Source organism: Amblyomma mixtum, chromosome 3 (genome assembly GCF_055824585.1).
Source record: "Amblyomma mixtum isolate Tamu chromosome 3, ASM5582458v1, whole genome shotgun sequence".
NCBI lineage: Eukaryota > Metazoa > Arthropoda > Arachnida > Ixodida > Ixodidae > Amblyomma > Amblyomma mixtum.
Genome location: NC_143014.1, coordinates 16,256,502 through 16,544,859, shown reverse-complemented (window position 1 = coordinate 16,544,859; position 288,358 = coordinate 16,256,502). Strand labels below are relative to the sequence as shown.

The 288,358-nt window shown below is 47.8% G+C and overlaps 5 protein-coding genes and 1 long non-coding RNA gene across 14 annotated transcripts in view; 3 read left to right on the top strand and 3 right to left on the bottom strand.

The window, feature by feature from the left end:
• The window catches only part of LOC149349322 (uncharacterized), an 88,677-nt gene extending 44,019 nt beyond the window's left edge, over positions 1-44,658 (bottom strand). The window contains exons 1-6 of one of the 4 annotated variants that reach the window (XM_089578262.1): positions 26,777-27,131; positions 24,187-24,340; positions 23,815-23,995; positions 10,808-10,951; positions 9,407-9,480; positions 9,087-9,347 (exon numbers count right to left, since the gene is read on the bottom strand). In XM_089578262.1, the coding sequence (XP_089434388.1) occupies positions 9,087-9,347; positions 9,407-9,480; positions 10,808-10,951; positions 23,815-23,995; positions 24,187-24,340; positions 26,777-26,836 (874 nt within the window). In that variant the 5' untranslated portion in view covers positions 26,837-27,131. Of the gene's footprint in view, positions 1-8,768; positions 9,509-10,807; positions 10,952-23,814; positions 23,996-24,186; positions 24,341-26,776; positions 27,132-37,008; positions 37,347-44,580 lie in introns of those variants that run through there. The other 3 variants (XM_089578260.1, XM_089578261.1, XM_089578258.1) reach the window with 3 other exon arrangements.
• On the bottom strand, positions 418-5,109 carry LOC149349323 (uncharacterized). Its single transcript, XM_089578257.1, has one exon. The coding sequence runs from the start codon at positions 3,626-3,628 to the stop codon at positions 1,604-1,606; it is 2,025 nt and encodes a 674-aa protein (XP_089434383.1). The 5' UTR covers positions 3,629-5,109; the 3' UTR covers positions 418-1,603.
• Positions 44,659-52,875: 8,217 nt separating the features above from the next.
• On the top strand, positions 52,876-57,618 carry LOC149349321 (uncharacterized). The gene is made up of 2 exons (XM_089575433.1): positions 52,876-52,994; positions 57,012-57,618. The coding sequence occupies exons 1-2, from the start codon at positions 52,876-52,878 to the stop codon at positions 57,616-57,618; spliced, it is 726 nt and encodes a 241-aa protein (XP_089431559.1).
• A 32,684-nt stretch (positions 57,619-90,302) lies between these two features.
• On the bottom strand, positions 90,303-269,821 carry LOC149349319 (transcription elongation regulator 1-like). Of its 3 annotated transcripts, XM_089578253.1 has the most exons (20): positions 269,606-269,779; positions 261,333-261,420; positions 256,963-257,170; positions 244,492-244,860; positions 242,684-242,840; positions 230,588-230,752; positions 229,427-229,651; positions 209,815-210,117; positions 208,995-209,146; positions 193,696-193,951; positions 191,032-191,074; positions 144,253-144,457; positions 138,321-138,529; positions 135,079-135,229; positions 122,784-122,954; positions 114,634-114,831; positions 111,531-111,737; positions 108,204-108,361; positions 108,068-108,128; positions 90,303-90,560 (listed from the first exon to the last, which is right to left on the bottom strand). In XM_089578253.1, exons 1-20 carry the CDS (start codon positions 269,691-269,693, stop codon positions 90,420-90,422), a joined length of 3,555 nt encoding a protein of 1,184 aa, XP_089434379.1. In that variant the 5' UTR covers positions 269,694-269,779; the 3' UTR covers positions 90,303-90,419. The 3 variants fall into 3 exon arrangements, with proteins under 3 accessions (XP_089434379.1, XP_089434380.1, XP_089434382.1); XM_089578254.1 differs by lacking the exon at positions 261,333-261,420 and having other exon boundaries at positions 269,606-269,821; XM_089578256.1 differs by lacking the exon at positions 114,634-114,831 and having other exon boundaries at positions 269,606-269,782.
• Positions 117,532-119,613, top strand: LOC149349320 (uncharacterized). Of its 4 annotated transcripts, XR_016290034.1 has the most exons (6): positions 117,532-118,273; positions 118,796-118,951; positions 119,014-119,075; positions 119,140-119,214; positions 119,279-119,335; positions 119,473-119,613. It is a non-coding gene; the product is annotated as an uncharacterized LOC149349320 (long non-coding RNA). The 4 variants fall into 4 exon arrangements; XR_016290033.1 differs by having other exon boundaries at positions 119,014-119,214; XR_016290032.1 differs by having other exon boundaries at positions 118,796-119,075.
• Positions 269,822-270,082: 261 nt separating the features above from the next.
• Positions 270,083-271,020, top strand: Chrac-14 (DNA polymerase epsilon subunit 3 Chrac-14). Its single transcript, XM_089576767.1, has one exon. It carries the CDS (start codon positions 270,273-270,275, stop codon positions 270,678-270,680), a length of 408 nt encoding a protein of 135 aa, XP_089432893.1. The 5' UTR covers positions 270,083-270,272; the 3' UTR covers positions 270,681-271,020.
• Positions 271,021-288,358: the final 17,338 nt, after the last annotated feature.

Sequence of the window (288,358 nt, the reverse complement as noted above, 5' to 3'; positions counted from 1 at the left end):
ACGGCGCGTTTTTAAGTCCGAAGCTCAGCATGAGTGGGCGGAAGGTTCCGAACGGGGAAACGAACGCGGCGCAACGGCTAGCCCGTTCCGTAAGGGGTACTTGCCAATAGCCTCGCACGAGGTCCAGCGTAGATATATAATTTGACTTCGACACCGTCTCCACTCTTTCTTCTAGGTTCGGTATCGGATATGTCTGATCTCGGGTGATCGCGTTCAGACGCCGATAATTGACGCATGGCCTCGGATCCTTTCCCGGAACCTGGACAAGTATCAGGGGCGATGTGTAGTCGCTCTCACTTGGCACTATAACCCCCAAGTCACGCATGCGCTGAATCTCCTCAGCCATGATTTTTTCTGCACGGGTGAACAACGATACGGTTTACTGCGGATCGGTTGCTCAGATGTTAGCTCGATGTCGTGCTCTAAGACCGTGGTCTTTCCGGGACGGTTCGAAAAAAGGTCCTTAAACTCGGAAACTATTCCCTTTAAATCCTCCTTTTTGGTGGTACTTAGACGCGCGTCCTAAGTCAGCTGTTCCAACATTAGCTCTAAACCACAATCTTTCATGTCAGCTGTCGTCAGGATTTCCGCCCCTTCCTCATCGGCAGCATTTATCGTCATGCTTACAATCGCGTGACGCTGAATGTAGGGCTTCATCAAGTTGCTGTGATAAATTTTGTTGGGCCGTCTCCCTAATTTCACTTCGTAGTTGGTATCGGAAAGCTTCGATACAACCTTCGCGGGTCCTTCCCAGTGAACCTCGAGCTTGTTTTTCTTCGACGGACGCAGCAACATCACTTGACTGCCCACTTCGAAGGTGCGTTTTTTTGCTGACTTGTCGTAATATCCCTTTGACAAGATTTGCGCCGCCTTCATGTGCCTCTCTACAATATCTTTTGTTTTCCTGAGCCTCTGAAGAAGGTCGAGGACGTAGGAGACTACATTTGGGTCGTCATCACTGCCTTCCCAAGACTCTCGCAACATGCGCAGCGGAGTTCTAAGGCTTCGGCCATACACGAGCTCCGCGGGGCTAAAGCCTGTGCTCTCATGGGGAGCAGACCTCAAGGCGAACATAGCGGCGGGAATGCAGGCCTCCCAGTCACAGTGACGCTCAAAGCACAGGGCTCTCAATATGCTCTTCAGCACCGAATGCATTCGCTCTACTGGATTAGATTGCGGGTGATGGATAGAACTGTGCACCACTTTAATGCCGCATCTTTCCAAAAAGGTAGAAATTAGGCAGCTGGTGAAGACGCTGCCATTGTCGCACTGGATCTCAGAAGGGAACCCGACGCGTGCGAACATTGAGAGCAGAGCGTCCACGACCTGGGAAGAATTTAGCTCCTTAAGTGGTACCGCCTCCGGGAACTTGGTCGCGACGCACAGGGCCGTCAGAACATACCTACACCCGTTCGTTGATTCTGGCAAAGGACCTACAATATCAATTACCAGTCGCCGAAAAGGTTCTCTTATGACTGGCACTAACTTCATCGGCGCCTTCCACTTGTCAGTGGATTTGCCCACTCTCTGGCAGGTTTCGCAAGATCGCACGAATTGTTCGACATCCCTCCAACAATACGGCCAATAAAACTCCTGAGCCAATCTAGCCTTGGTCTTTTTTTAAGCCAAGATGCCCTGCCCACGCATTTTCGTGCGCGAGTTCCAGTAACTGACAGCGATATTTTCGAGGGATCAAAATCTGCTCATATTTGCGACCCTGCTTATCGGTGTAGCAGCGATACAATAAGCCAGATCTCTCGTAAAATGAAACCCTCTTTTTCTCCACTCCCAGTCTGACGCTCTTCATCAGATCGGCTATTGAGCAGTCTTGCTGCTGCTCGCGAATGAGCGTTTCCTTTTTAACTGCGGCCAGCTCCTGCCAGCTGGCGGAAACCGGAGCGAGTATGGAGCCCGCGTCGCCTAACTGCGGCGTCGTGTCTAGATCGCGGCTAGCAGTGCACGTATCACTCTCAGTCTCGTCCAAACCGCGCTCTCCCAAGCCAGTCTCCGAGCTCTGCATCTCCCGTGTCTGCCCGCCACTCAAGTTACCTTGATCGCTCCGCGTGCCGCACGGCTGTTCGTTCACCGACTCAAAGTCCAGTTCCCTCGACAGTTGGCGCGCTTTGGATCGCGTGAGGGCCATGTACGCCACGTCGGCAAAGAATGATTTGCCCTGATCCTTCAGCATCTGCTCCGAGCTATTTGAGAACAGGTAGGGAAAGTGCTCCGGAAGGGCGGCAGACACAGCGGCTTCTGTGTTAAGTTTTCCAAACTCTCCTTCAATGATGACCGCTGCGATCGGTAAGCAGACACTCTCATCCTCGGCCACTTGCCGTATCCAAGCGCATTCTCCTGTAAAGTCACTAGAGGAGACGAAAGACGGGTGGACGACGTCCATAGTTGCTGCCGAGTGCCGAAGAGCTCTGCACTTCTTGCCGTTTACTTTAATTTCCTGCATGTATGGCTCCAACAGTCGCATGTTTTTGTTTGTTTCCCGTATCGTTGCAAAAGCAACTTTCTCTTGGCAGTTCGCCGCGATGTGCCCTTGCTTTTTGCAGTTGTAGCAGATTAACGGCTTCCGTTTTTCAAAAGAACGCGTCGCATCGTTTCGCTGCTTGGGACCATCGCTAGCATTCTGAGATGCATTCTGCCCTTCCTTCGCAGTTTCTTTGGTAAGGGACTCGTCTTTCCGAAACTCGCGACGCTTGATTTGCTTCCGTTCGTCGGGCTTCCTTGAAAACCCGTCTCTCTTATCTGCTTTTTCTACACGCACTGCCCTGCTGTGCAAGCTGCGGCGGAGGTAATACTCTCCAGCTAATTCTGCTGCCTTGTCTAGCTTAACCTCCTTTAGCCTATCTTGCAGCCAGAGCTTGACATCCTCATCAATGCAACGGTAGAACTGTTCTAACGCGATGCATTCGACGACTTTATCGCGGTCGTCGTAAACCTCTTCGCCTTTCAGCCATTCAACCAGGTCGGCTTTTAGACGAAACGCGAAGTCAACATGTGACTCCCTGCCCTTCTGTGCATACCGGAACCTCTGCCGGAAAGCTTCGGGCGACAGTTTGTACTTTCGCAATAGCACCTCCTTCACATCACTGTAGCTCTCAAACGCCTCTTTCGATAAGCAAGTTATCACGTCAGATGCCTCCCCGGGAAGCAAGGCTAACAGATTCTGCGCCCAGAGGGATCGCTCAATGTCATTCCGTTCGCACACATGCACAAATTTAACGAGGTATTTAGCCATATCCTCGCCGACTACAAAGGGCGGCAGTTGGTCGCGTATTTTTGGAGCGTTAGAGGGAACCGTCGTCGAAGCAAGACTAGGCGCTGGCGAAATTTTTCGGAGCTCCAGCTCTTTCATTTTAACCTCGTGCTCTCTAAGCGCCTGGCGCTCTCGCATCTCCTTTTCTTTCAATTCCTCCTCGCGACGTTGACGTTCCTTTTCTCTCTTTTCCTCCCGTTCACGCCTTTCATTGATATCAGCCCAGGCCTCTTCGGCTTCCTCAGCCGTCACGTCCGCAGTCCTCATGACCTCAAGGATCGCATTCTTTCTTTTTGTTGAGCCCAAATCAATGCCCAACTCTTCACAAATTTGGACAAGTTCTTTAACCTTGTAACTCTCCATCGTTCACACTGCCTCTTGCTGTTTGCCCTTTTAGAAACTACTTGCCGTACACTACTATATCGCTACTAGTTCGGTACGCGCAAGAATTTCACGCACTGCCTTGTTTACCCCTTCAGCATCCCTTGGTTTTCAAAACACTCTTCCTAGGCTTGAAACACACAAGGTTAACGCAATGCTACACCAATTCTTTCTCTAAGCTACTATAACCTGTGTTAGAGAAAGTCTGGCGTTTGAGGAAAACTTCAGGCACTCACCGCGCCGAGGTAGCTGATGTCGGTCGATCCCATAGCTGCCATCCAATGTTGTGCCATAGAGGTGGTCCCGCTGCGCTCGCCACCCGTTTCGTGACTGAGCGTTGCCAACTCTCTTAGCGGTAGCGAAGACTCCGAGTCAGGCGTCGGTGAGACTAAGAAAACGCTTTATACACTATGTACAGGACATAATATACTTCAACATCGGCACGGGGGCCGAGAGCTACACAACGCGACTGTTCTCGCACAGCGACGATTAGCGAGACACCAGCACGTCACACCATCCGACTCCACTCGTGAGCAGCACTCGACTCACGGTGGGTCGGTCACTCGGTCACTCCATCACACACTTCCAAGCTGCAGCGTTGGGGCTTATATAGCCTGAGGAACGGTGGCCCCTCAGAACTGGCCAATCCAAAGGCAGCACTCGACGGCAGTCCGGAAGGACCAATCAGCGATCGCGCGGGCCAACCGCTTCAAATTTTGCCGCGCGCGGTGGCGTCCGGGAAAGAAGGAATCTGGCGCCTCGCTGTCTGGCCTCTTGCGACAGGTCCAGGCGTGTTGCTTGCAGATGCTTCTCCTTAGGACTCCGCTGCCGTACGGCGCAGCATAGTGGCTTGTCAGGGAGCGTTAGGGCGCGTGCCTTGCGGCGCAGCACCAGGGCTTGTCAAAAGGGCGGCCGGCAGAATTGGAATCCGAGCGGGTTTCCCGGCATGACAGCACCCACCGGCTACGGAACAACTGTCCAGGGCGGCAGTCAGGCCTGAGACGATGCGGAGAGTGCTAAGAATCTCTTGCTCCTGAAAGATCGCCATTGGAAACTGAACCTGGAAACCTTTAATGATAGAACCTTAACCAGTCAATGCCATTAGAGTAACTAGTGGGTATTAAATTGGATGTCAAAGAGCTTAGTGAAGTTAGGAGGACAGAAGAAGCGTATAGAGAGTTAAAGGGCAGGCATGTACTATGCTATCGCGGTTCAGCGGACAAACGAGAACTAGGTGTGTGATTCCTCATCAATCACGATATAGCTGGCAACATAGACGAATTCTATAGTATTGACGAGAGGACGAGAGGGTGACAGCTCTCGTAATTAGGCTTAATAATAGGTACAAACTGAAGGTGGTACAGTCCTGCGCACCTACACCTCGCTATCATGACCTGATAGTAGAAAGCTTCTATGAGGACGTGGAATCGGCAATGGACAAAGTAAAATCACAGTACAATGTACTAATGGGCAACTTCAATGCGAAGGTAAGCAAGAAGCAGGCCGGGAACAAGGCGGTAGGCGACTATGGCGTGGGCTCCAGGAATAGCAGGGGGAAGTTATTAGTAGAGTTCGCAGAGAGAAATAATTTACGGATCGTGAATACCTTCTTCCGCAAACGAAAGAACAGGAAGTGCACGTGGAAGTGCCCCATCATCATCATCATCATCATCATCAGCCTGACTACACCCACTGCAGGGCAAAGGCCTCTCCCATGTCTCTCCAATTAACCCTGTCCTTTGTCAGTTGCCGCCACTGTATCCCCGCAAACTTCTTAATCTCATCCGCCCACCTAACTTTCTGCCGTTCCCTGCTACGTTTGCTTTCTCTTCGAATCCACTCCGTTACCCTTAAGAACCAGCGGTTATCTTGCCTTCGCATTACATGCCCTGCCCAAGCCCATTTCTTCCTCTTGATTTCAACTAAGATGTCATTAACCCGCGTTTGTTCCCTCACCCACTCCGCCCTCTTTCGATCTCTTAACGTTACACCTATCATTTTCCTTTCCATAGCTCGCTGCGTTGTTCTTAACTTAAGCTAAACCCTCTTTGTTAGCCTCCACGTTTCTGCCCCATAGGTGAGTACCGGTAGGATACAGCTGTTGTGTACTTTTCTCTTCAGGGATATTGGTAAGCTGCCATTCATGATCTGAGAGAACCTGCCATATGCGCTCCACCCCATTCTTATTCTTCTAGTTATTTCCCTCTCATGATCCGGATCTGCGGTCACTACCTGCCCTAAGTAGATATATTCTCTTACTACTTCCAGCACCTCGCTACCAATTTCGAACTGCTGTTCCCTTGCTAGGCTGTTGAACATTATACTTTGGTTTTCTGCATGTTAATTCTTAGCCCCACCGTTCTGCTTTGCCTGTCTAACTGATTGATCATGCTTTGCAGTTCTTGTCCTGAGTGGCTTAGCAAGGCAATGTCATCAGCGAATCGCAAATTACTCAGGTATTCACCATTAACTCTTATCCCCAACTGTTCCCATTCCAGTCCCCGGAATACCTCCTGTAAGCAGGCAGTGAAGAGCATTGGCGAGATCGTGTCTCCCTGCCTGACACCTTTCCGTATTGGAATTTTATTGCTGACTTTATGGAGAACTATAGTAGCTGTGCAATCGTTATAAATATTTTCCAATATTTTCACATAACACTCTTCCACACCCTGATTCGCAATGCCTGCATGACAGCTGAGGTTTCCACTGAGTCGAATGCTTTCTCGTAATGAATGAAGGCTATATATAGGGGTTGGTTTTATTCTGCGCATTTCTCTATCACCTGATTGATAGTGTGAATCTGGTCTATTGTCGAGTATCCTTTACGAAAGCCTGCTTGATCATTTGGTTGACTAAAGTACAAGGTTGTCCTGACTCTATTAGCGATTACCTTAGTAAATATCTTGTAGGCAAAGGACAATAAGCTGATTGGTGTGTAATTCTTCAAGTCCTTGACGTCTCCTTTCTTATGAATTAAGATAATGTTAGCGTTCTTCCAAGCTTCTGGTACTCTCGAGGTCACAAGGCATTGCGTATACAGGGTGGCTAGTTTTTGTATCACAATCTCTCCCCCCCAAAAAAGTGCCCCAATGGTGAGACTACTATACTATGCGCTCACCCTGTGTGTGGAGTTCCTCGGAGAGGTTCGTTGTAGCGACCACAGAATGGTACGGTCTCGAATTAGCTTAGATCTGAGAGGGAACGGAAGAAGTTTGTGAAGCGGAAGCCCATTAACGAGTTAGTTGTAAGAGTGAAAGCACAGAAATTCAGGATATCGATGCAGAGCAGATATTCGGTTTTAACTGAAGAAGACGGTCTTAATGTTCAAACTATGAACGATGATCTCAAAGCTCTCATCATGCAGTGTGCAGTAGAAGAAGCGGTAGGATGGTCAGACAGGATACCCACAAGCCATCTCGGAAGACGAAAGATCTGATTAAGAAACGACAAACCATGAAAGCGTCTAACCCTACTCACAGAAGAAAACTGGCAGTGCTATCAAAGGTAATAAATAAGCGCAAGGTTGCGACATTTGAAAGTCTAATATGGAGAAAATCGAGCATGCTCTTAAACAACGGAGGTAGCCTCAAAGTGGTGAAGAGGAAACTAGGCCTAGATAAAACTACCGCGTGTTTAAGCAAACACTTCAAAAATTTTCATAAACCGGATTTTTGAGGTAAAAATATGGCTTTTGCGGCATATATAGTATTACCAGTGTTGGCGGACACAAGAAAAACGGGTGAAACGTCTTAATTAGTAAGCTGGTTAAAATAATTTTAATAGTTAACTTTTTAACTAGTAGAGCTAGGCGCCTAGTTGCAATAGGAGACTTGCAATAGGAGATCCATATCAGTTTTTAGAATTTCGAAAACGCGGTTACCCTTGGCGCTGCGGTTCGACAGAATTTCGCTTTCTCGACTGGTTACGTGCACTGGAGGGGCTGCTTTGCCTGCATGCTTTAGAAAGCGCATGTATTTTCCCGCGATGCAGCCATATTTTGTCCAGCCACAGGGGCGAGGGTAATCGTGTTTTCGAAATTCTAAAATCTTATGACTATTACTAACGACAAGCTTCAAATTTCTAACTGCAACTAACCGCCGAACTCCACTAGTTAAAAGTTTAGTTATTAAAGATTAGTTAACCAGCTTACTATAAGACGATTCAAAAGTTTTCTGGTGTCCGCCAACACTAGTAAAACTATGCCGCAAAAGCTACATTTTTAGCCCAAAAAGCCTATTTTTGAATATTTTTGAAAGTGTTCGCTGAAACACCCGGTATATGTATGCGCTAAGTGACAAAGATGGCAATGTAATTAGCAGCATGGATAAGATAGTTAAAGTAGGCCAATAATTCTACAGAAATCTATACTGTATCCAATGTAATCACAACATTAATGAGCGATGCAGTAGCGCACAACAATTGGACATCCCGCCAGTAACGAAAGAGGAAGTAAAGAAAGTCTTAGGAGCAACGCAATGGGGGAAAGCAGCTGGTGTCCTGGTGAGGATCAGGTAACAGCAGATCGGTTGGAAGGGCGGAGGGGAGATTGTGCTAGAGAAACTAGCCATCCTGTACACGCAGTATCTTAGACCTCGAGTGTACCACGATTGGAAGAACGCTAACATTATCTTAATTCTTAAGAAAGGAGACGTCAAGGACTTGAAAAATTACAGATTAATCAGCTTAATGTCCATTACGTACAAGGTATTTCCTAAGATGATCACAGATAGAATCAGTATAACCTTAGATTTCAATCAGCCAAATTATCAGGCAGGCTTTCGTAAAGGATGCTCGACAATAGACCATATTCACGCTATCAATCGGGTGATAGAGAAATGCGCACAATATAACCAATCCCCATATATAGCGTTCAATGATTACGAGAACTGCGCAAATCTACCGTGAATTTTACAGCGCGTCAAGGGCATTCAAATTTTATATATAGAATCATAGGCTCTTGTATTATATACTGAAGTACAAAACTTCAATGCGTAGAACAAACATATACACCTTTGAACGCTATCAGGGTATAACCTCATAAAGTGGAGCGTCTGTCCTCCACGAGTTTTTTTTTTTTTTTTAGTAGACTGTGGCCAGAATGGACGGCAGACGTAAAGGGGTCTTGAGTGCCGCTCTTCCTATCTAGCCTTGTTCGCTACAGATGGTAGCTGAAAAGTATTGTTTACTTTTTTAAACCGCACAAGCATACAAAACGGTTTTTTTTTTCTCATCGTGCAGGTTCCCTCACTTTCGACGGTGTTCATTTCTTTGCGTGTTCATTGTCCCCAAATGTAGGCGCTTGTAAGCAGAAACAGTCTCGCCTCTTCCTGGCCATTCGCTCTCACCTAGGGCAGCCCCTCAATTACTACTTTAGAGTGTTGATTACTGCTCGCAGAAGGTGCTAAAAGAGGCAGCTCCTCGCGATCAGAAGTGCACTTGCCCGTCGTGTCACGCAGCATGACGGCGCGTGACGGATAGACCTGGTGGACGACGTAGGCGGCCTCCTCGCCCGGGCTCAGCGGCCGCCGGGCCTCGGTGACGAAGCGTGACAAGGTGGCCAGCTCCCGTAGAACCGGGTCCGGGGCGTGCTTGAGCGCGGTGCGCAGCTCGGCCAGCGTGACGGGCTGGTCGAGCGGCAGCTCCAACGAGCCTACGCAGTCCCGGCCGCCGCCCGCCAACAGGCACACCTGGTACAAGATCCCTGCGGGGCATGGTGTGCGTGCAAGACGCCGCAGCACGGAATACACCATGGGTACCGACCTTTTGGGCTCGTCGGGGCACCGGGCAGGAAGGCACCATGGTTTTCTGCCTGGTGGACACGCGACGCAGGCAGTCTGCAACCAGACAGCATGAAGCAGCTGTCTGCTGGTGCAGCAAGACAGGCAATGCGCCGCATGTGTAGGAAAAAGCCTAAGATGGGAGAGCAGCGAACTGAACTAGTAATTATGTGCGAGTAATGCGAAAGCAATTCTACTCCTTGGCAGTTGGTGCAGTTGTATGATACCATTGCTGGTTAACATTACATATTCTCCCGCCTTCGATAACGTCACACGGTTTGGGTCGATCGCTAGTAACGCCGGATCTTCCTGTCGATGAGCCATCGCACTAATCAGCAGAAAATATCCCCTAAAGAGGATAGCGCATGACTGGTACCACACTCGTGAATGCAGGCTGCATTAAATGACGTCTAAAACCGACCCTTCTGCGACCATAGCCACACTTCCGATCCTTTGCATCTCGCACGAGGTCAGTGTTGCGAGCTTGAAAGGGGGTTCATTTAATCGCTTGGTGCTAGCTCTCAACGTAGCACATATGTGACATCCGCAGCAGTGGCGAGGTGTTATTTTTCTTACATTGCTCCCGGCCTCTATTCCCAGTCTTACGCTACTTGCACTGAATACAACAGTTGCTTGTTGAGTTCACGGCTAGCTCGGGTTTGCCGGAGAATCAAGCACATTCTCAGTTACAAGCTGCGCTGGAGCCGCACCTGCAAAGACAGACGAATTGTCTGCACCCTAGGCACACTAGAATGGATGGAAATCAGCTTGCCTGCGAAGCAGGATTTATCAGTTTCGTGGCCAGGGCCGGAGTAAGTCAGCTCCCCGGAAGCATATGTCGTAAAGAATCAAGACTGGCTGCTTCCCTGTTGCACTGCAACGCTGTTCCCCCTTTTCATTTAATATCCATCTGCTGTCGAGGCATTTTGCATAGAACCGGCAAGAAAAGGTAGTCAACGCCGCATTTCAAAGTTTCTAGGCACATACCCTGTGCATGAGTTTCAGATTTGCTCATTTTACCGAAAGCTGCGCCTCAGTCTCAGACATGAGCACATACAGGGAGTGTCACCAAGCTGGTACCGAAGATTTTAACTGCATTGAACCATAACCATACATAATTACCATAATACATCCTGAGTAATAACTACATTGCTGATTATTTCTTCACCATTCCAGAACTTTAGCTTTCTGAGCGTTTTTTCGCATCCGAGTTAAGTCGTAAGACGCTGACCTTCCTCTCTGTGAACAACGAAGGCCCAACCACTGTGGCTTTGACGATACGAGGCAGTTTGTGCCTGGGCTGAAAGTTGCGGGGCGCCGATGCTGAAGCGCGCCCGTTGCTTCACAGCGCAGGGACAAATGGCGGCGGAGAAAGGAGGCTCACGTGACAAGAGGCTCGGAGCCCAGGGCGTCGCCGAATGCGGGCAAAGGCTCGGAAGGGAGCTCCTCATCAGATTCGTCAGGGCTGAGGTCCTTCAGCTCGGGCTCCTCGTCATCGTCCACGCCTTCGATGACCGGCGTCTCCGTGCTGCCAGATAGAGGACACACGGCCTCACAAAGGGTTCTTCGTGGTGTGAATATCCAAGCGCTCATTTCTGCAATTAGCTGCGGCACTAACTTCTGGATGTGTACCAGAAGGCTCGAAAATACCTCACTTATTACCAATGCTTGAATCTGGGGATGATACCCTTTTCGGCGACTACTGGCAGTTTCACTAACTCAATTAGTTGTAGACTGCCTGAGCACATTCTCTAGACACACATTATTGCCCATCTCAATCAAAATAATTTCCATGAAAACAACCAACATGAAAGCACGAACTTACGGGTGAGTTGGTTATGCATGATATAACTGAAACAGCGCAAGGCCCAAGGCCTAAGAAGAGAGTAGAGTAAAGGAAGAAACGGGCAACACAGCGCTGTGTTGTCCGTTTCTTTCTTTACTCTGCTCTCTTCGTAGGCCTTGGGTCCTACGCTGTTTCAGTTATATCATGCATAACCAACATGGTTTTCATCAGATACTTCTGCGCCGAACTTACACGAATTGGTTGCAGACCTTCACATTTCACGATCTTGGTTGATTTTTCGGGACAATTTGACGGTGTAGCTCATAAATGCTTAACACTAGAAATCCGTAATCTCGAACTTGATAATGAAACAACACGATGGCTTGAAGTACTCCGTACCAATAATTTCCAGGCGGTGCCAATGTGCCTGTTCGTGACCTTACATTTAAATCTGCTCAGTGCCCATCCAGTTTGAACGACACCCCAGCCTCTGACCGAACGAAACCTGCCGCCGCCGGGAAATTAGCGTGTGCGGCCAACGGAGGTGCGGTCGCAGGGTCATCGATATTGCCACTTGCCCTGGCCATCGTTATGTTAAGGAACCGCCTTGAAGTGTTAGTGGGAGGTATTTGCGTCATAGACTAATGGGCACTGGTGCCACAGTGTCGGTGATGAGTTCAGCCATTAGCTTTCAGGAACCGTCTCGATCGTAAAATAATGTTCGGTTGGGATAGTGCTGTGATATTCCGTGGCGCAGGAGGAGAATCTTTGGTTCCGCTTGATATTTGCTTTGTACAGCGATGGACAAAATTTCGCGGGATGACGGTTCGCGGAAAAACATCTCTCTGCGGTCGGGCAAAGCTGATCAATGAAAAGTACTGGACCACGAGAGGACATGCGTGCACCATTCACAGCTTAGATATGAGCTGACTGACTAGAGAGACAACGCCGAAAAAAATTTTTAACCGCGAATCTGCATCCCGCAAACTTTTGTACATGACTGTACATGTAGTGATCGCTGGCCACGCGTTCTAAACTGAATTCATGGTGCTCCCTCGCTCTACGCACGACATCATCCTAGGTATTGACTTTTTACACCAGTGCGGCGCCACTTCCGACTTCCGCAGTGGCGGCATATCAATAAGTCCTGGTCTTCGATCGGCTCTCATAGAAGTCTCATCGCTAGATGCCCAAGCGTTTTCTGCGTCCGCAGGCACCGTCGTTCCAGCGGTGTCCGCTATGTTCGTTCCAGTTGTGTCCTCGAGCACGGTTTCCGATGTCTTCGATACTGTGGTCAAACCTGCTCCCCTGAACTCAGCAAAGAAAAGTGCGCTGGTACCCCGCAGCCTCGTCCGTGTGACCAACGGACAAGCCACTCTTTGGACTGTCGATCATTCCAACGATGCCATATTTCCACGTGGTTTAAAACTCGCCAGCTTTGAAGAGCAGCTTTCTGTGCCAGTTGCCGCGCTCAGTGGCGTTTTCCGTCCAACTAGACACCGCGACCTCACCGAATCTCAATTCCTAGTCATGGTCAACAAATCCCTACCCACCAGCGACCGCCGGGTACTGGTGGCCGTTATTTTGAAGTGTGTGGACGGGTTTGACTTAGCTAGCAACCAACCACCGCCGATTCCAACTTCCCGTACCTATCACATGATAATTGATCTGCACAACCGCCATACCGCGTCTCACCTTCAGAACGTCAGATAATTGATGAACAAGGCCGTGACATGTTACACGGAGGTTTTATTGAGGAATCTTCAAGCCCATTGGCCGCTCCAGTGGCTCTCTTCGAAAAGAAAGATGGCACATGGCGACTTTATGTCGACCATCGACGCCTTAACACTGTCACAAAGAAGGATGCTTACCCGCTCCCACGCGTTGGTGATGCATCTTGAAAACGTAGCAGCACGAAAAAACGAGGACAAAATAGACACAGGTACGACAGAACATTTTGTCCTCGTTTTTTCGTGCTGCTACGTTTTCAAGATTGATCAATACCAACTGGCCCAAACTTCGGTGCTGTTGGTGATGCCATCGACTGCGTCCACTCAGCCTCCTACTTTTTCTCCGTTTATTTGCGGTCCGGATACTGGCAGATCCCGATGCATACGAAAGACAAAGAGAATAAGGCGTTCGTGACCCCTGATGGGTTGTATGAATTTAACGTGATGCCACTTGGCCTTTGAAACGCTCCTTCCACTTTTGAACGATTTGTGGATACGCTTTGACGTGGACTGAAGTGGCAAGTTTGCATGTGCTACCTAGACGATGTCGTGATTTTTGAAAGGACCTTCGCCGAACACAACAGCCGCTTAGCCGTTGTCTTGGACTCTGTGGTGAGAGCAGGCCTCGTGCTGAACTTTAAAAAGTGTCGCTTCGGTGAACGCCAAATTACTGTGCCTGATCATCTGGTTGACAAGGATGGCGTCAGGCCCGACCCGCAGAAGGTTGAAGCTGTAAGCAGTGTCAAAGAGTCCAAATCGCTGAAAGAGCTTAGGAATTTCTTAGGACTTTGCTCACACTTTCGGTGCTTCGTTCCCAAGTTTTCTGACTTGGCCTACCCGCTTACAAGTCTCGCAGAAAGTTATTCTTTTCCAGTGGACTCCCGAAGCGTTTCGCCACCTCAAGTATTTCCTTACTTCGGGGCCAATATTACGTCATTTATGCCCGAAAGCGCCCACTGAACTCCACAGTGACGCCAGCGTAATCGGCGTGGGTGCCGTGCTCATCCAACCCCATGAGGGCAATCAGTACGCTGTCGCTTATGAAAGTCCCGCCCTCAGCAAGTCAGCAAGTCTGAACGCAAATACACTGTGACAGGGCAAGAGTGTCTCGCCGTAGTTTTCGGCGTACAACGATTTCATTCGTACCTTTATGCACATGTTTTTACAGCCGTCACAGACCATCGTGTTGGCTTGTGCATCTGCCCGACCCCTGCGGTCGGTTGACCCGCTGGGCATAACGCCTTCAAGAGTTGAACTTCACAGTGTGTTTCAAAAGTGGCCGCCAACGCGGACTGCCTCTCTCGGCTGCAGCTCGCGGCTACTACTACCGATGACGAAAACTTTAACAACTATCTCGCCGCCTTTTCGCAAGAGTTTCCGGATCTTGGCACTTTCAACACCGAACAACGCAAGGATTAGCACTTGGAACAGCTTTTTTCAGAAGCCCATGACCCGACATCCGCAAGCTCTTTCCGCATTCGCGAATTACTCGTCTGGATGTGCACACTTCCATCTCATCGTTCTGGCTACTCTCTATTTCTCTTTTCTACACGCAGTGCACGATGACGTCATGGCTGAGCACCTGGGGTTTGCCAGGACCCTTAACCGCGCCAAAGAACGTTTTTACTGGCCAAAGGTGTCAGCATTTCAAGCTTCCCACAACATCCCCGGGACGCTTGAATGCTGTGCCACCTCCAAGCACTCCATATGAACAAATGGATCTCGACCTGCTAGGCCCGTTTTCCCGCTCAGCCAACGGTAACCGATGGGCCATCGTGTGCGTTAATCACCTGAACCGTTAAATGCGAAACCGCCACCCTCCCTCCGCCACCGATGCTGATGTCAGTCTTTATTCTTCATGCTGTCATCCTCCTGCGTAGACCTCCTCGCGTCGTTATCAGTGACCGCTGCCGCCAGTTTACGGCAGACGTTGTGGAAGAGCTTCTGCGTCTTGCTCTTGCCATTTCCGCCACTTGACGGCGTACCACACCCAGACGAATAGACTCGTTGAACGTACCAATCGGTCACTCACGACCGTGCTTGCAATGTATGTCGATTCCCGTCATAAGAACTGCGAAGACGTGCTTCCCTTCATTACATATGCCTATAACACGCCGAGGCATGAAACAACTGCCTATAGCCCTGTGAAGGACTGTGTACGGGAGGCCTAGGCATGGCCCAAAAGAACTCTCTCCATCGACTAACACCAGAGACACTGTGTCTGGCTCAAAATTATCGCCCTGCCCCGTCAGCGAAGGCGGTTGTGTGGAATGCAGCGGGCGCAACACAAAGACGTGCGAAATAGCCAGAGGGCAAAAGAGGAGAGGCCGCGCGGGGCGCCCAGCGCGACCACACGCATCCCTGCGGCCCGTTTTGCAGCGCGTCCCCAACTCACCCCCCACCCCCCTTTGGCGCAGAGACAGGCGCGTTTGTGCGTTTGTGTGTGCGCGCATGCACGCCTGCAGGCGGCCTTGTTGCGAGGTACGGGCTGTGGACTCGGAGAAGGCTAGGAGTTGGGTCTTTATTAAGGGAAGTTAACTCAAAAGAAAAGAGGGTCCCAGGCCCTTGGAAAACAGACTGTCTCCCCGGGCAGCTGCTCTCTTCCGCTGCTAAAGGAGGACTCCCTTTGTCCGTTGACGGCCAAGTTTTCGAATGCCGTGGTCGCGTGACCAAGCCGCGGTTCTTGGAAGAGACCACCCCGGGTTCCAATGCGAGAAGAGAGAGGACAGCCGTGACCCTCATAAATATGTCAACTTCGAGAGGAGTGCGTCTTCGGCTGAACATGAGCTCCGCGTTCGCGAAGAGGCCGGCACCTTGCGGCGCGGAGGGTAGGCCGGAACGCTCGCGGCACAAACAGCTTCCCGGAGTTCGCGGGCCCACTGGCCTGCATTGTCTTGCAGCGCGACGGCCTTACTAATGGCTCGAGGTGGCGGGGGAGGCCGGCAAGTTAGCACCAAGAGGGCTCCCAGCAGAGGAGGCGAGGAGGACACCGAAGGAAAGAAAGGGAGTCCTCAGAGAGACGCGTTGGGGACAGAGAGACAAAGGAGAACGGGCAGAGACGGGCGAAGTGTACGGACGGGGGCAGATCGCGCTGGTCTGTAGTCGGTGAGGCCGGACCCGAGGGCATCCGTTGTAAACTGACCGCCAGCCGAGACGCCCAAGAAGCCGGACGCCACAACCCGTCAGAGTACCGCCAGCCGAGACGCCCAAGAAGCCGGACGCCACAACCCGTCAGAGTACCGCCAGCTGAGACGCCCAAGAAGCCTGACGCCACCACCCGTCATAGTCACCGAAACGTGGGACCGCCACCAGCCTGAGCGCCACCCTGCCAGAGCAGCCGAGAGCGAGGCACCTGTTGGCCGGACTGCACCGCGACGCCTGATACAAGACAGCGGTGAGCGGAACTCCCAGTTACACCTTCAGGCAGAGAGTGTGAATAAATTAGGTTGACTCGGAGGCGTTGTGTGTTGGCTCAATTCTCCTCGCTTCAGCAGAACCCGTAGATAGCAACAAACAACTGTGTTGCATTGTGACTGACCCCCGACAGGCGGGAACGTCACAGCCCTTCTTCCTTATGTCCATCCGCCTTGAAGCTCCCATGACCACATCTGGACTTTCTCTCTCGACACCGAGCCTTCTATCAAGCAACCTATGCCGCGCTGAAGCCCGTACGCTTGCCCGGATACGCATCTTGGCCTCGCAGGACCGCTCTTAGCAGTGTTACGACTGCCGGCGCAAGGATGTCTCCTAACTGCCCGGTGACGTTGTATGGTTGTGGGCGCCTCTCCGCAAGCGTGGTTTATCCCACAGGCTGCTGTCCCAATACACAGGCTCGTTCATCGTTCGAGCTCACCTCAATGATCTGAACTATGGGGTCTCTCCCCAATCTATTACGCAAGGATGCCGTTCTAGGAATACCCGTCGTGCATGTCGCACGGCTGAAGCCCTTCCACTCTCGGGATATCCGACCGACCGACCGACCGACCCAGAGGGCTTCATCTGCGAACGGGGTGGAGTCACGCGCTACCTCATCATCATCATCATCAGCCTGACTACACCCACTGCAGGGCAAAGGCCTCTCCCATGTCTCTCCAATTAACCCTCTCCTTTGCTAGTTGCCGCCACTGTATCCCCGCAAACTTCTTCATCTCATCCGCCCACCTAACTTTCTGCCGTCCCCTGCTACGTTTGCTTTCTCTTGGAATCCACTCCGTTACCCTTAAGGACCAGCGGTTATCTTGCCTTCGCATTACATGCCCTGCCCAAGCCCACTTCTTCCTCTTGATTTCAACTAGGATGTCATTAACCCGCGTTTCTTCCCTCACCCACTCTGCCCTCTTCCGATCTCTTAACGTTACACCTATCATTTTCCTTTCCATAGCTCGCTGCGTTGTTCTTAACTTAAGCTGAACCCTCTTTGTTAGCCTCCACGTTTCTGCCCCATAGGTGAGTACCGGTAGGATACAGCTGTTATATACTTTTCTCTTCAGGGATATTGGTAAGCTACCATTCATGATCTGAGAGAACCTGCCATACGCGCTCCACCCCATTCTTATTCTTCTAGTTATTTCCCTCTCATGATCCGGATCTCCGGTCACTACCTGCCCTAAGTAGACATATTCTCTTACTTGTTCCAGCACCTCGCTACCAATTGCGAACTGCTGTTACCTTGCAAGGCTATTGAACATTACTTTGGTTTTCTGCATGTTAATTCTTAGCCCCACCGTTCTACTCCGCCTGTCTAGTTGATTGATCATGCTTTGCAATTCTTGTCCTGAGTGGCTTAGCAAGGCAATGTCATCAGCGAATCGCAAATTACTCAGGTATTCTCCATTAACTCTTATCCCCAACTGTTCCCATTCCAGTCCCCGGAATACCTCCTGTAAGCAGGCAGTGAAGAGCATTGGCGAGATCGTGTCTCCCTGCCTGACACCTTTCCGTATTGGAATTTTATTGCTGACTTTATGGAGAACTATAGTAGATGTGCAATCGTTATAAATATCTTCCAATATTTTCACATAGCACTCTTCCACACCCTGATTCCGCAATGCCTGCATGACAGCCGAGGTTTCCACTGAGTCGAATGCTTTCTCGTAATCAATGAAGGCTATATATAGGGGTGGGTTATATTCTGCGCATTTCTCTATCACCTGATTGATAGTGTGAATATGGTCTATTGTCGAGTATCCTTTACGAAAGCCTGCCTGATCATTTGGTTGACTAAAGTCCAAGGTTTTCCTGACTCTATTAGCGATTACCTTAGTAAATACCTTGTAGGCAACGGACAATAAGCTGATCGGTCTGTAATTCTTCAAGTCCTTGACGTCTCCTTTCTTATGAATTAAGATAATGTTAGCGTTCTTCCAAGCTTCTGGTACTCTCGAGGTCACAAGGCATTGCGTATACAGGGTGGCTAGTTTTTGTAGCACAATCTCTCCTCCGTCCTTCAGCAAATCTGCTGTTACCTGATCCCCACCAGCTGCTTTCCCTCTCTGCATTCCTCCTAAGGCTTTCTTTACTTCCTCCTTCGTTACTGGCGGGATGTCCCATTGCTGTGCTCGACTGCCTCCCTCAGTGACTTGATGATTACATTCGCTACTGTATAGATTTATGTATAACTCTTCGGCTAATTCAACTATCTTATCCATATTGCTCATGAAATTGCCCTATTTGTCTTTTAGCGCATACATCTGGTTTTTACCTATGCCCAGTTTTCTCCTCACTGATTTTAGGCTACCTTCGTTCCTACGCGCTACCTATAAACCCTGAAAGAATAACCAAGTGGGTACACAAAAAGAAGCTCGGCATCTTCCCGCTGACGCACAAAGCTCGGGTCAACCTGCCTGTGTAAATTGCCTCTGTAAATAAAAACTGCAACAATAAATCAAAGGTGATTTCTAGACAATTGATTGATCAATATAAGAAAAAATCACCAGATATTGAAAACCATAACAGGGTTTAAATCATGACGTTTCGACTGGAGGGCCATCCTTTTTCAAAAGTTTCAAAATTACTAGAGCATTCGAAACAGTTTTTAAAGCGCGCGCGAGGTACAGGAATAGCGTAATGCACCAGTGCTAACAAGATAGGAGGAAGGGGGAGGGAGATACGATGACAAGTTCAAAAGGCGATCCCCCAAACGTGGAGGCAGGTAGTCATAATGCGCGAACATATCAGGAGGGAAGGACAAAGAAACTAGAGAGAGGCGGATTTGGAAGTCTTTCAACAGGCGGGTATGATGTCGGAAAATTCCTTTCCCCCAGTACTTCAGGGCTTTCTTAAAAACCGATGGGAGTTATCTTTGCCATGTCGCTCATGACCGCATTCCGGTGAAAAGTGTGAAGCGCTTGACCCCTGCGCAACGAGGAGGCAACATCCAAGAGAAACGGGTATGGATGGGGGTTTAGAGGAATGCCAAGGAGATATCAGCCAGAATCCGCTGAGCGGTTCGGTGAAAAAAAAAAAGGAAACATTGCACAAGACTTTGCAAAAATGCTACTCAGAGAAGAGTGGTGGCAGCACAAGATGATACAAAGTAGCGCAGCTGCAAACATCATAAGTTTCTAATTATTAATGCGAAAGCATTTCTAGGCTAAGTCGGTGGGGTCGTGTCGTCAAAACGTGTCCGCAAAACGTGTACGCAGCAGCTGTGACGTTCTCAGAAGAGGCAGCATCAAGCGAATGGCTGCAATCGAAAGAGGATTATGTGAGGGGATGCTGCTAAAAAAAATTATGTCGATAGGATGATTAGTTAATTAATTAGAGCCAAAAATGTGGAAGAAACGCCGAAATAGCGCAGACGTCGATATAGTGAGTAGACGGGGAAGCAGCCGTGGACGGCAAAACAGTGCGAAAATAGGCAAAGGAGTTTTCAATCAATCATACAACAGTCACTCGCAAGGTCTTTTATCAAAAGCAAACATAATACCAGTATTCAATCTATACAATTATAAGCTAACACTTGCATTCCAGCGCGAATTAAAAAATCATCTTGAAACTTTGCATGAGTTGTCTTACTGGAAAAAAGAACTGTTTGTTATCCTCCCCATCATAAAGAGGAGTGCATTGTACCAACTCCTAGAACCAACTATGCAATGGAAAAATTATCCTTCACCCTTCCAACACTATTAAATAACTATAAAAAATCCTGGACTGACCTGTTTAATATATCTAAACGCGAATTACGACAGCTTCACTGCATACACTCCTAAAAATTGTACCTGTGTTCCTATGATATGTATATTTAATCTTTTGTTTATTGTACCTCTTTGTGCCCTCTGTATTTATTGCATTGTTGTTGTTTTTCTTCTTTTTTTTTCTACTGTACTTTATTTTGGCTCTGCTAAATCGCGAAGAGTTTAGATGTGTATATTTATGTTGTTCCATGCCTTGCTGCTGTTGCCCTGTAGAGAGGGGCTGTGGGCCTTTGTCAAGCTGCCGTTTACGAGCAGCTTTAACCCACAACCTCCTCCATCATACCGATGGAAATAAAGATTATTATTATTAAAACAAGATGTTCCCCAAGGATCAATTCTGGTACCATTGTTATTCATAACATATATTAACGACATAACTAATATTCCTGATTCGCCCGATCTAATAGTGTATGCTGATGATACTAATGCCTTCTTCACAAAATGTTCCTTGACTAATATATCAATAAAGGTCAGTGATTATTTAAATAGGTTAGAGAATTGGTTGATGGCAAATAAACTGGGCCTGGATCTCACGAAAACCACATACATAATATTTAGGCCCATCAACTCTACTTAACAATGTGCTGTAGTTATAAAATATAAAAACAATATTATAACAAAAGTCTTCAACCACAAATTTCTAGGTGTTTGGTTCAATGCAAACCTTTCATGGAATGTGCATGTTTTAAATTTAGTGAAAGATCTCAGTAAAACTGTGGGATGCCTTTATAAAGTTACTAACTTAATACCCACTTGGCTCATTTTGGGTGGAAAAAACAGCGCGAAAGGGACAGAAGACAAAGATGAAGGAAACCACACGGACAAGCGCTGACTCACAACTATTTTGGGGGGGGGGGGGGGGGGGGGGGCTTTGTTGGGGGGGCTTTGTTGGGGGGGGGGGGGGGCTTTGTCGCATGATAGGGAACCGCCATGACAATATATCAAGAATTAGCCCATTTCGTTGTTTGGTTTCCCATAGATCAAGGTGTGTAGAGTGCGCATATTCAGTTGTGTATGAACTTCCTCTTTCATGTAAAAAAGTATATATAGGACAGACCGGCCGATGTATAAATATTCGACTTAGGGAGCATCTTCGTTCACTATCAGATTCAAACTATTCGCATCTAAAAGAGCACTGCAAAGCTTGCAAGATTGAAAATAAGAAAGTATGCAGACCTTTAGTCGCGCACACACGTATTTTATTCCGCCATAGAGATAAGACGACAAGGGAGCTCATTGAGGCATATCATATTCGGAAAAGACGGGATGAATGCGTCAGTCAGCCTTCCTTATTGATGGTCGATAAAGAGGTCGCGTTTCTTGACAACACGTGATTTGTGTTTTGTTTTTTAGTGCTTTGGTTTTTGTTTCTGGCTGTCTCGTGTTTTTTCGGTTAATCACAGTGTTCTGAAATCGCGTTGTAAGGTTTTAATCTTGACTGATGATATAGTTCTTAGACTGTTGTATTCTGGGCATGTGCGCGAGTGACGTCAGGTCATGTGACTTTTTAACTATAAATGTCTGTTTTTTTCTGAATAAAAAATAGTTGTGAGTCAGCGCTTGTCCGTGTGGTTTCCTTCATCTTTGTCTTCCGTCCCTTTCGCGCTGTTTTTTCCACCCAAAATGAACGTATACCAACTCGCCCAACTTTCCATTCTACTACAGTTCATTCTACGCACTTGGCTCAAGATTTCATTCCATTATGCTCTTTTTTATTCGAAAATATACTGTATTCTTGTTTGGGGAACTACCGGATCTGGTAACTTTAATAGGTTGCTTGCTCTCCAAAACAAAGCTCTAAGAGCCATTGAACGCTATTAAGGGAGACCGCGAGATTTGTCTACGGAACCCTTATACAAAAAATATGCTATTCTACCAGCGAAACAAATTTATTATTTTCGTTTACTGCAGTATATTCACCGTAACAGATTGTATGCCACTCTACCTGACAGGCCTGCCATAATGTACCATCTGATAACATGAAAAAGCTTGCACCCATCACTCGGACTAACTATGGGAAACAGAAACTAACTTTCCAGGTGCCATTTGTCATCAACCAAGCATCACTAGAACGGGAATTCTTGTCATCAGCTAAGGTATTTAAAAAATGTATAAAAACACATTTGGAAGAGAACCCTGTATAGTTTTGTGGCCTACACTCGCTATAATACAGGGTCTGTTCTGAAAGTAGCAGGACTCATTTTTTTTTCATAAAATTTATTCAAGGAAATAGTACAAACGATTTGAATTTTCAATGTAGCACCCTCCCGCACCTACACGCTGCTGCCAATGAGTTTTCCAATTTTTGTACGCCTCCAGGAAAGCCTGGACCGGAATGCTCTTTAGCTCCCTCGTCACGGCCTGTTGAACCGCCTCTACCGATCCGTAATGTTTCCCCTCGAGCGTCGATTTTATTCTCGGGAATAGAAAAAAGTATGGCGGGGCCAAGTCGGGGCTGTAAGGGGCCTGAGGCAGCGTTGCCGCCATGTGCTGGGCAAAAAATCCGGGTCCTCATTCACATGATGAAAAAGATCCTGGCAGATCGCCTTCCGGTTCGCCTTTTGCTCCTCTGACAACACTCCCGGCACAAACTTCACGCACACTTTCCTCATGGCTAAGTTTTCTGTCAATATCTCAAAAACTTGGGTTTGAGGAATGCTCAAATCAACAGCAATCATTCTGATACTTATCCTACGATCACTGTTCAGTAAATGTATCACTTGCTACACATTTTCGTTGGTCTTGTTGGTCGAAGGGCGTCCGGAGCGGTCGTCGTCTTCCACTCTTTCCTGACCTTCTCGGAACAGCTTGTGCCACTCAAAAAATATCGGATCTACCCATGGCAGCGTCACCGTAGGCCTCATTAATCATGTCGTGAGTCTATTTGCCCATTTTACCAAGATTTACACAAAACTTGATCGCGTATCGTTGATCCAGTAAACGCTCCATAATTCTGCGTGACGAGACGTTTTGACAGGGGTTCACAGTACAAGCGACCTGCTCTCTTCAACGGCCGAGAGCCGACTGCCGGTTTTCCCCAGCATTCCCAATACCCCCCTTCAACGGTCCTGCACGCGCAGACCGCCTCTCGTCCGCCGGTTCGCCCCGGAAAAAACCAGTCCTACTACTTTCAGTACAGACCCTGTATGTGTTTTTGACTACTGGCTTTGTTTCCATATAAACGTTCTGTGGCTTAAAATTTGTCACTTACTGTCTTCTCTCTACTGCTACTTTATTTGTATTTTCTGATTGAGGTATCAGGTGATGTATTCAATTCATGCTTGTTTGTGTCATATTGTTGTTATATTATTTAGTGTCATTGTTTGTCCTACAAAAGCGCTAAAGGTGTGTGCTGCCGCCTGCATCAGGGAGCCAAGGCTTAGTCAGGCCTACCGCCTTTTGCTTTGGCTTCCCCTTTCATTTTGAAAGAAAATAAACACCAAACCAAACCAATTACACATGCATTGGAAGCAAGTAGCGTAGCCGTTAGCATGCTCGGCTGCGCAACGGAAGGATGGTGGTTCGAATCCCATCGTGCACAAAGATTTTTTTTCTGGTCTGACTAGAAAAAGCGTGACACCTCTGCTGACAACCTTCTGTCGACAACGGTGAGGCATTAAAGACCTTAAAAGTACACCGGCGAAAAAAAAGCCATTGTGCCATTCCGGTGGATCTATACCTGTGCACGCTGGCGCTGTGCGTGCTGATGGCGGGCAAGTCGAGCTGCCGGGGCTCCACGGCGACAGGGGACGCGAGCGGGCTTCGGCGAGGAGCCTCAAGGGCTAGCGGCTGCGTGGTCGCCTTGTCCAGCTGCGTCTCGAAGCCGCCGTGAAGCTCAGGGAAAGGAGCACCCTTGGCACCTGCGCAACGTGCCAGTATGGCCCACAGCAAAGGCTCTGCGGATGCTTTCACAAGTGCTGGCGTTCTTCGTATGGGTGGATCAGCGACGCAACGCGACTGCGAAAGAATGGTTTTCCAGGGGACTAAAATGTGCTAGAGAAACTTAACGCAAAATGCCGAGCCACATTTCAAAAATGAAGGCCGTGCTCACGCTTGCGGCTGCGGATGTAGCAGTAGAGAACGAAGACGAGGAACAGGGCGACCAGGACCACGTTGACGGTGATGGCGGCCACCCAGGCACTGGGGAGGCCTGACGCCTGTTCCTCCCGAGGACCGCCCGGATCCCGGTCCTGCCACTGCGGCTGCTGTAGCGCGAACACAACAAAGCCGCCGTATCCTCCGTTAAGGCAGCTCACAGGAACCAGCTGAACAGAAACTTAGACGCTTCGAGATTCATTGCTAGTGGGGCGGTCAAGACAGGCCTTTGGGCTAGTCGGTAGTAATTGACAGCGGAACGGAAGGGCGACGACGAAGCAATTGAAGGAAAACACTCCGCTTAATAAACTTCGTGCCAGCAGAACAGCAACTTGGAACTTAAAATTTATGAACAGAGCATTCATCTATATGTCACCGACTGCAATTCGTAAGCACAAGCTAAAAAAACAAAGACCGTTCGCGCCAGGGGCGATTACCTGAGGCCCTCTCACAACAGCCGTTTGTAGGTAATTCTTTTCGCAATAGGGTTACCTACAGTACTCACACAAAATTTTTTCTACGCGTAATCTGGTACTCAAATATATTGCAATCCACTGCGCCCCATGAATATATAACCTGAGGGAGTTCTCTCCTCGGCTTCGTCCACACACCTCCCAGAGAAGCATTTTTAGCAAAGGCTGCGCTTGTCGGTATGTCAACATTTTAGCATGTCATTTCGGATTGTGGACGCACCAACACCGGCTGAATGTTGCCAGCTCTTAAAGAGGAGGTGATGGGATAAGTCAAGACGCTCTAAAGCGGGAGGCGGTTATGAGGAGAGGCAAGGCGCAGTATCCATCGTCAACAGGCCAATGTCCAGAGTTTGGGTGATCGTTGAAAAAAAGTACAAGAACTTTCTACACCGGACAAGAAGGGTGCAGAGAACGAAGTGAGTGGAGACACCCACACTCATTAAATGAGCCACGAGAAGCGTTGCGTCAGCTGCCAAGGACGTGGTGCTGTATGCAGTGCATTGGTCGTAACCTAAGCTGTTCTTTTAGCCTAAGAGGCCAATGAGTATTCAAGAGGCCATGAAGTGGCCTTCGTTGATATAAAAAATAAGGCAAGTGCGCAAAAAACGACATACAAGAGCCAAGAAGGAGACAGGCGAGCGCTCAACTTCGAGCTGGCGTTTTTATTCTTAAAAATCACAATTGAACACTATTCCGCCGCGGATAAGCGAATTTCCGAATAAAAACGACAGTTGTGAATTCCGTGCTTTTTGCGTTCGTTCCTCGTTTTGTTCGCTGTTACCGTGTTAATATTCATCACCTACTCGTCCACTTCGCTAGAATGCTTCGCTGACAGTGCAGCTTCTGACAGGTCTTCTCTCGTCAAGGGCAAAGCATGGACGGAGAATTCACGCAGTCGTGGATGAACCCTTTTCCTCCATGTGCATGTTCACAATGGTCACGACAAAGCTGTAAGCACCCGCCGAGAAGAGGAGGCAGTCCGAGTAAGTACAGGGCTGAGATGCTGAGACTGCCAAACAATTAAGCTTCGTTGGGACCTGCGCAAACTTTTAGGCCCACTGCATGTAGCCTCGGTAGACTTGTGGTTTAATACTCCCCTTGTGTCAAGCCCACCGTAGTATATTTTCCCGGAGACCTCGTAAGCACTTGGCGTTTAGAGAAGTCGCTCAGTCATTTCAAGACACACTCGTGCCGCCGGGGGTAAAAAGTAGGCAAATACCGGCCTTTTATATTGACTGCCGAACTATCCCACTGCGATGGCAGGCGGAGTGGGCGGGAAAATTGCTTCGGAGCCCCTTAATGATAGGTTAACACAATTGTACGCATTGCCATATATCGCGTTTCATTGCTAATACTACAGGTCCATATGCCGGAAAAAGTGCGTCAATCTGGACAGAAATGGTAATCCGATTTTTCGTGACCTGATGGAAACATGCAAGACTGAACGGCTTGAAGAGCATTTCGAGTGTGCACCGTCCCTGACTGGATGAATTACCTGTCAGCAACTGCTGTGAGCATACCTCACATCGCCACTTCAAGCGTCTTCGGTGTTCTTGTCGACTTTTGCGCATTCAAGTGTTCGTAGATCGGTGTTGTATCGATAAAGCTTTCGTTCGACCTCAGCGCTATGTGTTCTAGCTCTTTTTTCTTCGTAATCCTTTGTTTGTAAAGTGGTAAGTCCGCCATTGATTATCAATAAAGGCCACCATTAGACTATCGTGCACCACTTTGAAGGTTGCAGTTCACCGTGTTAGGGCGCCCCTGTCCTAGCTGTGTCCGCATGTGGAGGTACGTTCCAGACAGGCCTGATCCCAGCAAAAATTTAAAACCGTTCTATCACTCCTTTGATAACGGGTAAAATAACAAAGGTGGCATTTAAGTTTACATTTCGTACGCAATGAACAAAGAACAAAAGGAGCATGACGGTTCATAAAACAGTTCGCACAACCTTCTGGCGGCCTAAAATCATATGCTGTGTCGACGGACATTTCAGGACATTATCATCAGCTTTTCATCACAGAAATGGCGGGAACACGGCCTGGCCCCGCGGGGAATGAAAAACAGAGTGAGCACCTTGACGGTGTCATTGTTGTCAGGAGCAGCCCTTTTGGAATGGCTCCTGCCAGCAGCCATGGGCCCCCTTCACGCCGTGCTGCGGCCGCCCGGCCCCTGGGGAAAGTGAAGAAAGAACAGCCTGTAAATTGTCCACTCTGCTGCTCCGTATAAAGGGTATTGCTCGCCAACATAACTGAGACCTGGTCTTACAGAGATGTGTATTATAAATAAATCGTTCTACGTCATATGGAGGCGTGATCGTGGTGGCTGTGCTTGCGAAGCGACTGGTGAACGCACTGACTCTGCTTGATCAGTATAAAATCTCGTCGCACACAACAGCGTGTAGTTTCCTTATCGTGCACCTGGTGCTTCAGATTTTTCAGTGCGGTAGCACTACTAGGCACATTTCCCGATTTGGGGCCTTTTTTTCCGAAATGCACAACCCAGGGGGTTTCCTTCCCAGCCGGAGCTATGAGTTTGGGAGGGTCGAGGACGCGAGTTGCCTTTGTGATGTTAGGGCCGCTGACTGTACAAAACGAGCCATGCTGCAAGGCTCAAAAGAAAACTTCTAGGGGTGCATATTTCTTTACGAAAACCGTACGTGTGTATCTGAAGCGTGCGTTGTGGCGGCCCACCTGCCCACCGGGTTGCGGGCAACCTGTCAGTGTGTACACCTGGCAGGCATGCCCCCTGGGTGAAGGGTACACCTGGGCTAACGGTAAGGGGCCTTTAGGGTGAAGGCCTTCGTGGTAAATGTCCTCCAGGTAAAGGTCTTTAGGTCAAATGCCTGTGTGGCAAAGGCATTTAGGTCAAATGTCCTCAGCACGTAAGGCCCTCAAGTTCCCACCATAACTACTGCTAATGCACGATATTCCGCGCTTAGCCATGCTAAACCGTCTGCTGATTTTGAAGCGAAAGCTTCACTACGGTACCTACAGCAGCCTTCGCATACGACCAGTTTTCACCTTCCAATTACCTTGAGCTTCGAAAGCAAACGAAAGGCGCGTAACTGGCCCCCTGGGACAATGGACACCTTATTCGCGCTTTACGCTGCGAAACCGATGGAGCGCGGCAGCTTGGAAAGCGAAGGAAAGGCGCATAACTGCCCTCTTGGAACAGTGGACGCCTCAGTCGTGCTTTAAGCTACGTGGCGGTAGTGACAGGTGTGCTCTGCATGCGTTTGCATTCACAACGATGTGGCAGAAGCGTAGCACTGAAGCCATAGGCCGTCGGCGTATATTATGTTCATTGGCGTTGGCGCTGACAACGTTTTACACTCCGATGGTTTTAAGGAAAGGAAGTGCGCATTACTGGCTCCCTGGGTTAGTGGACGCCTGAATCGAGCTTATAGGTATAGGTGGGGTGATGAGAGAGAGAGATGTGGACTGCATGCGTTATGTTGTTGTTCTTGTTAGTGGCTATTTCTTGTTCAGAAAAATAAAAAATCAAAACAAAAATGGAAGGAACAGATGTTGCTAGCCTCGGCATCTGCCATAGAAACCTGAAGTACCTGAGCTGCGGCTAGCGGGAATAAAAGTACAGGGAGAGGACAGGGAGAGGGAAAGAAAGGGGGGAGTGATAGTAAGAAAGGATAGCGGTAGGGTGGCAATGTACACTATGTACAAATACAGGATATTGAATATGCATGCGTTCGCGCTGACAGTGTTGTGCCAGACACGCGGAATTGCTGCAATAGGCCGCAGCGTACATTGGGTGAGCAAACTCTCGCGATCAACCATTAATTGTCACCTGCCAGGGTGGCAGGGTGGATGCGCTGCATATATCCAGTGTCCGGAACGCACTGAACGTTACAGATGCCAGGCTGCTTATAGTTTCCCGATGCGCTATAGCTTTCGCTCTCTCACCAGGTTCAGCAGTAGTTGAACCACAGCTAATTTTTTTTACTGCATGCGTGGACTGCATGCCTTCCTTCTTCTAGTTCCTGCGACCGTTTACTAGTTTACCAGGACCGGCGATTTTAACTTGGTGACGATGAATTTTAACGGTGCAAGGGAAGCTTTCGCCATGGCACAAGGTATTTTTGTCTACACAAGGTGGGGGTCTTCACCACATATAAGTCGAACACCAGGCGTGGGGAAATCCATTGTGTCACCGGCGGTATTGCGGATCTCCTCCCGCATGCGAAGTAGATCACTAGGCCACCGCTGCATCAACTTGTGGTATGGCTGCAATCAGACTGCGTTTCTGAAGCTATCATTTTTGAGCCGGCCACGCCGCGGTGGCTCAGTGTCTACAGCGCTCGGGTGCTGATCCGAAAGACGCGGGTTCGATTCCGGCGCGGCGGCCGAATTTCGTTGGAGGTGAAATTCTAGAGGCCCGTGTACTGTGCGATGTCAGTGCCCGTTAAAGAACACCAGGTGGTTGAAATTTCCGGAGCCCTCCACTACGGCGTCCCTCGCTTTGGGACGTTAAACCCCAATAAACCATTTTGAGCCTCTTTTCTTGAAACCTTAAAGTGGCCATGACAGACTACTTTCGCACATATCCTGCTTATTGCGTTTAATTCCCAACACGTTAATTTACAATACCCCAAGTTTCGGTTGATTCTGTGCGACAGATATTTTTGCAACAACTTTTTTCGTTTCTTCTGCGAACTGCTCGCTGATCTGGCAGCCTGTGATATCACTGACGTCACAGGGTCATACCCGCCAGCGTCGTCTACTGCGCGTTGTTGACTGCGTTGAGGTGCTTGCATACACACCGTGGACGGCGGTTGCTCGAAAAGTTTTTTTTTTCTTTTAGCTTAGCGAAATAAAATGAATTTCCCATGTTTTCTTTCCGGAAGCCTTCGGCTTAGTACGCGAGCTTAGTGATCCTTGGGAAAGCGGACTTGCCCGTGGCGCCCGTTACATGATTGTTGAGGAAACAGAAATCGATGCATCTCTGCTTTAGAAGCATGTTACGGGTGTGGTCTCTTTTGAGCAGTGTATGTGAAAAGCGGCACGTACCGTGCACGCCTTCGCCCATGTGAGCCGCAAAACGCGTGGCGTTCTTTCGCCAAGCTCTTGCCCACTATTCGTCGGCTCAATAATTAAACTCAAATTATCACAAGGTGGCACTAGAGTAAGCTTGCGCCACGGAAGGAGCAGAGAAGAGTGCTGAATACGAGGGCTTCCCCGCTACATGCATGCGTGTGTAAGTCGAACATACATTCATTTCGGCTCCCTTTCGCAGAACCATTGGCTGCTGGCAAAACTGAACGCGGCTCGAAGTCCCCCAGGAATGCGACTATTAGGAAGACGGCAGCCCCGCGCTGAGCTTCTTTACATAGCTGTGCACAAGGAGTACTGCTCGTTTGCTTGTCATTAAACGCAATTCTCGTTATCTTAAATGTTATCTACTCTTGCTCAGGTGCTTGGAAATTGTAATTTTACTCGCTTACACACTACGACCATAAGCGCCGATAATGCTATCGCCTGCTTGGTAAGCGCTACGGGTAGTACCGGTGCTTCCAGCTAACTGCATCTGCTTGTTCCGATGTAACCGTTTATTTTAAATTGCATTACCTAGACAAACATCCGGACACCACTTGCATTAATGAAAACAGCCAAATTTGTTGTCCACAGTTGACGCCGACGATGCATGCTACCTGCTGCCTTCAGCTCATGCTCTACGGACCACATCGGCACTTCTCCCTTATTGTAGCGATAGCTACACTACGTCCGCCGCTTCGCGATGAGCTCGCGAAGCGGCTGACGTAGTGACGCAGTGTAGTGACGTAGCGTGACTGCGCGCTGAGACGTGGCACCACCGCTCCGCCAGCTATGCGCATGCGCGGAGTGACGTCATAGCCGCAGCTGGTGTACGCGCCGCGCGCCTCGCCGCTGCGCCGACGGCGGAGCAGACGCCGCCCGCCTCGTCAGTTGTGCGCATGCGCGGAGTGACGTCGGAGCAAGCAGCTGGTGCGCGCGCCGCACTGGCCGCACGCCTACATTACGCTAGCATTTCGAGCATTCAGCGTGGCGGCGCCGTGGCTGGTCACGTGGTGCAGAGCAGCTGCCGGCGAAACCGAGTGGGGGAGGAGTGGAGAGAGTGAATCCACGTCCAGGGACGAAGATGAAGAAGGAACGCCCAGCGAAACGGAGCGGCGAAAGACTGACTTTGCAATTCGACTCGGCGAGTTCCACTCGGCCAGCTGTAGCTATCACGCCACTCCAGGTTTAACCAGAGCTAAACCACAGCCAATTTTCCCTCCCATTTTAACTTTGTGATTATCAGGAACCATCTGCCCGCCATCTCTCTACCATGGCCTATGTGACAGAGGTGATTATGTCACTTTCAATGAAAAGTTAACTCAGCTTAGTTTCTCCTTTCTGTACAGGTTCTCCTGTCGTTCAGTTGAATATAGCTGGTTAATTTTGAATAAAAATTCAAGAACTAATCAAAGCCCATGTTCACACTACTTGGCCTATGTGACAGAGGTGATTATGTCACTTTCAATGAAAAGTTAACTCAGCTTAGTTTCTCCTTTCTGTACAGGTTCTCCTGTCGTTCAGTTGAATATAGCTGGTTAATTTTGAATAAAAATTCAAGAACTAATCAAAGCCCATGTTCACACTACTTGGCCTATGTGACAGAGGTGATTATGTCACTTTCAATGAAAAGTTAACTCAGCTTAGTTTCTCCTTTCTGTACAGGTTCTCCTGTCGTTTAGTTGAATATAGCTGGTTAATTTTGAATAAAAATTCAAGAACTAATCAAAGCCCATGTTCACACTACTGCCGTAACTGAACGACCGTTTTCCCGCAGGTTTAATAACATATTAAAGTTAATTCCACATTAAGAAGAAGACGCTCTATCGCATCGCCAAACAAAGTAACTTGTCCCGCGCATGGGAAAAGTACCACTGCATTTGTTAGAACGGACGGTGGTAGCCGCACAGGGCATTACCCCCTTACCTTGAGACCAGTGGGCGCCGAACCTCCCCGCACGACGACCTCGGAGGGATTATATGCCCTTTCTGGAAAAGGGGTCGGGACGGTCGCGGGGGGGACGGGAGATGGGGTTGTCAGGCGAGCAGTGAGTGTGTGTTAGGAGTGGGTGTGAGGAGTGTGTGCTGTTCTGTGTTGTGGGCTTGCCGTGGTCGGTGATGTAGTGTGCCGCCTTTTCTTCTCCATGTAAATAAATGGTGGTTGTTGTGTTGTAGAAAAAGAATGTGTGTGGTGGCGAGTGATTAAAACGCCGAACGGATCACTCCGTTGCTAGACTAATTTCTGGTGCCGAAACCCGGGAGAACGATTCTGCAACATCAACGGACCACCAAGATCGACTCCTCGAAAGACATGGAGATCTCGAAGAGAAAGAGGAAGGCCGTGCGAACTCAGGCAACGCGTCTGGTTGGTGAGGCAGAAGCATTGCTGAAGTCTACCGCACCGAACGCCGAGGATCTGGAGGTAATTATCCAACGTCTGCAATTGACTCAACGTCAACTGAACGATGTAGACGCCGCGATCGAGCCTTTGATCACCGAATAGGAAGCCGACGCAGAGTTTGCAACCATCATCGAATACGGCGACAAGATCGTGACTTCTCTAGCAAAGCTGAAGTCTGCAGCGAAACGCACAGAAGGAACGAACGTGGGCAGCACTAAATCAAACGAAGATCGAAGCCCAACGACAGGAACGACTACCAAGACAAGACTCCCCAAATTGGAACTCCTGAAATTTAACGGCGAAAGAAGGAATTGGCAGCCATTTTGGGAGCTATTTGAAACATCTATCCACAAGAATTCGGACCAATCGCCAGCAGAGAAATTCCAGTATTTGCGATCTGCACTGACAGGAGACGGAGCATCTGCCATCGAGGGGTTGCAACTGACGGCGGAGTGCTACAACCACGCCATTGACATCCTGAAGCAGCGATTCGCTAATCAATCCATCTTCATCCAGGACCAGATGGAGGGCCTGATAGCTACCGCACAGGTGTCATCGATAGGCAGTGCCCACACTCTCCGGCGCTGGTATGACAGCCTTCAGGCTCACATGCGAGGCCTTAAGGCGTTGGTTGTGCCTGGCTACAGGTTATTGAGAATTTCTCGTATACGATAAGCCGCTTACGCTGCGGAAAGAAAATGAGCGCCTACTGCGAGTACGTATGCGGCGGACAAAAAAGGTTCGAAGGTGCTCTTGGCTTTTCCCTGTCTGCTTGCGCCACGTTTCTGTTGTGTCCCTTCACCTAGTCAGCCAACTGGCACTTCCATTTCTGCCAATGCCCGCATTTTCCGTTACTCCTATGACAGGTCCTGAAACTGCTCAAAAAAGGCACGGACGATACAGTGACACGGGGCAAGCGCCTGTCCCTTTTCTTGTACAGTCTTAAATGTTAATGATCATCTCGCCCGACTCTTGAAACAACACGCGCACTCGTGCTCCTGACTAGTCACATGTCAACACTGCTGCCGTTTTTGCGGCGCAGTAGGAAAGGTCAGTTTGCGCACAACAACGGATGCGGTTGTCCTGCGCTACATAAAGTTGGAGGTGTCCCATGGGGTTTTGCGGGATTTCCCTGGGTTTTCTTAGGGTGCAATCATTGGTTGAATGCGGATGGTGGGTTATATTGGAGCTAGTGCATCCACGTCCTACAGCGTAAACAGCGCTATGTAATTTATGAGTGCGAACGCACAAACCACAGCCACGCTAGCAATTCATGATAAGCACTGATAAGGACAAACGGTCCAGTTTTGGCGTGTGCAAAGAAGGGACCTTAAGGCGCGACGCATTTTTTGCACGGATCATCTCATCTGAAGTGAGCCCCGGTTTGTGACCTGCTTCCAACAGGCCTTTTCCTCCGCCACTTTACTGCTGGCTCAGAGGTGTAAATCGCTTATTGTACATCTTCTGGTGTATGCCTGAAAAGAGAACGAGGGGGGGGGGGGGGGGGGGCTCAAAAAGAGATTCAGCGCGGTATTCCCTCATATAATTTCTCGCTCCTCTTTTTGAATTTGCTCCGGGCGCCGTATTTATTCGGGCCTACCCGACAGGAGATCGTGGCGCTTCGTTGGGCCAGACCTAGGCTTGGAGATCTGGCGCCTGAGTCGGCCCTATTGTAGACGGGTTGAATATTAAACTAGTTGGTGGTAGAAATGTGATTTTGTGAATTTTGTCATTGGCAAAATAGAATTTGTTTTAAAATGTTTGTCTGAGGGAAAACAAAATATATATGCCATGTAAGCTCACACCCCAAGAGGGATGTTTACGGATACTCCTCGGACATCCGCCGGCGGATGTCCGCCAGCCATCCGATAACGAACCTCCCTCGTACATACACAGAATCTCAGATGCGTATATCCGAACATGGACATACGTAGGCATGCCCTATGGACATCCCAGCCTGGCACTGGAGATTCGGACCTTACTCGGACCTACCACGGATATCCGTGGTTGACTGGGTATGACCCGATACGCCGAAGCAAAAGCGCTGCCTAATGGTACCGCAACAGAAGTCGCTAAATTTTTTGTCGAACAAATTCTCCTGCGACACGGCGCCCCCGAAGTGCTCATCACAGACAGAGGAACGGCGTTTACAGCGGAGCTGACGCAAGCCATTCTCAACTACAGTCAGAAAAGCCATCGGAGGACAACTGCCTATCATCCGCAAACCAACGGACTCACAGAGCGTCTGAACAAAACTATCGCAGACATGCTCTTCATGTACATCGACGCCGAACACAGGACGTGGGACACCATTCTGCCGTACGTTATCTTTGCCTATAACACTGCCGTCCAGGAGACTACCAGGTTTACCCCATTCCAGCTTGTATACGGCAGGAAGCCCGCAACAACACTCGACGCAATGCTCCCGCACGTTTCAGACGAAGACAACCTCGACGTCGCCGCCTACCTTCATCGCGCCGAGGAAGCCCGAAGACTTGCGCGGCTTCGCATAACAGACCAGCAGCACACCGACGCCCGACGCTACAATCTGCGCCGACGAGACACGCATTACAAGCCAGGTGATCGTGTTTGGATATGGACACCAATTCGCCGCCGTGGATTGAGTGAAAAGTTGCTGCGACGCTACTGTGGCCCGTATAGGGTTATTCGCCTCATCGGTGACCTGGACTATGAAGTCATCTCCGACGGAACGACAGCATCTCAGCGACGACGCACACGCCCGGAAGTCGTACATATCGTACGCCTTAAACCCTATTATGAACGCTAAAGGACTCGAAGTTTGCATTATTCGTGTTTATTCTTATTTTAAAGCATCGAGACGATGCTTCTTTGGGAGGGGGGTAATGCCACGTATCATTGTATTGTCCGTTCGTTCGCGCAAGGCCGCAGGAAAGGGGTGTTATCATTTTTGTTCGTGACGCGAGAAGCGACCGGAGTAATCTCGATTGATCCCAGCCATGAATACCTGCATCTACGTGTTTCCAGATTACTGTAGAAAATCTTCACCTGTTATCTCGAAGCTTCCTTGCCGGCTTTAAATTCAGCGGTGCCGTGAGCGGCGGGCATTCGTAGTTCGACGACTGACGAGCACGTCCCTTATAAAAATGGTCTATAGACTTTCTATAGACTTTTTATACACTCTATAGCCGTCCTATAGACCTTTCCTTTTGTCTATAGACAGTCTATAGAAAATCTACGAACGAAAGTCTATAGCTGCTTCAATTTCCTTTTGTCTATAGACGGTCTATAGACTCTCTATAGACTAACGTCTATAGCCGCTTCAATTTCCTTTCGTCTATTGACTGTCTATAGACCTTCTATAGACTAAGGTCTATAGCTGCCTCAATTTCCTTTTATCTATAGACTGTCTTAGACTCTCTATAGACTAAGGTCTATAGCTGCCTCAATTTCCTTTTATCTATAGACTGTCTATAGACTCTCTATAGACTAAGGTCTATAGCTGACTCAATTTCCTTTTGTCTATAGACTGTCTATAGACACTTTATAGACTAAAGTCTATAGCTGGTTCAATTTCCTTTTGTCTATAGACGGTGTATAGACTCTTTATAGACTGAAGTCTATAACTACCTCCATTTCCTTTCGTCTATAGACGGTCTATAGACTTGCTATAGCCTAAGGTCTATAGCCGCCTCAATTTCCATTTGTCTATAGACTGTCTATAGACTAAAGTCTATAATTGCTTCAATTTCCTTTCGTCTATAGACGGTCTATAGACTCGCTATAGACTAAGGTCTATAGCTGCCTCAATTTACTTTTGTCTATAGACTGTCTATAGACTAAAGTCTATAACTGCTTCAGTTTCCTTTCGTCTATAGACGGTCTATAGACTCGCTATAGACTAAGGTCTATAGCTGCCTCAATTTTCTTTTGTCTATAGACTCTCTATAGACTAAAGTCTATAACTGCTTCAATTTCCTTTCGTCTATAGACGGTCTATAGACTCTCTATAAACCAAGGTCTATAGCTGCCTCAATTTCTTTTCGTCTATAGACGGTCTATAGACTCTCTATAGACTACGGTCTATAGCTGCTTCAATTTCCTTTCGTCCATAGACGGTCTATAGACTCCCTATAGACTACAGTCTACAACTACTTCAATTTCATTTCGTCTATAGACTGTACACTATAGATAGTCACTGCCTATAGACGAGTCTATAACAATCGTAATTTTATCTAACTATGTTCGATACACTGACTTTCGGCTAAGTCCAGAACAATGTCAATTTCTTTTTGCACTGCATGTTGAGGGGACCTGCATCTAGTGACCGCAACTATGTCGGGAGTCCCCCACCTCCTTCGCTATTACGGAAATTAAAAAGTATTGCGTAAGGCCATTACAACACCCTCCTGTATATTGTTTTCAGGAGCATTGACAAGCTCCTTTTCGTTATACCATGACGTATATTGTCAATGCAATTAGATATTTAATGCTAACAAATAAGGCGAGGAAAGGCAGCCGCTCCTGAAGTAAGGGCGCCCGCAAACTGTACTACATCGAACGAATACGCTGTCCCTTAAAGGAATCGCTCTACACAATTCCATTCCATCTTTCGATCGTTACTGTCCAACGCGCTGAAATCAGAAACATTTCATCAACGGTTCTACATTTCTCTTTAAAACGTCCTGAAAATAAAGGGGGAAATACGGGTGTGAGAATTCAAGGAAGCGCCCATCCCTTAGAAACATCTTAGATTAATCTCAAAGAGCCTGGTCCTCTGTGCGATTAACATCTGCCATTTCTACCTTTGCAGTTTGTATTCATGTGAATAAGTGCTGCGAGGCAACAATCACAAAACCAGTATTTTTTCGTTCCTACCCTTGGACCTGTTGCTTCGGAGCCGATGACACGCTGATGTGGCGCATATCAGTTTTCTAAACACGAACACACGCAAAAAAGACGTTATGCTATGCAACCTTATAATTATTATCTGAGAATTGTACCACATACTATTCGGTGGCAGATGCGGCGCGTATACCGACAAGAAGTTAGATTTCGGTTCTGTTTTCACGAAAACAATAAGATTTTTAGAGGGTAAGCGAAGAATTTAAGCTTATAAACCAATTCCCTTCTGTGGTCTTGGATATCAGATCAAGCTGCACACGGCAAGAGTGCGAGCGTTAAAGACACGACCAAGGTCTATTGAAATAGGTCGCGAAGCCGGAGCCCGAATGCGGTCCAGAACCAAGTGCTAGCGATATCAAATTATGGGTGGAACTAAAGCGCCAAAATGAAATGAGTGGACAAACAACTAGAAGAGGAAAATAATTAGGACATATTTTGTGTTTCAAAAGGATTCAAAAACAATTGCAGTGATTCCTTTTTAAAATATTTTAGTTGTGTGCATTTTGTTAGAAAGTATAGCGCTTGCTTAGTAAAAATTTATGACAGCGTTCGCTCAGAGTAGCGGCAATGGCAGCGGGACGATGCCAAGGTTGACGGTGCTCTGATGTAATACCCTGGTCATATCTTTTGACCATTCTGCTTGCTTTTGTTTGAAACTCGATTCTGCTAGCCCTACTTTTTCCTCGTTGCTTGTTGCTCGAGTTCTTGGTGTGCATCGTTCGTGTACAGTTTCCGCTTTTGCCTTTTGCCAGCGCTTCTGTTTAGTTTCGTTCCGATGGGTGCGGTTCTGTCGCTTTTGCCCCCAAAGGGCATCGTCTGTGGCCATGGCGCCCCCGTACGCAAAAAAGAGGTGTGCGGTTGCACGATGTGCGAGCGATAACCTGTCTGGCGGCGTCACATTTCATCGCTTCAGCGCGACACCTGCGACATTCAGCGCGACACCTGAGGTGAGGACGAAGGAAAAAGGCACAACGAGAACTGACTACCTAAAAATAGCGTTGGTGGTCGGCACTCGTGTCTTCTTTCTTCGTTCTCGTGTCGGGTGTCGCGCTGAAGCGTCGCGGCGTTCAGCAGTTTATTTTTCCCGCCAAGCAGCACGTGACGCTGACGTCACGTATATAACGTCACTAAAACACGTGACTTCGACGTCGCGTTTTTGTTTTAATTATGACGTCAGTTTTTAGTTGTCCACGCATTTCGAAGACGGCGCTGGCTGCGCACCACAAGCCGCCATGTTTTGAACGTATGGGCTTCTATGGAGCCTACGCTACCACAGTACATCTACCTTGACACGACCGTGAAATGGGTTTCTGTTTCACGTTTTACCCATTTTACCGCGAGACGGCGGAAAATCATTCGGGCTGCAAACAACCCTGTGCGTGGCTGCATCAATGGCGTTGGCGTGTTTTTCGCGGATTACGTTTTCTTCAAAATCCAGCTTCATCGTCCGCTTACGGTAAGTCTACACGTTTATATTTTATTTATTTTGTCTCCTAAATCACTCAAAGCAGAGCTGTGTGTGCAGAACAGATTATGTGCGCAGTTACAAACGTCCTATCTTCGTTTCTAAGGCGGAAGCCATCGGGTTCTCGACTAATGCCGCTTATCTCTGTCCCGCTGTCTTTACTAACGCGCGGAAAGGCAGTCTCTGCGATGCCCTTGATGATAAGCCGCTCCTCGCAAGCTGTCTACTAGATTTTTCGTGTTTCAAGGTAGATGCGCGGCCAGAATGTCGTTTAGCCTGTGAATAACGGCCGAAATGGAACTGTGTGTTAGTTAGCGCCGTGTGAGCTCAATTTACTTTGCACCTCCGAAAACGTACTTACATACAGTCTCGTTCAGTGGTGGATTACATTTATTTTCTAATCTTTGTTTTATCGCCTGTCTGGATCATGGAGTGTTGTTCTTTTTGAGGTGTGCATTGCTTGCTACGTATGGACGCTCGCTCGGTGCGCGTCGTGGACGCCGACGTTTTAGCAAAGGTGTCTTGTAACGCTATAGACTGGAGCGCGAGACGTTTGTCAAAGTTGTATTCAAGCGGCGCTGGAGGAATGCTTGTAGTGTGATGGGTGAATAAAATTCGTTGCCGGCGCGAATGGCCGGCGTGCTCAAACACCGCGAAGAACCCACGAGCTCCATCCCATCTCCCCTTCGTTGCACACCTATGGATTCGTCCGTGTCTGTCATCAGAGCCGTTGGCCGCCGCCGCTGGCTTGCGGGCACTTCATTTTGAAAGCTGGGTGAAGGTCGGCTCGACAAGAGGTGGCTTACATTTCGTTCCGAGTGGTTCGTTCATGAATCCCGCTCACGCGTGCACAGATTTCTAGAATACCATTTGCGCGAGAGGGAAAGTATGTGTTTCTGATTTCAGACAGCTACAGACAGCTACGTTACGAAAGCGCCGATGTGACTCGCCGCTTATTTGCGCCTAAAATTAAATTAAGCTCTCGTGTTATTATAGCTGCGCCTGTTGAAGGCGTTAATTGTTTCATTGAAATACTTCCTACTTTGAGCACGTTCAATGCTTTCGCTTATTTTTCTAGCAGCGTTGGGTTAGGCTGCCTCCATGCAAGAAACACACCTCTTTACTGCGTTGTTGGAGCTGCACTTGAAGGAAAAACTAAGTGAATTTCAGACGGTATTTTGTCGTGACAGTAATTTCCTGTATCAACCTCGCGACTGCTTTTGAAACGGCGCAGCTGCAGCCTCTGTGTGCTGTATTAGTTTTCTGAATAATGAGCGCGGCATGGAAGCGCTGCAACCCGCTTGTTTCTAAGAGCGCGCGCAGAAGTACGAGTATGCTGTTCCGTCTTTGTGCTTCAAGTTATAGGCGCAAATCTGTGGTGAACTGGTTGTTTCTGCCTGCTGGTTTTGTATAGCTTGTGCCCGCTTGAGTATCGGCTTACGTACACTCGGCCAAATCTTTAACTGGCTTAGGTGTTGCATCGCTAAATGCACCTTGTAAAAAGGTGCCTTTTGGCTACACTGCTGGCATATTCATGTTGTAATTTGACACGTGAGATGGCATTTCATAGTTTCTTTTTGTTAATATAATGTTTGAGTGGAGTAGTTGCATGTTTAGGTCAAAGTTATCAGAAATATTCATCGTCTGCCGCTACGAAGAGCCGAAACAAGCGGAATACGCAGCAGTGGTTCTGGTGGCGCATTTGCACTAATCTGGGTAAACTACTTGTCCGCCATGAAAGGAGTGGTACTTTATCCAGAGGATGAGGCCATATGGACCAGATCCATTGCTGCGTATGCCGCTTGTTTCAGCTGTTCGTAGTGGCAGACGAATGGTACTGATAACGTTGATCTAAACACGCAAGTACTGCACTCAAACATTATTTGAACAAAAAGGAACCACGAAATGACATTTCACTCGTTAAATTACAGCATGAATACGCCAGCAGTGTAGCCGAAAGGCACCTTTTTTACAAGGTGCATTTAGCGATGCAACACCCGAGCCAGTTAAAAATTTGGCCGGGTGTACCAGGCTTAATTCACGCAGGGTATTCTGAAGCGCTTCTTCTATAGCGGTTATAAGAATAAATGCTGCAATATTCTCTTTTTTGGATCCCTCTGTAAGGTGCACTGAATCTGTATTTTATGCAGGTGACATTCTTAACAGCTCCTTGCGAGTCAATGCAGATATGTGGCGCAATTGTTCGAAGTCTTCTGTTACAAATAGTGTAAATGGATTGCCATAAAGAGATCAGTATTGGCTGTAACAGTATTGCCATACAGAAATCAATGTCAGTACTGAATTCAGAGTAGAGTGTCCAGGGATTAGGGGTCTTTGTTACAATGTTTTATGACGACACTTATAATCTGTCGTGTATTTACTGAAATGATTGAGCCGGCGTGATAGCTCAGTGGCTATCATGTTCGTATGGCGACCTGAAAGATGCAGGTTCGATTCCGGCCTAGGCGGTCGCATTTTAATAGAGGCAAAATGCTAAAGGCCTGTGTACTATGCACAGGTGACCGAAATTATTCCCAGCCTTTCACTTCAGCGTCTCGTAGCCTGTGTCGCCTTGGGTCTTTGAACCCCATAAAACCAAACCAAAAGATCAAGATTGCCTTTCTAGAATGGCATAGCCAGGATACGCCTTGCTTTGTAAAGCACATGTGTTGAGATGGATTGGGAATTTTTTTTTTCAGTTCCTCTTATATTATTTTTTCCTTTGTGCTGTACAGGTGAACATGCCCGGATGATATACTGCAGACAACATGCCACAAGAATGCTTCTGAGGAAACTAGCCGGACTGTTACTTTCAACTTTTTATGTTACTGTGGTGCATTCTTTGTGCATGTATTGCATATTCCCAGCCTGGATAGCTTGGAAATAAACTAAATTTGTAAGTATATTGATTGTTTCATGTGTGAACTCTGTCTGGTGACCTTTTTCAATGATTGTGGACAGTCTATAGGCAGTCTATAGATAATGGTCTACCAATAGTTTAGTAGACAGAGGTCTATAGACTGTCTATAGAGAAAGGTCTATAGCACTGCAAGGCCACACACCTATGGAATGTCTATAGACAGTCTATAGACATAAGTCTACTGGACCAGTAGACTTTTGTCTGTAGACTGTCTATAGACAGTAATCTACAGGAAGTATATGGCCATAAGTCTATAGGTCGTCCATAGTCCATCTATAGACAAGTGTCTATAGACGGTCTATAGACAGCTCTATAGGAAATGTATGACCATAAGTCTATAGATCGTCTATAGACTGTTTTTATACCTGTGTCTATAGACTTCCTATAGACCTATAGACTTTCAGTAGACATTTGTCTATAGACTGTCGATAGACAAAAGTCTACTAAAAGTGTATGGCCATAAATCTATAGACTGTCTATAGACCAGTCTAAAGGATTTGTCTATAGACAGTCTATAGACTTGATAGACTAAAGTCTATAGACAGTCTATGGACTGTCTATAGAAATTTTTATAAGGGGTTTGTTGCTTACGCCGCCGCCGAGTGATTCAGTTCTTTTGCGGGCGCAAGTCAGCCCAAATAAAGAGCTTCGTTTGCAAGTCTTGTTGATGTCCTACTGACCGCTGGACTGCCGTCACTACAACGTCACAGTATTTAGGTTTGTTTTACACGTAATGCCCCAAACAAGGTGACAGTAATTTATGTACGATTGAAATAATGCGTAATAAATTCCAAGCTTATGCTTCGAGGAAACTCATTGCGGCATCTAGGGAGGTAGCCTACAGATTTCAAAAGCTTGCTTTCAACGTGCATTACATGCTCAGACCACCTCTTGCGAGAGTCGAAAACGACGCCTAGTGATTTAAACTTGTCCACAATCTCAATAACATTATTCTTTCTAGCTTCAGTTCATTTCTTACACTAATATCCAGGCTAAGGAGCCGAAAAAAGACAGCCTTAGTCTTGCTGGAGTTAACTACCAAACCATTAGCTCTGGACCATTTGTGCAGAGCACAAAGGATCAGATTCCCTCTTAACTGGTTCGTCGAGAGAGGATCCGCTAAGGAAAAAACTGCGTCATCAGCGAACTGAATACAATTTACGTTATGGGCTATACTTGCACTGTCGTTTGCACAGAAACGGACCGAGAAAGCTACCTTGCGGGACGTCACATTGGATCAAAAGAGAACCAGATTTGTAATTATCGACCATAACGATTTGCGCACGTATGCTTAGTAAGAGAGAAAGACCACGGACGCCAAAGCTATCTAGTTTACAGAGTAGTATTTCATTTACAAAGTAGCATTTCACTGATAGCAGGAATACAAGTTTTATCCCATGACAGCCTGTTTTTGTATCAATTGGTGTTCGTTTCAGGCCGACGGCGGGAAGAGCACAAAATTTGCTTTCGGAGCGACAAATGCCAACAATGTGGTCGAACCCTTTAACTGACTCCGCGTTCCAGATTCTGGTTCGTCCAGGTCAATAACCCTCTTCGTTTACTAGCTTTGTAGTGAGGATCATCCCGTCTACAATAGGGCCGACTCAGGCTCCAGATCTCCAAGCCTGGGTCTGGCCCAACGAAGCGCCACGATTTCCTGTCGGGCTTTCAGGTAGGCCCGAATAAATACGGCGCCCGGAGCAAATTCAAAAAGAGGAGCGAGAAATTATATGAGGGAATACCGCGCTGAATCTCTTTTTGAGCCCCCCCCCCCCCCCCCCCCCCCTCGTTCTCTTTTCAGGCATACACCAGAAGATGTACAATAAGCGATTTACACCTCTGAGCCAGCAGTAAAGTGGCGGAGGAAAAGGCCTGTTGGAAGCAGGTCACAAACCGGGGCTCACTTCAGATGAGATGATCCGTGCAAAAAATGCGTCGCGCCTTAAGGTCCCTTCTTTGCACACGCCAAAACTGGACCGTTTGTCCTTATCAGTGCTTATCATGAATTGCTAGCGTGGCTGTGGTTTGTGCGTTCGCACTCATAAATTACATAGCGCTGTTTACGCTGTAGGACGTGGATGCACTAGCTCCAATATAACCCATCATCCGCATTCAACCAATGATTGCACCCTAAGAAAACCCAGGGAAATCCCGCAAAACCCCATGGGACACCTCCAACTTTATGTAGCGCAGGACAACCGCATCCGTTATTGTGCGCAAACTGACCTTTCCTACTGCGCCGCAAAAACGGCAGCAGTGTTGACATGTGGCTAGTCAGGAACACGAGTGCGCGTGTTGTTTCAAGAGTCGGGCGAGATGATCATTAACATTTAAGACAGTACAAGAAAAGGGACAGGCGCTTGCCCCGTGTCACTGTATCGTCCGTGCCTTTTTTGAGCAGTTTCAGGACCTGTCATAGGAGTAACGGAAAATGCGGGCATTGGCAGAAATGGAAGTGCCAGTTGGCTGACTAGGTGAAGGGACACAACAGAAAAGTGGCGCAAGCAGACAGGGAAAAGCCAAGAGCACCTTCGAACCTTTTTTGTCCGCCGCATACGTACTCGCAGTAGGCGCTCATTTTCTTTCCGTAGCGTAAGCGGCTTATCGTATACGAGAAATTCTCAATAACCTGTAACCAGGCACGACCAAGACCCGCTCTGGAAAATAAACTCTCAGGTTTTTTTTTTTTTTTTTTATCCCCAACCACTTAACACATGCAGCATGCTAAAGGCAGGTATTTCCGTAATTAATGGGATCGCGTGACAGTGAACCTAATTTTGAGCAGAAGGTTGTCAGTGGCAAGAACCTCAGCGATAGGAAATCCGAGCACGTTAGCAGCACTGACAAGGTTGCACTGAAACAAAAGCCAGGAGCACCGTTAATATTGACAACACACCAGGGGGACTGCACGTCACAAGCACGTGACACTAACTTGCTCTCGGTTGCCACCAAAAAAAAAAAAGAAAAGAGCATAAGTGGACGGCAGATGAACTTAATCAACTGCCGTTGCACTTTTGTCAAGGGAGTTGGCGTAAAATTAGCATAATCAATTCGTTCTTGCTGCAACTAAATGCAAACAAGCAGGCGAGGAATCCCAGTCACGCGCCTCTTTCGAGAACATGCTGCGCTGGCACCCAAATCGGCGCCGTCGGCCACCCACCTGCGGCCTCTCAGTTGGCGGAGCGCCGGTGACCATGCTGGGCGGCAGTTGGTGGGGCCGCGGAAGGGTCCAGTCGTGTCGAGTGCCCGGTGCATTTCAACAAGGCCCGTTTCCGAGGTAACCGGTGGCCTGTCGGCCACCCAATCGATGCCGAAACGCGGCATCGACCAATGGCAGCCCATTCTGACACGGCTCTGCAGTTTTCGGGCATCGACTGCAGTCGACCAGCCACTTCCACTACGCCTGTCGCGCTTCTCATGAGCGAACGAAGGGGCTTTCACCAAGGCGGCAGGTCTCCAGAAAACACACATGCATGAGCCGGGTTCTTAGCCCGTCGGAGGGCATACGGCATGATTTGAATTTCACTATGGTTGGTTTGGTTGGTTTATGGGGTTTAACGTCCCAAAGCGACTCAGGCTATGAGAGACGCCGTAGTGGAGGGCTCCGGAAATTTCGACCACCTGGGGTTCTTTAACTTGGACTGACATCGCACAGTACACGGGCCTCCAGAATTTCTCCTCCAAAGAAATTCAACCGTTCAGACATGGCAGTTGCGCGAAACACACACACACAAGACAGGTTACGGGACGAGCGCAAACTTAGAACTGATTTTATTCAAAATGCAAAGCACATATTTAAATGAAGAAAATAGAATGCACTTTGAGCATGCGCATCGAAATTATACATCATGTGGCAATCAGTAGCATACCAAGGTCTGAACTTAAACTTACATCGTCTTTTCGAGAAAGGCTACCTCACTATTGTACAGTGCAACCGAAGAATCACTGATACATGCTTGTCCTCTTTTCTTTATGAAATACTCTTCCATCACTTCACGTGCAATTGAATCTCGACTTTTGCCCAGAACTCTGATCTCATTAAGCCGTGGCCGACAGTGACCGCAGGACAGGCAATGCTTTGCCAAATTTGATCCCTCCCCCGTTGTTAGCGATAACCCATGTTCCCGTGCACGATCGTTCAAGCAGCGTCCAGTCTGGCCTACGTACGTTTTTCCACAAGTCAGTGGTATTTCGTAGATAACTCCGACGGCGCATTCTGCAAAGGGCCTAGCGTGCTTCTTGTCACAACCACTTTTCTTTGTTCCTTGAAAGTATTGAACCAACTAGCCCGACAACACGTTCTACTTAAATTCAGCCGCTGCGGCCGGGATCGAACCCGCGTCTTTCGGGTCAGCAGTCGAGCACCATAACCACTGAGCGAATTTTACTATGGATTCACTGACTTCCCTTCAGGTCTGTCTCTCAACTAGCAAGATGTTCATCCACTTTCAAGACCAGCACCTCTGTCATCGATTCGGCGCCGTCTGGCAGCCAGATGGCCCACTCTACTTCACTGCAGTTTTCACTGCGGTGCAGTGTGATCGACATTCCCCCAAAACACTGGTAGTGCATGCAGCCTCGCCCTCCAGAAGCCCACGCAACAGCTTAAAGGGAGACTGGAGCACTTTTTTTGAAAATCGGGCTGGCAGCGGCATCCTATAGTTTTTCATGCTGTTTACTGGAATATCGCATCCAAATAAGGCAAAAACAAGCCCGAAGTGCCTTTTTTAGCCGAAATATGCGGCCTGTGCCGCGGGGCACGCCGCGCGGCGTGCCGCCGCCCGTGATTGGTCAAGAGAGGTCGTGACGTCACTTTGAGGACTGGAGAAGCTGCCGATGCGGACCCGGCGCTGCGTTGAGTGCAGATCGCAGCTTTCCGTGTCGTTGTAAAAGCGAATACGGCGACTATTTTTATGCGAAGCATATTGCTAGAGCTACCACTCACGCCGTCGCCGTGGGACCCCCACGTGACACCGTGACGTCCCACCACGTGACATCGGATGAGAGAGCCGGCCTCCACCTCGCGCCGTCGCCGTGGGACCCCTAGCCGTCACGCCACGTGACACCGTGACGTCACACCACGTGACATCGGATGAGAGAGCCGGCCTCCACCTCGCGCCGTCGCCGTGGGACCCCTAGCCGTCACACCCGCGCATTTCGAACGCGCGTTCACACTCGGTGTAGGTGGAACGCTCGCTCCACCGGGCAGGCAGACGCGGCTTCCGTGGCAATCCAGGCGCTCACCCAACGCGCGTCTCGGGGTTAGTCGGCGTTCCGCTGTAGCCATGCCGTTGTCTTCCCCCACGACGAAGGCTTCTAGTGGTTGTATTAAAATGACCAAGTATTCAACCAAGGAAAGCCATGTATTACCAAGCCTAGCCACTAATATGCTTCTCATTCCCCAGGCTTAGCCAAGCTGAGCCTCAGCAATTTTTTTTTACTGACCTTCGAAGAAAAGGCTACTACAGTTTGCTCATTCCACGTATCGCCTGAAACCAAAAAAGACACAAGCAAAAAATTCTACGCCTAGCACAAGCATACGCCAGCGTCAAAGACGCGATGCAGACCATGCGTAAAAGGTGCCAGCCCAACCTCGGCTCGTATTCTCGGAAAGGAAGGGGTGCGAAATATACTCAAGTCAATTACCACCACCCCACCGGACGCCTCCTGGCTCGCCCGGAAGAGCGTCATCCTAAAGAAAAGGCCCAAAGCACTGTGTACAAAAAATCCTGTTCTCAGTACCCGGCGTTGCAGGTTGGGCCAAGAAAGTATTTCAAGGAAACGATGAAGGAGCACAAAGTTGGTGTCAAAATTAGCGAAGCGCAGTGGCCAAGCACTGCGAGGCAGGTGACCACAAGATAGTGACGCAATCATAGTGCGCTGGAAACCAAGCCAAATACGTGCACAAGGCTGCTGCTTCACTCATGGCGCGTTCAGCAGATGCCAGAAAATATTAATCGCTGCCTCGGAAACGTTCGCCCTTCCTAGATTTGCAGTTTAGGTTCAGTGAAGTAGTCGCCAACTATATGTGTGTTTAAAAGCCAAGCTAGCTGCAACTCGCCCGCTGCCACAACTTGATGAAGAAACCGAGTAAGGTTGCGGTGTTTTCTTGCAAAAACTCGGTTGGCATTGATTTCTCTCATAAATCTGCATCCGAAATCAACGTCGAACGCTTTCATTTTAATTGCTTAGCTACGATTAAACGAGATGCCGCATATGAAGAGCTTCGATGCTTGCTTGCTTTGCTTTATTGTGCTTTGCTCTGCTTGCTTCCTTGCTTGGACACGTCTAACCGAGTATAAAATCACTAACGTCTCACTAACGTCTTGGTGAGCCCGTCTCAGTTGGTCTGGCCGCACCTAAGCTGAGGAGAGCGACACATGCTTGAGCCTCTATAAGGTTTCTTCATGGGTTAAGTGAGCATGTTTCTACTTTTAAAAGAGGCGCTTCTTCGGAATGGTGACACGCCTCTCATGCGCGAGAAAATCGAAGGAACTGTGTCATGGTTCAGCCGCGCCTTTTCGACAGAAATCTCCAGAGGTCACATTAGGAACAAGCTATGCATGTAGCCGCTCTTACGAAAGTGCTTCGAGCAGAGTAGGCTTGCTTTGGTCAGCTTGAATTCTTCGTTACAGCAGCGAGCGCTTGCGCTGCGAGCTTTTGATCTTGCTAAAAACAGTGGAAGACGACACAGTCTCGGCCGTATTTGTTCATGGACACGAACGCAGAGTAGTACCTCGTGTTGAATCTGATTCTCAAGGTCGGCTGGCACGCTTTGTACGTCACAACGCACACAGCACGAGGAACAACGCGCGCTGAAAGCTCTCTCGGGTGCGCCGAAGTATCCCCGGCTCCTCAACGTGACGTCACGTTGGCCGGCATGGACGAGGTTTCCCTCTCCGCTGTTCTCCTCTCCTACGCTCGCGCGGGGCGCGGGAGATTTGAACATCGCGTTTTTAATTGGTGATTGCGCCACTGTTTTGGCCAAAATCGAAAAAAATAATTTCACAGACGTGATCAGCAATTACACTACTTCAAAACCCTAAAAAATTAGCTGATTCGAAAACCGCCTCAGTATCCCTTTAAAGCGGCTCTCAAAGGGGTTCTCAATAAAGGTGCGGCACTTTGCCTCGGATGTCCTCCAGCAAGAATTATTTTCTAATTCTATTCACCGCCTGATCTTTTTTCAGAAGCTTTTTCCTCTCATCTCGCTCGGCCCCACCACCGCCGACGCGTGCGGGAATTCCACGGGGGGCGGAGCTTCCTGGCCCACCAGAGCGACGCAGCTGACTTCAGCCCACGGCTACGGCAGCCGTGTGACGTCTGATAGAATCTAACCAACAGCCATCTCTTTACAGTGATGCGCAGAGCCTAGTTTCACGCCCCATTCTGGGTTCTCTGCTGCTAGTAGAAGTGTATCACTTGGCTCAGGTGTTCATGACAACTGAATGTAGTGATCGAGCAAGTTTACGTGCTCTCATCAGAATGTGCTTCAGAGCCCCTTCAATTCACCTTAAAGGCCAACGATGTGAAGAGCTGTAGACATACAACCCCTCAGTCGTCTTTTCGCCACTGTTTTTTTCATGTCAGAAGGCAAATGGCCCACCAGCGCACTTCATTCCAGTTCTGAATCCGGCGGCTACGCAATCGGGTGTCGGCGGTGCGCCGTCTCGGCTTTCTGTGGAAGGAGCATCCCAGACAAGCCGACGGCGTGCACAGATCTGCGCAGAAGAGGACTCGCCCAGCCAGGGAAAAGCGGAGGCCGTCGTCTTCGACAGCCGGGCTGCCGAAACCTGAGCGGCCATTACGGAATCAGGATGTATACATGAGCATATCTATAACGGCTGCACAGCCACCATTGTCCTCCATAAAGATAGCAATAAAATTCCCATAAGGAAGGATGCTAGGCAGGGAATCTCGCCAATGCTATTCACCGCCTGTTTACCCGAGTTATTCAGAGGCCCGGATTGGGAAGTTAAAAAAAAAGGTCGGAATGGCCGGTTGGTCTGATCGAAAGCACTTCACGTCTTCGTACGATCGTCCGGCGACACGTTGCCGGTTGGGGCAGCAACTCCAAACTTCTTGTGACAAAACTGATTTATTGAAGACGGGACCGAATACAAGAACTTGGAGAAAAAGGCAGGCTAAAAAAAGGGCTTTTAAAAAGAAGGGCTGTAAGAAAGCGGCCCAGACTGGGACTCGGCGCGCTCATCTCTTTTCAATGGGAAACGGTCGCCGACCGCTTGGTCCCCGTTTCCCGCGGCTTTGGACAGCGTCCGAAGCGCGCGACGCGTTGTCTCCATTCTCGACCCCTCCAGACTTCCGACGACACGGTAGGGGGGGAATTACCTACTGGCGCCGTAGGCTTCTACCTTAACACCTCCCCACCAAGAATGTTGGGTGGACGCTCGCCGTACACACAACATAAAAAAGCGCGCACAGGCACAAAAGACCCGGTCGTCAACAATATAAAAAAACGCAACAGCACCGTCAACCGGGTGCTGTACTAACGACATACAAAAAAAAGGAACGCTTCTGCGTCCTACTAACAATGCAGAAAGAATGCAAAGGAAGAAACCTCCAGGTATGCGGATACAAGCCGAATCCTTAGCTTGCACATTTCAATTGCAGGTAGACCTGCACAATGAAACCCTCCGGTAAAAACATTATAAAATCGTACATGCAACAGCACTGCAATAAATATGGTATAAAGACAGCGCATTACTGCAGAGTTTCCATGAAGTTGCATATACATCACAACGTAATCCCGACGAGGGCAAGACAAACATCATACCACGGCGCTCTTCTTCAAACACGGATTATATGTCAGCACAAAAGAAAACAGTGCACAGAGCACAAAATCCGCACACCAGCATGGCTCTGTCCAATCATTTTCAGAGTCTATAGCTGTGAACTGTTCACGTTTCCCCACTCTCACCCACTGCCCCGTCACGTGCTCGAGCCAAGGAACATTTTTACACTTTATTCGACCTGGCAGTGGCAGAGTGCGTTAAGGCTGTGGTCATTAGGTGTGCGTCGCCAGCCTCCAGGATCAAACACGTAAGCTGTTCGCATGAAAGCGAACATTACGGGCTGCAGCTTGCACCATCCTCTCATTCGTGCTGCTTTCCAGTTGTGTCGCTCAGCTTCTACCTCGGTGAAGCCGCCGACCGTTTGCGCACATGGGCCGCAAGCCTCCGCGAAGGGCTCTAAGCGCTCGTTCCTAGAGGGCCTCTTAAAAAGTAGCACGGCCAGCTCAATCAGTTCACCATCAGTGACATCTGGGTTGGCGATCCACCTGTTGCGCAAAACCGCAAGGTGATCGCAGCATCGGTCGCGGTACGACCCTATCAGCGGCGGTGTACTTTCGCCTCCTTCAGGGAGTAAGGTGAATTCGTCGTCGTCGTCACTGCTCAAATTCCACTCATCTACCACCAAGCTTTTCGCGGTGTTACATGAGTCCGAGTTTTCCGGATCGGAACAGTCTGGCTTATCCAGCTGTTCTTCTGGCTTCTTGGACGTTATTGTTAGTGTTCCGCATGCTATTTGAACGCACGTGCCACTTTCGGAACACTCAGCCTGGCATACTGATGCTTCGGTGGGCGACAAAAGGTCACACCGGGCAACCCGGCCGGCCGAGCCGTTCATACCGCTTTGCTCATCAGTGCCATTAGCACCACTACTAACATGTTCGGCTGCCTCGCCAGAGTTGGCCTGCACAGTTTCATCACGAGACGAATTTTTGCCTGGAAAGTCCGTGGAGCTCGCCTCCATCTCGGGAACCAAGGCCTGCTTTTCTGTGTCAACACTCGTGGCTGACACCACAATGGGCGGCTCCTCGGCGCTAGTGATCGCTTCACTGTATGCAGGAACCAGAGGTTCCTCCTTACTGTTCTGATAAGGAACCGACCGAATGCCACTGCCGCTATCCTCTTTCTTCGCTACCTCGATCAGCGTTCGATCATCGTACCATACAATACGGTACGACGGCAACTGTGCCGTCTCCGACAGTACTCTAGCCGCTCTCCGTGAGCGCTCCTCCTCTTCAATTCTCTTTTTCTCCTGCCGGAGGTTCCCTTCGGCTATTGCTAATTGACGCTTCAGGTCTAGTATATAAGCGTCGCTCCTCTCCTTTGCTCTGGCTCGCTCAGCCTCTGACATTTCGGCTCGCTCATGGCCATAACGATACCCACAGCCATAACCACTTCGCCAACCTAATGTTGCCATTTTGCCTTGGTTAATAATAACCCTGCGGCTCAAGCACTCCCGAGGCAATTAAAGTGAGACTGGAGAAACTCACTCTGTCGTCGGGCAGCGATAATGGCACTTGATCCGTGGCGGCAGCAGGCCGCGTGCTGGGGCTCAGAAGTGTGTCCGGAATCCAGGGCTCACCGCAGGCCCATCACTTCCTCCCGGAAGACGAAGTCGGCAACCGCAGGTGCCGCCGAAGTCGCGGCGCTTGCACTGTCGGTCTCTCTTCGCTCACCCCTTGGCGCTGTCGGGGAGTCTTGGCTCCGAGGCCTCTCACAAAAAAATCGCCTCACTTGGACCTTGGTCCCCAGGGCTTCTCACCAAGATATTGCCCCGCCTGGCTTCCGGAAGGTACTGCCTCCAACCGCTTCGCAGAAAGCCGTTCGGACGATCCTGGTCACGGCACCAGTTAAAAAAAAGGCCGGAATGGCCGGTTGGTCTGATCGAAAGCACTTCACGTCTTCGTACGCTCGTCCGGCGACACGTTGCCGGTTGGGGCAGCAACTCCAAACTTCTTGTGACAAAACTGATTTATTGAAGACGGGACCGAATACAAAAACGTGGAAAAAAAGGCGGGCTAAAAAAAGGGCTTTTAAAAAGAAGGGCTGTAAGAAAGCGGCCGAGACTGGGACTCGGCGCGCTCATCTCTTTTCAATGGTAAACGGTCGCCGACACCTTGGTCCCCGTTTCCCGCGGCTTTGGACAGCGTCCGAAGCGCGCGACGCGTTGTCTCCATTCTCGACCCCTCCAGACTTCCGACGACACGGTAGGGGGGGGAATTACCTACTGGCGCCGTAGGCTTCTACCTTAACAGGGAACAATTGAGGATAAGAGTTAAGGAGGATACTTAAGTAATTCGTGATTCGCTGAAGACACTGCCTTGCTAAGTCACTCAGGGGATGAATTGCAAGGCATGTTCAATGACTCAGACAGGTAGCGCAGAACGGCTGGTCTAAAAAAACGCCTCAGACGAGTGAGGACGAAGCAGTAGAAGTGAGAACGAGGTGCAAGTTGGGTCGGTTGGACGCTATCGGAAACTGACTTGGTACGCCTGGCGTGAACCGACCTTGAGCAAGGTTTTGCGCCTGTAACAACTTGGTGGCGGCTTGCTGGGTACGCCCTAATCAACAACGGAGCATCCGTATGAGCCTCGCCGGAGTCGGTCTTGCCGGCCTACCAACTCCCGTGCCCGAGATGTCCCTAGATGAAGAAGCCACCCCCAGGCCTGCACTTAGCAGCTCCAGGCCGCATTACCGTGAACCCGCTACCTTCGCGGGCACAGCCGGCGATGACGTGGATGAGTGGCTCACGCATTACCAACGAGTGAGTCTCTATAACAAGTGGGATGCAAACGACCAGCTAACGAACGTCGTTTTCTCGCTCACGGACACGGCCCTTACATGGTACGAAAATCATGAAGACACCTTGACATCCTGACCACGATCTGTAGAAGAACTCACTGAGTGCTTTGGTGACAATCTATGTATCGCCGAGATCCTATCTTTAGCTGAAGAAGCTATAGTCGGATAGCCCGCCTGCGATCCATTGCTTCTCAAGAGCGCTTCAAGGACTACTACGATAGCCACCGCCGGCATGTTTTCTACGTTCCAGGCGATATTGTCTGGATTTGGCGCCCAGTCAGGCGCCGCGGCTTGCCCCAAAAGCTACTGGCCCACTAAGATGGCCTACGTGGTTCTGGCCAGAATTAGTGACCTCATATAGCAGATTGCGCGCCTTACCGCAAGTGGTCGCCGTTCCGCCAAAACTGAACTCTTACATGTCGCTCGTCTGAAGCCATGCCGCTCTCGGGACACAACATAACTCGCTCGGCGGGCTTCGTCTGCGCAGCGAACGAGCGAGGACGAAGCAGTAGAAGTGAGAACGAGGTGCAACTTGGGTCTGTTGGACGCCATCGGGAACTGACTTGGTACGCCTGGCGTGAACCGACCTTGAGCAAAGGTTTTGCGCCTATAGGTAGAAAAACAAAGTAACGTTCAACAGTCTCGGAAAGGAACAGCAATTTACATTGCCAGCGAAGCGCTGGAAGTGGTAAGGAATACGTCCGCTTAGGGCAGATAGTGACCACAGTTCCGGATCACGAGAGCAAAATAACTGGACAGATAAGAATGTTGTGGAGCGCATATGGCAGGTTCTCTCAGATCATGAATGGCAGTTTACCAGTATCCCTCCCGAGAAAAGTATATAGCAGCTGTATATTACCGGCACTCATCTACGGGGCAGGAACGTGAAGGCTAAAGAAAAAGGTTCAACAACTGAGGACAACGCTGCGAGCTATGGAAAGTAAAATGATAGGTGTAACGTTACGGGACCGGAAGAGGGCCGAGTGGGTGAGGGAACAAATGCGTGTTAATGACATCCTAGTCGAAATAAAAAGAAGAAATGGGCTTGGGCAAAGCATGTAATGCGAAGGCAAGGTAACCGATGATCGCTAACGGTAATGGACTGAATGCCAAGAAAATGCTAGCGCAGCAGCGGGCGGCAGAAAGTTAGGCGGGCGGATTAGATTAAGAAGTCTGCGGGGAAATGATGGTCGTAACTGGCACAGGACAGGGTTAATTGGAGGAATCTAGAGAGGCTTTGTCTTGCAGGGGGCGCAGTCGGGCTGGTTATGATAGTGATGATGAAGGCCCAACTGCGATGAAAATGTTCGCCCCGCAAAAGTAACTTTATTTAGTTGTATGTCAAATAGGATATAGAAGAGGAAAGGCAGGGAGGTTGAGGCGTAAAAAAAGATATAGTATTCGTAATAGAAGCGAATGCGTCAGAAAACGCTCGCAAAAATTGCCCATTTTCAAACCCTAAACTATACCCTAAACCCAGAGGAGAGGCCCTTCTATTCCCAACGCACTGACGAGAATGTGGCGGAAGTGACGTCAAAATTTAGGCTTAAAAAGTCGGGCCACTAGCAACGTTGTCGTTGTTGCTAAGAAAACTCGGGCCACTAGCAACGGCGTACGGCGTCGTTAGCGTCGTTGTTGCTAGGGGCCCGAGTGTTTCTCGGTGGCGGTGGACGGGCTTTCGGCACGGTGTGTTCGGCCTTGCGTGTTAAAGTCTATATGCCTGGCGTCGTGACGTTACGCACGCATCTAAGATTGCTTTTAAATGCAGCAAATAACCGCTCATTTGATATTTTGTTCGCCAAACTTGGTGTCGTTACGCGGAGCGATCGATGCATTGAAATGAATCTCGCGAAAAGGTGGCACTCCGGAACCGCGCTTCGACACGCGAAAAAGCGTTGATTGTTTTGATCAGCGAACTTTCGCACCTCACCAAGCAGCACAGAAACATGAAGCCGCTCTCGGCGATGCTGAGCTGCGTTTCGAAGGCCACACGGCGGGTGTAGCCCGAGGAGGATGGTGAGTGAGCTATAAGCTGCGCGCAATGTCAAGCGGCGCTCAATGTCGTCTTTCTTCGCCTGGCGTCGGAAAAGGTTCACCGCACCTGTGCGCCGATCTGTGTCCAGGTGCGTGTTTACGGGGAGGGAGGTGTAGGAGTGTAGCGGCGAGCGGCGCGGTTTTTTTTATACCTTTCTTTTACGAAGCGCTTGCGAGCTGCGCGCGATCCCTGCCCCGTAGCTGGGTGGAGAAGCAAGATAGTGAGGAAAGCCGAGCCAACTTCCGGTTGCGGGGCGGCTTCACAAAAAGTGACGTCAGGGCCTCTCCTGAGTTCTTTCCTTCCTCCATGCCAGAAAAGGACCGCCATTATCAAGCGCCGGAAATGACGTAAAAACGAACCACTCGGCCCAAGGACGTTCTGCTCGGCCCGTAGTGGAGAGGTTTGCTCACTGGTTCCCGTAGAAACTAAAGCCCCTCCATGATGTTTTCTGCCGACGAAGTTATAAGTAGCGCCAACCTCCCCTCCCCCTCTCTTCACACAGCTTTCCGGTCTTGAACGGAAGGAACCACTGCCATTTTGTTTCTCGGGGCGAGTCGCTTTGCATCACTGCTCTTTTCATCCATCGCCGTATTGCTGTTTGGGTGTTCAGACAGTGTAATAAAAAGAAGCGTACCGCGCTAGTGGTGCGTGTCTGCATGCGATGATTGCCCCGTGTGAAAAGCCTCGAAATTTCTGAGCGTTCAAGCCACGAAGTTCACCGACGCCGAGGGACAGGGATCGGAGCCGCTGCTTGTTGATGCCGTGGTGCGCCTTCGCACCTCGTTGATAACACCGGTGCTCTCGAATTATGTGCTTGCATCACAGACTTGTATTCTGTAGATCAATGTGTCGGCAAAACGATGTGCGCGACGGTGATATCCTGTGCGACGGATAACGACTTGGCGGGATCCGATGTCTGGAGGGGAGTAGCACTTTTTTTTTGCCTTCTCTGCCAGCTGGATCGATGCGGCTACATCGAAGTTAAAAATCTGGTTCAGCTACGACAGCGAAACGTATTTCGCTACTAACTCAAACCACTGGCCCCGTGCGAGCGGCTCGGCTATCACTCCCATATAGTTAGGTCGACGAGTGCTCGGCTGCGCGCTGCATGTTGAGCGCTGCGGTATTGAAAAGTTAACTCTAAAGGGGCGACGTGCTGTAAGTGGCACAGCAAGAACAGTGCATTTGAAAGGCGTTTTAAATGCACTTTCGTTCGCTTCTTGTCGTGCTCACCCAGAAGCACCGAAAAGAGCCTTTTGCCCCTTCCCGAGCACGTCGAGCAACCAAAGACGCAGCACATAGTCATGACCTGCTGGGCAGACGAGTAGTTCACCATTTCGCTCGAGTGACAGCGCGGACCAAGCTTCCGCCGAGCGCAAAACAAGTCTTTTTGGGGCTGAGAGACAGCGTAGGAGCGTGATGATGACAAAAGGTTTGCTCGAATGTGATTGAGGCTCCTAGACGAGCCGACATTTTTTTCCACCATGCGAGCCAATATAAAATGGACGCCAACTTCCGGAGGAAAACAGAACGGGAAAAGCGATATGCTGATACGGAAAGAGTTAAGGCAGCGGCGCACTTCAAAGTTTGGCGTTACTTAAAAAAGCGCCAGCAACAACAGTGGGGCTTTAGCAGAAACCACAGCGAGCGGGTACGCGTTCCACACGCTGATCGCAAGAATTTACAGCGGTGTGAACGAAAGCGTGTGAGCCTGCGACTACTGTTTTTTTAAGCATGAAATGCTTTTAGCTCCCGTTGTCGGCAGTGTGGTGACGTCACGCCGAGACCGAGAGCCAACATCCGGGCACTGAATTCCACTCATCCGGGCACTGAAACGAGAGCATCCGGGCACTGCACGAGATTTAACGAGACTCTCCAAGAGAGGGCCGCGCTTCCGCGCCGTCCCCAAGGATGGCGCTGCGGTCCCACACTGCGGTCCCACAGGGGCTCCCCCATCGTGAAGAGGCTAGCGGCCAGGCTGTATGCCATCGTCCATAGAGGGACCACCATACACCTCTGCTGGGTCCCAGGCCACGCTGGAATACCAGGCAACGAGGCAGCGGATACCCTGGCAAAGGAGGCACACCACCCCTCCACTCCACTCTCAACGGCCCTGTGTCCCCTGGACCTGGCCAGGTCAATCACCGACCGCCACCTGCTCCTTGACCACCCTGACCCCAGGGTCGCTGAGGTGCACCTGCCACGGCCACTCCCTTCTTCTGGTCTCAGCGGCCAAGAGAGGAGGCTCCTTCTGAAACTGCGTGTGGGCAGTGCCAGCACGGGCTCCAGACTTCACCGCCTGGGCCTCACCCCTTCCCCAGCCTGCAGCTACTGCAACAACCCCATGGAGTACCTGGAGCACCTTCTTTGTGAGTGCTCTGCTTTCACTGCGAACCGAAGCAAATTAGTAGCAGGCTTCCGCCTCCTGGGTCTACCCTGCTCCTCGCAGCAAGACCTGCTTTTCCGTGGAGGATACCAGTCCATCAAAGCCTTCCAGCTCCTCCTGACCTTCCTAGAGGAGACTGGTCTCCACGGCCGTTTCCAGGCCTGAGGAGGATGGCGAGTGTCAACTGACACGCTATGCGGCGGCGCGCTCCTTTTCTATCGTCTCTTTTCTACCCCCCCCCCCCCCCCAACTACTATCGGCACGCTGGCAATGGGCGTGGTGGTCAGCCACCAGTAGACAGGCTCGTGCCCTCCCCTTTTTCCTCTTCAAATCATTCACTCAATCACTCACTTCAGCTCATAAAGTTTCCCCCTTTGGCAGGCAGATGTAAACACGCTCGCGGAGTATTCGAACGCGCTGCATATAGGTGGTATGCACTGGCGCACAGCCGCGCCGCGGCGCTGCGGTGCGCCGCCGCCTCCAGTGACTTTACCGCCGCCGGCCGCCATGATTGAGGTGCACGTAGCAGACGAACTCCTGCTCCGCAAGCATGTTTCCTTCGGGTGTCGCGTTCAGAATGCCGTTTGGAATCCGCGTGCATCGGAAATGCGGCCGGTAAGTCGCCGAGCGCTAGAGCCGCACGAAACTATGTCGTAAACGAATGCCAATTCGATTGGAAGCTGCGCTTGTTAGCGCTGCTCGAGCCGGCCGAGAAAACAGGCGCAGCGACGAAAGTTGGTCGCGTGTTTAGTTCCCCTCGATTCTGGGGTAGAAGCTCGAAAAGCAGTCAATGGCAGAAGCGCTTCCGTGAAACCGGAGAGCCGCATGTAGCACACTCGCGGGGAAGTGATCGGTGACTCGGCGCCACTCGATAGCTGCGGCATCCGCGGTGCATGAGCACACCGAGTAAATGTCTCACAAAAGGGGCCGGTATAATATGCCTTGTGTAGGAGTCCTCCGCACACAACGCACACGCACATGGCCGGACATCGGAAGCTTTCTTACGTACCACACTGGAGCAGACGTTCTTCTGCGCAAAGGTGGTCATATAGATTGTCACAGCGGCCTCTTATAAGGCAGCAGACTGGGCTAGGTTGTTCACTTTTACACTGTGCACGCCATGTTGGCAAAATTCGATATGAGAGTACCTGCTAGGTTCCACTTGAAAGCCCGCGCTTTGTTAGTATCGTGTCTCTTATTCGCGTCAATATCTGACAACACAGCGCACGGTGGAAAATTTTGAGCTGTTTTAGTAAGGGTCGGGTTTGCCGTGCAGCTCGCAAGCCATGCAGTATCACCCTGACGCAAGCGCAAATTTCACATCGTACGCAATAGGACGCCGCCTGGGTGGCCACGACTCCATCGAAAAACGAAGCGCATGTCCCAGGAATTCAAGACCAAAAAAGCACGAGGTCACATTAATTCTTTCATTCAACAAAGTAAACTTTGGTGGCCGTCCTGCGTTTCTTTAGGATGCACTTCGTCCAAGAATTTTGCAGGTCAACCTAAGATTAAAGTATGAAACGTTATATCACGGTCAGGTATGTAGTGCAGCTACACAGTCCACCGTTATGCAAGGAGCACCGCAGACGCGCCGCAGCTGTCGAGTGGCGCCGAGTCACCGATCACTTCCCGCGAATGTGCCTGAACTACATGCGGCTCTCCGGTTTCACGGAAGCGCTGCTGTCATTGGCTGCTATCCGAGCTTATATCCCGGAATCGAGGGGAACTAAACACGCGACCAACTTTCGTCGCTGCGCCTGTTTTCTCGGCCGGCTCGAGCAGCGAAGCACATGAGAATTATTCTTATGGGGAAATAATTACGCATGTGTTGTCTGAACCATTAATAAAGGAAACAAATCTGAACTTGGAGGCAGATGAAATTCTACTGGAATAAATTTATGCCATAATGAGGCTCCTAGCATTCCTGAAATGCTAGGTAACAGCAAGGAGTATACAGTCGTGCATCAATTTTAATGGATTATTTGGTTCCCGGGCAGTACTGTTCATTAGGAGAATCATTCGCAACAATAAATCATGACGAAGCAACACAACAACAAAAATCTCCCTATCAATGGTACATAATGGTTGACGTGCGCAGCATAAAACTTTCACACTGTGTTTTACCGGTGGCCAAACTAAAAATGCAGGACTACAAACATATTGTTGCAGACATGGTGTTACAAGGGGTTAATTCCAATGGCATAATGACTATGTATCCCAGATAGTCCCTCCATCCCCTGCTGCACAATACACACACGCACTCTGTCGCCACTGGTTGCACTAATATTTGTCACCGTAACTGCTTGAGGAAAGAGGGAACCCTTACAGCAACTCAAAGGAAGGACAAAATGACCACCATGGCTCTATTTTAGAATGAGAGTCAGCAGACTCTCATGCAGCGTCCGAGATTTGAAAAAAAAAGAGACAGTACAGGCTTGACAATAGAGTTTTCCACATATTGGTGTTAATGTAATCGTGAACAGGTTAAAGCACTGTGTTGCCCACCACGAAGATGTACACTTCATGGCATATGCAGACAATGTCATCATCTGAATAGAAGTATGCAAGCAGCGTATACCCACCAAAGTATCACATCCCTTCATGAAGCTTAAGATTCATTTGAGGAAAAGCTCATTACCACAGACATGCATATGTCTCCAGAATAAAATGAAATACAACACAATCAAAGAGACACCTACAAAGAGATGCAAATGGCAGCTCAGCACGAGAGACAAGCGGTTGAAATGGTTAAAAGAAAGGTAGGTTGGTATTCTTGGAATTCCTGTGAGAAGAGAGCAGTGGCAGAATGGGTGCAGTAGAAGAAACTCAAGCCTCTAAATGAAGTCCTCATAAATGGCACCAGCTATACCAGCAATGCGTCAGCTTTGCTGCAGTGAAAGCAAAGCAACCTCGGGCAAAACGCCTTCTGTGCCAACCTACAGTTGCCATCTCTTCTCATTCTCATTATATACACAGAGCTAGCTCCTGTTACATCGTGCCATCTCTCTGGCTGCTACGCAGCTGAACCACCTATTAATTAATCTTAACAAAAATTAAACCTCAATTAGCCCAAGGTTTTAGTTGCTCAATACACTGAGTCATCTATTAGTAAAAAAGGCAAGGAACACGGATCATGCAAGATTTTTCAGTTGCCTGAAAGCTGCTTTGCCAGAGCATTCCGTATAGCTACCCCTGACGGCTCTACTCGGCTACTTGTGCACACTGGCTGAGGACGCCTCTCATCTGCACTTTGCACTGCACCAAACCAGCCTGCATCACACTGATCATTGAGCTGCTCACAGATATTGTGCAGCACACAAGCAGCGCGGATCACAGTGTTCACATTTTGTATGTTGCACTCCAGACCCTTCAGCAAGATTCTGAAGCGTTCTTTCACACGTCCAAAAGCATTTTCGACCACACGTCTGGCACTCGACATATGAAAATAATCACACACTGAAGAGCACACTCGTGTCACGAAAGTGAGGAGGTAATGAAGCGCCGCACTTGACTGCACTAACGACGCACAAGCGTTGCGACCACAGTAAAAAATGAGGCACAACCACAACGAAACGAGCGATATGGCGGCTCCCGTTGGGACAGTAGTGGCTAGATATGGCTATTATGTTGACTGTAAAGTCAACTACGATCATTGTGTGTAGACTCCTTTCCAGCTTTACTCTAATGTCCGCCACATGCGCTGGAAAAAAACTGCCCCGCAGATAGAAGAACGAGAAACAACCGTTTTTTCGATCATATAATCTTTTTAAAGTAATCTTCATTGATAATACACCGCTTTAGGTGAAATCATAAATTCACAAAGGTGGTAATCACATGACGGTTTCCGTCACTCTAACCGACATGCCCAAATTGCGCGTAAGCACGGGTAACTGGTTTGCGTTAACTATGGTTAAGCCCTCTAACAGCAGTTAAGCTTAACTATAGTTAGGCTGCCCGTGTAAAGAGGATATTAGCGGTCGAATTTCCGACGCACGCGGATTCCAAACAGCGTTCTGAACGCGACACTCGAAGGAAACATGCTTGCGGAGCAGGAGTTCGCCTGCTACGTGCACCTCAAACATGGCGGCCGGCGGCGGCGCACCGCAGCAACGTTAATGGAACTAAACTAAGTTGCCAAACTCTCCGCCTTCTCCATGCGGCTGAAGCGGCCCGCAAATTTTAGCGCGAGGGGGCGCTGCCGTCGAAAAAGGCTCCCGCTGGCCGCCGCTAGCTGACGCCGCAGGCCCGGCCGCCCAACGTCGTAGCACGCAGCCTTCGGGAATGTTGAGTAACTGGCGTCCCAAATATCGCACTTGCCGATGTTTATCGTAAATACACCAGTCAGTTCTGAACCCTGTGCGGCCAGTATGCCACAAATCTTTGCTGCAGCAACTCGAGTGATAGATAATCGCTGCCTAGCCAATGCCACCGTTGGCCGAATTGGCGGGCAGTCATGATTTTTGAAAGGAGCGTGGTTATAAGAGTTTCTTCACCAGAGTAGCATATTAGACATCTACTTTAAAGGTGGAGATCAGATCATCGCAACGCTAATCGTAAGTTCACTTACCAGCTTATCTAAACGCAAATGTCTGCCTGCTACTGTGCGCGCATGTCGTAGAGTGCTTTCGCGACGCGATTGCTGCTGTGATCGTTGTCTTTGGGCTACGTGCGCTTGCATGCAGAGCTTCAGGTGCTGTATCTGCCATGCCGACGTGCTGTGTGCCGGGCTGCACGAGCGGTTACCGAAACAAGACTGCGAGGCATTTTTTCGCGGCTCCTCGTGACGCGTATCTCCGTGCGGCATGGGATCGAGCCATTCCCCGTGTTGACAGAAAACTCTCCGACAAATCACGTGTGTGCGATCTTAATTTTCACGAAGAAGACATACTGAAGACGTACAGCCATGTTATTAATGGGGAAGAAGCAAAATCGAGAGGGGTAAGTGGAGCCTCGTCGAGGGATGCGCGCGCAAAATGTGTTGTGAATAAAATGTAAAAGTATCTCTGTATTTGTGTCCAGCTGTAGTGCACTGCGTGAAGGATGGAAAAATATTGTTGGAACGGTAGCGCACGCTAGGAACAATAAAAGGAGACGGGTAAACTCAAAATACTGAAATTTCTTGTCTGGAGTTGGCGTCAGGCATTCTTTCTGTTGTAAGGAAAGAGAAAATGATGACTCAGGAACCCGAGGAAGTTCACTGCCTTCGCAGCTGCAGCGCGCGGAGTCATTCACGAAGTGAACGCTGTGCGTAAAATCTGCTTATTTCGGAAAACTGCGCCACAGAAATCGTAGGTACTTGTGGTCTGCTTTTGAGTGCCATAAATGCGGGACTTTGCGCTCTTAAGCTATTGCTAATTTATGTTTAAAACACACTGCACCAATGCCTGCCAGACATTCGCGTTTAGATAAGCTGGTAAGTGCAACTTGCAATGAGCCTTGCGATGATCTGATCTCCACCTTTAAAGTAGATGTCTAATATGCTACTTTGGTGAAAACACTCTTATAAACACGCTCCTTTCAAAATGGAAATGAAGATCGCACACACGTGATTTGTCGGAGAGTTTTCTGTCAACACGGGGAATGGCTCGATGCCGCACGGAGATCCGCGTCACGAGGAGCCGCGAAAAAATGCCTCGCAGTCTTGTCGATTTTGTAACCGCTCGTGCAGCCCGGCACACAGCACGTCGGCATGGCAGATACAGCCCCTGAAACTCTGCAATCAAGCGCACGCAGTACAAAGACAACGATCACAGCAGCAATCGCGTCGCGAAAGCACTCTACGACATGCGCGCACAGTACTAGGAGTACAGCAACTGATCGGACCGGCTGAAGCCTGGTACGACCGCAGCGCCACTCAAAGCAGCCAGTGGTGGCGGCGCCGCGAAAGCGCCGTGGCGTAGGGGGCGAGGCGCGCATCCAGGCACCCTACCGCGGCGCGGCTGCGTGCTAGTGCATACCACCTATAGGCTCCCAAAGCATCGCCGGGTGGCGCTGCTGCGCCTGATGTGCAGCGCCATCTATGGGAGAAAAGTAAAAACTGGGGCGCTGCTCGCTGCTCGCGCTGCTTTCACCACGCTTCTTTGCACGCGCGCTTCCTTGCACGTGCGCGCGCCCGCGCTGTCGCGATGTGTCGCCTGCATGAGCCACAATAAGATCGTTCAGACTGACGCGCAGTACTGCAATGCAAACTTAATTAAAGCGGGGAAACTGATTAGTCGCGTCTACTGTGTGGAGCAGACGGTCGACGATGAGGAGGCCCATTTGACTGTAAAATGCGTTTCTCGAGTGAGTATTAACGTCGTACTGTATGACATGTAACTAGAGGTAAGTCCACGGTATAATTATATGCTCGAAATATGCGAAGTACTATCAGCTCTGAGAAATAAAGCGAGACACTTGTTGATCGTAGTTGTCAGTTGTTGCATGCGATGCGCAGGGCGATCCACTTACGTGCGAGTCGAAAGGACATGCGACCAGGCAACAGTTCGTCATCATTCTACTCCACCTTGGGGGAACCCCCTAAACATTTGACCACCATTGTTCACACTTGCAAGTGCGACCTGCGGGTCGCCTTCTTGCTTGAAACGAAAACTCTCCGGAATAACATTGCTTGCGCGCTTTCGAGAATTTCGTCTGCTTTGACCGCGTCTCCTGCACTCGCGCTCGGTGCGATTCTCAATGCACTACGGTGACCAGGAGGATGTCGTGACGGTATTGATGTGCACCGCAGTCGTATAAGCGTCATGATGACAGCGACAGCGGCGCGCTTTTTAGGGCCGGCCTGCCGACCTGTTTGCCTGCCGCCGCCGTCAGAAAAATACGCTAATATTGTTTGTTCGCGTTCATACCAAACCCTGGAGTAGAGCAACGTCAAAAATGAATCATTTTTGAGGATCGTTGGCCAATACCGAGCTGCTGGTAGAAGCGATAACTGCGATACAAGCATATTTCTTTTCCAAAGCCGCTTTGCTGATGCCCAGTGCTGCTCGCCTGTTGTCGCCTGGCTCCGCAGTTAAAGGCATCACGGAAATCGGTCACGTCTTTGTTTTATTATGTGACGGTGAACATAGTAAAATGGTGACGCGAGTAGCACCTTTATTACAGCGCTGGCCAGTTCCGAAGTGCCCTCAGCTACAGCATCGGTGCGAAATGATTAGGCTTAGCGACGACTACGGCAGCGAGGGAGCAGCGCAGCTCGTCGCCCGGCGTGGCCGCGGGCGACGTCGTTGCCGAAAGCTCTACTGTCCGCGGACGGCGTCATTGCCAAAAGCTCCACTGTCTCGCCGATTAGTTCAGCGGCTTGCGACTCCCAGTCGCAAGGCTGGAAAATCGAGCAGCGAGCGACTTGCCTGCGCATCGTCTGTCACTTTTTTCGTGCATGGTAGGGACAGACTCACTGGCTCTCCGAAGAGCGCGGCCGCATACTCGCGTGTTCGCGGTAAGAGTGGATCACCGTGTACATACGCTTTGGTTTTACATTACGGCCTTCGTACTACCTCCTTTTTGCTTCGCCGAGACCGCGTCTGTCAGCGCGAAGATTGCGCCTCGCGCGACTCTCCCGTCGCACGTGCACACAAAGCTAGCAGGGCGTCTGCTACGGCGCCGCCCCGAGTTTCCGCTGCTCGCCGCTGCGGCGCTGGCGTCGCGCTCCCAAACTTGAGCTTGGGTTCCCTATACATTCTTGTCACGCCTGCGTCTCCCCAAGCAACCACAGATATCCGTCGGACGTACGAGCTAGATCCGAACGTCCTTTGCCGAAATCGGACGTCCATCGGACGTACGAACACAATCCGATTTCGGATATCCGTATTCGTACATCCGCCGGACATACGGGCAGTGTCCACTTTTGTATATCCGCATGAGAGACGAGGTGTACGTCCGAAGGATGTAAGGCCGAGTATTTTCCCAGGCCATATGGACGTTTTTTCACAGAAAATTCGCGTCTTTCGTGTATGTATACTGTTTTATTTGCATCAGTTGGAGGGTTTGACGCGAAGACGTTTGTAAATTGGTGCGATTCCACTCCTACCTGCAGTGCAAGAGCCGCCAACGAGCTAAATTTATCTAAGAGGAGAAGCAGGTGTTGCAGAATTTTGCAAGAACTCAATGACTAGTTTTATATTTATAAAACTTCTCCAAATTAGTGGAGTTGTGCGACATGTCCACCGTTTTGCTAGCTAAACTTGCCATTGAAACCCATTGAAACCATTCGTAAGAATCAAAACTCCCGTGCATTCTGCTATCACCATCATCATAGATGTCAGTTCGCGGTCAGTCCAATCCAATCCATCAGTACGGCTCCGCAGCGCTGTTGTTGATTGGTCACGTAGTGGTGTCGCGCAGAGCTTTATAGCTCTGTTGTTATAATGTGTGGCTTTGTTCGGTCTGTGGACGAAAGTAGTATGTAACTTAAGCAATTCGAAAGATACAGGAAGCGCCTGAAGCTCTTCTGGAACACCGGAATCCCGTACTGCGTCGACCTTGGTTTAAAGAAGGCTTAGTGCACATGTGATTGCCTACGAAGGTATGTATCCAGTACACTTCTTGGAACTTGCTTCTAGGACAATGCAGCATGCTCATATAACATTCGTTCACAGGACAATGGGAGCAGTAAGCGCGAGGAGATGGCTTCCACAAGTGTGTGCTGTTCTCACACTTTCGGGAGCCTACATCACACAGATGCGGGAGCACTCAACTCGCGCGGCTAATTCCCACTCCTCTTCAAAGATGCCGGACGGAGTATTTTCGCATCTTGTTAATTTTTAAGGCATCGCTAGGTTCACTGTGCCTATATAAAGAGTGGCAACGCGCGAAAGGCAGCCCATAGGAAGCACGTGTAGTTCGCAGTGGTTCGCAACGGAAGCTTTGCGGCTTTCTGTGCACAGTCGTGTACAGTGCTGCGCAGGTTAGTGCCCTAAGGCCCATGAGAATAAATAAAGAACAGATGCATTGTCAATTATGGTGTGGAAAAGTGAGAGCTGTTATTGCCTGATACTTATTGAGGTGTTTGTTAAAGTGCATTGTCTGTTATACTTGCAGCATTAAACACTTCTATTAATTGGTTCCAATGTTTTTACTTGGGCTGCTGCATTGTGCCATTTGTTTCACATGACTTATGTTTGCCGCGTTCTTTTTTATTTCAGAAATCCTGTGGGTGGGAAGATTACGGATGTGTGTCCCAAGCTTGCCACATTTGAAGAGTCACATTTTAGAAGTTATCCGAATATAACTCATTGCTCTGCTGCTGCTGATGTATCATCAACCACAATAAAATATGCGTGCTATGCATCAAATTGTTTTTGGTTTTATTGCATCGCGCGGAGTGTAAAAAGCACGCATGCACCATATATGCGAATATTCGAGAAAGATCCGCCAATGGACGTACTCAACTGGACGTCCGTCGGCGGGCGAACCGTATACCTTTGGCCACCTTTCGGACGGCCGACGGACGTCTACCGGCTGTTTGCGGATGTTCAGCGGACGTACAGAACATCCGAAACAGACCTCTGTCGGCCGTCCGAAGGATATCGGTGGTTGCTTGGGTCGTCGTGTCCGCGTAAGCTTCTGCATCGTCCTGCATTTCAATGCCGTCACCGTCACAGCTGCTTAAAGGGCCACTGACCAGGGTCCGGACATTTTTGAAAAACAAGCCCACTGCATAGATGAGGCATCGAAGATAACCTCTGCAAAATACTAGAGCCATGCGCGCCCCGAAAAGCTGCGAAAATTCAAATCAAAGCCCGTTCGTTCTTTCCTTCCTTCAAAAACGGGCCCGGCCCACTACTCTGCACCCCGCTGACGTCAAGGGGGGCTACTTTCGCTAAAGGCACTCCATTGGTGCATCGTTCTGACTGACGGGAGAAGGTTGGGCGTAGCCTTGGCGTCGCGTCGTCTGCACAACGCTTTCCGCAGCGCCTTCTGTTCTGGCTCATGCCTACAAACCCGCATGAAGGAACAAAAAAAAAACTGCGGAGGGAGCGTGCGGCGACAGCCTTGAACCCTAGCCATAAAAAGTAAAAAAACAGTAAAACTAAGGGAGTTGGCTCGCCCCCCCCTCCCCCCCCCCCCCCCCCCCCCCCCCCCCCCCCCCCCCCCGCTGTGATCCCGTCACGAGACGCTCTGCGTGCGCGCTCCCTTCTCAGTTTCTTTTCTTCTATGCGAGCCCCCCAAAACAAGGTTTTAATTAGTAGTGCAGCAGAGCCTTTCCCTCGCTCGCCCACTTTACCGCTCCGCACACATACCGCTTATCTTTCGTGCATCTTGCGTACGCCTTGACTCCAATGAATGACATATGCTTTGGAGCGGAGAAAAGACACAAACACACAGAACACAAACACGCATGGAGAAAAGCAAACGGGCGGTTGCCGGGTCCGCGCTTCGCCGTGTGTTTCGAACACAACCGACTTCCGCCCCTCCGCTCGTGAAACGGTGGGGAGGCCTAAAAGAAAATGAAAAGGTGGCTCGTTAACTGGGAATGACAAACAGATGTATGAAAGGATGCGCTCGCTAACAAGTCTAGGTGGTCGAGCCGATCGCGCCTCTCGATCGTTCAGTGTGCGGAGAAAATGCAAAAACCAAGAAAAGAATTCTATTGAAGGCGGGGCCATGACGTCGCCCTGTGACGCACTCCACAGACACCACGCCTCCGGCTTACACCGGAGAAGGAAGGGGTGATTTTGCCTTGCCGAGCCTACTCGACGAGGAGCGGGAGAGAAAAATTTCGAGGAGGGAATGGAAGGAGAGGAGGCTCGCTCAAAGTGAGGTAGAGAGTGTCTGCTGGCCGCGGGTGGGCAGGGGGCCTTTAAGCCGAGCAATGGAGCCTATAAAAGGAGAGGTAGGAAGCGCCTTGCGGAAAGCGATCGCTTTGCGAGTGATACGCCACAGCAGAAGACTGCTCGCCCCTGCCGACAACGCCATGATTATGCGGCCGCTCCCGAAAGCGACAAGGCCGCCACGGTTCGCGGCTGTCTACCTAAGCCCGCACTATTGCAGGCGATCGCTTCGACGCAACAAGAAGAGTGCGGTGTGGTGTGTTGAACACTAGACCCATTTCAAGATTTTGACTAGTACCATCTACAACCAATGTGTTATGCCCGTAAACATTTCATGCTTACTCTACTCTCGGTTACGGGAGAGTCAGAGATTTTTTTTTCAGTCCGTAAGTACTAATCCGATGGGTACCAACCCCGAGGAAAATCGTCCGTTGTCCCCTTGTCTGTTCGCAGCTGGCTGGCCTAGCGCTCCGTCCCGCAGAACTGCCCGCTCATCGTCGTCTACATAGCTGTCAACGCTGCCAAAGTACCAAAGTAGTCCTCTGCAAAAAACAAGCAAAATGTGTCCGTCCGCCTCGCGTCGTGACTGAGTGGTACCTGGTGGTACGAAGCGCGCGCCTGTGTGTTCATTTTACAAAGAGCCTAGGTTCGACTCCCGGCTTGGCTGGTTTTTTTTTCATTTCTTTTTTATTTTTCTTATAATTATCATTAGGTAGAAAGTCGAAACTGTCAAACTCTAATGCCTGCTTCGAAAAACCCTGCGCTATTTACTAGCGCTGCTTACTTGTTTCGAAGGGAAAAAGCAGTGTAGTGTATTGGCGACGGACGTGATTGCGAAATGCTGTTCTCGGGTGTTCAGTGACTCTTTTGCATGCGGCACACAATGAATCATTAATTGTGTGGTGATAGAATTCAGTGCAGCGTCGATTATTCCGAGCAGCCTCGGCTAGCGGCAACCCGGCATTGATCGGCGTACTCAGCGGCTTTAAAGTGAGCGGCGTCTGACTCGGGAAGTCTCCACTTTTGAGCTCACAAGGAAAATTCTTTGAAGTGCTTCCGTTCGTAGTAATGTTTTGTATTAGATGTCGGATTCAGTGTGTTATGGGTGTGAGCTAGTGCGGTGAGATGGGGATTGTTGAAAGCTGTGTATTTGGGCCGTGAGCCGAGATTCCGCTGCGCAGGTCATCGAACGCAACAAGTGGTGTCGTATATTAGCGCACTTGCCGCTGCAGTTGACATTGTTAATGTGAGAAGCCGACGACGAGGTTCCGTGGTTCCTGAATAGGGTGCACAAAGAGGTTGACGAAGCTCACTGTTCGTTCTCCACACAGTAGCTCGTCATCGTCCTCTCGCGGTAACAATATAAGCGAGTAAAAATTCGGGCTCCTTACACACCAATGAGATGTAAGCGCAGCGTGAGTGAACGTTGTGGCTGGCATTTAATTGTAATCTGCTATCGTTGTTTTTCACTGCTGCCACAACTCACAAGAGTGTAGAAACTGGTGCTGTAGGGTATGGAATGGTATATATAACATTTGCTACGCGTATCATGTGAGTGGCCTACAGGGGTTGTACGGTCGGTGATTTTTACAGAAAAGAGAAAAGCGCACCAGGTCTCGGAGGAAGGAAATGCTTCAGGTGAACCACTCAAGCAGACGACATGACCGGCCGGCCTGCGCGGTCGGCCTAGCTGCGAAAACCTGATACAGGAGGGACCGGAAAAAAAACAACAAAAAACTAAGGCACTCTGTTTTGTAGAACAAAAGAAAAAACAATCTTTTTGCAAAATAAAACACCGTTATCATTATACTGCATTATCAACCAACATTTACTTTAATTTTGAGTTCATTACGATTTTTACTTTTGACGCACTACATTACGATGCGGACGAGGAGCGTGAACAGGCGCCGCAGCCTTGTCTGCGTTGGCTGCTATGTATGAAACGGAGTATACAAAAATCCGTGCTTTCGCACTGATTCGAATGCAGCAAACATTCTCTGCAGATTTTCAGAGCGTCCGCTTTCGTCCTTTTTGCGGAGTGAAAATGGCACGAAAATGCTCAAATTATACTTTCGTCTACGTAGAACTCAGCCTCTAACAAAAGCAGTAAAATAAAAATCTTTTTGGAAGATATTCGTGAAGCGTCGTCGTTTAACATCCCGAGAATATCGCAGCTTTATGATAACTCCTTTCAGAGCCCCTTTGAATGGTCATACACACTTTTTGCGACAACCACGGCCGGTCTCGACGCTCGAGAGCGAGCGTCGAGACCGGCCGGCCTCCCGCTGCTTAAACGATTCTTGTTACCTAAACAAGAAGCTTATCACAAGAAAAAAAATTATGAGCTCTACAATTTTTATACGTAGATTATTTGATACAGTCAAACGTTAAAAAGGTGATTTCGTTTACAGCTGCGATTGGCCAGCCGAGTAATACAAGACACTGTAAAGACGCCACGGACCTCGGCCCAGTGTTAGCCATGTTTAAAACAGAAAGCCGCAAATGGGACGAGGACAAAAAAGGAACGTGAAGCAACACGACAACATGGCTATGAACCAACTAGCCCAAACCAAAGTTGTTGCGCTGCTAATAAAGCTTTTGCAAAAGCCCTCTTTTTCGACCGCAATCATGACAGATGATGCGGACGTTCGATTTATTTTCACCAGTCTAGGCAAAGAGAACGCAGTGGAAGAAGAGAGATCTCCGTATGCTACATGACGTTCACTGGCCCTCTTCGATTAACCGCCTCTGGCAGCCCGCAGGCAGCCCGCGGGCTGCCAGAGCGCGGCGCCAGGCGCTCGATTTTCTCTGGCTGCTCCGCCCATTTCCGGTGGCTGTCCGGAACGCGTTCCTTTTCCTCTGGCTGGGCGGTTTCGGACTGTAGTTTAGGGCTGCCAGACTCGCCAGGGCGATTTTGTGCTGGCAGCGCTCGGGCAACTAGCAGACGAGAGAAAGGTGGTATGGTAGCGGGAATCTCGCGCGGCCATTATTATATGGACTAGAAGGACCGCAGCTCTTCATGCGATGTTTTGCGCGATGCAGGCGCTTGTTTCGACTAGGCCACGGTGCATATCGTCTGTGTCGCCTGCACTGACGCCTGTTAAAGTAGTTCTCGCTGTTTATTTATATGTTTTGCGTGCATATGTGCGATCATATTTCGACCGTCTCAACACCTCGCAAGCACAAATGCTCGCTTCATATTACGATCGCATACTTTTGATTCAGAAAATATTTCCGCTGTTAATTTCGTGCGCCCGACTGATATTGCGATGGTGTTCGAGGCCTTTCACGAGAGCAGCCGCAGATTCCAGTTACGAGTACGCGGCTGAACGTGTTTTACGAAGTGTTGGTTAAGCGCGATACGGGAGCGTATACGGTCTTCATTGCGTTCGGCGCCGTGAAAAGGCGGATATGCTTTGAAAAACGCTCGACTAAAACATGTCCTTTATTCAAAGCCCTTACGAGTACATTGCTCGAGGCATCACTGCGGGCATATATGTGGCCACACAGTTGTCGATTCTGCCGTCGCCAACAGTTGTACAGCTTAATGTTCGGGCCTTCTGCCACATATGCTCAAAATATCTGAACGATCGGCTCGACCGCCGAAGCTTGTTAGCGAGCGCATCCTTTCATACATCTGTTTGTCACCTTTTCATGACAGTTTTCTTTCTTTCCTTTGCATGGAGGAAAAAAAACTGAGAAGGGAGCGCGCACGCAGAGGGCTATCTCGTGACGTGATCACGGTGGGGGGGGAACTGGCTCTCTCAGTTTTACTATTTTTTTACTTTTTATGGCTGGCTTCAAGGCTGTCGCCGGACGCTCCCTCCCCAGTTTCTTTTTTTTCCCTTCATGCGGGTTTGTAGGCATGTGCCAGAACGGAAGGCGCTGCGGAAAGCATTGCGCAGACGACGCGACGCCCCGGCTACGCCTAGCCTTCGCCCTTCAGTCAGAACGATACACCAATGGAATGCCTTTAGTGAAAGTGTCCCGTATGACGTCAAACGAGCCAGAGTAGAGGGCGAGGACGTTTGCTTGTGGAAGGGATGAACGAGCGGGCTTTGAATTGAATTTTCAGTTTTTCGGGGCGCCCATGGCTCTAGTATTTTGCAGAGGTTATCTTCGATGCCTCATCTACGCAGTGGGCCTGTTTTTAAGAAATGTCCTGACCCTGGGCAGGTGCCCTTTGAACATTGTGAAAACATAGAGCAAAAAATGTGCGACCAAAACAAAAAATCGAGGGCCGAAAGGGCTAGGGACGCCGTTGCTAACCACATGCTATTTCGCTCGGGGCTCTGGTAACTTGCACGGGAACTTTGGCTCGGACTAGCGCAGTAGAAGCCGCTATTTCAGTGACTGCACTGGTGGCACCACCACGTTTCCCGGCCGTGATGGTGCTTCTTCACCTGGTTAATGATCACAAAAAACTTAGTTTGTCCAAAACTCCACAAAATTCGCAGTATTTTGTAAAAAAAAGGTGTCTTCAAACCTCCCTCAAAATGCCACCCCTCCTTTGCCGAATCTCCATGGCTGACAAAAGAGCCGGTGCAATCGCTGAGAAAGCGACTTGTTCTATTTTGTCATCACCACGGATTATGCAAATGTCAAATTTTAAAATCGTTTTTTTTTAGGAAAGGAAATGGCGCAGTAACTGTTTCACGATCTCAGTGGTCACCCGAACCGCACCGTTCAGCTACGAGAAGCATTCTACGGCGTGTTCAATTGCGAACACGCTGTGAGTAGCAGAGAAGTTACGTAGCCAACAGCTATAACGGGCATACTTTAGACGTGACTACAGCCATGGGCCTACAGCGACATCTGCCCTACCTTTAATGAGAATCTACTAGATCCGTCAAAAATATCATTACATCTTTTAATTAAAAAAAATTGACCTAAGCTATTGATTCTCAGTTTCAGTTTCATTTCCAGAAAAAAAATTCTGGTGCGACACCTGGGCTAAAAGCTGCTTTTGTCAGCTTGACGAGGCCCAGGGCCCAGTAAAGTAAAAAGCATTGATAGAAATCTGAAAAAGCTTCCTGTTTACGCCTTATAGTTCTCGAAGAAACCGTATATAAACCTCCACAAATGCTGTTTCGAGAAGAATTCAGATAAAGCTCCAAAAACTCCCACCAATTTCCACTCGTCGCGACCACAGAAAAGGGTGAAAAAAGCATTTCTGAAGTCGTCAATACCCAAGTGTAACATTTTCTGAAAGCTAGACAAATGCTCTTTAGGTAGGTTTGAAAATATAAAAATCAACTATGTAGATGTGCAGTCCCAGAGGGAATTTTCTAGCATATCTTGCTTCCTCAGAACCTTGGATGTGCAGTTGCTCCCCAATTCATAACCTTGATTTGCAAGTACTGTTTTGGCAGTATGTATCAAAACCTTCATTCATGGTACAGAGATGATTCTCAACTAGAATTGAGTGATCTGATATAATAGCACTCAACCCACCACCCCTTCCTCCTCCCCCGCCTCCTCCTCCTCCTCTAATCATGAATCTCGATCATCTCCGATCACGTCACCACCAGGTTCCTACGCCGCCGTAGTTAAAGGATCCTCGGTGCCAGCGTCCCTCTCTTCCACTACACCACCCTCTCCATCCTTGACTGACGAGAACCGCTCCTTCGACCTCCGGCTCGCAATGCTGGAACGCCAGCAGCGAGAGCAGCAGCGCATTTCCCACGATCTACAACAGCAGATACATGCCTTGACTCAAACCCTCCAGACAACCACCTCCTCTCTTACCTCCCAGCTTAGCAAGCTAAATGAGCACCTTGCCACGTTCACCACTCCTTCCTCCAGCGCCCAGGTCGCCCCTTTGGCTGACCTTGTAGAAACCACCACACAGGCACATCACACTCGCTTGGTTCAGCTGGAAACTTCGGTTCTCCAGATCCTTACCACCCTCCAAGCACAATCAAAGCAATTGGAATCCTTCGCATCTATGCTCCAATCCGTCCATGAGTCACTGCCCCCGGCAAAAAAGAATGAACGCGTACCATCGCGTTCCTCTCCACTATCATAATGGCGTTTGGCGAGGACCTCGAGATTGTGCAGTGGAACTGCCGAAATCTTTGCCACAATAAGACCCCCCTCCACCAGTATCTACTCACCCGCCCCTCCCTACCTCCCGGATCACTGCTTTGCGGGCCGAGATCGTCGCCCACTGCGCCTCCCTCGAGCACTCTCGTTGGAGTGCTCTTTGTGATGGCCTTGATTCTGCATTGCACTCGCGATCCGCATGGTCTCTCTTTAAATCCCTCCTTGGCACTAAGCCTGCCCTTGCTCCCACTCTAGCTAAAGCCCTCACTCAGGGGACTCCCTCCGAAGTTTTTGATCAACTCGCCTCTCTCTACCTCCCGCCCCCTCTGGCACCCTCCTACCCGGTGTACTCGGGTGGACCTAACCCCGATCTGGACCAATGCTTCACTCTCCGGGAGCTCGAATCTGCTCTGGCTGCTAATTCTACACGCTCGGCTCCCGGTGAGGATGCCATTACATACACCACACTTCGCAACCTTCCTGACTGCGCCAAAGAATTCCTCCTTCAAACCTACAATGATGCCTGGGAGAGCGGCTGCTTGCCGAGCTCCTGGACATCCTCCCTTATTTCTATTATTCCAAAACCGGGCAAACCTCCCTCTCCCTCTAACCTCCGCCCAATCTCCCTGACGTCGTGCGTTGGTAAGACCCTTGAGCGAATGGCTCTGACTCGCCTCTCTGATTTTCTTGAGGCACGGGAGTTCTTCCCCCATTCTCTCATTGGCTTCCGACGCCGCGTTTGTGCACAGGACATGTTTCTGATTCTCCAGCAAACGTTCCTGTCCCCGACACCTACTCAAATTTACGCACTTATGACCGTCGATGTTCGCAAGGCCTTTGAAGGTGTTTGCCACGATCACATCCTTTCTCAACTCGCCTCTTTGGATTGTGGCTCCCGCATGTACTCCTATATCCGCTCATTCCTCTGTAAACGTGTGGCTCGCTTTCGAGTAGATACCCACTTGTCTAACCCACACCACCTCACCCGTGGCACTCCTCAAGGTGCTGTTCTCTCTCCTACCCTTTTCAATCTCGCTATGGCCCCTCTCGCCTCCCAGCTAGCTGAAATTCCCGACCTTCATCATATATTTTACGCCGATGACATCACTCTCTGGTGTTCATCTGGCTCTCCCGGTCACGTACAGGACACCCTGCAACGTGGCCTAGATCTCATCGACTCCTTTCTCACCACCGCTGGCCTCTCTCCTGCTCCTGATAAATCCGAGCTTCTCCTTCTCAACCATTCCTCCTACCAGCGCTCACACAACCACTTCGTCTCTCTCCACCTTTCTGGCTCTCCCATTCCTGTCGTCACACAGTGCAAAGTTCTTGGCTTCCCTTTGCATGCGGCTAAGAATGTGCAATCCCTTCACCGCGCTGTCACCACCTGCCACTCTGTAACTCACCTCCTGCGGCGCGTGGTCACTCGATGCTCAGGTCTCCACGAGGCTCACGCGTGCCGAGTTGCCCACGCGCTGGCCCTCAACAAGGTCTTGTACTTTGCACCCTACGCTTCCTTCACTCAGACTCAACTTAACGCTCTCGAGACTGCCCTTGTGGGCCTCTACAAGGCAGCTCTCAACCTCCCTATCACTACCTCTACCACTAAGCTCTTTGCCACAGGCCTCTTCCATCCTCTTTGTTCTCTTCTCAGTCTCCATCGTGACTCGCAGCTTGCCCGGCTTTCCCTTACCCGTCAGGGTCAGTGGTTATTGACTCAAGCGGGTATCTCGCCCATTCCAATCTCCCCGTTTACCTCTCCTATTCCCACCCCCGCCCCCAATCTTCGTATCCTTCCCCTCCCGACCAACATGTCCCCCGTCCTGCACGCCGGACGTCGCCATGCGGCCGCACAGCACCATTCCCCTCTCTTTGATACCCAGGGTGTAGCTTACACGGATGCCTCCTTCGTGGCTCCTCGAGGTTCCTGCGGCTACGCCCTGTACCATTCACACCTCTCTGCTCCTGAAACCCACACCAGCGGGCCGTATCTACACCCTCCAGACGCATTGTCCCTCGAGGTCCTCGCCATTGCGCATGCCCTCCAGTCATTTTCCCTCCTTCCCTCTCTCCAAGAGTACACAGTATATTCGGACTCACAAGCCGCTATACACCACATACAGAAACGCACCCTGACCCCTTCTCTCCAACAGGAGGTCGAACGAGCGGTCTCCGCACTGCAGCCTTCCATCGTTTTCCTCCGCTGGGTCCCTGGGCATTCAGGGATTGACGGCAATGAGCTGGCCCATCAGCTCGCCCGCGACACACTTTTCCGGGCACCGTTGATCCCGTGGCCCAAGCCCTTGGAGGACGGTGGGAGACTCACCCTTCGCCGCACCATAAAAGAGGTCTACCTTGAGCTCCGCCTCGACAAACGCCTTTACCCTCCCCCTCATCCATCACTCACGGTGCCGGAGTCTCGCCTTCTTCGGCACATTCAGATGAAAGCAGTTATCACCCCGTCCCGCCTCTTCCTCTATCGCTATCGATCGGACCCTTTCTGTCCCAACTGCCCCTGTATCTATGCGGACCTGGCCCATTGCCTCTTCTATTGCCCGGCTGCTCAGCAGTCGGGTTCCTTCCCCCCACCCTCTCTATCCATCACCACCTGGCTCGACTGGCTTGGCGCTGAAGGGGAAGAACAGCGGCTTCTGGTCGCCCAGGCGGTCGAAATGCTCGGCCTGTAAATTATGGTCGATTAAAAGTCTTTACTACTACTACTACTAATGTATGTCCACCAACTGCATGGCTACAACAGTTGGACAAAACTGGAATGAAACAGCAAATGCTGAACGGAGGCCCTCCAAACAATGGAACCAACATGTTCGCCTTGCACTTCTTTGCTTGTATGCAGTCTCAAGTGGTTAGCCCGTGCAAGGCAACAGTGCATGCTGTGAAGACTTCTGCACCTGATGCAAGCCTCATTGTGCAACAATGTACTTGAGGGCTTTAAAATAGTCGTACTGCGTATGCGCCAAACGCTATTTCAAACCGATGTCTTACGTACGTTTGCGTTACGTACGCTATTTTTCGAATTTAGCGTGCGTGCTCTTGCGTACGCCAGGAAAAATAGCGTTGCCAACATGGCAGCGCCCAAGTCCCCGCTTCGGAGAGAAAATGTCATGTTATTGGGTTTTTAGGCATATTCATTGCCCTTAAATGGAGTGTATGATATTCGCTTTGCCTCCTCTCGCCGACAGCATAACGATTGAGAGATAAACTTGCCCCATTTTGGATTCTGTGTAACGATCCCGCCGCTCCTAACCCTATAACAAAACACCGCAAACTGTGGATTGGCTTGATTTGGATTTTTATGCCATGGTAGCCATAGCCTTGCCAAAAGTAGTCGTTTCGGCTGTAGGGCAGTATGGGTACAGTGAACTAGTTCACTGTAGTACGGGTCCGAAAGAATGCTAGTACGTACCATGACGTTCTTAAAGAACCTTGCTCGTTCGGTTACCTAAAAAAATTTTTAAAAAAGCTAGGCCCTGCCCCGACTGCGCAGTGCGCGACTCATCGGGGACGCCATGCAACCGGCTATCTACGTGATACGACTTGTATCAGCTTGGCCAATGCCTTGGCTAAGCCTGAAAAATACGACACAAAATGTTTTTACATTAAAACACCAGATGGCGCCACTGCGGCCTTAGCTATCGTTGCGTTCGGGCGGTTGTACGGTAAACTAAAAGTGCTCTTGCGACTTCCACAGTAACCTCCCGCTAAATGCTTGCGTATAGCGTACGTAAGCGCTCATACGTTATACTAAAACTCTCTATTAATGCAGTATCCGACTGCATTAAAAGTCCGTCGTGTCGGGACGCGATTTACTCGTCCTCTGTGGTTCGCTTCTCCACAGTGCATCCTCAACCCGTCCCCTTTAGTTAGCCATATTTTCGTTGCGGCAACCGATAGCTCTATACCCAAATTACTGTTTAGCCAGGTGTGGTGCCAAGAAGTGCGGTAGAACATTTTAAAAATAGAATTTATTGATGTGGGAACACAACTGTATGAGATGGTAGTCTCATCGGCAACCAGTAGCGACGATCCCGACGATTTCCGCCGCGCGACGACAATCATGGCGGCGCCCTACAAAGCCGGACCTCTCGCTTCGGACCATGGAGGAAAGAAAGAAAAGGTTTCCTTCCTCCATGCTTCGGACTGAATTCTCGTTGTTGCTGCCTTTTTCAGTGCGTTCACTGGCCATAAATGGGGCGCCTGTCTTTCGCTTCGTCTCATCTCGCCTATAAGAAAACATATAAGAGATAAATTTGCTTTATTTTAATAATTAGAGTGGCGATTCTGCCGCTCCTAGGCTTAAGTGGAGAGTCGGTTTGTTTACAGTAATGGTTCCCCTCTTGACAACCAGATGGCGCCACTATAGACCGTTTACAGCGCGCAGTTCTTCCGTTTGAGACCAGATGGCGCCACAGGTGCGCTCGGAACACTGCGTCATTACTTGCCCCGTAAGACGCCAGCGTGTATGCCTCGACGCAGCAGTGGAAATGTGGAAAGAAAAAATACATGCTCTGTTGTGGATTGCAAGAATTGCGACAAACAGTTAAAGGGGCGGGATGCGATCGTTTGTGAGCTTCACGGAACCGAACTGCACAAGGACGTACTGCTCCTGTTCGCGCCCGTTGGGCACCCACCCTTTCCGAACGGGCGAACGCGACACACATGTTCGCCAGCGCAAGACAGCGAATATAGAAATAAAGGTCTCGATCTTGGAAAATCTGCGAGGGTAAGTGCGCAACATACCCACGAAACACAAAAAGCGCTAATAGACGTCTAAAAAAAGTCTCGGAAAAGAAAGCTTGACATCTAGAAGAAGTTGCACCTAAGCAGTTTTTTAGACTTAGACGTTTATTAGCCCTCTATTAGCTCTGCTAACGCTACGCTTGTATACGGCTAGAAAACTTCCGAGGTAGAACTTTTGTAGAATTTTTTTAGACGTTCCTTTTTTTCCGAAATGGGTGCCTGTATTATTTTACGCATTTCAAGACTGATTTTAGTGCTGCCTTTAAACCCTCTAAAGCTTTAAAAATGTTATAGTTCATTTTTTCTGGTATACACCACTCAAAAATGAACTCAAAACTGATTTGCAATGACCCGAACAATGAGCCCACATTACAAGGGATGTATGGCTGTAGTAATGAGCCATAAATGAATGTGCTAGCACACTTTTCAGTCACTGCGTTACTCTTTATTGAATCCAGTGCATATACAACCACACAAAAAAAGAAAAGGATCAGGAAATTAATGTTAGAAGCCACGGAGGAGGTAGCTTCACTGGTTTGGCTGACGTTGCAACGGTAAGCACTTGGATGGCGGGAAAGTGTCGAGCAGCAACCAATTGTTAAATCAAAAAATCATTCGGCCCTGGGCACGTTCACAACGGATGCGTTGATGAGCAAGTTGCTGTGATGTGGATGGCACTGAAGAGCTTGCTAGGTGTTCCAAAAATCGCTTTTCTTGCAAGGAGGATGCCAACTAGACGGTAACAAAGGGAAGTCAAATGCAGCTCTGTTCAGCAGCCTGCAGAAGTGAAAAATATTAGAGTAACCAAAAGCACAGTCAGTAAGGTGCATGTAGAATGGCCAATGAGGAGTCGCAAGCAAATAAGACCAGGAAATGGCAAGGAGTGACAGCACAGGCAATAAAATAAGCTAATTAAAAACATAGATGCATATGATGTCACTGCAAGCGGCAGTTCAGCATAGTGCTACGGCTCACCATAAACTCAAGAAGTCAATCACTGTGGAGGCCTTTAACAGAAGCAAAATCCAAACAGCGTGCATGGACACAAAGCCAAGCAGTCAATAGCAAGTGCACTGCCTTACTGTGATGCACACTGTACTCATAGAACCTCCTAAGCTGCATCTTGCAAACAGGCTTTCTCTTACCTGCAAGATGTGGCTGAATCAAAAGTGGTTGATGTTTGACATCTTGCACCGTCGCATGAAAACATAGCAGAGATGCTGCTGTCCTGGTAATGCCTGCATCACTTCAGTATACACCAGAGATGTGTTAAATTTTGGACCTTAACTTGACAGCCACACAGGGCACATCTGAAAGATAAGACAAATAAAAGTGCGTGTGTATAAGGTTTCTAACACTGCATTACCAAAGAAGCCCTTTCTAATCTGTACGATGAAGCTCAAACAGTGGGCAAGAGAATGCTTACACCACTGCAAGAGATTACTTACACCACTGCACAAGAAGCATTAGTCCAGATTCCCACCTCAGAACTGAAACAATCTCCAGGCCAAGTCGTCTGAACAACCAAGTACAAGGTGCTGCTATTAATTTGCGTGAAACTAGACCAGGTCCTTGCTCCTCCGGCCAACAGTTGGAGTTCTAAAGGACAAACAAATAATGGGGCTTGTGGAATGAACATTAGCAAAGAGCCTAGACCTATACAAGAAATCATGAAGTGAAAGAAAAGGAAGGAGTTGCCAAGCGTGCTTACCAAAACTTGAGAAGTTGAGCAGGCAAGGAGGTCCTCTGAAAACCACTGTTGAACAGCCTGTACCCAAAACGAAATGTACACAGTGAAGTAGGGACAACGCCAGCTGTGCACGGTGCAATGGTTTTCCAAAAAATAAAAGCTGCCATGCCTGCAAAGAGCCCTAGTACTTCACTGCACTGTCAAACAGCCTGCACACATACAGAGCAGCACCACTGAGTAAACTACCTTTGTGCCGGGGCTCTCAATTGCAATGAAATAAAAGCTTGACGCAGTTAAGATAACCAAAGCCTTTTTAACGCGAGTTTCACTGACGGCAATCACAGCAAGGAGAATTGGAGCACACAGGTGGCCAGATGAGAGTGCTTGGAAAGAATACTGTTCACCTTGTCATTGCCTTGGTAAAGAAAGCAACTCGCATGCGATAGCAGCCTAGTTGTATCCACTTAACAAAAGCTCAAATACATGCAAATGCCCTGTCTTAATACATTCAATGCTGCACTTTGGTATGTAAAACACTGGCTGATACTGTTTTGTGATCTGTAAACCAAAGGTTCAATCAGGCGCGTTAGTGGCTTAGCCGGCAAAGCCGACACTTTCACCACAGAAGAGAAATGGAAGGTTACTTACTTTTGCGGAAAACGAGGCTCACATCTCAGTGAAACACTGGTAGTAAACGGTACCGCAGAAAAAGGGGAAAATGCAAACTGCAGCGGCGTGAAGTGCCAACCACCGCGGAAAAAGTGCGCAGCGAAACGTACTACAACGTGCGCAGCATCCGCTACGCGCGCGTAGCTATCGCTAGCCTCTGCAACGCCAAATGGCCAAATGAAGTACTAAATTTCTAAACGTAAAAATAAACAAATCATCAAAGAACCAAAAAACAAATTGAATCTAATACTTTCATGTAAAACTAAGCACTTGCAGCTTCCACTAAGATTGTTTTCTGCTTTAAACGGCTAAAACCACTTTGGCAAACTATCCTGCATCGCCACCGTGCGGAGCGACACCAAGCAGCAAGCTGCGGCGTGACTACTCTAGTTCACTATAGGCGTGACTCAAGAAAGATTGCCTCCAAGATACGCCGCCACGAAAAGATAGCGCGCGGGTGATCTGCGCGATAAACCGCGCGAGCGAGCTAGGCGAAGGCGGGGGGGAAGGCCATAGAGAAAGATATTGGGAAGGCGGCGAAGGCAGCGTGCGCTGCGCCTGTCAATCCGCATGCTGCCGCCAGCTAGCCGAGGCGTAACAGAGGCGTTCGCAACATGAAGCAAATTTTTTCACTCGCGTCGGCTTTCAGGGCAATTATATGTTACCTAAATCCAGCCTTACGAGTGGCGGGTTAGCTGCACTCGATGTGGAACGTGATTCGGGCTCCGTAGGAGAAAACGCGCTTTCTGTGTTCGAATACAAAGAGCGCGGTCTTTGCACCGGCGCGCCTGCTCTTCGAAACGTCAAGCAGGAGAGCCATCTAATTTATGTGCCGTGATTTACAGCACGTTTAATCCACGGTGGCAACTCTGCTGATTACTGGCGCATCTCCTTGACGTGGTCTCAAGTTCCACGTGTTAGAAACAAGTCTAGAAAACATCTGACTACAGATGTTTCACAGAAGTTTCACAGCAAACGTCTTACTGCAGATGTTTAAGAGACGCCGCAGAGGAAACTTCTTGTCGACATCTATGAGACGTTTGAACACAGCGCAAGACGTTTGTAGTCATTTGAAGCTGTTTCGAGACGTTCGTAAGACGTTTTGTGTTTCGTGGGTAGCCGCATGAACAAGCTGTCCTGCCACCGAAACGTCACAAAAAAAAAAAAAGACGACTTGCGTTCCTACATACCGCTACCATTTATTATACACTGCACAGCCGTGCGAGCGGACAACGCTTACCGTCAGTTCGTGTGTTACACACCGTCTTGATGCTACTGTTGAACTTCGCTCCAAGTAGCGCGGTTTTCGTGGACCACAATCGGAATAAAGCATTTGTGTTACGGCTGCTGTGCTCTGCGGTTGTCACTCACTCGCAATCCATGCGAGACAGTGACTAGAAGTGACTCCGGCTGATTACTTACAAGCAACGAGACCTCGAGCATTTTCATGTGCGCATATTGAGCTTGGAGCGTACCACAATTTTATACTATGTGAGGCTGACATAATTGTGAACTTCTTGTAGTGAACGCTCTGCCATGCGCGCGTTATAACAATTATATCGCGGAATCCTTTAAACGATTGCATGCAAGCTTGTCAAGGCTGCTTGATGCATGGTACTGCTTACATGATCGGTAACATTTGTTTGTTTATTTATTTTTGTCGCCTTACTTTGTTTAGCAAACCAACAGAAAATATTTCAGGCTTCTTAAGCACCTTTAACAGGTTGTGAACAAATGAGTACGATGTGCATGTGAGCGTTGGTGTCTGCATGGATGTAACAATACGACAACGGCCGGCGCTGCCGCAGGAGCAATAAACCTTGCCGTTTTAGTTAATAACAATACAAAAATATTAAGCAAAGCCTTCAGCGTCATTCAGGCGATCCACCCGTTGCCTCGAACAGGCGGAGAGCTCAGCGGCTCTTCGCGACATGAAGCCCGATCACGTTTTCACGCCTCAAGTGATCATATTGGAGTTCTCACATGTCCTTCGAAGCTTTAGACCAAACACAGTGTCGTCTTCCCACTACTTTACAACCTTATCAGCCGAAACACTGCCTGTCGGGACCGAACCGTCAGACGCAGCAGCCGTCGCGACGAGGCACGCGCCGAGCGGTCAGGAGGCAATGGGCGCATTTGTTTTTCAGTCCGGGACTACTTGCGGACTCGAGTCCGGTATTTGTTTTTCTCGGGCAGCCCGAAAGCTCCGCCCACCTGCCTGCATCGCCATAGCAACGCGTTCGTTTTTAGCCTGTGGCAGTCCGCGGGCTGCTTGGGGCTGCTGAGAAGGCAGCAGACGATAGCTGCGCGCCGCGCTGGCAGCCATATTGAGTTAGACTCCGTGTGCATTTTGAGTATTTTTCATGTTCCTGGAGGTCGATATCATGCGTTAAACCTTCACATGAGCTCCGTAGCTGCTCTCTGAGCCATCGCAATACTTTTTGTTCTTGCATCTTCGTTTATTTTCTTGAAATCCACCGCACACGGACGCGCGTTCGAAGCTGCGAGCGCGTATTGTTTGCTCGTGTCGTCAAGAGGTTCTCGTTCGCTTGTTTTGCGACATGCTGGCTGTACGCTTACCTGAAAGCATCGCAGGTGAACCACTCGTATACTGGAGCAGCTATAGAGCTTGTTGTCAACATTTTTGCGAAGGCTTTGGTCTATCTGCCTATCCGCAACGAGTTGGGCTACTTTGTGCGAACTTCGCCGCAAGCAGTAGCGGCGAGCATACCTCCGAAGCTGAGTTCTGTAATGCACCTACGCTAAGCTGACAGTACAGTCTTTAAATCGACTCAGTATTATGATCGAGCGCACGGCGTTGCTTCGGCGTTGCTTCGGTGTCGTGGTGGCCGTGGCTTGCATCGTCTGCTAGCAGATGACAGCGTCCTTGTACGGTAACCGAGGGGGAGCCCGGCTCTGGCGACGAGTTCGAAAGCAGCCTATGGCAAGTAGGTCATGTGACCATGACGCTTTTCCTGTCCGAGCGGAAGCCGAGACCTGCCAGCAAGTAGTCCGGGTATAGTGAACTAGAATATATTATAGTGGCACGAACGGTTCCGCGCAGGCGGCCCGTTTGCGCATGGATGCCGCGAGATGGCGCCACTGCAACCTTTCCTACTGCTCCGGCGCGGCGGCGAACGGTTTCTGGGGCTTTCTCGCACGCAATAATTGCAGGCTGCGAAATTACCGAAGCTGTTATCTAAACACATCCATTTTCCTCGTGCATTTACTCATTATTTGTACACTTGTAATGCATATGCCGGTAAATCAATCAAGCCCGAACATCGCGTTGCGCGTTTTCAACCCAGTATAAGCTATGTCGCCGGTGGGGGGTAGAAAAAAGTTCATTATCCTTTCTACATCAGCGCGAATTAGCCACTGAACTACACTGTGCTGAACATGTACAGTCACGACCAGAATGACCTGCAACGCTTTATCGGGCACTTTCTCTTGGTTTGCGTTTAATAGCAAAAGATTACGCTGTGCTGCACAGTACCAGGCACCCATGAAAACTGCTCAGCAGCTATACACGAACTTCGTTACAGCCACGATTTAGCATAGCTTCCTGACATAAGCTCGCAAAACCTGATGCGCGTTGCGAGTCATACTGAGCGCGATAGTATAAGCTGTCCACAGACATAAGCAGGCATTTAATAACACATTTTGCGAAACTTGCGTCCTTTTACCGAAGTCGCGCGCGAAAAACAGGAAACATTCCGACGGGCGTTTCTCAATGCTGTTAATGGCGCGGAAATTTAGCAAGAGTTGATTCCCACCTTCGGCCCACTTACGCCCACCCCGATAAATTCTTGATCATCGAGTTTTCCCATGCAGTTCAGAGTAAGGGCAGCGCTCTACATATGGTAAGCAGCTGCTGTGCTGAAGAAATCAGAGAGAAAAGCAGGGCTAAAGTGTGATTTATTCCAAATGGGCAGAGTGATGTTTAGCACCTGCTCAATTTAAGGTGCTTTGCACCTTCACGCCTTTTGAGACTAGCCTGGTTTAGGCTTTTTGTAAAAAAATGTAGGCGTGTTGTAACATAAAATGCAATTACTTCAGCTGCAACTTGCCCACAATGATCTTGGCATCCAAGTTCAATCTTCTGTTTTTGCTTAATGTGGCCAATAACATCAAGTACGCTGTCAGAGTGCAGTTCCAAAAGGCTAAAGCATTCAGTAAAGGCTTCCTCCAGATTTACTACAAATGCATAGAGCACACTTGACGGGTACAGGAGGCCGCCGTTATCTCTCATTCGGGTGAATGACGCCAAGTTCAAACATTCTGCAGCCTCTTTTGTCATCAAGAGACGAGTGAGACATGCCTCACATCCAGACTTCAGGATGCACTTTCGGGCAACATACCCGGCAATATAGAAAATAAGCCTGCTGTCACTCCTTGCAACAACACAGGATGCATGATCTGGGGCACTGTCCGTAAGCAGGTCTTCTGCTGCACTCAAATCTCCCGAGTCAAGCACTTTGTCAACAAGCTGTTGTTTACCGCTTGAACTAGCTTGAACACCAGCATCTGCAGGCAGAAGAGCGCTGAGGACACCAGCCTCACAATTTCCTCTGGATACTGAGTGTGCTAGGTTGCTGAAACTCAGACAGTTAACGGTGATAATAAACTGTTGGGGCGTTGGATGCGAGTTGCAACCAGACGACTGGCGTACAATTCCAAAAAGACGCTCAACAGGGTCTTGACTAACTCTAGACGTCATGAGGTACCTGAAGCCAAGATCATCACATAGGTACTTCATAAGTGCTAGTACGCTTGCTACAGTCACTCTTAGTCCAGTAGCTGTCGATTTGCTAAGGAAGCCTTGTTGCCCCTTTGTGTGGTTTTCCCAGCTCCCCAGAAACTCTAAGAATGAATTAAGTTTCTGCACAGCAGGGGAGTTCGGCCGCAGAGCCTCAGCAGGAAAGCGAGACGTCAGGATCTCGATGAGGTCGTGAATGACTCTGCAAAAGGGAAGGAGAGAAGGTTTTACTTTGTTCATTGACAGTATAACTATATGCAAATTGCAATAATAACAGAAAGGGCTACTAAGCAGAAACAAAAATGTGCTACATTAGAACAAATGTGTAACACTTACTTGAAAAAGTTCACTGTAGCTGTGATGTCACCACAGTGTTCCTCGATCGTGGTCTTGTAGAGCTCCAGCCCATCAATGACCTTTTTCCCAAAAAGCTGAAATGCTAATGAGACCCTCATTCTCTCAAAATTGTTGGGGTTTGTATGACTGTTTGTGATGCCATGCATTGCCTGCAGAGTGACGCAGCTCCTGGTGCTGTCCACTCTGAGAGCCTTCCGAACCACCTGCATGGACACCTGAAACCAATACAATGTGATAGTCACCGAATATATATGAGCATTTTGCAAAAACTAACTATAGTGTGAAGTTCAGCTGCACAAATTATTCAAACTTACTTTTCCTTCCGGCACTTGGAAGTCAGACTTGAGCAGCCCATTCCGCAGACATTTTATCAGATGCGGGAAATCTGAGATGAAGTAGAGCTGACGATCAGGGTCAACAGGATGCACAGCGCTGCACTTGGCCCCAGTTAATGATGCAGCAATGCCCATTTTGGTCCACATTTTTCTGTTCCAGGTTGCTCCATCTGATGTAATAAAATCAACCCGCAGTCCAGCTTTTTCCACTAGGATCACAGCTTCAACCATGATCTTAGCCAGAAGACTGCCTTCTACGTTTCCACGTGTGGCAAATGCACCCAGTATTTGGGTCCACTTCCCAACAAAAGGCACAAAAATGATGACCATTCCATGGTCACAGACAGCGTGTTTGTCTTCTGATGAAGAGAAGGCACCAAGGTCAACAAACCCATCCACATGACCTGCTGTGGTCACGGAAAGGTGTTCTGACAGTTTCATCTCGTCCACTATGAGACCCCCGTGACGCGAGAAATTGTCCATTGTGGAGGTTGTCTTGCTGATCACTTCAAAAATCTTCTCGCTGAATCCAAATCCAGTCCTGTACAGCTGCAGGTATTTACGAAGTGTGGACTTACTTGGCAGTACAAGGATTTTTTCCTTCCTTAAGTGTTCGTACAATCGTGCACTCTTCATCTTCATAATTAGGCACTCAAGCACCCACTCATTAGAAAACTTCATTCCCCTGGTGCTTTTACGTGACGAGGCCTTGAAGATATGCAGTGCTGCCTCACGCTGCTTTGGAGAAAGGGCTGCCATCTTTTCAGTCAGTTCCCCCTCTGCAATAGCTTTGTTTTGGATCATCATTTCATTCAACTGCTCCTTCAGAGAGTTGGTGTTGCTTTTAAGTCGTGCTGTCTTCCGCTTAAGCAACTTGAGTCGATGAGCAAGGGCCCTTCCAGTAGACAGGCGCACAGTGGCATTTACGCATGATTTTCTGGTAAGCAAGGATTTTCGGAGAATCTTGCACTCGTTGCAGATTTGTCCTGAAAGTAAAGAAAATCAAAAGCACGCACATGAGCAAACGTGCCAGCAAAGAAAGCGACACTGTTCACAAATACAACACAAGCCGGTTGTTTCAAAGAAGGTGAACCAATAAAATAGAGGGCTCGCTGAACAGTCAAAAGTCAACTGTTAGAAATCAGTGAACCAGCTTGCTAGAAACAATTCATTTTTTTATGCCCGCCAACACTGCCATCACATCACAGAGGCCGGCACAGTATCTAAAAAAGTTATATTAAAAATTCTAGTTCACCTAGGCTGAAACACTTGGTATTATAATTAAAAGGGAATTACCTTCTGTGGATACTATTCCGAGGCACTGTGCGCTGAAGACACCATGTGCAGTTTTGGCAGTTGCAGCTGCCAACTTTATCGTCAGAGAGTGGGAAATCTGACTGAAATCCTGAATGTTCATGGCTCCTTTGCAAGCAAAACTTGTATGTGCATCCTTCAAAATATTGCTTGCATCACACACAAAATTCACAACTTTTTCAGCACACAGCATGCCTTGAATGTACACCTTTGCAGTGAACTCTTCTCCTGATGCTGTAAAACACACAGCTTTTTCATGCCATAGTTCTAGTCTTTTCTCCATTTTGACAGATGATGTTGCAAATATTACGGTCTCGACCCCCTCCAACTCAATTCGGCACCAATCCTTGGATGGAGCTTCCATGGTCTGAAGAGATTCTAGAGAGAATGAATTACGATCGGCTACAAGCGAATCTTCATGCTCTGACGCTCCAGCATCATCCTCGTCGCTGCAGGACCGGCTCCTGGTTTGATGGCACGCTCTCTTCCGCGGCACTTGAGTAGTTGCTAAAACTTTCCTCTTCCTTTCCGGTCTTTGTCGAGGTGTTGAGGTGGAAAGATACGTAGGGCAGCCTGGAAGTAATGTTGGTACCGCGCCCGGAGCAAGCGACGGCTTCCCTCGCGGAATCCGCACTTCGTTGCCATTTATCACGTGCACATAGTCGCGCAGAATTAAGTGCGGTTCAAAGTGATGTTCGCATACCGCCGAAGAAACGGTGAAAGTTTTATCCTTCCTGTGAAGGTTGCGCTCCCACTTCTTGCGAAGATCGTCGTCTTTCGGAGCCGCGAATAGCGACGCTTTCGGTCCACTTGGGTAACCCGTGCGGCAGCCCGGAGCGAAGCAGTGGGAATCTGTCCGCCTCTTCGCCATGCCGTGGGCTGCACGCGGTGAAAGCGCACATACACAAGGCACACGGTAGACACGAGAAGTCCCTTCGCATGAAACACAAAGCAAACGGATGCACAAACACTCACAACAGTTTTGCCAAACGTCGGAGAGAGAACCTGACGAAAGTCTATCCGAGCCCCACGAGGCCCCGCCGTCCGCGCCGCAGTATGAAAGAGAGCAGCAGCGCCTCTAGCGGCTTTCCAGAGCGTAAGGGGACGCCGGAAAGCCAGGCGCTCCCTTCCGGTCGTGCCACTATAATCTATTCTAGTTCACTGTAAGTCCGGGACTGGAAAAACAAATGCGGCCAATGACGGCATGATCACGTGATCAAAGATGGCAGCCCCCATGATACGCCGCTGTAAAGCGTCGAGTTTATTTTTGCGTCTCTGCTAGCATACGCTGAACTAAACGTGGGAATGTGCCTGCGTTTAGTAAGCGGTAAAAAGTAAGCGGTACGCCTTCTAGTTTACTAGAACAAAACGTGCATTTCTGTGACATGAAACAAAATGAACGTTTGGGGTCGCCACCATGCATTTTTACGCGACATTTAACGCCAAAATAAAATATAAATTCCTGCCTAAACCGGGCGCAGTTCCCTCGTTATTGACGTTATAGGGAACCAACTACCAGTATATTGCATTATTTATACACTCATCTAGGTGAGTAGACTGACCCTTTAACAAGGGAGGGTGCGGGCGTCAGAGCGCCATGGATGGCGCAATTGCTGCGCGCGCGGGGGAGAGGGCTTTCTTCTGCTCGGGACCAGGGAAGCGCGCTGACATTCACGTGTGACGCTCCGCTCTTCGCCAGCAGGCGGCCTCGTCGTGGGAACATGCTCCTGCCAGCCCGTCCCGTCCGGCCTCGGAGTTCCCCTTGCCCTGGCGTGGGCGAACATTCACTCGTAACCGTGCTGGCGAGTCGGACGTCCTCAGCGTATATTTGTTGCTAGCTAGCGTTATTGTTGTAGTAGCAATAAATGCTTTGTTTGCGGCAGCCAGTGCCATTCCTTTGCTCCCTCAGAGCAGGGCCCGCCATGGTCGGCATGTGCTCGGTAGCGTACGCAATCACGGGGAGGGATCCACGCGGTTTTGAACTGTGTCAGCCGTGGTTAAATGGAGGAAACGTATTTATCTCTCCCCAGTTAAAACCCCACAGTCCGTACATTAAAGGTGTCTGTGTTTTTGTCACCGCATTCGCAATAGACCAGGTGGGATTCCGTCACAGCGTGCACTGCTGTGTGGAGACATGCGAGAAACACTGAGATTGGCACACCTCTCACAGGGGCCCTTTAATTCAAGGCATCTGCACATGCAAGCGTGGCACAAAATGAGGGATGGCATGAATGCATTAAAAGTAGATGCAAAGGCAGCAGCAACTATTTGTTGGAACGCCGTGTGGGCTCAGATGCAGTGGGTGGAGGTGGTGGTCCTCTGCGGTCAAGATCCTCCACGTATGCCATGAGCAGTTTGTGTCGCTCATCAGGAATACAGCTCAGCACGAGATATCGCTTGTCCTTCTGCAAGGGAAAAAAGGCCAGGACTCTATAGACATTTTTCCTTGCTGACAGTGAACTGCAAAAGGCCACATCTCTTATGTCAAAATGCATGTCCTCTTCACCAAGACTTAGCACAACATTCAGCTGTTACACCTGCACGCCATACATATAATGCATGCAGGAAGTTTTCGACCTTATGAAATAAAAGAAAAAAAGTGGAATTTCACTACATGGAATTTCACTACAACAAAATTCACGGGACCTACAAAAAATTCGGCTGACCAGACCGGAATAATGACTGGTTAGACTAGCTCGATAGGTCGTGATCAAAGTAAACTTGCAAAAGTCTGTCAGCTTTGGTCTTTTGTTGTTTCGAAATCAGTGCCACATGGTGCAGTTTTCATCTCACTCCAGAAATTCTGAACGGATATATTCGCGCAATAAAAGCACCCGCTGCACTCACTACCAAAATCCATGTTTTTTGTTGTTGTTTTTTTTTCATACGCATTTCATAAAGGCACCCAATTTTGTCTTGCGAGAGTTCGCATGGAGACCGTGCTGCCTGGAGGCATTTAGAAGTTGACGAGCCGCATAGGTGCTCACATCACTATGTATCAAATATGGATCACATGCATCACGAAATCAATGCTCTGGATGATGCAGCAGAAATGTGGTTGCTGTGAGTCTTAAAAGGCGCTTTGTGATTCGCGGTAAACACATTGGAGTGCACATTGCAACCGCGCAAAATGACGAGGGACGAAGAGAGGAAAGCACAGGACAAGACGCGGAACATCAACTAGGGTTCACTACAAGGAAAACCACATTTATACAGGATTCGTAATCATACCTGATAAACAGCAGACACCATCACATTACACGGGCACGTGGCGCGCATGGCACAAGTTAGCATCTAGATAGTTGAATTCTTTCTTCAATAACGATACTGAAGTGGAGCTTATGCAACGGTCATTTTCTTTTTTTATGCAGTAGGCTTCAAAAATTTCCCTGCTAAGCTGGGTCGTTAACTTTTTCCAGACAATTGTGGCGTGGAACCTGGGCGTGCAGTTACAACGGCGACAATGTTTTGCCAATGATTCAATGGCTCCGCGATGCTCCTTAAGTCTAACATTCAGGCAACGTCCAGTTTGCCCTACGTAGCAATTCCCACATATGAGGGGTGTTTGGTACACCACCCCAGTTTTGCAGGGAACGAACCTGTCTACTTGCTTAGTGCACGTAGGCCTTGTGGTGGAGCATCCGCCTCGCATTCGGGAGGTGCTGGGTTCGATCCCCAGTGCCACCGGTACCCACCGGTTTCTTTAATGGGTACAAAATTTCCCCTGGCCTGGTGCTCGGCTTTTCTAGGGTAAAAGGGTCTTAGACCACAGTTGCCTTGACGGATCAGACATAAGTTCTGCCGTCAGGCAACCCTAAATCCGCCTCGTGCGGTAGAAGTCCAACATGTGGCCATATTTTTTTTTTTCTGGAAGGGCGCAGCTTTGTTGGCTCAGTGCCACTGAATTCACGTTAGAGCGAACTCGTTTAAACTTCATCGAACTCTCGAAACTCCGTCGAACCTGTCAACTCTCAACTGAATCACGAACCACCTTTGCAGGCTGATAGTGTCCGAAACTGGTTTTGCCCCCGAAAGGACACAGCGGGGTTTGCGGAGCCTCTTCCAAGCGCACACCCCTGAGGAAGCCGGGCGCCGGGCCGGGGGTGGCTTGTACCCATTTTTACCGGTGGGTGTCCGGCGGTGGGTTTCGAACTAACCACTTCCCGCAGCCGAGGCGGACGACCAAGCCTCTGTGAAGACCACTGGGACATCACATTTCATGGCCACTTTTTTGAGGCGATGGGAAATCTGGTCGAAGTATGGCATAGCCACGGGTCTCCGGCGTTGTGGTTCTTCACTTGGGCAGTGCTTCGGTGGGCATCGAGCTTCCTTGGCAAGGGCTTCTGTCACCGAGGTGACCATCTCTCGAGGAAAACCAGCACACTCAGTCGTTGCAACTGAAATCGCATGCTATCCTGCATTTCATGTGGGCAAGACTTATCAAGAGCAGCGCGCAGGCAGTTTTTTGCTATTCCCCTTTTAATAAGCTTTGAATGAGCTGACTAGTGGTTTAAAATACCTTTTTTTGAGCGAGGCTGGTACCTCCAACACACCTGGGTTCCACCAGTACTAGTAACAATACATATGTCCAAAAACTGCAAGCATCCCTGCGATGGCAACTCATAGGTGAAGCTCAACCCAAAGGCACACTCACTGAAGAATTTTAAGGATTCGGTTCACTACTGTAATGGCCCCTTCTGGAGATACCCCTTTCAAGAAAATGGCATAATTGTCTACATATCTAAAAATCTTAGCCGAGTGGGCTGTGTCGAGGCTTGCAGTGATTCACTTGTCACAATATGATAAAAAGATGTCACTTAACAACGGGGCAATACAAGAACCAATGCACACACACCATGCTTCTGAATGAAATTCTTTCCCTCAAAATCAACTATGGTCGAAGAAAGATAAAAACGGGGCATTTCTACAAAGTAAATGCGTTCTGAAAAGCCACTGAGCCGTAGTCCTCTATGGTATCCTTAAAGGGGCTGCGAAACACTGCTTGGGGGGATACCGGCTATACTTCAGGTGGGTTCTTTATGTCACACAGATGCTGACTTAAAAAGAATTACAGGAATCGATGCACAGGAACGGGAGTTATTCAGTGAAGAATTTTGAAAATACAAGCAAACAAAACGCTGCCCTCAACTCGATTTTGGCGGGGCTTCCCACTCCTATTTCGCTCTCCCAATGACGGCACCTGGCGCAACCAATCAAAACAGCCAGCCAGAGCACGTCGCGGAAGTTTGTACTCCATGGTTGCCTGCTCTCTGTAACTCGTTCTTGCTGAGACTGGCAGCGTCGTTTCCATGCCAGAGCGCCCCTGGTGGTGTATTTTTATTTTACTTGCTTTGCAGGGCTTTTATCTAAGACAAACAAGTTGTTTTTGTTGGTCTAATATAAAACGCAGATAGGTGACAAAATGTGTCTCTATTTATTCACACAATTTGCAGTATATTTACTGTTTGTCCGATCATCAAGCTCGCGCCAGGTGATGTCATATCCGCTGCTAAAAACCCGCCACTGTGTGGTGACACCATCAGAGCCATGAAGTTGTTTTTGGGAGGACATTAAAATATTAAAAAACGAAATATACGCGGTATTACCGACGCTAATAGCACCATTATAACTGACTGTATGCAATAAACAGGCAAAACAGTTAACTAAGATTGTGTTTCTGGGCCCCTTTAAGAGCACAAAGCAGTTTGCCTTGTGGTATAGAATAAAAAAGGTCAACATCGTCAATTGAACAACGTCAGTTGAAAGTTATCGAAGAAAGAATTCAACTATCTAGATGCTAACTTGTGCCACGCGCGCCACGTACCCGTATAATGTGATGGTGTCTGCTGTTTATCAGGTGCGATCCTGTACAAATGTGGTTTTCCTTGTAGTAAACCTTAGTTGAAGTTCTGTGTCTTGTCCTCTGCTTTCCTCTCTTCGTCCCTCGTCGTTTTGCGCGGTTGCAGTATGCACTCCAATGTCAACCACCAACTATCCCGCCTTCACTTGTTACAGGTAAACACAAGCCAGAGACATGTTGTTCTGCTGAGGCTTCACCTAGAACTGCCACCACTCCACCATTTATGCAGCAGTGCCTCTACTAGGCATTTACGAAAGAAAAAAAAATGTTATCAGGATGCTCGCCCATGGCATAAAGTGGGACTGGAGTGCACCGACACTGGCGTCGCACTCCTGCGATATGCCGCCTGCTCAGTGCCACTAGGCCTAGCTCTGCACTGAAGCTGCTGCGAAAGGGTAGGCATGTGCGAATAGTGGCTTTTTGGTTCAGAGCGAATTCGAAGCGCATATTAATTTTCTTGAAATTATTTCGGATATTTCTGGCACACAAGAAAGGTTGAATGGCACAATGGGCATGTTCAAAATCGTATATTTACACACAAGGCTATCACATGAAAAAAAAAAGAGAATGCATTGAAGCTCTGTAATGCTCACTGAAGCTGTGTTGACTCTCTGAAAAAATGGCAGTTGGAAATTGGAGGAGCCGACCAACAGTGGTGCCAATCTGACTGTGGGGTGCGCGACCCATATGTGGGGCCTCCTACTACTGCTCTTAATTGAGACTGCGTCATTGTGAAGCTGTTGCTTTTAAGCAGGGTCTCCACGACACCTACTAAGTGCATGCATGCCTAGTGCCACCTGTGTAAGGTGTCAGAAGCAGCAACTAGCTCCCTTTTATGCCCACTTGACATCGTACTTGTTTAGCGAATTTTACGCGGACAACAGCGGCTGCAGCAGCTAGCTCAGAGTCATTCCATGCATCCTCAGATTAAGAGAGATTTAGCATAGTGCGATCTGCTCATATGGGGAGCCACTGCACATGTGCAGATCGTCCTGTGGATGCCACTAGATGCCAGCCAGCTGTTCGCAAGCCTGCCCCGTTGGGACCAATCAGCGCAAGCAAACTGGCGGCGTACAGAAGCGGATCATGCTATGCTAAATCTGTTTATTTGACAATTTTAGCATACCGTGTTACCACTACCACTGCCGCAGTACTGGGAACCCACACGCCATCAGTGCGCATGTGCAGATCATCTTGGGGGCGCCAGAAGGTGCCAGGTACCCGGCAACTGCACGTGCACCTGCTGAAGGTGCTGCATTGGGACCAATCAGCGCATGCTCACCGGCATGCTCCAACACAGTACCCGGTATGCCAAAGGCGTGTGCGCACCATGGGTAGCTACAGATCTTCTGCCTGCTCGCATCTGTAGCCGCGAGTACACGCAGACTGGCCCACGCATGGGGCTTTGGCTGCGCACGTGCCGCAGTGCCATCTCAGAGGACACTGAACCACATTGCAAGAGTTCTATGTGTCCGCTCAAGACGAATACTTCGAAATTTCGAATACTAATCTGTCTGGATGAATATCAAATAACATTCGTACAACCCTATGTGCGAACATTCCAACGGTTCGAATATCGAAGTGAGTAATTTGGTATTTAATTTGGGCTTTGAAGTGAACAGCAGTATTCAAGAACTGCAAATATTTTCGAGGTATTTCCAAGTTCGAGAATTCAGCGAGAGAAGCACTGGTCTGGATTTCGGCACACGGCATGCAAACGATGCAGCGGCTGCATCCACAAACTTGGCCCTCGGCGGCTGCACGGTTCAGCACGTCACTGAAGGAGTGCACATGATGATACAAACCCCAGACATGAAAGTGAACATGCCACGGTGGAAACTCCGCTGCTCCCGCTGCACGGAAGGCCTGACAGACGGAGATGACTAAAAAGATAAGAATGCGGAACTATCAGCATGCCCGAGGCGAGCGCTCTGTTGGCTCTCGTATTTGTGGTGTCACTGGAAACCGACTTCGAAGCCGGCAATACTTAAATGTTTACACCCTTCGACTCTTGGCACTGGATAACAACCTCTCCGTCGTCTGCTAGTTGCTCGAGCGCTGCCAGCACAAAATCGTCTTGGCAAGTCTGGCTGCCTGCTGGAATCCTGAAACCGCCCAGCCAGAGAAAAACAAACGTGTTTTGGGCAGCTGCCGGAAGTGTGGGGAGCAGCCAGAGAAAATCGAGTGCCTGGCTTCGCGCCCTGGCAGCCAGAGGCGGATGAGGCCCACTGATGGTGGTCATTATGTCCGGACAAATTGCACAGGCATAAGCAGGATGGGTGTACTGCCGAGTCCTTACATCGAGGGTCTTCTCGATCGTGCAGGCTTGTTGCCTGAATTCGACAGTGTTTGGCGGCTGGAGGACGAGGCTGGCAAAGAGTTGTACTAAAAGTACAACTCTTTGCCAGTCGCACATTAAACACTGAACTTTCTTTTCCTTGATCATCTCAGGGCCAGCGCGACAAACAAGGCGCTTCACTTCTATGTAACTGCGGATAAGCTCGTTCGGAAGCTGGATCATGGACTCAAGGAGTCGTTCATCTCTCTCTTTCCTCATGACACTGTTTCTTCTTGAATAGCCCCCATGTTGTTAGGGAAGACTCGCGATTTTCATACTACATACATGCTGAGCCCTCCGGTGAGAAAAAGATGTCCGATTTTAGCCACATCATCTCAATTGTTTAATGATGCCACAAACTCGAATAGGTCCAACTATTCTTCAGGGCCTCATTCAACCAAGGCACTCCACGCATTGGTTGACTCCTCCTACCATCAGCGGTGAGTTCAAAAAAAGGTGGGAGCCCGAACGTTTAATCAGTTTTAAATTAGGGAAATCTGCCACACAGGACAATTATTCAACGTTTCTAAGGATGTTCGGAACGTGCAGATCAACTTCCCATAGTAAAAAGATGAGTTCAGATTCCTCTTTCATGTGCCTATAAGGGGGACACCCCTCTTAGAACTACTTTTCTTATTTCAAGATAGATATTCATGAAACTTTACCACTTTATGTATTTCAATATGCTGATTTAAAATATGCTACTATTTTTCCTGTGAAACAAGTTGTTCTCAAATATATTTTACAATCTTTGTTTGAAACATGCTGGTAATTTAATTTTGTTACGGTAAAGGCCACAGTGAAGTTTAGCACACCGACATGATCCAGAATGGACACTGTTGTTTCAGATCCAATTGAACAGAAGTTACAGCACATTAAACTTTATCATGAAAAATTAAATATCGTGGTTCAGACAAAATGTATTGTTTAAAAATTATACTGATAAGCAACTCATCTTAGTTTAGCCTTACTGCACTCTCTGTGAGTTTATCTTTCCAACAAAAAAAGAATTATGAAGCTAGCCAGCCTAGAACCAGAGATATCATCCCTGCACTATTGCAAATGTGTCAAAATTGGTGTTTTGAGAAAATGACAAAAAACGAAAAACGGTTCCAGCCATCTTTATGTGAAAGGAACAACTTCAAACTCGTAGAAATGCACGCGGGCATAATCAGGGTGCACTGCATCTCTCTGCCGCCTTTCTGCCATTTTAACGATGCCCACAGATGCCTCTCGCTTCTTGGTGGAGCCTCAGGAACAGACGCGACGAAAGGGCTGCCTTTCGAGCGCCAATTCAAAATGAAGTATCACTCGTTCACGGGTGCTAGCTTCAATCACATCACTGTCGGTGAAAATTTCAGCATCGATGCATACACGGTCGGTGTAGACTCGAGCTACACATTCGTCTTTTGCCCGGGAGCGGGGTCAACGACGGCACTGGTGATGCGTCGCCATTCGCGGCATGGCTGGTGCTGGAGTTGGACAGTGGCAAGGTGCCAACCGCACTTTGCCCTGCTGAGGTTGCGTCAATTCCAGCACCGATGTGTATGTGGTTGACGTCAAATGGAACTGCGCGTTCATAGTTTTTGTCCGGGAGCATAACTGGCGCCGGCACTGGAGGTGCGTCGTTCGCGACACGGCTGGCAACGCGCCAACCGCACTCTGATCTTCACCCTGCGGAGGCTGCTTCAATTCCAGCGGTGACTCTGTGTTTCCGTTGTTTTTGCTCGGGAGCGGAGTCAGCGATCGCACTGGCGATTTGTCGCTGCTCATGGTGCGGGTCCGCGACATGCTTCGTCGTTCACGACGTGGCTGGCAGCGTGCCACTTTGACCTTTGCTATGCGGAGGCTGCACTGGTCCAGGCTCCTTGTGCCTTTTGCGTTATCTCATTTCCTGGGCGCCAAACCAATGCAACGAGTGATACTTCGTGGCAGCGAAGAATCTCTCAAAATGGCGCGGTGCTTCTGGAACAGACAAGCCTAACCAATCACAGAGCGCCATTTTGATCACATGGCTTTTCTAACCAATGAATAAGCGGTGAGCACATTCTCTTTGTGGTCGTTTTGTCCGCAAACGGAAGAGTCACCGTGCTGCTTACCGACTTTAAAGAAAAGCTTGAGGCACGAGCTTTTGAACGAGACCAAAACAGCATCGGGGGAGCACGTAGGTACCGAGCGACGGCGAGGCATGACTTGACCTTAATTTAAAAGGCAACTCGTGCACCTTTGGAAATTTAAATGGGTATTACAAAGCAAATACTGGTTATTTCTTTCTAAGAATTCGATATCAGGTGCAAAATGACCTCGTGAATACAAAAATGAAAAAATTAAAAAACCTATTTTTTTCGCGAATTTTCAGTCCGAAAAAGCCGTGTCCCCCCTTAAAGGGCCCCTGCCCACCCCATGGTCGCAAACACTCTCTACCTCACTTTGAGCGAGCCTCCTCTCCTTCCATTCCCTCCTCGAAATTTTTCTCTCCCGCTCCTCGTCGAGTAGGCTCGGCAAGGCAAAATCACCCCTTCGTTCTCAGATGTAAGCCGGAGGCGTGGTGTCTGTGGAGTGCGTCACAGGGCTACGTCATGGCCCCGCCTTCAATAGAATTCTTTTCTTGGTTTTTGCTGCTGGTTCTGTTCGAGGGGAGGGGGCGCTGCGGGCGCGCACACTGAACGATCGAGAGGCGTGATCGGCTCGACCACCAGACTTGTTAGCGAGCGCATCCTTTCATACATCTGTTTGTCATTCCCAGTTAGCGAGCCACCTTTTCATTTTTTTTTGTAGGCCTCCCCACCGCTTCACGAGCGGAGGGGCGGAAGTCGGTTCTGTTCGAAACACACGGCGAAGTGCGGGCCCGGCAACCGCCCGTTTGCTTTTCTTCATGTGTGTTTGTGTTCTGTGTGTTTGTGTCTTTTCTCCGCTCCGAAGCCCATGTCGTTCATTGGAGTCAAGGCGTACGCAAGATGCACGAAGGATAAGCGGTGTCTGTGCAAAGCGGTCTGTGCAAAGGGAAAGGCTCTGCTGCACTACTAATTAAAACCTTGTTTTGGGGGGCTTGCATAGAAGAAAAAAAACTGAGAAGGGGGCGCGCACGCAGAGCGTCTCGTGACGTGATCACGGCGGGGGGGGCGAACCAACTTCCCCAGTTTTACTATTTTTTTACTTTTTATGGCTAGGGTTCAAGGCTGTCGCCGCACGCTCCCTCCGCAGTTTTTTTTTTTTTTGTTCCTTCATGCGGGTTTGTAGGCATGAGCCAGAACAGAAGGCGCTGCGGAAAGTGTTGTGCAGACGACGCGACGCCAAGGCTACGCCCAACCTTCTCCCGTCAGTCAGAACGATGCACCAATGGAGTGCCTTTAGCGAAAGTAACCCCCCATGACGTCAACAGGGTTCAGAGTAGTGGGGCAGGCCGTTTTTACTGAAGGAAAGAACGAGCGGGCTTTGATTTGAATTTTCACAGCTTTTCGGAGTGCGCATGGCTCTAGTATTTTGCAGAGGTTATCTTCGATGCCTCATCTATGCAGTGGGCTTGTTTTTCGAAAATGTACGGACCCTGGGCAGTGGCCCTTTAAAGGGATACTGAACCAAACTTTTGGAGCTGCTCTTTAACATGTAAACAAGAGCTTGACTGCTAAAATTGATAAATGTGACAAGCATTTTAGCGAAAAAAGGTGGATAGCACGTTTTTTTCGCGATTTATTGCCATATCGTTGCAGCTGGCGGCCGCCTGTGGAAGCTGCGACTCGATGCCACAACACCCGTGCACCCACTGTTCCCGCAGGAGCACGACTGCCATCGCTACTCGTGGGTTTGCCAGTTTTGAGTATGTGTGTCGTCTGCTCACGACGTACATAGATATGGCAAGCTGTTACTCGATGCTGTCTACATACCATACCCGAATGCACGCTTACGTACGCTAAATGCAGCTATTTTTTCCGGACCTTATGCCATTTCTAACGTTCTCACTTTTAAAACATAGGCGCGACGATATTTAGACAAGTGGCGCCATCTGGTGGTTAGGAGGGGAACCATTGTTGTCAACAAACCAACGCCCCTCCTAAGCCTGAAGGGGGCAGAATCGTCACTCTAAATCAAAAATAAAGCAAATTTATTACTCGTAGTAAGTTTTCTTATGGGCGACAGGAGACGAAGCGAAAGACCGGTGGCCCATTTATGGCCATTGAACGCGCTGAAGAAGGCAGTAACAACGACGAATCCAATCCGAAGCGAGGCGCCATGCATTGAAGGGCGCCGCCATATTTGTTGCCATGGTAATGCAACTTCGTACACGCGGCCGATGAGAATCAGCGGAATTTTTCAGGCGGCAGAAATCGGTCACCGGATCTATGCGCGTGCTGCTCAGCCCATTCAACCCACGCTACGCCTGCGCTGCAGCTGTGTTCTTTTGCGAGCGTGCGAAAAGCTGTGTTGTGTGCGGACTCGTGCCCGTTGCGTTCGACTTCTGGTGCGTGATGTAACTGCCGCCACGTCTACGCCGACGCTGCCAGCTGCTTTTTTTTTTAGTTGCGAGTGTGACAAGCCGCATTGCGCGCGGACTGGTGCATGCTGTCGCTGCCGTCACGCTTTGCTGTCTCTGCCTTCACGCTTTGCTGTTATGGCGGCCGCCCCGCCAGCGAAGCGGCAAAAGCAGCCGGCCAATAATTTAGAAACGAAGGTCAAGATGTTAAAGGAGGTCGGTGAAGGCGTTTCTCGGCAAGAGATAATGAAAAAGTTTGGGCTCAAGCGTAGCACATTGAGTGACTACGTGATGAACAAAGAAAAAATTCTCCAAGCATTTGACAGCGGGAAGTTCACCGGAGCAAGAAAAAAGCTCAGGACGGCAGCGCATCCGGCGTTAGAAAGTTCGTTGCTACGATGGATCGCAGATATGCGCAGCGGGCAACTTCCTTTGAGCGGGCCGCTGATCTGTCAGCAGGCTGAGAGATATGCAGCGAAAATGAACGTTGATTCTTTCAGTGCGTCTGAAGGATGGTGCGCGCTTCAAAGAAAGAAATGGGTTGGTCTTCAGGAACGTATGTGGTGAGAAGGCAGCGGTAGATGAACATTGCATCACTGACTGGAAGTCGACCGAGCTTCCCCGATACCTGGCTCGTTACGAACCTGCAGACATCTTCAACACCGATGAAACGGCACTATTTTTCAAGGCCTTGCCGAACAAAACGATCACGTTCAAGGGTGACCCGTGCGTTGGAGGCAAGAGGAGCAAAGAAAGGATAACTGTGCTCCTCGCCACAAATATGTTGGGCACAGAGCGCCTACCACTTCTTGTGATAGGCAAAGCAAATCACCCTAGGTGCTTTAAGAACGTTCGCCGCCTGCCTGTAGAATACAAAGCTAACAGAAAGGCGTGGATGACCATGGATATATTTCAAACCTGGCTGCGGCAGCTCGACCGCCGCTTCTCCGCCAAAAACCACCAAAAAAGGTTTTGTTTGTCGTGGACAACTGCAGCGCACACACCAATGTGACAGGGCCGGAATGCATCGAGCTTGCATTCCTGCCGCCAAACACGACGGCTGCTCTACAGCCGCTGGACCAGGGCATCATCCAGCACATGAAGACGAAGCACAGACGGCATGTGATGGAAAGGATGCTGCTCTGCAAGGAGGCTGAGCGAGAATATGACATAACCCTCCTCAGCGCGGTCCACATCTTAGCCCAAGTCTGGAGCAACACATCGGCAGAGGTCATTGCGAACTCCTTCAGGCACAGCGGGTTTGTCCGCCCTGACGATTGTGATGTAGATATGCCTCCCGAGGACGCTGAAAGGATGGGTGATGAAGCGACGGATGACAGGAGCTTGGAGTTTCTCCTGCCTGCTGATGTCTAGCTTGCCGACTACATAGCCATTGACGATGGTGTTGCTGTGGCTGGCCAGCTGACTGACGATGACATCATATTGGAAGTGATCGGCGTGGAGGAGAATGAGTGTTCCGATGATGACAATCCAGATCAGCCGCCACGACGTCGCACTGTGCGGGGGGCCACCGAGGCTCTCGTCGTTCTAGAGGAATTCTGCGTAGAATCCCGTGACAGTGAGCGTGCGAACCATCACCTGATGGGGTTGAGAAAGATCGTTGTAGCGCAGATTCCGGCGATGAAACAAACGAAAATAACGCAGTTTTTCAAGCAATAAAGGTATGTTCATGCTGCGTACATTTGTTTCTCGTTTTCTTGGTACATTCGATAATCCGGAATTCGGTTAACTCGGACATTTTTACCAGTCCCGTGAGATCCGGGTTAACGAGGTTTTACTGTATTCGCATATGCCTACTAAAATTACCTATCATCCTGCCTATCATAGAACTTGAGCTATAGCAATTCGAAGTTGCCACTTTTTATGTATGGTTGCGGACAGAAGTAAATCGACCACACTTCAGTGGTAAAAGTTTTTGCACGCATTACCTAATGGAAAACAATATACCGTATACACACGTGTAAGAGCCGCACTCGTGTATGGGCCACACCCTGTTTTCCCGAAGGAAATGTTTAAAAAAAAATAAATCTGTGTAAGGGCTGCACCCGAACTTTCCACGACCCAGGTGGGAATAGAATAGCCTTTTAAATGCACGCACCGTGGCCTCCTCGATCAGCTCCGCCTGCGAGCATAAGTGCACTAGATCGTGGGGCGCTTGATCGCGGAGGCCACACACGCGCACAGGAGCTTCCAAGTGCCGTCCATGGATGGCGCCCGAGGCCGCGGTCATCATCATCGTATAAACTTTTTCTCCGCCGCGACCTCCGGCCATCCACATCGACATCAACATCACCAGCCTTTTGTTGTTTTTGTGGCGTGTTAGCATGGTCACCGTAGTTGTGGTGGTTGTAGGTTTCGCGTGCTGCCGCCGAGCTTTGCAGTTTTAGCACGATGGGCAAGCGCCTTAATAGCTACACGGCTGGGAGTTAGCTCTCGAACATGCAAGCGTGCGGCGGGCAGGAAATTCGACGCAGCCGAGGAGTGCGTCCGATGATGGTGCAACCAGAAGGATGCATTGAGAAACAAAAGCTGCAAAAAGCCCGCTTTCCGAGGCAAGCCGTGCGAGTTTCCTGAAACGGAAGAAGAGCTGCTCTCTTATGTGACGGAAGTGCGGAACAACGGCTACGCGTTGACAGCGGACGTGCTGTGCGGCTTCTTTTGGAATGAGCGTGCATCAGAGCACAGCACCAGCTCAGAGTCGTAATACTCGGCGAGTGACGATTGGACGCAGAATAAATGCCGTTCATTCCCTGACTGGTGTGTTTTTACTTAAAAAAAATATATTTTTTTGCAAATCGCGTGTATGGGCCGCACCCCGAAAATTGGCCCTCGAATCTGGAAAAAAAAGTGAGGCCCTTACACGCGTTTATACGGTATGTTTGATGCATATTCAAGTAATATTTACTTCTGCCCTTGCACATCAAGGCAGCAAACATTTCTATTTCCGTTACGCAACATGACAGAAAAGTTTTCTTGGCACTAAGGAATGCAATACCGGTAAAATTACCTATCATCCTGACTGCTACAGAACATGAGTAATAGTTGACGACCGAAATTTCGGACGCCTGATTTTTCAAACATGCCTGATTATTCGGACTTTTTCGCGGCACCGCGACATGGCCCATAGAGCCAATGTGTAAGAGCGCTTGAAATTTCGGACGCACCGCAACTGACCACTCGATTTTTCGGACCTCGTTCGCACTCACCGCCAGTACCCAAGCCGCTATATAATGTGTACAGTGGGACCTCATTAACTCAAACTGCAAGAGAGATCGAAAACTTGATCAAACAAAACGAAATTCAAGCTTAAAGGGAGTCTCTTAACTTGCGAAGCTGAAATTCTGCGCGAGTCGGCACATTGCGCTCGCGTGTTTCCGAATTCATACTGTTCTTGAATGTCTTCCGCCGCACGAACTTGAACTGTAGTCTGAGTTCACGGAACTCATCTGTGCCGAGTCTTTCGTCCCGAATACGGAACGCGAATACGATTGCGGAGCGCTTGATCGCGACTGAAGCGCGCTTTGGGCGCGCCACCGGAGCAAATCGCGGCAGCCACGGCGCGCGCCGTGGCCTCCGCGATCTGCTCCAGCACCGCGCCATTCGTGGAGGCCACGCGAGGGCCACGGCCGCCTCGATCACGCGCGCGCGGCAGGGCTTGCTTGCTTTGGCCGTCATGTTCAGCGCGCACACAATTGCAAATGTGCAATGGGAGCAGTTCCCTCGCGGAGGGGCGCTGTTCTCCCACTCCTGCCGACGGCATGGCACACGCCTCCGTCAGCTTCGCTCTAAAATGTGCTGACAGCCAGAGGAAACTGCAAGGAAATCAAAGTACACCGCTTTATATCCCCAAATCAGGTTTACACAGTGCACGTTGTTTTCTGTAGCATAATACGATCGAGACGCAGCTAAGGCTGTGTTGATGCATGACTTGATGTGCCGCATTGCACCTGTCTTGAAATATCTATTCGGGCGAGTGAGCTGCCGCTGTGCCTGAACGCTGCCCCTACAACGCTTGTCTTCCTCTTTTTTTATCCCTCTTTTCCCTTGAAAAAGAAAAAAAAATGACTACTGTTTACGAGCTCCTTACGAGCTCCCTGACTGTCTTCTGGGTCTGTCTTTTGAGGTACAAGTTCTCTAGCCTCATGCTGGACAAATTATATACTCAGGGCCCTTCCACGCATGGCTTTTTTTTTACATTGTGTTGCTTCAAGCGAACTTGAGTGGTGTTGGGAGTAGGCTTCCCAGTCCTCAAGTGTTGCTGCTGAAGGGGCTCTGCTGCTATCACTCATGTGTTATGTATTATCGCGTTGTTCGAATCACTTCGATTCAGACAAAACATTATTTTGATAATCAGGGACTTTGACCTCATGGATCCTGCATTTTCAAGAACATGTCGCAATGCTGCTTGCCATGCTGCAAATCCAGCAAAAAAAAAAGCTTGGCTTAAGCTTCCACGAATTCCCAGCTGATGAAACTCTCCGGCACGCATGGCTGAAAGTTATATCGAGGAAAGATTGTGCTCCGAATGACAAGTCCGCCAGCAGTGTCGTCTGCTCTTTGAACTCCGTGGGCAATGACTGCCGTTCTGAATCCGCAAAAATCCAGCGTCTGAAGTGGGCTGCTGTACCCAGTATTTTTCCTGGATACTCGAGCTATATGCAGTCGAAAATAGCAAAAAAAAAAAAAAAACGACGAAAGTTGGAGTGGGACCAACCACCCTGCACAGTTCCTTAAACAAATGATGATTTCAGTCCAATGAACTGTATCAGTGAGAAAAATTGGAAAACAACCGAGGGCCATGAAGAAAGCAGCCATCTGTTCCTGCCTGCTGTAAACAGCCAAACACTGAATTGTGTTGTTCAGGCTAATCCTCAAGACTTGAGGAATCATCGCCCAGCTACTACAATAGTTGAATGTGCTACTCAAACAAGTGATGATCTTGTTACGTGACGGCAAGCCGATGAAGACAGGACTACATGACCGATGGCGATGAAATGATTTAATGGCGGTGGGTTGGGTGGTTGGTTGGTTGGCCTCAAACAGAATGGCACATACCCACTACGGGGGAATGGCCAAGACACAGGCGGTGAACTGCTGGAAAGAGGAGCATTTATAGAGGAAAGGGATAGTGTTGTCTGCTCTTTGAACTTCTTGGGCAATGACTACCGTTCTGAATCCGCAAAGATCCAGCGCCTGAAGTGGACTGCTGATATGATTGTTTTCCGGGGAGCTCTCGTTTCCTATAGCATCATGACTGCCCGCTTCGGGCAATATGCGGCCGTAGAGTCTGGAGCTTAGTAATAAAAAAATTACCTAGTCGTTGGAGGCATTGGTGTCCTTGTGTAGATTGTCTTCATCGTGGTTTTCCACCACTTCTCTTCACGCAATACATCTAAGGCGCCGCAAATCGCCTCGTGCAAAGCCATAGCAGGGGAGGCGAGGAGTTGGGAACGCGCGCCACGGTGCGGCGAAAGGAGCGGCCTCGCCCCTCTCCTCAACTACGCTCTCTCCGTCCGAATGGAACGGCCGGAGCAACCCCGCCACGCGCTCGATCCAGGTGGCCATGCGCAGGCACAGGAGCTTCCACAAGCAGTCTATGGATGGCACCTGAGGCCATAATCATCATCATCAACAACTTTTTTCTCTGCCGCGATTTTCCGCTATTTACATCGGCATCGCCAGCTCCAGCCTTTTGTGGCATGTTAGTGCGTTCGCCGTAATAGTTGTGATTGTGGCTTTCGCGTGCTGCCACCGAGCTTCGCAGTTTTAGTGTGATGGGCAAGCACCTTAGGCTACACGGCTGGGAGTTAGCTCTCGAACACGGTAAGCGTGCGGCGGGCAGAAAATTTGACGTGGCCGAGAAGTGCGTCCGATGATGGTGCAACCAAAAGAGAAACACAAGCTGCAAAAAGCGCGCTTTCCGAGGCAAGCCGTGTGAGTTTCCCGAACTGGAAGAAGAGCTGCTCCTCTATGTGATGGAATTTCGGAACAACGGCTATGCGTTGACAGCGGACATGCTGCGCGGCTGCTTTTGGGATGAGCGTACACCAGAGCACAGTACCAGCTCAGGAGTTGAAATATTCCGCGAGTGACAACTGAACGTAGAATAAATGTCGCTCATTCCCTGGTTGGTGTGTTCTTAATTTTTTTTTTTTTTCGCACATCGCGTGTATGGGCCGCACCCCAAAAATTGGCCCTCGAATCTGGAAAAAAAAAAGTGTGGCCCTTATACGCGTTTATATGGTATGTCGCGCGGCGAAATATAGTCATGAGGAGCTTTAGAATGTGTGCAATACAACTGGCCGCTTTCTCCGGCATACTGGTAATAAGTTTGTGATTTTTTCGGTGAAATTTGATTTTCCGGACTGCCCGATTTTTCGGTCGTTTTCGCAGTCCCTAGAGAGTCGGAAAAATCGGCTGTCGACTGTGTAAGGTTTTGAAGCTTCAGAAATGGGAAGTTTTTACTCCCATTTCAAAGGCATGCACAACTGTCATGGTGGCTTAGTCGATTGAGCATTTGGCTGAAGATTCTAAAGCCGTAAACTGTCCATTGCAGGATTTAACACCCCAAAGCAACATATCGGCTACGAGGGATGCCATAGTCGAGGGCTCCAGGTTAATTTAGACCTGGGGTTCTTTAACACACCCTGACATCACACACCGGGTTCGATCCTGGCTGCAGCAGCAGCCACATTTGGATGCAGGTGAAATGCAAAAATGCCTGCAATCTCAGTGCATGTAAAAGAACCCCACGTGGTCTATTCCAAAGCCCTCCACTCCTCCATAGCCCAAGTGCCACTTTGGGACGTTAAACCCCACGTAACAAATGGCATGCATTTTAGCAAGTTCCATGTAGAAAATTTCTTAAAAAGCTCTACATACTGCACAAAGACTTGTTTACATGAAATTAAATGACGTACTTGGAATTAGCATACAGAAATATTTACTACCGCGCAGTAAATAAATGCTGCCTGACCAAACATTTCGTAGCTGTGACTTGTCAACAGACATTTTCATTTAAGACCCTTTTCCCCACCTAACACAGCAAACCGCTCTTTCAAAAGAGCTGGTGGAAACAGACCTCTTTACGCAGCACTTGCTTGCTGCCAACGCACAAAGTGGTGGCACAGACCAAGCAACATGTCTGACGAAGCATGCTTGTGTGTAACACATGCACAGGGTTCCTTTGGCAATAAAAGATGCCACTTCCCCTGACACATACCTCAAGCACTTTTTGTATGTCCCACAAGTGCTGCTCCGATTCTTCAATTTGCTTTCTGGACCTGCAGAGCAGCAGGAAACAAATTTTATTACGTGCAAGGACGTCAGTTTCAGCCCCTGAGCAAAAAAATACTCACTTGTATGTTATTGTCTTGGTCTCTTTCAGTAACTCACGGAAGTCAGATTTAGCAGCAGCCATTTTGTCCTTCAAATATTCCTTAAATTCCTTCTCACACTTGCGTTCACTGGATGAAAACTTGGCGTATCGTGGATCATCACGGATCAACTTTTTAACCTGTAAGGAGATAACATGACTGGTGCCTTTCCGAGGAAGAAGCAAATACCCCAGACAATGAAACAGCCTTAAAAAGTACCTGTCCTACAATACAGCTTTCTTCGCAAGGCTCACAAATATAATCATACTACACAAAATTATTGCCGTTCATTTAAAAAAATAAACCCAGAAACAGCCAACAGAACCAAGCGGGGCGCCCTGATACACCTGCCATGTGGCCACTTAATTTTCATTTCCTGTAACTGCGGCCTTGAGCAGATTTCTGCAGTGCCGAGGCTGGCCGCGTCCCAAGCTCTACTGTATTCAGGCAGGGTTGATTATGTGTACATTTGCAGCCGGGCTCCATTGTGCACTGCAGTGAAGAGCAGGCAACGCCAGAGTAGGGGGCTGAACTTGCAAATTTATTTTCTCGCAAAATGTTCCTGAAATAAATGCCACTGAATGGTACTGTGCAACATACTACCTCTCATATATTTTAACTGAATATGCCACAAAAAACAACTTTTCTCAGATTCATTTTTTTTTTCTCATACAGATTACGTTTTATAAACTAAGAAATACTTTTATCAGCTTCGTTGCCTTCCAAACAACTTGAGATATAGTTGGAATGACTACTGTGAGAACATAAATTTGATAAAAAATTCTAAATCACTAGCTGTATACCTTTTTCACTGTTTTATATTACTGGGTATGAAAGCATAATGTCTTTTATTCACATAAAAAAGAAATTCACAGTCATGACAAAAATATTTTGTTTTGCAAATACAAATTTATTTATCAGACTAGCTTTTCCTACTGTTTAGACACTTAAAAGGACACCGAGGAGGAAGTGAAGATGGCTTGTATCTATAGAATAACAGTTCCTAAACACAAGAGCACCACTCTTTCTGAAAAAAAAAGCTCTTGTAAGGTAGAAAGGAGCAAGAACTAAAATACAGGCATCGCCGCCACAGGCAAATCTCGCAAGTACAGGCATGGTGATGAAATAGGAGAACAGAATCGACAGATCTCTGAGGCTGACAAACGTGCGTGAAGGTTACATGTTTGTTCGATATTGAAGTATATACCTTATTTACTCGCATAATGATTGCACTCGCGTAATGATCGCACCCCCGAATTTTGTTGGCAAAATTCAATTTTTTTATTCCCCGCGTAATGATCGCACCCCGAACTTGCTGTTGCAATTTGTCGACGATGTCAAGTCTAGCTGGCGATCGTACTTGCTGTCTGACAGATGGCACGTGCAGATGACCATCTTGCTCTGTCAGCATTGCAGCGGCAGTCGCCTGTTGGCTGACCTGCAGTCGCACAGGCAGTCTAAATGCGGTTATGCTTAATCGCGGATACCAAACTTAACTGCGGTTATCTCGAATCACGGTTCGCCGTTGTCGCAAGGCTCGCCACCATTCTGGATTGCGATGCAACGAAGTGATGCGGTGATCCGGCTAAACTTTATTGTTCTCATAAATAATACGCCCTGGGATACGGGAACATAAAAAAAGAACCCTCCTTGAGGATCACTGGCCTGTACCGAGTTGTTGGTAGAAGTAATAACTGCGATACAAGCTAGTTTTACGTTCGCAGCCGCGTAGCAGCTGCCGCCGTTGCAGCGTGAGTGACCCAATCTGCTTGCACGCCAGCTCCGCTACTGAAATCGAACGTATATATTTCTTTAATATTAAACTATTAGGTTGACAGGAAGGCAGCACCATAAGTAGAATATTCATTATAGCGTTGGTCAATTCAAAAACGCCGTCCACTGTGGCTTCAATATGAAACAAGTTAGGCCTAGCGACGACTAGGGAATACAGAGACCCGTCGTCCGCCGCGCTCGCGGGCGGCACCATTGCAGTAAGCGTGCGGAATCCAGTGCTCCGAGCGTTGCAAACGTGTCACCTAAGTACATCAATGATGCGGCAGGAAGCGGACATTTTTCGGTGTAATGGCGGTAAAATGCGTAGCTTGAGCGCCGCGGGACGTTGCTGTCGTACGCTGTTGCTGCGCCATCGGACGAGATCGAAGGATGCATAAAAGCGCCGCTACTGCCTATTCTTGATGCGTTGCTCTTGGAACGTGATTTATTGCGAATAAAGTACGTTCTTGAAGCAGGCCAGCTCGTGCGCTTTTCGCACTCTACATTCTCGGTTAACGACGTAAGCCAAGATCGCCGAGCTCAGTTCGCGATAACCGCATTTAGCGGCGTGGCCGCGGGTAGCATGCTCGTGTGACAAGGGTTGTCTGCCTGCAACTTGTTTGCGTTTTCAGTGCTCAAAAAATTTTTCGTAAAAAATTTACCTCGTGTAATGATCGCACCCTTAAATTTGCGTAAATTTTTTGAAAAAAAAAAGTGCGAGTAAATACGGTAAGTTTTGTTTTGTATCACACGAGGAAGACGGAAAAAAGACAACCTGAATGTTGGAAGTCAAAGGAAACAACCTGCCATTGACGGCGCACCAGGCAGCCAGCTGAGTGTGTTTTGGGGTGCTTCGCAGCAAAGGGTGCCTCGAAGGGCGGTTCATGCAACGGCACACAAAGGAGTCCTCGTACCACTCCTACCGCAATGGTTAAGGGATGCCTTGCTCTTCCCAAGCAACCTCTCGCAATCCACCATGGTGGGATGCACCGCAAGGTCACATGACCTTGTTAGGCCACCCTACAACTTGTGGGCACCAGGGCTTTTAAGATTGAAAAATAACTGCCCGTGCCACTGGGCCAAGAAAGAATACAAACAGTGCGGGAAGAAGCCCCCTCGGCGACAGGCACGCTCTCTCTCCTCTAGCCCAGTCGTGTTGCCGCACTAGTGGTGGTGGCTTGGGCTTTCACTCCAGTATAAACTCTATCAAGTTAGTTGGATCTTAGTAAATCGATTTTTTACATTCACTTATTTTGTTAATAATAACAATTTTCGAGCAATACTGAGACTGCCCAGCCTGGAAACAGGGGTGCTCTCAACTTTCATAAACACCAACCCTCAAAGGAGGATTGATAAAATTATCGAGTGAACTGGATTTAAAAAACAAAACAAATAACTCCACTGTCACTCTGCCTGCCAGTCATCCACAATCACAGAGCTGCCAACGCACTGTAGCATGCTGTGCGGGGGAACAAAGCGGGCACACAGTGAACTTCAGGAAAAGGCCCAAAAGAGCCAAACACAGCTTGGGCCAACCTCCTTCCAGGTGGAGCTCAGTGTGATGCCTGCAGACTCATCAAGCAAGTCTCGGTACTTGTCTTTCTTCTTCCGTTGCAGCTGCTCTAGGTGTTCAGTGAAGAGCTTTTCACGTTCCTCTCGCTCCAGTGATTCCACCAGGTCCCACCGATGGTCCTTGCGAAGAGTGCGCTTGGCCTCACGCCAGGACGCGTCTGGGTTTCGCACCTGCAAGCACCCATTTCTGCACTTTTAAAACTTTCAAAACCATACACGGTGTCTAAGGTTAACACTTTCCTTACCGCAAAAAAAAAATATAACTGATTATGAGTGTTATACAATAAAAATGATTTTTTCAAGAAGTGCTAAATATGCAATACATCAAACTGAAGGTTGCTTATTATACTTCCAAAAGAAAAAAAAAAAAAACAGTGATGTGTGTGCAACTTTTTGAAATTATATTGGTTAAAGGGCCAGAACAACGAATTTTAAAGCAGTTGAAACACCAAATTTCAAGGCTATAAAAAGCTTTTTATAGGCTTCCTCTGTATGTAAGGAAGCAAACAGTCACCGAAATCAATGAGCACAGGACATGTCTTTTTTTTTTAATTTGTGGTTTTTCACCAATATTTATAAATGCAGAAGAAAAAACAACCACATGCTGCTGGGGGGATCCAAACCCACAACCTCCGAATTCTGGATCTCTACCAACTGAGCTCCGGTGATGGCTGTCCAATCTTCTGCTTTTGGGGGTACTTATGTGGGTGGTGGTGGTGAAAACTTTTATATTGTAAAAAAGAGTTTGGGAGCCACAGAGTGGCCCCGCTACATGGTCGGCGTCCCTAGTCCGGGACACCGCACGACGAGGCCCCGTCTCTCGCCCGTTTCACCAGAGCCCTTTGGGACTCAAGCGAGGAGCAGTTGAGGAGGGCAGTCTCCCATGCCTCTCTGGAAGGGGTAGGGGAAGGGGGGAGGTGGGGATTTTGAGTACATGCCCACACCATGTGGAAGATATCACAGGTCTCCCCACAGTGTGGGCATCGCCCATCCGTGTTAGGATCGTAATGTTTTATTATTGCAGGACAGAGTAGAGTACCTGTCTGCAGGCGCCTTAAAGTTCGCTCCTCCGTCTTACTCAGCCCTTTTGCAGGGGCCGGGAAAAGGCGGTGGTTGTCGCTATAATGTGTTAATATTTCCCTGAATCGCAGCAGCGGCTGGTTAGTCTCCGAGCCAGAAGAGCTGGGATGAGGAGCCCGTAGTGTAACTGTGATAAGGATGAAGTGTGGCAGGTGCGCTGCACGCACTCGCGCGCACGAGAGAAGAGGAGACAGCGAAGTAGGAGAATAAAGATCGGCTCGACCGTATGCTACGTGTACTGTTTAATTGCTAATTAACCTTTCTTACGATACAACAGTAACCGAACTTTGGAAAGTGTTCACCAGTGCCAACCTCGACCAGAGCAGCAGACGTAGTACGTCCTGTCGTACCGTGAGTGCCACGCAGGAGCATGGTTGAACGGTGAGGGTGCAAGCTGTGTGAGAACCCTGTCTTGTGGCATCACGGCTGCCTGACTTGAGGCCCTCAATAAACTATTCAGCAGACAAGGGAAGGGACAAGAGGTGCTCGTTATGCAAGGTCCTCGCACGACAGAAGAGGACAAAGTTGGGCCCCTTGCTGAAAGGATTTGCTGAAAGCAAGCCTCGAGTCCGTGTCTAATGTCATCCAGCACTGCTGCACATTTGAGACACTGAAAATGCATCGCACTGCCCCCAAATTCGGCGGAGTGAAGACGGTGGCAGCTGTTAACACAACACTGTCTTGCGATCTGGCATCCATGATCAGCCAGGTTATTCACAAAGAAGGTCGGTGGAACTCGCTGCCTGAGCACTCCCTCTTGCATATCGTAGTACGCGCCCTCCTCTGGACTTTGGGAAGCATCAGGTACCTCGGAGGCCACAGCTGAGCAAAACACTGTGATCGCCCCCAGGGCACCAGTCCCACTATGTTGCCAGCATACGCTGATCACATATGACCAGAACGTTCAACCCAATGCTTAGCACAGTGACTACTTGCTGCTGCTACAGCCTGTTCCTTGTCCCTCTCTTGTGTGTTACCGCAGTGGTCAGCCCGGTCACGTCTCACTATTTTGTCCCCATAACTCTGGCCAGATTACGTTTCTTCTTGGCACCCATCCCGACTCCGGGGACACATGACCTGTGCAGATCATTCTCAGACATCGGATGGAAGCACTCCACCGCCCCGATGCCCTCCGCCCGATAACTAGTCGGCACGATCGATGGGCGTACGGTCACTGGACGTCTACTCCGCACCTCCACCAAGGCCAAGCACAAGGCGCATTCTCTTCTCCATTGCCTCTTGTCACAATATCAATCCTTGCACCCATACCTTCATATGCAGGTGCCTCAAGCAGTGACAGTGCAGCCACAGCCTCGCACTGCAACACCCGGTGGCTTAAAGGACAGGAGACTAATTCCGGCCATAGCTGCCGCATTTCAGTGCAGGTCAAGTGCAAAAACGCCCATGTGTCGGGGGTCCTAATCCCCAGCCCTTAGTCCTTCACTACAGTGTCTCTCATAGCCTATGTGCAGCTTTAGAATGTTGAACCCCACGTACTACCATCAATACTGCAATGCTATAGAGAGTGTTCAACAACCGTGCTGTACTCTGTGGCACGAATGGTTGAGGTCACTTTCTTTTTGACCGGTAAAAGTTTGCAGAAAATGACAGCAGACAGAATGGAACTAATGACATGGGAGGTTAATGCAACATTTCCACACAAAATTACAATGCCATTGCTGTAGCGGACAGTACTTACATTCAGAACTTACTCCACAACCCTTTGTAGAACTGAAATGCATGCCAAGGTGTGCACAGCACTTGGTAGAGAGCAATAGAAAAATCAAGAAAGATATTTTTACAAATGTGTGCGCCTGCAAAAAGCATGCTAACTTTTCAGTAATCTGAACCCTAAATAACCGTTCACATGTCTTGCAGTGTTACACACCAACGTCTACAATGACACAGCTGGTAGGTTAGTTACCCTAATCAGGCAGGGAAAGTCAACAGAAACATGCTGAACTGAACAGAGAGGGGGCAACCTTACCAGGTCTGTGAGCAAGGCGTTGAAATGCTGCACAGCCTCATCATGCTTGTGCTGCTCGCGTTCCTTGTCACGCTCCCGCAGGTGTGTGGACAGGGTTCTCTGGACCTCCTTCTCCCGCTCCCGCAGGCTGGCCTCAATGCGCTCCTGCTTCTCCCGCTCCCGGCTGCCTTCGTCCTCCCCCCCATCGTGGCCGCCATGCTGCAAGCAGAGGGTAAGCAGCTTTTGCACCCTCCCTACTTCTCCTTGTGTGCATGGCTTAGATAGTGCCAAGGTGTGCTGTTTCGTACATTAGGAATGTTTTGTACATCTTCAACTGCCAAGTCTTTGAGCCAGTCCCTCACTGCTCCACCTTCTTGGTATACCACCAGCTTGAAACGAGTGTCCAAGAACACTGCCTAGTTTGACCGTCGTCACATCTGTAGCTGGGCCACCTTGCCGTCAGGCACTTAGCCAGATTGGCAGAAAATACAGACGCTGCAAACTGTTGAGTCGCAGCACTGCTTAGGTGCGTGAGCAAGTGGTAAAGAATGGGTATGAGAGCTGACAGTGTTGGGTAGCTATCAGCTCCAGCTGTAGTTGTTCCTTCTTCAAGCGGTTTCAATGCAGCAACATATTCATTCACCTCCATTCTGTTGCTGAAAAGCTTTCAATGTGTTCATCTTCAGATGCAAGATCTATGGTTGGTCAAATGTAGTCGTTTGGCTGCGCTTCGGTGGATGTCCATGAGTAATTTGCTCCTTTATTATAAGATCTAGTTACTGACCCTCTCAACTCCACAAGGCTGGAAAACATAGCAACTTCGCAATTCCACCTTGTTTCAACACCTTGTACAACTTGAAGCAGCAGATTGCTTAGCTTTTTCTGGCAACAATTCAGTCTGTCATGTGCCTTTGGCCTGTGCATGTAATGCCCAACAATGGCTCTTGCTTTCTTACAAAGCATAGAAAGGCCTGGAGTCATTTCCTTGGCATCATTGATAGCCGGCGGCAAGGTGTGGTCAAAACAAGTTCTTACAAACCAAAAAAGAGTATGTGTGGCTGCCCTGATATTGCACACATTGTCGGTCACCAATCAACTCCCAGTCAACCACGGATATCCGTAGTACGTACGATTAAGATCCGAATCTCCAGTTGCCAGGTGGGGATGTCCGTAGGGCATGCCTACGGACGTCCATATCCGGACATACGCATCGGAGATTCGGAGTATGTCCGAAGGACGTTCGTTATCGAATGGCTGGCGGATATCAGCGGACGGATGTCCGACGGGTATCCGTGAATATGCCTGTAGGGACCTGAACTTACGACATCACATACATATTTTGTTTTTCCTCGCATAAAAAAAATTGAAAGAATTTCTATTTTGCAAATGACAAATTCAGCCGATCAAATTTTTATACCGGCAATTAGTTGCATATTCGGATTAATCAGTTAACATCACTCGAATATGGCGCTGACATGAAAGAACCTGAATTAAACTAATTGCGTGACTTTCTGCGATCAATGCCCTTTTCTCTTCCAGCATTCCGCCGAGGTAACCGAGGCATGCTGCCTTCCATGAAAACGAAACTCCTACCAGGAGGCGCGGCAAAACGACAGGCCTTAAAGTCGATCCAATCCAATCCGTCAGCCACCAGTTCCGGCGCGGGCTGCACGGTGCACCACAGAGCGATCTTTGCGTAGTTTTTCGTGGCATCGTGCTTCTTTCGACCTTTATTTTTGCTACAGTATGCGGTTTGTTTGTTCCGCGGTTGCTTGGCTGTGCTATAAATGTGATCAATCACCTATGCGCTCGACAAGACCTACCTCTGCACCTGAAGCTGTCGTGAAATAGCCCCGACGTCGTACTGCACCCGACTCTTTGTTTCCTCGGATGAAAGAAGCGGAGTGTTATAACTTGCAAGTAAGTAAATGTGCTTGAAGATTACTTTGATGATGTTGCCATGGGATGAGCAAAGTGCTGTGGAAGTTACAAGTACGATGCGATAGCTGCCGCAAACGTGTTTGCACGCGTTCACGAGCCTGTCGCGAAGCTCCGTAAGCCAGAGCGTCGCGCTTCTCTCGTTCTACACTACGAAAAAAATTGAGACGAGGTGTACACATGCATGATGTGAATCTTAAGGCGGTTAGTTGTACGTAAGTTCTTAACAGCGATAAAACAGAACGCACGAAAAGGACAATGCCGGGGCTGTGTGTGTTTTGCAGTGATTCGCGACTGATTTCTTATTTTCTTAGTGTCTTCGCGGTGTGTATGTGGCCCGCCTGCGGAGTGCATTGGTGCCTAAATTATGCCATGCCATGGAAAGTGCAGGTAGGTTGAAAATAAATAAACCTTATCGACTTGTTTCAACATTAGGCTTGTCAAATGGATGTTTCCAGCCATCCCATCATCATCATCATCATCATCATCATCATCAGCCTGACTTCACACACTGCAGGGCAAAGGCCGCTCCCATGTCTCTCCATTAACCCTGTCCTTTGTCAGTTGCCGCCACTGTATCCCCGCAAACTTCTTAATCTCATCCGCCTACCTAACTTTCTGCTGTCCCCTGCTACGTTTGCTTTCTCTTGGAATCCACTCCGTTACCCTTAAGGACCAGCGGTTATCTTGCCTTCGCATTACATGCCCTGCCCAAGCCCATTTCTTCCTCTTGATTTCAACTAAGATGTCATTAACCTGCGTTTGTTCCCTCACCCAATCCGCCCTCTTCCGATCTCTTAACGTTACACCTATCATTTTCCTTTCCATAGCTCGCTGCGTTGTTCTTAACTTAAGCTGAACCCTCTTTGTTAGCCTCCACGTTTCTGCCCCACAGGTGAGCACCGGTAAGATACAGCTGTTGTAGACTATTCTCTTGAGGGATATTGGCAAACCGCCATTCATGATCTGTAGAGAACCTGCCATATGCGCTCCACCCCATTCTTATTCTTCTAGTTATTTCCCTCTCATGATCCGGATCTGTGGTCACTACCTGCCCTAAGTAGACATATTCTCTTACTACTTCCAGCACCTCGCTACCAATTGCGAACTGCTGTTCCCTTGCTAGGCTGTTGAACATTACTTTGGTTTTCTGCATGTTAATTCTTAGCCCCACCGTTCTGCTCTGCCTGTCTAATTGACTGATCATGCTTTCCAGCCATCCAGCCATCTACAGCACAGTAATTTGCGCTGTGCAGTAGCATTGTTTAGAAAACTGAAGTGTTCTGTTAAATTTCCGAACTTCAATCACACGTTATTCACCTATTATCGCTGCGTACTAACTGCAATGAGGCCATGCAGTGCATTGGTGTAGCTTTGTCAAACATGTTCATGCTCATAGGGCTCAGTGCTGAGCAAGGTAGCAGGTCCATATATGGCACACCTAGAGATACATATCCCTGGATTGTGAGCATACCTCTCTTCCTTACTGCTGTGGAGCTGTGGATCATCAGATTTGTTGTTAGTGCCGGCTGGGTGCTTCATCAGCGAACCTTGTGAGCGTTCTTGTTTCAACAAAGCCATGTTTTGCTGCATCATGACGTCTACGTTATGTTGACAAAGTGCAGTACAGGTTGCTCTCTCATATTTTGTTTCCTTGGCCATGCAGTATGGATGTGACTGACCTATAACCTATATTACATGAGAGTACAGCAGCAGCTTACAGGTAAGTTTCAGGCAAATTACAGGCAAATTTCTTCCTCTCATATGATTGATACTTTCTTTTTCTTTGCTCTGTGCAGTGGAGGGCATCTGGCTATAGTGCAGTGTACTTGTACAGTGGTGGATAAAAGTTTTCGGGAGGCGAGTTCTTGGGAAAAATTTCTGTACTGTGCTGTTAGCCAGAGCAGTTTAATGAGGGGAGATAGATGTTTGAACTTATTCAACAAGTTTCAGCTGACTGCCTAGTGAGGCAATGTAAAAATAAATATTTTTCTGGAAATCCACATCCCACAAACTTTTCTCTACTGAGCCTTGTGTTAACCACTAAGTCATCAGGTAGCTTGCAGGTGTGTGTTAAGGATGCTGGATGCTGTGTTAAGGTGTGCTGGAAAAAGTATGGGTCAAAATTACGCAATTCTCTTGATATTGTCTTTCAGTAATGTTTTTACTTCCAGTATCTCGCACTTAAATATTTGCGTAACCTTTCAGTAAAAGTATTCTATTTGTGTTTTGGTTTGTTTTTCAGAGCATCCCTTTTTGGAATACCAAGTTCAACCATGAGAGTACTGCCTGCACGCAGTAACCTTTCCTATTGCATGAAACTTCTGCCGGTATGACGTGAATAGCCTGTTGTGTTACTGTTCTGGTATAGCAGGTTGCAATACGGAGCAGCAGTCTACATGTAAGTTTGTAGTGTTAAAATTTCCAACTCCCCAAATGCATTTTTCACTTTTTCCTTTGCAGCGTGTATGTGGACAGCTCGTGCAATTGATTGTTGCAAATGTGCCACATCTTAGAGTCAACAGGTATGTATTAGTTGCAGTGTAAGTGCATGTTGCCCACTCACAACCTGTCCACTTGTTCCCTCAGGGTTGCTGCACGGACGTCACCAGCCCATTCAGAGCAACCGTGTTGTAGCTTGCGCTACAGAGCATTGGTCTACATGTAAGTTCGAAGTGTGTTGAAATTATCAGCTCCCCTCATGCACTCTTCATCTTTTCCTTTGCAGCACGTGTATGGATGGTTCGTGCAATTGATGGTTGCGAATGTGTGACATAGTCAGCAGGTATGTTATAGCTATAGTATTTTTTATTATGATCTTCAGTGGCAGTATTTTGAATTGCAAAAATCATTTACTCTTTCAGTGACAGTATTTTTGCATTTTTGTTTGTTTTCTTGGGAAAAACTTCTTTTTTACAACAGATTCAACATGAGAATACAACCTGCATACAGTAACCCGTCCTATTGCATGGGACCTCTTCCAGCGTCAAGCGTGAAGAATGCCTCTTGAAGGTTGAAAGCATGCATTAATGCCTTTAATAAAATTGTTTGATTTTAAGACAACTTGCTTTGTGTTTGGTTGCTTCCTATAGGCATATGCATTTGACGTATGATGAGGCCTATGCCTGATATAGAACACTGTGGGCTTGTATATAAACTCATTTAGTATATGAAAGTTATATTAGTGGCTGCAGTCACCGAGGCCTGCAACATGCCAATGTCCTCTTTAGATCCGCGGCGGATATCCGTATCGGATGTCCGTGGGAGATCTTTCCAGTTACAAATGTACCTCCGTCGGACGTCCCTCGGAGATCCGTCGGAGGTCGGCGGATCTCCCACGGATATCCGTACATCCGTTAAGGGACGTACAGTGGTTGATTGGGCTGGAAAACTTACTCTGGAATGTCCCATTCGGCTACAAGACCTTCAAGAATTGAAGCAATTCTAGTTGCTGCGTGCTTTCCCAGAAAGTCAAGTGTGCTCAGGTTGTACCACGTCAGCTTGAACAGAAAGTTCAGGAAGTGGCGGGCTCATGTAGCTTTAATTTGCTCCTGATGTCCAAATGTCAGAGGTGAATGCAAGTGATGCCACGCCATCCTCAAATGCTTTGTGCAGCTCCCTAGTGTCATCGTACAACTTGTACGAGACAGCGTTGTTCCCGATGGTGGCAGAGAACCAGGAACTGCCTCATCCAACAAGTCCCTGAAACCACGATCTTCGACGATCGCATACAGCTGCAAGTCGTGTGCTATCATTTTGACAATCTTTAGGTACAAGGCCTGCCACTTCGATTCCCGAAATGCCGTTTTTCTTCTCAACGCATCAGCGATGCTTGGTTGACTGGTATCCACCTTTGCTTTAACAGTACAGTGAAAGCTCGTTAATTCGAACCTCGATAATTCGAATTTCGGATAATTCGAACCACACTGCTTGGTCCGGCGAAGCTCCATAGAGGCCTGTGTATAAAAAAGCCCGTTAATTCGAAAGCAAGTCGGTTCCACTAGGGATAATTCGAACTACGCGCCGCTGCGCTTAGGCGGCTTGGCGCACAGCACATGGCCAAAAAAAAAAAGAGCATCTCCGCATAGCTAGAGGCTGTGTCCTAAACGGGGACTATAGTGAACTAGAATATTCTTGTTCACTATAACGGGGACAGAAGATAGAACCAGATAAAACCATGGATGAGTGGGTATGAAGCCTAAATGGCGCCATCACCGACGCGGCCGCCGGCGGCACCGGAGGGTAGGGGTTGGCGGCGGCGGTGGCGGCTGCCTAGCCTCTTTTCCACGCAACCTCTGGAACTCGCAACTAAATACTCATTAATTCGAGCCCTGTTAATTCGAAAATACGGATAAGTACTGTCGGCGCGGTCGCAATGACTTTGGACGGGTGCTACAAATTATGCGCGAAAAACTTTTTTTTTTCTTTGCGAGTGTTGTCCATCCTTCCACCCATCAGTCGCCAATGGAAGCACGCGGTCAGCCGCGATCATGACGCCGGCTTTTAGCACCGTTCGCTGCTGCAAAAGGCGTTTGCTGCTGCTATCGCGTGTTCCAATGATTGAGTGGCAGTAGACGGCGTCCGCCCCAATCACCCATGGCACAATAAGGCCAACGTACTGAAAACGAGGCTTGCACACTTGCACAACCGGACAAGCGCTGGCACTCTGCCAAAGTTCGCTTCCCCCCTTGCTAGAGCGAACGTCAAAAGTAAACACACCGTGATGTTATCGCAGCATCTTGGCGCGCCGCCAAGAAATGCGTTGTGGACCGTGATGGCGCGAAACGGAGGGACGCATTTTTTTTTTTTTTTTTCAAATTCTTCGGCAAAAATCGGGGGGGGGGGGGGGGGGTGTTCATTATGCGAGTGGGTTCGTTGCGCAAGTAAATACCATAATGCAAATAGTTCTTGCCGGTTTTTTCGCGGCCATTCCGTAATTCGAACATTGGATAATTTGAACTTTTTTTCCCGGTCCCGTGAAGTTCGAATTAACAAGCTTTTACTGTAGCTTGAAACTCGGCATACAATTTTTTGTGCCGCTTCAAATGGTTAACGAGAGCGGTGGTCGTTGGCGTCTTCAGCGAGTTTTCGCAAGAGAGGCAGACTGCTTCAGATTTTCACAGAAGTTCCAGATCATGTGCTTACGGCCAGGCATGGACTCCGTTGAGGCTGTAAAGGGGAAGGAGTGCTGCAAAGCGATCGGACTGCGCCCCGGCGGATGACTCCCGGCAGTAATAGTAGTGGAAGTGCGGGCTACAATAACGCGGCACATGAAATAAACCCTTGTCACTTTCGTGTCGTGACGTAACATTTCCACGATGATACGAATCGTGAAATTCTCTGGTCAGAGTACACTGTGTACAACACACTTGCAATGCTTTGCAGGGCCTCACACTCTCTCGCCCCACTAAAGATCACAGACACCGGGTCGCAAGTGGTACGCACAGCAAGCAATGAGCAGTGGCGCACACTACGCCAGTCACGTGGTATGCCAGCAGCAAGCGGTGGATTGTGGCCTGCTGACGTCGACCAGAAGCACATATGTGCAAACGCGTTTCCAGCACACATATGATGTTCATACCATGGAGATTTTACTGTATATACAATTGCTGACTGATTTTTCTGACTCGGCAGGACCTGCAAAATGGTCCGAATAATCAAATAGTCTGAAAAATATGTAAACTTGAAAAATATAACTTTTCTGTGAAAAACCAGCTTTAAAAATCACAAGATGTACTGCTTCCCATGTTCTGCGTGCAAGCGGTAATATCAGACTGTATCTGAGGCACCATAGTCATGTTTTCGTCATATCCGCACAGCGTCGCGCCACAATGCCAGACAGTGCGACACTGCCGCAGTCATGCTACAAATGAACTCACGTGCCACGTGAAGCAAGAACACTCAGTTTCCGCTTATCAAGACCCCCGGGAAGACAAACAGAAGTGAGCGCCTCTGAATGCACCCCTGCTGCCCAGCACTGCGGGTGGTGCCGTCCAAGCCGTGAGGGACACTACAGCTGTCCAGGGTTCCACACAATTGCGCACTCTTTGTAGGCCATCCTGATGGCGGCAGACGGCGTGCCATTATCTCGAGTGGCTACGATGAAAAACAAATAGCCAAGCCAGTGTGTCCAATTGACTCGCTAAATCTAAGATGGTGCCATTCATTCTGAACTAGGGCTCTGCTCATGATACACTTTGACTAGAAGAAGAGCATGTCAAAAAGAGACTCACAGTTGTTGTCAGTTTAGACACGTACTCCTTGAACCACTCCTCACGTTGGGAGCTGCTGTCCACTGCCCGGTAACGAACATCTTCCGCCATGCTCTTCTTGACATCATTCCAGCGGGAGTGTTTGTCCAAGTGTTTTTGCTCTTTGAGCAATTCCAAAAAATCTTTTTTCATCTAGATTAAGAAAAGAGAAAAAAAGTACAACAGGTAAGCTTTCAATCAAAAATGGCTTGCTTAAAAGAGATTAACAAATGCTGGCACTTCGAGGCAGCACTGCAAGGTTGAAAGCAGAAACTGTCTGCCATATGCAGGCTTCATACAGAAGAACATGAATGAAAATGAATGTGTTCCTATAATCACCGCTACAAAGTGCTGTGCAAGCTCGTAAAATGTCTACATAGCCTGCTCTCCATGCTTGTCCTGGAACTAGTATGCAGAAGACCCCTCCCCTTGTATCCATAGTGCAATAAAGTTGAAACAGCTGAGAGCGTTTTTTGGAAGACATTTCCTCACTTTGTTCCACGCAAGCAACAATATGCACAGCCTCAAAAATAATGAAGAGCATAGCGTACAAAGGCCAGCCTAAAGGAACATAAGCAGCCAGATACGACTGTCAGTGCAATACATACAGCTATTTTGTCCTTGAACGTGTTTCTAACTTTCTGCAACAAATTTGTCGAGACAGCCTACCAGCTACACACGTTTTGATTACAGTGGTTAAGCATGAGGCAAGCTTTCACAACACTAATTTACTGGGTGTTGACGTCACAAAATATTGTCAAGTGGTAGACGACATCCAAAAAAAACTATCAATAAAAAACGTGGATGGCAGGCAATGCACAAGTCGAATACGACTGTCCCTGTTCTACTCCATCCAGCTGTTTACATTCCTTTGTGCAGACTGGCCAATGAAGTGAGCACCATGAACACACAGGAGACCAGGACGCATGAATGATACCATCAAACCTCCTACACACGAATGCCACTCATTTCACTTGCTCGCGTGCAGTTGCTAAACAACCACACCACTCCTCAAACATCAGCTTGCAGCACATCAGGATGCTACCTAGTAAACTTACCATGGCCTGGAAACAGCGCTGTTCGTTTTTTTAAAGCAATTAAACTTGAAAAATAAATTGACATTTTTGCCTCACGAAATAAGACAAACAAAATCTACAAGGTCACACAGGTAATATGATGTTCTGGATAGTAGTGATAAAGCAAATGCTTCTATGGATGTTATGACAGTTTTCTTGCATTTTTCAAGGCATGCTTTCAACAGGCATTAGATAGAAAGTTTAATGTTCCCAATAGAAGAAGCCATGCCATGAACAACTTTTTTAAACAGTGCCCATTCAGTTTCATTCTCTTGCATGGCTTAGTGCACAGAAGCCGTGCCTCAAGTGAGGATATGCCATTGTTACCTATCAGAGTAAAACAAACTGCTGGCTAAAGCTGTGGTAGGGTGATGGAATGCGAATTCCCATCTTAGCCTTCTGTTTTTGTTATCTTAGATGACACAGGGAAATAAGCAAACTGTTGGAACAGCACATCACAACCAGGCACAAAACTATTCACCTCCTGCCCATACGCCACAAAAAAGGTTCTTTTTTGAAGATCAAATTAAAATGTTTTAAAATCTTTTATGTCCACAGACTTGGTCATACACAATAGTTGTAACTAGAAAAACAACGTAACGACACTATCTGCAAGAAAAGAAGCTATAGCTATAACAACAACAAGAAAAGAATTTGGAAGGCTCATACTGCACTAGCAAGCTCCACAGAAGGAGTGCAATCCAAGAAATTATTCTTGCAGCCCCTGCTTTCTTCTGCAACAAGGAATGGCATTCATTACCACTAGTTAGAAAAAAAAAATTGCTGGAGTTTAGTTAAACCGAGTAGGACATGTGAAAGCACTAGAGGGGGTCCAAGCATTGACAGAGCAGTTGTTTTTCAGTTTTGCTAGAGAAGCAGTGCCTTCACAGTGAAATAAGAGGGAAACTTTAATAACCACTTAGGATGTGTTTTCCCCCAAAGAACACAGTTGCTAGGAAGTATTGTAAATGACTTAATTTTTGTCAAGACCCCATTATTGCATTTTTAGCAAACCACACAGACCAAGCAAAACACTGGTCCCATAAATAACTGAGGCAAATGCAGCACTAAGCGGTCTATCACATCTAGAATATTTATAAGACTTTGCCCGAAATTGCAAAAACATTGAGCTCTCGAAATATAAGTCATTCGCAGAATTATTTTCATACAAAGCACAAAGTCAGATTTAATCAATCAGCCCATATTCATTTTTTTCCAGGTTACATAACTTTTAGCAATAAAGGTATTATCGGAGCTCTCTAACGAGTTAACCGCACAAAGAATTGAAGCACAACTTTCATATTTACACACTTATTTGCAAATGATTGGCCACATGCTGAAATATGTTTCAGGTCCTTGAAAAGCAAGCCCACTGATGCATTCCGTCATCAAACAAGCAACTGTGCGACTCGATTACAGCTGCCACTTTGGATTTCACTAGGAATTGTCCTGATGTGCTGCAAAACTGACTGGCACAATGCAGGCTACCAGCTCCAGAACATAAAAAAGCCACTCAATTTTACCAAGGTCAGCTGTTGCTGCTGCTGCGACATAGTTTGTAGCTAATAAATAAAAACAGTCACAGAAACAAGCCACCAGCACTGCAATGAGACTGTCAGGGAGATAGCTGGTCCACAGAAAATTTTTATATATGCAGCAGGTTAATAGAGCACAGTTTCCACACCAAAAACCTTAATTGCTTTTGATTTTAAAGCCATGTAGAGTTTTTTTATTTAAACATGAGAAATAGCAAGAAATGTAGATTGGCTGTGGGTCACATGCGACTGACAACAAAACTGAATGAAAACGGAACAGTTCACTGCTATGAATAAATGTGACCCACACTATGAGCAAGCAACAATTTCAAAGCAATCCTACACCCTCAATGGCTTGCTGGCTTTTACAAATGCAGTTTTATTCAATGCTCCCATACACCACTACAGTTGGCTACAGCCCACGAATGAAGCAGCAGATGCCCATCAAAGGAGGCCCTCCAGCTAGATTGATTTTCATGACGGCTAACCCCCTTTCACCTCCAAGCAGGTCTAAGGCGTTAGCTAACCTCCTTAAAGGGGGCATTTGCTGCTTCGTTCGCGAGTTGTATCATCCGACTATAGCTGCACAAGGGCATCCGAGATTCACGAGCTGCTAGCACACCATGTCTCTCCGAGAGGATAGCACTTGATTAGCTTTTCCAGTCAGTTGCCACACAGGCACACACACACAAGACAGCCAGCAGAAACTATGCCCTTATAAAATGGCCTGCCTTGCAATGCAACCTCACGTGTCTTTCAGTGCCTCTAGCAATGAAGCCAGCAACAACTGCATGGAAGCAGGAAGCAGCTCTCCTTACCATGTCTCCAGTTCAGTGCACCTAGTCAAGACAAACTGTAATGTTAACCAATTTCCACCACCAAAATTTTCAAGAACAGACAGCCACTTGGAAAGAAGCTTACAGGGAGGCTAGCTGCAACACGTCAGCTCAAGCTCTGCAGTGGATACTGAATTCGCATCAAATAAGGAAGAGGCACAGAGCACTGCACACTAGTGACCGCTAGTAAAAGCTGCAAGTGTATACCAACGGCCTTCTTGACAGAGCCACAGAGAGCAATTACAAGCCTTTGGTAACAAGTATGCCAGGCTACAACAAAAACATTATCAAGAGACATGAGAAATTTCAAATGCCTTTGTGCTTAGCATTTTTGTTTTGTGCAGCTTTAGTCTATGGCTTGCCTGACAAAAAGCTGAGTTTTTACTGAGGTCTTGCCGTTTTCTGCCATTCTGTGCCAAGGAAAAATTGCAACCAGTGGCAAGTGCTTACTTGCTTGCAGCAGCTAGTCTTACTAAGTGCTGGTTGAAGCAACATATTTGTCACCATGAATGGAAAGCTTTATTTATGTGTTCATAGCTTCTTTGAAGTTATGAACATTGTGGCTTATGCGCACTCACACAAGGCAAGCAAGCCACTTATGCTTGTTGCGTGCAACTGTGTAGGCACAACAGTGCCACCAAGAACAGCTCTCAGAAAGCAATGCAAAAGCGTGTTCCTTCTATGTGCACAACAGGGTATCAGGTGAAAAGCACTGATATCTCATGTGGTTTACTGTCTGAACAGCTAAAATGCAGCATGGGTATATAATGCTAGTAAACTAGGCCTAATTCTGCAATTCACACCAAGCAAGGCGTATTTTCTGCAGGGCACAGTGTAACCTAACCGAGCAGTAAATGTTAATTAAATAAGCAAAGCATGCTTGACGCCATCACTAGTAGCCTAACCTACTACCACCCTCAGAACACCCCAATGCACAGGACATCATGGACACCAACATCAACTTTGCCTTTAGTATTTCCTTCCAGGGGCGCATAAATGTAAGCTCAGAAATACAGTAAAACCCCGAAAAACATTAAGAACCACTTGCATTGTGGCAAATTTATTTGGTAAAAGACTGGGCAATGATTGCCTGCTTGTGAGACGAGAACGCACAAAAATAAACTCGAATACCAATTATTAATTGGAATTGCAGCGAACATTTTATCCAACAAATTAAAAACTTGACAGATAGGTAGAATATGGGCTGTATGTTTCGAAAATGCTATTTCTTTCTTGGAAATTTTTCAGCCTCAAACACCCCGTTCGTGATCCAACCTTGTGTAGCCTTTTCCCAGCAAAAAGCCATATTCTCCACAGCTAGGGTAGCTTCTCTCTACATATGGCTCCAGTCTCAAGCAGTAGCTGCCTGCTGCTTCTTCTACTGGTTGCTGGAATCAGGAACAGCAAATGGCACTGTCTGGCACGCACTGTTTTCCAGCAGTCTTGTGGCTGCTGTTTCTAGTCCGAATTTGGCATAGGGGGAAAGCGCTCTTGGGGATTTTGGAACAAATGGCAAAGAATGTTTCAGAGAAACTGTAGCAAGAAAAACGGACATATAATTATGTCCCAAAACAGCCACAAGTACCGTTTTTTCTCAAGCAGCGCATTCTTGCGAAAGGAGGTAAGTTGGACTGTGCTCTGTTCAGGGGGAGATGAGCTCACCTTTCAACCTTGCACCAAACGAGCACAGCTGCCAGCTATGCTTCACTTACAGAAGCACTGATGGTGCCACCTTTTCTCACTTAGAGGCTGAAGACATCCCTGGTAATTGCCCTACGAGGTTTTGAGGTGTGCAGTCAGTATGCCACATAAACCGCAACAATCTTCTAGAATTTCTAGTGGTTTGGCATTGTTGCTTCTGTCAATAGCCTCCCATGCCCTAGGCCAAGCACTGTGCATCCTAAAGCCCAACTTTCTCCCTTGTCAGCCTGATTCCTCTTGATTTCCAAGGTCAAATGTATGCATATCAGGAAATACAATGCCAGCTGGTAGTCAGTTCTTATGGTGACTCTATTCCTTATGCTGCTCTGACGATGACTGCAGGCTAGCTAGCTCCGCTTTATATACTATAAGATAAAATCTTGCTTTCACTGGAGGCCAAAGCAGTTGATATTCCTAAAGCTTCTTCTTTGGAAACACATAACACTTCATTAAAAGAGAGAGAGAGAGACCCAACCAGTATGCTGCCATAGGACTGCCATTCTTAGAGTATTTCTAGTTTAGCAAACCTTGCCAAAGCCAAATATGAAGCAGCCACTGAATGAGACAAGCACATAATTATGTCAAAACCAAACAAAAACAATGAAAAACAAAACACTACGGTGTTTTAATTATTGTGTGTAGCAGCGCTCTGTGCATTCATGAAAAGATGCCTAATCATTAGTGGTTTCAGCTGGAGTGATGGATTCCAGCCAAATTTACTAATTATATTGAGCCACAATGACACTGTACAGTAAAACCTCGATAATTTGAACTCTAATTCAAAGTCCAGGATAATTTGAAGAATTTCTACGGTCCCATAATTGCTAATGTGAATCTGACCGGATAATTCAAAATGGCAAATTTTTCGTTTTTGACTCCTTTCGCCGAGGTTTTCGTGGGCCAAAGTCTGAAAGGTTTCCGGCTGCAGGCGAAGCTTTCCAAGCAGACGTTTAACCTGAAAACTCTGTGTGGCTGTTCCATGCGATGTCGTTGTACGTGCTGTGGGTCCACAGCAATAGTGAGAACTAGTAGTCAGTTCAGCAAAAACTTTGTTAAAAATAAAAATTGGGGGGGGGGGGGGGGGGGTCAGTTTGCAATCGTGTAAATACAGCACTGATAACAGTGCCAAGATCAGGGTGCACTTATTACGCGCGGAAATAAAAAAAATCTGATTTTTTGCAACAAAACTCGGGGCACGCCTATTATGTGAGTAAATACGGTAATAGGCAGTGTGAGGGCAAACTGCAGATTGCGAGAATCTCCGAGAATCTCCGGGGCATGCGTCGCACCAGAATCCAAAACTACAGGACCGTTCCAATTTGCCGCTACTCAGGCCACACGTGAGTGTGGAGAAATGGTGAAAGCCCCCGTCCCTTTTTTGCTTTTTATCTCCAGTGGCTTTGGACTGCTGTCCCTGTGATCGCATTCCGCAACGAAATTTGTTTACCTGTGCTGTGGTTGGTTAATCCAAAAACTTGGTTAATTTGAATATTTTTTTGCGGTACCAACGACTTGTAATTAACGAGGTTTTACTGCACTTGAACGGTGGCTTCTTGTTGAAACGGCTTCTGCTGGCCCACCGAACACACAACGGGTGAAGAAGAGGACAGACACACCAGCAATGTGTGGAATAAAAGAGGAAAACAAAATGCTGCAAACTATGAGTATTACTGTAATGGCTTTTATGAAAAGTACGACATCCTGGAGATGTCCTGGTACAGCCAAGTTTATAAATACACTGCCCATAAAAAATGGCCAGACAGCAATGTAGCAGTACATATAGCTGCAGCACAGTACAGCAGCAGCAACAGCGACAAACAGTGCAAAGCAACAACGTTTTATAACATACTCAGGAAGGATAATCAACACATTTTACACATGAGGCATTGCACAGCTACCACTAAACTCATGTCTGGTTTCATACGTGCTATATTTAAAGCGATTTTGCATCACTACGTATCTCAACCTCTAAAAGACCACAATTTCCATTTTAAATTAATCAAGCCACCACAAAGTGCAGAAGAAAGCTCATTTACATAAACATCCTGTGAAAACTATGCAGCTAGCCCACTCACTGCAACCATACAAGCCCGAGAGAAAGTGTTTCAAAGTTTTTAGTTTAAGCATTAAATGCTAAAGTACAAATCCCACAGTTTGCATCTGAACAACCTAGCTCACACAAATACAAATGACCTCAAATGGGACACCCTGTATCAAGCCCAAACTCAGATACCACTTCTAGCCCTTCTTCTTACGTAACCCTTGCCCAGCAGCAAAACTCATTTCACTGCACAGTGTGGTGGTTTGCAAGTGCACGCAAAGCAACAGCATAGCGCTAACGTGTGGAACACCCTGACAAGGACGCATGCCATCCTTCCCTGCCTGTAACTGTTGTAAGCAGCCTGTGCTACAATCCTTGCATTTCTATCATGATGACCACAGAATCCCCTGCTTCACATATTGCCACACCCTCCCAAAATGAAATGATGGTAGATTGTCATGCACAAACAGTGGACAAGCTTTACGCGTTTCCCAGAGCTTTGAAGTGCATGAAAATCTACATGGCTAGCACTACATCCATTCAAGGTGGTCCACACGTCAGCACGTTTAGACTGAAGCAATACTTTTTGAAAAAGAAGAAAGCTGCAGATACCCTCGGCTTACAGGGCATCATCATCATCAATCATGCCATGTAATCCTGTCCCCTAGACACGAGCATTGTGGGTCGGGAACAGCACATGCTGTCCTGTATGAAGAACAGTGGGCAACCTGATCAAGGCATCGAGGCATCACACAATCACCATCAACGATACTGCAAGGTCTCTCAGCTAGCACTGGCTACCTCTAGCAAGTCTGCAAAGGAAGGGAAAGCTGTCAGACGAACAATGGCAGCGCACCGCAGGGCAGGCACTGCCAGCACTGTCTACAAGCTGCTGGCCAGCAGGGCACACAACACATCATTAACACACAACTAAATGGCCACAGCATACTGCAATATCCTATCTAGCTACATTTAAATTCTCCCAAAAGCTAAACACTGTCTGATCCTACGATATGTCTAAAACGATGGCACAAGAGGGTGGTTCTGCCCATTTTTTAATTCATTCTTGCTCAAAGGGCAAAACTAAAGCAACTTCCATGTCTGACAAGTTAAGGGCACGGGAAGCAAGGTAACATCACATGCTTGTAAGCTCAAGATTAAGTCATTTAAAGAAGCTTTAACACTTACGGCTTTAGTACGAGCAGAAACACAACCACTAACAACAGTAGTATTCAAGATCTCTTATGAAGTCGCCAGTAAAACTATGTGGCTGGTACTGGAATTGTAAGACACTAAAACATGATGCTCATCTGCACACATAAACATGTGAAATTTTCCAACACACAAGCACACTACATTACTGCTAGAAAAGTAACTGATTAATATCTAGCTAGGTAGACCTGAAAAAAAAAAAGGAATGTTAAAGTCAAAAAGCCTAGCCCTTGGGGCCCACGGCAACTTATTTTTCAAACATTACATACACAGAAACTGAAGAGGCAGAAGTGATAATCAAGGCACTGTGCAACAAGTCTCTACAAAAAAAGAAGTCACACTTTGCGCTTAACACAGTCAGTAAACAAACAATATAAAGGCACGATAATAAGGCATGCATGTCAAAAATGGACACAGGTGGACCCAGCTGCAGTGACAGCCAAAGCTGCCCTTCCATGAAACAAACCTATACTAGGATGACACATGTGGCAGCAGAGCCACATCATCCAGCAATAATTAAGTGCTTAGCTTTATCCATCTCACATGCCCTGCTGCCTCAAGAAAGGCAAGAACTTTAATGAAATCGTAATCCACTTGCAAGAAGAGTAAAAGAACATTATCCTCCTCTATCACTAGCACTACACACTACTGCAACAAGTGGGAACCTGATTAATAGTGGTGCACCACTGAGCATTCTCTGCGACATTCGCAGCATCCAGAGGCATAAAAACCATCAAGGGAAGCTAGCAAACATCTCTCACAGTGGCTGCTGTGATGTAGGCTTTCAGTCTGAGAACACAAAAGGGTTGTACCAAAGGTAATGCAAAAGGCAACATAATGTCTTTATTACCCAATGTACAAAGATCAAATTCAATCCGTTTGTAGAGTAGCTCTTCTATTTCTTTCGTTTTTTTTTTGCAAGTAAGTAATAGATCTTTTTCACTGCATGCAGCCAATAGATTTCAAGCAGAGGCTGTCATGAAGTTTTTGATGAAGGAAGGATGCAGACTGTCCGATATCGGTAAAAAGATACTGCACGTTCACGGAGATGACACCACCAACAATAGCAAATGTGCTTAGATGAATTAAGGAGTTCGAACAAGAAATACCATCACTGAAGACAAACGATGCCGTGGGAGAACATCAACTGTGACCACTTACATGAATCATTAATGCTAGCTCAAATGTATCGATTGTCATGAACACTACATGAGTTTTGCACAGAAAAAAAAAAAAAAAAGTTGCTCTACAAGCATGCACTTAAGTCATTTAATAAAAAAGGCACTTTTGAATTACTTTTGGTACAACCTTTGTATTATCCAAAAGAAGGCATTAAAGCTTTAGTCCTGGTCACAGTGGCCCAAAACACTGATTTGCACCAGTTTTACTCTGAGCCCTTTAAAATTGCAAAAGCATTCCAGTGCAAATCTGACACAAAAGCTGGCGATATTTAGCTTCATTCTATTGCTTCCAAGGAACAGCTTTTCACTACAGCATGCAAATCATTCTTGCTGACTAAACTATGTTTACGGAATTGAGACATTCTTTTATATTTACAGTTTTACTGACAAAATATAAGAGGAGAGAATGCTGTGTACAGTGAAATATATCACTCATTTTTTTAAAGGGTACATGTACTTTCACCACTTATGACATGTTTCCTCTATTTCTACTTTTGGTAATTTAATTCTATGTCAATTTCTGGGGCTCCTTCCAGCTCATTGATGAAGGCCTTCACACTGCTAGATTCCCATGTATTGCAACATAAGCTAAATATATCATCCAGAAAAATATATTGCTAGAAATGCTTACGAGATAAATATGCCTGCCAGGGTGAGAAAAGAGTTAAAGCATTTTTCACACAAGCCCTTCCGTAAAATCACATAGAAGAATAGGCTCTAAATGCTTCCTGATCACTTCCTTTGAAACAAAGTCACACCAAGGCAAGACAAACGATAAGCAATGGGGATACAAAGAAAAAAACTTGAGCACAAATATAAGATCACAATTATAACGCAAGGAAAAGAAAAGTATAAATATACAAGAGTAAATGCAAAGCCATATAATTGACAAGGTGACAAAAATGAAATCAACAACTTCCAAAGATTATTCACATGCACAGAAAAAAAAGAATTATCCTCAGCTCACAGACATTTACAAGCTCCATTTTCAAACAACCTGAACTTAATATCCACACTCATAAAAATATGACTAACTGAAATCTCAACTCTTCTCTTGTGTCCATAAGTTTAAACATAAGCTGCAGTCATGCTCATGACTGAGCTGATTATAGCATGTGACTAATCTGCTAAAAAACACTTGCAGCTGGCATGCCTCAGGCTCAGGCTTTCACTGAAAACAACAGCAACCACAGGTTCGCATAAGGGACAGATACTTGGATTTAACTCAAATTTGGAAGCATACCAATGTGATCCCTGGCTCAGCCACGCTTCTCTGCGTCAGGACAAGAGACTTTGCACCGCAAGGACCGGCCAGCTCTACAAACCACATTCAATGCAACAAGCCCGTTGGTTGTGGCAGCAATGCTCACTAGCATCTGCCTATGTTAGGCGAAAATTTTAAACTCCGAGGCCCAGCAATCTTTCTGGTATCTACTGTAGTCCGAAAAAGCTAACTTTGTGACTCAACAGAATCCAAAATATTGGTCGTGAATTTGGGTATGCTCCTGAGAGGTGTGTAATGGTTCCTCAATAAAGTCCAAACTACTGTACAAGTTAAAATTATCAGAGAGTCCAAAAAATCAGTCGGCTACTGTGAGATAGCATCAAAGGCCATGTTGTCACACCAGTACTTTCTTTGTCAAAAGTTTAGGGCCCACAGGGTTATGCTTTTTTGCCATGACGTGCATCTCATTATGTGTCTCTGACCAATGCTGATGGATCCAATCTAATGCGTCAATGTTCTAGTCTGATGTCGCGCTAATCAAGTTTTTCGCGGGTCCTGTGAATTTCATTGTAGGGGATTCGACTGCACATTCGGCAGCCCCAAAACATCACCTCTGCAAGCTTCACAGCCTTGGCAGCACTGCAGGGAATTACTGCAGAGGAGGAGGAGGAAGGCTAGCTAAGCAATGTGAAGAACTCAAAGCTGCCGAACTGAGGTTGAGCTTGCCTGCTTGCAACAAAGTGAGGCTTTTCCAGTGCCAAACTCTACAAATTCTGAGTTAACTCTGATTCTGATTGCTCATTATTCAAGTTTTACTCGAATACTGCTTCACGGCTTATCTAGCTACACACAACCACAAGTAATGCCGCCACGGTGGCTCAGTGGTTATGGTGCTCGGCTGCTGACCCAAAAGACGCGGGTTCGATCTCGGCCGCGGCGGCTAGAATTTCTTTGGAGGAGAAATTCTAGAGGCCCGTGTACTGTGCGATGTCAGTGCACGTTAAAGAACCCCAGGTGGTCGAAATTTCCGCAGCCCTTCACTACGGCGTCTCTCATGGCCTGAGTCGCTTTGGGACGTTAAACCCCATAAACCAACAACCACCAGTAAAAATAAATTCTAAGTGGGTAGGGGCACTGGTAAAAACGGAAATTAGTCCTCAGTGTTCCCTCCTGGCGCAGTAGTGCAGACAATCATTAACTGGTGGCCAGGCTGTGATGATGATGCCTCCTCTCTGGGGACCCCCTGCCAGTTATTTCTCGCTCAGAACGCCCACCCCAGATTTTTTTAATCTTAATCTTTTTAATCCTTTAATCTGGTGGTTCAATGTAAGGGCATGTGAGCTCAAGGTGCTGCACCTGTCCTGGGGTGAGGCCACGGCACAAGAGAATGCCTGAGGCCAAGGCATGCCTGCCATGGTCAAAACAGCCTCAAACAGGCCTCCCTGAGGCAGTGATGGCCCACAGACCCACCTTTTCTCTCTGGTTCAATCGTTCTTCCCGTTCCAACTTTCGAAGCTCCTGGATGTAGTCGTTGAACATGCTTTCACGCTCCCGCATCTTCTCTATGTTCTTGAACCTCTCATCCTTACCATATTTTTGTGCAAAGTCACTAAATGTTGACCTGTCGGAACAGCACACAGAAAAAGCACAGTTGGAGAAGCAAAATGGCCAGGAAACACACATGCAGCTTCACACCCATCTTCTAATTATACAGGATTCTCATAAATACTCTCTCCAGATTTTTTAAACAACACGCAATAAGCAGCACACTGAAATAGTTTCGGCACCCAGGTGATACCACCAGGTGCAAAAAACTGAGAGGGTAATTGTCATCACCAACTTCCTAATTACCTAAAAAAATTAACCAACATTTTATCCACTGCAGAGTGTGTGTATGTTCATATATTTGAAACTTGTGAGGTGGTCCCATTTCTAGATCACTCCTCTTAGTAGAATTCTCCTAGCTTGCCCATGTTTGTGTTTACTGCACATGCAAGATGGTGATGATCAGTGTAAAACTCCTCCAGGCATGATGCAGCTTCTTGCATTGCATTTCGTTTGGCAATGGCATAGTTTAGAATGGCATAGAAGAAAATTCAGGCTCCATTCTGTTCACATTTTTTTCCATCACCCCCGTACATAATACACTGCACTTTCCGTAGCCTTTCAAGTTAGGGAATATGACTGCTGTGCCACTGGAGAAAGCAGTTGGTGATGACATGAAGTGGAGGTACACTTTATAGCAGAGCAGTTGGCAGTAAATGGGCCCTACGGGTGAAAAGGGGGCATGGCCTTCCTCGACATCATCATAATCAAAAATGTGCTGGCATATTTGGTAAAATATCTCGGCAGCATGTTGCAAAGACCATAAAGCACCAAATAAGACCACTGCAACGCCATGGACACACAATACATGACGATGTTTACTGTACTGCATGCGGCATTTTAAGTCATACTTCGCACAGATTGTACAGTCATGGACAAAAGTTTGTAGAATGCAGATTCGCGGAAAAAAAAAAAAGTTCTATGCGGTCAGGCATGTGAGGTCAACTAAAAGCATACAAGCACAAAGGGGCACGTGTTCTCTATTTCGTTGGAACGAATACCAACTGACTGGCTGGCGATGCAATAAGTTGTTTTCCGCAAATATGCATCCCATTAACTTTCGTCCATGACTGCACTTCCCAAGCAACCACAGATATCCGTCGGACGTACGAGCTAGATCCGAACGTCCTTTGCCGAGATCGGACGTCCATCGGACGTACGAACACAATCCGATTTCAGATATCCGTATTCATACATCCGTCGGACGTACGGACAGTATCCACTTTTGTATATCCGCATTAGAGACAAGGTGTACGTCCGAGGGATGTACGGTGGAGTATATTCTCAGGATATGAGTAAAGAGTTCTAATTTTTCACACAAAATTCGTGCCGTTCGAGTATATGTATACTGAAGAGTACGCTTTTTTAACCTAAAAAATTTTATTCGCGAAGGAAATTTTGTCAGTTTTATTGGCTAGTGTGCGCGAAATTGCGTTAATATCTGCATATCTGCTTTGGAGAAATTATTTCCATGAGCTGCAGGGTTTGACTTGAGGACTTTTGTAAATTCGCGCAATTCCCTAGTCATATACTTGCAGTGCAAGGGCCACTGCTGAACTAAATTTATTTAAGGGTAGGAGCGGGTGCTGCACAATTTTACAGTAAATCAATTACTAATTTAGATCTAGAAAACATCTAAAAATCAGTAGCGACATCGTGTCCGCCGTGGTCAAACGCGACTGAAACCACTTGTAAATTCAAAACTCCCGCCAAACTCCACTATCATCATCATCATAAATGCAGCTTGTAGTCAGCCCAATCCAATCGATCAGCCACAGAGGGCAGCGGCGTAATGGCGACATTGTCAGTTTGGTGCGAAGCGTGGAGCCCCTTTCGAGCTCTGTTACTATAATTTGTGGCTTTTTTTAGCCTGCGCACGAAAGTGGTGTGTAACTTGAACAATTCAAAGAATGCGGCAAGCGCCTGAAGCCCTCCTGGAACGCTGGAATATCGTACTACACCGACTTCGTATGAAAGAAGGCCTAGTGTGATTGCCTACAGCATGGCCTACGGAGGTAAGTACAGTACACTGCTTGGGAATTACTTTTATGACAATGGAGCAGGATCTGTAACATTCTCTCGCGGGAGAGTTGGAATTATGTTATGGCTATACTGTGGTGTGGGCTACAGATGGGTTGAGGCTTGTGCTACGTCTCTTGCCTCTTTGTGCTGTTGTGGTCTTCATTAGCATGAATAGCATTGACAAAGTTGCCGAACATTCTTGAAGTTATCATGATCTCTTGCAATTTAGCGCAGGCATAATCTTTTTGTCAGCAGTCCTGACACTGGTTTTTGCTTGAGTCTAGGGAAAGGAGGGCAGAACTTCTCTGAAATAAGAGACTGCATGTAACAGGTGGGTCGTAGGGCGGGTGCCATCATGAAAAATGCTCAATTTCCTAGCTCTTGGCCCCTTGCAAGCATAGAATACCTTCTGGTGTCAAGGATGATGACTATGTCGGTGCGTCTCTCACCTCTGTGTTATTTTGGGCTTCATTAACGTGAATACCAATAACAAAGTTGCCAAGCATTTTTGAATTTATCATGGTCTACTGAGATTTGGAGTGGGCTTGAGTACTAACCTTTTTCTTTTCATTTTTTGCAGAAAGCTGTTCGCTTCCGCTTCATCATGGAAGTAAGAAGATGGGTGTGCGCTCGAAGTTTTACGTCTTATTGAGGAGTTACACACTTCACAGTAACTCAGTCCTGTGCTGATGTACAATCACAATAAAATATTCTCGCTGTACTTTCAGTTGCTTTTTCATTTGATTGCCCCGCGGACACGAAGAAAGTATGCATGTGCCATATATGCAAACATCCGAGAAAGATCCGGGAATGGACGTCCGAAATCAATGTCCGTTGGCCAGACAAACATGTCCCTTTGGACGCCTATAGGACGGCTGACGGACGTCCACCGGCTGTTCACGGACATCCGTCGGCCGCCCAGAACATCCAAAACGGACGGCCAACGGCCGGCCGATGGATGTCTGTGGTTGCTTGGGTTGTTATGTAGCAGTGTGCACCAGAATCAGCCTTCTGGCGCAGTTACAACGTCACTGCAAGTTATTGTGTCCCATTTGTCAAACCGCAAAACAAAACCAACCACTCACTTGCTGTTTAGACCAGCTGATTCAAGCAGTTGCTGGAAAAGGTCCTTGCGCTCACGCATCTTGTTTCGCTTCTCCCTCCGCTCCTCCTCGGCTCGCTCCTTGACATACTTCTCAAATACCTGTTTGCGTTCCTTGGACGTCAGCAGGAGGTACCGGCTATCAAACACAATCTTGTGTAGCTCCTTCTCCCAAGTGGAGAATGCAGACACCTGCATCCATTTCACACATGTTAAACCCACCGAGCAAACAACTGGGAGAAGAAAGAAAAAAAGCTGCAAAAAAATTTTTTTTTTTATTTGGTACCTGCATCGCCTTTCAGCATTACAGCAGGGGGGCACTTTCACATTCAAAAAACAAACAAATCATGCACTTAACGCGTGAAAAAAGGCATCATTAGGTAGAACATTAACAATATGTGGCGGCAAAGCATTCCATTCGCGAACTGTTCGCAGAAAAAATGAATAACGGAGTACGTCACCTTTAAAAGGAAATTCATAAAGCTTTAAATTGTGGTCCCTTCGCTTCGAGACATAGAAAGGCGGCTTCAAATATTTTGATCCGTCTATGCCAGTCTTGGAATAGAAAATGTTATGCAAAAATTTTAATCTGAGATTTCTTCTTCGAGTTTTAAGTTCTGGCCACTGAAGATTCCTTTTGCTTTCCGAGATACTGAGTGTCCTGGAATAGTTTCCAAGTACAAAGCGGACTGCCCTATTTTGAATTTTTTCGAATTTGTCAATAAGTTCTTGTGTGTGCGGGTCCCAGCACACTGATGCATATTCGAGTACTGTGCGGACGCGAGTAAAATATAGCTGTTCTTTGAGATGCTGTGGAAGGTGGCTGAAATTTCTTCTTAACAAATCTAATATACCAGCAGCTTTCTTTACGACGTAATTAACATGCTTTGACCACCTTAGGTCAGCAGTAAGATGAATGCCTAAGTATTTAAAATTCTGTTCTTTTTTCAAGGCCGCATGGTTTATAGTGTAGATATAAGCAGGGTAGGAGCGCTTCCTCGAAAAGGTGACGTGTACACACTTTTTAGTATTCAAAGTCATGTCCCAATTTTTACACCACATGGCTATCTTATCTAAGTCGTCTTGCAGGCTTTGCACATCAAGTGAACTATCTATAATTCTATAAATCACGCAGTCGTCTTGCGAACATTCTGAACGAAGAAGTAACATCAGCATTAATATCATTTATATACAACAAAAAAAGAAGTGGCCCCAGAACAGAGCCCTGGGGGACGCCTGAAGTGACAGAACCATAGCTCGAGGAGCGACCACCAACAACTACACACTGCTGCCGTAGGGATAGGTATTCAGAGATCCATACAATGACTCTTTCATTCAAATTGTAGCTGCGTAATTTAGAGACAAGGAGATCATGCGCAACAACATCAAATGCCTTCTGGAAGTCCAAAAAAATGCAATCAATAACTTTCCGTTTATCAATAGCAACTGCGATATCATAAGTAAACTCAACCAACTGTGTAGAGCAAGACAAACCTTGGCGAAATCCGTGCTGAGCAGGGTTAAGTAAATTATGTTTAACGAGGTGCGACATGATAGAACTGTAAATTACATGCTCCATTGTCTTGCAAGCTATACTTGTTAGAGACACTGGCCTATAGTTTTCTACCAAATTTCTCGGTCCACTTTTATGGATGGGCACAACGCGAGCCAATTTCCAGTCTTTTGGCAGAGTGCCTTCTTGCAAACTCTTTTCAAATAATCGTGTAAAGTACAATGACAATGTATCAGCGCAATTTTTGATAACTGCTGCTGGTAAATCATCTGGGCCGCTTGCAACCGACGGGTTCACATTGCGCAATAACTTGCGAATTCCTGCTGTACTAAAGATAACTTCCGGCATCAGATCAGCACTTGCTGGAATCTGTAAAGCTCGCGAGTGGGATGAAGTAAATACCGACAAGAAATATTTACTAAAGGTGTCAGCCTTACATGCGTCATCTTCAATGAGCGTATCACCACTTTTTATCGTTGGTACCGAGCAGTCATCTTTAACGCGACTGCGAACATGTTTCCAGAATTGCTTCGAATCCTGTGCCAGCCTGTCTCCAAGTGAAGAAAAGTAAGAAAGTTTCGCTGTTCCTGCTAGCGATTTAAACTCAAATTTCAACCTTTTTAGTTCAGCTAGATTCCCAGGGCAACACCTTTTTCTCAGTTTCAGATAAACTCGCTTTATTCTTTTCGTGAGAGTGCGTAACTGGCTGTTGAATCATGGTTTGTTTTTAGCTCTTCTAGGAGATATAGTTTGCGTGGGGATGAACATGTGTTGTAGCTGTAAGAGTTTTTCTTTTAGAATGGTCCATAACTGCTCGGTACTAAGTTCATCAGCCAAAGTATCGAAAACAGAAAAATATGATTCTAACTCTATGTTAATGCTATCATAATTTCCCTTACTAAATACATAGACTTTTCGTGCGAGTTTCTTTGCGACTGACACATTTCCAATTGAAATGTCGGCTATCACTATATTGTGATCACTTATTCCTTTCATTAAGTAAGTTGATTCAGAGAAAGGTGGCCAAAACCTTCCTCGCAGCAATGGTTTTTCACAGTAGTTGCATCAAACGTTTCACGGTGTGCACCCTACTGGGGATGTCAGAGCAGCAGCAGCAGCCACTTCTACGATGCAGCGTGGTTGTGGGAGAGCCCCTTGCTTCCCCCACACTCAGGGTATGCCAGCGACGAGTGCGGGGCTTGACGCAAGCAACGAGGTATGTAAGCAACCATTTTTCACTGTCCCTGAGGCCTTTGCTGACGGACTCCTGCCTTGTCTGGCTGGTCCCTACCATCAAGAGCCGAATGCCTCGCGATCCACCCACGCGGAAACTTCGAGCACACCGAGTAACAGTTACCACTGACCAGAGCCACTGTTGTCTCGCCAATCCTTGTCTGTGCATGCATCTGCTCCTGCTATTAGCTGAAGGAGTGCAATACAGTCCTCGTGCTTGTACAGGAGCTGTCTGCATAATACTTGTACAGTCCATGTTCTTAAAATTCTTGCAGTGAGAGCACAGAAGAGCAGAACGGACCTCTTTTGGCTCAGTGCTCAAACCTTGCACTCTGCTGGAACGTGTAAAGCTTTGGGTTCAGACGAACAGACCGGATTGTGGGTGGCCCGAAATGTCACTACTTTGAATGACGTTCAGCTGATGGCACGGACCTCCCCGCTGCCGGATTGCGGACCGGACAGAAAGAAGCAGCTACCTATTCCGTCCGCACATTTGGTGCCAGACCGGGCATGTTGATTGGCACTAGCCCATCAACATAGGCTCGCTCATCTGGCTAGCTATCTGGAATGAAGTCTGCTTTTGTTTTGGCCCAGCTTTCACTGCATTTGCAGTTTGAGCGCAGCATTGTTTTGCTTCCCTTTCATGTACTTTGTTCACTGTGTTGTTTGCTCAGTGTATGCTCAGTGCGCAGTTGTGAGGCTCTTGCGCATGTTCATGTGCATGCATGAGTGACTGACTGCTTTGGTCCGTTGTTTTGCTTACTATGAGAGAAATTGGAAAGAGCGCATCCCATGAAGAAGCGTCGCATTTCTACTGCTCATTGAGAGCTGCCAATTGATACAGAATACTGAACACGCTAACCACCTCAACCGAAAATACCCCAATAACGCCACCCAGTATTGCCAGGAGCCACACAGCTCCCCTGGAAGACACCGATGTAGTGCTTGCGCTAATGTGTATCGGCCGCCATTACAGTCTCCTATTGCCTGGCTCCAGGTGTTGACACACCCCTCTTTGTTGTTGTTGGTTGCTTACTAATAAAAATAACAACGAGAGGAAAAGATGTTGCTAGCGTGAGAAAAAGGCCAGGGAGACGGAAAGAAAGGAGGGAGCGACAGTAAGAAATATATACACTATGTATACAAACACAGAATATGAAAATACTACATGTGGGGTGCTGCGCCGCGCATGGCTGCCAAGAGTGCTCAGTGCGTGGGCGCGCAAACTGCTTGGTGGGGGGGAACGGCTGGTCGACGCCCACACGGTGTCTTCCACACCAGCGCAGATGGATTGAAATATGTGACAATTTGGTGTAGTGTGCTTGGTTTACATCAGCCCATGCAATGCAAAAAAATCCTCCAGGCAGCCATCACACAAGCACTGTACTACTTGACAACCACGTACATCACGTCAGTTAAAGGATCCAGGGACTGCCTCCGGAGCATGGACCATTAGAGAACGGCAGCAGCCACTCCTTCTTCTATGCAAGCCCACTACACCTTGCAGACCCTGACCAAGACATTCTGTGGGAACCTTTACAAGAATGTGGAGGACTGGTTCCTTCTGTTTGAACATGTAGCTGCTTTTATTTAACCAGTGGTTTGGTTTATGGTTCAGGCTATGAGGGACATCGTAATGAAGGGCTACGAAAATTTCGACCAGCTCGGATTTAACGCGTTCGTAACTGCGAGTTTTTAACCTCGCATAAAAAAAACGCACTTGACCTTCAGGGTACAGCATGTTTGCTTTATCTCAATGTGATTGGCCGCTGCCACTGGCTAACACAGAAATTTCGGATTGTGCCTTGATACAGCGAACACCCTTCGAAGTGAATGATGCTTAACACCAGAAAAACGAATGCGTCTGACCGCGTGCTTTTGTTGATGAAGGATGGACGTACGGACAGACGGGCATGGGCACACGCAGCATTGCTAAGCACCCCTACGGAAAGCTGACATCTGGCAAATGCCTGACAGACGGCACTCTGCTTTCAACTGCAGAAAAGTGAGCCATCTCTACTGCCTCTGTTCTTACTGATCCCTTGGCCTGTAGGGCTTCCATGCTGACTCAAAGAGACCCTGGCTTGGCCAACAACCCAGTGAAACTGAAGGATTCCTTGCAGAACAGCATAATTGACACCGTGTGCAGCGGAAGTTATGCTCCTACACTGAGGCACTCTTTCTCGACCCCGCACAGTTCCTTGCGAGCGGCACAGGGTCGATTGCCACCAAGGGTACAGCTGGTGTTCAAATTGACAGATTCATGTTCATCATGAGTCGTGACGTTCTGTGCGACTGCTCTGCTTTCTGTGTGAGTATGGCGCAATCATTGGCCTGCACAAATGAACTGTCACCTTTTCAGCAGGACATGCCGCTGAATTTGACAGCTCCAGCCACCGCAGTGCCACTCTTCGCATTTCTGCAGACAGCGGCACGCTACCGCCATGAAACAGTGTTGTGGTTGAGGTTGCCAGTGGCGACTTGCACGACGACAAAGCAGACGCTCAGGCTAACCATTTATTCCAAGGCATCTACGCCACTTGCAGTTTATTCACGATTCGTGCCGGCCGGTCTGCAATCCTTGTCACCAATTTTTCTCACAAGCACCGGCACCTTTTCCCAGGAACTGCTATTGCTTCCGCCAACCCTGTTGTCGGTGTTCCAGCATGTTTTGGGTCTGTGGCGGTGGGCACTGACAAACTATCTTTTGCGAACGCCAACAATAACACAAAAACATCATCTTGTTTAAATACTTTTTTTTGATTACCACATCAAGCAATCAATTTTCAGAAGTTTTATCTTTCTCATCTACTTTTTAAAAAGTCCTGCTCATCATGTGCCGCAGTTTTTGTCACTATGGGTGAACTCTGCATCTCTGTTCACCAGGTGTAGCTTAAAGTTTGATTGATTGATTTATGGGGCTTTTTAACGTCCCAGAGCGACTCAGGCTATGAGAGACGCTGTAGTGGAGGGCTCCGGATAATTTCCGGGTTCTCCAACGTGCGCTTACATCACAGCACAGCACACAGGTGTAGCTTCATTCAAGGTGCAGAAGAACACTCCTCATGAGTCCACCTCACTTGTGCGTGTAACACGGGTATTATTTTGAAAGGCTGGCTGAAATTCTCCTCAGCACGTTGAAGAATGTGGAAGGAAGTCAGCAACCCACCTCCTTCTCGACCAGCATGTCTCTGAAGCGCTGCATGCGCACATCCAGTGGAATGGCAGCTCGCTCCTTGGCTGCCCGCAACTCCGCCTCCATGGCAGACTCCTTGCCCTGCCCTCGCAGCACCGCTGGCTCCTCTGTCTTGGCCTCGGCCGCGCCGTTCTGGGCTTCTGCACCCTCAGCTGCACTCTCTTCCACCTCTTCAGTCCTGCGCAATAGCATACGCCCCTTTAGGCACTCTTACATGCCCTTTCCACGATTAGCATTTCACATGCATTGGTAGAAGAAGCTTTCCTCCAAGCAACTAATGATGGGATTGCTCATTCAAGCACTATGTCTGTGGGGCTCAATGCAGGCTCAAGCATCTAAGAGGCCTCTTTCAGTCACTGTAAAAAGGGCATTTTAATTTCAAGTTCTAGAGAATACAGATTGATATGCATACAACTGTCGCAAAAAGAACCATGAGCAACCGTAATTTCCAGTTTAGCAGAGTACCCTAACCTAAGTTAGAAGGAGTACAGACACCAAATTTAGGCTGCATGTTTCTGCTTTGTAATGACGCGCAAGACATTGCTGTGTATGGATCACAACGTGGTACCTGCCTATGGCCACTAAATAATTTATTATTGTTTTTTTTTTCTCTCACCTGTTTCGGTTTCAACAGTCAAGTAATGGCTATGATGTCAAAGGTCAAAGGCATGAAGAAACTGCAATATAATCATTGCCTCTTCACTCATTATTCCGCCTCATATGGCAGGCTGGCTTTAGTGATGTAGTGAATTAAAACGACCAAACCGCAATTATATCGCAGTTTTTTTTTTCACGCCTCATGTAACCCATACTCACATTTGACTTCATTGCCATTGCTCAGCTGTTGAAACCAAAACAGGTGAGAAAAGAATTTCGCTTACAAATTACTTACTGGTCGTAGGTGAATTCCAAGAGAAGGCAAGCATAACAAGGGGCGGCACAAAGTGGACAGATGAGATTATTAAGTTTGCAGGGATACGGTGAACATGGTTAACTGGAGAGGCATAGGAGAGGCCTTTGCCCTGCAGTGGACATAGTCAGACTGCAGGCAAAAATTTGGTGTCCAAAGGTCTTGCGATTCTTACCTAGTATACCGACTCAGGTGCACCATGTCTACTGCTACATACGTGGTACCAAGAGCCACTGAGTGTGGCTCTACTATACATCCAGTAGACAAAGATGAGCAGGCCTTCAGAAACCTGCTGCTTAACTCTTTCGCTACCGCGCCATAGGCGATCGTTCGCATATGATCGATTCAAATCGCCCGCGCAAAAAAGCTAATTTTGGAGCGTTGTGGACGTGCTTCGCCATCTAGTTAGCGAGCTCAACAACTGCTCTTTCGATGGCAGCCTTGGTTTCAGTGTTTTGACATGAGGGGGCGCCGTGAAAAATAAAACTTTGAACGGCCGCAGCACCGTCAGCCGGAGAAAATAGCGTCCGCGTCGCCTCGCGCTCCTCGGAAGCGAAAGCTGACACCGAACACGTCGGCCGGTTTCGGTTTCGTTTTTTTGCGACGAAAGCAGCGGTTATTAGTCGGGCAACAATGTACAAACGTTGGATTTCGGTTTCGGCAGCGAGACTTCGCCTCGGGAGCCTGGAACGTCAGCGCGTACTTGCATGCAAGTTCTGTTTTCGTTCGCTGTATGTTTTCTGCGGTGCATACGGTTTGTAATTGATAACAGTGGTTTATTTTTGTGCTTCAGGGTCTTGACAACGTATGGCAAAGATAGTTTGCCAAATGCTCAAGGTCGCGTCGCGTTTTTCAACCAAGACGACAGCTAGGTGTCCATATCGGTACATCGCTGCGGAGCGGCGCTCGGAGATTCGCTCGAGTTCTCGACTTTTTTTTGATGCTCTTCACGGCGGAAATGATGAAGATCGTGTGCGGAAACACTAATAAGTATGCATGGATGAAGATTTTCAGCAAATTCGGCGTGACGGCTCATGGGAAGACGTGAATCTGTTGGAGATTCTTATGTTCATTGGAATCATCATATACATTGGAATTGTTGACCTGCCACGACTGTATCTCTACTGAAATACCAGAATAATCTATTCTGGCTCTCTGCCATCAAAAATCATTTCTCAAAATTGGTTTTTCGCTTTTTTGTTTTTGTTTTTTTGCACGTAACGGACCCGGATGATTCAGTGGCGGCAGCTTCTATTGGCAACACTTGAAAAGTGTCCTGGCTTTTGAACCACATCGATAAAACTTATTTCATCGATCCTGATGTTTTAGAGCTTGCCTAAAATGCCAAATTTTATCAGCTGGCTTTCAGGGAGCAGCTCATTCAAGAAATCTTCGGGTATGATGAGGGAAAAGAAGTCCACGCCCCCAATCCTCTCATAGAATCCATTCAACACCAACCGAAAAGAATGAAAAAAAGAAGAAACTACAAGCTCGACTATCAGAGAACAAGGGAGGAACAAAGATAAAACCTTATGTGAAGCACTTGTCAGTCTACCGCTACTTCACATCTTCACCTCTGAGTGCTCTTCACAGTGGCACCACAGTCATGACCCCTGACTTGACAAGCCATGGAAAGTGCAGTAAATTTTTCTCATAGCTGAAACTGTGAATAATGACAGCTATAAACATGTGCAACAGTTTGTATATTCCAGTTTTCCTCTAATCAAGTTCGGGCTTAGTGCAGCCGGTAATTTTTGTTTTTGCTATTTACTTTTTTTGTGTTTTTAGCAAATTTCACAAATAAATGCTCATTTACTTTTGCACACACAACTCTGGTGTTTGTTTCATTCAGAAGTGTAACTAATAAGCTACAATTTCATGCATTGCAATATGTGCTGGGTGTATTAGTTCTTGAGAAAAAAAAAATTCTTTCAGTACGCTCTAAATCGTGCATTTTTCCGCGGTAGCGAAAGAGTTAAGCACGCGTAAACAAACCAATGCGTTAATTTAACAGGAAATTTTTGCCCGTGGAATCCAAACGACTGAGCGAACAAGGATCAGGATCAGTACGGCGAAATTCTGGGCCAGTTGGTCTGACATCTTCAAGGGTAAAAACATTACTTCCTAATGCGAAATTTGAGCGCAGCTCATCAGTTGTTTCAGCTTTTCGATAGATTGAGGCACAGAATTCGAGCAAGACACGTATGTACAATTACAGACAACTTGTTATTTTTCACACGTTCCTTCTTCAAGAAACACTCCACTACCAGTTCTTGACTGTCATGAAGGAAGCTTTGTGGTCGGAGAAATAGATGGATATATGCTCGACTTGCTGCACCAATGCCTGGTTCCCAAAGACGAGGTCTGCGCAAGTATTTCGCGAGGTTGTCACAGCCGTGGGAGGCGTTACGAGCGAGAGGAACGGATGTCCTCCGGAGTAAGTCGTAAGAAATTCATGTTTGTCTTATATCTACACTGAAGTCTCCACCCACCCTGCCACCCTGACAGGTGGCAGTTAATGGGTGATCATGAGAGTTCACTCACAGTTGTCAGCATTAACGCATGCAGCCCACATCTTTCTCTCATCACCACACATACCTATAAGCGCGATTCAGGCGTGCACTGACCCAGGGAGCCAGTTAAGCACACTTACTTTCCTTAAAATGGCCGGAGTGTAAAACATTGTCAATGCAAATACCAATGAACACAACTAAGGCCGACGGCCTATGGCTTTAGCGCCACGTTTCTGGCACAACGCTGTCAAAGCAAACGCATGCAGCCAGGGTGTCGAACTGGAACCGAACCCGAACCTGAAACCGAACCGAACCCATATTTTTTTCGCCATCTTGGAACTGAACCCGAACCGGAACGATTCAAAGGAACCGTTCCGAACCGGTTCGGGACCCGGTTCAGCCCCACTTTTTTGCATCCCGGCATGCCTCATGTTTACGCACAAAATGAGATGATCTAGCGCATAGTTTTAGCCATCCGTAGCTCTCTGCACTGGGAAGTGCAAAAATGGTACCCAGTATATGCGACAGCAAACTTACGGGAAGTCTGGTGCCTGGGAAGAAGCCTAATTGACGTTTCTGTAATGTACTACTGCCAATTCTAAAGACTTGTACGTCAGGTTTATGTGAAATCTCGAGTTACTACTCCTCCCCTTTTACATATTTGCGTAAATATTTAATCAGATTGTTAGGACTGCTCGAACTCAATAAAGTACTACAGACACCAAATTTTTGCTTGCGTGATTTCTTCTTTCAAACGATGCGTTAGACATTGGGGTACATGGAGCACCCCGTGGTATTCACCAAACACATAATAAATAATTTATATTTTAATTTCTTCTTGACCCTGTTTCGGTTTCACCAACATAACGGTGGCTGTGACGTGTAGTGGAAATTAGGTCGCGTGAGGTGCAATAAAACAGCAATATAACTGCTGATACGTCGTTCGTTGTAATTATAGGTCTTGGAGCCGCCGGCTGATTAAAGTGCTGTAGTGAGCCTAGACAACGTATCCGCGTTTGTATTAGTTTTCCCGTGCCTCTCGTGACCTAATGTTGAACTCACATCACAGCCATCATTCGGTTGATAAAACCGAAACAGCTTGAGAGAAAAAATTATTTTCTAAATTATTTATTGGCAGTAGGGGAATACCACACGGTGAACCATGTATTCTAAAAACTATGGCATCATTTGAAAGGAGAAAACACGCAACAAAACTGGGTGTCTATAATCATTTCAGCACCGATTGAGAATGCCTTCCTTTTATTTGCGTCATTTCCAACAAATAGATGAAATATTAGCGCGAGGACCCAACAACGTTGTGATGGTGGTTTTTGAGGAAAGGAAATGGCGCAGTAACTGTCTCACTTCTTGATGGACACCTGACCCATGGGTGAGAGTGAAATAAGAAATAGAAACAGGCGCAGTAGGGGAGGGCTCAGCAATAACTTCTACCAGCTGGGGATCCTAAATGTGCACTGACATCACACAGCACACGGTACCTTTTGCGTTTCGCCTCCATCGAAACGTGGCCCCCGGGTCCGGGTTCGAACCCGGGTACACCGAATAAGTAACCGAGTGCCCTAACCACTGAGCCAGCGCCGTTGGTAGTGCAACATTTACTTTTGTAGGCGCTCATTGTCTCCGACAGCAGGTTCTAAATAAAACCCCTCACGATGGGTCTGTAGGGCAATAAAGGAAAAAAAATGGCTCAATGGCTGTCGAGCTCGGCTGCTGATTCCAAAAATACAAAAACCAATGAGTTCTGTCGCACGTTGCAAATCCCCAGCTGGTGTCGTCAATCTGGAGCTCGCCATAACACCGTTTATCCTATAGCCCCAATGTCTACTCGATACGTTAAACCCGAGATATTGCTACTAGTGTTAACAAAAGAAGAATGTATAAATTGGTGGTTTCCTTTTTTAGAATCCGCATATTCTTGTTTGTGCGCGACGGAAATATGCAACGAAAGGCGGGCCCTTGGCAACAGTGGAGATGTACTAATAAGAAAAAAAATTAAACACCGATTGCATAAAAGGGCAATGCGGAAATACATGCGCTCGCTGGCATGCGATAGTGATTACGCCCAGAAAGATGCTGCGATGAAATGTAACTGCGATGAAGTGATTTCGTTATGCCGATTTGCTGAAATTGTTCTGCTTCTAAGAAAAAATATCTGCCAGTCGCCAGCGCGCGGCTCAAAGCCTCATGCCAGCATAACTCCCTTTCTCCGCCCGCATATGGAAATTCCAGACGGTGCACACGTCAAGAAAGGGGAACCAGTCAGGAGGTTGAACTTGCGCAGCATATTCCTCCTGCATTAAAGTGCACTGTTATCTGAACAGTGACCTCGTTGAACGCGGCGGTTCTGCGTGTTCATTCATCATGCGGGTTTTCCACATGCTAAACAGTACTATGAACACGAAGAGTTCGCACGGAATTCCAAAGTTTTTCATCACAGCCATAAATGTTATAATCAAATGTGTGATGTTAATGGGTTTCTAAGAGACCGCTTAAGTATGTCCCAAAAGAACACAGCATCGCGACAAAAATATAATTTTATTGCTCAAATTGATTCTCGTTGCTCGCACAGGTAGAAATGCACTGACCACGGCACAAACGTCCATTTGGCGTGAAGGTACTGTCTGTTGCAAAAGTTTACAGCCCACCACACCATTGAAATAAAGGGCGCGGTGGGCTGTAAACTTTTGCAACAGACAGTACGTCCGAACATGTAAGGCCCATGTCTGAAGCGTGAAAAAGTTTTTTGTGGCCGATTGAATCTACAGTCGAGCCCACTTCTAACGAACCTGACGGTCACACGAGTTCAGTTCGTTATATCTGATGTTCTTAGCGAGTGGATTCTTCTTACAACAGCCAAAAACACTAAGGCCGCTAAAAGTGGCGTTTATTTCTTATAAAACTGCGGCCTACTTGTGCAAAGCAGAGCCTGTCGCAGCTCTTTCCAGGCTATCTAGGGCAGTCATTTAATCCTCGTCGAGACCTTGCTGCCAACTATCAAATTCAGGGACGGGGTAGCTATCACTAATCATGGATGAAGTGTGCATGGAAACTGGTGGCAGGTCGGCCACATAATTGAGATTCCTGGCAGTAGGGAGAGCTCGCGCTTAGTGTTCAACGTCTCCGTCAGAGCAAGAGCTTCTGCGATTTTGTGGTCCGCAGGAACGTAGTTATCCGAGGAAACATCTGGTCGGCTATGGATCCACGAAGCGCGTTGCCACAAATCTGCATGTTCCTGGTCACGCGTGTTTTCGAGCTTCTTCTACCGTACCTGGGTTGATGCAGCGACAAAGTAGCGCAGCGCTTGTGGCGCAGAATGCATCCGTTGCACTGTCTGCTGTATGACAATGCCTGCACATAGTAACGGGCGCTAAAGATGGAGACGACTGGACAAGCTATGCATGCCACGTGACCGGCATGGCCAGCAAGGATTTCAGAATTGTGAAATCGTTGCTGTTAGTTGATCCGCGACCATGGTCAGTAGCTTCGCTTTCGACGATGCCCCTTTCTCACGCGCACCGCGCTTCTTCCATTCGGGATGCTTTGCCCAGCCAGCGAACGCATAGGCAATGATTGCCCTCGTAGGCCATCGACGCGGGTTTGACCGGCGGTTACTTACTATTTCAATAGAGAGTTATAGCATATCGTTACCGTGTTTACTTCACCGTTTACAGTGTTACCGGATGCCGGACTTTCCGGTTAGCGCTGCGCACGCCAGTGCCGCCTTTTAATTACATTTCTGGCATGTTTTCCTCTGTACAATGATGCGGCAGACACTGCTATGCATGAATCACCATGTGATATTCGCCTATGACCGCTAAATAATTTATAATTGAATTTTTCTGTCATGCTGTCTCGCTTTAGGTTTCAACAGCCAAACGATGGCTGTGACGTCAAGTGTGGTTATACATCACGTGAAGCATGGAGAAACTGCGATACAATCACTGCTTCTTTGTTTTAATTCACTACAGTGCTAAAGCCAGCCTTCCTCAAAGCTGGAATCACAACGAATGCAGAAGCAGCGATTATATTGCAGTTTTTTCATGCCTCACATGACCTATATCCACTCTTTGACATCCCAGTCAGCGTTCGGCTGTTGAAACTGAAACAGTACGAGAAAGAAATTCAATTATAAATTATTTAGCGCTTGTAAAAGAATACCATGTGGTAATCCATCTATAATAACACCTCATGTATCATTACCAAGGAGAAACCACGCACTCAACAGTTAGGCGTCTATACTCCTTTAACTTAGTGGCGTTTCACAAAAAAAAAAAAAAAGCAGTATGCTGAGTCTAGTGGCCAAAGCAATTATGCTGTAGAATTTCAAGAACACATCATTGAAATTAGATAACTCAATCATAATGAGTGAACCAACTTTATTCTATACTGTCAGAGTCATGGAATGTCTGAACATGAGCGTACAAAACTGAAGACAGCCACATGACTTAGGGCCTAAAAAAATCGCAATGGAATATACTGCTGCAGGATTACTTATGGGGTGAGTTGACCTGTGTAGTGGTCGTCGCCTTGTGCTTGAGCTGTCACGCGATGGAGCTAGGAGGGGGCGGCGCTAGTGATGCAAAACTATCGAAAAATTGACTATCGATAGTGTAAAAAAACTATCGATAGTGCTACTATCAATAGACTATCGATAGTATTATCGATATTCTACTATCGATAGTAATACTATCGATTATACTATCGATAGTAGAATCGATAGTATTACTAGCGATAGTGTTGCTATCGATAGTACTACTAGCGATAGTACCGCTATCGATAGCAAGACTATCTATAGTGAAACTGTCGATGGTAAGACTATTGATAATAACAATACTGATATTATGCATTCGTTGGCCAGTGACATAACCAATACATTTGCGATACCTGATTGGTTTGACAGCCCCATGAAGCTTAATGTCCCAAAGCGACTCAAGCTAGGAGGGATGCTGTAGTAGAGTTCTCCGGGTAAATTTCGACCAGCTGTGGTTCTTTAACGTTCACTGGTTCAGTTTGGAAAAATACCCGGAACTGCATCCGATGAAAGAACAAACAGCACAATTCGTGCTGGCTTGCTTACGTAACCGCTACAGAAATGGTTTTCGTACACATGCTTCGCAACTAGGGCACTCGCACGCTAACATTTTATCCAGCAACTTTACGTAGGGAAAGTCTGCAGAGCTTGGTGACGCGTAGGCCGCGAAAACGGGCGAGTCCTGTCAGTTACTCATACCATCACCTCCATACCACACACTTGGGAAACCAAGTCTAGTATGCAGTGTGTACGCATGGTTGATTTTATAGCATCGATAGTACTGTATATAACAAGTACTATCGATACTACTATCGATAGTACTATTGATAGTCTTTTTTACCATCGATAGTTCGATAGTGCCTCAACTATCGATAGTATCGATAGTACTATCGATAGTTTTGCATCACTAGGTGGCGCCCCTCAGTGTGTACATATTCTGCCTGCGGGCATGAATAAACGCTTCTTGTTTGGGGGCACGATAATCACTCGTCTCTTCACTCGGTAGAGTAGAATGTGGTGTCAGAAGTGGGATCCAGCTAACTCCGCGGTTATGGACACGGCAGTCGGTACGGACGCCGAGCAATGCAAGGTCAACATCGTGCGTATCGGTACGCCCGGACTTCAACTCCCTCTACCGTTCACCTTCACAAGCCCAGAAGAGTGGCCAACATAGGTAGTGATGTACGAAGACTACGCCTTCGCCGCCAGCCTGAATACAGCCACCGACAAGGTGCAGGTGTGCATGCTTGCACCCCGTCAACGAGATTTACGAAAGCCGTCGGTTCCATCACCGAACACAGCAGCAGGGTGAGTCAGTCGACGACTTCTTCGCAGCGCTTCGCGGATACAGAAGCCCCGAAGTGGAAGACCGCCTTGTTCGGCACAAGTTGTCATAGAATTGCGGGGTGAAAAGCTATCTGATGAGTTGTGCTGCTGCCTGAAACTCACAGCGGAAGAAGCACTGTGTCAAGCGCATCTGCATGAGGACGCTGAAAAAGAGCGCCTCTACCGCACAAGCTCATGCGACAGCACAGCTTTCGATACTTTGAACGTCAACGCGGCGCACAAAGATAACAACGGCAAGCACATCGTCACGCAGTAGCAAGCCAGCGCTGCTAAATGGGTCAGCTTGCGGTTATTGCGGCCGTAGTATCCATCCGCGAAACGAATGCCCCGCACGCATATGTTCCATTTCTGCAGAAAGCAGGGTCATTTTGCAGAAAATTGCAAGGCAAAGCACTGGAAAGAGCTGTTGGGTTCTATCAAACTTCACGCGTTCAGTATGCATCAGGCAAGGTACACCGACCTATGCATGAATGGCCGCCTTGCAAAGTTCAAAACAGACTCGAGAGCAGAGGTAACAGTAGTTTCGCCTTCCTTCCCGGGATTGCCTGGCATGTTGGATGAAGCAGGAGCCTCGGTATCTGGTCCCGGAAATCATTGGCTGCGCATGCAGGGAACTTTCCCTGCTAACCTGGAGTGGTGCAACAGAGTGACTGTCTAGACATTGTATGTCGTCAAAAATCAGACTACCCACCTTCTTGGACTACTGGCAATCGAAGACTTCGGCGTCGCGGTCTAAGCTTTGAGGCCGAGACGGATTATCTTCCTCTCGTATCCCTCCTTGCGAGCAAGGACCTAGAAATCTTGCCACCTTGAGTACAGCGAATGCAGATCAATCTGATGCGCTATCAGTACACTGTCAAGTATGCACCGGGAAAACTCACAGCTACGGCCGACACACTATCATAATAGCCTGGAAATCTTCATCGGTGAAGTCCTGAAGGATCTACCTCCTCGGGTAGCAAGTCGTCTAGATGATGTTCGCTGACAGCAAGCTCAAGATGGGGAGTGTTCCTCAGTCATGACTTACTGTGAGAGAGGCTGGCCTTACAAGAACAGAGTACCAACCCACATAGCACCGTACTGGAAGGAGAGAGACAGACTGAGTGTGTAAGAGGGTCTGCTTCTGTTGGATCGCCGCATCGTCATTCCATCTGCTCAATGCCAGGACATTCTCACACTGCTGCAGGGCATCAAGGGGTACACCGCTGTCAAGAATGCGCCCGAGATTGCATTTGGTGGCCAAACTGCAACCTGCATATTGAACACCTTGTGGCCCAGTGTCCCAAGTGTGCCAAGACTCAAGTCATATGTTCCTAGCCACTGATGCCAACCCCCACACCGGAGAGGCCATAGCAACACCTCGGTATCGACCTGTTCCAGTTTAAAGGACTTGACTATGTTCTGATTGTCAATTACCACTCCAGATTCCCTGAAGTGGTCACACTGGGGACTACAACTGCTGCGGCGGTTATTGCTGCTGTGAAGAGTTGCTTTGTTCACTTCTGGATTCCCGACGTCGTGTGAACAGACAAGAGACCTCAATTCGTATCCAACGATTTCGCTGAGTTAGCCCGATCTTACGTATTCCGTCATGAGACAAGCAGCCCTCAATACCCTCAGAGTAACGGAGAGGCCAAGCGTATGGTGCGGGCAGTGAAGGACCTGCTTGAGAAAAGCTCCGATCCGTACCTGGCCCTTCTCACTTACCGAGACACACCTGGTGTTTCGGGCGTATCTCCAGTACAATTACTGATGGGACAAAACCTGCAAACACGCCTTCCGGGACTGCCAGAACGACTTCTGCCAGCATTGCCAAGTCACGATACGCTCAAGGCACAGGATTTTGCAACCAAGGTGCAACAGGGAAAGAACTACAATCGCCGTCAAAGTGCAAGCCCTACGAGTCCTCTGAAACCAGGGGTCGACGTATGGGTCAAGGACATTGGTTGCAGCGGTCAGGTCCTCAGCCCTGCTCAGCGACCTCGGTCGCACATGGCTGAGACTCCTAGCAGCATTCTGCAGAGAAATCGTCGCCATCTGGTGCGTTTCTCAACTGGCCAGAACAGGCAGCAGCCTCGCCATCAAAGCCTGAAATGTCGCAACAAAGTTCTTCCTGCTCATTGCCGGTGGGACCTTTGCGCGTACCTTCTTCGCCTGAGATCCAGGGGTCACCTATGGAAGAGAGTTGGCCTCAACCTCAAGAACAGGTTCAAACGCGATACGGTCATGCAGTGAGACCGCCGCGCAGGTTGAACTTGCAACAATCTCAGGAGGGAAGATGTAGTGGTCGCCGCCTTGTGCTTGAGTTGTCACGCGATGGCGCTAGGAGCAAGGAGGCGGCGCCCCTCAGTGTGTATACATTCTTCCTGCGGGCATGAATAAACGCTTCTTTGGCGGCATCATGTTGGGGGCACGGTAGTCACTCGTCTCTTCCCTCGGTAGAGTAGAACAACCCGAGCCTGGTGTGTTAGCACGAAGATGGTGAGCTTCTTCTTCCGCATCCCCAATTTCTTTGTTGTCTCTTCAGCGTCGTGTGACACTTCCCCCTTCGCAGATGAAGCCCATGGGCCAGTCATTCAGGGTCCTCAGAATGGCAGAGCTTCATCTGTGCAACATGCACAACTTGTGTTTTCCGACGGCAGCGACCTTGAGAATATTGGCGAGACAACACGTAGTTCAGGTCATTAATCCAAGCAAGCACAATAAACAAGCCTGTGTAGTGAGACAAACCACGCTTGCGGAGAGACATCCACAACCACACTAAGTCGCAGGGCAGGTAGCAAACATCCCTGTGCCGGCGGTCACAGTGCTGCTAAAGCAGTCCTGCGAGGCCACAGTATGCAGCCGTGCGAGCCTGCCAGCCTCTTCAGTGCAGCAGAGGGTGCTTGAAATAGAAAGCTTGGTGTCGAGAGAGAACAGTAAAATGGTGTCGAAAGAACTTTGAGGCAGACAGGCATACTGAAGGAAAAACGGGCTATAAGCAGTTGTTTCATGCTTCGACATGTTATAGGTGTATGCAATGAAGGGAAGCACGTCGTCCCAGTGCTTATGACGGGAGTCAACATACATCGCAAGCATGTTTGTCAGTGTCCGGTTTATATGTTCAATGAGGCCATTTGTCTGGGGTGGGGGTACGGTGTTGAGTGATGGAAATGGCAAGAGGAAAGGTGCAGAAGCTGCTCCACAACATCTGCCATCAAATGGCAGCCACAGTCACTTACTTATAATGACACGAGGAGGACCACGACTGACAACGACAGCATGAAGAATAAAGAGAGACACATCAGCTGCAATGGCAAAAGGTTTGGCGAAGTCCTGAAAGCAAAGCCCCAAAAACTCTCCAGTTCTTTCAAAGACTTGGGCTCTTTGACGAAGCTGACAGCGTCAATCTTCTGTGCGTCAGGCCTGACACCATCCATGTCAACCAGATGGCCAAACACAACGATTTGGTGTTCCCCGAAGCGGCACTTTTGGTGTTCCCCGAAGCGGTGTTCCCCGAAGCACAAGACCCACTCTCTCAATGCAGGTAGGTAGGTAGGAAAGACTTTTATTGCTCTAGAAAGGTGCTAGTAGCAGACGAGAAAGAAGAGGTCCATCTTCCTTCTTCTCACAGGATCGGCGTCCCTATTGAGTAGACAATGGCTAAGCGGCTGTTATGTTCGGCGAAGGTCCTACCAAAAATGACATCATCCAGATAACACATGCAAATCTGCCCCTTAAGTACACACAAAGGGGTATCCATGAATCTTTCCAAGGTGGCAGGTGCACTGCATAGGACGAATGGAATCACATCAAATTCATACAAACCGTCTGGGGTCATGAACGCCGTCTTCTATTTGTCTTTCGGGTGCATCGGGATCTGCCAGTATCCGGACCGTAAATCAACAGAGGAAAAGTAGAAAGCTGCATGGAGGCAGTCGATGGCATCATCAACGCACAGCAGCGGGTAAACATCCTCCTTTGTGACAGTGTTAAGGCGGTGGTCGTTGACATAAAATCGCTACGTGCCATTTTTGTTTTTCACGAGGATCACAGGGGCGGCCCACGGTCTAATCATTTCTACATAATTCCTTGTTGCAACATGTCACGAACCTGTTCATCAATTATGAGCTCGGGACGGTGGAATAGATGGTGGCTGATCTCGAACGAACACGTCCACACACTTCAAAAGAACTTCTATCAATATCCGATGGCCGTTGGTGGCTACAGATTTGTTGATCATGGCCAGGAATTGAGAACTGGTCAGGTCGCGACGTCGAGTTGTGTGAACAACGCAGTCACTGAGCATAGCAACAGGCACAGAAAGGCCTTCTTCAAAGCCGGCAAGTTTCAAACCACGCAGTAATACAGCAGGTTTGTGGAATGATTAGCAGTACAAAGCGCAGCATGGCCCGCGTTCACTCAAACGACGCTGCGGGGTACCAGCACACTCTTCTTCGCACAGGCAATGGAATCGGGTTCCACCAGAGCATCGAATTCATAGCAAACTGCGCTCGAGGACACAACTGGGACGAAAATGGCGGACATCGCTGGAACAGTATCTTCAGAGACAAAAAACACTTTGGGATCCAATGGCGAGTCTTCTATAAGAGCCGACAGAAGACTAGGGCTTAATGATATCCCACCACTGCTGATGAGCTGCGCCGCACTGTTGCAAAAAGTCAACACCCAGGATATCTTGCGAAGAGCGAGGGAGCACATGAATTCATTTCTGAACATGCAGCCAGCGATCGCTACATTTACAGAACAAATACCAAGCAGAACCAATGATTTTCCCCAATGCCACGAAATATGATAGCATGATCCCAACCCAACATTATTTTACGACCGAGGCAGTTTTTGAAATCTAAATTTATCATCAACACTGTGGCACCAGTATCCACTAACGCAAACACCGTCCACTAACACCTCCATACAGTTCTCTTTTAACATAACAATGGGCAGAGGAATTGGCAATATCAATGACCCTGCGACTGCAACTCCATCGGCCGCACCCGCTAGTTTGCCGGTGGCAGTGAAGGATGGCGAGGAGAAGGCGATCATCGGGAGCAGTGAGTGGGGGGAGTCAGGCTCCTGTCAGAGGCAGGAGAGTCGTTCCAGAGTGGCACATAGCGGTAGGAGCCCTGAGATGTGAAGGTCTGGTCACGAACGTCCGCACTGAAACTAGGCTGACGATTCAGCCACAGGCGCTGGTAGTGTGAAGTCTGGCTCTGGCGGCAGCAGACTGGGATATGTGTCCGGGTATACCGCAGCGGTAATGCACTGGTGGGTCACGAGTACGCTCGAGGAGTCTTCATAGACAGGGTCGAAGTGGCCATCAAAGTCCAGTCGCTGGTGGCATTACAGAGGAGGTGGGGCACTGTAGTAGGAACATGTGAGCAGAGCAGGGTCATGAGAGTTGTTGTGAGGCTCATGAGGAGGGGTGTGAATAGCAGAACTCCAAGGAGAGGAGTGCTGGACTAGACCTGCCTTCTGGGAACAGCTGTCATACAGGACTCCACTGCGGTGCTCAACATCTTGATACCGGGAGAGTTGATCCCGAACGATTTGTCTAATCATGTCAAGAAGATTTGCAGGCTCATGGGAGTCCGTGCTAGCAACAGCGGTGACATTAGGCACGCGACCGAACAGAGCTAACTTCAAACGTGCAGCAATGTTTGATGACGTCCACGGCAGAGCCCAAGTTGTCTCTGCTCATCAGAAAACTGTATATGTCCTCCGCAATGCCCTTGAGTAGATGGCCAACTCAGTCTTCTTGGGACGTCCGCGGATAAAGCACATTGCAAAGCTTCAGCACCTCTTCAATATATGTCATACACGCCTCACCAGGCAATTGCGCTCGCTGCAGTTAACTCTGCTCAGTGCATTTCCGTTTCGCAGCGGTATCCCTGAAACAGTTGCGGATCTCTTCCATGAAGCGGTCCTAACTTGTTAAGGACACTTCATGGTTCTCAAACCATGTCAACGAGATACTGTCCAAGAAGAAAACAGCATTGGCCAGCTTAACAGTGGCATTCCAATGATCGTATTTGCTCACCTGCTGGTAACAGGTGGGCCACTCATCCACGTCTTCCCTAGCCTTTCCAGAAAAGGCCTGCAGCTCGCGGTAGTGCTGCTAAGCGGGCGCCGCTGCTCCTGGCTGCCATGCATCACCTTATTGGGTCATTGCCACGAGCAAAGATGGCACAGGGAAGTCGAGAAGGCTCCGTGATGATCTACCCAGCACCTCCACCACACTGTTACAGGTTTATTTATAAGGGTGGTTCGACCTTAGCCCGAAGATGCCGAGCTTCTTCCACGTTCCCCCCCCCCCCATTTTTCCGTTGCCTCTTCAGTGTCGTGCGACACTATAAATCACTACAGAATATAAGCTGGTCTTAAGTAAAGGCAGAGAGCCATTTTACCGTATCGAATCACGCTACACATTCCTTAGGGGGGCTCAAAATAATCATGAGGAACAAGTGTTTTCTGCACAAAGCCACATAAACTAAAAAGCACGGCTAAAAAGAAGGAACTAGGACTTATCAGGACTACTATGTCACCTTCTCTGTCATCAATAACAAGCCCCTCTTGTCCCTCCCTTGTCTGCTCAATAGTTAACGAGGCTCTCAATACTGGCAGTCTTGTTGCCATAGGTAGCAAAAGAGGGTTCTCGCACAGCTTCCACCTTAGCTGTTACCACGTAGTGTTCCTACGTGGCATTTGCGGTAATACAGGATGTACTAAGTGCGCCGCTATGGACGAGGGTGGAGCTGGTGAGCACTCTCAAGGTTCGGTTACACTGTAAATAAATACCCTGAAAGCAGAAGAATGGATAGCCGTTGCCATAGCTCAGTAGATGGAACACCGGACACGTCTGATCTCATGGGTTCAGATCCCACCGACAGCATGTGGTTGTTTTTTCTTCTGCTTTCTAATCAATTATCTTTAAAATAATTTTCCTATTAATCTCCCACTGAAGAACATTACAAATTAAAAAAAATCCCCTATGCTGCTCAACTTCAGTGACTGTGTTGGCTTCCGTCAAAGATGCGAGAAAGATTGGTACTTCAAGAATTGCAGAACAGTGAACCAACAAAAAGATCCCCTTCTATTTTCTATACCACACACCAACACCACTAGTGAAACAGAGGGTTATTTGTAACTATTAGGCAGTCTTGGTCTTTTCGTAGAGTCTGAAAACTTCCAAGATAAATGCAGTGCTGCTACTGCTAAACAGTCATTTGAAGCAATTTTTGGAGCACCAAAAAATGGACTTTAGAGTAGCTGTGCATGGTTTCTAGTGGTGGACTGCCCCCAAAGCAGCTAATTTTAAAGCACAATTATATAGTGAACAAATCAAATTATGGCTAACAGCTTGATGTTGGCTTCTTTGACAGTTATTTGAAGCTGTTCTGCTGAAGAAGTGAGTATTACATGCATTACTTATACCAGTGATCATCAAGTATTCATCCAATCAAAAATGCAATGAGCCCCTATATATACATACAGGGCCATTCGTTTTCAGGTTTTATTTCTATTTTCCATCCAGAATTCAAAGAGCAAAAAAATCGGACTTTTTTTTTTTTTTCCAGCTCAAATTTTGGTACAAATGGTACAAAAATTTGGCATCTGCTCTCTCACAATATCAGTGATATTGTCAGAGAGCAGGAACCTAGGTGACGGAAGCAGCATGCGCCTCCACAGCAGGAAATGAAAGGAAAGCTCAAGATAGAAAGCTGCAACCGGAAGGAAAGGAACCACCAGTTCAGGAAAGTGAGCTATCACCCCAAGGTGATAGACAAACAGGAAAAACAGTGCTGCCGTCAAAAGGAGAGGAGAGGCAAGCACAAGAAAGAGAGTTGCCATCGAAAGATGAAAGGCAGGCGTAAGAAAGAGTGGAGCCGCAGAAAAGAGAGAAAGGGCAAGCGCGCGAAAAGGAGTTGCCGCCATCGGAAGCATCAGCTTCACCGTCACATAGACAGCAGCAACATCAGTCGCGTTGTCAGCCCTGAAGCTAGCGTCAGAATCGGAGCTAAAGAAATGTGCGAGGCATCGCTATCACGCAAAGCAAAGCACGTAAGTGTGCCGAGGCAGATGGATCCGTGCAGTAGGATAAACTGTAAAACAAAAATCGTACAAGCATTCGCGCGAGAAAGAGTGTCTTGGGAGGAAACCGAGATACAAGAGAGCACTGCCCAGGAGGTGAAAAATTAAGGAGCGGGACAAGGGTGAATCTTGATGCCAGTACACAGACAGCATGACGCGCACTTTCCACTGCAGTCACGGGAGAAACCACGGTCCTACAGGAAGCGGCACGCGCATGCAGAGAAAACTCGTGTATGGCTCGTGAAGTGCAATGTTGTACGGGACCGTAGTCACAGAGGCAATGAGATTACTGGCAAGAGGAAACCGTCTAAGCACTCGGCCAAGCATAGTTATCGCAATGGACAGCCGCGAGTCGAGATAACGCCATTTAGTAGGTGTAAAATCAAAAGGCCGTACAGATACGAATGTCACATTGAGCAAAAAGGAAGGGTGCGCGAGAAATCGAGGACTCGTGGGTCTCCCTTGCCACCACAAACAAAGAAAAAGAAAGGACAGTCCAACCGGAAGCATTGCGCACTCGCTGTGGAACGACGCAAATGGCACGCAAGGCGCAAGAAAAGGGACAAGTTGCCAGTGAGAGAAAGCCAATCGTTCTCGTACTGTACCTCCCGTAGAAACTGGAAGGACAGGTACAGAGAGAGAGAAAAGCACTGCCACAGTGAAAGAGGCAGACACATTAGCTTCCGCAGTAGCAGATGTCGTTTAACGTGCGTTAGAAGAGAGTTAAACGCTGATGCAGACGAACTAAGCCGTGTGCTCTGAGCAAGGCTGCGTTCGACCTAATCGTGACTTACATCTTGTCACTTTGCGAACAGTTATCAAGTTCTATCATAGATCGGGGCAAAATTGATGTCCTCATTTGTGGCCTCAGCCAATTGTTTTCCTATCCGAGTGATCTCAAGGGACCAAATATACTTTGCATTCGTTCATTCCGTGTGTTACATGCATTTGGCACTTTGCTTGAGTCATTACTTTATAGAGTGCTGGTACTCTGCATGTGTCTCTAGTTGAAAAGGGAACAAAAAGGGGTCAGGAATATAGCCAGCATAGTTTTGTCACCTTGAAGTCTGGTGTTTTCACGGGTGGCAGAGGGCACTTGCTCGTGTTCGGTGTTGCTTGTTTTCAGTCGGTTCTTGGCAAGATGCAGAACGATCAACGACTGGTGCTGAGAAGCAAGCCCTTCAGAAGGACCGAGCGAAGCTGGTCCAGATGCCTGGGCGACAAGGCAGCGGAGCAGTGATCCTGGCCTCATGAGCGGGACCTGTTCACGGAGCCACCTGCGGCTGAACATCGGACGGGAACTTGGAGCAGCCTGGTGTACGAGCGCGCCCCGCATCCGAGCCACGCTGAAGCAGCTCGTCTTCGTGGGGTACTGTCTGGCGGCGGGGGTGCTGATGTGCTAGAGCCCGCATTCCGCTGGACTCTGGAAACCAGCACCGTGTGCCCGCCATTGTGCAAAGCAAGCCCGGACTCACCGACATGTCATGGCTTGCAGGCAGCAGGCTGAGATCAGTTGCAACAGTGGCAACCGGGCTTGGGGTGCTCAGTCCCAACACCCCACACGACTCTGAGCGCCACCTCGCGGAAGGCGCGGTCAACATATGAAGCTCTCCCATAGCATTACGGCGAAGCTTCATGACCATAAAAGCATTGAAGGACTATGGCAACGCTCTCCCCGTGACACTGGCTACTGAAGAAGAAACAGTGCGCCGTCGGTACGCACGGTGCACAACTACGAGGGGCCGACGAGACAATTGCGCTGTTTGTTTTGGCATTATAAGTGTCCCATTTTTTTTAATGCATCACTGCTTGGCTGCCAATGAAGATGCACAAAACGAATGTATAGTTATTTTTAGCCTTTCAAAGAGAAATCAATGGCTGTCAGTTTCAGTGGCGGCGCCATCAGGAGGCGAGAGATGGCGGACGCTACCCCGAAAATTTGCCAGGCGCTTCTTTCAGTCCCTGGAGGACTTGATTTTGCTCGCTCACAAACATCTTAGGTGTCTCAATCTTTGCGTTCAGTTATGACAAACGCTATAACACTGTCTTGTTGCCGCAATTTGTTCTTTATATTTCGTCTAAAAGAGGAACAATGTCCAAAATTTAACTCCCTCTTCGATGTACGCCACCCCCTAAGAATATCCTAGGGCAGCCCTTGGTATGGTAAAACAACCTACAGCCTTTGGCTGCAAGTCCGTTCCATTTGAAAAAAAGACAACTGCCAATCTTGGTTTTTCAGAGAGTTTTCTTTTTTTTTTTTTTTAAGAATGTCAGGTGGAATATCTTCCAGACGAAATAGGATAGTGATTGAACTATGGGTCGGCAGGTGCCATCTATTGTTTCGCTACATTCGTTAAGGTTCATAACATAGGCCATCAGAGCCTTGATTTTTTTCTGTTCACTATTAATTCACCAGCGTTCTGATTCTAGTTCTATTAACAATAAGTGTATAATGCTATGAAAATATCATGTGCTCAAATGTTCAACACTACTGGGAGATTTTAACTACCCTTCATTCATTATGGTACAGAAAGGAGCAGGAGTGGAAGCACTGCGCACGTCATGCTAGCCTGTTTGCTGAGAAAAAAACCAGGGTCGGAATCCACAAGACATTGAAAAGGTGCGCTTCCCCGCCGGCTGCCGCGCACAGTTGGCCCCATGTCCTCACATACAGCGTGACAACATCTCGCGGAGGCGGGACCACAGAGTTTGTACATGTCACATGGGCTGGCAATCAAGTGAAAGCCGTGCGGCCGTGAAACCGAGACGCTGGCGTGCACTTAATGGCGTACATTTCAATGTCAGCATGGCGGCTCTTTCGCTTGTCTCCTTGATGTGTGCGCTGTTGAGTGATCGTTATCGGTGGCCGAATGTACGTGAGGATCCCTACGACATGCATGATGATGCTTTTAAGCGGCACTTCGTGCTTTCGAAGGGACTAGCACGCCAGCGGTCCGCCGAACTACAGAACCAATTCGGAGCGCGACAACGAGAGAGAAATGGCATCTGCACGCTTCGGTTTTTTGCGACCCTAGGCTTCCGAGTGGATGTTAGCAGGAGGACATCGGGCACTGCTCGGCCTAAGCGTGCTGACGGCTGGCTTATACCTGTGATAAGCGCAGAAAATGATGGAGAAGGTGCTACTGAGAATCTGTCCCCCTCCGAGTGTCGCCAGGTGAGAGAAGAACGGTTAAGAAAGCACTGTCATTGAGCTCTGTACCACTGCAAATGCTTTGTCGTTATAGGTTTTCTTCTTCAAGAACTTTCGATGTTGCTGCGGTGACAGCAGAAGAGTCCACAACGTTCCACATATCAGCGGTCTTTTGCCAGAGCTGTGCCTCCTTGGTCAGCTGGTTGTGTCCAATGAAGCCTTTACCATGTAGCGCTGCTGCTTGTCACTGAGCCATACATCATTTCTTTGCCAAGTAAACAAGCTCCCATTTTCTTGTAGTAAACTTCACCTGGCACAGTTGTGTTAACATTCGTCTCAGGTGTGGGTAAAAAGGGATGCTGCACGCTTCGAGCTAAAACTAGCATTTTGCATTACCATAAGGATAAGTTTTACTCATGAGCCGATTGAGGCATTAACAGAAAATGTAGCAGTGAATGTCTGGTTTGCTTTATGGGGTTTAACGTCCCTGAGTCGCAGTGGAGGGCTCTATCCTTTTGGCTCCATCGAAATGCGACCGCCGCAGTCGGGATCAAATCCACGTCTTTTGAGTCAGCAGCCAAGCACCGCAACCACTGTGCACTGCGGTGGCTTAGTAGCGAATGTGGCAGCCAGCCATCCGTAGCGGACAGCAAGGTGTGATTCATGGATGCTACGTAAACTACAGGGTGTTTCGCCAAAGACTTTACGAAAGATTTAAAAATATGCTTTTTGGGTTAGAAGAGCGCTTTTTCCGCTATAGCACTGTCAGTGGTGTAGTACATCAGAATACAGCTAGGACGGCCTAAATAGAAGGCTGGTTAACTAATACTGAACAGTTAACTCTAACTATTATGGTTTATGGGGATTTAACGTCCCAAAGCAACTCAGGCTATGAGGGACACCATAGTGAAGGGCTGTGGAAACTTTGATCACCTGGGGTTTTTTACAGTGCATTGACATTGCACAGCACACCGGCCTCAAGCTTGTCTCCTCCATCAAAATGCGACCGCCACACGGCACAGTAACTGTCTCGGTGGACACTCGATTCCACGCCGTGAGGGAAGGGATAAAGGACGAAAGAGGTGCCATAGTGGAGGGCTCTGGAATAATTTTGACCACCTGGGGATCCTCAACGTGCACTGACAAGGGCTTTTTGCCTCTATCGAAATGTGGCCAAAAATAATAACCACATCAGTTTTTAGAACTTCAAAAATGTGATTACCCTCGGCGCTGTGGCTCAACAAATTTTTTAGCTACAACGCGCCAAAATACATGCGCTGTCAAAAAGCCTGCAGGCAAAGCAACCACTCCAGTGCACAAAACTCGTCAGAATATCCAAAATTTGTTGGGCCACAGCGCAGAGGGTAACCACGGTTTCGAAATTCTAAAAACTGATATAGATATGATTTACGGTGGGCTACAACACGCCTCTCAATAATTAAGGAGCCTAAAAGTAATAGGTAGTTAAAAAGTTAACTATTGCATATATGAGTTAACCAGCCTGCTAGTTAGCACGTCTTAGCTGTATTCTGATGTACTACACACCGCTGACAATGGAATGCCGAAAAAAGCACTCTTCTGACTCAAAAAGGTTATTTTTAAAAACTGTGCAAAGTCTTAGGTGAAACAGACTGTATTATGGCATATTACTTTGGGTACTGTCTCTTGCTTGTCTGTTTCCATTAGGTGCAGTGTAAATATTCTCTGATATTTATATTAATATTTACTACATGTGTCTCTTCGTCCTGCTTTTGTTAACGAGCCCCCTTTTTTCTTCCAACTCAACTATACTGCTCCATGAGCTCAACTGGCAGCTCATGCTGACACAGCAGGTTGTGCAGACCCATATAGCAGCCTCCATCACTGGTGGCACTGCAACCGGAGCACACGAAAATGACAGCAAAGTTCTGCAATACGACAAGCCAAGAGCGGAAAAAAATTTGTTGTAGGCACTTAGATATCCTTAAGTGTGGGAAGGCGAAAGCCGTTTGCGACTCATTGAACTGATTTGAATTTGCCACACTTGAATTCATTTCACGACAGAGGAGAAGAGCGTGGAGAGAGGAAGCGGTGATGTCATGCTGTGCACCTGCAGCGCGTCGGCAGTTGTTGCTTGGCGGCGGATCACACTGCTTCAACGACCTTTCGTCTGATGTGGCATCATTCACTTTTCCTCGTTTTTGAACAATTTTTACCCAAATTATAGATCTTTCGGTGATCTTAAGTTAATTATGCTTAATTACACATTTTTCGATCTAATTTGACACAAATACGGTGTTTTTCCGCTCATTCTAAGATAATTTTCATTATGCTGTGATGACTTCCAGTGGATGTGACATCACACCATTCCTTTCGCTATATCGACGCATTTCATTGTTTTGTTTTTTTCGCTATAATTGGCTATAATTAATTAACTTCTCACTCTACAGTCCTCAAACTCGGCGTCGGGGTTACATTTTGTCCCCTCCATTTGATGTTACCATTCAAAGTTTTCTCCTATATTCGTGGAAAAACAGCGTTACTCCGGACGTGACCTTGGCCGCAAGTAGCCCTGATTGGCTGCGGTTCCCCCTCGTCCTATGCAGCGGCAAAGTGAATTTGGCCCCAGATGAATGCTGTTGCATTCTCAATCTCCCCAATACACTTTGCTAGTGCAGGAAACAACCACCACATTATTCCTGAAAAACGTATAAAAATCATTGAATCATTTTAAGTAGCCACAATTTTTTTCCATGCAATTCTGACTCTGAAATTATGTCACTTCACTGGTTTCTGGTTAGAATTAACGCAAAAATTTTAAAAAGAAAAAGCTGCTTTTGAGGGTGGCTTTCCCCCAGTGCATGCCACAGTAATGGGTTACAATGTGCAGAAATAAGCCGTATTTATTTGATCCAATATGCTGTAACACACTGCACAGACATTTCTTTGTCCTGACACAAACAAGGTTTCAAAGTGCACTACCAACTGCATCACCATCGTCGTCATCTGTAGCATCTCCCGCTCACGAAGTCACTGCTGGAAACAAATTCCAGATTGTCAGCAATGTTGCTCTCAGAACTGATCCAAGAAGTAGTTCTTTTTCTCGGGACACTGTTGCCACTGGCGTTCTTCATGTGTGACGCCATTATGAAATGACTGCTGTCAACCTCAAAATGCGCTAAAGGTACAGATCAAATTTTTTCATGGGCTACCGCCCTCTAGTGTAGAAAATTGCAAGCTATGCAATTGCCGGCCGTAACTAGTCTTTGGTCGTGAGAGCAGCGCAACATTGGGCCAGACGAGTTTGACTTGTCAATCTCCCAAGACGAGTACAGCTCGAGGTTGGCAGTTAAAAGGTTAAACCTGAATAAAAGCGAAACTGAAAAAAGTCAGCAATTTTTCATCACATCCAGGTTTTATAACATGCAGTTTTCATGTGAAGACTTGAAGAAAGATCCTCCCAATCCTCACTCCTTGTATATTTTTCCACAAACGAAATAAAACTCCTGCTCTACGGTGGTGGTCTAAACAGAGTGTAGAGTTAGAGGTCCTGTTTGCTGTCATTCACAGACTTGAAACAGTTCACAAACACAAGATAATCTCAAGGCTTTCATATTCAAAGAAAGTTTCATTCAATAACAAAATTCTTGGTGTGTGAAGGCAGTTAGCCAAAATGAATTGTCGGAATCCAGGTTGTTGAACTACTTGAGCAACATGGGTTGCACTATTTAGGTAATCACAAGGCAGGCAGAATAAGACTGGGTTGCACTAGTCCTGCCCCTCTTGTAGATTGTCAGGATGTTCATCATGTAGATCCAATACACAGCAAACATTACTATAGTTTAGAACAAACAGGAGTTTCAAGAAGAAGCAACACTGAATAGACTGGTGTCAAAAAAAAGTGTTGTTCCCAAAAATAAGCCACAGGGTTTGTGAATTCATGATACTTCCTACCTCTCAGCCGATCTCCAGATGCTACAGATAGCTGCGAGTGAACATAGTGCCAAGGCAGCCTTAGGTGTAACATTGTCAACATCGGAATGAAATGGAGATATGACTGAAATAGGAGACATTAGACTGTCATCTGTGAGAAGTGTGATACATGACTCAACAAAATTTAGTGAATTATTTTTGTGGATGTAAGGCCAAGGACAAAGTAACTAGAATCAATGACTTAATTCATCCTTCATTTGGTGAAATTTTGCAGCATTCTGCAATATTTCCGGAAGGGGTGCATAGGTGTTATTACGAAACAAACCAGACTCTTACAGCACATGACATCAACTGATAAAGGGCAGGGTGACGAAAGAGTTAATTATAACAAAAGGAATCCCATATAATGCCACAGCGGTGCAAGAAACCTGGCTGACACAGAGCAGTGCAAACACTGGGCGTATGACTGTAAAATGATAGCAGCAGTAGCCGCCACCAGCACAACAGCCGAGACGATGCTACACTTGGTGAGATGGGCCCCCCCCAAGGCCCTCGTTCCTTCTGGCACCAGCACAACACGAAACACGTGGTCGTACAGAGCAACAGCAAGGTGTGCACACAGTGAGGTGCTAAGGTAGACTCATTCGTGGGCTCCACAAGCTGCTAGCTGATACCCCCCCACCCCATTTATCAGTTTTCATAGGCTAGATATCCAGATATCTGAATTTCGTAACCAACACTTTACAATATAAAGAGTGACAAATACACGGTACTTTTGATTGCTGCATGACATGCAATATTTTGTGACATGCGAGTTGACGTTAAAGCTCTACTATCCTGTATTCTCTGGTGGAGTTAGGTGCGTCTTATACAATGGTGTAACTTGTATATGAAGAAAAATGGCATGATGCTGCGTGCCACCTTTTGCTGTGTCCACTAGCTAGGTCAGTTTGAAAAGTCCTCATCTGGTAAGATGCCAGTGTGGCGCCAGCAGTTAGCGACTGTTGTCCCAGTTGCATCATTCCATGCTTTCCAAGCTCCCTCAAGCACCAGTGGAGATCTACTGTTTGGGGCTCCTTGTTCTGGGCACAATGAAGGTAGTACCATACCGAGGCAGTTCAGTAATGTGCTTATGCCAGCATCAAGCGGCAGAATTCTGGCCATCATGTTTGTACACTGTTCAAGAGAGATAGTGCAGCAGCCGCAATTACCAAAGAATAACCTTCTGACCACATGGCCTCAACTTAGGTCAAATTTCTGTGAAACCCTCAGGAAATATTTGAAGTAATACAAGATTTTTTTCACTTGCTTCAATTGTACAGTAGACAGTTTTTCCAAAGCATCGGGGTCTCTGATTTGCCAACTACAACTGACTTCACCTTGTCCACCCCGCTCGCAATGCACACGAGGCCTACTGTTATTCTCTCCTTGCTCCTTCCCTACTGCAGGGCTGTGAGCAAGAGTTGCAGAAAGACCAAGCTTACAGGGGTGAAAGCAGGCTCCAGGAGCAGGCACGGGAGCAGAAAAAGTCTTATTTTGGAGCAGCTTTGGAGGAGCAAAAGTCTTATTTTGGAGCAGCTTTGAAGCAGCTTAGGAGCACCAAAATTCCCATCTTGGAGCAATTTGTAGGCTATTTCGGTGCACTCTTGGAGCAGACTGGCAACATTTAAATGCGACTGAAAGCAATTTTGTTTGCAACTTGTCCAAAAACTGCATAAACATTGATCACGGATTCCACAGGCCAGAATTAATTAAAAGGACTGCAATTGTTCTAAAGATATTTGCTAAAGTTCATAAAAAATAGACATGTGGCAACTACTACAAACAGTAGTTGCAGTACATTAGCTGTTATTAATTTCAGTTCAAAAAAAAAAAGAAAACAACAACATAATGGCGACAGTTCGTCAAAACCATCAAAAGTGCAGCAAAATCTAGAATATACTATGTCAGGACCGAAAAAAAAAGAATCAATACCCGCCAACCAATGGATTTTAAAATTCGGAAAATTGCCGCAGCCAAACCAACAAGGAGGTACTCGCATAATTTGCGCCCTTGCGTAAATTTGCACCCAGAATTTATTACCCAAGCATATATGAAAAAAAAAAATGCACCAGCGTGCACGCGGGTGCACGCAAGGCAGGCTATGGATGATCGGCACGAACGCGTTGCGGTGTACGGCTGTGAAAGGTGCGAAGGGGACGCCGGCCACGCTGCTGTGAAGATGTAACCCCGTAACTGGCCAAAGCAATGTCAACTGGGTGCGAGGTGCGAGCACGACGGGTAGTAAGCCCGGTGCCCATTCCCTGGCAGTTCCATGTGTAAGAAGTTCGTAATTCGTTTGTTAAATTAGCTCTGGTAAAGAAAATTATATTCGCGCGCCGTTCACCCGGTCCACTCGCGCTGGTGGTTCCTTTCCAGGACAAGGTGCCCAAAATCCTAAACAACCGAACCGCTGGTGATTCGGTTTGCCGCTAGTCGGCCGGGCCCATCACAAGGAGCGCCGTTTATCTCCACTGGCTCCTGACTGCTGGTCCTGCGAATGTATCGTTGAGCGTTTATTGCTTAGAGCTGCGCACGCCGCACGCGGAGTCATACCATCCCTCGGGGACGGGGGTTGCGTCGACAGCGAGGAGTGAAAGGGGTGGGGGGGGTCGACGTATGCGTGACAATGTAAGGCATATATGTGCGTTATGACCTTTACGGAGTTTTTTAGGATGTGTTTCTGCGAAATCTCCGCATCTCTTTTAGCAGCCCTAAATTACTGAAAAAAGTGCCCAAATTATGCGAGTGAACCTGGTATCTCGTCCACACAATAATTACAGCTTGCTATGTGAGGTCAGTTCACAAACCGGCCGCGGTCAAGTTATATTACCAGATAAATGCCGTTTCGCCGCTAGCGCCCAGTGTTGCCCAGCCGACAATAACACTCAGCTAAATTTGGCACTGTATACCTGCAATGGGCGTAAATTGCCGTTTAGGCGCAGCTTGGCGCAGGAGATCGAATTGGCACAGCAAGGCGCAAATGGCGCAGCACTTCCACCCCTGAGCTTATAAATGAAGCTGGTTTTGTCGAAGTTTTAGATGTCCAGGTGATAACCGCTAAGTAACAGCTTGAGATTCTTGAGAAGCGCCTCTCTCACGTTATTCGTTGTCTGTGTGCTGTTTTCTGTGCACTTCATCTACTCGAGCTACTGAAGCTCCAATACTCAGCCAGGCCGCATGTGAGGAGGGCGCCGCTTATCACCTACCTCCGCTTTTCATCTGCATGGTCTCCTATTTATTGCTTTGAGCTGCACATGCGCCATCATGTCATCATCTCGTGGGGAACTACATAACGTGGGTCTACTTTTTTTTTTTTGGCCAGAGAGGGGCACGAGTTACAGGATTAACTTATATGCGGCAATATACCAAATACAAGGCACGTTACGATCATTTTAGAGTTTTGAGGACGTGTTTGCGAAATCTCCGCATAATTTGCACACCCGCTTTTGGAGCCTTAATGTGGAAACTATGCAGCTCCACATGCCCTGCAGGCCTACAATTTCTTCCCCATCAAATTCTGGGTTTGGACTAAAGTTGCCAACCAATTCCTCGGAGTTGGCAGGAACCCAAAAATGGCCCGAATCATCAAACAGTCTGAAAAAGCCATGAATTTCAATAGTAAATCACTGTATGGAAATAAAATTGGCTTGATAATTCTGCACTCTGCTATCCACAAGTGGTGATATTAGATGTATTTGAGTCAAGCATCATGACTCCGTTGTGTCCAGTCCACATGTATCCAAGGGCACACTACACATTACTCACGATACTGGAGGTATCATAAATGTAAGGGGTCAACGCAGGTGTTACAGGGTTGTCCCAGCCCCACTTGCCCATGTGAGACCCACACCTGTATGAAATGTTATTTGCCTCATTTGCATGGTTTCCATCACATATGGGCAGAATTTGATACCACCTATGCTCCAAAGGGTTTGCCCGACTGTTTTGCCCAATAGCGTGCCCAACTATAGGCCTAAAATAATTGATTTCCAGCCAGAAAACTGTATGAGCTAGACTTGATTTTTTCAGGAGTACTTGCTATTGGATATTTTGTTTATTGCAAAGCTCCTTTAATTTTATCTTTCCTTTTTGGATGCAAGCACACCTTTTTAGTGTACTAGCACTTGAGGACTTACAGAGGTCATTCCCGGCATTGCCGGTTTGTTTTGGCTCCTTCCTGCCCACGTGCGTGCGCGCAGCCTGCCCACTTAATCATGACGGAAGACCAACCTGGGTCGCAACGCAGCCCAATTCCCACGCACCTGCCATAGAAGGGCAGTGGCGTATTGCTTCACCACTGCGCCAGGAGTGGCATAGGAAGACTCCCAGGCATCTATGAACGGAGATAATCACCAATACCGCATATATGAACATTCACCCATTATCGCTATCCAAACAACTGCCATCATCAACACTGGACCTGAACACCGGAACCGAAGGGAAAACTGAACTGCTAGCCCGCCTATTTCGCGTTTGGCTGAACTATGCAAATCGACCATAATTTTGTTTTTTCAGGTATTGATCAAATTTTATCCAAACACATTTATTTAGCAAATAAACTTTTATACGACACGGAAAACTTTAACGAAGCTCATATTATCAATAGGTGCATTTAATTGGCTTCGCTTTGATGTGTTGCATCAAATTTTAATGCCTCATACAGTCAAACCCACTTATAGCAATATTGAAAGGCCATGGAAATACTACTGTTATAACCAATAATTGTTATAACTGGGCTGTGCCAAAAAAAAGAAAAGATGACAAACTTTAGAGCATTTATTGACAGGAAGCACCCGGCAGGATTTGATGCCTGTAAAAACTTAATTGGAACTTCAGGGAACCGGAAAAATGTTTAAACTATCGAATGACCATAAAAAACTATCAAGAACCGATTGCATCATGGTATATTTGTTTGATGAAAGACTGGACAATGGTTGCTTGCTTTTGAGATAAGAATTGCGCGAAGATTTTTTTTTTTTTTACATTCTCATAGATTCTTTACTGCATGCATACTGTAGGGAGTGTCGAAGCAGAACTGCTCAAAAGTGGTAAGGGCCTCCCCAACACTGTTCACGGTGCGATGCACAAGCGCTGGAGCTCCACCGCTACTGCGTCAACCCTTCACAGGCGGCAGCGTCGGGTGTGGGAAGGCTTCACTGCAGAAGCAGCGAACGGCACGTGACAAGCCTGTAGTTTCAGCCCACTGAAAGAACTGAGAAAAAACCACATGGACGAATACGATCGCACCAACCAGAGCCCGAAGGGGCGCGCAGCAGGGCTCGGTTAGCTGGCTGGTACGGGACTGCGCGAAGCGCAGAAACGTGAAACCGAAACTATGCAGTCTGCCCGATTTAAAGACTGGGCCGTGCGTTCGTCGTCATGCTTGGCGTTGTACGCACATCTCAGGTGCACGGATGACTCTTCAGCACAGAATTCAGGTTTGAACAGGGTTATTTGGTCGATCGCTTGCCACGCCAGACATACCTGGTCACAGGCACCATTTGGGAGCCCCATTCGAATTAACCGGTGCGAGACCTGTAATGTCCTAATTAGCAAACACATGACGCCATAGACTTACACGGGCGTCGGCCAGGAATGTGCAGGCAGTTTGAATTACCCGGATATACGGATTAATGTAAGTCTAATGACGAGCTTTTTGAATTATATTACAACTTGCAAATGTTCCTGTTTGCTGCTGTCCGCACCGGTGACAGCTACCATGATCGCTTCATCGGTGGTCTTCATTTGTCATGGCTGCATCATCAGCGTGCAAAAGTTCGACTCGACACGCCGCAATCGTTACCATTCATCGATGACCAAAGCACCATCATCACCGTACCGGCGACAGCTTCACACGCCTGCGCATCACTGGCATCAAGCCTGCTTTCCAGATGCAATTCTTACGGGAAATCCAAAGAGCGTGCAGCGACAAGGAGAAAACCACGCTGGAAACGCACGTGCACCGCACTGACTGGGAGTACACATGGCCAATGCAGCAACGCAGCATCTCATCTGGCTTTTGGGACAGGTGAAATTTGCGAAGCTAGGACCGTGGCCAAGTTAGCAAAGAACAGGGGAAGATGGGACAACACAGGCGCCGCCGGTGCCAGCTGCAGCTCAGAATGCAAAAACGAAAAACGCGCCGGCGTGTTTTCTCTCTGCGAGCAGCGCACCCCTCAGAAACGTTAATAACAGACTGCTCCACAATGCTCTCTACCATGCTCCCTACTTTCTTCTCTGCATGGACCTTTTGCAAAGGGGCACGTCGTTTCTCCTGCCTGCATCGCCGCGACAAGCATCATCCTCGGCGTGCCCGGTGGCGGTGTCTACGAGTACGTGGTCTTTCGTGGCGTCGCTGCGCCGGCCCGGTCCCTCGGTCGGCTCCACATGCACACACTTGTGAACAGTGGTTTTGCTGATGCGGTTGCAGCGTTTCCATGTTTTTGTCTCTTTTATGAATGAAACTCTATGAACAGATTTAATTGTTATAACCAATAATGTGCTTTGACAGAATTGCTATAAGCGGTTTATTTTACCACAGAACACATGGTAAAGCTGACGGTGCCGCGACTGACCATTGTTATATCCGATACATTGTTACAACCAGTATTGTTATAAGTGGCTTCGACTGCAGTTATTGGACCAAAAAAAAGCCAGAAGGCACTTCTTATGTGCTGCGAAGGTGAAAGCATTAGTGTGCGATCGCAAGCATTCGACCTCGACAGATTGCAATTTTTTTTTTTTGTGGTTCATTGCCCAGCTAGACGTATAAGATAAGTGCACAAGATTTCAATGACAAATTTCATGCAAGGACAAAGCTAGGATTTCTCGCGCAAGGAGGAATGGCAAAAAAGTGAGTTTCGAGAAAAATGAGCAAGCAGATTTAGAATAGCTACAAATACCATAAACTAATGCACAGAGGCTTACATTCCACCCATTTGTAGCTCAGCTCCTCCTTAGTCTTGCTTTTCCTTGATTTTGCTCGTGCGACAGCTTAATTTTTTTACGTGTGTGCATTTTTTTTTTGCAGACTGAAGGAGAAATTTCCAGATACACTGCCAGACAAGCTTTGATCCAAATGTGCTTTGACACATCTAGCATACCTCTGTAACCATTTTTGAAATGACATATTCCATCATACAAACCAAACTTCATTGGTATCCTGACACAACTGTCCAATGTGTTCTGAACGTCTTGCGCTGCTTTTATGAGAGTTTTAGTTCTAAATACAGACAAAAATAGGCATAGATTAGGTAACAAACAGTTACTACAAGTCTAAACTGAAAAACGAACAAAAAAATTACTAATGATGCAAAAATTAGGTGCATATCTGGCAGAAAAACGTTTAGTTTCGGTTTCGTAAACCATGCAGGGAGTTACAACTTTGGCTGTGTCTTTTCTTTGTAACTGTGTTAATTAGAAACATCATTTTTGCTACAAGATCATTCAGGAATGAATCAGCATTTCTATGAAACAAAATTTGAAAAACTGAATTTATCAAAAATGTTGCTTTTTAAAAGTGGCCTCATACCTTAAGGAAAGAGATAGAGAGTCTGGGAAGGCATATAACTGAAAGAGCATATGTCAACGGTTCGAATGCCTATCACAAGATAGCTTCCAACGTGACTAGCACATGTAATACCTGTGCTACACGAGTACTTTCGAATGACATCTGAGTCGAATGACTTCGAATGGCATTCGAACTCGACGGACTCCCGCGGTGCTACACGACACTTTCCAAACGCATTCCAAATTCTCAGCTCGTTTTCAGTGGACAACGACGACGAAGGTCACACTAGTCCGACAACGGCACTATCACGGTGAACAGCAGCATGTGATTATAGTGAACTATGTAGTTGACTTTAATATTATTGCAGTGGGACAAGTTTTTTGGCTAAATGACACCGACGAATCCGATCGGCGGACGGTCAGCCTTCATGCCCTCGGGAGTTCTGCGGCTGAGCGAAAACACGCTGATGAGGTGACGGTGCGAATATATGCGCGCTTATACATTATCCGTATTGGAAATAAGCGAAACGAATGGATATATTTCACATGTGCACACCTGGACACTCACTAGCGATAACCACTTGCCAAATTAATTTTAGTCGACGACGACTCCGTTCCCTTCCGCGACGACTAGGCCTAGCGAGTCCGCAGGGTTGGATCGGTGATTGCGGTGGTAGTGAAGAACGAATTCACAAGTTTTAGCGAATTCAAATGGTCAACGAGTGTAGTTTTGACAACAGTGACATGGTATGAAATTACTGCTTACATCGCACGACGCGCATACGATGAACGGGAAGCGGCGGTGTGACTCGGGCTGCCAAGCAGTGCTTTACGGCCAGCAGCAGTCGTCGCCGTCGCTAGCTTGTGGGTAACAAGTTAGGACGTTTCAATTAAAGCGAATGGTCACCAAACACACTTCTGGATAAAGTAATTTAAAATAAAGTACTGGGCATGTCAGAGGAAGCCGGGAAAATTAGCGACAAGCGCCTGTCCTACGAGATGTCAACAACCCGGCTGTCAAAAATTTCTCAGGCAAGCGATCGCATCGGCCCACAGATTGTCGCACTGCGTTAACAAGCACGGGTATAACCGGTACAGAAGAGATTATTTAATAGAACTAAAGCGCATATTTCGTTTTATGTCTTGCAAACGAGCACAAGCTGTTCATACGCAGCGATGTAAACAGCAGTATGAGTGCAGTCGTCCTCATCGGCGCACTCCTGGGGAAATTTCATGCACACGCGGTAAATATTCATTGGTGTACTGCAAGCACTCTGCATTATCTGCAAGCACTCACTAAGACAGAACACGAGTATTTGCTAAACAAACAGCAGAAAAAAGTGAGCAGCAGGTAGAAATGAACAGCCACAGAGCCGAAAGCAGTCGCGCGGCTGTTGGGCTGTGGGCAGGGCGAAGCGACGGCGGCGGCGACTGCTATTGGTCGGTTCAGGCTGCGTTCGCGTTTCGAAGGCATTCCAAAATCTGGAATGTCTTCGCCGAGCTCCGCCGACACGAATGTCATCTGAACCGAATGCCATCGAAAAACTTCGTGTAGAAGCGTAAGTTTGGCAGTCGAGTCGAATGACATTCGGTTGGAAGGCATTCGAAACAGCCGTGTAGCAGGGGTATAAGCTACATACAAGATATTGTATGACACCACCTGGAACACTGAACGAAAAATGGTTGCTCACAATTCTGGTACGAATGTAGTTGGGAAAACTGGTGCCACATTGAGATCAGCCAGTGGGGGGTATATACAGATGAAACAACGAGTGTATGATTGTCTGAAATGGCGGTTCTCTGCTTGCTGTGTGCGTCCTAGAGCCGCTTGACGATGTCACCCTATTTTTCTTGGCATCGCTCAGATTTTCTGTACCATCTGCGAGTGCACACACACACACTTAACATACGCCGCTGGCTTTACTATCTTTGCAATATGGTACAAAAAAAATGGCTGAGGCTTAGCTTAGGTTAAGCCTAGTCAGATGCGAAGCATATTGTCGCCGAGTTGCATATCGAGCACGCCGCTTGGCTAGACGTTCTTCACGCTCTTCATCAGTCTCTGTAGCACTCCGCAACTTCTGCTTCTCATTCCAACGAGCAGCCCTGTCTCCAGGAGGCATCTCTAACCCGTGTACGCCTAGCAGAGGCAGGCGCACCCCCTTGCATACCGCCGCTCCAGCATCACGTGTTCACTACAGCGCACCTAGCGGCAGAAGCAGGAAACACATTGGTCGCGACCACGGTGGAAGAATATACTGTCTGTTTCTTCCACCGTGGTCACGACGCCTCGCGCGACGGCGCGAGCTGGGGCCCCGTTTCTTCTATGTCGTTACGTCACGCATCACGTGGTCCTCCTGGGTCGCGACGCCTCGCGTGACGGCGCGAGCTGGGCCCCCGTTTCTCATCTGCAGTGACGTCACGCACCACGTGGTCATCCTTGGTCATCCTTGGTCATCCTTGGTCATCCTTGGTCATCCTTGGTCATCCTTGGTCATCCTTGGTCATCCTTGGTCATCCTTGGTCATCCTTGGTCACGACGCCTCGCGCGACGGCGCGAGTTGGGCCCCCGTTTTTCATCTGCTGTGACGTCACGCATCACGTGGTATGACATGGAGGTCACGAAAGGTCAATGGTAACGACACCGCCGCGCTCGAGGAGCTGGGTTGGGCTGTTTTAGTATGCTTCGCATAAAAAAACTTCTTTGCGGCAAGACGGATGCTAAATTCTACTGAAACAATGAAATCACTACTAAGTGCAGCACACTTTTACACTTTTAGCAAAAGCTGTAGCTTGCTGTGTGTGCCTTGAAGGGAAGGTGAAATGGTTTTTTGACAATTTGAGGTTATTTGAGAATTCAAAACTATGAAGCTTCTTGGTACTGCGTGCAAAGTAGTTTTGTGCTAGCATTTAAAACGACGACGCAATCACCGATTAAAACCACGACGGTTTTCAGGCTTCTCCTCACTGCGCTGGATAACTGAGGGGAAACTCGTGGCGACATCAAAACTGGCGAAATTTCAGATGTCCACTGCCTTCGTCTACATGCTGCCATGCGACTTCCGATGCCGCCAAGCAATGCTTCACCTTCGACGGCATTCTTTTTCATCCTTGAAACAATCGATTCTTCGCTGTACGTGACATCATCACTGGGGCCTCTGCCTGCCACTGTGCACTGCAGAGGAGCCTGAACGCCGATGCCCCTTTAGTCGGCAACAACATCATCATTTCAAATCCTAGCGCAAAAAGATTTCGCATGCTTTCCCTGCAAGTTTCAAACATTCGGCTCGGCTAAAATCATCGAATTCTAAAAACTCTTCAGTTGCCCTTTAAAGGGCAACTTCGGCGACTTTTCAATGCTCACAGATCTCAATGAAATTTCTCTTACAAGTTCTTCTCGGTATCAAGAATGTGTGTGCCAAACAGAACAGCTGAGAATTCTTCAGTTCTCCCACAAAGTAATTTCAAAGATAGCTCCCCACACTCGCGACTTACGCTGTCAAACAGGAGTTTTTTTTTATAGACAACCCTGTGCTCGATGACGTCACAGCTTGGCAAGTAGCATGGAGGAGACAACGGCAACAATGCAGCGGCCCTGCTCGGCATGGCTTGTTACAGAGAAGACCGAAGACGGCACAGCACTTTGTGCTCATGCTTGGCACAACCTCGCATGGAACTGGGAGACGGCAGTGCTACTTGGAACAGCCTGTCAAAGCGCAGATGGACGGCGGCCTGTTTGCGAGCAGCATCGTGGCTTCACGTTATAGGCTTAGCTCGCGCTTAGTTCATCGAGGTCCTTGAAGCAATGGGTGGTAGCTGGTGCTATGTTGTGGGATGCATGAACCACTCAGCGAAAAGCAGGACCAGTGATTTATCGCAAATTTCCCAGCGATAAAAAAGAATGCGACAAATGGATTCATGCTATCCGGCACCTCGAATGGTGCCCAAATTCGCGACTGTGTGTGTGCTCGGAACACTGCACGCAGGACTGCTACCAAGACAAGATGCTTCTGACAGACGAGCTTGGTCTCACTAGTAGCAGGGATGCCTGCTAAAGCGCCGATATGCCAAGGGGCAACAATGAAGAGGATTGTGAGCAGAGGTAAGCAGATTAGAATGCGCCTTCTTTTAGTTAAACCAGACCTCCTAGAATTACTGCAAGAATCAAACTGCAACCAAAATAACTGAGGGTAATTGAGGCAGTTGATATCGTTGAAAGAAAGGAAATATGAACCAGCAGTACCGTTCAGTTGCCATTATAATCGCAGCATTGTTGTTGATGAAATATACCACATGCATACAGGCGTCGAGTGCATAAATGGCTTCAAAATTCAAGTGAATATGCTTCCTGCCGCAGTATTTTAGCTGCACTTCAGATTGCTCACTCATTCTGCCCTCGTTGGCCATGCATGCAGGGCCCTGATGTATTCTTTTTTTTTTTTTTTCAAGCAGCAACATTTTTTTTTTTTTTCATACCTTTACCTGCATCCAGCTCCTGCATTTTTGGAACAGTTTTCTGCTGAGGCGATGGGTACACAGCTTCGAGTTTTGGTTGGTTTTTGAAAAAAAAAATAGTTTTTTGAGGAAAGGAAACGGCACAGTATCTGTCTCACATATCTCGGTGGACACCTGAACCGCGCCGTAAGGGAATGGAGGAAGGTGGGAGTGAAAGAAGAGAGAGAGAAAGATGTGCTGTAATGCAGGTCTCCGGAATAATTTCAACCACCTGGGGATCTTTAACGTGCACTGACATCGCACAGCACATGGGCACCTCTTGCATTATGCCTCCACTGAAATGCGGCCGCCCACAGCACTCACTCTGCATTTTGTATTATATTAAACTAGCTCGTCAGCGAAGCTCTCAGGAAAGCTGATACCGTGACCATCAAGCTTTAAGGTAACATTACACACCATAGTCGGGCCTCTGTCGTCGCAACAAGTCCTCGGTGAATGGGGAATCACTTGCATTAAAACTTGTGGAATTGTCCCTGTCACTGCCTGATGACACTGAGGAACAGCTAATTTTCAGTGCTCCCTCCGACCCGGTGCTCTCATAATGCGGCTCGCTCGCCAACCTGTGTCACCATCCCTGACGACATGCAAAGCAGCTCTCCGGGCCCCGCGCGGAAGTTTCGATTTCAATTCAGGATTTCTGCTAATTTAAAATTATTGCTTATGTATTGTAAAAAATGAAGTCGCCTGCTGCAATGCAAAAACCTTCAGCAATATAAATCAACCATTAACTCAGTATGGACAGAAAATTGCCGGAGTTGCCCTTCAAAGGGTCAATTGACACAGGTGCAGGCTTGTGACAAAGCAGTGGCAATGAGATGGGAAAAACAAATGCACTTAATATTGGCAACCAAAATTAACTGTCGATATGCATGGTTGATAATTATGTATTTGTTGCTGAAATAAAATGAAACAAGCTTTGTTTTTACGTGCGCCACAACATTCGCCACTGGAAACAATGCAGACAACTGTATTTTAGCGAACATGACCCTTGTCGCATCCTGTGTAGCTTGATAACTCAATTGAGAGTCCAACAAAATATACCAATAGCAAACAAAGTTTGCAAAACTGAGCATGGAGTGTAAAACACTGCAGGACGGCATGAGAATGTGTGCTGGCTACAAACGACATGGCTCCAAGGTTCAAAATTCTTGAACTGCCATAAAGTAAAACTACAAAACGTTCCCAAGCGATGTTATGTTGCGAGGGGAGCATACAGTGCTCACAATTGTGAGTGCAATAACACGGTCAGCCGAGATCGAGCAGCCATGACAATGAACAGCAGGCCAGCCTGACAGATTATAAACATTGTGGGGACGCACTCACCCTCAACTCGTTCTCTGTGGTTAGCTTCCCCGCAATGCATTCTCCTCAGTTGTGTTACTTTAAGGGGGAACACTACCCTAAACAGTGAACTTTTGAACCGCTTGCTCGATTTCATTTAAACTTGTGGGGCTAGTTTATATTACTGGTGGGACCACCTCTGCCAAATTCATTCTAGAATAAGTATGAAGCAGGTTATGCAACCTTTATGCCAAGGATGACTATGCTTACTTAGGAAAACTATTGTTTGAAAAATAAAGGTAATTTTTCCAACTTTTTGTGTTATGTGGCATTAGGAATGTCCAGAGCACACAACTGTGAAATTATCTTTCTTAGTTCGCGTATATTTTGAAAGAATGACACCATATAAAGAATGACATTGGATTTTCATTTTACGTCAATTTTTAAAATCATTTTTTACTGTGAAAAAAGGAAAAAATAGACAAACTGAGTGCACAGTTGTGTTCCTCATAAAATTTCGCTCCACAAAGCCTGCTACAATACCAATATTATCAAGTAATATTGGAATGATAGTTTTTCTAAGGTGACAGTTTACTGAAGAAACAGGAGATGAGAAAAATAGACCCACATGATTGAAAATCATCCCATTTTATTTTAAGCACTACAATGTTCAAGACAAGCCCCCAGCTGAATAATAAAATTTGGCAGAGGTGGTCTCAGCAGTGGTATTCGCAAGGTTTAATGAAATCGAGCAAGCAGTTCAAAGTTCACTTTTTAGGGTAGTGTCCCCCCTTAACTAACAGGGGAGGGCGCTCGCGTCACAGCGACACTAGCGCCACGGATGGCGTGTTTGCTGTGCGTGCGCGAGGGAGAGACGGTTTTCTTCTGCTCGAGACCGGGGAAGCGCGTGGACTTTCACGCGCAAGGCTCCGCTCTTCGCCGGCGGGCGACCTTGTGTGGAAACATGTTTCCTGTCAGCTTGTCGCGTCCGGCCTCGGAGCTTCCCTCTTGCCCTAGCGTGGGCGAACGTTCGCTTGTAACCATGCTGGTGAGTCGGACGTTCTCGATTCCTCAGCGTATTTTGTTGCTAGTTGGAATTACTGTTGTTGTAGCAATAAATTCCTTGTTTGTGTCAGCCAGTGTGTCGTTCCTTTGTTCCCACAGAGCAAGGCCCGCCGGGGTCGGCGTGCACTTGGTAGCGTACACGACCACGGGGCGGGGGTCCGCACAGTTTTGAACTGGGTCAGCCGCGGTAAACGGGGAAAACGTATTTATCTCCCCTATAAAACCCCACAACATGCATACCGCAAAAAGCATTCATAGATAATTTTGACATATAAGTGCAATTAAAGTGTGAAGTGACAGTTCCATGAGAGGCGCAGGGACGCAGTCTTGTGTGGAGCATTACAGCCAACAGCCAAAAGCAGTTATATGAGCCACTCACACTTTGGCTCTACGTCCACCAAATTGGCTTTTTGCACAAACTTTATTTCTATAAAAGTGCACTCACATCGAGGAGGGCGACTTGCAAACCATCAATGAGGAAACCGCATTACAAAACGTTCACTCAGAAAGAAATGCATGAAAGGCAATAAGCACTCTAGCGTGAAAATAGAACACGACGCATACTTTTACTCGAGCAGCCACGATTAGTGAAGGCGCAGGGAGGTCACAGGAGCATGTTCCTGGGGAATTTTAGGTTTTCAAGCAGTTAACTATGCAGAAGTGTCTTCCATTACGTCCCTGAGGGCTTACATGAAAGCATATTCGCGACTAATCAATACCCCGCACAATGTAAGCTATCAAAAAGCAAGAGCAGCAGTGAAGCCATTGGTATGCACAAGGAGTATAACTCCACTGACCAATCACAACAGCGGACAAAATCAGCTTTTTCATGTCTGACTACATCAAACAAGCCACAGATATCAACTTTGTCTTGTGATTAGTTACTTCCTTAAGTAACAAGAAAGGCTTTAAAAACGGTGCATTTTTTGTTCTGGAAGAATATTGTATGCTCGTCCTGCATGTGGGTGAAGCTTTACTGCAGACTTGAGCTGTATCCGAATGCAGTCAAACTTTGTTATAACGAAGTAGCATCGGGACCATCAATTTGTTTATTACATACGATTCTTATTGTAGCAGTAGACAAAAAGTGGCATGACGGTTAATACTAGTTAATGCGAGATTCAGTGACAGCTGTTAAGGTATTTATACTTTACAATATGTTGTAGTACAGACTATAAGAGGGACCTTGCATCTGTATAGTTCTATGGCGCCCGGTTTAGTTTTCCACAGTCATTTTTCATGTGCGTCTCCTCTCCAGTTTGATGCTCTAGAAGTGCAGCACAGCCGATGATCCCGTCCTCGGGCGGCACGTTTCACAACAGCTGCCGGAGATGAACCGTGCTACGTTCTTCTGCTTTCACTATACCCTCCCTCCTCTTTCCATGGTAACCACCTCCCGGACGATTACCGCTGTAACCACCATCGGGTTACATGTCTTCCCACACTCTCGCCATACCCTCCCATTTCCACAGTAACCCTCACCGTCCTTCTAGGGCAAACTACCTTCCGGGATAACCATCCTCCAGTTGTAGATTCCTTCTCTCTCACCACACTGTCCTCCTTCCTCAGTAACCACCTTCCGGATGGCTCCCAAGGCTCTCTGGCTTTCTATGTTCTCGCCACACCCTCCTCCTTACCACCCTCCAGTTATGCCTTCCTACACTTTTGCCACAATGCCTCCTTCCAGGGTAACCCATGGCAAGAACCGACCACCTTTTTATACCCTCCTCCTTCCACAGTAACCACCCGTTACAGCGATCACCTTCCTCCTTGCAAGATAACCACCCTCGGAGTGGCTCCCAAGGCAACACATCCATCGGTTATGCTGACGATCAAGACATACCACTACTACTACTTCTACGCGAAACCAAGGAAAGGGCGCTTAACAGCTATCGCTGAAAAGCTGGAACTAACAACTTCGCAATTGGGCTCGTACAAAAATCCACGACACAAAAATGCACAATTCTAGACTCCAAGCCCACCATAAACGACGTAATCCTTACCTCTCTCCTTGTGGCACCTCAAACAAAACAGACCGGAACATAGGAAGGTTAAATTACTAGAGAAAGAAGTTCGTTTGATGAAACAAGTTGGCGTTCACATTTGTTTGAAGAGGGGTGTGATCTTCTAGTGGCTTTTCACAGCAATGCGAAGGATGAAGTTTCCCAAAGTCTCCACACAAGAGAGGGTCTTTTCTGCCTCACCAGTTCTGGCCATCAGGAGTTTCTCCAGATAGCTTCGTAGCCACCTGACCATGTCCGCGACATCAGCACTGCTTGTCGGTGGTTCTTCACTGTGTTCACTCTCATCTTCGCTGTTGGCGCTGCTGTCATCCCAGGCAACACGACGCAAACCATGATTTCCTAATCCGTCAACTCGCGCACCACGAACTAGTTGCCATCGGCCGAACCAATGTACTCATACAAGATGCCTGGGTAGTCAAGTGGTGCTGTCCAGCTACACTGGGACTTCAGGCTGAAATTCATTTTCGACGGCAAGCAAAACACAACAAAACCATCATCCACGTAACAGTTCCTTAATGTAGTCTGCCTCATGTCATTCCATGGTCCATACAACATTTCCAGCGTCGTCTTGATGCTGAGTCACCAAATGCTTCTGATCAGTACTTGATAGAGTGGACGATGCCCTTGCCCAACGGCTGTAGAGCAGAAGTTGCGTTTGATGGCAGAAACACCAAACGGACTGCCTTCAATGTGATCAACACTTTATGTGCCAAACAGTTCTCTAACAGCAACAGGACCTTTCTGTGCTGCCTCTCCACCACGTTCTGGTCGAAAGCCTCAAGCCAGTCGCCAAGGGCTTGGACATCAACCAGGACATATTTTGTTAGCCACGTAGTCAACTCATAAATGCCAGATTTCTTTCGGCATCTCAGGCATGCAGACTTGCCGATGATAGTGAGCCGTCTCTTAACGGATCCGTCCCTGTTGACAGCAACAATGACCGTCACCCATACTCTGTTCTTTTCGCCTTCATGGCAGGTTGTGTTCCTCACGGCCAGTGATTGCACTAAACACAACTTGAAAAACACTCAGGTTTTGTCAATGTTATACATGTTGTACTCGTACTCCTGGAGCAGGGGCCGAAAGTCATGCCACTTATCACATGACTCCATGTCGACAGCGGACCTGTCGCCAAACAATGTGTGGCAAGCGATCTTGTGTCGTTCTTTAAAACGTTGCAAACAACCGCTACTTCTACGGAAGTCGTCACGACCCAGGGCACATGCAAGGCTGTTAGCCTTCATTTGAAGGAGAGCTAACGAAACTGGCAAGTTCGCACCCTTACGTCATTGAATCAAGAAAACAAAGCCACTTCCACGTCCAGGTTATTGCAAGGCCTCACTCGCTTCTGCATGTGTTGCCTCAGCCTTCTTCCTTGAACCCAAAATGGTGGACAAAATGCTTTGGGGAATGTTATGGTGAATTCCGAGCTATGGAAAGGAAAATGATAGGTGTAACGTTAAGAGATCGGAAGAGGGCGGAGTGGGTGAGGGAACAAACGCGGGTTAATGACATCCTAGTTGAAATCAAGAGGAAGAAGTGGGCTTGGGCAGGGCATGTAATGCGAAGGCAAGATAACCGCTGGTCCTTAAGGGTAACGGAGTGGATTCCAAGAGAAAGCAAACGTAGCAGGGGACGGCAGAAAGTTAGGTGGGCGGATGAGATTAAGAAGTTTGCGGGGATACAGTGGCAGCAACTAGCAAAGGACAGGGTTAATTGGAGAGACATGGGAGAGGCCTTTGCCCTGCAGTGGGTGTAGTCAGGCTGATGATGATGATGATGATGAATTCCAATCGCAGGCCCATAGCGGTCTGCACACTCTGTGACACAGCGCCTGAATCCGGCGGAGAGCGGGCAACCTAAAATTGCGATTGGAGTACTCTTGCTCTGGCCAGAGCATGTAGGTGGCGCTCGCGAACTGCTTGAGGAAGTACCCGTCATTCCTTGCACTTGCCCGCACTTTCGCGTGCGCATCGTCTGCTTTTCGAGCGTAGCTGCAAGAGGTGAAGGTTACTCCCGCTGCTACTGCTACTGCTCTCCAACTCGCTGTCGTCAAGCAGAGCGAGCGCCAGTGCGCGATTCACTTTTGAGTCCATACCGGCGGGAGATGCTGATCGTCTGCTACGGAGCGCGGAGCCGGCGCGGCGGACGCAACAAGCCACCAGAAATGGAGAGCGCCACTAGTGCCGCTGACAAAGAACGTCACGCGAACTTCCGGTCGACTCCTCCGATTTCGGCGGAGTAGTCCTGACTGCTCCACGGAGCGATCTCGGCTCGGCAACCGCTCCCTGTCTACAATTGGAAGACGCGATCCGTGGCTCAGATCTGCGTTTGGAATACAGTTACTCCGAAAAGAGCAGAAAACATTGCTACCGAAGTGCTCCAACTCTGCGTTTGGAAGTCACCACTAAACTTCGCTGCTACAGTTAAACCTGGATGTAACGAACCTCCATATAGCGAATTCCTCGATATTACGAAGTTTCTCAATTCCCCAACGTCGCCCCCAGTGAAGCGTGTGTATTTGAAACCTCCATGAAACGAAGGTGTTGCGGCGGCTGACCCTGATATAATGAAGTGGCGACGCCATCTATATGTTAGCTAGTGCTGAGTTACTCGGAATTTGGCAGAACCACGTGAAAGTTTCGTGACGCTAAAGCACGAACTGACTGAGGAAAGCCGATTGCAATGAGCGACCGTAGTTGACACAGTGCACCGTGCTCCGGCGCTTTCTCTTTTGGAATGTCATACCACGTGGCATGCTCAAAAGCAGTGAAAAATAATAGGGCATAGCGAAAAGAGAAATGAAACCAGCAGTGAACAGCCATCGTCACCACGTGGTTGCTCATGTGATTCCGGCCCCGATAGCTACCGCGCATCGGGAGCAGGGACGGCGGTGAGCACCGGTGACGCAAGGTCCGTTTCCTGGGCCAACAGCGCGGGGAAGACCGAGAGAAGGAACATGCAAGTAAAAGCACATGCCTCCGCGGTCAGTCTACAGCCGTGCGCGTTCTCTAGCTCAGCCGTGGTGCCCCGCCTCCTCCACCCAATTCGTAGCAGCGTTGCGCGAGCTGCGGTGGAAGTGGCGGCGGCTGCTGCCGTAGTCACGCTATCAGCATGATAGCGAAGCGCGTCTCCGCGTTTATGACATCGAGTAACACTATTTTCTGCAGGCATTTGCAAGGTGATTTCACCTACACTTATTTCTTATTATGGTTTCCGTTCTGCAGTGTCCTTTTGACTCTTCTTGCAAAAACTGCATTTAATGAAAACCTGGATGCAACCAAAAATCTCAAACTTTTTTCAATTTCGTTAAAACCAAGTTTAACCGTACATCAGTCCTTTTTGCAGCTGCTGCTTACAGCTCTCAGCATCCACAGTTTTGTCTCGACACAGAGAGCCTTCTGCTTCACTGCCATTTGGGCCAAGGTCACACACTGGTTATGGCACACTCTACGTGTTGCTGCACTTGTCTTCCTTCAACGTTGGACAAATGGTGCCACCCTTTGTCGTCACATGTAGCTGCATGCTTCCAGAATGCATGTTCTGTTCCGAGATGGCACAACCAGTCAAACAAACAATATTTGCGCTACTTCTTCAAATTAAAAAGAAAATGCGTTTGTGAACTCTCAAAATTTATTTCATTTTTTTATGCTACCTATCTAGTTCTGAGCGTCGCGCAAACCAAATATTTCTTTGTTGCAACCGATACTGCGGCAAATCTTGCATTTTCTGGTTTCGTTACAAAAAAATATATGTCACTGAAATGAAGCATGACTCAACAAAGTCCGTACTTACTTCATTAAAACCAATAATTTGGTAAATCAGTGTTCATTATAACGAGGCTCAACTGTATTGATAACATAGTAAGTACCACACAATACTCATGTTAAGCTTCTTTCAGGGATACTACAGCTGAATCATTAACATTCTCCGCTTTCATATGCAGTGTGCTCTGCATCTAATACATCCAGCAAAATATAACTTCAAGCACTGAACTTCTGCAATACCCTAAGCTCTTCGCAGGTGAAGCTTCATGCCAGATGGTGCCCTGTCTGACACAGCATGATGTAACAAGCAAGTTGCTGTGCTGTATGTGGTTGCAAGCAACAGCTAGGAAAAATGACAGTGACGTACTAAGCATGGACAAAGACTTGATGATCAAAAGCACAGAAACAAAGCACTGCACTGTTAAACAGCTGTATAATGCCAGTAAAACCTCGATTTAACGAAATCAGTAAAATCGGCAGTTTACTTTGTATAATACTGGAATTTCGCTACATCAAAATTTGTCTCTGAGCATGCTAAGAATCCGCAAAACATGCGTTCACGGGAAAAACCTTTATTTGCGATTAAAGTGGTCTTTCTGCTCTTTCTTCGTCAGCAGCAACGGCGTTCCATGCATCCTGCTTATGCTGCGATCTCGTGAGCCGCCTCAGCATGTCTATGGGTGATGGGGGGGTCTTAAGTTTTGGTTTTGCTGTCATCATTTTGAGAGTGACCAGAGAAATGCATTCTGCAGCTGCCACTGCTGTGACCTTGCTGACGGTGGCAGCTACTAATTCGCCCTTGCCATCACTCTGCCTCTCCCATTCACAGCAAACGAAAGGAGCACAAAGCTTTTACTATGTCTGATGATGCCTACACCACAAAATCTGAGCAATAAAACGTGCCAAATTTTCAGATCGCTTCTGTATTTACAGAGCCGCTAGGCTTAGCAAATATCCGTTGTCCGACATCAGAAAGTGCGGGAGGCTCAAACAAGTTAACGATCTTGGTCTAAAAATCGGTTGAAAAGAATTGGAATTCTGTTAAGTTTTTTTTTTTTTTTTTCAAAGAGAACAAAGAATTTGGGAGAATTGCCAGTGCTTGTTTCCGTTGAGATGGCGCTGCACGCGGCTAACAATCCAAAAAAAAAGGTAAAACACATCCCTTGTATGATGCCCGCATCACAGGAAGGAAGCAGCCGCAGCCGGTCGTGACAGGAAGCAGACGCGGGGGGGAAAAAACATCACGCGGGGTTCCGCTCAAATCTGTTGATTCGGCGGAGCAAATATCCAGTATCAACGGCTGATCTGCCACTGAAACAGACAACTTGCGCTCCCATTTGGCCATTGCAATACGATTGCTCCCAACAGAGCAGAAAAACTTGATCCGGATCTGTCACTGGAATCCAGCATAGTGAAATCCAGGCAGCACCCATATTACGTACGTAGTCCGATGCGCGTTTCTGCACGCGCACACACTCCGCTCAACCATTCGCGCCCGCGATACAATTTTTCCTCCAGCCAGCAATGAAATTCTGGTACACTGAAAGTGCGGTAAACTCTACCTCGTTATATTGGAGCTAAAAATACATGGTGTTCTATGGACTGAAAGTTATGAAGACTGGAATACTTGGTTACATTGAGGTTTAGCCCCGTGAAACTTGTGAGGCAGTCCAGATCAGTTCCACATTGACACAGGATGCTTTCACACCCACTCTGAAAACCCACCTTACTTTCAAGAAATGTTTTTCCAGTGGCTACCCCCTTTGATCAGCAAGACTGAAGATCTAAACTATGAGCAGTATGACTTGTACATTGTGCAACCAACCTAACTAGTAAAAAAGACTTATTTGCTATTTCTGCAGCCTGCTCAACATGCCTACAGCATAAAGACACTCAATTACTTTCACATTATTTATTGACTTATTTAGAATGCTTGTGCACTACTAAACCAGCAGTAGCTGCAGACAAGACTCAATCATATAAAACATAGTAAATATGTGCAACATAACCTGCCTTTTGCTTCCAGGCAGAGTAAATCAACAAACTCAGTGCCTTCTACATGGAAGCACTACTCACTTCGTCTTCTTCGATGGCGGTTCTCCATCCTTGTTAGAGGCATCTGTGTAAAAAGTGAGAAGATGTGTCACGTTCCTCTTTCATACACGCAAGTATTCAATCACATGTTTCTTGAAGGGACCAACCTCTGGCCAAAACATGTCATGAGATTATGGTGGAAAAGAAAAACTGTGCCTCATATTGTAAGAATTCAGCACTGCAATACCAAAGAAATAAGGATTTATATTTTAATTTGGCACTGAAAATCACATAAAAAGCCATTTTGCAGTGAAACCCGCCATTATCACCGCAATCCACAACGTGACCACATATCGGTAAAATATTGCTTATTTTAGTGCACAGTGTTTTATTATAGTTTACACTCCCACAATTGCACCCTTTCACAAAAAGCAACACTCCCTTCGCATCGTCGACCACAGTGTTGAATTTCTTGGATGAAGCGGCAACCACAGTCTACTAAACCTTTGGTAGACGAGGTGTACATCACTGTGCCGCAACAGCTTTAGAAACTAAAATGGACGCTACTCTATGCTAAGAATGTCATATTACTGTTTATCGTGATAGATTTATATCAGTTTCTGGTACAGCACTTTTGCCGACATGCAATCGCCATCACACTCGGTGATCATGGTTTCCAGCATCGGGATTCATTAAAATTGGCACATGCACCGATTTAAAAATTCTTGGTAATAATTTTCTAGAGAGTTTTCAACAAACCGTTGCAAATCCAGCACCTTAGACAGCCAGAATTCCATTGTGCCGACAAAAATTAGGTCCTTTAAAATTCAGTGTTCGGTCCTTTTAAGTTACCAGTAGAACAATGAACTTTTACACATTACATAGAGAAACTACCGTATTTACTCGCATAATAGGCGCACTTTTTTTCCAGAAAATCCGGCTCAAAGTTCGGGGTGCGCCTATTACGCTGGGTAAAATTTCCGGAAATTTTACGACTCGCAAAATTGAATATACCACATAAACGCACTCGTGTACGGGCCGCACCCCGTTTTCCCGAAGAAAATATTTAAAAAAAAAACGTTTAAGGGCCGCACCGAAACTTTCCACAACCCACGCGGGAATAGCCTTCGAAATGCACGCGCCAAGGCCTCCGCGAACAGGTCCGGCGGTGCGCAACGGGCGCTTGATCGCGGAGGCCTCACACGCGCACAGGAGCTTCCAGACGCCGCCCACGGAGGGCGCCCGAGGCCAAGCTCATCATCATCATCAACGTTTTCCTCCGCCGCAAGCATCACCAGCTCGTTTTCTTGTTGCTATCAGGTGCCGGGATCTGCGGTAGCGCATTAGTTCGTGGCCGCCGCGATCTCCTCCGGTGGCGGCATGCGCCGTTAAAGCGCGCTTCGATCGTGGAGGCCACGGTTAGTTTATCGTGGTTTGTGGCTTTGCCGCCAAGCGTTGCTGTTTTAGCTCGACGGGCAAGCACCTTAATAGCTACACGGCTGGGAGTTTGCTTTCGAACACAGCAAGCGTGCGGCAGGTCGGAAATTTGACGTGGCCGAGAAGTGCGGCGGTTGCGACTGCGGCGTGCCTAAATTTTCGTACGCGACTCCAAGCGCCGAGGTTTTCACGGGCCTAAGTCGGGAACGTTTCCGGCTGGAGATGAAGCTTTCCAAACAGACGTTTAAAGTGAGCATCCCTGAAAACTGTGTGCGGCTGCTCTAAGCGATGTCGTTGTTCGTGCTGTGGGTCCGCAGCAGCTGCGACGGCAGCAGCACTAGTGAGGACTAGTGTCAGTTCAGCAAAAACTTTGTTGAAATAAAGATTGGGGGCAGTGAGGCGTCGGCTTGTAATCGTGTAAATACAGTATTGATCACAGTGCCAAGTTCGGGGTGCGCCTATTATGCGCGGAAATAAAAAAATCCAATTTTTTGCAACCAAACTAGGGGTGCGCCTATTATGCGAGCAAATATGGTATTCAAGGTCAGCAGCATGCCAGCATGGCAATTAGGCCTGCAAGGTATCAAGGCAAATTAATGGAGCATGGAGACCAAATTTTGGCTTTGTATCCGAATTGTGCACAAGACATCAATTAACAAGGATCCCCACCAACAATTTGTCTAAGCATGAAAAATAATTTCAATTTTTTCTCCCACCTTGTTTCCGTTTCAATAGACAACTGGTGGGACATGAATGTAATGGCTGCTTGTTTACTTGCAGAAAGGAAAGGCACAGAAATTGCAACTATCTCACTTTGTCAGTGGACACTCCTACTGTGCCAAGGAAGAAACAAACAGACAGAAAAACAAGAACAGTGGCTGGCAACAGGAGTTTTTAGTCAGCATCTCTTTTTCTTTCCCCAAGATGCGGTTGAGATAAAGTGAGACAGTTACTGTGACTTTCCTTTCCATAAAACCAAGAGCATCCAAATGGCAAATAGGACTTGACTGGGAACCAAACTGTTTTATTTGCTTCATGAAAGCAAGATCAGGCTTCCCAGGGCCCTATACACCCTGCCCAAAAGCTCAGATCTCGGTGAAAGTAGAGTCTCTGTCATTAGAATGCTGTTATTTACTGATACAAGCCATTTTCAATTCATCCATAGTGTCTGTTTCATATGATTTTGTGAAACACATAAGTGCATTTCAGCATCAAAAAACCCCACAAATGGGCTGAAAAAGACAATAGAAGCCTATGAGGGATGTTTACCTTGTCCCTTCCCTTCAGGTTGAACAGGAGGCGTTTGCACCATTTTGTCAACATCGGTCCGCTTCTTCAATTCTGCTGGCCGCTCCCAAACGGAGGTACGCGTACTTGGGTTGAAAAAGAACACACGGCCATCTCCAGTCCACACAACACACCACGGCGTGCCTGGAACAGGTGTGCTTGACACTGGCTTTGTCTTGTCTTGAGGTTTTGCAGGTGGTCGTTTCACAGGAGCAGCCGCCTGTACTCCCTCGACGCTCTAATGCAAAAAGAGATGAGGTGATTTAAATTCAATCCCCACAGATGTTCAGACAATGAATTACCATTCATTGTTTTGTGTAAGCTGGCCTTTTTCACATACAAGTTTCGTCCCGGGACACACTGTGCTTCGCGACAACTTTTCGCCGAAACACACTGCTTCTTCATATGCAGCAGAATACAGTGCACAGTTTCTTCCTCATTGATAATAACTGATAATACGCCAAGGAAGTGCAAAAAAGTTGTGCACGTGCCGACGGCTGTCAGCAGACGACGTGCAGACGATGCTAACATGCTCGTAAATACTAAAGGTGAATTGAGGGAGGTCTCCGCTGTCGTCGACGAGTCCGATGTCATTTTGCGAGAAAATGGCGCTGAAATCTACGCGACAGCAGGTAACTTTCTGCGTTTTGTGTGTTCCTGCCATATTGTGACAGCTAGGACAACCATGTGCACATGTGCAAGGTCACACAAAACATTTTTTTTTTTTTTTTCAGACGGTGCAAGAATGGTGTGCGGGCTATTGGCAAACTACAGGCAGGGTGAATTCGAATGTGTTCTTTGCCTGCTGTTTGTTTGCTGCTGCCAGTCATTCTGCTGCGGCTACGGGGACGCCGAAGCTTGCGCTAAGCAGCGAGGAAGCCCTCTGATGCTGCCGAAGGACTGTTTTTTTTTTCTTAATCACTGCTTAAGAGCTAATTGAGTGAGGCGGGCTCTTGACGGTGACGGGCGTGCCGCAAGGAAGCATCCTCGGTCCATTACTCTTCTTAATTTACATCAATTACCTGCCAGTAACATCTCATCTTGTATACGCATATTTCCTGACGATTGCATTATTTATCGACCAATAAAAAGTACTAATGACCACCTCTCACTTCAAAGTGACCTCGATCGCATTAACGACTGGTGTAAAACGTGGCTAATGACTGAACACTTCTGGGAGGAGGAGGAGGATGTAGAAGAGGAAAGGCAGGGAGGTTAACCGAAATAATAATCGGTTTGCTACCCTACACGGGGGGAAAGGAGTGGGATAAAAAAAAAAAGAAAGAGAAAGGAGAGTAACAGAAAATTGAAGTCACTCTAAAACGTCACTGTTCGTTAAAGTCACAGCCTATCGTGCAGGCCAGAAGTTCTCAAGAAACGGAGCAGTGCCTTGCAGGCCTTCTCCGCCGACGACCGCCGCGGCCAGTGGCCGAGAATCTTCATTTCCGTGAAAGGGCGCGGATCTAGGCGCTCCAGCGCACGGCTGAGAGACTGCCAAGTGTAAGATAACTTCTTCTAGCCGAAAATCACTCAATTCGCATTTCCCCTACCACATTAATAATGATACATTAGCTCGAACAATGCAGTATAAGTATCTAGGCATCCATCTTTCACCAAACCTTTCTTGGGCTGAACATTGTGGGGATGCACTTGCCCCTCCGTGGTTCGCTTTCCCACAATGCACCCCAACTGTGGTTAGCTCCCACGCAACACACTCTTCTCAGTTCGGTTATACTTTTAACTAACAGGGGAAGGCGCTGGCGTCGCAGCGACACCAGCGCCACGAATGGCATTTTGCTGCGCGCTCGCGGGGGAGAGTCGGTCCTCTTTTGCTCGGGACCGGGGAAGCGCGTGGGCGTTCACGCGCAGGGCTCCGCTCTTCATCGGCGGGCGACCTCGTGTGGAAACATGTTCCCCTCAGCTCGTCCTGTCCGGCCGGAGTTTTTCCCCCTGCCCTACCATGGGCGAACATTCACTCGTAACCGTGCTGGTGAGTCGGACATCCTCGATTCCTCAGTGTATTTTGTAGCTAGTTGGCGTTATTGTTGTTATAGTAATAAATGCCTTGTTTGTGTCAGCCAGTGTGTCGTTCCTTTGTTCCCGCAGAGCAAGGCCCGCCGTGGTCGCTGTGCGCTCAGTAGCGCTCGCGACCACGGGGTGGGGTCTGCGCGGCTTTGAACTGGGTCAGCCGCGCTAAAGCGGGGAGAACGTGTTTATCTCCCCTATTTAAACCCCACATCTGGCAGCCCAACGTGGGGCCTGCTCTTGGAACATTGGACGACTGTCTGTTCGGTTCGAGGAACGCTCTTTGTCCGGACTTGACAAGTGGTGCCTAGTGTGAATTTCGATCGCTAGGACCTGCGGCATGCTTTCTTGAGTGCGAGGTGTATTGCGCTGCAGCATGTTTGAACTTTTCGACATGCTCAGCATGTTTTTTGTCAAGTTTTTCTTCCTAGAGTTTCTTCACAAGAACCACTTGGTCCGCATCGGGGAGCACGAGGCCTAGCGCCCACGGAGTTGCCGAGCCCGAAGCGATTGAGTACGGAGGCCACGTGGGTGGTCCGAGTTTTCTGTACATATTTTCTTGCTGTCTCTTTTTCGACTCTGGGAGTCACGGTTCCGGGAGCCGGGTGGCCTGGGGCCACGGGTGCCGCTATGAGCTCGCTGGTATTGTAGCTCGGCACCGGGCGCTCCGACAGCGTCCGATACGGTGGGCGCCGACCGCTCAGAAGCTGCTTTGTGCAGTGAGCGGGATAGGACCATCCCACAAAGCTGATGTCTCCTCGCGGCTGCACGCACGAAACCCGTTTCGGGTCTTTCTTTTGTTGGGGGTCGTCGACCGTCACAATGGCAGTGAGGCCTAAGGCTTTTCAGAGCTGCCTGCACCATGTCAAAAGTGACACGACCACCGGACCGTGGCGTTGAGATGGGGCGCACTTTGCTGCCCCATCCATTTTTTTTAACCTCGCATGAACTGAGCAGTCTCGTTCAACTCAAGAAAGGGCTTTGTTCACTCGAACTTTGCGTTGCACAGCCGCCCGACACGTTTTGCTAGCGAGTTGAGCATTGAGCCACGAGACCCTGGTTTACGCCGTTTCCCCTCCCGTGACCTACGTTAAAGGCATGCGGAGTGTGTTTCAGAAATCTTGCAGATCCAGTGGAGCCACTCCGGCTTGCTGTCTTGTGCACATCGTCTTGCTGCCGCCTGCTGCGACGGAGTGGCCTGTATCCTGTTCGCCGTATCCATCCAGGGCAGCCGTGGCGAGACCAGACAGCAGCCGCCTCTGGCTGCTGTTACCCTGGCGACTACTCCAGAATCCTGGCCTGCAGTGGTCAACCGGCCCTCCTCTTCGCGGGCCTGCGGACACGTAGTCTGCGGGCCATGCGAGTCGTCCCAGCGGAGACCTTCACGCCGCCTTCGGAATACCGCGGAAGACTGTGTGCACACTGTCGGCGTGACCTCTGCTGCAAGACCTGCCTCAAGTGCATGAAGACCAGGAGACTCCTCCATAGCATGCAACTTGCAGGCACGTGGGTCTATTTAATGTTGGGGGATGTGGAAATGCACTCGCCCCTCCGTGGTTCGCTTTCCCGCAATGTACCCCAACTGTGGTTAGCTCCCCCGCAACGCACTCTTCTCAGTTGGGCTACTTTAATTAACAGGGGAGGGCGCTCACGTCGCAGCGACACCAGCACCACGAATGGCGTTTTGCTGCGCGCTCGCGGGGGAGAGCCGGTCCTCTTTTGCTCGGGACCGGGGAAGCGTGTGGACGTTCACGCGCAGGGCTCCGCTCTTCGTCGGCGGGCGGCCTCATGTAGAAACATGTTCCCCTCAGCTCGTCCCGTCCGGCTGGAGTTTATCCCCCTGCCCTACCGTGGGCGAACATTCGCTCGTAACCGTGCTGGTGAGTCGGACATCCTCGATTCCTCAGTGTATTTTGTAGCTAGTTGGCGTTATTGTTGTTATAGCAATAAATGCCTTGTTTGTGTCAGCCAGTGTGTCATTCCTTTGTTCCCGCAGAGCAGGGCCCGCCATGGTCGCCGTGCGCTCGGTAGCGCTCGCGACCATGGGGTGGGGTCCGCGCGGCTTTGAACGGGGATTAAGCGGGGAGAACGTGTTTACCTCCCCTATTTAAACCCCACAACATATAAACGCCGTTTTCGCTAATGCTTCCCGGTCACTAGGTTTCCTTCGCCGTAACCTGCAAAGCACTACCCCTCACATGTGTAAACAAGCTCACTTAAATTTTGTCAGACCGCAGCTAGAGTACGCTTCATCCATTTGGTCACCCCATCAGAAATATCTAATAGAGAAGTTGGAAGCTGTCTAAAATAGGGCTAGTCATTTCATTTCGCAAAATTACAGTTATCACTCCAGTGTAACTCATCTAAAGATCGAACTTTCGCTCTATCCGTTGAATATTGAATATTGCGACATTGCCCTTTTATCTATCTTGCATAAATACATCCATGCCACTGATTCACCGCCAGCACATGTACAACGTCCCTCCGACTTATCACATAGATTAGATAACTACAGCTATGCCCGCATTTATGGCAGCACTCATGCTTTCAACTTGTCGTCACTCCCGCGTGCCATCCGCCTCTGGAACGATCTTCCGGATTGCATCGCCCTGCAGCGTAATCAAGACACCTTCCGCGAACATCTACTCAAACATTTTGTTGATAATGCTTAGCACGTCATTTATATGCTCATGATTCATATAGCTTTGTTTTCAGCTGCTTGAGACTTTTGCCTCATTGGATCTGTTCATGCGCTGCTACCCTCATGTATACCTGAAATGTTTTCTTTTGCTTTTGTGTAACTCTGTGTATTTCACGCATTTTTTGTTCCACGACGCATAGTAGCCTTGTACCTTTACCAATTTTTGTGAACTGCGATATGTTATCTGATCACACTTGTTTTTGCCTGTTTTGCTGCACTTTTACTAGGCTTTTTGTTTCTAACCTATTTTACACAAACTTCTGCATTTGACCCCCCTACACAATGCCTCTCCGGAGGCCTGTAAGGTATTTGTAAATAAAATAGAATAAAATTTGTGGGCGCCCTCCCCTAAGCATCGAAAAATATGCGCGGGCCTCGAAGTGCATCAAAAGTTGTTCGAACGTCTCTGTAGAGAGTCTACAGAGCCTTTGCAACCACGCTTTTACAGTACTTTGGAATTCAACGGCAATCGGTCCAAACAATGAGTTGCAGCAAAAGACAGCATGGAGTCGGTTTCCTCGTATTCATTGTAGGAAGAGTAGAACTACTCCACAACAAGGAACTATGTGATGTCGTCGCCGTCGACTATGGCCTACTCAAGACTCGTTAGGAGCAAAAGCGACCGCACGCAAAAAATGTGTGCGCAAGCAGACGACAGCTGCACCCATGAGGTGTGGCACTGCTGATGCACTGCACCTGCACCTTGGAACTGGTTCTGCACCGCGATGGCACAAGCGGCACTTTTTCAGGATTGGTGGTGTGAACCAGCTCTGAATTGAAAGCAGCTATAATTTGTTCGTACGTGTCACTCTTGCGCGGATCATTGGAATGATCAGAATAGTGTGCTTTAAGCAAGCACGTTTAGCTTAACACGCGACACTTGGCACCTTGAAACAAATTATCACACGTTATGCAATGAAAAATTGCATGGTGTTGTTTCATGAAAAGGTCCGTGATCATGAAGCACAGATACAGCCGCAGGCAGAAAAAGCGTCCGTCGGGCAGACATAAACCCCACACACACCACTGCTAGTGACTGCCAACTTCGCGAAGTGAAATGCAGAAATGGCAAAAAAGAATGCAAACACTCGCGAATGCAAAACACTCGCAAACACCTGGATTTTAAAAAAAACTTACTCGCATACTTCGCGCTCCCTATCAAGCCAGACCACTAGCACGCATGCGGGTGCATGCAAGGCAGGATTGGGAATATTGGCACGGCCACGTTGCCATGTACTTCCGGTAACCTTGGGCACTGGAATCCGAATCTACTGAACCATTGGCTGTTGCCATTTTATCGCCTGTTGTCTCTATTGTCTCCAACTGCTGGCTTTATGTCGACTCCCCAACTCACACCCCATGCTGGCCAAAAAAAGTTGACTTAAAATATAAGACTAGAAGATGCTTACCCACCCCGCCCCACATTATGTAGTCCCTTGTGGAATGGCATGGCCATGTGTGCACAGCTCAAAGCAATAAGCGCACAAAGATATAATCCCAATGCCAGCAGCCAGAGACAAATAAAGATAACAGGGGATAAAACAACGCCCTTATGTGCGACCCAACTGACTGGAGGTAATTCGCACAGCAAATGGTTTGGTAGTTTCGGATTCCAGCACGCGCACAAGTGTTCGAGAATGCAACCTCCAGCGCGAGCAAGCCCTGTAAACGGCACGCAATTCGTCCCCTCGCCACTCCCACCTTTCACAGCAGCATGCAGCAATGCGGCCATGCCAATCTTCCCAAGCCTGCCTTGCGAGCACCCATGTGTACGCTGGTGGTCTGGAGCAGCAGGGAGCTTAAAATATGCGAGTAATTTTTCTTTTTTTTTTTTCACTGTGATAGCGTTAAGGAGCTCGTGTTGCTGAAAAGCCAGCGTCGTCGTCAGCGTCACTGACCATGAGCGAAAAATCCATGAAAAACCCACAGAGAAATAACCCACCTTGGCAGGTGGCAGTTAAGTTAATGATTGGCCATGAGAGGTTGCTGGAGAAGAGCAAACTCTCCAGCACAAGCCCCATCGGTGGCAGCACCTGCCATCGCAGAGCAATGGCGAATCACTCAACCGCTGCACCCCTACGCCAGGAGTCGTATGAGGACTCCCAGGGGTCTATGAATGTAAGGTTGAGAATAACCAATTACGCATTTATGTGCATTAGCCTATTGATGCTACCGCGTCATGCCCTTAAAGCGGAGTATCCCCTCCAATTTCTTTATAAATCAGTAATAAATTGGGGTGCGCAAAGTACGCGAGTGAATACGGTATTTGGAGTCAACTTTTTTTGGCCAGCAATGGCTACAAGCTGGACGGCCAACTTTTACACGGCAGATAACCGCAAAGTTGCTCAGTAACGGCAGCGCTTTTCCGCAACTAAATTTCTTGCCTGGGTGCTTTTTTTTTTCTGTGGTCGGATAGATTCGAAAACAGAGTTAATTTAAATATCTTTCATGGTCTCAATGACGCCACATTAAACAAGGTTTTACTGTAAATGGAGGTAAAATCATCTTGAAGATGTACTCGTTACTCAAAGTCATAAACGTGGCCACCTGGACAACACCCCTCCTATGAGTACGGTGGAGAGAGTGGGGGAGGCAAGGGAGCCGGAGACAACCAAGGCCAAGCAGCGCCGCTAAGACCATTTGTGAAGGCACCTGCCTCTTCCCGCATGTTCCAGATCTCAGTGTGCCTGCCACAGCTGATGCAACTTGCTGACTCTAGCACTAGGAACGTTGACGATAATGACCATATAGATGGCCTAGACTGCAAATCACATTTTCAACTGTACACTGGCGACGCCGTCAGAGCCGGGCTTCCCCTCTGTTACTGTACCAGGAAGCTGCAGTGGCCGCATTTGTTTTTCCAGTCCCGGACTACTTGCTGACAGGTCTTGGCTTCCGCTCTGACAGGAAGCAGCGTCATGGGCACATGAACTACTTGCCATAGGCTGCTTGCGAACTCGCCGCCAGAGCCGGGCTCCCTCGGTTACCGTACAAGGAAGCTGTCATCTGCTAGCAGACGACGCAAGCTACGGCCACCACGACGCCGAAGCAACGCCGTGCGCTCGATCATGATACTGAGTCGATTTGAAGGCCGTACTATCAGCTTAGAGTAGGTGCATTACAGAATTAACTCAGCTTCGGAGGTATGCTAGCCACTACTGCTTGCGGCGAAGTTTGCACAAAGTACCTAGCCCAACTCGTTGCGGATAGGCAGATAGACGAAAGCCTTCGCAAAAATGTTGACAACAAGCGCTATAGCTGCTCCAGTATACGAGTGGTTCACCTGCGATGCTTTCAGGTAAGCGCGCAGACAGCATGTCGCAAAACAAGCGAACACGAACCTCTTGACGACACGAGCAAACAATACGCGCTCGGAGCTCCGAACGTGGGTCCGTGTGCGGTAGATTTCAAGAAAATAAACGAAGATGCAAGAACAAAAAGTCTTGCGATGGCTCAGAGAGCAGCTACGGAGCTCATGTGAAGGTTTAACACATGATATCGTCCTCCAGGAACACGAAAAGTACGCAAAATGCACACGGAGTCTAACTCAATATGGCTGCCAGCGCGGCGCGCAGCTGTCGTCTGCTGCCTTCCCCGCAGCGCCAAGTAGCCCGCGGACTGCCATAGGTGGAAAACGAACGCGTTGCTATGGCGACGCAAGCAGGTGGGTGGAGCTTTCGGGCTGCCCGAGAAAACCAAGTACCGGACTCGAGTCCGCAAGTAGTCCCGGAAAGTCCGGGACTGAAAAACAAATGCAGCCACTGTGGTCGCCAAACTCGTCGACACTGGCTGCATTTGTTTTACCGTCCCGGACTGTACGGGACTACTTGCGCTCCATTTCTCCTTTTGGCCTCTTCCAAATATCTCTCTCAGAGTCAGCGGTTTTCAGCTCCACTCACGGCATTGTGAGCCGCAGCAATCACAACCAGAAATTCGGCAACTTCCTAGCAGACCAAGAAGGCAGACATGTCTCGGACACCAAAAACACTGCACGTGCAAACAACAGCAGCTGTCCACAGCAAGCGGGGTAGTCAGGAAACGGGAAAACTGATCATAACTGATTACTGTTATATCATCATCATCATCATCAGCCTGACTACACCCACTGCAGGGCAAAGGCCTCTCCCATGTCTCTCCAATTAACCCTGTCCTTTGTCAGTTGCCGCCACTGTATCCCTGCAAACTTCTTAATCTCATCCGCCCACCTAACTTTCTGCCGTCCCCTGCTACGTTTGCTTTCTCTTGGAATCCACTCCGTTACCCTTAAGGACCAGCGGTTATCTTGCCTTCGCATTACATGCCCTGCCCAAGCCCATTTCTTCCTCTTGATTTCAACTAAGATGTCATTAACCCGTGTTTGTTCCCTCACCCACTCCGCCCTCTTCCGATCTCTTAACGTTACACCTATCATTTTCCTTTCCATAGCTCGCTGCGTTGTTCTTAACTTAAGCTGAACCCTCTTTGTTAGCCTCCACGTTTCTGCCCCATAGGTGAGTACCGGTAGGATACAGCTGTTGTATACTTTTCTCTTCAGGGATATTGGTAAGCTACCATTCATGATCTGAGAGAACCTACCATATGCGCTCCACCCCATTCGTATTCTTCTAGTTATTTCCCTCTCATGATCCGGATCTGCGGTCACTACCTGCCCTAAGTAGACATATTCTCTTACTACTTCCAGCACCTCGCTACCAATTGCGAACTGCTGTTCCCTTGCTAGGCTGTTGAACATTACTTTGGTTTTCTGCATGTTAATTCTTAGCCCCACCGTTCTGCTCTGCCTGTCTAACTGATTGATCATGCTTTGCAGTTCTTGTCCTGAGTGGCTTAGCAAGGCAATGTCATCAGCGAATCGCAAATTACTCAGGTACAGTAGAACCCCGTTCATACGTTTTTCACCGGACTGGGAAAAAAAAACGTAACAGCCGGGAAAACGCAACAGTGAGGAAAGCACCGAAAATTAATGAAAACAGTGCAGCTTTGACTTGAAACAATTAATTTCCGCAAATTGACCCTAGGACTTTAAAAAATCGAGAATTGTGGATTGCAGTTTCTTTCGCTCGCTGGAAAGAACAACGCGTTTCTCAATAGCAAAGGCCGCATTGCTGTCAGCGTCGCTTTGCGGTGCGGCCACACCGCACGCACGCAGCAGTGCTGTGCAGTTCACGCGCTCACTGCAGTCCACGCTGAAGCGACGTTGTGCACAGCGTCAAGCACTGAAATGTTCGTAGGCTGCTCGCCGCGCTGCTCCGCGTAAGCCGCCCTGGCTGCCTGTCGACTGCGTTTAGTATGTCCAGCTTTTCCTCAAGGGAAAGCCCCTTCCGCTTACTCAACGCTATCACGCCATCAAAGCACAATAAAGATGTTGTTGCGACTGAGAAGGATGAAAAGGAAATTGCACGGGCCCTGCCGACTGGCTCCAGCCGAGCCACCACACCACCGCTGTCACTTGCAGATAGAGGAGAGTTAAAAGATAAAAAGAAAGAGTGAAAGAAAAGACGCGCTGATAAGCGACCGCAGCCGCATGCCTCCTCCTCACCACCTCCCACGATAAAGATCGCGGCGTTCGGCGTGCGAGGCAGATAGCCATCTAGTGGCGGCCTCTCCAACTCGCGTGCGGCTTCTTGCAGCCAGTTCCGTAGCCAAGCCGGGCCAAGACTCGTCAAAAATCAAAATGGCGGTTGGCGCGCATTGCCCGGGCGGGTACGGGGAGCCCGGTTGCGACGTATCATGCGGGATCGTTTCCTCGGCTACGACGTAACAGCGGGGTTCCCAATACATTGGATCCTATGGACGCTATGCCGGGACCCGAAGAAAACGACGTAACAGCCGGGAAAACGCAGCAGTGAGGAACGTAACAGCGGGGTTCTACTGTAGTCTCCATTAACTCTTATCCCCAACTGTTCCCATTCCAGTCCCCGGAATACCTCCTGTAAGCAGGCAGTGAAGAGCATTGGCGAGATCGTGTCTCCCTGCCTGACCCCTTTCCGTATTGGAATTTTATTGCTGACTTTACGGAGAACTATAGTAGCTGTGCAGTCGTTATAAATATCTTCCAATATTTTCACATAACACTCTTCTACACCCTGATTCCGCAATGCCTGCATGACAGCTGAGGTTTCCACTGAGTCAAATGCTTTCTCGTAATCAATGAAGGCTATATATAGGGGTTGGTTATATTCTGTGCATTTCTCTATCACCTGATTGATAGTGTGAATGTGGTCTATTGTCGAGTATCCTTTACGAAAGCCTGCCTGATCATTTGGTTGACTAAAGTCCAAGGTTGTCCTGACTCTATTAGCGATTACCTTAGTAAATACCTTGTAGGCAACGGACAATAAGCTGATTGGTCTGTAATTCTTCAAGTCCTTCACATCTCCTTTCTTATGAATTAAGATAATGTTAGCGTTCTTCCAAGCTTCTGGTACTCTCGAGGTCACAAGGCATTGCGTATAGAGGGTGGCTAGTTTTTGTAGCACAATCTCTCCTCCGTCCTTCAACAAATCTGCTGTTACCTGATCCTCACCAGCTGCTTTCCCTCTTTGCATTGCTCCTAAGGCTTTCTTTACTTCCTCCTTCGTTACTGGCAGGATGTCCCATTGCTGTGCTTGACTGCCTCCCTCAGTAGCTTGATGATTACATCCGCTACTGTATAGATTTGTGTAGAACTCTTCGGCTAATTCAACTATCTTATCCATATTGCTGATGACATTGCCCTGTTTGTCTTTTAGCGCATACATCTGGTTTTTACCTATGCCCAGTTTTCTCCTCACTGATTTTAGGCTACCGCCGTTCCTTAGAGCATGCTCAATTTTCTCCATGTTAAAACTTTCTTATGTCGGCTACCTTGCGCTTATTTATTAACTTCGATAGCTCTGCTAGTTCTATCCTGTCTGTGGAGTTAGACGTCCTCATGCTTTGGCGTTTCTTAATCAGATCTTTGGTCTCCTGAGATAGCTTGCTGGTATCCTGTCGAACCATCCTACCACCTACTTCTGCGGCGCACTCTGTAACGATAGCTGTAAGATTATCATTCATTGTTTCAACACTGCGGTCGTCTTCATCAGTTAAAGCGGAAAATCTGTTTTGCAGCGACATTCTGAATTCCTCTACCTTCCCTCTTAATGCTAACTCGTTAATAGCCTTTCGCTTCACCAGTTTCCTCCGTTCCCTCTTCAAATCTAAGCTAACACGAGACCTTACCATTCTGTGGTCGCTACAACGGACCTTACCGAGGACCTCCACATCCTCTACGATGCCAGGGTGTGCGCACAATATGAAATCTATTTCATTTTTAGTCTCACCATTGGGGCTCTTCCAAGTCCACTTCCTGTTTGCTCGTTTGCGGAAGAAGGTATTCATAATCCGTAAATTATTTCTATCTGCGAACTCTACTAATAACTCTCCCCTACTGTTCCTAGAACCTATGCCATAGTCACCTACCGCCTTGTCTCCAGCCTGCTTTTTACCTATCTTTGCATTAAAGTCGCCCATCAGTACAGTGTACTGTGATTTTACTTTGGTCATTGCCGATTCCACATCCTCATAGAAGCTTTCAACTATCTGGTCATCATGGCTTGATGTAGGCGCGTAGGCCTGCACCACCTTCAGCTTGTACCTCTTATTAAGCGATGGCGTAGAGGTATTATGCGGCGATGGCGTAGAGGTAGAGCATCCGCCTCGCGTGCAAGAGGACCGGGGTTCGAATCCCGGTGCCACGCAATTCTCCACCGGATTAAAAAAAAAAAAAAAAAAGAAACTCCGCGTGTCGATGGAATTGCATAACCAGGCTTGGAGTGCGGCCTGATTTCGGTGACCAGAACCGACAACGCACTTCCTCACCAGAACAGGATTTGGCCACCCTGGTGTAGTACTTGGCCACAACCTTCTATGAACAAACCAATTAACCCTCGGCCCTCAGTCCCCAGCGGCTGCGGAGCAACTGACCAAGGCGGCGGTCAGATCTGTGACGCAGCGGAGGGTGCTAAGAATCTCTGGCTCCGGACAGGCCGCCATTGGAAACTGAACCTGGCAACGTTTAACGCAAGAACCTTATCAAGTGAGGCTAGCTTAGCAGTGCTATTGGAGGAATTAGCCGGTATTAAATGGGATGTCATAGGGCTTAGTGAGGTTAGGAGGACAGATGAGGCGTATACAGTATTAAAGGGCGGGCATGTACTGTGCTATCGTGGATTAGCAGATAGGCGAGAACTAGGTGTGGGATTCCTCATTAATCAGGATATAGCTGGCAACATCGAGGAGTTTTACAGTATTAACGAGAGAGTGGCAGCTATCGTAATTAGGCTTAATAAGAGGTACTGTTATATATGAACAGACAAAAAAAAAGCAACAAGAACACACCCGCTTATTGCTCCATGCATGTTGCCATTGCGAGCACCGGGGCTCCCCTCAAGTGTCCCGGCACTCTGCCAAGTTCGCCCACCCTTGCCGGAGTTCCCATCAAAAGACAAACATGCCGTGATGTTATCAGCCCAAAGCATCTCTGCCCAAATGATCGCAACCGCGCTTGTGTGAGAGAGTGTTGCACAGCAGCAGCTCTTCCCTCCACCTTCTGATAGCGCTTGGTTCACAAGGCCGTACCCTCCCTCGCAGATGTCGCCATGCTGGTGCATTTGTGGAGTTTGCACATCATTCAGTTCAAAGTACTAATGACTACTAAATTAGTAGCAATTAGTAATTAGTACTAATGAAAGTCTAATGAACTTCATCGTTATAAGCAATATATATTTATAAATGGTTTACACTGTACCATATTCACTCGCATAATAGGCACACCCCAGTTTGGTTGCAAAAAATCAGATTTTTTTATTTCCACACATAATAGACACACCCCGAACTTGGCACTGTGATCAATACTGTATTTACATGATTTTAAGCTGCCTTGAAATCCATGATTTCAAGCCAACTTCCTGCGATCTTTTTAATATCTGTAGTGTAGACTTACTATGGATCTGATGTGTGTCCTTACAAAATACAGTAGAACCCCGCTGTTACGTTCCTCACTGCTGCGTTTTCCCGGCTGTTACGTCGTTTTCTTCGGGTCCCGGCATAGCTTCCATAGGATCCAATGTATTGGGAACCCCGCTGTTACGTTGTAGCCGAGGAAACGATCCCGCATGATACGTCGCAACCGGGCTCCCCGAACCCGCCCGGGCAATGCGCGCCAACCGGCATTTTGATTTTTGACGAGTCTTGGCCAGGCTTGGCTACGGAACTGGCTGCAAGAAGCCGCACGCGAGTTGGAGAGGCCGCCACTAGATGGCTATCTGCCTCGCGAACGCCGAATGCCGCGATCTTTATCATGGGAGGTGGTGACGATGAGGCGCGCGGCTGCGGTCGCTTATCTGTTTTTCTCAGCCAGCGTCCACTTACGCAGTTGTTGCGACGCGCGTCGTTTCTTTTCTTTCACTCTTTCTTTTTATCTTTTAACTCTCCTCTATCTGCAAGTGACAGCGGTGGTGGCTCGGCTGGAGCCAGTCGGCAGGCCCGTGCAATTTCCTTTTCATCCTTCTCTCAGTCGCAACAACATCTTTATCGTGCTTTGATGGCGTGATAGCGTTGCGTAAGCGGAAGGCGCTTTCCCTTGAGGAAAAGCTGGACGTACTAAACGCAGTCGACAGGCAGTCAGGGCGGCCTACGCGGAGCAGCGCGGTGAGCAGCCTACGAACATTTCAGTGCTTGACGCTGTGCACAACGTCGCTTCAGCGTGGACTGCAGTGAGCGCGTGAACTGCACAGCACTGCTGCGCGCGGTGTGGCCGCACCGCAAAGCGACGCTGACAGCAATGCGGCCTTTGCTATTGAGAAACGCGTAGTTCTTTCCAGCGAGCGAAAGAAACTGCAATCCACCATTCTCGATTTTTTAAAGTCCTAGGGTCAATTTGCGGAAATAAATTGTTTCAAGTCAAAGCTGCACTGTTTTCATTAATTTTCGGTGCTTTCCTCACTGTTGCGTTTTCCCGGCTGTTACGTTTTTTTTCCCCGGTCCGGTGAAAAACGTATGAACGGGGTTCTACTGTATTTTTTTACTTTACAGACTTCATCGCCTTTTTCTTTTTTGTAACTGAAATGCAGTAGTACAGCACTCTTGCCGCCAGAAGGCTTGCTTTCAACAACAAAAAGAGCAGCCATCAACAGCGCTTCCACGCACTTTTCCCTGTGATGAACAGGGCAAGATTACTGCACAACCAAATCAGCTGGATGCAGTGTGCCTACGTGGCAGCCTGTGTCTGCTTTTTTTCTTTCTTTTTTTCCTAATGGTACCAGACAGCCCTCGTACCAAGCGAGGCCGGCATAAAACTGTGTCGTACAATCAAGGTTTTTAAAACATTATCTCTATGGGGGTTTTCTTGGGACCCAACCGATTCGCCGTAAAATGTGGGTCGCCACATAACTTGAAAATACTTCCACAGAGCAGAAATTTGGCTGTAGCAGCATTCACTGTAATGAGGTTTGAAGACACTTTTTTGGTGGCCTACTTGTGCTTCAAGTAGAAAGTGGCAAAGCGGAACAAAAAAAATGACATTCACTCTCACCTTTGCGACTGCGGGCTTATCTGCCTGTGCTGCGTCTGGAATACCCGAGTCAGATGTGCTTCGGGATTCCCCACTTGCAGGGATAACCGCAGCCTTGGTTGCATCAGCACTCCCAGAGCCACTCCCATCCGACGCCCCAGCTGCCAGAGCCTCTGCAGAGCACAACAGCACCCAGTGAGCATGCTCCTACTGCCACAGCCCAACTGATGTGCCTGCTGACAACCCCTGCAACGACCCCCACCTTCTCAAGCTATGCCACAAAGGCTCCATGCAAGCATAGATGGCCAAACCCTATGAAGGAAAGTCACTTAACTAACAAAGCACCCCAAGACCAACTAGTCACCAAAAACTGGCTTCAGCTCTACCAACACATACTCACAAAACAGTCTAAAATACCATACAGACACCTACAATGCAAATCATTAAGGTGCACTCCTGATAGTTCAAACATAAATCCTGATATGCATCTACTGTAAACATCTCAGTATACTCTAGAAGCTACACCTGTCACTCCCCACCTCAAAGAAGTGGCATGCTCTTTTCTAGATGTTGATGCCGAAGAACTGTAGCACCAACTCTGCGGTGCAGTATGGGTACAATAAACGCATGACTCTGGCTCAAATGCAAGCTAATATTATCGCTTGCGGGTGGAACATGGCTGAGGGCGAAATTGTCAGGCCTATTTTATCTCAGCAAACTGACTTTTTAAAGTTTACGTATTGTCCCACCAGGCCAGAAAATCGGTCCACGAGTGCATTTTCACACTTTTTGCATTCATTCCCAGGGCACTGTGTAACCAAACTGAGAATGTGGTACGCACTCTCCAGCTCAATGATAGCTTCAGGACGGTCCCAGGTTGACTGCTGAGTGCGCGTGTTGTGATAATAGCTCTTCCCATCCGCAGTCTTGTGTTCTGTCCACTGCGCAGCTCGCTCACGAAGCTCGGGGTCCACCGTGGTGACCACTGCAGCAGGGGTGGCCGGGGTGGCGGCCACCTGTAGGGCAGGCAGTGCAGCAGCAGGAGATGGCACGGGGGTCACGAAGGGTGGCAGGCCCAGCGGTGGCCCAAATGGAGGTGGTGGCAGGCCAAGGTTAGGAAATCCAGGCGGCACCACTCCTGCAACTGCAAATGCCTCCTGGTCTCATACCCTGCTTCAACGCATGCTGAGAAGATGCGCAACTCCAATAAAAACATAGTAACACCTGTTTAAACTGCAACACCACATCCAAGGTCAAAATCATGTCTGATCCGCCAACATTTCAATTTTCGTCTTTCTTGCTCGCTACAAGGGGACCGGACACTCAACGAAGGCAGCTGTGCGGAGTTACCGGAGTTCGTGGTCACTAAGAATCTTGTTTGGTTTCTGGTTTATGGAGGTTTAACTCTTTCCCTACCGCGCCCATTGAGCATCGTTAGCCCGCTAACGATCATTTCATGCCCCAATTTCGGAACCTTCTGCGTTGCTAATGACCACGCTGCAGATACAGCTTGTAGGCAAAGGACCAAAGTTTTGTTTCCGATGTAGTTTCCGTTTGTCCCACGAGGGGGCACTTTCTAACAGCTGCGAAGAAATGAAGATGCGGACCTACGCTCATGGCCCGCGAGGCGACGGCGAGGCAGCGCCTCGACGTCCCCACGTGGGAGACCTAAGGCCCCGTCGGCGAAAGCTCTGCAGGACTATGAATAAAGTTGTTACCAACCAACCAACCTGCGCTCATTGCCCGCCATGTTGCCTGCAGATGCCTTCGCCGCTCGACTTCGGAACCTTCCGCGTTGCTTACAGGCACGATGCGCATCTGGCTTATGGCCGGAGAACTGAAGTTTTGTTTCCAATATATAGTTTTTTTTTGCCCATACAAAATGGCATTTTTCGAAAGCGCTCCGCAGATGCGGTACCATCAAAGTCGCTTGGCAGCCTCCACATATGCACTATGCACTCTGAAACATAGCAAATCTCAGGACTCTGTTTCGTCTGCGAGTGATTTAATCGACGACCTGTGCAACAACAAGCCTTAAAATGTTTCAAAGTGCTGAAGATGACTCACTTTTACATCGGTGATGATGGAAACCAGCCTGAAACACAGGCAGCCGTGCTCCAACGCACAACTATACGGTTTCCAATTACTGTTTTGCAGCAAGAATACCATTCAAGATAGAAATGATCTTTTTTGCAGATAGTATCCAATAGAGTAACAAACATTTTGCATATTTCAGAAAATTTTTAACATTTTTTTTTTTCTTTTTAAATACAAGCGTGTTTTTGCAAGTTTTGTTCACTTTTCTCCTAAAATCTTGTCGTTAGCAAATAAAATTTTTTGTTGCAACATACAATTTGTTGTTTACACTTATATGAATAGAAAGCACCTTTATTCAGCTCGGTTTTTTAGTTATTTTAATAAATACTGAATACAATAGTTTTTACAGAAAAAAAAATGTACTGAAACCTTCAGAAAATGGTCATTTTCCCCATGGCACTGAAAGAGTTAAAGGGACACTGAACCAAACTTTTGGAGCTCCTCTTTTACACGTAAACAAGAGCCTGACTGCCAAAATTGATAAATGCGACAAGCATTTTAGCGAAAAAGGCGGCTAACGTTTTTTTTCCCGATTTATTGCCGTATCATTGGACCTGGCGGCCGGCCATTACACCTGCGTGCCCACCGTGCGGATGTGAGCTGTTGAACGTTGATTAGTACACAGACGTGAAAGACAATACTGTAAGCGTAGGGAGCTTCGCACTAACACACATAGATATGCAGATGTCCATGTGTGCAAAATACGTACGTTTTACATATGGGTCGCTCAGCACCGATACCAAGCGAACAAACTCGGCTTATCTAAATTCAAAGTAGCGTTCAGAAGACTACAATAAGCACTTTTAGTCACGTAAGTGATTTCATCGTTGTAGAAGGTAAGGTAACTGCCACAGTCTTCGATACGCGGGTGCACTGCCACAACGCTGCCATCATGCAGGCAGACTAACTTCACAGACTTGCAAAGCTGCATGGCAACTGCTCGTGACATTTACCATCAGAAAATGGCGTTGTGAGTTTGAAACACCACCTTCTTTTTTGTCTGCTAGCTTACACTTCCAAAAAAGGCTGTGTAGTTTTCGTGCTACACTACGCGTAAAAGAAATGCATTCATGTAGGTGGGAGGTGCTACACTTTTTCTACATTGGCAAAAAGAAAAATGGAGTCATGCGACACTGGCTACACTAGTGTAGCCAGTGTAGGTAGAAAAAAATAGCCCAACTGTCCAGTAGTGGTGACAGTCGGTCTGCAGGGGTCTTGGACAGCGAAAAGGCTTCCAAAAGAAACTCTCTATTAGGCTGACTTGCGCCCAAAAAGAACTCGGCAGCGAGGTAGCAACAAGCATGCTCAGCGGTCATCGAACAGAAAGCTTGACACTCTCAGCTGCACTCAATTTAAAGCTGATACAGTTAAAACTGGATTTAACGAAGTTGAGGGGAGCCGTGAATTATTTCGTTAAATCGAGAACTTCGTTAAATTGAATGAGGCATTTCTTGGGCACATAATTCGGTACATTCGATTATATGATATGGCGGCATCCAGAAAGCTACCGCAGCATCGTATTTGTGAAGCGTAAATGCTCCCAAAATGAAACTGCGGACCGTGGAAACGGCCGGCGCCGCTAGCGCGTATGAAAAGAAACAACAAAAATTCTTACTCAACAAGAAAGGCCCGAGGGGACTACAAATTTACTTTCCATCAAAGAAGTCGGTGATCTTTGCCTGCGTGCGCTTTGTGAGCAACGGCCGCACCGATTTCTCGTAGGTCTGAAGTGTGTCCAGCGCGTCTTCCGTCCCCTCGTGTGCGCCGGCAAAATGTCGCAGCAGATTGAGAGCATCCATCACCTGACCTGGTGTCGGCACGGGAGCTTCGGCACCTGCAGGGTCGTCGGCAGCGTCTTCAGCCGTCACTCCCTCCACGCTTCCTACAAGCCGCAACATATCGGCATCAGTCAAAACTTCCGTTGTGACTGCGTTTGCGTCGGCGTTCACGTAGTCTGAGAAACTTATGCCTGTGGGCACTTCATCCACAGAGCGAAGGTGTTCCCAGGCATCTTCATCCTCATGCACGGCGCTTGCGCAGTCCGGACCAGCTTCGGCAGTTTCAGGGCCTAGTGTACCGAAACCGGCAGTCCTGAAGCAGTTGACAATTATCGACGGCCTCAATGCTCTCCAAGCCGCCGCCACCATCTCAACCGCCATAAAAATATCTATTTTCATCTCGCCCTTCAGCTCCAGGTTGAGCAGAACTCTGTCAACAACTTGACGCTTGTATGCGCACTTCACGCTATTAATTATCCCTTGATCCAAGGGCTGAACCACGGACGTTGCGTTTGGGGGGAAGTAGCAGAGCTCCACGCTGGTCAGCTCAACCTCTGCAACGTAGTGGGCCGTGCAGTTACCCAGCAACAGGCACACTTTCCTTTTCTGGCGACACATGTCGCTGTCAAATTCCTTCAGCCACGTAGCGAAAATGGCACGCGACATCCAAGCCTTTGAATTGGCAACGTACTTCACAGGAAGCTTTTTGGTGCCTTTAAAACAGCGCGGCCTCGCACTCTTTCCGATGACAAGCGGGTCTCGTTTGTCGGTGCCGTCCATGTTGACGCACAGCAAAAGAGTCAGCCTTTGTTTGCTGTGTTTGCCACCGTGGCACGCCTGCCCCTTCAGGGCGAGTGTTTTTTTAGGCAGCATTTGGTAGAATAGACCGCTCTCGTCGGCGTTGTAGACATCGCTGGGGGCATATTTTCCCAGAATGTCGGGCACGTTTTCAGACTGCCAGTCGCCGACTACAGCCATGCTTACGCTGCTCGCTTCACCGCTGAGCACTTTCCCGACGATGCCGTGTCGTTCTTTGAAGCGCGACAGCCAGCCAGGACTTGCCTTGAACTCGTCGCCCAGCAAGCACGCGAAAGAGCGAGCTTTTTGTTGGAGCAGGTCTCCACTCACGGGAATATTCTTCACCCGCAAATCCATAAACCAGGCGAAGAGGGCCTCTTCCATTTTGCTTTGAGGAGTAGTCTTCCGCGTTTTTTTGCACGAGAGATTCCCCGACGAAGTGGCGCGGAGAATGTCATCTTTCCCTTTCAATATTGTGGAGAGAGTACTCGCTGGAATGCCATGTGCTGCAGCCACGTCACATTTCTTCTGTCCACTTGTCACAGCACGAATTATGTCCGCTTTCTCGTCCAGGGTAAGCCTTTTTCGTTTCTTGGAGGGCTCCATCTGCTAGTCAGGAGGGTTAGCGGCGCGCTTGCTCGCACACACCACGTCCGCGTTCACAATAGCAAGGCTAGACTGATGGAGGCCTAACAAGCTGAGCTTGACAAAGACGTGCGTTCAAAAGCACGGGGAAATATCCGCACAAGAGCGAACACAGAGCACAACACACAAACACGCACCAAAAAAAACATGCAAACTGCAACAGCGCCATCTATGAAATATGGCACGAAACTTTTTTACTGCTGGCGCCATCTCGTGAGCTCGACTCAAAATTAAAACTCGTTTTGCGCCGCGCAGTTTGAAAAAAGCGGCGGGCCGAAGATGCTCCGCGCTGTTACCGTTGACTCGCAATCAATAAATTTTGGAGTGCTGTCTACAAAATAGACCAAAAATTAACACTTTTTCACCTTTATTTCTCGAAAAAAGGTTCGTTAAATTCGGACAGATCACGGAATCGGTTTCGTTATTTCGGGTTAGTCAAAGCATTGAACCCTATGGGCGTCTGAGGGGGAATCAGGATACCTTCGTTAAATCGGGATTTTCGTTAAATCGAGTTTCGTTGAATCGAGTTTTGACTGTAGCGAACTTTCGAGATATGCGCGCAAAGTTACCCCAACATTCTATTGTAGAATCGGCTCCGCCTGCTTGCAATCAATCGAGATTAATCTGGTCGAGTCTTGCATCACAAACAAAGCGGCGTGCCGGCAGCTTTGAAGAATGAATAAACACTACAAAGATTGGCGGCATTACTCCCCTCTCAAAGAAGCATCGACCCGATGCTTTAAAACGAATAAGATGATTAGAAACAAATAAAACACACTGTGCACAATAAACGCTGAGTGGAAACACACCGTCTGTTAGCGCACATAACAAGGCTTTAGATGCATGACATGGACAACTTCTGGTCGTACACAGCGCCGCTGGGACGACTTCATAGCCCAGTTCCCCTAGCCGACTAAGAACTTCGTACAGGCCGAAATAAAGGCACAAAAGATTTTCACTCAATCCGCGGCAGTGAATGGGCGTCCAAACCCAGACTCGGTCTCCTGGCTTGTATTACGCGGTGAGTCTTCGTAGGTTGTAGCATCTGGCGTCTGTCCACTGCTGGTCTGTGATTCGTAATCAGGCAAGCCTTCGGGCTTCTGCGTGTTGAAGGCGGCGGCGACGTCGATGTTATCTTCTTTGGTAACGTTGGGCAGCATGGCGTCTAGCAGGGTCGTGGCCTCCCTGCCATGGACGAGCCTAAAAGGCGTCATCTGGTCATCTGGGTGGTCTCCTGCACTGCAGTGTATGTAGGCGAAGACGATGTAAGGCAGGATGACGTCCCAGGTCTTGTGTTCGGCATCGACACACACGTTGAGCATGTCAGCGATGGTTTTGTTCAGGCACTCCGTCTGTCCGCTGGTCTGTGGATGCTATGCAGTTGTCCTTGGGTGGCTTGTTTGGTTGTAGCGCAGGATGGCTTGCGCCAGTTCTGCCATGAACATGGGATGTTCTCTGTCCATATGTCCTCTGTCAGTGATGAGCACATCGGGGGCGCCGTGTCACAGAAGAATGCACTCCACGAAGAATTTGGCGACTTCTGCTGCTGTTCCATTCGGCAGGGCTTTTGCCTTGGCGTAGCGGGTCAGGTAGTCTGTCGCTATAATGATCCACTTATTTCCAGTTGAGTTCGGAAAGGGCCAAGCAGGTCCATGCCAGACCAATAGGGTTCAGAAATCCTGCTGGTCAAGTGGAAGGGGTCTTTCTTCACTGACAATATCGGCAGGTTCTCGCATAATGTGCAACATCGGCAGACAGTTGGAGCCAGTGATACTTGTCTTGAATGCGGCGGAGGCTGCGAGAAAACCTGAGATGTCCAGCTGTCGGCTCGTCGTGTGAAGCCAGAAGAACTTCTCCGCACAGACTTGCAAGTACAACAAGGAGGTAGGCTGTTTTGTTCGCTGCGAAGTTCTTCTTCACGAGGACATCACATTCTGCACATAGGACTAAGACAATCCTCTCTTGAACGAGGCGGGGGGTGGAGTAACCTTGCCTTCCAAGTACTCGATGAGGCGTTTTAGGTTGGGGTCCGAGCACTGCTACTGTGCAAAAGAGCTGGAGCTGATCGGTCGCTGCGTCAGCTGTTCCACGTGATACTGTGGTGCAGTTGTTTGCGAAGTGCAGGATCTCGTGGGACGATGACATTCGAATGACGTGCTGTGGGGTCGCAGCAATGAAGATGACAGCAGCGCAAGTAAGGACGATGGCACAAGTGTAGACAAGTTGTCCAGTGATTAAGGGGAAACGAGGGTCAAAAAATTGGCATAATTTTGAAAATTTTAAATTTGCTGTTTTTGCTTGTATCAGCTTTGAACATACTACTTTTGTGCAGCAGAATATGAAAGCATGATTTGTACGAGAAGTTAGTCAAAAACACGTCCAAATGAGCCGCGGTGACCGAAAAAGTCGCGCGTGCTGCCCAATTTTGGCCATCTTTGAGCTGCCGCCGATTAGGGCAGTGGCACCGTCTAAGCCTTGTTTCAACAGGCACATCAGTCAGTTTCGTTTTTTTGCGGGAAAATATGAAAAAAAAAGCACTTTTTTTCCGTGTCTTCCGAACGCTCCTGATGTCACGTGACGCGAACCCGAGGCCGCCCATTGGTTGTCGCCGTGCAGTAGAGCCACCCCAACAGTTTCGTATCCGCTCGCGTTGCATCGTCTCGCATGGATATTCAGCATTTGTTTTCATTATCGGAGGTTTTTCTATGATGGACGAGAAGAAATGTAACTTTCGCCTCCGCAAGAGCCGTACTGCATGTCCGTACAAGGGCAAGCGCAAACAGAAGCGAAGGACAGCCACGAACGCGGCGGACGCTGCAGGCTCCCTACGTCAGCGGAACTCCAGCATGCTTTCCAGAACTGCAAAGTCAAGCACGTCTGATTTTATCAGTGACACTTTCGACTTCCTGAGCGCGTCGGAGAAGTTGGCAGCGTTCCAGGATGACGAGATAGCAGACAGTAGGACCGGCGCAAGTGTCGTTATCTGCGAAGTTGAAGCGATGACCCGACTCGTTAGCGGTGCCATGTACAGAACGTGCGGGAAGTGCGAACTCTCAGTGATTGAGGTTGAAAACAAGCGGAAAGGCCTCGCTTCTCTCCTGGAGCTTAGGTGTACTACAAATCGTGCATGCTCGGCAGCAGCAATTTCTGCTGTGTATACGTCGCGATGTGCTGATGCTAACAGCCGTGAAGGCAGCAACGCAGAGTGGTACAGTGGAAAGGCCAAGCGGAAACAAGCGGAAACCACCAACCACGCACTCACCTCCATGCGTGCGTGGTTGGTGTGGATGCCGAGAGACTGTTTTGGTCGGATTTTTATTACCGTATTTACTCGCATAATGATCGCACCCCCAAATTTTGTAGCCAAAATTTAATTTTCTTTATTTCCCACGTAATGATCGCACCCCGAACTTGCTGCTTTAATTTGTCGACGATGATCGTACTTGCTATCTGTCTGACAGATGGCACGTGCAGATGACCATCTTGCTCTGTCAGCATTGCAGCGGCAGTCGCCTGTTGGCTGACCTGCAGTCACATGGGCAGCCTAAATGCAGTTATGCTTAACCGCGGATACCAACTTGTCTGTGGTAATCTCGAATCACGGTTCGCCATTGTCGCAAGGCTCGCCACCGTTCTGGGTTGAGGTGCAAAGAAGTGATGCGGTGATCGGGCTAAAATTTATTGTTCACGTAAATAATAAGCCCTGGGATACAGGAGCGTCAAAAATAAATCCTCCTTGAGGATCGCTGGCCTGTACCGAGTTGCTGGTAGGAGTAATAACAACAATACAAGCTAGTTTTACTTTCGCAGCCACATAGCAGCTGCCGCCGTTTCAGCGCAAGCGACCCGATCTGCTTGCACGCCAACTCCGCTGCTAAGGCGTCGCTGAAATCGATCGTATATATTTCTTTTAATATGAAACAATTAGGTTGTCAGTAAGGCAGCGCCATAAGTAGAACATTCATTACAACGTTGGTCAGTTCAAAAGCGCCGTCCACTGTGGCTTCGATATGAAACAAGTTAGGCCTAGCGACGACTAGGGAGTACAGAGCGCCGTCGTCCGCCACGCTTGCGGGCGGCATCATTGCGGTAAGCTCACGGAACCTGGTGCTGCGAGCGTTCCGAATTTGTCGCCTACTTTAACGATCCGGCAGGGACCAAATATTTTTCGGCGTAACGGCGGTAAAATGCGTAGCTTGAGCGCTGCGGGACGCTGCTGTTGTACGCTGTTGCTGCGCCATCGGAAGAGATCGAAGGCTGCATAAAAGCGCCGTCGCGCAGCACTATACACACTGCCTATTTTGATGCGTTGCTCTTGGAACGTGATTTAGTGCGAAGAAAGTACGTTCTTGAAGCGGGCCAGCTCGGGCGCTTTCCGCACTCGGTTAACGACGTAAGCCGAGATCGCTGAGCTCAGTTCGCGATAACTGCGTTTAGCGGCGTAACTGCGGGTAGCGCGCCCGAGTGACAAGGGTAGTCTGACCTGCAACTTGTTTGCGTTTTCGGGGCTCAAAAATGTTTTGTTAAAAATTTACCCCGCGTAATGATCGCACCCCTAAATTTGCGTCATTTTTTTTTTTTAAAGTGCGATCATTATGCGAGTAAATACGGTAACTTTCAATTCAGTAAATTAGTGTTTTTGCCCATTTTTAAAGTTTGTGCACACAATTTTTTCCTGTTGTACTTCTTGGATCACAATGAAATTTTGCACAGATGTTCCTTAGGGTGCATAGTGTGGAAATCCTGTTTATGTAATTAGTCTCACCATATTTTTAATAGAGTATCATACCAACAGATTGAAGTGCAAAAGAAAATGACACCCTAATTTTCATGAATTTTTTGGCTGAGAAAGATGCAGACAAAAATATAATTCCATCTAGATTTCAACATTCTGTGGCTTGTAATGAACTACCCAGGGTGTTTTAAAATGCTCTGTCATAATGATTACTAAGAAAATTGTGTACACAAAAAAGAAGTTAATATACATTTCATAGTGCATAAAAACTTTTTCAGGAGTGTCTCCCCTTAAGGGGGGAGATGGGCCTTGGATGCGAAAAAATCGCCAAAAAATCGATTTTTGGAAAACTGCATTTTTCGAATCTGCAACAATTATTCTACCGATTTGTCTAGTTTCTCATCTCCTCGATTAATATTTGAGCCGTAATATCAATTCATAACAAGCCTCGGGGCTAATTTCGAGTCAGCGTTCACGCCAAAACAGCGCGCTTTCAAAAAAGTACAGCTTCCGTCTCACGCCCGTGCTCATGGCGATCTTGGTATCGTTTGAAAGAGCGGTCTTTCCTCTTCAAATTGCGCGCGCCAGGCTCCCTGTTCCGCCGATTGGTTGAGTAAAAAATAACAAATAAAAAAGGTACCCACGCGCGTTCCTATTCGCTAGTCTGTGCACGTGACGAAAAGGGATCGCCTGATTGGCTGAGCTTGCTTTCTATTGTCTGCTGCGCACTTCGGAGGCGCGCCCAGACGCCATTTTGACAAGTGCTGCCGGCCTTGGAAATTTTGCTGTGATGCCGACGCCGCTGCCTCAAGGCACAGATATGGCAAAAAAAGGAAGAAGTCGTTGATCGCAAATGTCAAGAAACGTTCTCCGGCGTTGCAAGACATCGACGACGAGCGAAGTTCAGCGTCAAGTGCCGGAGTCGGCGAGCCTGCGGTGCCCGTTGTAAACAAGTAGGCCTAGCAGGCCCACCGGGTGGAAGCGCTCCCGAGATCGGCCGTGTTCGTCAGGATACAGCAATGCTGACGCCTTGCAGTGTTGTGGGAGTGAAGAAGAACGTATACTCAATACTGCACGAGCTGTCGTTAACTGCAGCAACAAAACGTATGACTGATTTGACCGCCAGCGATGCCCCGGTCAACCTGCTTGATCAGACCAGTTTCGCTGTGATTTGACTGGACTCGCTGAACGGCCTTCTTTTTTTGAAACTAAATGCTAGACATGCGGCGGCAGCGTTAGAATCGACCGTGATCGGGATTACGGTGCTGCTGTGAAACTCATCCTCTCGTGTTGTAACTGCGGCGACATGGGATCGTAGCGGAGTTCACCGCGCGTGAATGGTACACGAAACGTCAACCACTTTGCAGTGAACATTCTGACTGCGCACGCGATGGTGAGCACCGGAAAGAGACAAACTGCGCTCAGTGGCATTTTCCGAGCAATGAATATTTACAAGCGCCTGTCCGATAAACTCCTCGAGCGTTGTGCAAGAGGGAAAACGCAAAACAATGAGTGCTTGCATTCCCTCCTATGGGCACTGGCACCAAAAGAGAGAGATGCATCTATCTCTCATTGGTGTCCAGACAGCTGTAGCAAAAGCAGTATTGAAGTTAAATATGGGCTATGAGAGGAGTTCAGCGGGCATTCTGAGCGAGCTAAGCATGAATCCTGGCATGCGAAGTGCCCAGCGCATGGCTGAGAAAGACGGACGTGGTTCAGCTGCGTCTGCAACCAAGCGTGCATCTGCTGAAAAGGTGCAGCACACCATGAAGAAGCGCCACAAAGATTGTAATCATCAGAGAGACTATGCTCCTGGGGCATATTAATGATTTGTCACTGTGAATGTATTGGTATTTCCTACTTTTCTTGATTAAAAAATGACCTCTATTTGTTTTTGCTGTTTTCTCAAAATCAGAATTTTGGGGTCTCAGCAAGTCTGCAAACACAATATTTCGGCACCTATTGCAGATAGAATAATAATTTTTTTTCAGCATGAAGCCAAATATGAGAAGCACGCAAGGTTGGGAGCAGATTTTTAAATTTCTTCTTCAAAATTTTTTAAATAGCTTTTTTTGTGACCACTACATTGCTGTTTTTTACCTTTGGACTTCATTATGCAATAAAATAAAAAATAATTGTTTAATCAAAAAACTGCTTCAAACATTGTGTTCCTTATTCTTTCCTGTGTCTAGCAATGTGTTAACTTAAGTTTTTCTTCAGTCATTATTTTTCAATTGTTCTTGCAAGAATTGGAACAATTAGGGTAATTATCTCAAAAAATACCGTATTTACTCGCATAATAGGCGCACTTTTTTTCCAGAAAATCCGGCTCAAAGTTAGGGGTGCGCCTATTACGCGGGGTAAAATTTCCGGAAATTTTTCGGCTCGCAAAATTCAACATGCCGCATAAACGCACCCGTGTACGGGCCGCATCCTGTTTTCCCGAAGGAAATACCGTATTTACTTGCATAATGATCGCACTCGCGTAATGATCGCACCCCCGAATTTTGTTGGCAAAATTCAGCTTTTTTTATTCCCCGCGTAATGATCGCACCCCGAACTTGCCGCGGCAATTTGTCGACGATGTCAAGTCTAGCTGACGATGATCGTACTTGCTTATCTGTCTTACACATGGCACGTGCAGATTACCGTCTTGCTCTGTCAGCATTGCACCAGCAGCCGCCTGTTGGCGGACCTGCGGTCACACGGGCAGTCTAAATACGGTTATGCTTAACCGCAGATGCCAAACTTTACTACTTTACTGCGGTTATCTCGAATCACGGTTCGCCGTTGTCGCAAGTCTCGCCACCGTTCTGGGTTGCGGTGCAACGCAACTAAGTGACGCGGTGATCCGGCTAAACTTTATTGTTCTCGTAAATACAGTCGACGACCGATTTTTCGGACTCTCTAGGGACCGCGAAAACGACCGAAAAATCGGGCAGTCCGGAAAATCAAATTTCACCGAAAAAATCACGAACTTTTTACCACTATGCCGGAGAAAGCGGTCAGTTGTATTGCACACATTCTAAAGCTACTCATGACTATATTTCTCCGCGCGACATACCGTATAAAAGCGTATAAGGGCCGCTTTTTTTTTTCCCAGATTCGAGGGCCAATTTTCGGGGTGCGGCCCATTCACGCGATGGGCGAAAAAAAATTTTTCTTAAGTAAAAACACACCAACCAGGGAATGAGCGACATTTATTCTACGTTCAATCGTCACTCGCGAAGTATTTAGACTCCTGAGCTGGTGCTGCGCTCTGGTGCACGCTCATGCCAAAAGAAGCCGCGCAGCATGTCCGCTGTCAACGCGTAGCCGTTGTTCCGAAATTCCATCACATAGAGGAGCAGCTCTTCCAGTTCAGGAAACTCGCACGGCTTGCCTCGGAAAGCGCGCTTTTTGCAGCTTGTGTTTCTCTTTTGGTTGCACCATCATCGGACGCACTTCTCGGCCAGGTCGAATTTCCCGCCCGCCGCACGCTTACCGACCGCGTTCGAGAGCTAACTCCCAGCCGTGTAGCTTAAGGTGCTTGCCCATCGCGCTAAAACTGTGAAGCTCGGCGGCAGCACGCGAAAGCCACTATCACGGCGAACGCGCTAACACGCATGCTAACACGCCACGAAAGGCTGCAGCTGGCGATACTGATGCCGACGTGAACAGCGGAAAGTCGCGACGGAGAAAAAAGTTGATGATAATGATCACGGCGCCATGCATAGACGGCACTTGGAAGCTCCGGTGCGCGCACGTGACCTCCGCGAACAGCGCAGCGCCGGAGCAGATCGCGGCCGCGATAAGCGCGCTTCGATCGCGGAGGCCACGGCGTGCGCGTAGCCTCCGCGATCAAGCGCTCCGCGATCGTATTCGCGTTCCGTGTTCGGGACTAAAGACTCGGCACAGATGAGTTCCGTGAACTCAGACTACGGTTCATGTTCGTGCGGCGGAAGACATTCAAGGACAGTACGAATTCGAAAACGCGCGAGCGCAATGTGCCGACGCGCGGAATTTCAGCGTCGCAAGAGGCTCCCTTTAAGATTGAATTTCGTTTTGTTTGATCAAGTTTTCGATATCTCCTGCAGTCTGAATTAATGAGGTTCCACTGTACACATTATATGGCGGCTTGGGTACTGGCAGCGAGTGCGAACGAGGTCCGAAAAATCGAGTGGTCAGTTGCGGTGCGTCCGAAATTTCAAGCGCTCTTACACATTGGCTCTATGGGCCATGTTGCGGTGCCGCGAAAAAGTCCGAATAATCAAGCATGTCCAAAAAATCAGGCGTCCGAATTTTCGGTCGTCGACTGTAATAAGCTCTGGGATACGGGAACGTCAAAAATGAATCCTCCTTGAGGATTGCGGGCCTGTAATACAAGCTAGTTTTACATTCGCAGCTGCCGTTGCAGCGCGAGTGACCCGATCTGCATGCATGCCATGCTGCAGCTCCGCTGCGAAGGCGTCGCTGAAATCGATCGTATATATTTCTTTTAATATGAAACAATGAGGTTGTGAGTAAGGCAGCCAGCGCCATAAGTAGAACATTCATTATAGCGTTGGTTAATTCAAAAGCGCCGTCCACTGTGACTTCGATACGAAACAAGTTAGGCCTAGCGACGACTAGGGAGTACAGAGCGCCGTCATCCGCTGCGCTCGCGGGCATCACCATTGCGGTAAGTGTGCGGAATCCAGTGCTCCGTGTGTTGCGTACGTGTCACCTAAGTACAATGATGCGGCAGGGACCGGACATTTTTCGGCGTAACGGCGTTAAAATGCGTAGCTTGAGCGCCGCGGGACGTTGCTGTTGTACGCTGTTGCAGCGCTATCGGACGAGATCGAAGGCCGCATAAAAGCGCCGTCGCGCAGCACTATACACACTGCCTATTTTGATGCGTTGCTCTTGGAACGTGATTTAGTGCAAAGAAAGTACGTTCTTGAAGTGGGCCAGCTCTTGCGCTTTTCACCGCACATAGCGACGTAAGCCGAGATCGGTTCGCGATAGCCGCGTTTAGCACCGTAACCGTGGGTAGCGCGCCCATGTGATAAGGGTTGTCTGCCTGCGACTTGTTTGTGTTTTCGGTGCTCAAAAATTTTTTTTTTTTAATTTACCCCGCGTAATGATCGCACCCCTAAATTTGCGTCAATTTTTTTTTTTTTAAAGTGCGATCATTATGTGAGTAAATACGGTAATTAAAAAAATATCTGTGTAAGGGCCGCACCCAAACTTTCCACGATCCACGCAGGAATGGCATTCGAAATGCATGCGCCGTGGCCTCCGCGATCGGCTCCGGCTGCGAGCAACGTGCGCTTGGTCGCGGAGGCCACACACGCGCACAGGAGCTTCTAGGTGCCGCCCACGGATAGCGCCCAAGGTCAAGCTTATCGTCATCATCAACTTTTTCGTCCGCCGCAAGCTTTCGCTATTCATATCGACATATGCATCACCAGCACCAGTTTTTTTATGGCTGTCAAAGGGCCGGTTTCTGTCGTGTTAGTTCATTCTGTCGTGTTAGTTCATCGTAGTTGTGGCTTTCTCGCGCTGTCGCCGAGCGTTGCTACTTTAGCACGACGGACAAGCGCCTTAATAGCTACACGGCTGGGAGTTAAATCTCGAACACGGCAAGCATGCGGCAGGCCGGAAATTCGATGTGGACGAGAAGTGCGGCAGTTGCGACTGCGCCATGCCTAAATTTTCGTATGCGACTCGTATCGCCGCGGTTTTCGGGGTCCTAAGTCGGGAAGGTTTCCGGCTGACGAAGCTTTCCAAACAGACGTTTAAAGTGAGCATCCCTGAAAACTGTGTGCGGCTGTTCCACGCGATGTCGTCGTGCGTGCTGTGGGCCAGCAGCATCTGCGACAGCAGCAGCACTAGTGAGGACCAGTAGTAAGTTAAGCAAGAACTTTGTTAAAATAAAGATTGTGGGGGTGGGGAGGCGTCGGCTTGCAATCGTGGAAATACAGTATTGATCAGAGTGCCAAGTTCGGGGTGCGCCTATTATGCGCGGAAATAAAAAAATCCGATTTTTCGTGACCGAACTGGGGGTATGCGAGTAAATACGGTAATTGGTTTACAAAAAAAGTAATTGCAGTTTTGAAATACACTAAAAAAACTGCACAAGCACATTAAGTTTCATCAATGTTGGTCGGTAAATAAGGGAAATACCGTAAAAACCCGCGTATAATACGAACCCGAATATAATACGGGGCTAAGTTTTAGAGACGCGAAATGGGGAAAAAAAGTTTCACCCGCGTATAATACGAGTGTTAAAAGCGCGGTTATACGGCAACGTAGCGTGCGCGCGCGGCACGGCGACGTCACGGCGGCTTCCGGCGCGGTCTGACGGCGCCCGGCGCGTAATGCAGCTGGCTGCATTTCGCGCGGGCCACGCCGAGAGCGCACCGAAGCCGCCCACCCAGAATGCACCGCGCGCGCCTCCCACGCCACTCCTCCCCTCTACCCTCTACCCCCTTCGCCACTCGCCTCCATGCATGCGCATGCGCTGCCTCGCGTCGGAGCGGCTGTACTGTAGAGCTCCCGAATTGCGCCTGGCGTAACGTCGCCGATCTGATGTATCCGACCACAACCGGCTCTCGCCCGCACGCCGAGAACATCGGAGCACGTACATTGTCAACAGGCGCACGGCACACCGCGACCCCCCTACGCACCCAACGGATCAACAAAGAAACAACGTCGTGACGTCGTTTGTCGAGAGTAACGAAGCCAAGCCGTAGCCACGCGCCAATAGCAAAGCCAAGCCGTAGCCACGCCGCAAAAACGAAACCAAAACTTCGAGCAACTTCTAAAATTTTTGTTCAGATCCGCAAATAGTACGAGGCGGAAATTTAGGACGCTAATTATGGGAAAAAAACCTCTTATTATACGCGGGTTTTTACGGTAGTTTCAAGACCAGTCTCCCCCCTTAACATTTTTGGTTTGGAATGTGCCCACGGGCATGCCTTTTCTTTTTCCTCCTGACATGCGATACGGGGGGCGGGGGGAGGTAGACTCGCATTCAAGTTGGCTTACAATCATGTTTCAGCGCTGTCCCAGATGGCAAGTCGTGACGGCCTCTCTGTTCTAGCACAACAGTGAGCATCAATGCGTAGCACGCCACAAATTGTCCATTCCGTTACTTTTCTCCCTTGTTTTTCCCCTTTCGTCTCAATGTGGCTGACCATCAACGCAGGCTGTCCAAAGGGGTAAGCTCCCTCACGGGGAAGCGGAGGGACCGTCAGGAGTGCCACCTAGACGGCTACGCGGAATTCTTCGTAGCCAGCAACAGCCTCTTCTGGATTCGGTAAGCACTGTGAGCAGTTGCAGCCACATGCTCTCACAGCCTCCCGCAGCATGCGCGCGTAAGACACTACACTGCCGCACTTCTGGTTCTGGGCAGCGAATGCACACTCTCGCCACCTCCCCCAAGCAAACGCTGGCTTTGTCCCAAGAATATGGCGGGCATGGGCAGACACAGGCTCACCACCAATGCCCCTGCCTAAGTCGGAAGCTTGTTGTTGGTAAGCCATGCTTTCAGAGGAACCAGCTCAAAAAAGGACAACGGACAAGGAAGAAGAGGGACAACACAGACAGAGGCACTGATCTGTGCGACTCTCCAAGTACAGTGAAAGCTCGTTAATTCGGAAAATCGGATAATTCGGTGCGCACACGAGGTCCCTACAATTATACATAGGAGTCTATGAGGCGAAACTCTTGTAAACTCGAACAAATTTTGCCGTGCGTTGGTTAATTCGACTTCACTCCACAGCCCGCCAAGCCGGTGCACCGAGAGCAAAAAGAAAAAAACACTGCCACGAGCGGCGCTACTGTGCGGCTGGTAGGCCATCCGTATGGTCATCGTCATCAGCAGCGTGAGAGAGGGCGAGGGAAACAAGGTCAGCGGCGGCCGAAGCGGCCAGCGTCTTTCTTTGTGCTATGTTGTGTCGCAGCAGTCGTGTTGGTGTCGTCCGCTTAACCCTATCGAAAGCAAGTCTCGTTTTGGCGTGTGTCATCGTTTCCGCGTGTTCTTGTTGCTACGATCACGGTTATTTAACCGTAAGGCGGCGCCTTTTTTGGTAACTGCGCACTTTGTCAGCGTGTTTACTGCACTGCTTTCGAGTGGGTAACGCGCAGTGCCTGCACGCCTCGCCTTTGTATCCTGTCAGCTGACCGAGGATGAAATAAAGTGACAGGCGCTGCCAACGACGATTCGTCAGAAGGTGACGATTGTGAGCAGTTGCCCCAAATGCCGAAGCGCACAGTGAAAGAAGCAGCCTTGTTCGTGCGGGATGACTTCTGTGAATAAATCCGTGACGGTGCGTGTGCCGCGGAGCACCTGGCAGCTGTTAGAGCTATCGTATTTGCTCAAATTCGCTTGAAAAAGCAGACGACGATAAAATATTTCTTTGCCAAATAAAGGTATGTCCTGTTGCGGTAAACAGTTTTTTGTTGCTCATTCGATAATTCGACATTCGGATAATTCGACAATTTCTCGCAGTCCCGTCAGTGTCGAATTAACGAGCTTTTACTGTATTACCGTATAATGCGGAATATAGGTCGAGGCGGAATATAGGTCGACCCCCTTACCTTGAAGCAAAAAAGTCAACATAAAAATTATGAGGCACAAAACTTCGTTTTATTCACTGGTGCCACCAGACTCGTAGCCTCCTCATTCGTCCGAGCTGTCTAAGCTCTCGTCCGAAGACGACTGCTTCGCGCTGGCTGCGTCCCACAGCATGTCGTCCTCGGTACAGTCCAACGAGTTCAAGAAAGCAAGTCCAAGAAATGCAACATTTCTTGAATGCCCACACCACCATATCGTCGGGCAGCGAGCGCCAAGCCTGAGCCACCCAGGTGGCCACAGTGGTGAGAGGCGGCCTGCGCAGCCGGCCGGTGGGAGTCTTTGGGTTGTCGCCCGCCATCCACTGATTATAGAGTTCACGCACGCGGTCTTTGAAGGGCTTATTCAGCACGATGTCCAGTGGCTGAAGTGTTGAAGTCATGCCCCCCGGAATGACAACGAGCTCTGTCCTCCCATCGCGGAGAGCCTGCTTCACACCGACGGTCAAGTGCCCGCGAAAGGCATGCAACACGAGCATGCTCGGACACCGCAGGATTGCGCCAGGTCGTTGATTCCAGATGGTGTTAATCCAGTTCACCATGAAATTATATATGGGGGCAGCTTTCTGCCGTCTGCAGTGCACGCGAGCATTACCGTCAACGTTAGGCCGCGTCGGTCGACAAAGAGGAAGGAAAGAAACGTCAACATGGAAGTGGTAACGATGCAGATGCCAAAATGTCCGCAGCTCGCACATGTTGCCAGACAACTACCGTATTTACTTGCATGATGATCGCATTTTTTTTTTTTTTAAATTGACGCAAATTTAGGGGTGCGATCATTACGCAGGGTAAATTTTTTACAAAAAATTTTTGAGCACCGAAAACACAAACAAGTCGCAGGCAGACAACCCTTATCACACGGGCGCGCTACCCGCGGTTACGCCGCTAAACGCGGTTATCGCGAATCGATCTCAGCTTACATCGTTAACCAAGAAGGTAGAGTGCGAAAAGCGCAAGAGCCGGCCCACGTCAAGAACGTAGTACTTTCTTCGCACTAAATCACGTTCCAAGAGCAACGCATCAAAATAGGCAGTGTGTACAGTGCTGCGCGACGGCGCTTTTATGCAGCCTTCAATCTCGTCCGATAGCGCGGCAACAGCGTACAACAGCAACGTCCCGCGGCGCTCAAGCTACGCATTTTATCTGACAATGCTGACAGAGCAAGATGGTAATCTGCACGTGCCATCTGTCAGACAGATAAGCAAGTACGAGCATCGTCGGCTAGACTCGACATCGTCGACAAATTGCCGCGGCAAGTTCGGGGTGCGATCATTATGCGGGGAATAAAAAAAACTGAATTTTGCCAACAAAATTTGGGGGTGCGATCATTACGAGAGTGCGATCATTATGCGAGTAAATACGGTATTCAGTTTGTGCCCAAGGCCGGTATATAAGTTGAGGGGTGACCTTTTGGTAATAGTTCTTGGGAAAAAAACCTCGACCTATATTCCGCACTATACGGTAATTTTTTTGTACTTTGGGATCATTTTGAGCATAAATATTTTGAGGAGAGAGAGTGTGAACAACGCTTAGTAAGAGAAGCCGTTTTTTTGTGATTTTTTCCTGCAATCTCAAGACCCCCGTTAAACACGATACTGCATTCACTGTAGTCAGCACTATGCAGCACCATGCACCATGGTTTCAGTGGGGCTCACCAGTTTGCTGTGCTCCTGCATGCTTGTTTCTAGTCACTTGCTCAAGTGCCATTCCAGCTTAGGTGTGGCGCAAGTGTTAACAAGAATGCCCGTCTGGTGCAGAGGTTCCTTTAGATTTAGGCTCTGGTCACCTGAGAGACCTACCTGGGGGCATCCCAAACGGTGGTGGGGGCAGACCAAACGGTGGCGGCAGGCTGAATGCGGCTGCAGGCACAGCCAGGGGGGGCTGCACCAGGGCTGACAGAGAGCCAGGACTGGGAGGCGGCACCCCCTTGGGGGCCTCCTGGGCGGCCGGCCGATCGGGCGGGGGGTCCCCAGCAGCCGCCGCCACCGGGGGAGCAGGGGCTGCAGCAGCAGGCTGCTGCTCCCCTGCATCCATCAATGTATTCATTTGACTGGCAGAGAAAGTTTTGTATCCCGCATGCACACAATCTCTGAAATGCTCAAGAAGCCTACCACGTGCTATCCTATGCCAAAACACACAGGCAGTTCAGACTTCTTTTCTATGTTTAAGGGGGGAGATCGAAGGTGAACATTTTTGCTTTTTGGTGTACAGCAATGAAATCTGGCATGCTTATTGGGAAGTCCACTGAATGAATAAATATACAGAATTTCTCTAAAACACCTTCATTAGCTGGCTTTGACACTACAAGTTTTTATATGCTTCCCTGCTGTACCAAACTTGCAGAAAGCCTAGCGGGGCAACACGAACATGGTAGAGAGCCTGCAGTCAACTCTTTTTAAGTTTTACCCACAGGAATGAATGGACAATACAGTGACTTTTTTCTAATGTTTCTAGCAGCCTTATTAAGAATTATATCCATGCTTGCATAATGCACTCATTTTCATCTTTGTTAAATTAGTGACAGAGAAAAAATGAGTCTAGCCCACTTATAACAGCCGCAGTTATAACGAACGCTCGCTTATTACAAACCATTGAAATATGCATTAGGGCACATTTCCCGAGCCTGCCCTACACGTTGGTGTGCTTGCGCAGCAGGCAGTGCTAAATATGCGAGTGAAGTTTGTTCTGTTTATAATAAATAAGTGCTGCACAAACTGCACGCAAATACCGCACACCCCTGATTGTGCCACCAGCATTTCTTTTCATTTTCTTCCAGTGCCATAAGCCCTAAAGACTCAATCTATACGTACAAAAATATACCACTGTAAAGTGAATCACACTATTACACATGTACGTTCAGTCAAAAAATAATGCCAAGTCTGATTAAGAGACACCTTTTCAATGCCTTCTGATGATCGAAAAGTAAAACTGAAAGAGCTGAGTAGAGTATTCTCATTCACCGTGCCCTTGTGTCGTGGGGGGCTTGTCAGCAGTCTGACTTTCCATGCTGCCAGTGGTGACTTGCTGTGACGTCGGCAGGGCGCTGCTGCTTGTCACCACCTGGACTGATGTGGCAGGGCTCGTGGTGGATGCAACCGGAGGTGTCGCCACTGCTGGCGTGGATGCTACGGGAGACCAAGACATTGTGTTGCTGCAAGGGCAAGCATCCCGGCTGGCTAACTGTCATGCCTAGTATGATGTGGGATGGCGTTAAGGCCAGTCAGAATTATGGCAAAGGTCAATTACTATAGCTGCATATGCGCAAACTTAGCAATGGCATTTAAAGCCATTCAAAGGCAATTTTTTGCAAGATCACAGCTACATGATGCCTAAATCAACCACGGGAACAGGCTGGTTTCATAATTCGGTATGCAAGAATAGGCAATACAATTTGGTTATGTAGGAATGCACATATCAAATCCCTTTTGTGGAAACATCAGCAGCAAAACAGGAACTGTGTAACCAGTAAAACAGAGAACGAATGTACGGGAGGGGGACACCGTCTCTCAGCTGTAGGCTCGACTGGAAAGAACCAGGTGCAAAAGTCAACAAAGAACGGCCAAGTACTAACCTCCTATTTGCTTATGATAGTGCCCTGCAAAGTAATTCAGATGAGAAACTGCAGTGCATGCTTGGGGAGCTGAGCATGCACGACAGTAGGATTTAAAAAGGGAGCACCAATACAAGGGTCAGTTCTGTTCTGCGTTATCGCAGGTTGTAGGGTCTGCTCGCAGGCAGCTCAAATCCCGCGCCGCTCACCGCGAGTAGCCTCGACCCCTTCTTCCTGAGTGGTGGGGTGGGGGGAGCGAGGCTAGGATGAAGCCTTCTTAAGGCGCGACCGCGAAGGCTAGCTCTCTCTCTTTTGGACCAGCTCTCCCGACACCTGACCCCCGCTGCCCAACGACGCCCGACCCTCTGCCATGTGAGAATAAACCTTTTCTTACGAAGTCCTGCCTCGAGTGACTGCCTGTGCGCCCCCCGCGCAGAGGAATCGCCCACAAGGTGTGGGCTATGAGGGACACTGTAGCGGAGCGCTCCAGAGTAATTCAGACCACCTGGGGCTCTTTGACACGCGCTGACACTGCACAGAACACAGGTGGCTTCGGTGTTTTGCCTCCACAGAAACGTGGCTGCTACGGCCGGTATCGAACCCAGGGCCTTCGGCTCAGAGAAAGAGGACTTTATCAGACAGGACAATGATGATGGTGTGTATTTTGTTCGCACAAGGGGTGCCTGTGGCCGCCAAAGAGCCACAAGCAAGGTACAGGTTCAAGACAGTACTTAACTAGATTCAAGATTCAAGTAGGGCTCAAACACATACAGACTACACCTGACTAGACAAAGAAGTAACAACTGTGGATGTAGACCATGAGAGAGGAACAACCGGGAGAATAAGAATGGAGTAAAGCGCATTTGGCAGGCACTGTCAAACGGCAGCCTGCCAAGACCTATTTTCTTTATTTTTAGTTCAATCCTAATGAAACTGTACCATCTTGCTCAGTTTTTAACACTGATTTCAACAATGAAATTACCTTTCTCAAAGATTCGTCATTTCCCAAGATAATTAATTTTAATTATTCATTCATTAGTACCTCAGTGCAAAAAAAACTACTCAATAAAAAATAATTTTTAATCCATGGCTACATAGTGTATTATGAGTAGAGAGTGCAATAATCAAAACTATTTTGCCATTTTACCCTCATTAGTAATTTTACAGCACTTGGAATATCAATGTTCAAGGTGTTATTGTAATTCATCGACAAACTTTGTGAAATTATAAATTTTTGAAGTGCGATTAAACAAACCTGCGTCGATCAAATTACATCACAATTTTCCTAACCTACGCGAGTCCCTTCTAGTCCCTCCTGTGCGCACGTCATCCCGTTTATTCAACTCCATGAGCATCCAACGTTTACACGGATCAACTAATGCCTTTAACAAATCTTTTTTGCCAGCCGCTATTCAAGACTGGAATCGGCTTCCAGAATCGGTTGTCATTGAATGCGATCCAGTAAGGTTTAAAGAACGTCTGATGTGTTATCTTGCTGTATAAATTGTTCCATTTCCCTTTCGTGACTTTATTTCTCTTTATGCTTTTGTTGTGTGTGTGTTTTTGTTTATTTTTTTTCCCACCAATGTGAGTCATGTTGAATGTACTACTCCCCCCTCCCCCCTTATGTAATACCCCCCCCCCCCCCCCAGGGGCCTTTAAGGGTCAAATAAATGATGATGATGATGATCGACGGTCGGTGGGCTGGTCGGTATATGCAGATGCAGTCGCTGACGCACCAGCATGTCACGCTGGAACCGACGACGACGCCAGCACGACCAAAGACCGCGTATCATAGTAGTAGTGTGAAGAGTGCGCTTCTGTGAACTTTTGCCAGATTCTTAAATTTCGATGGACGGCAGACTGCCGGCCCCTTGCCCCTTTTGTGACAAGGCTTAGTGAGCCCGCAGGATTCGTGTGTGCGATTTCAGCGACTGCGGAGAGTGAATTCACAGCTCTTAGCGCATACAAATAGCCTTCGAGCGTAGTTTTGACTACAGTGACTTAAAAGCGACGATTGCCCACATCTCAGGACGCCCATACAGTAAGGGAGAAGTGCCGATGTCACCCGGTCTGCAGAGCATCTGTGTTGAAGGTCGGCAGCCGGCAGCAGTCATCGGCGTCGACTGTGGACAACAAATTTGGCTGTTTTCATTCATGCTAGTGGTGTCCAAACGTATTTTCAGGTAAAGTGATTTAAAATCAAGTAGTATTGGTGACATCGGAGGAAGCAGATACAATTAGCAAGAAGCGCCGTACGTACGCGAAGCGTTTCCCAAGCAGGCAATAGCAGCATCGGCTCTTATTGCAGTGTTATCGTAGTGCAAGAGCCGATAATATTTAAGATATGGAGAGCCCACCTTGCGTCATGCCAAGCAAACGATCTGTACTGTTTGAGCACAGCTATGTAAACAACCTCAGCGCGGGGCTGCAGTAATCGTAATCGTCGCATTCCTGGCGGACTTAGCACACGCAGAGTAAATGCCAAATGATGCACTATTATCTTGAAGCACTATTCGTCGGTGCGGGGAGTGAAACATTCGAGTCGTGTTGGCTTCTGCTATCGGCTTGGTTCTGCAAAAGGGTTCTACGAGCAGAAATAAATGTATGTTCGTCTTAAACACACACGCATGCAGCGGGGAGGCAGTCGCATCTGGCACTTTTCTCTGCTCCTTTCTCGTGCCGCAAGCTTACTCTAGTGCCACCTCGTGATAATTTGAGTTTATTTATCGAGCCGACTAACAGCGGGCAAGAACAGCCAGCGACAGATCGCCACGCCCTTCGCGGCGCACATCGGCGAAGGCATGCATGGCACATGCCTTTTTTCACATACGGGAGCACTTCACTGCTTCTAAGTGTAAGTAATAAAGCAGGGGTGCACCGATTTCTGTTTCCTCAGTAACCAGAAAACAGGCGCCACGAGCAAGTCCGCTTTCCCAAGGATCACCAAGCTCACGTACTAGCTGAAGGCTTCCGAAAAAAAAAATACGGAAAATGCATTTTATTTCGCATTTTATTTCGCTAAGCTAAAAAAAAGCTTTCTGAGCAACCGCCGTCCACGGTGTGCGAGCAAGCACCTCAACGCAGCAAACAGCGTGCTACAGACGACGCACGGCGGGTATGCCCTAGTGACGTCAGCGAATAGAGGTTGCCACACCAGCGAGCAGCTCGCAAGAGAAACGAAAAAAATTCGTTTTAAAAATATCTTCCACACAGAATCAACTGAAACTTCGGGGAATTGTAGTTTAACGCGTTGGGAATTATATGCAATAAGCAGGGTATGTGCGAAAATAGGCTGTCGGGGCCCCTTTAAGTAGTTTTAACATCAAATTTTTATGTTCTCCATTGCTATACAGTAGAACCTCAAAGTAAAGATTTTTGCTGGTCCGCCAGCAAAAATCTTTACTAGTATATCAGTGTCTCTGCAATATAAGTTGTTGGTGACAGCGTGCATCAGAGGATGCTGCCCAACACATAGTGTTGGCTTGGAAAAAAACACTTAGGAATACCTTCCATCCTGCTCTTGTCATTCTAGTATGCCCTATTCATTTATTTTATGTTGTCATGTTTTCGATTTCGTCTAGGTCTTATGTTAGTACCGCGTACGCTCAAATATAACGTGGCCATGAATACAGTCGACGACCGATGTTCCGGACTCTCTAGAGACCGCGAAAACGACCGAAAAATCAGGCAGTCCGGAAAATCAAATTTCACCGAAAAAATCACGAACTTATTACCAGTATGCCGGAGAAAGCGGCCAATTGTATTGCACACATTCTAAAGCTCCTCATCACTATATTTCGCCGCGCGACATACCGTATAAACGCGTATAAGGGCCGCACTTTTTTTTTTTTCCAGATTCGAGGGACAATTTTTAGGGTGCGGCCCATACACGCGATGTGCGCAAAAAAAGTTTTTTTTAAGTAAAAACACGCCAACCAGGGAATGAGCGACATTTATTCTACGTTCAATCGTCACTCGCGGAGTATTTCGACTCTTGAGCTGGTGTTGTGCTCGGGTGCACGCTCATCCCAAAAAAGCAGCGCAGCATGTCCGCTGTCAAAGCGTAGCCGTTGTTCCGAAATTCCATCACATAGAGGAGCAGCTCTTCTTCCTGTTCGGGAAACTCGCACGGCTTGCCTCGGAAAGCTCACTTTTTGCAGCTTGTGTTTCTCTTTTGGTTGCACCATCATCGGACGCACTTCTCGGCCACGTCAAATTTCCTGCCCGCCGCACGCTTACCGCATTCGAGAGCTAACTCCCAACCATGTAGCTTAAGGTGCTTGCCCATCGCGCTAAAACTGCGAAGCTCGGCGGCAGCATGCGAAAGCCACAATCACAACTATTACGGCGGACGCGGCGGAGAAAAAAAGTTGATGATGATGATGATCACGGCCTCGGGCGCCATCCATAGACGGCACGTGGAAGCTCCTGTGCGCGTGCGCGCGGCCTCCGCGAACGGCGAGGCGCCGGAGCAGATCGCGGCGGCCACGGCGCGCGCCATGGCCTCCGCGATCTGCTCTGGCGGCGCCCAAAGCGTGCTTCGATCGCGGAGGCCACAGAATGCGCGTAACCTCCGCGATCGTATTCGCGTTCCGTATTCGGGACGAAAGACTCGGCATGAGTTCCGTGAACTCAGACTACGGTTCAAGTTCGTGCGGCGGAAGACATTCAAGAACAGTACGAATTCGAAAACACGCGAGCGCAATGTGCCGACTCGCGCAGAATTTCAGCGTCGCAAGTTAAGCGGCTCCCTTTAAGCTTGAATTTCGTTTTGTTTGATCAAGTTTTCGATCTCTCCTGCAGTTTGAATTAATGAGGTTCCACTGTACACATTATACGGCAGCTTGGGTACTGGCGAGGAGTGCGCACGAGGTCCGAAAAATCGAGTGGTCAGTTGCGGTGCGTCCGAAATTTCAAGCGCTCTTACACATTGGCTCTATGGGCCATGTCGCGGTGCCGCGAAGAAGTCCGAATAATCAAGCATGTCCGAAAAATCAGGCGTCCAAATTTTTGGTCGTCGACTGTATAACACAAGTGGTGGGGGGAGGGGGGAGAGTTTGATTCCAGATGAAAACCAAAGCTACATGTAAAATGGATTGGATTGTAATGGGTTTTATGGTGCATAAGCAACCCAGACCGTCCTGCTACAAACACATGGTATAACTTCTTTCAACAACTGGGTGCCCTTGGAGATGGTCCTTGTCCGGACAAGAACACCGGGGAGCCCAACAAATCAAATAAAGACTTTCTTCTCAGGCCAGAGAAAATGGATGAGGTGCCTCATGAAAAGCACAGGGTAAGAATTTTTAAGAGTTTGTTGAAGATCGCTGCTTCTTTCAGGAAACTGAAAAGAGATGAAATCTATAACCACATTGATTGCAACAAAACACAAGATCCTCGCGATATCGGCTGTAACAAAGAAATATTTGGTTTACGCGAGGCTCAAAACTCAAAAGGTAGCATAAAAAAAGCTAAATAAATATTGGAAGCCGATTCACAACTACACTTTTTTTTTTTACTGTTTGAAGAAGTTGCAGAAAGTTTGGCCGTCTGGCTCAAAAATTGCGCATTTGGATGGAAGCGCCACCTATGAACAGAGCGCAAAAACTCTGAAAGCTTGTGACAGCAACAGGCCAAAAGGCGGTGCCACTTGTCCAGCGGTGAAGAAAGGCAAGCGCAGCAACACTGGCAACTGCAAGGCCAGCATCACCACAGCGACCAGTCTCTTTCTTGCAGCGCTTGAAATGGCAACAAAGAGGAAGGCTATCTCACTCGAGACAAAGCTGCATATACTGAGAGCTGTGGACAGTGCCCGCAAGAAAAAAAATGTTGCATCGGAATTCAGCGTTCCCCCAAGTACCTTTTATCCACCATTTTGGCCGCAAGGAAGAAGATTGCGGGTAACACCGAGGACGCCTTAAAAGCCGACCGTAAGCGAGTCAGGCCTTGCCATCACCCGGATGTGGAAGCGGCTTTGCTTCCATGGTTTAAAGACGTGAGGGCGCGAAACATGCCAGTATCGGGAGCACTTCTTCAAACGAAGGCCAACAGCCTGGCCTGTGCACTGGCATGACGATTTCCATGCAAGCAGCGGTTGGCTGCAACGTTTCAAAGACAGGCACGAGATCGCGTGCCACACGCTGTCTGGCAAAGGGTCCGCTGTCAACGTGGAGACATGTGAAAAGTGGCTGGAGAACTTTCGGCCTCTGCTCCAAGAATACGGCAAGTGCAACGTCTACAACGTCGACGAAACCGGCATGTTTTTCAAGTTGTTGCCAGAGCGGTCACTGGCAGTAAAGAACGAAACCTGCCATGGAGACAAGAAGAACAAAGACCGGGTGATGGTCACCATTGCTGTGAACAAGGATGGCTCACTGTCATCGGCAAGTCTGCACATCTGAGGTGCCTGAAAGGCGTCCGGAATTTGCAGGTTGAGTACACGTCTAACAAAAAAGAATGGATAACATCCAAGCTTTTCAAGGAGTGGCTCAAAGTGTTCGATCAGGACATGGAGAGGCAGCACAGGAAGGTCCTGTTGCTCTTCGACAACTATTCGGCACACAAAGTCTCGATTGTGCTGAAGGCAGTTTGCTTGGCATTTTCGCCACCAAAGGTCCTGTTGCTCTTAGACAACTATTCAGCACACAAAGTCTCGATTGTGCTGAAGGCAGTTCACTTGGCGTTTCTGCCACCAAAGGTCCTGTTGCTCTTTGACAACTATTCAGCACACAAAGTCTCGATTGTGCTGAAGGCAGTTTGCTTGGCGTTTCTGCCACCAAAGGTCCTGTTGCTCTTAGACAACTATTCAGCACACAAAGTCTCGATTGTGCTGAAGGCAGTTTGCTTGGCGTTTCTGCCACCAAAGGTCCTGTTGCTCTTAGACAACTATTCAGCACACAAAGTCTCGATTGTGCTGAAGGCAGTTCGCTTGGCATTTCTGCCACCAAAGGTCCTGTTGCTCTTCGACAACTATTCAGCACACAAAGTCTCGATTGTGCTGAAGGCAGTTTGCTTGGCGTTTCTGCCACCAAAGGTCCTGTTGCTCTTAGACAACTATTCAGTACACAAAGTCTCGATTGTACTGAAGGCAGTTCGCTTGGCGTTTCTGCCACCAAACGCAACTTTTGCTTTGCAGCCTTTGGACAACGGCATTATCCGTTCGCTCAAGTGCAATTACCGGAAGCATTAGGTGATGCAACTGGTTTTCAATATCAATCAACAACAAGACGACACTCGAAACGTTGTACGGGTCATGAAATGAGATCAGGCAGTCCACAATAAGGAACTGTTTCGTGGATGCCGGTTTTGTTTGGCCGGCCACTGAAGATGAAGTTCAGTCCGAAGATCTGGTAGAGCTGGACAAAATTTGGGATCAACTGGCACTCCCAGGCGTCGCATTTGAAGATTTTGTTTCGGCCTATGAGAACTTAATACATCCTGGTTAAATTTTCCAGTCAGTACGTACTTGAAGCCACACTGTTTGAGCAAATATCTTGTCAGCTCTAAAGCTGACAAAACTGTGACACGCAAGCCTGCTGCAGTCTGCTCTGTCAGAAAATGATCGCGAGATATCCTTCCGGCCACCACTTCCCCCTCCCACTTGTTGAGCCAGTACAAGGAGGCGAGAACTCTGAGATCTTTGCTGTTTTCACTGATGCCTTCTTTGGGATGATTGCGATTGAGTGCGTCAAACAGATCGTTAAATTTCAAGGTGAATTCTACCGTGCCTTTAACATTCTCCAGTCCTACTGTTTTCCTTTGCGAGTAAAACTCCAGCCCGCTGGCCACACTTCGACTGAACAGCTGGGTAGCGAGTTTTACGCGCATCTTCTCCGTGTTCGACGGATTAATATGGGCATATGTGAGCTTGTGGCAAACACGCAAGTGGTGTCCAGGCTGCTTTTGGTCTTGAACAAAAAGCTTATCATAGTGTGCCCATTGGACACGGCCACCAGGAAAGTTTAGAACCTTTTGGGAATGCAGACGGTTGCGCACACACTTCATAAGATGCGGAGCATCTGAAAAGGCAAATATGCTACGCTTGTCATCAATAGGGATGAATGAAACAGCTTTTACCCTTCACACAATACACATGAGTGTATGACAGAAAATATAATGGGCAAAAAAAAGACACGTGGCACAAAAACAAGCGCAGCGATCACTACCTCTCCTCCACATGCAGTCGCCGGCACACACGCCGCCCACACGCCCGCTGACCCCCTAATCTGCTAGCGCCATCTCACGACGCTCCCAGAAAACACGAGCCGACGGTCGTCAACTTCGCCTGCTGGAAAAGAGCTGTCGTTCAGACACCTAGTATATTCTTCCACCGTGCTTTGAACAAGCCATCAAAATCGGAAATGGCGCTCGCTCGAAAAAACCCCGTTGAACGCAATCCTGCTGCGTTTGCACCACATATTTTTGATGCATCGATTAGCACGGACCGTGACGACGATGCTGTAACATCAGGAGTTGTTTCGAAGCTGAAACTGCGCAACGAGAGCCCAGAAAGCTGGCTTATGCGTTCAGTTTCCTGCTTCCGGTCCGTTTGTGCGAACCGACGCTCCTCAATATAGCCGTTACGATGATGTGGCGCCATCTAATTTGTTCTTATGAGACTACAGTTTCGGTTTCTGCGTAGACTGCAATTTTCCCATGACGCACGACTTTTTGAAATGGCCTTGAAGTGGAGGGTACGGCGAGGACGCTCCGGGCATGGCGTCAGCGCACGGACGGCGCGCGCTCAGAAAAACCTTGCTGCGCGCAATTCTACTGCGTCGACTGCAATTACTATTTATGCTAAGAGTAGCAGAGTCTCTGGTGACGATGTTGCATTGTAGGATTTTGGTTCGGTTTATTGCGACATAATACGCGGTGAGGATGGCGTCGTGTCGAGCTCGGGCACTTCACGCACTCGAAAGAGTCCCACTGCATGTGATTCTTCAGCCTCTGCAGCTGATTTTCAAGATTCTCCGAGCAGCAGTGATTCGGACGACGATGTTGTAACGTCGGATTTTGATTCCGCAGGTATATCGCAGCTATAATTATCGCATACTATATATCACTATATCACAGCTAACTTTGTTGTGTTTTTATTTTTTTTTTCCCAATTTTTTCTCAAATTAAATAAGTTCTGATTTGTATTTTTTTACACCACACTTACCAAGCTTTCGTTTGGCAAATAACATTACACTTCCAATTTTTTTTTGTTGGACTGTAAAAATCATATCATCGACACCCTCAAATGAGCCTTTTCAAGAAACATAAATAAAAAAATTTCTAGCTCGAAAACTATTCAGGTTATATTTTTAATACTTTAATGCCATGTTTTAGAAATAAGTCAAATTGTTTTGCATATTCTAGAATTTTTTTAGTAAAAGTGTTTTGAAAGTTATTGTCATATAAATACAAAAATTTTGTTCTTTTTTTATTTTTTGTTGTGTGTATCAATTTTTTCCCCATCGTTTCAAACCAGAATTTGTGTTGAAATAAATTTCATTCGAAAGCGCCTTCCATTTCAATCACTGTTATGCATTTTATATACTTTTATCTATCTCACTTTTTCTAGAAAAAATGTTTGTCTGAGATATATAAAAAACGGTCCTTTTCCAGTGGTAACAAAAGAGTTAAGGTGCTTGCCCGTCGTGCTAAAATCGCAACACTCGGCGGCAGCACACGAAAGCCACAACTACATGAACTAACACACACCACAGATCTCGGGCCTTAGACAGCCTCAAGAAAATTGGAACTGGTGATGCTGATGCCGATATGGATAGCGAAAGCTCGCAGCGGGAAGTAGATGATGATGATGACCTTGATCTCGGGCGCCATCCATGGGCGGCATCTGGAAGCTCCTGTGCGTGCGTGAGGACTCCGCGATCAAGCACCCGTTGCTTGCAGCCGGAGTCAATCGCGGAGGCCACAGCGCGTGCATTTCGAAGGCAATTCCCGCGTGGGTCGTGGGAAGTTTGGCTGGGGCCCTTACACAGATCCTTTTTTTTTTTAATATTTCCTTCGGGAAAACAGGGTGCAGCCCGTACATGGGTGCGTTTATGCGGTACGTTCAATTTTACGAGTTGAAAAATTTCCAGAAATTTTACCCCGCATAATACGCACCCTGAACTTTGAGCCGGATTTTTTTAAAAAAAAAAAAGTGCGCCTATTATGCGAGTAAATACGATAACAAACTAATTTACGGTCCTGATGCTACTTCGTTATAACGAGGTTCGACTGTAGTTTCCCGTTGATAATTGCAGAAAAGGCCGTTTGTAACTCATAGTACTGCCGATATACCATATAAACGCATGAAGGGTCGCACCCATGTATGGGCCGCACCCCGTTTTCCCGAAGAAAATTTTTCAAAACAAACAAATCGGTGTAAAAGCCACACCCGATTTTTCCATGGTCCAGGCGGGAATAGCCTTCTAAATGCACGTGCTGTGGCCTCCGTGATGGGCTCCGGCTGAGAGTAATGGTGCACTTAATCATGGAGGCCACACACGCACGCAGGAGCTTCCAAGTGCCATCCATGGATGGCGCCCAAGGCCGCGGTCACCATCACCATTAACTTTTTTCGTCGCCGCGACCTCCTGCTGTCCACATCGGCATCAGTATCGCCAGCTCCAGCCGTTTGTTGCTTTTGTGGCGTGTTAGTGTATTCACCATAGTTATGATGGTTATAGCTTTCACGTACTGCCGCTGAGTGTTGCAGTTTTAACGATGGGCAAGCACCTTAGTAGACCACACGGCTGGGAGTTTGCTCTCGAACACGGCAAGCATGCAGCAGGCAGGAAATTCGATGCGGCTAAGGAGTGCGTCCGATGATGGTGCAACCAGAAGGATACATTGAGAAACACAAGCTGCAAAAACCGCGCTTTCCGAGGCAGGCCATGCGAGTTTCCCGAAATGGAAGAAGAGCTGCTCTCTTATGTGATGGAAGTGCGGAACAACGGCTACGCGATGACAGCAGACATGCTGTGCGGCTTCTTTGGATGAGCGTGCGCCAGAGCACAGCACCAGATCAAGAGTCGAAATAATCCCCGAGTGGCAACTGAATGTAGAATAAATGCCGCTCATTCCCTGATAGGCGTGTTTTTACTTACAAAAAAAAAAATTCGCACATCGCATGTATGGGCCGCACACAAAAAATCGGCCCTCGAATTCAGAAAAAAAAGTGCGGCCCTTACACGCGTTTATATTGTATGTACATAATGAAAAATCTACTTTTTGGACATTTATTGGTTTTCAAATGTAGTGTCCTCCCTTAAAGATTCATTTGAACCCCAGAGAAGCCAATCACCAAGCAAGCAGAACGCTTGTACCCAGTGGAGAATCGGCGGGCACCTGGCAACACTAGGGATTGGCAGAAGAGGCCCTTCTCCTGATGATGATGGAATGTGTGTTATTTATTGAAATAACTTTCAGCTTAAACAATACTTGGAGATATGAGTGGCTTATCAAAATTAATTGGCCCCTCATGCATTGAACAGGGAAGATGCCTTACCTGCAGTTGCAGCAGCAGCAGCAGCAGTATTTCCACCAGGGGCAACTCCTGCCGCAGCAGCCATGCTCTCAATCTGTTCTTGACTAAGAACTTTGATCCCAGGTCCCTCGGGTTTATTCCACGCAGACTCTCGAGTACGAGCATTGTAGTAGTACGCCTAAAAAAAAGGCAATTGCAATCGATTTCAGCGACGCCTTAGCAGCGGAGTTGGCGTGCAAGCAGATCGGGTCAGTCGCGCTGAAACGGCAGCAGCTGCTACGCGGCTGAGAACGTAAAACTAGCTTGTATCACAGTTATTACTCCTACCAGCAACTCGGTACAGGCCAGCGGTCCTCAAGGAGGATTCATTTTTGACGCTCCCGTATCCCAGGGCTTACTATTTACGTGAACAATAAATTTTAGCCCGATCACCGCATCACTTCTTTGCACCTCAACCCAGAACGGTGGCGAGCCTTGAGACAACGGCGAACCGTGATTCGAGATTACCACAGATAAGTTTGGCAACCGCGATTAAGCATAACCGCATTTAGACTGCCCGTGTGACTGTAGGTCAGCCAACAGGCAGCTGCCGCTGCAATGCTGACAGTGCAAGATGGTCATCTGCACGTGCCATCTGTCAGACAGATAGCAAGTACGATCATCGTCGGCTAGACTCAACATCGTCTACAAATTAAAGCAGCAAGTTCGGGGTGCGATCGTTACGCAGGGAATAAAGAAAATTGAGTTTTGGCAACAAAATTTGGGGGTGCGATCATTATACGAGTAAATACAGTAATAAAAATCCGACCAAAACAGTCTCTCAGCATCCACACCAACCACGCACGCATGGAGGTAAAACACTAAGAGCTTGCCATCACGCAACCAGCCTTCGCAAGCCAAGTGCTCACGAAGTCGTTCCCTCGCCCATTTTAAACTCTCCGAGTCAGTACCGAATGCTTTGTTGTCGGCATGTTTTAGTGCATGTGTCTGTATGGCCCAGCCCATGGAGCAGCCATCTATGGTCAGTTTGCCGTGCTGACCCATGCATGCAGACATGCAGCGGTGATACCTATGCAGGCTATCACGTGGGGGACCGACTCTCTCCTTAGCTGTTTTTAAAACTAGGCGCAAGGTTATCGCCAGACGCACCCTCCAGAGTTTTTTTTTTTTCCTCCATGTACACACGTGTCTTCTCGTAGTTTCGTCTCTGCAACTGGATTGTATTGGCAATGTCTGATACAGCACCGAAACTGCAGGCTGCCAACCTGGGGCTTTTATTTCTCACTAAATTTAGCGCAACTGAAAACTTTTGCACATTGCCAAGGCATTCTGGCGTAGCATGGAACGATTTTAACAAATATCATGCTTTTGTCGCAGCTGTTGCACCCCTGCACTAGTCCACCATTTTCCCCATGGATGCCAAACCAGACATTCTGACTCATCATGACAATGACAGGGCTACATGTGGAACAGCAAGAACACAGCTGGTGACCAGTGGTGTGCATCTGCAGATAGTTCCGGGTGATGGTGGCATGCACAACAACAGTGTGCTCAAGGCAGTAGTGCAATGGGCTGCCATGGTTACTGGTGGTATGTGCTCACTTACTGCTGTCCAGATGCCAGCCGCCATGCCACTCTGCGTCGTCAGTGAAGGCTCAAGCTAACTAACAGTTGTTTTCTCTCACTGAAGTGTCCACAATCAATGTTGGTGGAACCACAGCGACAGTTCAAACGAACCACACCCCATGCTGTAATACCCTCCTTTGAGGGCCTTTAGGGGTACTTTGAATGAACTAACACCAATCCACTGAACACCACCAGGTACCCACCTTTCCTTGGGCATTTTTGGTCTCCACCCATATCTCCCCCGAGAGGTCAAGGCAAGGCTGCTGAGGTGGCGGGGCACCTTGCGGGGTACCCTGCGGAGTCAGGGCCATGGCCCCCGTTGCAGCAGGTGGTGCGTGCATGCTGGTGGCGGGTGGTGGCATGCCTGGCGGTGGGCCCAGGGACGGTGGTGGGCCTCCCATTGGAGGGGGGCCACCCATGGCGGGTGGCCCCTGCTGTGGCGGGTGCTGCTGCTGCTGATGTGGAGGAGGGCCCATGCCAAAGCCAGGCGGTGGCATCAAAGGTGGCCGTGGTGGTGGCATCCCTCCAAACGCCTCACCTCCATTCTGAAAGTTGGGGGGTGGTGGCCCAGCCTGTTTCCGGAGAAAGGATGACAAACGTAACTCTGCAAATGCATGATTAGCCAGCAACACCAGAGCAGTAATAAAAGGTCCATTAAGCAGGCACACACACAACCCGGACTTCCTAAGAGCGTGAGTGCAGCAGAGTTCAGGGCAACTATGGCACGTAAAGTCACGGGATCGTCCATTCGAAAAAAAAATGCTCAAATTATTGAATGACCCTGAAAAAACCGCTGTCATCATGGTAAATTTTTCTCATTTCCATCAATGCTGTATTGCGTGCACACTGCCGCCAAAGCAGAACAGCTTCAAAATGATAAAGGGCCCGGCAGTGCAATACGGCCTGACATGCAGCCGCACAACTTGTGAGAAGGTTTCACCGCACAAGCAGCGGACGGCATACGACAAACGCACAGTTTTTGTGCCCTCACTGCCATGAAAGAATCACGTGGATAGAAGCCTGAAAAGCACACAGTGGTGTCAATCAGCGTCCCAGATGGTGCACAGCCAAAAGTACTGTATACTGCTGCTTACAAGTAAATTTTTTTTTTTTTAATTACCTTCCTAAGGTGGGGGCTTGACCGATACACGGGCCCGTAAAGTCAACCTATGTGCAGATTCAAAAGTCGGACATGGTACGAAAGCGAGTCTGCTTAAAAAGACAGGAATTAGAATGCGGAACAATTTGAACAGGAGTGCGCAGCTCAATGTAATGAACGAGTAAAGCCAGCAGTCAGAGACGAATGGAGATAACAGACAATAAAACAGCACCGTCTTGTGCGGGCCGGATGACCAACGGCAAAAAAAACAGCCAACAGTTTGGCAGTTTCAGTGCGGCCCCACCAATATTCCCCCCAATCCAGCTCCCCCAATCCAATATTCCCCCCAATGAGCTCACCTGCCTGCATGCTGGTGGTCTGGCGCAGCAGGGAGCTTAAAATGTGCGAGCAAAAGTTTTTCTTTTTATATAAACCCGGCAATAAATTAAGGGCACGCAAATTACACGAGTAAATACAAAAAAACCACATGACCAGTCACAAAGCACACAGAAGCATTTTTGCATGCCTTTCTGCATTTCACTTCACCACAATAGCAGTCCCTAACAGTGATGTGTGTGGTTTGTGTGCCTGCCCAACGGATGCCAAGATGGCACCACAACCTGTGTCAAAAAAGTGGTTGGTTTGGTCTATGGGGGTTTAACGTCCCAAAGCGACTAAGGCTATGAGATACGCCGTAGTGGAGGGCTCTGTCATGCATGAGGGAATGGAGAAAACATGAATTATGAAAATCGGAGAGACAGCTTGTCATAGCGGCTTCCACCTCCACAGCACAGCATTCCCTGCAGACTCAGCATTACAATAGAGACGCTAGTGGCCTGAGCTACCCTCCAACAAAAACCTTCTGTGCTGCGATTGATCACATCGTCATCGTAAGTTTTGAGATTAGATTGGCGCATGTGCGACTTGCATTTAGGAGGTTCAAATTAAAAGGTATATTTTTCCACCTGCCCGCAAAACATCTCGCAGCACATGGTCTAAGCAGCACACTTTCTCATGGCAGGCCCGGGCCAAGCACTGATGTGTGTGAAACAGGTGTTCGCAGTGCTCTAGCCGCACCGACAAAGTCCACACGTTCCTGTACACCGTATTTACTCGCATAATAGGCGCATTCGCATAATAGGTGCACCCCTAGTTTGGGCGCAAAAAATCCCACGTTCCTGTACACCGTATTTACTCGCATAATAGGCGCATTCGCATAATAGGTGCACCCCTAGTTTGGGCGCAAAAAATCAGATTTTTTTTTCACGCGCATAATAGGCGCACCCCGAACTTGGCACTGCGATCAATACTGTATTTACCCGATTGCAAGCCGACGCCTCGCCGGCCCCCACCCCCCAATCTTTATTTTAACAAAGTTTTTGCTGAACTGACTACTAGTCGTCATTAGTGCTGCTGCCGTCGCAGCTGCTGCGGACCCACAGCACGTACAACGACATAGCGTGGAACAGCCGCACACAGTTTTCAGGGATGCTCACTTTAAACGTCTGTTTGGAAAGCTTCATCAGCCGGAAACCTTCCCAACTTAGGACCCCGAAAACCGCGGCGATAGGAGTCGCATACGAAAATTTAGGCACGCCGCAGTCGCAACTGCCGCACTTCTCGTCCACGTCGAATTTCCGGCCTGCCGCACGCTTGCCGTGTTCGAGATCTAACTCCCAGCCGTGTAGCTATTAAAGGGACACTGAAGAGAAATTGAAGTTGGCTTGTATCGGCAGAGTACCAGCTCCTGATTACAAAAACGCCACTCATACTGACAACAAAGCTCTTGTAACGTAGAAAAGAGCAAGAACCAAAATACAGGTATCGCCGCCACAGGCCAAACTCGCAAGTACAAGCGTGATGACGTCATAGGACAAAGCAGTGTTGCTAGAACCAATGGTTCTAGCAACTCTAGGACCCGAGAAGCCACAAATCACTGAGGCGCAGCCAATGCATGCGCAAATCTCCTTGACGTCGCCAGATGGCGCCACGTGCCCGGCAGCTGCGCGCGCGCCTGAAGCATCGGGACCAATCAGCTCCTGCTCACCGGCGTTAGGGGGGCTCCCGGTATTCCGCTAGCGGTAACAAGGTACACGGTATGCTAAAGGTGTCTATTTGCGAGAACTTCGTTGACGACTTCGAGAACGAGATCCATCGTAACGCTGGCAAAACGCCAGTGCAAACGTAAGCGAAGCGACTGTAGCGACGGCCGCAATAGACCTTTCCACAAATTGCAGCGCCGCGCCATCCCCTAGCGGATCCGCGCAAAGCATGATGGGAGAAAGGAGAGGTCGCCGCCCGCGTCGTCTGCTGTCAAGCGTGTTGCTGTGTTGTTCCGCCGTGTTCAGGCGTTGTGCGTCTTCTCGCGCGCGTTGTAAATGTTGCAGCGCACTGCTGTGGTGGTTATCTCTTAGTCTTTCTGCAGTTATGTGGGTATTTTTTTAGACATTCGACATGTCTGCAGATTTGAATCGCGGTGGCGGTCAAAGGTGCTGCGTGTCCAGCTGTAGTAACAACATGAGAAAGGACATCAACATTTCATACCACGTATTCCCCGAGGACAAGAAGCTGAAGCTAGAATGGGTGCGCAGGATAAATCGGCAAGGTTCGCAAGGGCGATTTACCCTGTGGAAGCCTTCGAAACACCACAAAATATGTGGTACGCATTTCAACACTAGCGGGCTCAAGGGATACATGGATCGTCTCTCCACGATCTTTCCACACCGAGTGTATGCGGAACGGACGCCTGCTGTGATTACGCAGAGCAATGGGCACATGCGAATCTCCAACTTCGGCTGGTGACCGGGGCAGAGGGCGTCGCGACTAGGTACGGCCAGGACGCCACAACCGGCAGCAGCCTGAAGGCCGCTCGTAATGCTGCTGCATAATTTTCGTTTTTTTTTGGGGGGGGGGGGGGGGGGGGGGGGCTTTTATGAATAAAGTTATTCACCACCACCATGGGCACATGAGCGGCGAGGGCTCTGTGTATACATGCATTGGGAGAACGCCGGTCTTTGCGTCTGCTGGTGCTCGGCTGGTGATCCGTGGCCGCGCGGAACGCAACATTCGACTTACTGTGTCAACCAACATTCGCTTACTGTGTCAACCAACTGAGTCACGTTTAACAAATAGATCGTGTTCTGTCTAAGGGAGTGCTTGAAGATTATATATTACAGCTGTGAACATTTACCGCGTCAGCATGAAATTTACCCAGGAGTGCGCCATGAGGACAACTGCACTCATACTATTGTTTACATCGGTGCGTACGAACAGTTAGTACTCGTTCTCATGGCATAAAACACAATCGGCGCTTTAGTTCTATTAATCAACCTGTTTTCTTTATTACCGGCTGTAGCCGTGCTTGTTTACGCAGTGCGATAATGTGTGGGAAGCGATGATGCGATCGCACGCCTGAGAAACACTTAACCGCGGGCTGTTGACATCGCGCAGGACCGGCGCTTCTCGTTTTTTGTCCCGGCTTCCTCCGACGTGACCAGTACTTTATTTTAAACTACTTTATCCATACCGTTCGCTTTAATTGAAACGGCCTAACTTGTTATCCACAAGCTAGCGACGGCGACGACTGCTGCTGGCCGTAAAGCACAGCTCGGCAGTCTGGGTCACACCAGCGTTTCACGTTCGTCATATGCGTGCCCAGCGATGTAAGCAATAATTAATTTCAGGTCACTATTGCCAAAGCTACACTCGGTGACCATTTTCATTCGCTAAAGCTAGTGATTCGCTCATTACGACCGCCGCAATCACAGATCGTATACCCTACGGACTCGCTAGGCCTAGTCGTCGCGGAAGGGAAGGGAGTCATCGTCGACTGAAATTAATTTGGCAGGCGCTTATCGCTGGTGACTGTTCAGGTTTGCACATGTGAAATATGGCCGTTCGTTTCGCTCATTTAGAAGCGCGAACATATTTGCACCGCCGCCTCATCACCGTGCTTTCGCTCAGCCGCCGACAAGGCTGACCGTCCGCCGATCGGATTCGTCGGTGTCGTTGGCCTGAAAAACGTGTCCCACTGCAATCATATTATAGTAAACTAGATATTTCACTATAAGCACATGCTGCTGTTGACCGTGATAGTGTCGTTGTCGGAGCAGTGTGACCACCGCCGTCGTCATCGTTGTACACTGAAAACGAGCTGAGGCTTTCGAATGCGCTTGGAAGGTTTCGTGTAGCACCGCGCGCGTCCGTCGAGTCCGAATGTCATTCCAGTTCTCGAATGTCATTCGACTCAGATGTCATTCGAACGTTCCCATGTAGCACAGGTATAAGAAACAGCGATGGCGACGAGATGGCAGAGGAAGGCTTTCCGGTGAGCAGGCGCAGTCGGAGAGACGGACAAAAAGACGCGAGCGCGGCGCCGCGGGCGCCGCGGCGCTCCGTTTTCCCAGAGTGCTTTGCGCGGCCGGTTGGTGGCGCGGCGGAATTTGTGGAAAGGTCTATAGCAGACAGATGCCTTCAACGTGCGGCCGGCGGTAGCTTTCGTTTCAACTGCTGCTAGGCAGCGCTAGCTGCTAGAAATCACGGAGTCTGCGTTACGTCATGTTTCACGTCACTTAGTCCTGTGTCGTCATAGGAGAATCCCAAGTTTGAATCAGAGCGGCGGGAAAAACTTTTTCAACTTCGAATCCAAATTTCTTAGAAATAAATGTATCTTTCGCTGCCGGCCAAGTGGCAACAAAGCCATGACATGCTGAACTATCGGATTTTGCTGTAAAAAAAATATTAATAGTGCTCTCCTCACTGTCCCTTTAAGGCGCTTGTCCGTCGCGCTAAAATAGCAACGCTCGGCGGCAGCGCAGCAAAACAACAACTACGATGAACTAAGACGCTATGACAGAAACTGGCCCTTTGACAGCCGTAAAAAAAACGAGCTGGTGATGCTGATGTCGATATAGACAGCGAAAGCTCGCGGCGGACGAAAAAGTTGATGATGATGATAAGCTTGACCTTGGGCGCCATCCGTGCGCGGCAGCTGGAAGCTCCTCTGCGCGTGTGCGGCCTCCGCGACCAAGCGCGCGTTGCTCGCAGCCGGAGCTGATCGCGGAGGCCATGGCGCGTGCATTTCGAAGGCTATTCCTGCGTGGATCGTGGAAAGCTTGGGTGGGCCCTTACACTGATATTTTTTTTTATTATTTACTTCGGGAAAACAGGATGCGGCCCGTACACGGGTGCGTTTATGCGGTATGTTCAATTTCGCGAGTCGAAAAATTTCCGGAAATTTTACCCCGCGTAATAGGCGCACCCCGAACTTTGAGCCGGATTTTCTGGAAAAAAAGTGCGCCTATTATGCGAGTAGATATGGTACTTGCAAGTTCACGATTCTGGCGTTAAGCATATAACACAGTGACACCTGATGGAAGCCAACAGTCATTGTATGCCATCTGCGCCTTGAGGGCAGGGATGAAAGAGGGTGCAAGGTTGAAGTGGGGGAGCCCCACCTTCTCATGTTCTCAGAACAGATGGACGTCTTTGGTGATTCCTCCATTGAAATCTGGGTGCCGTGGGCATTTGTCTCCATGCTGTGGGGGAGTGACCTAGCGACCCCACACCTTCGCTCTAACTTATCTCCTTCACCACTCTGCACCTCTAGCCCGAACAACGATCAATCCACTTCCCACGTGGGGACAAAAACCCTGCCTAGCCTCTACAGCATAGCCGAAAAAGTTGTTAAGGTATCTGAATGAATTCCTGGAATCAGTGTGCTCGAGGAAGGATATGCTATGGGAAAATGAGAAAGCTGTCCCCTCCCCACCTTCCCAAAGGAGAATGCAGTTATGGGTGTCCCACCCTTGCCTCTTGTGCAGTGTACCCGTGCCGCACCCACGATTAATTACAGTAATCCCTCGTTATAACGAAGTCAGCGGGGCGGCAAAAAAATTCGTTATAAGCGATAATTCGATATAAGCGACCGCTCGAAAAAAAGCAAAAACAGTCTATAATTAATTGCGCCACAACTGCAAGGAAGCTGGCGGAGGACGCCACGCGGCGGTCGGTCTCTGTGCCTCCTCGGAGCACTGCCACAGCGCAATCGCAAGTTCGTGGCCAATGTAGCTTTCGCTACAAAATTTGCTCGTAGCACATTTGTTACTTCTACCAGCAACTCAGTATTGGTCAGCGACCCTCAAAGATGATACAGTTTTCAAATTTCTTATACCAGAGTTTATTACCTATATCAATAACAAGCTTTAGCTCATTTTTGTGATCCAGACGGGATCCAGGCTGACCGACAGGCCGGCAGGCTTGGCTTACTTCACGTTCGCACAAGAAAATACAAAGCAGCCATACTACCATAAAGTCTGCCTCCTAGATTCAAGCAACGACAGCATGCCTGTGCAAGAGTGGAGCTTTCGGCAACGACGCCACCTGCAGCAACGCCAGGTGACAAATTGCGCGCTGCTCCCTGACTGCCCTGGTCGCGCTAAGCCTAGCCGGTTTCACATCGATGCCGCAGCTGTTAGCGCTTCGGGACTGGACAGCACTCAAAGGCGCTACACTCGGCACCCCTTTACTGTCTAGTCCCATAATAAAAGATATGTTCGATTTCCACAACACCTTCGGCAACGGAGCTAGCAGACGGCAGGCGAACCGCACCAGACAGGAGCAGCACCAAAGCGGCTTGAACAAACAATACTATCGCGTTTTCAGACGCCGGCGGCGTCACGGCTGCAGCTGGCAGGCCACGGCCTAAAGTCCCTTACCACGGCCGGTCTCAACGCGCGCTCCCTCGCTCGCTCGCGCGCGTCGAGACCGGCCGTGGGCAGGCCAGCCCAGCTCAAAGGAGCGCGCCCTACGTCATCATGACGTTGCCGCTCTCCGCGCTAACATTGGCTCCCGCTTCCCGTCGTTGACATCTAGCAGGTTGGACGCAAGCGGCAAGCTGCGATCGGATGCTGCGGCACCGTTCGCAACTTCGCGCCGCGGTGAATCGCGCTCGCTTTTCGCACACGTGTCCCCGCCGTAAGAACAAAATTCAGTCCCCCTACCACGCATATAGACCGTTTGTCTAGTCCAAGGGCGCGATTCGAGCATGACCGGCCACTTTTCCGCATCCAAGACACCGCGGTTTTCTGGCATCGCAAAGCGCGAGGAAAACTATTTTCGTGTGGATTCTGTCACGGGGAACACCAGGAATGCGGTTCCGACCGAGATTAACGGTTCGGGCGCACTGCACCATGGAATTTGGCCCCACTGAGCAGGGGACACTCGGCACTCTTTTGGTGCCCGTTACTAGGCAGGTCATCGATCGTGGGTTTGGTACTTTTGTGGGCTGTTCTATGCCTGCATGAGTCTAATTCGTCGGCGGTATTAATTTGGCACTGCATGCGCAAAGGGTTGCCGCCACGGCGGAGTTGCCTACGCTCGGCGGCGGCGATGCCTCCGCTTGCCACTTCGCTCTAAGCGGGTCAAGGTCTTCGAGTAATGCGGCTTAAAATGCATGCGTTTGGGTCGGGACCGGAAGAAATTTCGAATAAAGAGATATTTCGAGTAAAGCGATTTCGTTATAACGAGGAATTACTGTATACTCCTGGACAGCTTTCTGCAGTCAAGGCTAGGCAGGAAAGAGAAGAAGACAGACCACATTTCTGCTCCCAAGACCAGTCGGGCTGCCATGATGAATAACTTTTCATGGTCTCTCTAGACATTTTCCCGAGAAAACACGTTTGAAATAGCAGTTTTCAGCCACACCGAAATTTTCCCGTATTCTCAATGGTTCAAAAATAACTTTCCATTTTTCCCTTGGTAGCTAGCTTTTCCCATGATATAGCAAATTTCCCACGATTTGGCAACAATGGACAATACCCTGCTGTTGAGGAGGCAGTTCGGAATTGGGTTCCCAACCAAAGAGGCAGGAGTCTTTGCTACAACGACACTGAAGCGAATGCATGCATTGCTGCAGAGGATCCCATGCACAGAGTTTAAGGTGTCAAAGAAATGAGTGACAAATGTCACGAAACGGAACAGCCTCAGCCTAAGGTGATGCACAACCGTATGTCAAAGGTTGCGTGAAGCATACGAAGAGAAACAGCGCACGTTTCTGGGCTGCGGTAGTGACCCGAGAGCAAAACATTTGTTCCTACTTGGTCCAATCGGCAACACCAACCAGACTCTGGCCTGGTTCGATATGCCCAGTAAAAGGACCGTGTCCAGGAAAGGAGAGAGCCAGGTTCGCCTGCTGACCACGGGCAACACGCACTAGGTCATGTTGTGCTGCACTGCAGATGGGCACAAGCTACCACCCTTTCTTCAGTTCAATAAGAAAACGATGCTGACAACGGAAAAGTTTCCACTTAAAGTTATCCTGCGGGTTTATGAAAAGGAATATTTCAATGACGAAACTGCCCTTGAATGGTTCGTCTAGTGTGGTGCAGGCATCCGGGGGCACTGCTAAAGCCCCGCACAGCATGCTCATCCTGGTCTCCTCCCACAGCCAAATCACCACATCTGTGAAAAAAGCGGTAGTGGACGTGACCTGTTCTTCAGACACTCTGAGCAAAGTGACGCAATGGGCCAACGATGCCTGGTATGGTCTGTGCAGCGTTTTCCATGTGCAGCCTCTTGGCGCCACTTCCGATGTCCAGCAGCAGCAGTGGCTCACACGATGGCGATGACCGCGACCTTGTCTTTCTCACGTAAGAGATGTCTCATGGAGAAATAAATGTCTATTTACGTGACTCTGTCTTCTGAAAAACTTACTGCCAAGCTAGGGCCGCGGACTTAGGCAGTGTCAACTTATATTCAGAGTCAAAATCTTTTTTTGCCAAGGGGGGGGGGGGGGGGGCTTATGAGTTGGACGGTCAACTTATAACCAGCAATATACAGTAATTTTGATAAAGAGCAAACACTCGGCAAAAACTGGCCTTGGGAAACACGCCTTGAGAAAAATTCGAGTGCTGGCAAACAAAGACAAAGAAAATTTTCCGCAATGAATGTGTACCAACTAGCTCGAATTTTCTGCCTCGTTGAAGCACGTTGCCACTGCATCTGGGAAGTGGCGCTACCAGCACTTACCAACGCATGGAACCAAGCAGACCGAAGCAAGGCCGAGGCTGACTTTACACGTGAGCGTGTGGGGTCCTGCGTTTCTTGTTAGTTCGCGCAAACTGTGAGTACTATCTGCGTGTTTTTATATCCCTGCTGCTCTTCGATGCGGCCCTCCTGCTGTTTCTGACAGTGGCAAGTTTAAAATTTTTTTTTCCTCAAGCTATGCTCAATTTCAAGTAATTTAAGATACAGTCAACGACCGATTTTTCGGACTCTCTAGGGACCGCGAAAACGACCGAAAAATCGGGCAGTCCGGAAAATCAAATTTCATCGAAAAAATCACAAACTTATCACCAGTATGCCGGAGAAAGCGGCCAATTGTATTGCACACATTCTAAAGCTTCTCATGACTATATTTCGCCGCGCGGCATACCGTATAAACGCGTATAAGGGCCGCACTTTTTTTTTTCCAGATTCCAGGGACAATTTTTAGGGTGCGGCCCATACACGCGATGTGCACAAAAAATTTTTTTTTAAAGTAAAAACACACGAACCAGGGAATGAGCGACATTTATTCTACGTTCAATTGTCACTTGCGGAGCATTTCGACTCTTGAGCTGGTGTTGTGCTCTGGTGCACACTCATCCCAAAAAAGCCGCGCAGCACGTCCGCTGTCAACGCGTAGCCGTTGTTGGTTCGAAATTCCATCACATAGAGGAGCAGCTCTTCTTCCAGTTCGGGAAACTCGCACGGCTTGCCTCGGAAAGCGTGCTTTTTGCAGCTTGTGTTTCTCTTTTGGTTGCACCATCATCGGACGCACTTCTCGGCCACGTCAAATTTCCTGCCCGCCGCACGCTTACCGTGTTCGAGAGCTAACTCCCAGCCGTGTAGCTTAAGGTGCTTGCCCATCGCGCTAAAACTGCGAAGCTCGGCGGCAGCACACGAAAGCCACAATTACAACTAATACGGCGAACGCGCTAACACGTCACAAAAGGCTGCAGCTGGCGATACTGATGCCGATGTGAATAGCGGAAAATCGCGGCGGAAAAAAAAGTTGATGATGATGATGATCACAGCCTCGGGCGCCATCCATAGATGGCACTTGGAAGCTTCTGTGCGCGCGCGTGGCCTCCGCGATCTGCTCCGGCGGCGCGCCCAAAACGCGCTTCGATCGCGGAGGCCACGGCATGCGTGTAGCCTCTGCGATCGTATTCGCGTTCCGTATTCAGGACGAAAGGCTTGGCACAGATGAATTCTGTGAACTCAGACTACGGTTCAAGTTCGTGCGGCGGAAGACATTCAAGAACAGTGCGAATTCTAAAACACGAGAGCGCAATGTGCCGACTCGCGCAGAATTTCAGCGTCACAAGTTAAGAGGCTCCCTTTAAGCTTGAATTTCGTTTTGTTGGATCAAGTTTTCGATCTCTCCTGCAGTTTGAGTCAATGAGGTTCCACTGTACACATTAAATGGCAGCTTGGGTACTGGCGGCGAGTGCGAACGAGGTCCGAGAAATCGAGTGGTCAGTTGCGGTGCGTCCGAAATTTCAAGCGCTCTTACACATTGGCTCTATGGGCCATGTCGCAGTGCCGCGAAAAAGTCCGAATAATCAAGCATGTCCGAAAAATCAGGTGTCCGAATTTTCGGTCGTCGACTGTAATTATGCCATCCAGTGTCATGAACTGCGCAGGTCGTGAAGGGAGCACCATGGTGCACAGGTGGTTGCAAAGCGGTTAGTTTTGCATGATTTTGGTTGACTCTTACTAGGATGTGCCATTTCTATGGCCCGCAAGAACACACGTTTCAAGTGATTTTTTTGAGGCGGGGCACAAATGTGGTCAACATGACAAAATGGGCAAACATGTCAAAGGCAAGGCTGAAAGTGCAAGCGCAAACCTTCAAAATCTGCGCGTGCCCAGTCTGCTTTGTCTCTGTGTTCACCTTATGAGACTATGCAATATGTTCCTAGAGGAAAGAGATGCTTAAACTCCGCCTTAAGAGTGAAACACAATAGCGGCCACTCTTTGTACCACCCACACAGCAGCATCACTCCTCCACATTGCTCCTAGAGTCCACTTCTGCAATGACGAACGCTGAAGTCACACTCACTCACAGTGCTTCTGGTAGAGAAATGGAAAGCTTCCGTTCTCTCAAGCAGCCCAAGGCTCCACCGCTGGCACTCCTGGTATTTTTCAAGGACGAACAACAGAACGGAGCCACAGAAGCCTACCTTACACTCTGGCGACGCCCCCTTTTCCACCTCACAAGCTCCTTAACGCATTAAAAGGGATTGCGAGGCCTGCTAACTCAGCTCAGCTCCGAGCGATGTGGGAGGCAAGGGCCAATTAAATACCTCATCCGCACCTCGTAGAAGAGCGTTCGCTTTCCAAGCAACAATGAGAATCAACTTCCAGCCTGCAATAGCTCCAGGAACTGGAGTGGTCTGTGTGCATAGTCTGTGTGCAACAGAGCATACAGCAGAGATGCAAAGTGTTGGCAGTCATCACTATTCCTTTGCAGGATAGGGGAATGAACCAGAGAGTCGTGCAAGTCACAAAGTCAATGAAAAGATCGTACCATGCCTGGTGGTGGCCCCATGCCCATCGGGGGTGGTGGGCCCATGTTGGGTGGAGGTGGAAAACTGGGGTCAAAGGGAGGTCGATAGCCAGGGGGAGGAGGCCGCCCCATCATGGGCCGCATCATTGGGGGAGGCCCACGTCGCCCCATCATGCCCGGCGGAGGAGGGCCACGAAATCGTGGGGGTGGGCCTCGGGTGGGCCCAAAACTGCACAGCAAATAAAGTGGAGAACGATGGTGACATGCTCAGGACTGATCACAATTTTTATTTGAGGCATCTTGATTAGGGCAAAAAAGAGGGAGGTCAGGATACAGGTCTTCTCTTGCACTAGTAAAGATGCCTCAAATGATGACTGACCAACTAGCCCAAACCGCTTTAACTTGAAAGCCACATACACCAGCAAGATTTTGCATGAAAGTAGAAGCGAACAGCGAAATTTCAGCTTAGATTAAAAGTGTCCGAGTGGCACAAAATCTTGCATTCAAATAGTGAAAACTGCACATGAAGACCCTTCAAACAAACGAGCCACAGAAACAGCTTACACAATGACAGATGCACACGCATTTACCCTTTCACGGCATATGCACCAAATTCTTCACTGCAATTTGTGGTGCAAAGCCAGAAAGAAAGTTAACTCAGGCTCAGAGACAGCACAAGGAAGAATGTACAAGACGTTAACTTTATTTACACTTATTTGAGGGCGGTGCTTTACGGCCGGCAGGAAGGATTAGCAACGCATTAGACACTTTTAGTTAAGCGTACGCAGTAAGCTTCCGCACGCATCGCTTACTGCGTTGCGCACGCTGTAAATAGTGTAAGCACAACACTTTTAGCTGGCCATGCCGTAGCGTCCCTCAGGGGCACGCGTAAGCGGTGGCGCCATCTAGTGACAAGACATCAAAGCACATCAACGCTGTGTTGAAGAAATTTTCATCCATAATAACTGATAACTAGGGTGGGTGCACTATGAGCCTTTTTCGTTCCAAGAAAACCTATGCAAATAGAACAAAACGTAACAAATGACTAAAAGCTGGACAACTGCTTCGCCAGGTGTCGTTCTTGCGATGTAAACACAGGGCATTTAGTTAGGCCTAAGAGCTTGAAAATTGGCAAATGATCTGAAAAACCAGGGCCAGTTATCACTTATACCTTTACGCGTGGCCGAGAGTTTGCGAAATAAAAGCGAACCGCTACCATTTGAGCGAGCTATCGCGTCAAAAGAATCCAGTGCTGACACGCATTTATTCCGAAGCGGGTGAGCAGGGCGCCGCCATCTTGTCAACGCAGCACGCAACGTGCCCGTAGCGCACGCACGCAACGACATGATACGTGCGTACGTACACAAGCGGCCCAGCGGTACGAACATTCTGCGCATGCGCACTCGCAACCCGCAACGCTCCTGCGTACATAAGCCCGTTCCGTACGGCCAACTAAAAGTGTCTATGGGAACTGCATGCTAGCCCATACACCTAATGCTTGATACTGACCATAAGTTTTCTCTGCGATGGAGCACCAAGACAGCAGCAATAACACGAGCGCGTGCTGAGCGCCAGCACAATTATGTCAAACTAAATCTCATGATTAACACATCATTTTCTCCCTTTGATAACGCAAAGACTTCCTGCAACACAACCGCGCTGTGGAGGTATGTTTGGCTATAATTTTTTACCGCCTAAAGGGCAGCAAATCGTGGCTATAGGCAGGCTGCGGCCGCGCAGCTGCTGCAGCCTGCATATAGCCGGCTCTGGATTCTGGTCTATACTATGCAGGAGAATTGCGATACTGCAAAAGATTTTTCGCTTACCCTGTCCCCTTAAAGGGAGACTGAAGCCCTTTTTTTGAAAATCAGGCTGGCAGCGGCGTCCTATAGTTTTTCATGCTCTATACTGGAATATTGCATCCAAATAAGGCAAAAACAAGCGCGAATTGCCTTTTTTAGCAGAAATATGGTTGGTTTGGTTTGGTTTATGGGGTTTAACGTCCCAAAGCGACTAAGGCTATGAGAGACGCCGTAGTGAAGGGCTCCGGAAATTTCGACCACCTGGGGTTCTTTAAAGGTGCACTGAAGAGGAATCTGAACTCGTCTTTTTGCCGCGGGAACTCTATCTACACATTCCTAGCATTCTTAGAAACTGCGACTTATTGCCCTGTGTGGCCGATTTCCCTAATTAAATCGAATTAACGCCCAGCTCCTGCCTTTTTTTTTTAATTCTCCCTTGTACGGTGGGCGGAGTTGACCAACGCGGGCAGCGCCTTTCAGCCAGCTCTGTGGAGGCTTTGCTTTCGCTTCATTTTCTTTTTTAGGTTTCCGCAAATAAATAATTTCATTTGCAGATAACATAACCGCAAAATAAGCCCGCATTAATAAAAATACGCGCGGACTATTTTCTTCTACGGACTACTACGTATTACTCCGCCGATGGCAGAGCGGCAAGCCGCCACGGGACTGGGTGAAAGGCACTCCCCGCGTTGGTCGACTCCGCCTACTGTACGTGGGAGAATTAAAAAATAAAAAGGCGGGAGCCGGGCGTTAATTCGATTTAATTAGGGAAATCGGCCACACAGGGCAATAAATCGAAGTCTCTAAGAATGCTCGGAACGTGTGGATTGAGTTCCCGCGGCAAAAAGACGAGTTCAGATTCCTCTTCAGTGCACCTTTAATGTGCACTGACATCGCACAGTACACGGGCCTCTAGAATTTCTCCTCCAAAGAAATTCAACCGCCGCGGCCGGGATCGAACCCGCGTCTTTCGGGTCAGCAGCCGAGCACCATAACCACTGAGCCACCGTGGCGGCTTTTTTAGCAGAAATATGCGGCCTGTGCCACGGGGCACACCGTGCGGCGCGCCGCCGTCCGTGATTGGTCAAGAGAGGTCGCGATGACACTTTGAGGACTGGAGCAGCTGCCGATGCGGATCCGGCGCTGCATTGAGTGCAGATCACAGCTTTCCGTGGTGTTGTAAAAGCGATTATGGCGACTATTTATTTACTGACCTCCAAAGAAATGTACACTACAGTTTCTTCATTCCACGTATCACCTGAAACCAGAAAAGACACAAGCAAGAAATTCTACTCCTAGCACAAGCATACGCCAGCCTGAAAGACGCGTATGCAGACCATGCGTAAAAGGTGCCAGTACAACCTCGGCTCGTATTCTCGGAAAGGAAGGGGTGTGAACAATACTCAAGTCAATTACCACCACCGGACGCCTCCTAGCTCGCCCGAAAGAGCGTCATCCTAAAGAAAAGGCCCAAAGTGCTGTGTACAAAAAATCCTGTTCTCAGTACCTGGCGTTGTAGGTTGGGGTAAGAAAGTATTTCAGGTAAACGATGAAGCAGCACAAAGTTGGTGTCAAAATGAGCGAAAGCGCAGTGGCCAAGCACTGCGAGGCATGTATGTGACCACAGGATAGTGACGCAATCATTGTGCGCTGGAAACCAAGCCAAATACGCGCACAAGGTTGCTGCTTCAGTCATGGTGCGTACAGCAGATGCCAGAAAATATTAATCGTTCCGTCGGAAACGTTCGCCCTTCCTAGATTTGCAGCTTAGGTTCAGTGAAGTGGTGGCCAACTATATGCGTGCTTAAAAGCCAAGCTAGCTGCAACTCGCCCGCTGCCACAACTTGATGAAGAAACCTAACAGGGTTGCGAAATATGGTGTTTTTTTTTTTGCAAAAACTTGGTTGGCATTCATTGCTCTCTTCAATTTGCATCCGAAATCAGACAGATATCTGTCGAATGCTTTCATTCTAATTGCCTAGCTACGATTAAACGAGATGCCGCATATGAAGAGCTTCGATGCTTGCTTGGACATATCGAACCAAGTATAAAATCACTAACCGAGCCTTGCTGAGCACGCCTCAGGTGGTCTGGCCGCACCTAAGGTGAGGAGAGCGACACATGCTTGAGCCTCTATAAGGTTTCTGCAGGGGCTAAGTGAGCATGTTTCTACTTTTAAAAGAGGCGCTGCTTCGGAATCGTGACACGCCTCTCATGTGCGAGAAAATCAAAGGAACTGTGTCATGGTTCAGTCGTGTCTTTTTGACAGAAATCTCCAGAGATCACACTAGGGACAAGCTCTGCATGTAGCCGCTCTTGCGAAAGTGCTTCGAGCAGAGTACGCTTGCTTTGGTCAGCTTGAATTCTTCGTCACAGCAGCGAGTGCTTGCGCTGCGAGCTTATGATCTTGCGGAAAACAGTGGAAGACGATGCAGTCGCGGCCGTAGTTGTTCGTGTTCACGAACGCAGAGTAGTACCTCGTGCTGAACCTGATTCTCAAGGTCGGCTGACACGCTCTGTACGTCACAACGCACGCAGTATGAGGAACAGCGCATGCAGCACGAGAAACAACACGCGCTGAAAGCTCACTCGGGTGCACCGAAGTATCCCCGGCTCCTCAACGTGACGTCACGTTGGCCGACATGGACGAGGTTTCCCTCTCCGTTGTTGTCCTCTCCTGCGCTCGCGCAGGGCGCGAGAGATTTAAACATCGCGCTTTCAATTGGTTATTGCACCACTGTTTTAGCCAAAACCGAAAAAATAATTTCACAGACGGGATCAGCAATGACACTACTTCAAAACCCTGAAAAGTTAGTTGATTCAAAAACGCCTCAGTATCCCTTTAAGTCAGATGCAATGAAAAATGTACACCTAATATTTTATGGTGGCCAGAAATGTCCTCGCACCCAATGGACACCAAATTTTTGCCCGATTGTTTTCTTCCTTCAAATGATGCATTAGGCACTAGAATAAATGGACCACCCTATGGTATCGTACACGGCCGTTGAATAAGTTACAAATGAATTTCTCCTAGAAATTGTTTTGGTTTCATCAACCCAACGATGGCTGTGACGTGTAAGAAGTGTTTAGGTCCGGTGAGACATGAAAAAACAGCAATACAATCGCTGACACAAAGTTTTAATTCACTACAATGTTGAAGCCAGCCTGCTTCAATAGGTGTAATTAAAGCAAATGACGTATTAGCGATTACACTGCAGTTTTTTTTTTTATGCCTCGCATGACCTATACACTTCTTACACGTAACAGCGATCGTTAGGTTGATGAATCCGAAACAGCTTCAAGGAGATATTTAATTGTAACTCATTTAGCGGTAATGTGGGATACCATGCGGTGATCCATGTATTCATCATAATAGAGAAGAAAATGTGCGGTGTCCATAGTCCTTTAATTTAAAATATTAAATAGTATAGACACCTAATTTTGGCGGCATGTTTTCTTCTCTACGATGATGCGGAAGACGCTACTATGCATGGATCACCATGTGGTATTCGCCTACGACCGCTAAATATTTATAATCGAATTTTTTTGTCATGCTGTTTCGGATTCAACAGCCGAGCGTTGGTTGTTACGTCAAAGGGTGGTTATATGTCGTATGAGGCATGGAAAAACTGCAATACAATCACTGCTCCATCGTTTCCATTCACTGCAGTGCAGAAGCCAGCCTTCCTCAGGAGCCAGAATGACAACAAATGTAGAAGCAGCGATTGCAGTTTTTTCATGTGACGTATAACCACACTCTGGCATCAGTCATCGTTCAGCCACTGAAACAAAAATCGAAATTCGATTATAAATTTTGTAGCAGTCGTAGGAGAATGCCATGCGGTAATCCATGTATAATAATGTCTTATACATCATTACGAAGAAGAAATCATACACCTAAAAATTAGGTGTATATACTCCTTTAACCCCTGCCGACACAGCGAATTCTGCTCTCATCAATATCACCATAAGGATACACCAATATTTTTATGCTTGTTTCCAACAGTACACAGTCTCCTTTAAGGAACCAATAAAGTTTGTGCTTCCTGAATCTTTGTGACCTAAAGTATAGCAGAATTCCACTATAGGAAACTGATACAGTAAAGGGAAACTGCGGTCCCATTTTGCTTTCTATACATGACTGCACATTTTTTTTCATTTATAGTAAAGAACTGGATATAGTAAAGAACATCTGGCCATGGAGACATACTTCCCACAGAATGATGACATCGCGGCGTGCACGCAGTCTGTGGCTCTATTCACTTCAGAGCCACAGACATGTAACGACGCAATCCCAAGGCCAACATTGGTAGGCGAATGGATACCAAAGACAATAAAACGGCACTCCTTGAGATGGGTTAACCATCCGGCTCATAAGCTACAAGGAGAAGCCAACTTTTCGAGGGCCCTGGAGCTGCAAGGCGAAGTGCATGGCGCGCACGGGCAAAAGCACAGTAAGCTGGCTGTGAACATAGAAAGAAAGCTGCTGAGACAGTACGAGTGCAGGGAGGAGTAGGGAAGGGAAGGAAAGGGGCGAACAGCACGAGGCAGCAGCGGAGGTGCAGTGGAACCATGTGGGCAGTTTTGCTGATTATGTTGCACATTTCTCAACTACTGCCTGTGTGTTCACACAAATCTCATTTCTTTACAGAATAAAACTCTCATTATATTGTAGCCACAGTGTACTCATGTATATGTGGTACACTTCCACGTGACAGACAAAATCGTGACGAGATAAAATGTGAAAACTGAAAATAATTACCACATAATGGGACAATACCAGCAGAATGGAAAATGAAAAGGACTTCTGGGTGTTTATTTTATAAACCAACATACTGTGTTTAGTAAGTAGCCAATTATTTACCAAACAGCATCCTCAAAGCCATGCTATCACCAACAACCTATATAATAAAGACACTTATACAGTAAAGACTTTTACTGGTCCTAGGGACTTCAATACAAAGGGGTTCTACTGTTCCCAGAAACCTTGGTGCATATATTCTAATGCAGCTTTCACTGCACGCTTTTCTCGCTCTCCTGATCATTTCCATCAAGTTTGGCAGGCTGCGGCGATAGCCTAGTGCTCTCGCACAGTGGCCAGCGAAGCTGATTCGAATCCCAGTGGCGGATATTTATTCCAATTAGTTATCTATGGCACAGACATCGTTGGAATAGTGCTTTCGCACTTTTAAAAACCAGAGACAGGGGGGGGATGGCGGGGCAGTGATGTGCACCCAGCTCTAGAAGCATTCACTTTTCATCTATTCACAATCATGACAATGATATGCTGCCCCCTCTTATTCCTGATTTACAAGTTGACAAACAAGGTGTTCTAAATCTGCTATTACATGCTGACATCAAGAAAGGACAAGGCCTAGACTGCATCCTTAACAATTTATTGTACAGGCGCGTTGAACGGGCCTCTAAATACCTGACGAAAATTTTTCAATCATCAGGAGAGAACAACAGTTATACAGTACTGTCCATAAAAGCTGAAATACTTGTATTAAAAATTATCATCAGATTTCTTCCACTTCGAAACTACTTGAAAACACAAGCACCTGCTCACCTATTTCGATCAGCATGGCTTCCAAAGGGGACTCTTCACAGTTATCAAGGAAATAGTTTACAACCTCACAGAAACAATAAACTCCCAGGGTCAAACAGACACCTTGACTTTGCAAAAACATTTGATGAAGTATTGCAACAAAAATTGTTAAACAGAGTGAATGCAGCCTTTAAGAATCGAATGCTCACAAAATTATTTTTCTCATACATATCGTCTCCTAAACAATATGTAATGGTTAGAGGATGTCAGTCTAATATTCTTCCTGTCTCTTACGGGGTGCCACAAGGTAGTGTCTTACGTCCACTTCTATTTTTTATTTTTAATAATGACCTACAAAAAAGTATTAGTGTTCTGCTAGGACATTTTGCTCACAACTGTGCATTGCACAGTAAAATAAGTACAAGTGATGATCAGACTGAATTAAATTCACAGACCTCCAAAGAATAGTACAATGGTGCAACGACTGGCAGATGGAGTTAAACTCAAAAGGTTCATATCAGAAACTAGAAAGAAAAACTCTAAATTTAATCATCAAATTAACGGGTGCATACTTGAACAAATCGATAACATTTACACCAGACCTAAGACTCACACTGAAAACGTCATCTCAAACGTAATCTCCAAAGCTTTTAAATCAGTATAGTGCCTGACACGTACCATGCAAAATATTACTATGGATATGAAATGGTTGGTTATTGGCTTATGGGGTTTAACGTCCCAAAGCCACTCGGGCTATGAGGGACGCCGCAGTGAGAGGCTCCGGAAATTTCAATCACCTGGGGTTCTTTAGCGTGCATCGCACAGCACATGGGCCTCTAGAATTTCGCCTCCAGGATATGAAATGCCTCGCATACAAAACAATTCTTATACCCCTTTTACACAGCCAGTTTCAATGGCCATCAAGTCGAGAGCCTTCGAGATTCTCAACTGCTATTGAACTCGAAGGAGTTGTGTCGCGTTACTTGGTAAATCGCAATGGCCATTGAAATGGTCCTCATGTTTTATGCCAAGCTTCTGTGGCACCACAGCCACTACTTTCGATTTTGCATAAACAAAAATATTTTTATAAATCTGAACTGAATGTTGAAAAACACTCTTTGGAGCCATAGGGGTTTTTCACTCATTCTTAAAGGCCAGAATCATTGTCTTGAAGACACTGCCTTTTGTACTATTTGCTGTTGCAATTTTTTAACACTCTGGCAACACTGGTACCGCTGGCAGAACTCTTCTGTGATGGAGAGTATAAAATTAATGCACTTTAAATCAATTACTGTGCAGACTAATATTTTATTGCTCGCATTAAAGCTTAGGAGAATAATGCTTGTTCATGCTTTTGTTCGATAAATGTATCATGCATGAAAGTGCACATTAGCGCCACTTGAAGCAACACTAGCAACCTTAGGCAACACTCGAAGGTCCTCAACATCTTGACAGGGTTCCGCGCTGCTCTGTTGATTCGACAAACTATTGGCTCATTGGCCACTGGAACCAGCCATGTTGCAGCGCTCAATTGTCTTTGAGTCGATGGGCTAGCAGTTCAAGGACCTATGAAATGCCCACGTGAAAGGGGCATTAGTGGTTTTTTGAGGAAAGGAAATGGCACAGTAACTGTCTCACTTCTTGGCTGACACCTCAACCACATCGCAAGAGAAGGGAGTGAAAGAAAAAAGAGAGGAAGAAGTACCTTAGTGGAGGGCACCGAAATGATTTCGACCATTTGGGGATCTTAAACGTGCACCGACATCACACAGCACACGGGCACCTTTTGCATTTCACCTCCAACAAAGCACTGCTGTCGCAGTCTGGTTTGAACCCAGGTACTCCAGCTCAGTAGCCAAGCACCCTAACCACTAGAGCAATAGCTGAGTACGCCAAAATAGTATGGAATCCTCACACCGCAACCAACTGCCTCAAGCTTGATAGGATACAGAGACCCGCTCCAAGGTTTTTCTATAATACTGTTGCAGCCATTCTTCAACAGAACTCTGCAAACAAGCTAAACTAGCGATGCTAGACACCAGAACCAGGTCTTAACAATTTCCTCAAAATAAACAAGTCAGGTTACTTCGAAATCAAAACCAATGAAACATCAACACATCGCCATAGTAAGCTCATTTTATTACTGACCATACAGAATGTAAGGTCAGTTTAGTTTAGGTAGTTACTTTAGTTTACTTACTTTCCACGAAGCTGCAAAGATTGGAACTCTCTGGTTCCAGACTCTGCTTTTCTGTCCACATCATTAACTGAATACCTGCACCATTTAGATCAGTTTGTGTATAACACTAGCTCGGGAAGGTAGGGTTATTTTTGCAGTTACTGAAGAGAGCTATTGTTCTGGTTTCTGATGTGATGAATTTTTTTTTTGTTTATGTGTATTTAGAGACTTTTGTAGCGTGAGCTACATTGGCCTTGGATGAGCAGTTCCGCACGAGAGTGGACGAGCCAAGCTGCGCATGCGCCAGTGACGTCGCAGCTGCACAGCTGGGGCGCCGGAGCCAACAACAAGGAGGAGAGGAAGATGAGGAACGACAGCCAGGCTACAGCCATGGAGAAGGAAAGCAAAGCCGCTGCTGAGCGGAAAAGTTGAATCCACCGGATCCCGAAGTGGTTGCCTGGCAGTCAGCGGTTAACCAGAGGAAGAACGAACTGGCTAAGGCCAAGCGCGCAGCGGAGACGCCAGAGAAACGAGAGGAACACTTAGCAAAGCGGCGCCTGAGTGGGGCGAACAAGGTGGAGCCGTCATGAGGGTTTGTACGAAAGTGCAAGAACTGCCTCGTTAAGCAACGAACCTGTCACTACTGCCACTTAGCTTAAAGCGTGGTTGGGGTGTCCACTGTTCCAAGAGGGCAGTTATGCGCCTTCCCTCTTGTTCAGGTGTCCACCAAGATGTGGACACCTCGCCCTCACCTCACGCTATGCATATCCTGGCACAGCAGAGCTAAGCCACTGCCAATTTTTTTTTAGTAGCTACATGGCTAGGTTTTTTAACACGTGTCTGTTCTTGCACTAAGTTTACTGCTGATCTTTGACTGTATTGTTTTCCTATCTTGTTATAGTCCCTTTCGGGGGCTGACAGTACTAATAAACGAAATGAATGAAACAAACTTCAATAAGGTACAAAATGCAAGCAATAAATGCAAGACATAGAGGTCTCTGCGCAACTAGGTCAAATGAAAACCCAACTGCACAAAGCATATGCACTCAAGACACAAAGGTTGGGAGCGAAGAACGCAGAGAAATAAGGCACATCCCCCTAATTTTTTTAACAGCTTCACGCAAGCGAAGAATGCCCAGCGCTGCTGTGCCGGAAGAAGGAGAGGAGAAAGAATGCTAGGGCAAGGGCAAGACCACAATTCCTGCTGGTGAAGTAAGCATCATCTGCTAGGCTGTTCTGATCAGTGTGAAGAAACCCCTGCCCAGAATTGGCTGTTATGCATCGGAGCCCCAAGCAGCTGCAACCAACTGTTTTTATCCACTGCATATAGCATGGGTAATACTGAAAAGAGCACACATTTGCGAATAAGAGCCCAGCATGCCCAAGAAATCAGTTGCAATTAATACCTATGAAAAATTGACCGAAAAGTACCCTCAGCACTGGCACATTAACTGCGTCAAAACAAACGCTTTCGAGACACAACCCGCAAATGCAACCAGGGCCTAATGTCATGCTTGGAATGTTAATGCATCTGCACCAGTTGAGAGCCACAAGCATGCAGCAAACAGAACATGAAACAAACGCCCTCAGAACTTTGCTCCAAAACTTGCTTTGCGCGATTTGCTTTGCACGAAGCAGAACACCCAAGCACACGATACTAGCCTCAGCAGCATGATCGGCGTGCATGCTCGCTCCCTCTCCCGATTTTTGATCTGCTTTGCCTTGGCGCTGCTGCGCTGGGCTCGCGTAAAGTTCTAAATTGGGAGGGTGTAGAGGAATGAGGCGGTGTGCAACTTTACGCTGCGATACTGTTCGCAGCTGCCGAGGTTACGACTGCTTGAACTACGGCTCTTCTCAAAGAGGTCTGTAAAGGAAACAGACTAACTACACCTACAGACCTTTGCATCAGGCAAGGGAGGTCGGGCAAGGGCCTCCTCTCTGGACTGCCGGAAATTGGTTCCGCTGCAGCCTCCACCGTGCTAGTGCAAGGTGCTCACGACAGTCCAGTGAACAGTATAGCAGCGCCCAGGGCACCCTTATTGCAAAGGTCCATAGACCTTTCCAATATGGTCTTGGGCATCGCCACATTGCACGCTGGGGAGTTGTGTGCAACCCGCGCTAGCGAGGTGGACACAGCAGCAGAACCAGTTAGCAACAGCCTGGAGAGGGTGCGTTTCAACATCCTTCTCGCCCAATGGAAAGGACTACACCTCTCCTGTCTTCGACCAAAAATCACAACTCGGGCAGGCCAGACTACGGATGCCTGACCCGCTCAAGCTATTGTGGTTTTTCTAGACAAACACCCGCCCATGAGGTGACTTAACCACAACTCATAGCATGCGAGCAACTTGAGTTAAAGCGGATGCTTGGGCGAGTTGGTACGACATTTTCCTGAATAACAGCGCGAACTTGGACGAGGAGTGAAGGACAGCGCCCGTCTTTGTGTCTTCCTTCAGTCCTCATCCAAGTTCGCTCTGTTATTCAGGACAGTTGCCGCACAGCTTAACTGCTGCCTTATCTTTGGCTCACTATAGAGCACACAGGGCTGCACAATGCGTTGTTCAGGTCTCCGTAACACACCTCTCCAAAAAGGAACCCTCGTGGAAACATCGCGGAATAACTACGGTCCACACAGGGCATCGGTCGCATGCACTATGCGCGCACGTGTCCGCAATAATCTCTAACGCTGCATTAAGCTAGATCCTGTAATTTCGTTGCTGCATAGTAGTAGTCTATAACACTGCTGCTTATGTGCGGAAAAAACGTACACTGGCAGCAATCCAATTAGTCCTAAAATAAGAAAATATTTACCATCAAAAATATCCCTGCGGAGAGAAATAAAACGCGCAAAATGAAAATGCCACAGGAGGAGTGAAACGAAAAAAGACGTGGATCCGCGTTCCACGCTAGCACAGGGAGTTCGCTTTACACCACAAACACATCGACCACAACCAAAAAAGTTCGCGCGTTGGGTGCAGCAATAAACCAGGCATCAACAAGGCAAGACTCCTTGATCCATGCCTCAGCACTACACGTGACGCAAAGAACAGTGAACAGAATAGTACTACATCGAGCGAGACTCCGCCATTTAAAAAATAGGTAGATTCTGTAAAGCGTTGTAGTACGCGGCATCACCTTGGTGGGCCTCTTGGCGGAAAACCATCGGTACCTCGGTTGCGGTGCATAAAACCGCCTTTAACAACGTCGTTAGGTCCGTCGCCATCGGACATTTCAAAATTACTGTCTCCCATTAGCAAACCCCTTAACAACCAGTACAAAGAACCGGCAGCGAAGCCAGCGAAGCCCAGACCACTCACTCTACTAGAGCGTGCCCAAATGGCTATTCGAACACCTAAAGCCAAAGTAGCCAAAGCATGCCAAAGCCCATAGCCGCCAAAGGCAGAGGCGCGCCTGCGCTTCTCATCTTTCTTTCCTGGCACGAATGACGTCTACCGTTAAGTTGTAAAAATTTTAAATTTGTTTTCAAACTTATTAACAAAATAATACTTATATTTATTTTGTATGGCAATTATTTTATATGCTTTGATTTTAAAAATAATCATTAACTTTCGTCCTGATTGCAAACCAATCCAATTAGAATCCAACGTGCGCCCAAGCGCGCGCGGCATGTTGACTACAAGTTGACTGCAAGCGGTGGCTCGTCGCTTTGTTTGCGCTTCATCGCCTCACTCGAGCCTATATATATATATATATAAAGCTGCAAAGTACTGTGCCCTGGCTGCTGCCGTGACAAAATAGTCATTTTTCTGTACCGTGCATTCATAAGGAGACACCAGGCCAGATGGCAGAGCGGCCCGAGGACCTCAACTTGCCTCTCTCCGTTGTTACTCGCATCGTCAAAGATGCCCTTCCGGACGGCGTGAACGTTTCTAAGGAAGCAAGGGCAGCGTTGGCGAAAGCGGCAAGCGTATTCGTTCTCTACACCACTTCGTGCGCTAACAACTTTGCGATGAAAGGCAAAAGGAAGACTGTGACGGGTGCCGACATCATATCTGCCATGGAAGAGATGGAGTTCGAGAGCTTCATTGACACTCTGAGCGGCAACTTGGAGCAGTTTCGACAAGGGAAGACGAAAAAAGACGCCATGAGAGCTAAAAAGCACGAAGCCGCTGCTGGCGCAGTCTCAGCTGGCGATGCTGAGGTGAAAGACGATGGTGAAGTTGATCTTGGTGACGACGAAACGAACTGAAATGCATGGTGATCCTAAAACCGACTGACTCTCGTCTGAGTTGGCCTTGCCGTTCTGGTAAAAGGGCCTTCCTCCAGCCGACGTCAATTCCAATCTGATGTAAATGCATGTGCAAGAGCTTGCTTCAGTTCGGAGAAGAATTTTCTCGCGCGTTGCCTTAACTAGCCGTTGCTGTTACCAAATAACGTTTTGAAAAAATATTTGTGCAGTGTAGCTTGTGCAACCTTTTGGCGTACTGACTAAAAGCACAAGTTCGACGTACTGCAGCAGTCAAGCGGCTGTTCTGTTCTGCGTGCGCATCTCTCTTTGCAAATAAAGGCATCCTTGCAAGCTTTCCGTACCCATTTTTTACATTACTGGCACTTTTTCGCCACTGTGTAGTACTTCGGGACTAATACTTTGCTCCGCCTTTGCAGTCACGGTGTAAAATATACAATTTAAATTTAGCTTTGATTACACTTCACGGATATGCAGGCAGTATTGTGAAAGTGAGGCAGTACATTGAAGCCCCAATCGGACGTATTTCTAGGGATTTAGTTTTTGAAAAACATTGTTATCCTGTTAGATTCAGATCGGAAGCAGTGAAAATGCATTATTGCTTATTTCTGTTCTTTTCATTTAGACTACGAAGTCTGACACTAACCTGAAATGTTATGCTAAGTACGCTAAGCATCTGTAAATGCAGTCATCATGCTCCTCGTGTTCATAGGGCTTGCATCATCTTGCAGAACATCAGCACCATTGTTTCATTCATCAAGCCCATCATCATTTTAATTTGGTTTTCATCCCTGGAGAGCCAAAAGCCCACTCTTGAGGAAGCATTTTGAGACGGAGGATATTGTTAAGCACTCCCTTACAACATGCATACAGCAGTGCACTAAAGCTGGCATTGAAATCAAGAGTTGGACGAAAACTCGTCTGGTCGGAGTGAATTATAAAATGTGACATTGCAGATGCCGAGCACAACATGAATACACAAAAGACGTTTCGGCTCCCATACGGGAGCCTTGTTCACAGTAAAAATGAGAAGCGGGTGCGCGAGCTTATGTATGCTTGAAAAGAGGGCACAGGGAGTGTGCGTAAGCAGTTGTCAGATTTCAGAGATAAGCATGCATAAGCTCGCGCACCCGCTTCTCGTTTTTTACTGTGAACAAGGCTCCCGTATGGGAGCCATGGAGCGCCCCGGGAACTGCTGAGCAACCGTGGGCGCGTCTTTCTGTCCGAGTTCATGGAATCCCTTCTCAAACAGTGTAAGACCACTCACCATACCGCCACGGCCTACCATCCTCGGACTAACGGCTTGACGGAACGGTTTAACCGCACCTTAGGCGATATGCTGTCGATGTACGTGTCTTCCGACCACTCCGACTGGGACCGGATCCTGCCATTCATCACTTAAGCCTACAACACCGCCACGCAGAGCACATGGCTTTCAATGCCCTCTGGCTGGCCACTCTAACAGTTCTCAGCTCAAATTGCAGACTGTGTCATTTGTTCAGAAGTTTCACCGTTACTGAGAAATTTTTATATTACAGGAACACACAGTTTCACGGGATAATTACAAAAATGTCGAGTCCTTCACTAAAAAAAGTTATGAGGGCACCTAAGCAATTCCTATGATGTGTAAATGCGAGAGAATTTATTCTTGTCGCTGAGTGGGGGGCGAACATTGTTTCGCTGTGTTGGAATGGTCCCGCACTTCGTCTGCAGTGAACTGCCGCCTTCAGCTACGCTTTGCTGCCTCACCTGATGTCGATGCAAGTGATTCAACTTTCAATGATGAAGACTCCATAAGCCGCCGCATTTACATGAATACTGCATGCAAAGGTAGGATAACCGCTGGTCCTTATAATGGAGTGGTTTCCAAGAGAAGCTAAGCGTAGCTGGGAGCAGCAGAAAGTTAGGTGGTCAGATGGTGGCTGTAGCTGGCAAAGGACAGGAGAGACATGGGAGGGGCCTTCGCCCTGCAGTGGGCATCGTATTTCCTAGCATATCACGCTACTGTGTACATGTACCACATCAAGTCTGTCCAGATGGTGACCCCACTCGCCCAGTGCAAGCCAGTACCAAGCTGCCCCCTTCTTGAGCGCAGTCTGCTATGTTATTCAGCTGAGAGGGCATAGCACAGCAGGGAGGAGGAGTAGCGCCTCCAAACCTGTTTCCATTCACCGCAGAAGTCCACTTGCTTTTCTCGATCTGCCCCTGCCTTGTGATGGCCTACTGAGCCAGCAGGGGTGATGATGTCATTCAGGGGCCGCGTTTCTGCCACGCATGCCTGCCATGGCTTTCTGATGACGGCAGGGTTTTCGCTCAATGAGCCAAGTAATGTTCTCACATTAAAATTACTTGACTGATATTTACACTGGTCTAGAGTCCCAAAGCTGCATGAGGGCTATGGGAGAGAGTGTAGTGGAGGGCTCTCATTTAACTTCGACCACCTGCTGTTCCCCAACAAACACTCGTATCGCACACCGCATGGTTGTTGAGATATGGTTACTGCAGCCAGGGTTTGATTCCGTGACCTCGTGCTCAGCAGCAGAATGCACCACCATGGCAGGTCATAAGCTGTAAAAAGAGTTTATGCACATGAACAGCTGAAGTACTAAAGCATTGAAAACAATGTACATTGGAGTTTATACACCTTCAGGAAACACCACATAGGTTGTGCAGTCAAGGGGCGCATTAAGGCTGCGCAGAAAAGTCTCGCACTCATGTTACAAAACATGGGCACACTCGGGCAGAATGTTGTACCTCACTCAAAACAGTAGCACAACTAGAGCACATATGTGATTCTGTACGATGAATTTTGTGAAGCCATATGCCTGCGTGAAGGCAAAGTGGGTGTGCAGGCAGTGCAGGAGAATGGCTATTGCTCGTGACCTTGTGTGTCACGATGGAGGCATCTCAGCGGTTGAAGTGAAGAAAATTCAGCAAAGTCTTGTGCCACAAGCTGCTTTGAAAAGGCAACAAAAACGGGACGCACAGAAGAGAAGATAAAACTGGAATTCATTCCTTGGACAAATTTAGGCATCAGTTGTTACTGTGGTTAAGAAAACTCCGACATAAGAGATTTACGATCTGCTCATTGGGTTCCCTTTTGTATCTGTGTGCAATGGCTGCGGATATTCTTGCTTAGAATTCTTGTAGTTACATATACAATCAGGGAGAGTCTTAGTTAATTCTATTCTCCAAAACAGACTGGTCATGGAGAACCTCTGGAGCTGTCCTTGAATCAGAATCATGAAATACTTTGGTTCACGTGGAGAAAAAGAGATATGCAGAGACATCTGGCACAAGTGCTTGTGCTACGTGCCTCTTCTTGATGCCCTTCTCTATTCCACTGTTTCCCAGTATGTATCACTATACTTCCCCAGCTAGTCATTGTTCTTAACATTAATTTTTTGTTCGTTTCACTTCATTACTTTTTTAGCACCAGTGTTGCATGCCGCTTCTCTCTGTGCTTCTCTCTTGCACTGTTTCCCAATATGTATCACCATACTTGCCCAGTTAATCATTCTTCTCGACTTTTATTTTTTGTTGGCTCCATTACTTCTTTTCAGCACATGCACTGTGTGTCACTCTGTGTCCTTATGTTTTGCGCTGTGTTCCAGTATCTGTCACCATACTTCCACAGCAAATCATTCTTCTCAGCCTTTGTTTCTAGTTTCTATGACTTCCTTACTTATTTTCAGCACCTGTGCTGTGTACTGCTTCTGTGTGTCGTTCTCTTTTGTGGTTTTCTAGAATGTATTCTACCCCAGTTATTCGAACATTTATTTTTGTTTCTTTGGCTCCATTACTTTTTTTCAGCATCTGTTCTGTGTGCCGCTTCTCTGTGTGCTTCTCTTTTTGAGCTATTTTAGAACACCTAGTGAGCTTAACAGTACCTTTTGCTGGGCCTGAACACAATGTCACACCAACTAGCCCCTTGAGTGGGCACGCGGACAGCATGGTGCCAGCCATGACTGACAAACACCCTGTTCTACTGCTACAGGTCCTGCTTTCTGTCTTGGTGCACGGTGGCTTCCAGCTCGGCAGTGGACCCAATCCCAACTGCTTCATCGAAAGCCGCTATCCTGCGGCCAACCCCGTTCCACTACAGGCTGACATCCCTCTGCCGCCAGGCGACGCAGAAGCGCTCCTGGCAATTCCCGATAGCTGTTTCTTCACATGCCAAGCTGCATCATCATCTACACGCTGGGAACCGCCGGATATAAACCTACAGCAACGCCCTGCACCCTTCTCTGGGCATGCGGACAGCGCGGCGCCAGCCATGACTGACAAACACCCTGTTCTATCGCTCCAGGTGCGTAACTGTATTTCTGTATACGCAAAAAAGAATGCAAATCGTTGCCTGTTGCTGTTCCCATGCCCACGGGTTTTCTTTCAAATATTATCCAAGTGTCTAAACAACTGCCTTCAGTTATTGATGTCGGGAGATGTCGAAGAAAACCCCGGCCCCTCGACACGCAATGTTATCCGTCAAGATTCGAAAGATAGCCCCCCCGATAAAGTCAAACCATCTACGGATAATACTTCAGAAGTAACCTCACAAAACGACGAAATACTGCACATCCTCCAAGTACTACAGGACCAGTCTGCTTCAATAACAGCCAGTAATCTCGAAATGAAAAAAAGTATTGAAGAAGTCCGTCAAGGTCAGCAAAAAATCGAATCGGTTCTCGGGAACATGGGCAGCAGGCATGCGGACATTGAGCGCAAGGTGGAAGCCATAGACAGTCTTAAAGAAAATATGGAACACACTATCAACAATCTTAGGAAACAAAACGAGCTTTTGCAATCGCGTATGAATGAACTCGAGGCCAGAAGCCGGCAAAACAGCTTGTTATTTCACGCAATTCCTGATGAAAACGAAACATGGGCACAGGCCAAAGAGAAAGTGCTAAACTTGCTCGGTAACCAGATAACTTCAGCTGACATTCAGCGCGCGCATTGAATAGGACAACACCACCCCTCCCGTAACCGCCCCGTTATAGTAAAATTCGCCAGCCACAAGTCAAAGGAAAAAGTCGTGCAGTTAAAAGCTAAACTAAAAGAAAATGAAATCAGCATAACTGAGGATTTTTCACCAGCGACTCGTGAAACTAGAAAGAGGCTGATCGAATATGCTAAATCCCTACCAAACTTGCCATTTTTCAAGCTCAAGTACAATAAGTTAGTCATCGATAACAAGTGCTTTACGTACAATCCTATTACAGATGTTATATCTGAGTTACCCTATACTAGCCCAAAACGTTCTGTCGCCCGTAACCCGCTTGATAGTCCTGCACCTCCGCCTGCCTCTTCCGAGAAACAAAATGCATTATCATATGATTAGCGGTTACAGAGGGGCAGTGGCTGCCACCTTCCCCCAACACACGTTTGTCTTGTATACCAACATAAGAAGCGCAATCAGGAAAAGCACTGAACTTTCGTCTCTTGTTGATTCATGCTCTGCTGATATCTTCGTACTAACCGAAACATGGCTTCATGGGCGCATTCGCGACAGCGAAATTCTTGACTCACCTAACAAATTTCAATTTTATCGTTGTGATAGGAATGCAAGGCAAGGCGGTGGCGTCCTTATAGCCATTAACAAAAATTTCGAATCTTTCGCCCTTAATGTCACGACCGGATTAGAGATAATGTGGGTATATCTGAAACTAACACACCGTCAATTCATTATAGGGGCTTGTTATCGCGCACCAAACGCATCGTCGACGTTCGTCTCTGAGCTTCATGACAGCATCAACATCGTAACGACACGATTTCCGACAACACCTATATTTCTACAGGGCGATTTTAATCTTCCTGGCATTGATTGTTCAATGAGTACTACTTCTATTAATTCAACTTCCTCTACTTCTCTACTTCCAAGGAATTCACAGATTTATGTTCATGCTTTAACCTCACACAAATGATTACACAACCTACTTGAATAACGGACACCACTGCTAATATATTAGATTTAGTCCTGTGCTCGAGCCCTGAATTATGTTCAGAAATAATATACCTGCCAGGGCTGAGTGACCATCTTGCATTGAATTTTACTATTACCATACCCAAACAAAAGAGAGTAAAGACAACTAAAACACTGTGCTATTATCACCGTGCAGATTTTACCCAAATTAACAGTGAGTTAAGCCTCTTTTTAACAAAGTTCCTAGAAGGCTTCGAGCAACGCTTTGTTGAAACGAACTGGACACTCTTTAAGAATAAGGTTACCGAGCTTATCAATCGTTTTTATTCCTATCCGAAATATCTCGTATAATCCAAAGGTACCAGCATGGTATAACTCATACGGTAGGTGCTTTTCTAACTGGAAGAAACGCTTATACCGGCTTGCTAACACCTCATGTAGTCAGTTTCGTTGGTCTTTATATCGTGCTGCAAACGACGCTTATATTTCACCAGTAAAAAATGCTAAAAAAATTTTTCTTGCGAAGACTTTACCCCATATATTGGTAGATAATCCTAAAAAGTTCTGGAAAGTTATCAATCCCACAGACCGGTCTAAAATTATTTTAACAAGCGCTTATGACGAACCTGTTCCGGACGACGAATGCTCAACTGTATTAAATGATGTCTTCTCCAGCTACTTCATAAAATTCCTGCCAAACGACTTACCTTATTGTTGCGCCCATAATTATCTGCCAGTTATCATGTTATTGTCAACCCGGATGGAATCGCCAAAATTATTGATGGTTTGAAACCATTTTCAGCCGCCGGCATCGACTGCATTAACTCAAAGTTTCTGAAAAGCACTAAGATATATTCCTACATTATTCTTTCTAAATTATTTTAGCAGTCTCTAGAAAATAGCACGATGCCGGCAGACTGGAAGATAGGGAAGGTGATTCCAGTACATAAATCTGGAAACAAGCACTCACCTTACAACTACCGGCATATTTCAATCACCAGCATCCCCTGCAAGATCCTAGAACATGTTCTTTTTTCACATACAGCAAATTTCTTAGAGTCAAATTCGTTTTTTCATCATGCACAACATGGTTTTCGTAAGTCATATTCATGTGAAATGCAACTTGTTCTCTTTACTCATAAATTACATGCAATTCTTGATCATTGTTCCACTGCAGATTGCATATTTTTAGATTTTGCCCAGGCTTTTGATAAAGTTTGTCACCCGCTTTTGCTACTAAAACAGCGCATGATAGGGCTCGGTACTGACGTACTAAAATGGCTTGAGTGCTTTTTAACAGACCGCCAGCAGTTTGTAGCAACTAATGGGAGTAACTCACATTTAAACCCAGTTCTTTCTGGCGTTCCACACGGTACAGTGCTTGGGCCCTTACTCTTCTTAATATTCATTAATGACCTGCCTGATTCTGTTAAATCATCAATTCACTTATTTGCAGACGACTGCGTCCTTTTCCGTGAAATAATAACCGATGATGACGTACGCGCAATTCAAACTGACATTAACAACATCTCCTCTTGGTGCAAAGCATGGCAAATGACGCTAAACGTTAACAAGTGTAAATTCCTGCAAGTATCAAGGCCATCTAGCAACTCACCTACGTATCACCTTAACAATGTAGCTCTCGAATCAGTAGCGTCATACAAGTACCTAGGCATTCATATCGCTTCTAACCTTAGCTGGAACAGTCGTGTCGAATTCATTGTCAACAAAGCTAACCGCATGCTAGGCTACTTAAGACAGAACTTTCGCTTGGCCCCTTCTAGCACCAAGCTTCTCTTTTACAAAACGTTAGTTATTCGCAACTTGAATACGCATCATCAGTTTGGGACCCGGGCACTACTGATCTCATTAACCAGCTAGAAATGATTCAAAATAATGCAGCTAGTTTCATCTTCTCTAATTATCACCGCACTGCTAGTGTATCCTCAATGAAGTCTAATCTCAATCTGCTACCCCTCACATCTCGTCGAAAGCATGCACGGTTATGCCTCTTTCATAGATATTTTACCATGAATTACACGGTAAATTGCTCATTCCGCCTTCATATGTATCATCACGCATTGACAACGTTCACAAAGTTGGCATAAATTCATGCAACACTAAATGTTTCTCCAATTCATTCATACCCCGCACATCTAAAGACTGGAACCGCCTTCCCTCCTCCGTTGCAACAATCAATAAATTTTGGTTATTTCAGTCTGCCGTGCGCAATATAGACCATGCCAGTTTTTCTTAACATTGTATAAAACCTACCTCTCTTCCTGTGTGTTCATATATTATTTAATTTCACCACTGTGTACTCTCAAACATTATCGCGAATTTCATTGTGTTATATTAATTAAGTGTTATGGGAATTTGTTTAGATCCTTTTGTAACCAACCTCAACTGTCACTTACAGTGTTACTTGTATGTTCTTATTGCTGTGCATATTTTTTTTGTTTGTTTATTGAATACAACCCACTCCCCTCTGTAATGTTTATACCCTGAGGGTAATAATAAATAAATAAATAAATTAACCTAGTGAGCTCTTCACTGTGAAACTATCTGCAAACATGTGAATCTAATAAACTCAAGATTTCACATTAGTGTAGCATAAAATGCTTTAGAATTGCCGAATGCACATTACAGAAGCGCCAGTTAGGTTACTTTCCCTAACCGCCAGACTTCCCATAGTTTTGTTGCACACTGGGGCCATTTTCGCCCCACACAGTGCAGACAGCTTTCATTTTCTCTGAAGAAAAAACTAATAATAAATCCATGTTGCAAGAAAAGTGGGGCTGAACCGAGTTCCAAACTGGTTCAAAACAGTTCCTTTGAATCGTTCGGTTTCAGGTTCAGTCCAAGATGGCAAAAAAAAAAAAAAAACATGGGTTCAGTTTGGTTCCGGTTCGACGCTCTGCTGGCAACCTGACCCTAAATTAACAAAAAGAAAACAATGAATAAAATACAAGTGCAAACATGCCATACCTTTGGGAAATGCGGTTTCATGACTAAATTATGGAAGGAAAAAAAAAATCACACTGGATCACGAAAATCATGAAGGATGTAGCAGCCTACCTGGAACAGCAGGATAATATGGTTTGGTTTTGGTTTTGTGGGGTTTAACGTCCCAAAGCGACTAAGGCTATGAGAGACGCCATAGTGAAGGGCTCCGGAAATTTCGACCACCTGGGGTTCTTTAACGTGCACTGACATCGCACAGTACACGGGCCTCAAGAATTTCTCCTCCAAAGAAATTCTAGCCGCCGCGGCCGGGATCGAACCCGCGTCTTTTGGGTCAGCAGCCGAGCACCATAGCCACTGAGCCACCACGGCGGCCAGGATAATATGGGGTACATGTTTTGTGTAGATGTAGAGCACCTTTTTTACTCGGTCCCGCATGCTGAGCGGCTAGCGTCAGTTAAAACATGCATTGAGGAAAATGGAGAAGTGTCCCTTCAGAACTCGGCAGAGATGACGGCAGACAATTTTATCACCGTGCTATAATTTTACCCGAACAGCACCTTTACAACTTATGACAACAGGTTTTACTTGCAACGACGTGGTATATGTATCGACTCATGTGTGGCACCTGTGTTGTGCAATACATTTTATACATTGACCAATCCCTGACGACGGCTTTAGAAGGCTTGGACGTTTTAAAAGTATTCAGATATGTAGATGACTTTTCAATGCTTTTAGCAAGGAAGAATGATGTGCAGTATCAAGACTTGACGAATGATATTTTAGATCAATTCAGAAGACTTGGTAAGGGCTTGACCTTTACAGACGAAGTCCCTGCTGTGAACACTTTACAGTATTTGGACATGGAACTGATCCTCTCCAATTTTTACCTATGTTGGATGTTCCACCCGAGGGTAGCGAACCATTTGATTCAGCTCACTTCAAGATTTCAAGATTGGACGCTGCAGGCTACCCCTGTGCAATCAGGATGGTGGTAAGTGAATCCTTGCTCCAGAAGATGAAAGGAAAGGCCCGCAAAAGGGCTACAAACAATGCTACAAAACCTGTTGTGATGCCTTACGTACACAAGATCGTGCACAGCCTGAAGAAAGTGGCCATCAGGTACGAAGTACCGATGGTATTTTCAGCGCCAAAGAGGCTAGGCCAGCTGTGCTCACACACGGCAAAGCGTAAAGAGAGGAAAAAAGGTTGTGGAAAAAGGCACCTGAAGCCCTTTGTAAAATGCGCGACAGGAGTGGTTTACAAAATACCTCTGACCAGGGTGTCGAACCGGAACCGAACACGAAACCGGAACCGAACCCGAATTTTCGCCCGGAACCGGAACCGAACCGAACCCATATTTTTTTCACCATCTTGGAACTGAACCCGAACTGGAACGATTCAAAGGAACCGTTCCGAACCGGTTCGGGACTCGCTTCAGCCCCGTTTTTTTTAGCATCCCTGGATACTTTTTTTCTCGGACAAAACGAGATCTAGCATGTAGATTTATCCACACGTAGCTGTCTGCGCTGGAAAGTGCGAAAATGGCACCCTTTATATGGGACAACAAACTTATAGAAAGTTTGGTGCCTGGGAAGATTGACGATTCCGTAATGTACTACCGCCAATTCTAAAAACTTGTACGTTAGGTTGATTTGAAATCTTGAGTTATTATTCCTCCCCTTTTACATAATTGTGTAACATTTTAATCAAATTGTTAGGATTGCTCTAACTCAATAAAGGACTATTGACACCAAATTTTTGCTTGCATACTTTCTTCTTTCAAACGATGCGTTAGACATTGATGTACATGGAGCACCCCGTTGTGTTCGCCTACACATAATAAACCATTTATATTTGAATTTCTTCTTGACCCTGTACTAGTTTCATGAACAGAACGATGGCTGCGACGTGTAGTGGAATTCAGGTCAAGTGAGACGCGAAAAAACAGCAATATAACTGCGTTTGTTATAATTCTAGATATTGAATCAGGTTGATTTAAGTGCTATAGTGAGTCAAAACAACATATCAGCGTTTGTGTTAGTTTTTCCGCGCCTCACGTGACCTAATGTTAAATTACATGTCACAGCCATCATTCAGTTGATGAAACCGAGACAGCATGGGAGAATAAATTCTTTTCTTAATTATTCAGTGGCAGTAGGCGAATACCACACGGTGATCCATGTATTCTAATATCTAGAGCGCTATTTGAAAGAAGAAAGCGCGTAATAAAACTGAGTGTCTATAGTCCTTAAGCACCGATTGAAAATACTTTCCCTTTGCGTCATTTACCACAAATATATGAAATATTAGCACAAGGACCAAACAACGTTGTGTGATGGTGGTTTTTGAGGAAAGGAAATGTAGTGGTAACTGTCTCACTTCTCGATGGACACCTCAACCGTGCCACAAGAAGAGGGAGGAAGGTGGGAGTGAAAGAAGAAAGAGAGAAACAGGTTCCGTAGTGGAGGACTCCGGAATAATTTCGACCACCTGGGGATCCTTAACGAGCACCGACATCGCACAGCACAGGGTGCCCTTTGCGTTTCGCCTCAGTCGAAATGTGGCCTCCGGGGCCGGGGTCGAAACCGGGTACACTGAATAAGTAACCGAGCGCTCTAACCACTGAGTCACCGCAGTGGGTAGTGCAACATTTACTTTTGTAGATGTTTGTTGTCTCAGATAGCAGATTCTAAATTAAACCCCTTGTGATGGGTCAGTGGTGCAATAAAAAAAAAATGGCTCAATGGGTATTGAGCTCGGCTGCTGTTTCCATGGTTGCAGGTTCAATCCTGGCCTAGAGGGCTGCATTTGGATGGTGGAAAAATGACAAAACGCGCGGGTTCTGTCGCATGTTGAAAAACCCCAGCTGGTATCCGTTAATCTGGACCCCCGCACTACACCATCTATCATATAGCCACAATGTCTACTCGATGCGTTAAACCCGAGATATTACTGCTAGTATTACCAAAAGAAGGATGTATAAATTGGTGCAGCTTCTTTTTTTTTTTTTTAGAATCCGCATATTCTTGTTTGCACGCAACGGAAATAAGCAACGAAAGGTGGGCTCTTGGCAACGGTGGAGATTTAATTATAAGAAAAAAATTCAATATCGATTACACAAAGGGGCAGTGCGGAAATAAATGCGCTCGCTTGCATGCGATAGGGATTATACGCCCAGAAAGATGCTACTGCGATGAAATATAACTGCGATCAAATGATTTCGTTATGCCGATTCACTGAACTTGTTCTGCTTATAAAAAAAATTGCTGTCAGTCGCCAGCGAGCGGCTTCATCCGCTGTTCTCTGACTGCTCGGTCTTGAATTCTCTGTCTGGTGACTTATATCTACTTCTCGCTGCCATACTGCCGGTTCTTGGTGTCTGACACGACAGGCTTATGATTGTTTCGTAGAACGCTTGGGCGACGGCATATGTTGAGCCTTCAGAACAATCCGCGTCGGCTATATCGGGTACAGGTGGGTGATGTGGGCTGGAGAGAGGGATGAAAGTTATTGAAGGTGCATTTTTACCTCGGAGTGCCAGGATGTGCGCCCACCGGAGTGCGCATCAAGAGTGGAGGCTGCACGCACACACTCCCCCCCCCCTCACACACACACACACAGCGCGGCTATTTTAGGGAAAGGAGGCTATACTGCTAACGCAGTAAAAAGAATAACTAAAAGAGTATGCATCCTCTAACTCCGAATGGGATTCGTAGCAGTGGCGGCACACCAGAAAAGCTCTGTTTAGAGGTGCCTTAGGCTACTTGGCCATCTTCGAGACTTCTTTTTGTGGTTGTTGCATGGAATACTTGGAACCTCTCTGATCCTCGTGCTTTACTAGACCGCGTCGAATTCAGCGATCTCGGCATAAGGCCTCATGCCACCATAACTCTCTTTCTCCGTCCACACATGAAAATCCCAGAAGGTGCAGACGTGAAGAAAGGGGAACCATTCAGGAGGTTGAACTTGCGGAGCACATTCTTCCTGTGTTAATGTGCACTGTTGTCTGAACAGTGACCTCGTTGAACGCGGTGGTTCTGTGTGTCCATCTATCATGCGTGTTTTCAACGCGCTAAATGGTCCTATATTGCAAGGGTTTCACACACTGCCGCTAAACGGTCCTATGAACACGAAGAGTTCGCACGGAATTCCGGAGTTTTCCATTGCAGACATAAATGTTATAATGAAATGCATGATGTCAATGGTTTTTTTTTTTAAGAGACTGCTTAAGTATGTCCCAAAAGAACGCAACATCACCACAAAAATATCATTTTATCACTCAACGGTTTCTCGTTGCTGGCACAGGTAGAAAATCACTGACCACAGCACACAAACGTCCCCTTGGCGCAAAGATACGTCTTAATGCGTAAGGTCCATGTCTGAAGCGTGAGAAAGGTTTTTGTGGCCGATTGGAACTGCAGTCGAGCCCACTTATAACGAACCTGACGGTCACGCGGGTTCCGCTCGTTACATCTGATGTCCGTAGCAAGTGGATTCTTCGCATAACACGATGCCGACCGCGGCGGCCGAATTTCGATGAAGGCGAAATTTTAGAGGCCCGTATACTGTGCTATGTCAGTGCACGTTAAAGAACCCCAGGTGGTCGAAATTTCCGGAGCCCTTCACTTACGGCATCCCTCATAGCCTGAGTCGCTTTGGGACGTTAAACCCCAATAAATCAAAAAACCAATCTTCGTATAGCAGCCAAAAATACTAAGGCCGCTAAAAGTGGCATCTATTTCTTATAAAACTGCGTTATGCGCGCCGACTAGTGCAAAGCAGAGCCTGCCGCGGCTCTTTCCAGGCTATCGAGAGCGGTCATTTAATTCTCGTCGAGACCCTTGCTGCCAACTACCAAATTTAGGGACGGGTATAACTATGTGTGGCTGAAGTGCACACAGCAGCTGGTGGCATGTCGGCCACATATATGATTCCTGGCAGTAGCGGAGAGCTAGTACTTGGTGTCGAAAGTCTTCGTCAGAGCACGCGCTTCTGCGATTTTGTGGTCCGCAGTAACGTAGTTATCCGAGGAAACATCTGGCCAGCTATGGATTAATGAAGCGTTGCCAGAAAACTACATGCGTCTGGTTCCGTGCATTTTTGAGCTTCTTCTGTCGTTGCTGGGCTGATGCAGCGACGAAAGTAGTGCAGCGCTTGCGGCCCACAGTGCGTCAGTTGCACCGACCGCTATATGGCGATACCTGCATGTGGTAGCGGCGCAAAAGATGGAGCCGACTGGGCAGGCTATCTATACCACGTGACCAGCATAGCCAGCAATGATTTCAAAATTCTCAAATCGCTGCTGTTAGCTCATCCAAGTAGCTTCGCCTTCGAAGATGCCCCTGTCTCGCGCGCACCGCGCTTCTTCCATTTGGGATGCTTTGCCCAGCCGGCAAACACGCAGGCAATGACTGCCCTCATAGGCTATCGACGCGGGCTTGGCCGGCGGTTAATTAATGTTTCAATAGAGAGTAATAGCATATCGTTACTTTAAAAGAGTAGAAAACTGAGCTAGTTGGTTCATACTTCTTGGTGGGAACCCAAGAACTAGCCCTGCATTGCAGAGATTGTAAAGAAAACAAAAAAGGCAAAAAAGTGCGCAAGTGTGAGCCCAAGTTGCATGAAGTTCAAGTCATGAAGAGATATGCAGATCAAGTGACACGTGAGATCCTTGAGGCATTGGCGATACGGGAAACAGGACAGCGGTGCATTAGTACACCATCAATCTCTCTATCAAGAAAAGAAATTTCTTTCTTGAACGAACCCCACGGGAGATAAAAGCAAGATCTTTTTGACAAGGAAACAAAAAGCGCGGGTTTTCCAATAAAATTTTTAGTTGACAGTCAGCTTCGTCTACGTTCTATGTGTTCTTTTCTGTGTCTGCGTTTTGTTATTTCGGCTGTTCCCACCAAGATCGTTACTTTGTTTACTTTACCGTTTACAGTGTTACCGGATGCCAGAGTTTCTGGTTAGCGCTGCGCACGGCAGTGCCGTCTTTTAATTGCATTTCTGGGACGACATGTTCTTTCCGGGGTGATGTCGTGAAGGTTGAGAGGCGCTCTTTCATCTGCGTGCTTAGTGGAAGCACGACCTCTTCAACTTCGAAGGTAGTTTACTGCACCTCCTCGTTCGCTATAGCCGAGTGGTGTGGCCAGAGCTATTCGTTATATCTGCGACGAATTTCCATTGCACTTATGCATATTTTGACGGTAGCACCGCACCCGCTCGTAATAAGCGAGCGTTCCTTATATCTGTGGCCGTTAAAGTGGGCTCGACTGTACATCCGCTGAATTCGGTCGCTTTAATACACTGGTATCAAGAAAGTCTAGGCAAGGCTGTAGATGTATGTGTAGAGGAATTAATGACCGATCGCAACATTCGTCATCTGCCTTGTGAAGAGGCCGTACAGGTATCCTAAGGAAAAGCGAAAAGTGAGAAAACCGAATGCATCAGCACAAAGTTTTCTAGCGAGCATAAAGACAAGCGAGCACTTCGACGCCCATTAAGCCCAGCTGCAAGGAAGGAGCTTTTTGTAGTTTTGAAAATAAATGCCTGACACAAGTTGGTGGACAAATGGTGCACGCCAGATTAGCCACCCTCTATGAAGGGCGCAAAAAATTATGTTGAGGCAGAGGCTGCCTTTGATAGCGCCCCAGGAAAAGTCACAAAAGTTCTATGTAGTGCAAGTATATCTTCTTCCTTGCACACTGCTGCACTTGCAAGAATGTTGCAGCGCAACGTCGCAACGAATATGTTGCCAATTTGTGTCCATGCGAAGACGAAACGTCCTCAGCCCATCAAAGCGTGTTTTTTTATCATACTCTTTTTATCTGAAGAAAAGAGGTTGACGTCATCATAATAAGACAATGTCGTAATTTCTCACTGTACTAGCGAAAAGCCACAATTAGCTGTGTTTTTGAAGATACTGAGCTATAGGGACTCGGGATATATAACATGAGTCACAAAGGTGATGTTGAAGACGCGATTTCAATAAAATACGTTTGGCAAATTCTGGATGTTAGAAGTGCTTCCAGGCTCTCGTTATGTGGCAGATGAACGGTGGAGGGATTCACGCACATTTCCTTACCATGTAGTAAAGGAAGGGGGCGGGGGGGAAGGTGTCTGTCTGTATGTAGGTGCCAATACTCGACAGCTTCGCTTTTCAGTAGTGCGCGGAAACGTAGAGGGCGCGTGCGGCGGTCATTTCGGCGCTTGCGTCAGCGCAATGCGTACGAGAAATTCCTGACTGACTCAAGCTTCGGGGGAGACATATTACTCGCGCGACGGGGTCTCCGAAACTTCGCAAGCTGGAGGGTCTCGTAGATGACGCAAAATCCATCGGCTTTTCGCCTTTTACCTCATAAGGTCAATTATAGCGTATACATAGCCGATTCACATTAATTTTGAGTTGATTTCAGTTTGCGGCTCTTGCCGTAAATTCGTATTTTTACTGCGGACAATAAATAAAATGGATAAATTGAGAACATCTCGCATTAAACAAATTTTTCATGCTTAAGCAGCTCAGTAAGCAGGACAAAAGGAAGACGGGAGACGATAAGAGCGCTAACAAACGGTTATTTTATTCTAGGAAAAGAATATAGAGGCGCAGGACACAGTGAACAACTCAAAAAACACAAAAACAAAGATTAAAACCTACAAGCCATACTGCGCGTGTGCATCATTGTCAAGTTATGACATCGTTTTCAACAAAATTCGAAGACTATCTTCCGTAGTAGACGGCACTCCCCTATCCCCTGCATGGACCTCACACAGTTGCCAAGAAAGCCTAACTCCTTATCTACCATACTGATAGATAGTGAAGCAACACACTCATCTGCTTCCTTCCTGATCATATAGGCCTCCACCGGCTCGCTACAAATTCGATCACGGTGATTAAACAGGATACCCGTCTTATCTAAGGGGGGAAGCAATCGTTGTACGCTCTGCAATGCAAAGCCAAGTTGTACGACCCTGCTCCTTTTTTCACCCATCTGCGATGTTCGAACAAATGCTCATTTTCCCCCACTTAGGTAAGACAAGTGCCCTGTTTAATCACCCTGATCGAATTTGTAGGGAGCTGGTGGAGTCCTTTAAGATCTAGACGGAAGCAGACGAGTGCGTTGCTTCACTATCTATCAGTTTGGTAAATAAAGAGTTAGGCTTCCTTGACAACTTCCAGGAGACAGGGGAGTGCCGTCTACTATAAAAGAGAGTCTTCGAATTTCGTTGGAAAAGAAGTCACAATTTGACTATGATGTGCATGCGCAGTATAGTTTAATCTTTCTTCTGTTTTTTGGTTTGTTTACTGTGTCCTGCGCCTTCATATAGTTTTACCAGAATGTAATAACCAGTTGTTAGCGCTCGTGTTGTGTCCCGTCTTCGTTGTGTCCTGTTTACTGCGCTGCTTAAGCATGAACCCTTACCAACAAGCCCAGTTTTCCGTTCTCGTAAACAAATTTTTTCATTTTTTTATTTTGTACATCGATGTGCCAGAAAAAAAGTAAACAGCATAGCAAGGTTGATTGAAACCCATCTACATTCTATTTTTTTTTTGTCCTGAACCCGTTTGAACCGGTTCGATACAGTCCGAACCGGAACGGAATGTCCCTCTGGAGCTGAACCCGGAACTGAACCCGAAAGGCGTGAACCCGAACCCGAACCAAACCCGAAAAAATTCCAGTTCAACACCCGGCCTCTGACATGTGGAAAGGCCTATATTGGCCAGACAGGGCGCTGCGTAAATGATCGCGCAGGTGAGCATGAGCGTTCATTAGGAGATAAGGATGGAAGG

Excerpts from the sequence above, each read along its gene's own strand:
- Chrac-14 (XM_089576767.1), top strand. The coding sequence starts at position 270,273 with ATGGCAGAGCGGCCCGAGGACCTCAACTTGCCTCTCTCCGTTGTTACT.
- LOC149349319 (XM_089578253.1), bottom strand. The coding sequence starts at position 269,693 with ATGGCGACGGACCTAACGACGTTGTTAAAGGCGGTTTTATGCACCGCA. Across the intron at positions 210,118-229,426 it reads ACCGTTTGGGATGCCCCCAG|TTGCAGGAGTGGTGCCGCCT; the intron begins GTAGGTCTCTCA and ends AGGCATTTGCAG. Across the intron at positions 209,147-209,814 it reads AGCTATCATTGAGCTGGAGA|AGGCTCTGGCAGCTGGGGCG; the intron begins GTGCGTACCACA and ends TGTGCTCTGCAG.
- LOC149349323 (XM_089578257.1), bottom strand. The coding sequence starts at position 3,628 with ATGGAGAGTTACAAGGTTAAAGAACTTGTCCAAATTTGTGAAGAGTTG.
- LOC149349321 (XM_089575433.1), top strand. The coding sequence starts at position 52,876 with ATGAAGAAGCCACCCCCAGGCCTGCACTTAGCAGCTCCAGGCCGCATT. Across the intron at positions 52,995-57,011 it reads GGCTCACGCATTACCAACGA|GGGCTCCCCCATCGTGAAGA; the intron begins GTGAGTCTCTAT and ends GCGGTCCCACAG.